This window comes from Puma concolor, chromosome D3 (genome assembly GCF_028749965.1).
Source record: "Puma concolor isolate L17-30 chromosome D3, mPumCon1.1.hap2, whole genome shotgun sequence".
NCBI lineage: Eukaryota > Metazoa > Chordata > Mammalia > Carnivora > Felidae > Puma > Puma concolor.
The window spans coordinates 21,272,822-21,517,451 of record NC_141678.1 but is presented as its reverse complement, the minus strand read 5'-3'; the positions used below and the strand labels follow the sequence as shown (position 1 = coordinate 21,517,451).

Here is a 244,630-nt window from a genome sequence, read left to right as displayed (position 1 = left end):
AAAAGTCTGTGGAGATCTGAGCAGGTCCCCTGAATTAGCAACATTAAAATGTTATTTATATTTAACATTTTATCCCTGAAAGTCTTTTTGCAACTGTTGCAGTACACTTGACTTCATGTTTTAATATAAACAATTACAATTATTTTATAGTCCTTCAACTTCTGAACCCTAAAGTAAATATGGATGTTTAAGGAAACTCTTGTCTTGCCAGAGCCTCTTCTCCCCACTCCTTTGTGGTATGTGACGCTTTTTTCTTTAAACATTCAGAAAATTTCCAAAAGCCGTAAGTCAATTAGATGGAGATGGCAACTTGTCAGGAGCTCTTGGGAGAGTTTCAGGCACAGCGGAGGCAGTTCTGATTTTCTTAACAGAAAGATGTCCTGACAGGGGCTTAGACTGAGCTCTGGCGTGTAACAAGGATGCTGGTTAAACGCTCAGCCTTCAGAGCCAAGCTGGACTTGATGGGGTCAAGAGCTTCTTTCCGAGGAGTTTAGTGTCCCCTGTTCACCTGTCTGTGAGATTATCAGCCACCTAATAGGGACGTGACCATTTCATAAGGGCGTCTGTGAAAGCTATTGTAGCTATTAACAACCAGAGAGGTACAGAATATCGTTTGGGGTTTGGAGGGACTTGAAAAGGGCACCCAAATGAATACTTCCCAGCACTGTCCATCGCATTAAATTGCGAGTGCTCAGCTTTTGCATTTTACAAAAGTTCTCCAGGAAACTATTTTGTGCTTCTCACTAGCCCGGTGAGGCCAGGCGAAGGTCCATTAACACAGTTAATGGATCCGGGGAGACTCGCCTGAGTTTGCCCTGTTGAGGGACTGAATCGGAAACGAAGCTCCCGGTACGGATCTATGTGATAATGTCTGGGAATAAAAGGATTTGCTTTCTAAGGCTGGCTGCGGTCGGGTCACCGGGCGGGAAACGCAGGAGGCCGCCGGAGTTAGAGGCCGCACACGACGCCCCGCCCCTGGCGAGAGCCCCGGATGGGGAAGTGGCGCGGACACCGAGATGAGGAGGAGGCCCGGCCAGAGAGGCCGGGGGCAGGTGGGCGGGAAGGGGGCGGGGCCCCGGGGCGGAGCCACCGGAGCTGCGCGGGTTCTCAGGTGAGCGCTCTGTGGCTGGGGCGGGCAGGCAGGCTCCTCGAGGTCCGGCACGGAAGCCGCAAGGGCTGTGGGGCCGTAGGCGGGGCGTCCCGAGGAGACGCAGGGGACCTCGGGAGGGTTGGGGCCTCGGAGTCCCGGCCTGAAGGGGGAAGGGGCTCCGGAGCTGCGGGTGAGTGGGGCTACTCGCCGGGCCCGGGTTTGTGGAGCCTGAGGGAGGGGGCCGTGACCCAGGTTCGAGTCCAGGTCCTACTCCCCAGCCCGCTGTGTGATCTTAGACAAGTCTCCATCCCTCTCTGAGCTTCAGTGACCGCTGCTGTGAAATGAGGGTTGGGGAGGAGGAACCGCCGAGAGTGTGTACAGATGGACGTTCGGAGAACGAGCTCCTGCCTTCCTCCTGTTTATACTCTCCTTGCCCAGGAGATTGACCGCGGAACGTGGACGGTGGGAGTGTCTCAGTGTCTGAGTGACCTTGGGCAAGTCCCTTGCTCTGGCCCTCACTTTCCTCATCTACAAAATGAATGCGCTAAACCTCTTTCAAGATCTCTTTAATATTTGGGTGTTATTGTTTTAGATAGAGAGACAAGGTAGTGAGTGCCCAATTCACTACAAGGTTTCCCTTCAGGGTGTGATAGAATATATTCTTGGAAGTTAGAATCCACCCTGGCCTGAATTCCCCTTAGTTCCCAGATTTTGTGGTGTTTTCTGTTTTTTGTTTTTTTTTTTGTTTTGTTTTTGGTCCTCCAACCCTCCTCGTAATTGGAGGAGTGATTTCATCCAAGAGTTGGTGCTGCCACTCATCTGAACAGTACTGGTATATTCACTGGCCTAAAACCAAAGAGCAGTTGCAAGGAAAAATCTGACATCCCAGCCTTTTTGTGTTTCAGTGGCAGGGAGGCAAGATGACTTCTCTCCCCCAAGCTTGGAACAGCTGAAGGAAACAACAGTACAAGATGAGAACAACAAAGGTCTACAAACTCGTCATCCACAAGAAGGGCTTTGGGGGCAGTGGTCAGTATTGATCCGTTTTGGGGGGTTGCGTAAGTTGGCTGAGGTTCTAGTGTGTCCAGTGCTTCAAAAATGACACACTGACTCATGACAATAGAGGCTGGAGGTGACTTAACTGAGCGAAGCAGCAAGTGTAATACAGTAGCAGGGAGGGCAGTAGCATGCGAGAGCACAGGCCCCTTCTAAAAGCACTTGTGTTCTGATTTTTAAGGAACAATGTGAATGTTGCCAGTTTACTACCTTCCACTTATTTGTATTTTATATTATGTATTTACTATATACGTTCTATAAAATCCTAGTCTGCACTGGTTTGGCAGATAAGAAAAACTTACATTCATTGAGAGCAGTAGTAAATATACATTAGACAGGTATGATCAAAGCGTGAACCTTTGCCTGGTTTCCAGGCATAGTAAGAAGGAGCAGGACACAGCATATTGTTCTGTGCTAAACGAGATTTTTCAGCTCTGCCTCTAACTTTCCCTGTGACCTCAGGCAAGCCCCTAGTTTATCTTACTTACAGCCTCAAGCACATTAGAACAGTTTCTCTGTTTCTCTTAACACCTTGAGTCTATAAATATGCAGAATAGGATGGCAATTAGTAATACGATCTTTTTCTTTTTGTAAAGAAATAATTTTCCTTTCTGTCCTAACAACCTTATTTGCTTCAGAAATTGGAATTAACAATACAATGAGTCATTTAAAAATTATGTTTTACTGTGTATTTGCTCTTACGTATGTGTAAGTCTCCCAAGGGCAAGGACTACCCAAAAGGGAAAACACTAGTTTCTATATCATAAAGTTTGTGGAGATTGAGTAAGATGATGTATGTATTTAGCAGAGTACCATGCTCAGGGCCACTCAGTAAATGGAACCATTATAATTACCAGGACAATATATACCAGGCAGTTGCTATATTTAAAATACAATTTTTGGGGCACCTGAGTGGCTCAGTCGGTTTAGTGTCTGACTCTTGATTTCAGCTCAGGTCATGATCTCATGATCTGTGAGAGCGAGCCTCTGTCGGGTCTGTGCTAACAGCACGGAGCCTGCTTGGGATTTTGTCTGTCCCTCTGTCTCTGTGCTTCCCCAGCTTGTACTCTCTTTGTCTCAAAAATAGATATTTAAAAAAACTACAATTTCTGCTAAAATGCAGACCTTTGTTAATATTAGACTTTGTATTAATGTCTATTAATGATAGATGCTGCCTAAACATTTGTGGAATAGAATTGAATAGACAACAGAAATAACTTGTCAGAGGGAAGGATGCAAGGCTATAGTATATACAGTGTATATACAATGTATGCAAGTCTACTATACAATGTATAGTTTACTATAGCTAGGTGCTATACCCAGTCTCCTTCAGGACTATGATTAGAAACACATCCAACAAACTTAGCTGCATATCTATGCTAAACATAAAGGTTGCGAATATGATAAGGTCCCTTGTCCTTAAGGAGCTTTCAGCTTGATGCGACAGATATGCAAAAAAAAAAAAAAAAAAAAAAGATAAAATGAAACAGAGTGGAATTTGTGCTCAGTGCTCAGGGAGTTTAATTCAGACTATGGAAGTTAGGGGAAGGCATCACAGAGGATTTGGCATAAAACTTTCTTTTTTTTTTTTTAATTTTTTTTTTAAATTTTTTTTTTCAACATTTATTTATTTTTGGGACAGAGAGAGACACAGCATGAATGGGGGAGGGGCAGAGAGAGAGGGAGACACAGAATCGGAAACAGGCTCCAGGCTCTGAGCCATCAGCCCAGAGCCCGACGCGGGGCTCGAACCCACGGACCGCGAGATCGTGACCTGGCTGAAGTCGGACGCTTAACCGACTGCGCCACCCAGGCGCCCCTTGGCATAAAACTTTCAATGGAAGCAATGTACCAAATAAAATTTGGTATTAACCCAGTGCTTTGCCATCCTAGGTTGAATTTTTGTTGGTTTTGATTATATTTGAAATTTAGATATACTTATTTGTCATGGATTTTAGCATAATTAAAGACCACATCTTTCTCTCAAAATTAAACCAGAAAAAAAAAATCACTCTGTCTTTATGGTTCTGAGTTTGTTATATAAGAAAGAGTTCTCCCCACTCCCAGTGAAGGTGGGGGAGATAAACATATGAAATTATGTCTTCCTTCTATTTTAAGAGTCTCATTGGACCCTAATGTGAACTGGTATCCAAAGTTTCTCCCTGATCAAGTGCTGCCTCCTAAAATCTAAGGCATTTTATTTGGCTTGTTTTTTTCTTTTTCTTTTTCTTTTTAATGACATGAGAGGTGGTAGGCTTTAGGCAAAAGGAACCCTGGACTAGTAGTCAGTCTTGGTTGTGCTGTTATCAGCTGTTTACCCTTAGGCCTGTATCACCTACATCATTTCTTCACTTCTGTTACATCCGAAGATTTATTATGAGGATCACATTAAGACAGTATTTTTGGAAATTCTTTGAACACTATATAAATGTAAAGGATTGTGCTGTATCTGTGGGACCCAGACAGTGTGTTCCCGGTGTATGCCAGGTATGTGATAATTCAAGGGAGTAAGGTGTCCCAGAGGTTTAATTTCCAGAGAGCAAGGACTGCTTTTTCCCTGGGATTGTTGGGGCGGTAGTAGAAAGAACATGATCTCTGAGGACAAAGGTCCCTGAAAGTTGACCCACTCATCTACTCACTAGCTTTGTGTCCCTGTATGAGGTTATGATGACCCAACCTGAGAACGTATACCATAACTGGTTGCCCACATGAGTCTCTTTTCTATTTGAAATTGCCCAATTATCTTTCAGATGATGAGCTAGTCATGAACCCCAAAGTGTTTCCTCACATCAAGCTTGGAGACATTGTGGAGATTGCTCACCCCAATGATGAATACAGGTAAACCTCTCATTAGGATCAAGGGAACTAATTGGACAGGCTGATGTTACGGAATATTTTGTTTAAGGGGCTTGATGGGCAAGACAGCTCTTAGCTTTTACATAAAAGGCTTTGATAAACCGATGATCTTTTAAAAAGTAGTCTATTCTTTTGTTTTTAAAGCTGAAATGAGAGCTCTGAAAATTGTGTAGCATTTATCTGTTTCCTTGAGTGCAAGTGCATAGTTTCTTTGTTTCTAAGAGAACTTTCTCCCCTTGTGCTGCAGGTTACATTATGTCCAGAGGGATCTGTTTGCCTTTTGTTGGGGGGTGAAGAAAGCTGGTTAATTACCGCTTACAGCATCCCATCTCTTTGTTGCTTTTTTCTCCAGCCCTCTGCTTTTGCAGGTCAAATCACTTAAGGAAGATTTACAGAAAGGTAAGAATTCCATCTCTCTTCTCTTAAGATTTTTGTACTTAGAGAAACTGTTTCAGAAACTGAAAGAAATGTCTCATCATAATCTCAGGGAATGTGGGCAGCGTACTTCTTTCCTTATCAAATTGTGTTCCCTTAAAAAAATTGTCAGATATTGAAACTGCCAAGGAATCTCATTTGTCAGCATCTTGAGGGCACTGAAGGAATCATCATCTTTTTTTTTTTTTAAGGGTTTATTTATTTAAGTGATCTCAGTACTCAATGTGGGGTTCAAACTCACAATCCCAAGATCAAGAGCTGCATGTTCTACTGACTGAGCCAGCCAGGCACCCCAAGAAGCCATCTTTCTTGGCAGGGGGAAAGTTAACCTGCATAGGTGAAGCTTTATGCTTAACTCAAAACAAAACAAAACAAAACAAAACAATTGTTGGCAAAGCATGCTTTCCTAAATATTTTTTCACAAGGTGTGTGTGAAGTGCCTACTCTGGGTGAGTAGGATAAAGAAACATTGATCATTACCTATCACAAATGCAAGGCACTGTGCTGAGAGCTTTTTGTAATGTCTCTTTCTTTTTGTCTTCCCACACAACTCTTGACTGAGTGAGGAAACTTAATCTCAGCGAGGTGAATTAGCTTGTCTAAAGTCAGTAAGTGGAGGAGGCAGAGCCGCCATTCTACTTTCTCATTCTGGATCTGATCCCCTTACCATGGGGGATCAAAGAACCAAAATGTTAATTGATAGCAAATAAAGTAATTCCTTAAATAGTACTTAAAAGAAAAAAATTATAACGTATTCTAAAGGATTGTGATGTCCACTACTTTTACAATACAATATGATGGGGAAATATTTTATAAAATCCAAATCCTAATAGTTTCTTCCTTACCCTCACCATCCCATTTCCTGCCACCTGTTATGTTTTTTATTTACCAGATATATGGGCTCATTGAGAAGTTTGTTTCTCTCTTATCTACCTTCTCTACTTTCATTCCAAGTGAGAAATGATCTCCTTCCTCTTCTGAACTTTCATAGTTCTTTGAACTTTTTTTTTTTAATGTTTTATTTATTTTTGAGAGAGAGAGAGAGACAGAGTGTGAGCAGGGGAGGGGCAGAGAGAGAAGGAGACACAGAATCCGAAGCAGGCTCCAGGCTCCGAGTTGTCAGCACAGAGCCTGATGTGGCGCTTGAACTCACAAACTGCGAGATCATGACTTGAGCCAAGTTGGACACTTAACCAACTGAGCCACCCAGGCACCTCAGCAGTTCTTTGAACTTTCTGAAGTTGCTTCTTAAATTTGTTATTTTCCTCTGTCTCCATTTCTGTCTTATTTTATTTTATTTTATTTTATTTTTTATTTTATTTTTTTTTGCACAGAACCCAGTGTGGGGCTTGATCCCACAAACCATGAGATCATGACCTGAGCTGAAGTCAGACACATAACTGGCCCAGGCACCCCTCTGTCTTTCTCGTATTTTAGTTGCTAGAGGCTCAGGTCTTATTTCACCTGCTTGCTTCACCTAAAAAGCAGAGAATTCAAAACTTTTACATGCTGGAAGGCAGAGAATATTTCTTGCCCATGTCCAAGGATCATTTGTGTTGCATGTCAAATGAGTATTTATAGATTAGAAACTTGCTTCTTTTGAATATGTTATCTGATCCAGATTTCTTCTGTTTCAGAAACTATTAGCGTGGACCAGACCGTGACTCAAGTGTTCCGTCTAAGACCTTATCAAGATGTTTATGTGAATGTTGTAGACCCTAAGGTACGTTTTGGTTCTGGACTTGAATATCTTTTGGGAATGATTAATACCATTCCTAAAGGTTAGGTCTCTAAGGTAATAACGAGTTGCTTAAGTGTAGTGTTGGACTATTAAATATGTGGTTGTATATAGGTCATTTAGATTATAGGTATTATGTAGGTTTCATTTAAAGCCCTCACCCGGGGCGCCTGGGTGGCTCAGTCGGTTTAGCGTCCGACTCCGGCTCAGGTCATGATCTCACAGTCTGTGAGTTCGAGCCCCACGTTGGGCTCTGTGCTGACAGCTCAGAGCCTGGAGCCTGTTTCAGATTCTGTGTCTCCCTCTCTCTGAACCTCCCCTGTTCATGCGCTCTCTCTCTCTCGGTCTCAAAAATCAACAAAGGTTAAAAAAATTAAAAAAAAAAAGCCCTCACCTTTTCTTGTTAAAGTTTGTCCTAAAAAGATTCTATATATATGTCTGCTTGTGAAGCTAATAGTAAAATTTTCTATTGAAATATTATAATTTTTGTATGTGTTCTCTTTTTTTTTTCTGAAATGAGAAATGATGTTATAATAGGTAAAAATCATTGTGTATAAGATACTATTGACATTCTCTAAAGAAATAAAGCACAGAGCTCAGTGGCCTGTTTATGTGCCAGAGTCGAGACTAAACACAGAATTATTACTTTGGTACTCTTTGCACTTAATCATGATACAGCTGCTGTAGCATCTGTTGTAGACTTATCATCTGTGCTCAAAAGCCTTTCCTGGCAGGATGAAATTCTGTTTGTCAGGTTTCTGTTATTGGATGGTCTTCCAGTAGTTTTTTCTTGCTAAAAGGGTTCTTCATGCTTAGTGTGCATTATCTTAAGACTATGAAGTGTGGCAGAGTAATGCAGAGAGATATATTTGATTATCCCTTTTAGGATGTGACCCTTGACCTAGTGGAATTAACCTTTAAGGATCAATATATTGGCCGAGGGGATATGTGGCGATTAAAGAAAAGTTTGGTAAGATATGATTTTAAAAAAAAAGTCTCTTACTTTTCCCATTGTATTAATAATCCATGTTCCTCACAGAGATAGATTTAGTGGAGAGAAGAGTATAAAATCCTTTCCAATTCCAGCATCACAGATAATTATTGTAAATTCTTTGTGTATCTTCTTCCATTCTCTTTTTGTAGTTTTTTTGAGCTTTGATTTGCTTGTTTATAGATTTTTACTTCACATTTTTTTGTTTGGATGGTAAATTATAATATCGTTTTACATTTGAATGGAACTTTAGCTTTCAGATGTTCACATCACCTCCCTGTGGACAGGTATTTATTACCCATATAAATTTATTAGCTTATAGATGTGAAAACAGATTGAAAAGGTAAGTGATTACCCAAGCCAAAAAAACCAGTCAGTGGTTGACACCAAGCTAGAACCCAGATTTTGTTGCTTCCAGGTTAGACTGCTTTTTGCCGCATCCTGCTCCTGTTTTCTTGGTTTCTTTATTTTGAATTAACATTTTCCACCTAAAATGATCAGTTCATTGCGAGCTGGTACTGAACATTCTTCTTATTAGGCATTTTGAGTATTATGAAGCAACGCATTGTAGGTAGAATTTTCTTTCATACAGTGTATATTTTCAGAAAAAAATGCTCATTTTTTTATTGGATGGGAGAGAGTTCCATTCTATAAATTGAGAGCTGAAATAAGAAATCAATGTTCTGTAATTAAATGAATATGTAAATTTAGATATATATGCAAACATGCGTGAAGATAAGTGTATTAGCGAGGCTAGGCGTTTATTCTTACTGTTGTCTATACTTGCCACACTCGTAAGAACCTACTGTTATACCTGCCCCAGCAGGTTTCCCTATGGGGTAAATCTATTACTCCCACATTAATTGAACCTTGGGTTGTTAGAAGAAATTAGAAAGGCAGGAAACTTTCTTTGTGACCTTTTATGGCCTTGATGTGTTGTTGAATCTCATAGTCTTTCTCTTTCTGTCTTCCCTTAGGTCAGCACATGTGCCTATATCACTCAGAAGGTGGAATTTGCTGGCATCAGGTAGATATTACATCACTCTTGACTTATCAGCTAGTAAATGGAAGTAGGATCTAGTGTAGTAACTGGGCTGCATACAGCATTGGAAGCATGTGGATGTCTGTATGATAAAATACACAATAGCTTAAAATGTTAGATTGTTGTTGCTGAAGCAAACTGAAAAAATCCCAAAATGCACTATAGTGGTTTTAAGATGAGTGGAAGTTGTTGAAGCCACGTGGTATTCTGTAATAAAGGAGGTATAGACTCATAATTTTAGAACTAGAAAAAGCCTTAGATGAATGTATTTAATCAAGCTTTCTCATTTTACAGATTAAAAAACATATTTGGAGATACAAAATGACTAGCACAGTAGTTCCTGGTTTGCTGCCTTTTTAACCATATTGCATGACTCTTGATTTATTATAATTATCCCTAAATTTCAGTTTGTGGAGAAGAGCAAAAAAGGGTCTTTTAATTCAAAGAGCACATTGTCCACAGAGTAAGGCCTTCAAACAGTGCAAAAAGTGTATAATGAAAAACAAATCCTTCTTCTTAGAAAAAATGGTCTCTTTCCTGAAATTCATTATGTATAACACAAGCATATTTACATCTGGTTGACTCACTTTTAATGGCACTAGAATTGACCAGTGGGTTCTGGTGATGTAGTCTGGTCCTCCATTATGAAGTTCCCCATCAACTTTTCTCCTAATGGTTTCACTCATTTATGATTGTTGCAAGATGGTGATTTTCTTTTCTTTTCTTTTTTCTTTTCATTAATGTTTATTTATTTTTGAGACAGAGAGAGGCAGAGAGCACATGTGCATAAGTAGGAGAGGGGCAGACAGAGGGGAGTACAGAGGATCGTGAGCAGGCTCTGCACTAACAGCAGAGAGCCCGATGCAGGGCTTGAACTCATGAACCAAAAGAGATCATGACTGGAGCCGAAGTCAGATGCTTAACTGACTGAGCCACCCAGGTGCCCGGGTGATTTTTCTACTTCAGTCATTTCTCCTACCTTTGTTAGCTAGAATCCTTTTTGTAAAGAACTTTTCTTCCTCAACTAGACCTGTTTGATTAATCTGAACTACTGATCCTAAAGGAAAGAAAAGATAAAGGATTATTTTTTCCCCCCAAATGGGGATGTTTTAAAAGTTGGAGGATCAAGGGGCTCCTGGGTGGCTCAGTCGGTTAAGTGTCCTACTTCAGCTCAGGTCATGTTCTCGTGATTTGTGAGTTCGAGCTCCATGTTGGGCTCTATAGTAACAGCTCAGAGCCTGGAGCCCGCTTCGTGTTCTGTGTCTCCCTCTCTCTTTGCCCCTTCCCCACTTGTGCTATGCTCTCTCAAAAATAAGTGAAAAATAAAAAAAAATTTTTTAAAATGTTGAAGTGTCAAGATTCCTTGAAAAATCATAGATTTTAAAGCACAGCCCACGAAGTGACTAAGCCTCAAGCAAAACAAGAAATGCAACCTAGATTCACGCTTTCCAGTACAAGCTAGTGTCTCCAAAGTGGTGGGCCAGGAGTCAGGAAAGCTGTAATCTACTCCTGCACTGCTGGTGATTAGCAGGGTGATGTGGGCAGGTCAGGGAGACTCTTGAGTCTACTCTGCAAAATGAAGTGTTTGGTTTAGAATCTTTTTCTGTGAAGGACCAGAGAGTAAAGATTTTGCACTTCAGGCCACATGGGTCTCAGGTCTGTGTCCCAAATTCTTAGTTTTTTGTTTTGTTCAACATTTAAAAATATAAAATCCATTCTTAGCTGTGGGCCATACAGAAATAGGAGATGGGCTGAATTTGGCCTGCAGGCTATAGTTAGCTGAGCCCTGGTTTAGAAACCCACTCAGATGCCATTCATTCTTACATTTCTTGTTTTTCTGCACAAGTGCCCTTATCCATATGGTACCAGATATAGAAATGAAAACTTGTGACATAACGTCAGGTTTAGACTTTTAAAGATCTGTCCTAATACTTTGCTCATTCATGGTTAAATGTAAGCCACAAAATCTACCATTTCTCCAGAAGACTTATTTATAGTCTTCCTATGCTGAATCAAAAGTTACTTTTTTTTCTACAAGGAGGCATGCAAATTAAAAAAAAAAAAAAAGGAAGATGCTCTGGGACCTTATATAAGAAAAGATAGTCATTATTTATATAAAGTCATAATTATTAAATAATTTTTCTGTAACTTAGTCTTTTCACCTGGTAATTGAATTAATACATAAGGACATATGAGATAGTTCCATTACCTTGAGACCCTGCCTTTGAAATGTCATTTTTCCTTCGAAGGTAAACATTTTGATTTTCTCTGACTAAATTCTCCATGTATTCTTTAATCAGTACTGCAATCAGTATTTTTTTTAAAAAGTAAAGTTTTAAAAGAAAAGTATTGTATGATCTCCTAAAAATCAGCATTTTGCTTTTTTTAAATGTGGAACTTAGAAACCTATTTGATAGACTTACAAGTCTATTTGATCTCATTGTGAACAAATCTCATTTTTCCAGATAGAGTTGGGACTGTTGACTAGCTAAGGTTTCTTTTTTTACTTAAAAAAAAAAAAAAATTTGTGTGTGTGTGTGTGTGTGTGTGTGTGTGTGTGTGTGTGTGTGTATGGTTTCCTGTTGGATCTGCCGTACTGCAGAGGATCATCTGGGATCTTCTCTGATTTGAATTTGATTCTCTGGTGGCCATTTGGTTGGAATGTCTTTCCTAGTTATAGAATTAATATTATTAAGTACCACTTGTTCATCAAATGCTAGATACCAAGCATATGCTAAATATTTTTATATATAATACTTGCTCATTGTAGACCATTTGAAAAACAGATTAAAGAAGCAGGAAAAAGAAACAATTTACCACTCAGAATCAACCACTGTTAACATTTTGACACAGTTCTGTCAAAATGTAGTACCCTTTTTGGCTTGAGAACATATGGTATATATGATTTTATATACAATTAAAAAAAAAAGAGCCCAAAACAGTTTTCATAATTAAAAAGAAAACATTTATTCTAGAAAATTTGGGTAATACAGAGAGTATAAAGAAGAAAATTTACAGTGGTATATAAGCGTACTATGTACAGATAACCATGTTTAAATTTTGGTGTGATCTTTTAGTATTTTCTTTTAAAAAATATTTTTTAGAGGCATCTGGTCACTCGGTTGGTTGGGCATCTGATCTTGGCATAAAGCCTGCTTGGGATTCTCTCTCTCCCTCTCTCTGTCCCTCCCCTGCTTGCTCATTCACTCTCACAAAACAAATTTTTTTTTAAATTAAAAAAAAATTTTTTTAATGTTTATTTTTGAGAGGCAGAGCATGAGCTGGGGAGGGCAAAGAGGGAGAGAGACACAGAATCCGAAGCAGGCTGCAGGCTCTGAGCTGTCAGCACAGAGCCCAACACGGGACTTGTACTTACCAGCTGTGAGATAATGACCTGAGCTGAAGTTGGACACCTAACCGACTAAACTGCCCAGGTACCCCTCCCAAAAAATTTTTAAGTGATCTCTGTGCCTATCGTGGGGCTTGAACTCAAACTCCAAGATCAAGAGTCACATGCTCTACTGACTGAGCCAGCCAGGCTCCCCTTTGTGTTTTATTTTCATATATACATACACATGCTTGTATTTTTACTTAGATGGTGATACTATGTGTACTATTTTGTATCCTTTTTTTCCCCACTTAAAAGCATATAAACATTTCTGGAAGTTAAAACTCCTTGTAAATATTGTTTTAATGGTTCCATGATACTCTGTTTACTTAACTGGTCTGCCATTGCTGGACATTTAGGTTGTTCAAAGTTGTGCTGTGTGGATGACACTACAGTGACCACACTCTGCATTTATTTTAACTTCATATTCACAGAATGATGAAATTTAGCTGTAAAAGATAGTGGAGATCACTGACTCCCAGCAGCTCACTTGATAGAAAAGGGAGGGGAAGTGCCTGCCCAAGCTGCTACATAATTAAGGACTAGTGCCCCCCAGGTCACCTTTACCCTCCTGGGAGTTGGCCATGTGCCATTCTGCCTCTCTTGTAGGAAGCCATGTGCACTCTTGGGTTTTGCCCTGGGGATATGGATTTTACATTTGCATCTGTCAGTGGCTCTGTTTCTTCCCTTGAATCTGCGGAAAAGACGAGAAGCTACCTCAGGGCCAACCTCAGTTCCTGTTTGGGTAAGAGCAGATTTTAGGTTTAGGAGCAAAGGTCACGATTGCGTTTTCTCTGTGTGTTATAAAGAATAGTTCACCAAGTCCTCTCATTTATAGTATCTCATTGGATCTTCCCAAGAGCTGTAGAAGATGGATGGGGGAGGGTTATTAACCACATATACTGATTTTTCAAAAACTGGCTCAGAAAGATTGTGGCTTGACCTCCACAGGGAGTGGAGGTGCAGGAATCTAAGCCCAAATTTTGTAACACTACTTTGTCTATACATACTAGCAGAAGTTGGTGAGTTAGAGCAGTAACAATGAGCTCCATTTAGAGATCTGGTTAATCTAGCATTCAGTAGCCTGTATGCAGAGTACTTCCTGCTAACAGAACTCAGAGATCTTGGGAACATTGCATCCTTCCTTCTGTTAAAGAAACAGAAGTGCCTTCTCAGATGAGGCTTGCTACTTGTCCACTCACAGACACACTGAGCAGAGGAATGCCAAAAAGCACCCCTGTTGCTGAAAGCAGAGCTGGGAAGCATATTTTAATGTTTTTTTTTTAAAGTTTATTTATTTATTTTGAGAGAAAACACGAGTCAGGGAGTGGCAGAGAGAGAGGGAAAGAGAATCCCAAGCAGGCTTTGAGGAGCCCTATGTGGGGCTCAAACCCACAAACTGTTAGGTCATGATCTGAGCCTAAGTTGGACACTTAACCAACTGAGCCACCCAGGCACCCCTGGGAAGCATATTTTAAAAACCATGGGCTTGGTCCAGCTTTCTTCATTTTACAGGTGGGAGGGAAAGCCAGTAAGGCTGACTGATTTGTCCAATGTTTCTCAGGTAGGCTGAGCTGTGACTCATGGTACACAGCATTTTCCTTGCTTTGATTTTATCTTTTCTTCTTTTTTTATGAGGACTGATTGCTTAGGGCCAGACAGGAGATTGCTTTGGGGTTGGTAGAAGAGAAGGGCTTGAGTGGTTGGTTGAGGGATGATTATGAGGTACTCAGATAACAGCTACCACTTCCTTTCCAGAAGAGCATTTTGTGTTAATATTTACCAGTGGTATAGTTCTTGCTAATGCAAATAGCTGCTAGTACTTACTTGAGCACCTCCTATCCCAGCACTGTCCAGAATAGTTTCCCCACATTATCTGGTTTAATTCTCAGAACAGCTCTACAAAGTAGATGTCATTATCTCCTTTTTTAAGATAAGGACACTGGGTCTCACAGAGTTATTTCCCCATGGCTATTCAGCTAGTTCAGTGACTCTTAGAACTTAGATTCCTGATGGGACTTGTTCCACTCAAGTCTGATCTCCTCAGAAGGCCATGTTCTTTGAACTGTCTGTCCATTTTGTGCCCTTAAAAAGTTGCAGAGGAAAAGACATTAAGCCCCCCAAATGCAATACCAAATTGCCATGAAAACTTTTCAGCAAAATGGCCTCCATTGAATGTGAACCCTGTCCCTGTATGCCTCCTGACTGCTTGTCTTCTTTATTAAAGTATTTTTTTTTAAGTTTTTATTTATTTACTTTTGAGAGAGAGCGAGTGAAAGAGAGCAAGTGTGCGCACACGCACAAGCAGCTCCTGGGAGGGGCACAGAGAGGGGGACAGAGGATCTGAAGCAGGCTCTGCATGCACAGCACAGAGCCTGATGTGGGGCTCGAACTCATGAACCTCGAGATAGATCATGACCTGAGCCGAAGGCAGATGCTTAACTGACTGAGCCACCCAGATGTCCCCATGACTGCTTATCTTCTAATTCTGATATTAGGATTGATTTTGTTTCTGTTGAAACTCCATGTTCATGAGAAAGTTCACAGATCTTTCACAACTGTTGAAGGCTGGGATTAGCAAAATTGTTCATTAGTTCTTCCTAACTGTTTTTGTGATGTGGACCCTTTTGAGATTTGACAAAAGCTATGATTCTCTGCCCAGAAAACTTTGCATGATTTCAGAGAAATGATGGATTTCCTGAATCCCTCCTGAGAATGACATGTTGTTTATAGAGTCCCAGATTAAGAACTGTCATACAAATTCAGTACACTCTGAGAATTCTTTATGTTGTGTAATCTTTTCATGGCTTTCTGGAAATCTGTAACTGGCCAGGTCATTTGAGGATAAATATGAGAGTACAGTGAGCCACCCTGAAGTCATCCCTGTTTCTTCTTGGTTTATGTAAGACTTGTAATAACTCTTGCATGTATATCTTTTCAGGGCACAGGCTGGTGAGCTGTGGGTCAAGAATGAAAAGGTCATGTGTGGTTATATCAGCGAAGATACCAGGGTGAGATTGATAAAATGCGTTTGTGGTTTTATTTCTTCATACTGTTATGTCTGAGTCCTGAACTCAAAAGACAAAACAGAGACAAGCAAAAACTTGTCTCCTGATGGCTACTGTTCTCAGGTAGATAATATTTTAATATTGTCAAGGATGTCTGAAATTCTAGTGTTTTATAGTTGGATCTATCCAGTTTGGGGTCGATCTTCATTTTCTCTTCTGAAAGAGGTCTAAATGTGGAAATGTAGTGTCTAACCTGCAGGCTTCTTTGCCTATGAATACATCGCAAAGGTTAAACTCAGTAGAAGATTGCAGTCGGTAAATATGAACAGAGACCTTTGCAAAGGAAATCTTGTTCTTTGGTTCTTTATCCCAGTTGGAAAAAGCCAAACTGAACAACTGTAAACATTACCCATGCTGGTGAAACCACCTGTCTGCTCTTCCTTGTTCTCATCCTCTGCCTCCCTTGAGAGCAGTGGTTTGAACTGAAGGTGATATTGCCTCCCCAGGGGACTTTTGGCAATGTGTGGAGATATTTTTATATGTCACAGCTAGGATTATGTGAAGAATGTTGCTAAACATGATACAATGTATAAGACAGATCTCCAGACCAAAGAATTATCTGGTCCAAAATGGCAGTGTTGTGGTGGGGGTGCTGTCTGGTGTACTGTGGGATGCTTAGCAGCATCCCTAGCCTCTGTACGCTAGATACCAGTAGTGCCCTGCAGGTCACGACAACCAGACATGTCTCCAGACATCACCAAATGGCCCTAGTTGAGAACCAATGCCTTCATAGGTAACTACTATCTGAATTTTATTTTTGTATTTTTCCTTGTTTGCGTAGTGTTAATACATACGTATGTTACTCTAAACCGTTTACTGTATATTTGTTTTGCTTATTTTTGAGCTTTATTAAAGTGAAATTAAAAAAATAGTCCTTTTTAGCTAGCTTTTTTTGTACTTGATACTATATTTTAAGTCTATAATTAGGAGTATATGGGTTATGGGTAAAATAATGCCAAACTCTTTTTCAAATTCTTTGGACCACTTAGTATTCCTAGTAGCAATATATAAAAATCTGTTGTTTTTCATTTTTTTTCCAACACTTGGTGTGAGATTTTTAAAAGTTTCTTGCAGCTCTAGTGGGCATAGATTGGTATAGTGATCTTGTTTTGCTTCTCTCCAGTTTTCTAGAAATTTACTCTTTTTTTTTTAAGTTTATTTACTTTTGAGAGAGAGAGAGAGAGCAAGAGCGAGTGCATGTACATGCCGGGGAGGGGCAGAGAGAGAGGGGGACAGAGGATCTGAAATGGGCTATGTGCTGACAGCTGAGATTCTGATGTGGGGCTTGAACTCATGAACTGTGAGATCATGACCTGAGCCAAAGTAGGCCACTTAATTGACTGAGCCACCCAGGTGCCCCTCTAGAAATTCACTCTTTGGGGCGCCTGGTGGCTTGGTCGCTTAAGCGTCTGACTTTGGGTCAGGTCATGATCTCATAGCTTGTGGGTTCAAGCTCTGCATTAGGTTCTGTGCTGACAGCTCAGAGCCTGGAGCCTGCTTCCGATTCTGTGTCTCCCTCTCTCTCTACCCCTCTCCTGCTCACTCTCTGCCTCTCTCTCTCTCTCAAAAATAAATAAACATTAAAAAAAAAAGATATTACTCTTAAGCATGATTTACAAAGACTAGGATAATTTGGTGTATGTTTACCGCTTCAACCTTATTCATACGCTTATAATAACTAATATGGAAGCGCCTCTTGTGTGTCAGCTACTGTACTTTATTTTTATACTTTGTTTTTAATATATTTTTTAAATTTTATTTTAGGGAGGGAAAGAGAGAATCCCATTGTGGGGCTTGATCTCACGAAGCATGAGATCATGACCTGGGCCGAAATCAAAGAGTCGGACGTTCAACCTACTGAGCCACCCAGGTGTCCCTACACTTAATTTTTAATGGCTCCTGGCTGGCTCAGTTGGTAGAGCATGCCTCTCGACCTCTGGGGCATGAGTTTGAGCCCCACACTGGGCGTAAAGATTACTTAAAAAACAAACTGGTACAGAACATTATCCATGAATATCCTTCATTCTAGAGGGGAATTCAGAGTGGGGAATTCCCATTCAATGGGGATGCACGGGTAAACAGCACAAACAAGATCCCTCCCAGTAAGGAGCTTACACTGTAGTGGGGAGATAGATGTAAGTAGATACCCAGTCCATAAATGTGGTAATTACAGATTATGATGAATAATCCAAAGGAAATTAATTGGGTAATGAGAAAGACTGAGTGTGGCCACCTTAGTAAACAAGTGAGATAAATGAAAACTTCTAGGGAAAGAGATGGGCATTGTGGTAGAGAATAACAAGAGACCTTCTTTACAAAGGTGGGCAGGGAGGTGTCTCTGAGAAGGTGCCAGAAAGGTGAGACTTAGTGTATGAAGGTTGAGACAAAGAGAGTTCCAGGCAGAAGAAACAATTGTGAGAGGCCAGTGTGACAGAAGCCTAGGATATGAGTAGGGAGAATGATGTCGATATGAAGGTGGTCTGGTTCCAGCCAGTTCATGCAGGTCCTTGTAACCAGTGTAGAGTGTATTGTAAGGACGATCTGCTGAAGGATTTTAAGGGGGGAGTGATTTCCAAATTAGGCTTTCAAAAGATTACTTATTCTGTTGGATTTTTTTGTTGTTGTTACATAAGTTAATACCTTTGTTATAGACTAGTGATGTTTCAAATGGTGGAACTTCTACTGGTCTTTGAATTCTTTCAGGGCTGACTTTGCTGTGATGGCAGAAGTGTTGTGTGTCCAGGCAGCATGGGCTATTCTTTGCATACAGGAACCACAGTGCCAGATCCCCACAACTCGTCTTCATCTTAGTTTTGTCACAGAAGGAGCATGTGTACTTGTGCTGACTTTTTTCAATTTTCTTTACGATTTTCCTGATGGAGGCTCCATAACAGGTCCTGTATTTACCAACAATTCTAATTTTCGTGGTGCATTTAACCATGTTGCCACAAACTGGGGCCAAGCTCAGAGAGCCATCCAGTTGGATTTTGTTGAACAAAAAAACCTAAAGTAGCAATGGCAAAGTCAACTTTTTTCTCTCTGGTAAAATAAGTCATTGGGTAGGCCATTCACTGCTAGGATGGCATTGTCACAATTATTGGTGATCTAGATAGGTTTTTTTGTCTTCCTGTTCTGCCTTCCTCAGGATTGGGCTTCCATGGTTCAGTTGGAGCTGCTGTAACCACTTCATATTCAGGTAGAAGAGAGAGGAGCTACTTAGGAAGCCGGGAGGTTTAGTCTTTTGATAGTCCCTTGCCTTCCGGAATAGTGTTGGCTTCCCGTTACGTAGGAAGAAAGGATGTGCCATAGGCATCCACAGTATGTGCTGTAGCCACTCTGGCTCTGTGTAGAGCATTGTTTGTAGGGGCAAGAGTAGAAGCAGAGAAATGGCTTAAGAAGTTAGAAGACTGTGGCATGGACTGAGGTTAGAGCTGTAGCAACGGAGAGATGTGGGCAGACTTGGGATGCGTTTTGGGATAGAGTCTACAAAACTTGCTGATGCACTGGATATAAGGAGCAAAGGAAAGAGAAGAATTGATCAGCTCGATAGACAGTTGGTGGTGTCATTTATGAGGTGGGGAAGACAGGAGGAGACATTTGGAAGCATTTGAGAAAAGATATTTGTGAGATACCTGTTGGACTTCTGAGAGGAGAAATCTGGGGAGGCAGTTGAGTCTGGAGCTCATTTTGTCACTTCTCCCATATGTGCCCCTCCCCTCCAAACCCTCCCACCCTATCCTGTCCTGCCCTTAGGAACCATTTGCTATTCCTTAAACATGCCACATTCTCTCTTGCCTCTGTATCTTTGCACATACTACTCTCTCCTGCCTAGAGCACTTAGATCCTGCCGTCCCCCCGTACAAGCTACTCATCCATCCTTCCGCACTCCTCTCAGGCTTCCTTGCTTCTGGAAAGCCTTCCTAGTTCCTGAGGCAGTCTGGGTATGAAGGGTGTGTACGATGTGAATTATAATTTATTAGACTGGCAGCTCATCAACTGGCATATCTTAGCCCAGCTTCTACATTCGTAATGAGCTTTTCTTTTCTTTCCCAGGTAGATTTATTGTCCTTTCTCCTATGTTTCTTATGAGAACCTTCGTGGAATGTTTGTATATGTTGCTGTCTTTTGCACATCTTAATCCTCTACTATAATTTCCTAAAAGGCAGGGACAGGATCTTCTCTTCAGAGTTTATGATGTGAGGGATGAAGCTTGCTTTTAGAAATCCCATGCCACAATTGAGAAAATCTTCCATCATTGGTTTTTTTTGGGGGTGGGGTGGGGTTAAAGACATTTAAGATTTACTGTCTTATATTTCATTTCTTTTATTTATTTATTTATTTATTTATTTAAAAAAATTTTTTTTTTCAACGTTTATTTATTTTTGGGACAGAGAGAGACAGAGCATGAACAGGGGAGGGGCAGAGAGAGAGGGAGACACAGAATCGGAAACAGGCTCCAGGCTCCGAGCCATCAGCCCAGAGCCTGACGCGGGGCTCGAACTCACAGACCGTGAGATCGTGACCTGGCTGAAGTCGGACGCTTAACCGACTGCGCCACCCAGGCGCCCCTCTTTTATTTATTTTTTAAGATTTTATTTTTAAGTAGCTCTGCACCCAATCTGGGGCTCGAACTTAGAACCCTGAGATCAAGAGTCACATGGTCTATGGACTGAGCCAGCCAGACGCCCCATGTCTTAACCATTTTAAAGTGTACAGTTCAATAGTGTTAAGTACATTTACATTGTTGTGAAATGAATCTACAGAACTTTTTCTTCTTGCACAACTGAAACTACATCATTGCTTTTTAATGCAACTATGTTTTTGTTTATTTCAGGTGGTGTTCCGTTCTACGTCGGCTATGGTTTACATATTTATTCAGATGAGCTGTGAAATGTGGGATTTCGATATTTATGGTACTGTCCCTAAGTGATGGTTGTAGCTGCCATTGGGTAGATATTTCTGGTTTCCCCCAAGTTGGTATCATTTTATAGCAAGATGTTGACATTCTCTAAAAATGTATCTTGAGATCTTTATAAATCCTCAAATGCGAAAATAAATATATTGAAAGTAAATATTTTACACACACACACACACACACACACACACACACAGACATTTATTTATTTATTTGGTGAATTCCATGAAATGCTGTACAGTATTAATGGAAAATCTGACTTCTCAGATCTTTAATTATTCTGTAAGTATAGGTTGAAAAGTCATAAAGTCACTCTGTGGGTAGGAACCAACACTTTCTTTGATATCTTTCATTTCTCTTCCTGTCACTCAGAGAAATCTCCATGTTGGTCTCATTTTATTAGAATTACTATGTAATGAGTAGAGGGAAAAAAAGCTGCTATGAGGTGTGGATACTGTGTCCAACACACCAACCCTATAGTGCATGTATTTCATATTTGTGTTTAGCAAATTATAAGCGAATTTGTGCCATGGGTCATCAAGGTCACTCAAGAACAGCAAGAACTGCAAATGATAATTCAGTGAATGCCCAGGGTCCTCTTCTAATCAACTTTGAACATCATTGTGAAATACTCACATTTAGTATATATTCTTCGTCTCATTCTGAAGATAACACTGTATTTTTCTTTTTTAAAAAAAGTTTATTTTGAGAGAGAGAGCGCACACACACGCGTGTGCGAGAGAGAGACAGACAGACACCCTAGCAGGCTCCATGCTGTCAGCTTGAACAGTTTGGGGCTTTAACCCATGAACTGTGAGACCATGACCCGAGCCGAAATCAAGAGTTGGACACTTAACTGACTGAGCCACCCAGGCACCCCAACTCTGTATTTTTAAAGCATCAAAGTGTTTCAATCTTGGATGTTACCTTGGAGCCATGGCCTCTTAGGCAGATACTAAATTTGGCTTGGTAGAAAGTCTAAGTTGAACACTTCTATACATCTGGCTTTTAGGATCTTGTTTTAAGATACAGCAGAACCCACCTTCTCTTTGGTCTCGTTCCTGGTATTTTACTGAGAGAAGATATTGTGAACAAGAAATAAAGATAATCTTCACCCTCTTCTCATTGCTTTTCAGGGGATCTATATTTTGAGAAAGCTGTGAATGGTTTCCTTGCTGATCTCTTTACCAAGTGGAAGGTATGTTTTTTATATAGTAAACTTCATTACATAAACTTATTCATTGCAGATTTTAGAAATACACTGTTTCTACTAAGCTGCCTTTAGTTAAAGTATCTAAGCTAAAGCCTAAATTGATAAAACTATAGATTTAATTACTTTAACTGCCTCAACATGATAAAGGTCATTTATGAGAAACCCACAGCTGACATCAGACTCAATGGTGAAAGACTAAAAACTTTCCTCCTTAAGATAAGGAACAAGGTGGAGTGCCTGGGTGGCTCAGTCGGTTGGGCGACCGACTTTGGCTCATGTCATGATCTCACAGCTCGTGAGTTCAGACCCCGTGTCGGGCTCTGTGCTGACAGCTTGGAGTCTGGAGCCTGCTTCGGATTCTGTGTCTCCCTCTCTCTGTCCCTCCCCTGCTCACACAGTCTCTCTCTAAAATAAACATTAAAAAAAACTAAAAAAAAAAAAGATTAGGAACAAGGTGAGGATGCCTGCTGTCACCACTGGTGTTCAGCATTGTACTTGAAGTTCTAGCCTCAGCAACTAGAAAAAAAATAGAAAGCATACATATTGGAAAAGAAGAAATAAAACTATTCTATTGACAGATGATCTCCTATATGTAGAAGATCCTAAAAAATTCACCAAAAAACTATTAGAGCTAAGAAATGGATTCAGCAAAGCTGCAAGGTTACAAAATCAACACAAGCAATCAGTTGTATTTCATCAGCAATGAACACTCTGAACAAGAAATTTAAAAGCAAAGAAATAAATTGTATGTATGTACTTATTTAAGTAGGCTTCACACCCAGCACAGAGCCCAACAGGGGGTTTGAACTCGCAATCCTGAGATCATGACCTGAACTGAGATCAAGAGTTAGACACTTAACCAACTGAGTCACCCAGGCTCCCCCAAGGAATTAAATTTTAAAAAGAGAATTAAATTGGGGCACCTGGGTGGCTCAGTTGCTTGGGTGTCTGACTCCTGGTTTTGGCCCAGGTCATGATCTCACGGTTTGTGAATTCGAGCCTTGTGTCAGGCTCTGCACTGCTGGTGAGGAGCCTGCTTGGGATTCTGTCTATCTCCCTCTTTCTCTGCTCTTTCCCCACTCACTCTCTTTCTCTCTCTCAGAATAAATAAATAAACTTAAAACAAAAATTAAAAAGAGAATTAACTTAAAAAATTCCATATACAAGAGCATCTGAGAGAATAAAATACTTTCAATTAATTTACCCAAGGAGGTGCAATATTTGTTTGCTAAAATCTATAAAACCTTGCTGAAAGAGCTTAATAAAGATCTAAATAAGTGAGAAAGAACCAACCCATAATCATAGATTGGGAGACTTAATACCGTTAAAGTGGCAATACTACTCAAACTATAGTTCAGTCCCTATCAGAATCCCAGTGGCCTTTTTTTGCAGAAATGGAAAAGTTGATTGTAAAATTTATGAAGAATTGCAAGGGATCCTGCATAGCCAAAACAACCTTGAGAAAGAACAATAAAGTTGGAGGACTCTTACTTCGTAATTTCAAAACTTACTACAAAGCCAAAATAGTCAAAACCATGTGGTACTGGCATTCAGATAGATTTGTAAATCAATGGAATAGAATTGAGAGTACAAGAAATCAATCGATACATCTGTGGTCAGTTGATTTTAGACAAAGATGTCCATTTAATGAGGGAAAGAAGAGTCTCTTCAACAAATGGTTCTGAGGCAACTGAATATCCATATGCAAAAGAATGAACTTGGAGTCTTACTTTGCATCATATACAAAAATTAACTCAAGGGGGATCAAAGACCTAATGTAGGAGAGCTATTTGAGGTCACATTATGTTGTGGCAAAGAGCGTGGGGTTTGGATAAAAATGGACTGGGTTTAAAATTATGATTCTGCTCTGATTAGCTTTTTTTTTTTTTTTTTTTTTTTAAATCTTGGAGAAGTAGTCAGTCTTTCTGAGCCTCTGTTTTCTTTTCTGCAAAATAGAGATTATAATAGTCCCTGCCTCACAAGGTGTTTTAAAGCATCTGTACATAGTAAGGTCTCAGTTGAATCTAAGTACCGTCTTCCTACCTCAGCAATATGGGGGCACTATCCATCAGCTGTGAAGGGTATGGAAATAGATGACGCTTGCCCTCAGAGAACTTACGGATCTGCTGGGGAGCTTGCATCTACATATTTGAAACAATAGAAAGCCATATGTTTTAGGGGTTAGAATTTTATTTACTTTTGAATTTGGACCTGAAGACTGAGGAAGGTTTGGATGGTTGGAAAGGAAGATGGAGAGGGTATGTCAGATGAACAGTTTGAACAAAAGGGTGTAGATGAGCATGAGAGTAGGGTATGGTCTTAGGCAACTTCACAGAGGGTTAGTGTAGGGAATAATTAAGTAGTAAGATAGATTCAAAGGATGGGGTCACATCAAGCCAGGCAGTTTGGACTTGACAGGAAGTGTGGGAACTATTAAAGATTCTCAAGCAAGTGGTCAATATGATCAAAGCTGGGGAGAATTTGAGGAAAGAGTAGTCCAAGTGGCCAGGAGCAGTGTGGTGAAGTGACACATGGAATTAAGCAGACCAGCCAGGAGGCTTCTGCAGTCATGTGGCTTAACAGTGATGAGGCCTTTGTGTCTGCCTGAGTACAGGGGCTAAAGTTTGAGGTGGGCTAAATAATGGTCACCTTGGACCACATAGTGGCCATTTCAGTATTGGGTGTGTGAAAACCTCCATTTCAAGTCTGACTCAGTCCCTTAGATGTCCCCTCACCCTACAGTCTATGAATGGACTTTTGATTAGATAATAGGGGTAGGGTTTGGCATAGGCCTAGTCATTAGTTTATAGGACTTCACTCTTAGGATTTGTTAATTTTTTTAAAACTTGGTTTTAAAAATTAAATTTAAAAATTTAAAACTTGGTTTTAAAATTTTTTTAAAACTTGGTTTTAAAGCAGGAGCTTGAAAATGAATTAAAATAACTTTCTGTAGCCACTCTGTATTGATTTAATGATATTTGGTGAAGGTGAACGTTGTTTATACCTTTTTACAGTTTTTTTAAGTTTATTTATTTTGAGTGAGAGAGAGAGAGAGTGAGCAAGCAGGGAAGACACAGAGAGAAAGGGAGAGAGAATCCCAAGCAAGCTCTGTGCTGTGCTGCACAGAGCCCAACATGGGGCTTGATCCCACAAACGGTGAGATCGTGACCTGAGCTAAAATCAAGAGTTAGTCATTCAACTAACTGAGCCACCAGGCACCTCGGTTGTTCTTTATGCCTCCTATTGAATAACTTACAGCTAACACTGTGGACAGCAGGATTGAGCATGGGAGTTCATGAATTCATTTCAGAGCCCAAAATATAGTAGGGGTGGGGATAATAGTAGTAGTCCCAGTTAACATTCATTGAGTATTTTGACATACCTAGTATCATGGTATGTGTTTTGCCTACATTATCTCACTCAATCCTCTTGCTCCTGTTAATACTGGTAGGGAAAGTACAGCTCAGTGAAGTTGGGTAACTTGCCCATGATCAACAGCATGTGAAAGCAGAATGAGGATTCTCATCTGGTGCCCTCCATTCTCCCAGAGCTACCCTGAGATCGTGGCCTCTGTGCTATCCTGTCTGTATTATTACCCCAGGCCATGCCACCTGTTGTATGTTAGCCCCACTGTCACATGAGTTGAGAGGCTCATAAACCCACACCAGTCCAATCATTGTAAGGCATTTATTCTTATTTATCACTTACACCAAAGTCAGATAAATTTGGAGTTGAGTTTGGAGCACTGGGCATCCAATAAATTAGTAGGTGACTAATGAAGATTTGCTCTTTCCTAGCACTCTGCTCTTGGTGCTGTTGCTTGTATTTAGGAATTTCTGTCCACTTGAGATATATCCATGGGGGAATATAAGGTGGCATGTTATGTGCATCATGTTGTATATATACCTTACATGGTAAATGCTGAATTGTGTAGTCAGTCAACATGGTGGGTTAGAGATGGGGTTGGTCAGTGGAAGCACTCATCTTCGAAGATCCGGGAGGAACTGAAACTGGGCTTGCTGGCTTACTGGTGCAAGCCACATTTCATGCTATCTGTAAACACCCTGTTTCCAGAATGTTGATTTCCAGACTCCATGGAAATGTTTATTCTCACTAGTCCCCATCTCAATCCAAAGGTACTATGACACCTTGGCTTCAACTGCTGCATCTTGAGCAGCTCCCAACCCTGATTTTATGACAGTGGTAGGATGTGGGGGGTGTATTTGATTCTTACATTCAGCACTATGCGTTCTGTTCTTGTTCCTAAACTATGGTTCTGAAGAAATTTTAAAAACACCATGAAGCAGGTACAAATACCATGATCCTTTGATATTGGGTTCATCTAGTTCATGCCAAATCAAGAGCAGAGATAGTGACCCATACGTATTGATGATTTGCTGTTTTCAAAGCACTTTTTGCATTCCTGGGAATATTGCCCAAGGTTACATAGTGGTAAACTTCCGGGCCAGGACTCAACCTGCATCTTCTCACTCCAGCAGTGCTCTGTTCACTGCATCATGCAACCTACAATGATGTGACATCATCCAATACAGTGTGCTGCCACTGAGTCTCCTAGAATTGAGAATATTACGTTAATGCAGGCTGCTTCATCATGAAGTGAATGAAATAAACTTGAGCTGCTTTTTCTCTACTCATTCCTAGGAGAAGAACTGTAGTCATGAAGTGACAGTGGTCCTATTTTCTAGAACTTTCTATGATGCAAAATCTCTTGGTAAGTCTTTCTCCTACAGTTCCTTTTTTAATGCTAACAGTTAAAAAAAAAATTTTTTTTTAATGTTTATTATTGAGAGACAGAGAAAGAGCATGAGTATGGCGGGGGGGGGGGGGGGCAGAGAGAGGAGGAGACACAGTATCCAAAGCAGACTCCAGGCTCTGAGCTGTCAGCACAGAGCTTGACATGAGGCTTGAACTCACAAACCGTGAGATCATGATCTGAGCTGAAGTCGGACGCTAAACCGACTGAGCCACCCAGGCGCCCCCTATAGTTCTTTTTTTTTTTTTTTTTTTTAATTTTTTTTCAACGTTTTTTTTTTTTTTTTTATTTATTTTTGGGACAGAGAGAGACAGAGCATGAACGGGGGAGGGGCAGAGAGAGAGGCAGACACAGAATTGGAAACAGGCTCCAGGCTCTGAGCCATCAGCCCAGAGCCTGACGCGGGGCTCGAACTCCCGGACCGCGAGATCGTGACCTGGCTGAAGTCGGACGCTTAACCGACTGCGCCACCCAGGCGCCCCTATAGTTCTTTTTATTAAGCTTTCCATCCATTCTTTATCATCTTTCCCTTTTTCATCTTTCCCACTCATCTTTCCCACTTTTTCTCTAATGAGCGTAGGGTAAAATGGAAAACAACACAGTCCATTAGTGGATGCAAGAAGTCTGTGGGCCATGATTCATCTTAAAGCCAACTTGATATAATTTCATTCATTCATTTGTTCATTTATTTTGGTAATGCTTCAACCCAGAAGGAGGAGCAGATAAACTGTGAATTTCTCTTCTCAACCTGATCTACATGTGTTGTTTTCTCTTTTTCAGATGAATTTCCTGAAATAAACCGAGCCTCAATTCGACAGGATCACAAGGGACGGTACTATGAAGACTTTTATAAGTATGTTTGAGGCTTTGCTATGCCCACCCCCCCTCCTTTTTCTTGGCTGTTTCTTTCCTAACTTAAAAAAAAAGTAACCCTTTAATTTTGGCATAATAGGTTTACAGAATAGTTGCAAAGGTAGCACAGAGAGTTCACATATACCCTTCACCCAGTTTTCCTTGTTAATATTTCCTAACTATGGTACATTTGTCAAAACTATGAGATTAGCACTGGTATAGTACTATTAACTGATTCAGACAGTTCTCATATTTCATCAGTTTTCCCACTTTATGTACCTTTTTTCATTCCAGAATCCAATCCAGGTTACCACATTGCATTTAGACTTTTCAAACTTTGTACTGTGAAAAATTTCAAACTCATAGAAAAGAAGAACAAATAATATAATAAATTCACACACCCAACACTTAGATTTAACAGCTATTATTACGCCGCATTTGCTTCATCTGTTTTTTGGCTACATTTTATTTTAAAGTAAATTATAAATATGACATTTTGTTCTTACACATATGTAAAAGATAGGTTGATTTCACATATAACCACAATATCATGGTCACATTGGACAAAGTCAATTCTATAATATCATCTAATATCTAGTACATATTTAGGTTTCATTAATTCTCTGATAACTTCTGTTTAATCTGCCTGTTAAGTCTTAATCTAAAGCAATTTCACCCTTCCTTTTTGTCCCCAAACATGTGACATGTTGAAGACTCTGAGTTGGTAGTTCTGTAGTACTGTGTTTTCCAAACTTCCGTGTGCCTATGAACCTCCCCTGGGGATTGTGCTGAGTCCAATCAGTTCAGGAGTCCTGGGGTGGGCCTGAGATTCTGCATGTCTAACTAGTTTCTATGCTTGCATATGTTGGTTTCTGTACCCCATTTTGAGTAGGGAGGCTAAGGAGGACCCCTTCTGGATTTGTCTGATTGCATCCTTGTGGTGGTACTTATTTTCTGTAAATCAGACGTTACAACTGGGGCAATTTAGCTGCCCTCTCCACTCACCCCAGGCGTTTGGCAGTGTCTAGAGACTTCTTTTTCCTTTTGGTCAAAATGGTATAGGATAGGTAGGAAGGGGAGGTTGTACAACTGATACCTACTGTGTAGAGGCCAGGGATGCTGCTATGCATCCTGCAGTGCGCACAGGACAGCCCCCGCTGCAAAGTTATTTAGCTCAAGGTAACAATGGTGCTGAGGTTGAGAAGCCCTCTCTAAAGACTTGATGGGATTTAGGTTGGACCTTTTTTGTAAGACTTATCAGGAATGCACATCAGTCCAGATGTGCTGACAGTGCCCCTGAATAAGGGAATGCTTTGTGAGATGATAGAAGCGTAGTAGATACAGTCGGATGGGTTGCACTTGGGCCTGGAGCTGAAGGCCCTTGATCTTTTAAACTCTCAGATCTGTGGAGAAGTTTATCACGTGATTCTTGGCGCTTCAGGTGGAAGCTAGAGTAGATCTCAAAACAGACTTTAAAAACCCTTTTGTGGGTGCCTGGGTGGTGGCTCAGTTGATTGAGTGTCCAACTTCACCTTGGGTCATGATCTCATGGTTTGTGAGTTTAAGCGCCGCATTGGGCTCTCTGCTGTCAGCACAGAGAATGCTTAGGATTCTTTCTCTCTCCCTCTCTCTCTGCCTCTCCTCCGCTCATACTTTCTCTCAAAAATGAATAAACATTAAAAAAAAAATAAAAAGAAACCCTTTTGCTTTGTAGATTTTAAATGGATTATTTTATTCTTGCCTGAAGTACCAAGATTTTATGTTAAAGTAAAAACCAAGTCCTTTGAAACTGAGCACATTTCATCAACTAACTATACTTGTTAAAGCCCTTAGAGACTGCTTCTCTCAAATGCACTACTCTGTCATTGGTTCAGTCTTGCTTCCTTAGACTGTTTCCTTCTGTAACCCAGAGGAGGAACCCTTTGCTAGTTTCCCTTCCTATCTTAAACTCTGAAATACAATGTCTTTGTGTTCTACAGTAACAGTTTACTTTGTGGGTTTAGTTTTTGTGTCAGATGGCCAATCCTCTCCCCTCCCTCCCAACCTGGAGCCTTAAACATATTTCTTTGTAGCTAGTTCCCTCCTAAGTCTGAAGCCAATACCAAATGCCAATTTGTATTTTTCTCTCCCTTCTCAACTTTGTAATAGCATTTCTAAAGAATAAATATTCTTTAGTAATTATATATATTTAAAAAAAAAACGTAAATTGTGGATAAGCACCAAAGAGTGACAAATTATGAAACTTTTTAAGGCTGTTTTTGGAGTAACCTTTTTAACTTTTAATCTCAAAATCTTTTCAATTATGAGAACATTGAAAGAGGAATATGATGAATCTGTATACTTTTCACCTAGATTTACCAATTATTAACATTTAGTAGACACATGATTATGTTCTACTTCATTATCATCTTTTAAGGACCAAGGACTTTGTAAGAGAATGTAAGATTTTGCCAATTGTCCTAATATTCCTTATTGAAATGTTTTTCCTGATCCAGATTTCTTCCTAGAATCATGCATCATTATTAGCTTAATCTTTTGTGTTTGTTTTTACAATATGAACAACATGGGTTCGAACTGCACGGATCCAGTTACATGTGGATTTTTTTTGATAGCTACAAGACAGTACTATAAAGGTATTTTCCTTATGATTTTCTTTTTTATTTTTTCTTTATTTATTTTGAGAGAGAGAGAGTACAAATAGGGGAGGGAGAGAGAGAGAGAGAGAGAGAGAGTTCAAATAGGGGAGGGAGGGGGAGAGAGAGAGAGAGAGAGAGAGAGAGAGAGAGAGAGAGAGAGAGAGAAAATATCCCAAGCAAGCTTCACGCTGCCAGTGCAGAGCTCAGCTTGGGGCTCAAACTCACAAACCACAAAATCATGATGTGAGCCAAAATCAGAGTCAGATGCTTAATCACCTGAGCCACCCAGGCCCCCCTCCCCCCCGCCAACTTGTGATTTTCTTAATACCACTTTCTTTTGTCTAGCTTGTTTTATTGTAAGAATATAATATATAATACCTATAACATACACAATATATTAATGTTTAAGTTATCAGTAAGGCTTCCAGTCAAGTTTTCAGGGAGTCAAAACATACACGCAGATTTTCTGTTGCACAGGGCAGGGACATCACTGCCTCTAACCCCTATGTTGTTTAAGGGACAACTGTATTTCCTTTATCACTTGTTGGATCACCTTTTTATATCACTGAAGAAATAATGCATCTTTGTTGTAGAAATTTTGAAAAATCTATAAAAGAGCACAAGATAGAAAATAATAGTGGCTTCACTATTGAGGTGAAAATAAGATGGTAATAATTATCATTTGTATTCAGGACTTATGTACGGGGCCTGATTCTAAGCAAATTTAGGCATCTTGTTTCATTTAAATATCACAACATTCCTTGTGATAGTTACTCATCTCATTTTATAGATGTAGACACTTGGATACAGAGTTTAACTTATCCAAAGCCCATGGAGGATTAAGTGACAGAGGATGCAGTTGACTCAGTCTAATTCAGAGTCTGTGCTTTTGACCACTGTATTCTTCAACCCCATACTGATCTTACTTTAAAGTATTTGTTGATCTTCTTTTGGGTCCTGTATCCCTGTGAGAATTTCATGAAAGGATGGGCCATTTCTTCCCCCAACATTATTACCATTTATCCCTTTACACTGATAAATTCTTCAAACCACTTCAGTGGATTCCTGGAACCTCTTTATTATTATTTTTTAAGTAATCTCTAGATCCAGCATGGGGGTTGAACTCACAACCTCAGGATCAAGAGTTGCATACTCTACCAACTGAACCAGCCATGCACCCCTGATTCCTGGACCCTTGAGAGCTCTTGTGGCTTAAGAGTACATGAAGCCGTTTGTACATAATGAGTATGAATTCATTTGAATATAATTATGGACATATTAAAACATTATATAAAACATGAATGTATGAGTTATGAATGTAGATTTATATATGTATATGAACATATCATTAATATAAATTTCCCAGGGTGCCTGGGTGGCTCAGTTGGTTAAGTGTCAGACTCTTGGTTTTGGCTTAGGTCATGATTTCAGGGTGTGTGGAATTGGGCCCCGTGTTGGGCTCTGTGCTGACAGAGCAGAGCCTGCTTGGGATTTTGTCTGTCTCCTCTCTCTCCCTCTCTCTCCCTCTCAAAATAAATAAACTTAAAAAAAATTTCCCCACATCATTAAAAAGTCATCCACAACATTTTTTTTAGAGCAAAAGAAGCTTTGGTTGTGTTTTTCCTTCTATAAAAATGATACAGGTTTATTTTAGGAAAATCACAAAGTATAGTTAAGAGTAATTCAAAACACTTCAATTCCACCTCCCAGATGCAGTCATCATCACCTGAGAGCATCAAACCCACTTCTCTGTTTACAGAGACAAAAAACAGTTTTCACAGAGATGTCATTACAGACTCCCATGCTTTTTTTTAAAACGGCATTTTCCAGGGCATGGGGGTGCTCCTGGGTGGCTCAGTTGGTTAAGCATCCAATTTCGGCTCAGGTTGTGATCTCATGATTTGTGAGTTTGAGCCCCACATCTGGCGCTGTGCTGACAGTGAAGAGCCTGCTTGGGATTCTCTTTCTCTCTTCTCTCTCTCTGCCCCTTCCCAAATTGCACACATTTTCTCTCTCTCTCTCACAAAATTAAAATAAAATAAAATAAAATAAAATAAAATAAAATAAAATAAGATACTGGCATTTTCCACCTACTGTATCACAAATGCCATTTGATGTCAAATATTCTACTTCCACAGCATCATTTTTATTGCTATGTAGACATTTCATTTGATTGCCAACTATTATTGAACATTGAGGTGATTTTCAATTTTTCACTATTGTCAAAGTTCTACCAATGAATGATCTTACAGTCTGTAAGCATAACCTTAGTTATAATCTTAGCATAACCTGATGACCTTAGTTATACCCTTATAACTTGGCATAACCTTCAACATACACTTAAGATAAGTTCCCAGAAATGGAGGTATGGGGTCAAAGATACTTTGTTTTAACTAAGGGTTGATGGGGGGTGGGAGGGAGGAGAGGGTGGGTGATGGGTACTGAGGAGGGCACCTATTGGGATGAGCACTGGGTGTTGTATGGAAACCAATTTGACAATAAATTTCATATATAAAAAAAAAAAAAAAAAAAAACAAACAAAGATACTTTGTTTTTGTTCAGACTTTTCATTTTTATAGCCAAATTGCCCTCCAAAAACATTGAAGTGAAAAATCCTATTTTCCCAGTAACCATGTTATTTCTCTCTTTTTTTTTTTTTTATCAATACTGAATACTATTTTCTTCCTTTTTCTGACTCGTTCCCAATTGGAGTGGGAAAAAAGTTATCTCACTGAGTCTTAATAGTCATTTCTTTTATTACCAAGAGTGAATATTTTCCTATACTTATTGGCCTTTGTATTTTTCTTTTATGAGTTATATATTCATCTTCTTAGCTAATTTTTTCATCTTTTTTTGTTTTTTGTCTTACTCTCTGTCTGATTTTGCAATCCAAAGGGAAGTACTTTTAATACTGTGTGAACCACCTGGGTGGTTCAGTTGGTTTAGTGTCCATCTCTTGGTTTCGGCTCAGGTTATGATCTCATGGTATGTGAGTTCGAGCCCCGCATCAGGCTCTGTGCTGGCGGTGCAGAGCCTGCTTGGGATTCTGTCTCTTCTTCTTACTTTGCCCCTCCCCAGTTCACTTTTTCTGTCTCTCAAAATAAATAAATAAACTTCAAAATATAAAAATAAAAATAAATACTGTGATATATATTTCTCCAGATCTTTTTCTGTTTAGCCCATTTTATTTTATTTTTTTTTTAATTTTTTTTTTCAACGTTTTTATTTATTTTTGGGACAGAGAGAGACGGAGCATGAACGGGGGAGGGGCAGAGAGAGAGGGAGACACAGAATCGGAAACAGGCTCCAGGCTCTGAGCCATCCGCCCAGAGCCCGACGTGGGGCTCGAACTCACGGACCGCGAGATCATGACCTGGCTGAAGTCGGACGCTTAACCGACTGCGCCACCCAGGCGCCCCTGTTTAGCCCATTTTAAAATTGGATGATTTCTTTGGCTTGTTTTACTTATTTATTTTTAATTTTTTTAATGTTTTATTTTTATTTTATTTTTAAAAATTTTTTTATGTTTATTTCTTTCTTAGAGAGAGACAGAGCATGAGTGGGGGAGGGGCAGAGAGAGAGGGAGACACATAATCAGAAGCAGGCTCCAGACTCTGAGCTGTCAGCACAGAGCCCGACACGGGGTTCTAACTCACAAACCATGGAATCATGACCTGAGCTGAAGTTGGTTGCTCAACTGACTGAGCCACCCAGGCGCCTCTGTTTTATTTTTTAGAGAGAGAGAGAGAGAGAGAGAGAGAGAGAGAGAGAGAGAGAGAGACTGAGCATGAGCAGGGGAGGGGTAGAGAGAGGGAGACACAGAATTCGAAGCAGGCTCCAGGCTCTAAGCTGTCAGCCCAGAGCCTGATGCAGGGCCCAAACTCACGAACCGTGAGCTCATGACCTGAGCTGAAGTCAGATGCTTAACTGAGCCACCCAGGTGCCCCTGGCTTGTCTTATTTTTATTTTATTTTATTTTTTAACATTTATTTATTTTTTGAGAGACATAGAGAAACAGAGCATAAGTTGGGGAGGGGCAGAGAGAGAAGGAGACACAGAATCCGAAGCAGACTCCAGGCTCTGAGCTGTCAACACAGAGCCTGACATGGGTTTGAACCCACAAACTGTGAGATCATGACCTGAGCCGAAGTCGGACAGTTAACCGACTGAGCCACCCAGGTGCCCCTGGCTTGTCTTATTTTTAATAAAATCAGATGTATTGTGGTGGAGAGAATAGCATTATGAGCCTTCATATACCCATTATTCATATTAAACAATTATCAGAGAATCATATAATTTTTGGTAGTTATATAATAGTTTGTCATAGTCTAAAATTTTATCACAATTTAATTCCTTATTGTTAGATATTTAATATTTTTCTAATTTTAAAATTGATCTATGTACCACTGTGTATCTATGTATCTATATAAATACATATATAGTTATGCATTTTGAATGTTTCTTGTCTTTTTTTTTTTTTTAATTTGACTATTTTTTTTAGAGCTGTTTAGGTTCATAAAAAAATTGAGAGAAGTTACAGGGATATCCCATACACCTCTTCTGCCCACACATACATAGTGCCCTTCCCCTTATTATCAACATTCCTCACCAGAGTGGTGCATTTGTTACAATTAATGAACCTACACAGATACACCATAATCACTGAGAGTCCATAGTTTACCTTATGGTTCACTCTTGGTGTTGTATATTCTGTTGGTTTGGACAAATATATAATGACATGTCTCCATCATTATGGAGTATTTTCACTGCCCTAAAAATCCTTAGTGTTCCAGTTATCCCTTCCCCCCAACCCCCATCCCCTGGCAACCACTGATCTTTCTAGAGTCTGTACAGTTTTGCCTTTTCCAGAAAGTCCTAGAGTTGGAATCATATAGTATGTAACCTTTTCATGTTGGCTTTTTTCACTTAGTAATATATTTAAGTAATATTCATGGCTTAATAGCTCATTTCTTTTTAGCACTCAGTAGTATTACATTGTCTGGATGTATCACAGTTTGTCCCATTCCTTTACTGAAGGACATCTTGGTTGCTTTCAAGTTTTGGCAATTATAAATAAAGTTTCTATACTCATGTGTAGGTTTTTGTGTGCACCTAAGTTTTCAACTCATTTGGGGAAATACCAAGGAGTATGATTGCTAGATCATATGATAGGAGTATATTTAGTTTTGTAAGAAACCACCAAACTGTTTTCCAAAGTAACTCCATTATTTTACATTCCCACCAGCAGTGACTCAAAGTTCCTATTGGTCCATATCCTTACCAGCATTTGGTATTGTCAGTGTTCTAGATTTTGGCCATTCTAATGGTCACTTATTGCTGTTTTAATTTGCATTTCCCCATATGACATGATGTGAAGCATCTTTTCTTATGCTTATTTGCCATGTGTATTTCTTCTTTGGTGAGGTGTCTGTTCAGGTATTCTGCCCATCTTTAAATTGGGTTGTTTATTTCTGATTGTTGAGTTTTAAGAGTTCTTTGTGTTTTTGGATGGTAGTTCTTTATCAGATGTGTCTTTTGCTGACATTTTCTTCTAGTCTGTGGCTTGTCTTCTAATTCTCTTGTCATTGTCTTTCCCAGAGCAAAAGTTATTTAATTTTAATAAGGTCTAGTTTATCAGTTTTTCTCTTTCATGGATTGTGGCTTTGGTGTTGAATCTAAAAAGTCATCACCCTAGGGGCGTCTAGGTGGCTCAGTCAGTTAAGTGTCCAACTTGATTTTGACTTGGTTCATGATCTCATGGTTGGTGAGTCGGGCCCCATGTCAGGCTCTGCGCTCACAGTGTGGAGTGTGCTTGGGATTATCTCTCCCTCTTTGCCCCTTTTCTGCCAGTACCCGCACACTCTCTCTCACTTTCTCTCTCTCAAAACAAGTAAATAAAACTTAAAAAAAAAGTCACCACCCCAACTAGTGTCATCTGGGTTCTCTGGTATGTTATCTTTTAGGAGTTTTATAGTTTTAAATTTTATATTTAGGTCTATGATCTTTTTTGAGTTAATTTTATGAAGGGTGTATAGTCTGTATCTAGATTCTTTTTCTTTTCTTATTTTTTGCGTGTGGATGTCCAGTTGCTCCAGCACCATTTGTTGAAAAGAATGTCTTTGTTCCATTGTGTTGTCTTTGCTTCTTTGTCAAAGATCTATTGGGGTGCCTGGGTGGCTTAGTCAGTTAAACATCTGATTTTGGCTAAGGTCATGATCTCATGATTCGTGGGTTCGAGCCCCGCATCAGACTCTGTGCTGACATCTCAGAACCTGGAACCTGCTTCAGATTCTGTTTCTCCCTCTCTCTCTACCTGTCCCCAGCTTGTGCTCACTAGCTCTCTCTCTCAAAAATAAATGAACATTAAAAAAAAATCTGATTATATTTTGGGGGTTCTGTTTCTGGGCCCTTTATTCTGTTCCATTGATCTATTTATCTACTCTTTCACCAATGCCACACTATCTTTAGCTTTATTTGTAGCTTTATAGTTAAGTCTTGAAGTTGGATAGTGTTAGTTTTCCACCTTTGTTCTTTTCCTTCAATATTGGGTTGGCTATTCTGGGTCCTGTATGTTTCTTTAAGATAAATTCCTAGCATACACACACATGCAAACCTGTATGTATATGTACACACACACACACACACACATATACACACACACATTTATTTTTATTTTTTGTAATGCAGTCACATGTATTTTTAAGGTTTTTAAGGTTCACAAGCTCTACAATAAACAGATTCTCACCTATCCCTTTCTACTAATGTAGTTCCCTGTCATAGATTTGTTTATTAGATATATATGTAAAACCTACATATAGATGTTTTATTTTATGCTTCTTATATACCACCTAATTATAATTCATTGTATGAAGATTTCATGTTTCTGCTGAATACTAGGTATTAATATGATTTCAAGGCAATTTTTAAATATTTTCTTACTTTTTGTTTTCAATCTATATGACTATTGGTAATACAGGTCTTTGTTAATGTTTGTTACATGCACTTGGCTTTAATACTTATTATTATATGGTAAATTACCTTAACCCTGGAAATCCCATCTTCTCCTTTCTTTTGAAATTCTGTGAGAAACCTGATGTATGTAATAGCTGCTCAATGTCTATTTTATGACAATATTCCTTTCAGAGTGGTGGTGCAGAATGAGAGGAGAGAAGAGTGGACATCACTCCTTGTGACCATTAAAAAACTCTTTATCCAGTATCCAGTGTTGGTGCGACTGGAACAGGCAGGTACTGCATTCATAATGACAGAAAGTGCGGCAGGGAAAGGAGGTGTAGGATGGAGTCTGGGAGAGGAGAGGTTCATGCTTGCTTCTTTCACAGTGCTGGACAGAGTTTCTGCTTCTGGTCAGGTTTCTATTTCCAGTTGGGTCTAATTGTTCATTACATATGCAGTAAGTTCAATAGTATACCTACTACAGGGTAGGGGGACCTATGGAGCCAGACACTTTCCACTTGTTCTTTAAGAGTTCATCTTTCATGGGATACTTTTCCTTCTCTTATGTCTTTTGCTTCAGAGGGCTTTCCTCAAGGAGATAATTCTACCTCAGCACAAGGAAACTACCTAGAGGCCATCAATCTGTCATTCAATGGTGAGTAAGAACACAAGCCGTGGTGATCTGGCATCTTATTTACCACATGGCCGTGAACTTCTTTTTACTAATGTCCAAAGACCCAGACCCAGTTGAAGATCTCCCCACCCATGTATTCCAAAGATTAACTGAAAGAAGTAACTTCTGATTGGATGGTTTTTTTTTTTTTTTCAACGTTTATTTATTTATTTTTGGGACAGAGAGAGACAGAGCATGAACGGGGGAGGGGCAGAGAGAGAGGGAGACACAGAATCGGAAACAGGCTCCAGGCTCTGAGCCATCAGCCCAGAGCCTGACGCGGGGCTCGAACTCCCGGACCGCGAGATCGTGACCTGGCTGAAGTCGGACGCTTAACCGACTGCGCCACCCAGGCGCCCCTGATTGGATGGTTTTAATGGCCAACATTTAGCTCTTAGATCTTCCCCTGGGAATTAACTTGCTATTCTCATCTGCTTCTCATGGTAACTTGAAAGTAAAGAGCTGGAGGGAATCTTCCTTGGGCTGTTTTACTACAGACTGTATTCTTACTGTTTTCTATGCTATCCCTCAATTGCTTCTAAGTAATTTTTAAAAAAAATTTTTTAATGTTTATTTGTTTATTTTGAGAGAGAGAGAGAGAGAGAGAGAGAGAATACGTGCAAGTGGGGGAGGGGTAGAGAGAGAGAGAACCCCAAGCAGATTCCACACTGTCAGTACGAGCCTGATGGAGGGCTCGAACTCATGAACTATGAGATCATGACCTGAGCCGAAGTTGGATACTTAACTGACTGAGCCACTCAGGCACCTCAAATCTTTTTTTTTTTTTTTTTTTTTTTTAATTACAAAAGGAACCCATGTTTCAAGAATTCAAATAATCAGAGGTATATCAAGTAAAAATGAAGATCTCCCTCCTTCCTCTACTGTCATTTTCCTTCTAAGAGGGAACCTTCTTAACAGTGTGGTGTGACTTCTTCTGAATGCTTGTCCCTGGATGTGTTAGCTGATATGCTTTGTTTGCAAACAACAGAAACCTACCGAATTGGTTTACGCAAAAAAGAAAAAGTTACTCTTAGGGTATAGAGACCTGGTGGGCCACCAGGAAAGGCTTGAACGTTATGCTGAAGAAGGTGGGGACCAAAGTGGCTCTAGGAACTGCAGCAGCAGGTATTCCTGGAGCAGTGTTCAGCTCCCAGCTCTGCTGTCAGCTCTCTGCTCTCTGTTCAGAATTCTGTGTTCCCAGCAGAGAGTCTGATTGGCTCAGCTCTGGTTAGGCATCCATTGACACTCGCCAGTGGTGGAAGTAATGATGTGTGGTCACTTCACACGTATAACCTGCCCGTGCTGGCAATTCTAAAGCATGGGTCTTTTTATTTTTGTATTTAAAAAAATTTTTTTTAATGTTTATTTATTTTTGAGAGAGAGACAGTGCAAGCTAGGGAGGGGCAGAGAGAGAGAGAGAGAGAGAGAGACAGACAGACAGACAGACAGACACAGAATCTGAAACAGGCTTCAGGCTCTGAGCTGTCAGCATGAATTCACAAACCCTGAGATCATGACCTGAGTCAAAGTCAGACGCTTAACAGACTGAGCCACACAGGTGCCCTTCCCCTTCTTTTAAGTTTATTTATTTTGAGAGAGAGAGAGGGAGAGAGAGAATGCCAAGCAGGCTTTTCACTGTCAGCATGGAGCCCAAGGAGGGGCTTGAACTCATGAACTGTGAGATCATGACATGATGTCATCATGACATGTCAGTCAGCCCAAGCATGGAGTCTTATTTATAAATCTTTTTTTCATATTGGAATATGTTTGGTTTTCCAAAGTAAGGATTGTACAGGACAGAAATAAAAATTAACTTGCCAAATTTACAAAGTCATCCCAAGATTCTTGTCCATTCTTTTGAATATTGTCTTAAATTAATATTTTTGTAGGGGCACCTGGGTTGCTCGTCAGTTAAGCACCAGACTTTGGCTCAGGTCATGATCTCACAGTTCGTGGGTTCGAGCCCCACGTCGGGCTCTGTGCTGACAGCTCAGAGCCTGGAGCCTGCTTTAGATTCTGTGTTTCCCTCTCTCTGCCCCTCCCCACTCACATTCTGTCTCTCTCTTGCTCTCAAAAATAAATAAAACATTAAAAAAATTTTTAAGCACCTGGGTGGCTCAGTTAAGCCTCTGACTTCAGCTCAGGTCACAATCTCGTGGCTTGTGAGTTCGAGCCCTGCGTTGGGCTCTGTGCTGGCGTTGGGCTCTGTGCTGACAGCTCAGAACCTGGAGCCTGCTTCAGATTCTGACTCCCTCTCTCTCTCAAAAATAAAACAAACATTTAAGGGGCGCCTGGGTGGCTCAGTTGGTTGAGCGTCCAACTTCGGCTCAGGTCATGATCTCACGGTCCGTGAGTTCGAGCCCCGCGTTGGGCTCTGTGCTGACAGCTCAGAGCCTGGAGCCTGCTTTGGATTCTGTGTCTCCCTCTCTCTCTGACCCTCCCCCGTTCATGCTCTGTCTCTCTGTGTCTCAAAAATAAATAAAAAAACATTAAAAAAATTTTTTTTAATTAGTATTTTTGTAAGTTTCAGTACAGACCCATTTATGGATTGTTTAAACTAAAGACATGAAATTTGAGCATTTAAGACAACACAAGGCAAGTAGTAGGCATTAATGAGGGGGTGTTAACAAAGGCAACATTGGCATAGTCTTGTGTTCAAGCAGTTCTTAATGTAGAAGGGGAAAGGAAGATGTGCACACGGCTAACTAGAATTCAGGTCAGAACTGCAATTGCTGCAATAGAAACATGGACAAAATAGTCTGAGGGCATAGAGAGGCTTGCAAGTGGCTGGTTTCTGAAAAGCTGTAACATCTGCATTGGAGAACTTTTGCTTTCTTTCAAGTGTTTGACAAGCACTACATCAACCGCAACTTTGACCGAACTGGGCAGATGTCTGTGGTGATCACACCTGGGGTGGGTGTGTTTGAAGTGGACCGTCTACTCATGATCTTGACCAAGCAGCGAATGATAGATAATGGTAATGCTCCCTGGTTTGCACTGTCTCCGAGTGTTTATAGCTTCACTTACCTTAGAGCTCTGAGCTTTCCCTGGCTCTGTGCATCGGAGATCCTGGGGATGTGAATAATGTTAGGGGACAAAAAGCGTTCTATGGTCAAATTGGTTAAGGAAATGTTAGGTCATATACAGTTTAGGCAGATTCCCTAATTGTAGGTTTTAATTTGTTAATGTATCTTGTTTATCTCTAATGCGTGTAACAGGTACTCAGAGTTTTCCAAACATATCTGACACTGGAGAGCTCTTCGGAGGGATCGTTTCAAGGGACCAGTGTGTCATCAGCCCATCTTGGGAACTACCATCAGATTGTCTGATCTAGTCCTCCCTCTGTGGTGTGCCATGCTTTCCCAATTTGTAATTCTGGTTCCATTAAATTTGGGCTTCCAAAAGATGGGGGTGGAGTGTAAATCCTGGATTGTCAATTAAGAAGCTCTGTTAAATGGTATGGATTGTTTTGCTGTCTTACTGAAATTTCAAGATTCCTTTTCCTTTCTGGTCATGAAACTTTAGTAATAGAGGCCTGGGTTGTCCTTTTGACAAATCATGATCTACAAAGCAGTCCAAGGCTAATTGTCAAGCACTGAATAATGGCAGGTGTGATGGGACCTGGTAAAGAAGAAACAGACAAAATGCATCTCTTTTCTTCTTTGCTGTGTAGGCAGCCCTGTGAGGTTATAAATCTTAGGATGGGAAGTCGGTTTTGTTTAGTTAAATAATATTGTTAATAGATTGGGACACTTATGTCTACTTCCTCCCACCCCCACCCCAAACTCTTTTTGTATTCTCTTTTTAAGGAATTGGTGTGGACTTGGTGTGCATGGGGGAGCAACCATTACATGCTGTCCCATTGTTCAAGGTAATACAATTTTGGATTGCTTACTAAAGGCCAGTCTCTAGTACTAGAGTGATCTTGAGAATACTTAAAAACAGAACAGTTGGAGCAGCTCCACATCCTACTTGTTTTCTAGCTGATCTGTGCACTGGCTTTTTCCCTTCCAGCTACATAATCGAAGTGCACCTCGTGATTCTCGGCTGGGCGATGACTATAATATTCCTCACTGGATAAACCACAGGTGGGTGTAACCTTGATTCACAGTTGAATAACTTCCTTGCCATTTTCTCTTCACATCTGTTAAGTTCTTACTATGAAACCTTTTGTCAAGAAAATGTGGAAACTAAAGTTCTAACATTTGCTTAGAGCCTCTGTACATGCAAAGCAGTGGCAGTAACATAAGAACAGTCTAGAGTGAAAGAAAATAAAAGCAAATTTTGAAGGACTTATTTTTATTATCCCCAGCTCCTACTATTTGCAACTCCCACAGACGATAGCAGACCAGCATTGTACCTGGCATTCTCTGTTTGTAGAAAAATCCCTGTGTCTCTTCTTCACATGGGACAAGGCCTCAGTGTTTCTGCTGATTGGGGCTCAAGGATGGTGTCTCTCATGCCTCTGTCAGAGCCACTGCCTTATCCCAGTCCTCATTTTTTTTTTTAAAGTTTATTTATTTTGAGAGAGACAGAGACAGCCTGAGTAGGGGAAGGGCAGAAAGAGGGGGAAAGAGAGAGAATCCCAAGCAAGCTCCATGTTGCCAGTGCAGAGCCTGACATGGGACTCAAATCCACGAAACTGTGAGATCATGACCTGACCTGAAACCAAGAGTCAGAGGCTTAACCAACTGAGCCACCCAGGTGCCCCCAGTCCTCATCTTTTTTGGATGATAATCTTAATAGTGTGTCTATTTCTGATCTCTCTCCTTCAGTCCTTCCTTTAGAACAGGGTTTCTCCACCTGGACTCTACTGACATTTTGGGCCAGATCATTCTTTTGTTGGGGCTGCCCAGTGAATTGTAGCCTGTTGAGCATCCTTGGCCTCCACCCTCTAGATGCCAAGAGCACCCACCCCCAGTGTGACAACCAGAATGTCTGCAGGAAGCATGCCTAAGTGAATTTTCCTATCAGAAAACCTGGAGAGGGGCGCCTGGGTGGCTCCATCGGTGAAGCATCCGACTCTTGGGAGCTCTTTCAGCTCAGGTCATAATCTCACAGTTCATGAATTCGAGCCCCACGTCAGAATCAGTGCTGGCAGTATGGAGCCTGCTTGGAATTTTCTCTCTCCCTCTCTCTCTGCCCCTTCCCCTCAACTCTCAAAATAAATAAATAAACTTAAAAAAAAAACAAAAACAAAAACAAAACCAAAAACCTAGAGAAAGTTAAATTATTTCTTTGAAATACTGCAGGTAGAGCTCATACCTCCTAGAAACTTACTATGAGAACTAGAATATCTTCAAGTCTGCCAAAAATGAAAAGCCTTGAACTATTTTTTAATGTTTCATTTTTTTAAGTGCTTGCAGGTTTATGGAGAATTCAGTTGAAAATGTTGGAAACTGAGGAGAGAAATAAGACTAAAAACAAAAAAGTCAAAAAACTAAAATGTCTGCTGCATTGCCCCATGCCTCCTGGGTGGCAGATTCCCTCTGCCCCCATTGACAGTCACTTCTTTAGACCAGTGGTTTTCTTCTTTCCTTTCTAATTTTTTTCGTTAAGCAACAGGGCCCTTTTTTTTTTAAGTAAAGATCTTACTTGCAACCAAATATACAATAGTGAAAAGTTCTTTTTTTTTTTTTTTTCAACGTTTTTTTTTTTTTTTATTTATTTTTGGGACAGAGAGAGACAGAGCATGAACGGGGGAGGGGCAGAGAGAGAGGGAGACACAGAATCGGAAACAGGCTCCAGGCTCTGAGCCATCAGCCCAGAGCCCGACGCGGGGCTCGAACTCACGGACCGCGAGATCGTGACCTGGCTGAAGTCGGACGCTTAACCGACTGCGCCACCCAGGCGCCCCATTTTTTTTTAAAGTTTATTTATTTTGAGAGAGAGTGTGAGAGAGCAGGGGAGGGCAGAGAGAGAAGAGAGAGAATCCCAAGCAGGCTCTGTACGGTCAGTGCAGCACCTGATGTGGGGCTCAAACTCACAAATTGCAAATCATGACCTGAGCCAAAGTCGGATGGACACTTGACCAACTGAGGCACCCAGGCACCCCAATGTTACTGTTTTTTATTTATTTATTAAAAATTTTTTTAACTTTATAAAATTTAGTTTTGAGAGAGAGAGACAGCACGAGCAGGGAAGAGGGAGTGGGGGACACAGAATCTGAAGCAGGCTCCAGGCTGCTCGATGTGAGGCTCGAACTCACAAGCTGTATGATCATGACTTGAGCTGAAGTCGGATGCTTAACTGACTGAGCCATCCAGGCACCCCATTGTTATTTTTTTAATGTTTATTTTATTAGTTATTTTGAGAGAGAGCGAGAGCAAGTAAGCATGTACAGGGGAGGGGCAGAGAGAGAAGGAGAGAGAGAAATCCCAAGCAGGCTCCACGCTCAACACGGAGCCTAATGGAGGGCTTAGTTCCACAACTATGAGATCATGACCTGAGCCAAAACCAAGAGTCAGATGCTTAACTGACTGAGCCACCCAGGTGCCCCTGATGTTACTGTTATTTAAAAAATTTGGTTTGAGTAAAATAGTATTTTGAACTTTTTTTCACTTATTTCAGAGACCAATGTATCTTCTTTTTTTTAAAGCATTTTCTTTTTTTTTCTTTAAAGTTTATCCACTTGTTCTGAGAGAGAGCATACGCGCAAGTGTGCATGAGCAGGGGAGGGGCAGAGAGAGAAGGAGAGAGATAACACCGAGCAGACTCCACACTGTCAGCACAGAGCTGGATGTGGGGCTCAATCCCACGAACCGTGAGATCATGACCTGAGCCAAAATCGAGAGTCAGATGTTCAACCTACTAAGTCCCCCAGATGCCCTGATGTATCTTTTTATCAGCCCTCTCATTAGATTTGGATTTGTAATCTTATTGTGCATATATATATATATAGAGAGAGAGAGAGAAAGAGAGAGAGAGAGAGAGAGAGAGAAAGAGACAGAGAGGGAGGGAGAAAGAGAGTGAGAGTATGAGATGGGGAGAAGGGCAGAGGGAGAGAGAGAATCCTAAGCAGGCTCCATGCTCAGCACAGCACCTCAAATGGGGCGCATTTCCATGACCCTGGGATTGTGACATGAGCTGAAATCAAGAGTCAGTGCTCAACCAACTGAACCACCCATGTGTCCCTGGATTTGTAATCTTTGAATAGTTATTCACATTCTTTAAAAATATGTTTTTTTTTTAATTTTTTTTTTTTTTTTTTACATTTATTTTTTGAGAGACATAGAGCACAAGTTGGGGAGGGGCAGAGAGAGAAGGAGACACAGAATCCAAAGCAGGCTTCAGGCTCTGAGCTGTCAACACAGAGTCTGATGCGGGGCTCAAACACACAAACTGGGATCATGACCTGAGCCAAAGTCAGATGCTTAACCGACTAGGCCACCCAGGCGCCCCGCCCAAAAAATTTTTTTTAATGTTTATTTATTTTTGGGAGAGAGTGTGTGAGTGGGGGAGAGGCAGAGTGAGAAGGAGAGAGAGAAGGAGAGAAAGAATCCCAAGCAGGCTCCACACTGCCAGCACAGAGCCAGATGCAGGGCTCACCCCACGATTACCTGAGCCGAAACCCAAGAGTTAGACACTTACCCGACTGAGACACCCAGGTGCCCCTGACTATACATTAAGATTCTTTTGCCCATAAGAAAACAGCTGCTGTTTAATTTATACACCATATTTCATTGTTTTATGTTTGGTTTAGGAAATAATTAAGGGAGAGAGTAGCTATCACACACACAAAATTGTATATGAATTTAAACACTGTAATTTCCTCAAATGTTAATTAATAATAACTTGAAGGTTTCCTGATTTATCACTGTATTTTTCATCCTAAATTGGCTTTATGATACCATTTAAGATGGACGATGATTCACACATGTATGACTTCAGAATCTGAGAGCTGGGATGGCCTGAGGCCTGCTTTTCACATCTCACCGTGAACCTTGTTTGCTTGAGCCACTCATAGACAGGAGCAAAGAGGGCTTGTGGCCAGAGGTGCATGGCTGCTCGTAAGAGCCATTGTTCATATCCTGTCCACTAGCCTCTTCAAAATCATTCCACAAGGCCAGAGACCTTACTTGAAGCATAATCAAATTGTCTTCAGTGAAAAGTTATTCTCCCAAGTATTATTGGCTAGTCATGAAAATTGATCCAAAAAGTAAATTAATAGCAGATACATAAGAGTTATAAAATGGGCATTTGAGGATGCCATAGGCATCTGGAGTCTGTTTTAGAGATCATAGAGACCCTCCAGTCACACTGTATAGGTATTCCAGGAGGGTAACTTGACTTGCCAAAGGTTGAGCAGCAAGTTCATGGCAAAGCTGAAGCTGTTGGTTTAAACCATTTGAAATTGTGATTTTTACACTGGGTTTGACCTTCAAACACAGCAATTTCACGTGGGTACATCTAATAGAAACCCATTCTTCTGGCTAATATCACTTTAATACTCAGATCTTTTGCAATTAATGTCTGGAAAGCAAGCAGCATCCTCTACTTGTACTTTCCTTGGTACCACTCTGAGGAGTCAAGTCCCAGAGGCTAGTTGGACTCCAGGTCTGACTGCAGTTGGTATTTTTTTTTTTTTTAATTTATTCAATTTGAGAGAGACAGAGTGAGCAGGGGAGGGACAGAGAGAGAGGGAAAGAGAGAATCCCAAGCAGACTCCGCACCACCAGCACAGAGCCCAACACAGGGTTTGAACTCATGAAACGTAAGATCATGACCTGAGCTGAAACCAAGAATTGGATGCTTAACCAACTGAGCCACCCAAACGCTCCTCCTTTCTTTTTTTAAAGTTTATTTATTTATTTTGAGTGTGAGAGAGAGAGAGAGCACAAGTGGGGGAGAGGCAGAGAGAGAGGGAGAGAGAGAGAATCCCGAGCAAGTTCCCCACCAACAGCACGGAGCCCAGAGTGGGGCTGGAACCCACGAACTGTGAGATCATGACCTGAGCCAAAGTTGAATGCTTAACTGACTGAGCCACCCAGGCACCCCGCAGTTGGTATTCTTATGTTATGCACATAGTGCATAATGTGTTACTGGATTGCCCTACAGTTCACTGGTTATCTATTGATTACTTTTTTTTTTTTTTTTTTGCTTATGATCAGAGTTATAATGGAAGATGGGGATTGGTTAGTGTTCAAAACATCTTTCCCATAAGTTAATTATAGATAAAAGAGACTACAGAGACATGCCTAAGATGGAAAAGTCTGTTTAGCCTCTGTTTACTCATTAGACCCAGGGCAAGGTTGGGTTTCCCAATTTTCTTGTGTGTTTGACATGACTGCATTAAGATATGATTTTCAGGGGCACCTGGGTGGTTCAGTCAGCTAAGGGTCCCACTCTTGGTTTTGGTTCAGGTTATGATCTTGGGGTTTGTGAGTTTGAGCCCCGTGTCAGGCTCTGCACTGACTGTGTGGAGCCTACTTCGGGTTCTCTCTCTCTCTTCTCTCTGGCCCTCCCCTGCTCATGCTCTCTCTCCCTGTCAAAAATAAATAAACCTAAAAAAAAAAAAGATATGATTTTCAAAGAGATAAAAATTTGATGATTTGTGCCATATTTTCTTAAGACCATTTTTTTTCTTTTCTTGCCTGACTTATTCTTGCTTACCAAGTGCTGTTCAACCCAAGAGTGATAAAGACCACACTTGGGCCCAGCATCGTGCCAAGTATCAAGATGCAAAAGTATCATGGTGTAAATAGATGTAATCTCTGCCAGGAGGAGGAGATTCTCATCCAGTTAGGAATCAGGACTAGTGTGAAACAGTTAACAAGGGAAAAAAGAATAGAACAATAATTAAAACCATATTTAATATTTTGTAGTAATTACAGAACAAGTTAGAATTGGAGGAATCAGTGAAGCCTGAGACATAGGCAGTCAAGAGAGGACTAATCCATGGCTGGGGTTTCAATTTAAAGTTTAAAATGCAAGGGACTTATGGGGTGCCTGCGTGGCTCAGTCGGTTAAGTGTCTGACTTCATTTCAGGTCATGATCTCACATTCATAAGTTTGAGCCTCGCATCAGGCTCTACGCTGACAGATCAGAGCCTGGATCCTGCTTTGGATTCTGTGTCTCCCTCTGTTCATGCTTTGTCTCTCTCTCTCTCTCTCTCAAAAAATAAATAAATATTTAAAAAAATTAAAAAATAAATAAAACGGAAGGGGCTTAAATTAATGACCTTTTTTTCTTTCACAGTTTCTATACGTCTAAAAGCCAGCTCTTTTGTAACAGTTTCACCCCGCGCATAAAACTGGCAGGAAAGAAGGTAGGTGTCACCAACCTGTAGAGCCTTCAGGGAGTGTCACACACCAACATGGTTATTTTGATCCCAGGATATGCCCTTCTTCCCCATGGTCATGAGTAGAGTTCAAGACATTTGTCTTAGAACTTTATGATTTTCCACATTAAATACATCAACAACAAGGCAAACCTCCAGACTATAAGAAATATCTTTGGGAAAACTATGACAACTCTTTTTAGTTCCTTAATAATGAATATTTTTGTCATGATGTGATTGGTTTATTCAGATACTGGGACTGCTCAGATACCTTTGGGGATGAAGACATGGGCACGCATTGCAGCAAAGGGGAAATATGATGTAAAGATCACATCTTGGCAGTAGTTAAAGAAATGCAAATTCAAACAAGAATGGAGATTCTTTTTGTTTACCAAATGGATTTATTTTATTTTATCAAGATTTTATTTTATTTTAGTATTTCTTTATTTGAGAGAGAGAGAGAGAGAGAGAGAGAAACAGAAACACAGAATCCAAAGCAGACTCCAGGCTCTGCGCTGTCAGCACAGAGCCTGATGTGGGGGCTCGAACTCATGAACCGTGAGATCGTGACTTGAGCCAAAGTCAGATGCTTAACTGACTGAACCACCCAGGTGCCCCTAAAGATTTTATTTTTAAGTAATCTCTATGCCCAACATGGGGTTCAAACTTAGAACCCCGAGACTGAGAGTCATACGCTCCACTGACTGAACCTGCCAGGTGGCCCTGCTTATCAAAAGGTTTAAAACAAAACAATTATACCAAGTCCTGGGAAAAGTGGTGATATTGGTGCTTGAGTACCTGGTTGGTGTACAATACTTACAAAAAGCAGTTCAGCCATGTGTATCAAGGGCAGTGCAAACGTTCATGCCATTTGACCAGACAATTCCATTTTTGGCTATATGGTTTAAGGAAACAATTGAGGATATTAAATGCAAATAGCATCTTTATTTATAATAGTTAGAAGTTGAAAATAATAGGGAAATGACTAAACCATGAACTACACTTCATGTAATATATTGCCAGTCAATAAAAGTGCCAGTTTTAAGAACCTTAAAACGTGTTTTTGATACAAGGTGAAGAGACACACAGACTGTTGGGTATGTAGGTGGCATACCAGGTACTCTCACCCATCCATCTGCCTGTTTCTAGCAGAGTTAAACTGTGAAAGCTGCTCTATTGTGGTCATGTTAGTAGTATCAGGGCCATTTTTTCCCTTTTTTTGGGGGGGTGGGTAACGGGTTAATGTTACTCTTCTAATAAGGAAAATATTAATTGCGAGGACTATGAAGACTCCTTCTAAAATGGGCTTTGTCAAGTAGTGAGGTGCTAGGAGAAGGGACTCTTCCCAGAAAGGGCCACCTCCTGCCCTCTGAGGTTTTATGCCTTCATCACAACCCTTCTGGGCAAAGTGGAACATGGAGGAACTTCTCTATACATGATGATTTTAAAGAAGAAAGAGTGAGTATTGTTAGAGAAGTTTAAAGGGTCCTGAAAAAGATTTGGAAGAGAAAAAAAAAGCTCTTTGTGTTTTCTTTCTACCTCTGTAAAGCATTTCAGCAAACTGGGTGATCTCTTATAGGTGTAGGCAAACCGGTGAGAGCACTGTAGTGAAGGGGGCCATGCGCATGAAGGGTTTGGGGGCAGGTAGGATACACATACCACTGGACTGACCGAGAGAGAACATGAAGGACTGGGCTTGGATTTTGGCTCTGCCACCTGTTGTGTGACTTTGAGGAAGTCCCTTTTTCTCTCTAGAAATTGAATGCCCTCACCTGTACAGTGAGGATAGAGTTTTGAGGGCAACCAAGGTGTGAGGTGGGCCTGGTAGGGCCTGACACTGCGGTAGGTAGGCCTCAGGTGTTTGCTCCTGCCTTCCCGTCAGCTACAGGGAGGGGTAAGGCATGGTATCTACCCAGGGGAGCAGCCACCTACATACTGTGCCTTGTGATAAGTTCTATGTTAGCAGAGGAGGAAGTGATTAATTATCTATTTAATTTTACAGCCTGCCTCTGAGAAAGCAAAAAATGGCCGTGATACATGTGAGTATTTTGGGGACCTCCTTTTGTCCCGTTTAAAAAGAGTCCGCTAACCCATGGCAACAAGATTATGTGAGGTCGCATAAGCAGTTCACAGCTAAGTTGGGAGACCTGAGTTTCCCTCGGAAAGTCCTTTAACTGCCTTGTATATTTTCGTCCTGTCAGCTGTGAAACAGATGCTGACAAACCTTGTTTTTCTTTTCCATCAGTCAATTGTAGGGATCAGGCAGAAAGTTTTGAAGTACTAACCGTACCACATATTAAGAGGATCTTTTTTTAAATTTTTTTTTTTTTTTTTTTTTTTTCAACGTTTATTTATTTTTGGGACAGAGAGAGACAGAGCATGAACGGGGGAGGGGCAGAGAGAGAGGGAGACACAGAATCGGAAACAGGCTCCAGGCTCCGAGCCATCAGCCCGGAGCCCGACGCGGGGCTCGAACTCACGGACCGCGAGATCGTGACCTGGCTGAAGTCGGCCGCTTAACCGACTGCGCCACCCAGGCGCCCCAAGAGGATCTTTTTTTAAAGTGGGATCACAGAAGAATGAAATACTACCCAAACTTTCCCCTTATTTAGTGCTACACTCTTTTCTATATCACTTTGACATGTTAGTCATTTAATTTCAAGAACCTGATGAATGGGTTATTGTCCCACTTTTTTCAGGGAGACATGATGGTGATCACCTGTGTCTTGTGGATTTTGATGAAAGCCCTCTGAAGGCATCTGGTTGAAATGTATTTTAATGACCATTCACTTGATTTGTGTATTTCAGCTCTTGGGACTCCAAAAGAATCTGAGAATGCTCTTCCCATCCAAGTAGATTATGATGCCTACGACGCCCAAGTGTTCAGGCTGCCAGGCCCATCCCGGGCTCAGCGCCTCGCTACCTGCAGGTTTTTTGCCAGATTCACTTTGGGGTGTATATGAAAATTGCTTGGGAAAACCTTAGGGCCTGCAGGGACCTTCATGAGAGCAACCTGGAAAACGTTTTAAATTAAAATTAGCCAAATGGAAACTATACTGTGTAGATCATTAAGGGTTCTGTTTCCACCCATTTTGTTAGCTATATTTGCAAGAAATGTTGTCCCCAAATAGAGTGTTCTTCTAATCAAGAGAAGCAATTCACAAATTCTAGAATCTTCTTACTGGGCTGCCATTAATGTATATATATATATAGATCCTAGGGCCCATAGTTTCTTTGGAGTATTTTATTCCCAGTGGGCAAGAGACTTTTCTGTCTTTAATTCTTGCTTTTTAAGTGTGTTCCATGTTATTTTTGTCATATGATAGTTTTTAATTGTGCTGTAGTTGGATTTACCAATATATTCATTTCTGAGTCTTATGTAAAAAGGCATCCCATCCCAGGGCTTTTTTTTTTTTTTTTACACCCCTAGTGGACTAAATACCATGAGTCCATTTTCCAAATTTCTTAAATATGCACGTTTATTTAAGCACAGTGATTGGAAGAATATTCCATCTCTTCACATTGGCAGTTGAGCTTATAGTAGCCACATGATTGTCTTCTCTCCTTTCATCTTGTCCCATCTTAAGATGAAAACATTTAGGGGCACCTGGGTGACTCAGTTGGTTAAATGGCTGACTTCCGCTCAGGTCATGATCTCTCTTACAGTCTGTGAGTTCTCTGTGCTGACAGCTTGGAGCCTGGAACTGCTTTGGATTCTGTGTCTTGCTCTCTGCTCCTGCCCACTCATGCTCTGTCTCTGTCTCTCTCAGAAACAAAAACACATTAAAATTTTTTTAAAAAAGATGAAAACATTTAGAGCTCAGACATAAAACATTTCCTAAATGTTTAGAACCTTTAGTGCCATTAACTACAGTTCTCTTATACATAGATCTGCTTAGGGATTTGATAGCACTTTCCTCCCGAGTATTTAAAAATGCTTTCACACACACACACACACACACACACACACACACACACACACAAAATAAATAAAAATGCTTTCACAGTCGAAGATCTTTGGTTTTGTTTTTTCTAAACAAAGATGGCAAGACATGGTATTTCAGAAACTTAGGTCTTATGTTTCCTGAGGGAGCCGCCTGTGTCTTAATTGGTACTCTGTCTCCCTGCACAGGACTAAGCATACACTGGTGCCCAGATATTTACTGTTGCAATAATGTACATGCAGTCAGCCTAGAGGATCTATTTTCAGTCTCCATTTAAGCTCTGACTTAAGACAAAATCCTTCCAGGCGGAAACAGAACAGCTCTGATACCAGAGGGGGAGCCCTATCCGTAGTTGCTAACTCTTCCATTCTGAATTTTTGCCTCCCTATTGGGCTTCTCCCTTTTTGATCCTTGCTCCTACTACTTCCAGAAGTTTTCTCCTTAGGGAGTTTTATGTTTTAATAAGGATAAACTTTTTAAAACCTTTATTAAGGAAATGTTTAAACATACTCAAATAGAGTAGTATAATGAAGAGTGATCAGTGTCTTGTCTGCCTCATTTCATTACTTTCCCTACATTTTACATTTTGTTGGAGTATTCTAAAACAAATCCCTTTTTTAACCTGTAAATGTTATAGTGTATGTCTTTAACAAATAAGAATTAAAAAATAAATTATCCCAAGTACCAAAATTAACACTAATTCTTTAATATCTTCTAACAGCTAGTCTATATTCAAATTTCCCAATTGTCTCAAAAATGTGTTTTTACAGTTGGTTGATTTGAATTGGGACCTAAAGAAGATGCAGACAAAGCATTTGGTTGGAATGTGTTTTTTCTGTGACCGTAGATTATGTTGCGTTTTTCATTTGGCTGATTGTTTTGTTATAATGTTTAACTTGTCCTCTCTTCTCTGAATTTCCTGTAAACTAGCAATTACCTCTAGAGGCCTGATTATATTTAGGCTCAATTTTTGGTCCAAGAAGACTCCTGAGGTGGCTGTGTACTTTCTCTTGCATCGTATCATATCCTGTCTAGTTGCCCCATTTTCAGTGATATGAGATTGATTGGTGGGATCAAGTAGGGTTAGACTGGAATAGTCACTCCTTTACAGCTATGACCCCGGGACTTGGGCCAATTGAGAACTGTCAGTTCTTATGCAATATTTCAAGCTGGTCGAGGGGGAATACCCCCTACATTATTTCTCACTCATAGAACACAGTGGGGATTTTTGTTATTGGTTTCCCAAATAGCTTGGGCTGGTGATAGGTTTTGGTGCTTTAATTCTAGGTGGGGCACCATCACTTGCTTGTTGGTAACTCATTGTCTCTCACTTGTCAGATCTGTGCGAGAGCGGGAGAGTCATAATCGAAAGAGCGCCAGCTCCTGTGATGTCTCATCCAGCCCTTCCCTGCCCAGCCGCACACTGCCCACTGAGGAAGTGCGGAGCCAGGCTTCTGATGACAGCTCCCTGGGCAGGAGTGCCAACATCCTGATGATCCCGCACCCCCACCTGCACCAGTATGAAGTCAGCAGTTCCTTGGGCTACACCAGCACTCGAGGTCAGAGGGCTGAAGAACGGGCACAGCAGGGCAGAGCTGGGGACAGCTCCCTTCCTGCAGCAGGGGATGGGAGGGAATGTGACCAGATGTGGGGTATAAGTCCCATATCTTATTATTTCCATGCCAGTGCAAAGTGTATAAGTCACCTGAAATGTACCTATGTGTATATTATACTATTTTTGTCTCTAACACTTTTTCCCCCTTCACTGTAACTATATACCTTTCCATATGTTAATGCAGAGCTTTTCTTAGGCCTAGGGTCAAAGGTGTTTGCTTATTTTCTTATCATTGCCATTTGTGTCATGCCTAAAACAGCCTCAGTCCCGAGTTGTACTTTAAGATTTCTCCTCACAGTTAACTTGCTAACCCGGCTCACACTAGGGAGCACAGGTGCTACTTTTTCTGTATCTTATTCTGCCATCCAGCAACACCTGCAGCTAGAGTCTACAGGTACCTCCTGACTTTTTAAAAAACTTTTAATTTTGAAATAATTATTGACTCATGGGAAATGACAGATACACACACACACACACACACACACACACACACACACACACACGGAGGTCCTAGGTACCTTTCACTCATTTTCACCATGGCAACATGTTGTATAACTATAGACAACATCAGACCAGGAAACTGACATTGGTACAAGCCACAGAGCTCATTCAGATTTCACTAGTATTACATGCACTCATTTGTGTGTGTGTATTTCTGTGCAGTTTGTTTTGTTTTGTTTTTTAAATGTTTGTTTATTTATTTTGAGGTGGGGGCAGAGAGACAGGGAAAAGGATACTCCCAAGCAGGCTCCATACTTTCAGCACAGAGCCCAACAGAGGGCTCAGTCTCATGAACCATGAGATCTTGGCCTGAGCTGAAATCAAGAACCAGACACTTAACCTGTTGAGCCACCCAGGCATTCCATATTTGTTTGTTTGTTTGTTTGTTTATTTATTTATTTTTTAAGTAAGCTCTATGCCCAATATGGGTCTTGAACTCATAACCTTGAGATCAAGAATCATATGCTCTAATGACTAAGTCTGCCAGGCACTCCTCTACGCATTATTATCACATGTGTAGATTTATTTATTTATAATTATCATCATAATTAAATACAGAACTATTCCATCACTACAGGGCTGTCTTGTGTTACCCCCTTATAGCCACACACACTCACTGATCATTCTCTTGCTCTATAATTTTGTTAATTTCAAGGATGTTATATAAATGGAAGCACAGCCCTCCTGACTTTTGATCATTGACTTAGGAATGTTGTATACACATAAGCTGCCCTCTGTTGCCCTCCTGGAAGGATTCCCGAAGTGTGAGGAATGTTTTCTATGACCCAGGGTGTTGAAGGTGAAGCCATCAGCTCCAGCACCATATACACTATGCCAAGGGCATAGTTTTTGACTATAGAAAAAATTTTGCTTGTTTTGTAACTGGTTCAAAGTATACATAGGAAATGCTAAAAAAGGAGAAATGAGCAGATATTTAATGACATGAGTATAGTATATCACCTATGTCACTTAATTAGTTTCAGCACTCAGGAATTTTAATACATTTGAAATTTGTAGGCTAGCACTTTCCCACTTTCTGGAAATTTCTAAGTTTGTGTGATAGTTACCCCCATTTTTCTGCAAATATTCTTAGTAGGATCTGTAACAAAAGCTAAATTACACTAAACATTAATTCTTCCAAAACCCTTGTTGCTCTAAAAGCCAGATCTCTGAGGAGATAATGTTGTAGCTTTGAAAGTAGCTTTGAAAATAGTTTTCTTAAAAATGTATCTGAATAGTAGAATTGATTTCAGTGTCCTTTAGTGATATTGGGGAGTTTTTTGGAAAAGCCAAAAAGCAATTCACTAGAATATTATAAGGCAGTACAATCTATAGGCCCTTAGTTTACTGTTTCTCTAGTGTGTTTAGGGGGTCTCACCCATCTACCTACCCAATGTAACATAGAAAATATTTCCCCCTTCCTCTATACATATTTTTTTTCTATAACATATATTTAAAAAAATTTTTATTTTTTTTAAATTTACATCCAAGTTAGCATATAGTGCAACAGTGATTTCAGGAGTAGATTCCTTAATGTCCCTTACCCATTTAGCCCATCCCCCCTCCCACAACCCCTCCAGCAATACTCTGTTTGTTCTCTATATTTTAGAGTCTCTTATGTTTTGTCCCCCTTCCTGTTTTTATATATTTTTGCTTCCCTTCCCTTATGTTCATCTGTATTGTATCTTAAATTCCTCATGTGAGTGAAGTCATGTGATATTTGTCTTTCTCTAATTTCGCTTAGAATAATACCCTCTAGTTCCATCCAGGTAGTTGCAATCTATATGTATTTTTGACCCACTTTATCCCTTAGTTCTTTTTTTTTTTTTTTTTTTTTTTTTTTTTTTAAGTAGGCTCCATGCCTAATGTGAGGCTCAAACTCATGATGCTGAGACAGAGTCGCATGCTCTACCAACTGAGCCAGCCAGGCACCCTTATCCCTTAGTCCTATTTCTCATCCTTTTCAAAGCGTTAACTTATCTTTTTTTAAATTGGATTTTCTCCTTTTATTTTCATGATAACTAAGTAGACCATTTTCTTTTTTATTTGGTAAACCTGAGCATCAACTCATTAATTAACAGTGAAAAAATAGGGGTGCCTGGGTGGCTCAGTCAGTTAAGCATCCTACTCTTGATTTTGTCTCCGGTCATGATCTCACAGTTGGTAAGTTGGAGCACTGCATCGGGCTCTGTGCTGATAGCACATAGCATAGAGCCTGCTTGGGATTCTCTCTCTCTCTCTCTCTCTCTCTCTCTCTCTCTCTCTCTCTCTCCCTCTCTCTCTCTCTCCCTCTCTCCCTCTCTTCCTCTCTCCCTACCTCTCTCTCTCCCTCCCCCTCTCTCTGCCCCTCCCCACTTGTGCTGTCTCTGTCTCCCTCAGAATAAGTAAATAAATAAATAAATTTTAATAAAACTGAAAAATATAGCTTTCATAGATATCTGAATGTTCCCTTCTTGCATGCAAATCAGCTTTAAGGAATTAGCTATTACTATATACCAGGTTCTTTGGTAGGCATTGGCTAAATAATGGTGGACAAGACATATTCCTTGATGCCATGGAATTTGCATCTGCTGGACCCATTTTCTGATGTGGGTGATTGCTTTAGTGAACATGGGATGCATACCAGGGGAGCTGGTTGTGGGTTTTAGCTCTTTGATCCACTTAGGTTATGTAGCATGTTACCTCCATCTCTATAATGGGAGCCTGTCTGCCATTGGACAAGACAGGTTGAGTCTGTATGTCATGCCACCTCATTGCCTGGTCAATGCTGGATGCATCCATTTCTTCATTCTTTTCTCCCAGGAATTTTTTTTTTTTTAAACATAGTAATATTTGCTTACTTATATCCAGGTCACTGAGTCAGTGGGAGGGGGTTCTGATCCACCCAGTCATTCAGGGCCCCAGGCTGGGATGGTATGATCATTAGCACTGGTCTCCAAAGTTAGCACAGTAGGGGAAAAGAGAATGGAGATCATGAGTAGAGATATTCCTGGTCCAGGCCTTCATTGGAGCATGCCACTTCTACCTGTGTTCTATTGCTTGGAACGAAGTTATTATTTTTATTTTATGTCATGTCATACCATGTCATGTCATGCCATGCCATGCCATGGCATTTCCAGTGTAGTTAACATACAGTGTTATGTAAATTTCAGGTGTACAATATAGTGACTCAACAATTCCATAAATTGCTCTGTGCTCATCACAAAATATACACTCCTTAATCCCTATCACCTATTTTACCTATCAGCCCACCTCCGTCCCCTCTGGTAATCATCAGTTTGTTCTCTTAACAGTCTGTTTTGGTTTGTCTCTGTCTCTCTGTCTCTGTCTCTGTCTCTGTCTCTCTTTTTCCCTTTGCTTGTTTGTTTTGTTTCTTAAATTCCCCATATGTATGAAACCATGGTATTTGTCTTTCTCTGACTTATTTCACTTAGCATTATACTCTTTAGCTCCATCCATGTTGTTGCAAATGCCAAGATTTCATTCTTTTTTTTTTTTTAATTTTTTTAAATGTTTATTTAGTTTGGGGTGGGGGGGGGAAGGCACAGAGAAGGAGAGAGACACAGAATCCAAAGCAGGCTCCAGGCTCTGTGCTGATAAGCACATGCAGCTCAAACTCATGAGCCATGAGATCATGACCTGAGCCGAAGTCGGACGCTTAACCAACTGAGCCACCCAGGCACCCCAAGATTTCATTCTTTTTTATGGCTGAATAATATTCCATTGTATACATATACCACATCTTCTTTATCTATTCATCTATTGATAGAGACTTGGACTGCTTCCATAATTTGGCTGTTGTAAATAATCCTACTATAAACATAAGAGTGCATGTATCCTTTTGAATTAGTGTTTTTGTATTCTTTGAGTAAATACCTAGGGCGATTACTAGATCATAGGGTAGTTCTATTTTTAACTTTTGGAGGAATCTCCATTTTGTTTTCCACAGTGGCTGTACCCGTTTGCATTCCTACCAACAGTGTAAGAGGTAGAACAAAGTTATTTGGCCCCAGCACAGAGGGGCTAGAAACTATAGTCTCATGTGCCTAAGAGGAAAATCAAATGGGTTTAATGAACACACTGGCTATCTCTATCAGGGTCTGCCCTTCTGGACACCAAATATCTATTTTTATCATTCCTCCCACATATAGAATATACCCACCCTATCTCCCAGGGAGACAACTCAAGTCATTGCATCTAGCTCAAAGTGCAGGGTCTCTAGGTGATGGGTGGTTCCCTCCATCAGGTTTTGGTGTGGCTTTATTGGGCCAGTAATTTAGGAGCCAGAACTTCCTTCTCCCAAGTATTTAAAAAGTAAACAAACCCAGTGTTTCATTTCATTATAGTTGGGTGATTTTACTTATTTCTTTCACTCCCTAACATGTATGACGTTCAAGATTCTAGTCAGCCTTGGCTGATTGCCTAGTCCTGGTTTCACCATGGCTCTGTGCTTTCTCTTTGTGCCTCAACTCCACAATAACTGACAGATGTCCTGGAGAACATGATGGAGCCACCACAGCGAGACTCTAGTGCGCCGGGAAGGTTCCATGTAGGCAGCGCAGAATCCATGCTGCATGTTCGACCTGGGGGATACACGCCCCAGCGGGCACTGATTAACCCCTTTGCCCCCTCACGAATGCCCATGAAGCTCACATCCAACAGAAGGCGCTGGATGCACACTTTTCCTGTGGGTAAGTTGGTTGCTCAAGAAAGAGCCTTGTGCTGGGAGCTGCTAGTCCTGGTCCTTGTCACTAACCAGCTGTGTGGCCTCAGTTAAGAATCTCAACTTCTCGGGGCACCTGGGTGGCGCAGTCGGTTAAGCGTCCGACTTCAGCCAGGTCACGATCTCGCGGTCCGTGAGTTCGAGCCCCGCGTCAGGCTCTGGGCTGATGGCTCAGAGCCTGGAGCCTGTTTCCGATTCTGTGTCTCCCTCTCTCTCTGCCCCTCCCCCGTTCATGCTCTGTCTCTCTCTGTCCCAAAAATAAATAAATGTTGAAAAAAAAAAAAAAAAAAAAAGAATCTCAACTTCTCTGCAACTCCAGTGCCCCACCTCTAAGATGGAGCTATCCATTGCCACTCTGCCTACCCCAGGGGTTCTTGTGGGGATCCTTGAGGACACACTTGGGAAATGACTGTGTAAACCTAAGGGCTTTTCTTCTGTTTGAAAGGGACTGTACTTTGTCATCTGCTTTCTTTCCTAAGAGTAATGCTGCTTATCCTTGTTCATTCCTTCCTCTCCTGTCTCTCTCTGGATAGTGATATTAATGTCTTGAATACACAGAAGTTATATTATTTTGTTTTTTCTCAGGAGTCTCTGACAACTAAAAAAAACACAATTTTTGAGAAATGGGTGAGCTGGTTTTTTTGTTTTTGTTTTAGTTCAAATAAGTTGAAAAAAAGAGAAAGGATAGAATAAGTGGTTTTTTTAAATACGAGATGCTATACAGAAATGAGAATGAACTACAACCACATCCAAATTTATGTTTAAGTTTATGGACATAATGAAAGAAGCCCAACATAAGAGTGCATTCTGTATGATTCCATTTTTTGAAAGTTCGAAAGCAATCAAAACTTAAAAAGATATTTTCTTCAATCCACTGTTTTTCCTAGCCTGTCCTTTTTGATCTGTGTTTTCTCCTACAGAGGATGACAGTACGGTTTTATAAAGCTGTAGCTAAAATTAACTTCAGCTTAATGGGCTCTGACTGGGCTGGGAAGGAACAGATGCATTAAACTCCAGGGTCTTTTCATGGAAGCCAGCCCGCTGAATGCCTGAAAATGTCTAGTTACTTCCTTTTCCACTTGCTTTTAATGTTAAAAGTTAAATCGATGAGAAATGAATCTGGTTGTGTAGGCCATAATTGGGGGTCACTCCCAAACTCCTTTTTGCCCCCCTTATCCCTGTCAAAATTACAGGATTTTTTTTCTTTCCACTGTCTCTTTCTTTACATTGTTATCCCCACGGGCTCCCTTCGAGTTCTCTTAGGAAAACCATTGATGTGTCTTTCATGGCCTCCAGCTCTTCTTGCCCCCAACTGTTGGGCACACTTTACTAAAACAGGACTCTCTGGTCCTGCTTCCTCTGTTTCGTCCTCATGCCTGCCCAGTCTGCTGATAGCTGAGGCCCTCCTTTGCCTGGCTCCCCAACTTTGCATCTCCTCGCTCCCATCCTCAGAGCTTCTGTTCTTTCCCATGCTCATCTGGTGGTCTCCTGCATGCCTTTTGCCTCCTCCACGTTTGAGATTTCACACACATTATTTCTTCTGCCCAAGTGCCCTCTTTTTCCATTCCTACTAACCTTGCCGAACACTCACCTCTGAAATTCCTTCCCCAGGAAGCATTTTTGAATAGACTTGACTAATTGTGATTTCTCTCCCACCCACCTGATGTCTTTTATGCACTTGTGCATCCTCTGCTTCTTGGAGTCACAGCTGTCAACGTCTTACGTATTAACAGAGTCATTGACGTTTCACTCATGTGTTCCTTGTTGTTTAGTTTGTGTCATTCCTTCTGGGAGGTGCCCTCTACTCCTGTACTTCAGTGTTTCTCTATGGCATCTCAGTTTGACATGCATGAGACAGAGACTCCTGAAGTGTTTTTAGGCTGAACAGGGTGACAAATGTGAGGCCCCACAGGAAGATGAGTCCTGCTTAGAAGAGGAGATGTTCTTTTGGGAAGCTGGAGGATCACATGTGTAATATTACCCTTGGTGTGCTTTCCTTCCGGTCTCTCCCAGCGCCCACGTCTCAGCAGCTGGAAAGAAGGAAGAGTAAAGCTAAGTACAAAGCACTAGCTCTTGGGTGGGAATGATGCTCAGTGGATCTTTGTCTGGGTAGGACCATCCGGAGAGGCCATCCAGATCCATCACCAGACCCGACAGAATATGGCGGAGCTGCAGGGCAGCGGGCAGAGGGACCCAACTCACTCCTCTGCAGAGCTGCTGGAGTTAGCGTATCATGAAGCTGCTGGAAGGTGAGGATGTGCATAGGGCTCCAGAAAGTACCTTGAGAAACTCCGCGGTACCCAGAACCATGGCAGAACAGTCTGCTGACAAAATGTCATGGTTACAAGACTTGATGAGACAGTATGAGATCAAGCCCTTCATTTGTCAGTTCCATTCCTTTCACTGGGCCAAGTGCAAAGCAAACAGCCTGACGCTGTGCCACACGTTACCTAGGCCTTGCTTTAGCTTTAGTTCAAAGCACACTTTGTAAACCTCAAATATGAGTTTTTTCTAAACCTCAGCCAAGAGTGAAAATGAGTGCTGAGACAGGTTGTTCATGCTGTGTGTTCTGGGAAGTCTGTGACTTTTGTCATTTTGGCCACCGAGAAATCCCACTGTTGAGTTTAGAAGTTGTTTCTGCTAAAAGCAATGGAAATCAAGGCCCGTGTTTATAGAAACAACTCTTGTTGAACCAGAGTTCTGAATACATTAGAAAGCATCCAAGAGAGTCAGTGCAGGAATAAAGTCACTTACTTGACAGACATGAGCTGGGGATACAACTGGCCTCACTGTTCCTGTGATGCTTTAGGAAACGCTTTGCAAAGGGCAGTCTCTTTGGTCCCTTTTTCAATCATCTCGACATCCCGTGGAATGGATGAGAGATATGGGCAGGACATGACCCTCTTTGTCAGCTCACTTGGTACCTCTTTTCAGTCACTTTATAGCCTCCTGTCTGTTTTAGCAGTGGGGAGCTGAGGATGAGGAAGGGCTGGCAGTCCAGTATGGCAGTGGGAAAGCAGTTTTTGGGGCGCCAGGGCAGGACAAGCAGGCCACAGGAGACCAGATCTGGCACAGACACCAAGCACCGAAGTCCAGTAGCCTGTGGTATGGCTCCCAGTTGTTGCCAGCCTGTGTAGCTAGATATTCAGAGCTGTTTTTGATCGAGACTCCTGGGATATGGGGTGAACAAGATAAAAGAGGTAATGCTCTGCATTAAGCCAGGTGGCTGGGCTCTGTTCTCTGCAGGCACAGCACTTCCCGCCAGCCTGGTGACAGCATGTCCTTCTTGAACTTCAGTGGAACAGAAGAGCTTTCTGTCAGCCTGCTTAGCAACAGTGGTGCAGGTAACCAATCCAAGAGGTAACAGAGTTGGGATGCTCAGAGTTGCAGGCTTACATCTAGAAACGACACAGGGACCAGAAAAGCAGGGCCATGTCTATTTTGGGATCATTTCAGCCACAATTTTGGGTGACCTATTTAGAAGCAGTGCTGTATAATGCATGGAATTATAAATGGGCTGCACGTTACGGTTTTAGCTGAGAACACATTGGTCAAGCCACATTCATCATCGCCCTGTCAGTGAGTCGTGACTGCGGGCCCCTAATGAACTTGGTGTCGAGGGTAACACTGGGGACAGCAGGAGTAGCCTCTGCTCTGGAGGAGCTTCTGGTTCTGCTAGTGGGGGGCTTACTCAGCAGCAGGTATATAAACAATCAGGAGAGACCCAGAGGGGAACAATGTGGTTCCAGTTGTGAGATCAGGAAGGAGAACGGTGGCATTGTAGCTTCGAGAAGTGGGCATGCGCCTCAGACTTGAAGCCGTAGGATTTGGTTACCTAGAGAGGTAGCAGGTGAAGGTTCTGTGTGGAGGCAGGGAGGCAGGGACAGAATGGACTTCCACTAACACAGGTTACATGCTTTCTGGAAGACCATGTATATCTACCATGTCATGCAATCATTCTAGGAGGGCATATACTATTAAGTATGTTTTGCACATGGGGCAACTTAATGTCCTGAGGTATAGAGATATTAATTGGATCTCTCAAGCCTGTGGCCAGGTGTCCTGACTGCTGTTCCTCATTTAGACCACACCATTCAGAGTATCTTTATGATGTAGGGGAACAGGAGTTGGGATGAATAAGGGCAGACTTTGGAAAGCCTCAAAAGACAGATATTGTTCAACATGAGTGTAAAAAACATTAAAACTTAGTTGGGGGTGGATATGGGGCTGCTGCTCTATGTCTTAGTTTTCTATAACTAACTTGCGTTTCTGAAACTTAGCTTAAAGAAGGTATAGTGAAAGTGAAGTTGTATGAAATTGGTTAATGAATTGTTCCTTCATTCATTGGTTGCTTCATCCAACAATATTTCTAGAGGTCAGTAGCTAAGTCTTGAAAACTGGTTGGCAATAAGAGAATCCCTAAAGGATTGTCATTAATTAACTTCTTCCCTCCTTCCATCCTTTCTTTCTTTTTTCTCTTCCTCTTTCTCTGTTTCTTTTGTTCTTTTATTATTTCTCTTTAAATGAGAAGACAAATTGGATAATAGTTTGGTGATAAGATGCATTTTATGTCTGCACTTGGGGTGCTTAAAATGTTACTTGGCCACCAGACTCTTGTATCAAAGGCAATCTTTCCATTTTGCTAAACCAAAGAGCCATTTTATAGGAACCCAGAGTTTGAGCTTCCTAGGCTGTGTGGGATGGTGTTGTACTGAGGAGGGGCTGTTCTTGGGCTCACAGCACTACAGTTTGAGCTAGTTTTACTGCTGATCTGAAGCAGAGGGATTACAGGTGCAGATGGTAAAAGCACCAGGATTTACCCCGACTAGTCCTGGAGTGGTTCTGGGCCTGGGATAGCTTAGGTAGACCAGATGATTCCTCAGAAGATGAGTCTTTTGTAATTTTGAAATTTACTTTGAGGAAGAGAAGGAAGTTTCAAAGAATCCTTATGTGGGGATGGTTGTGGAAGATCTTCTAATGACACCATCATGGAGTCCTCTGAGCTAAAGATTCCCTGGTACACATGCATGGGAAAAGCATTTGGTGCAACCTGGATCTCTCATTCACCCTTCTCCATCTTGGACTCTTGCGCCATAGGTCCATGCACCTGATGGACCTCTCTGCTTGGATAACTCCCAAGTACCTCATCCTCAGTATACTGACAAGGAAAATCATCTCTTGTGGCTCCCCTACCCACTCTCCCTCTTCTGTTCCCTCTTTCTTCTGACTCTGGCCTGTCCCCTCCATTCTCACTGCTTCTGCTTTGGTTCAGACCCATGCCATATCTGGCCAGGATTATGACAGCAATTTTCTAAGTGGTCTTCCTGCTTTGTCCCTGCTCCCTCTGATTCATCTTCCATACTGTCACCAAGGAGATATTTCTAAATACAAATCTGATCAGCCCCTCCTTCCCACGTATAAAACCCTCCCGTGGTTCATGGCCTGTAACACTAGTCATGACCCATCTGCTGCCTGCCTTTGCATCCTTATTGGTCACCACCACTTCCACACATCACTGTATACAGAAAGAACTCAGGCTCTAGACTCTTCAGATGTGAGTCCTAACTCAACTTCTAATGAGCAGTGAGGCCCTCAGGCCAAGTTACCTCTATGTGTCTTACTTTCATCATCTGTGAAGAGGATTTGTGTGAATATTAAATGTGATAATCCATGTAAAGTGCTTGGAATGGTTCCTGGCACAGTCAGCAAGTAAGAGCTGCCTTTGTCATGTGTATTATGAGATGTGCATGTGTTATATTCCAGCCATTGCTTGTGGCTCCTCCAAAGATCTTTGTCCTCATATTTCTTTGCATGGACTAGCACCCCTGCAGAATATGCTTTCACCCTATCTTCAACCCTGATTCTGCCTGGCAAACATCAGCTCAGTCTTTTTTTTTTTTTTTTTGTATTCATTTTGAGAGAGAGAGAGCATCTGAGCATGAGCCGGGGAGAGGCAGAGAGAGAGGGAGAGAGAGAGAATCCCAAGCAGACTCTGGACTATCAGCACAGAGCTCAACACGGGGCTCGAACTCACAAACCATGAGATCATGGCCTGAGCTGAAACCAAGAGTTGGGCTAAGTTTAACCTACTGAACTACCCAGGCACCTCATCAACTCAGTCTTTATGATTCAACCCCCAAAATACCTTCTCTTTGAAGCCCTCCCTGGCGGTTCTCCCCATGCCTTCCTAGGAGATGTTAGGCATGTTTCCACATCGTTCCATATGCATAACCTAATTGTACTACTTGGCATATCATGATCCCGCTGTTTGTTTCTATGTCTGTCTCTGCACTAGACTGAAAGAATTTATCTTTATTCATCTTCTCCCCACAGTGTTTAGCACATTTATTGACAAATGAATTTGTGCTTCCACGACCAAGCTGCCATATGTGAGAAGCATCTGAACAGCCCACAAAATTATTCTCTTTAATTGGTATGCAAGTGCACAATTACATAAATATATTCTAGAATGTGTAGCTTCTTGGAGAAGGTGTGGGCTCCTCAGACTTTTTCTAGTCAGGCCAATAGAGTTAAGTAGGATCATCCTTACCTTTGCCTGTTCCCTTTATGACCAGTAGCATGTGATTTCAAAGGGGCCAGGGGTCACATGGGAATTGAACTCCCATCTTTGATCTTGTGCTTCCCGATCGATTATGTTAGCCAGCCACAGAAAGGATTAGATAAAAATCATTATAATTTTTATTACCATATTACCATTTATAACCAATTAATGTCAGATCTATGAGGATATATCCCAAATCTTTCCATATGTCATCACCTCTACCAGTCCCAGCCCTATTGAAGGTACCTTCATCTTTCGCCTGGATTGTTGTGATATCCCACTAACTGGTCTCTCAGCTTCCTCTTTTTGCCCTTTCATATAGTTTATTTCCAGCACAGCAATTCAGAGTGACCCTCTGAAAATAGAAGTCAGATCATGAAACTTCTGTGCACAAAACCCTCCAAGGGCTTCCCAGTGCACTCGGATCAAAAGCCAAAGGCGTTACAATAGCCGACAGAGCCCCCTCCCTCTTGCAACCCTTTGTTACTCTCAGACCTCGTCTCCTGCTTTCCCCTCTCACTTTATTATTGTAGGGGTTTCCTAAATGTATCAGGCACACTCTGAATCTGAGGTGCTTTTTCCTGCTCTCCCCTCTGCTCTGCACTTACACTGGAGAGCTTTATGGCTAAGGTCCACATGCCTGAGTTTGCCCAGGACAGCCTGGTTTGAATTCATTGTCCTGTGTAATTATTAATAGTGTCCCCTTTCACTCTCAAAGGTGTCCTGGATTGAATGATAAATGATATGGACATCCTACGCACAGCTTGTTCTGTTCCTTCCTTTAGGTCTTACCCAAATTGCCACTCTCTACCTTGGCACTCCCGTCCATCTTCCCTGCCTGCTACTTCTACATAATGCCACCTGTCATACTAGGTCTTTTAATTTTGTGGTTTTTATTGTAAGCTCCAACAAGGCAAGGATTTGTGTTTCGCTCATGACTATATCTTCAGAACTTAGAACAGTTCCTGGCACATATCAGGTAGTTGAATGAATACTAAAAGTTTTCTGAGGTTAGCTTTCCCTCCACTGAGGAGTGCTTTTCTTCCCTGTCTTATAACCTTGTTAAACAATTAACTGGATTCCTTTTCTCAAAGGCTTGGACAGTCTTTTTTCTGCCTTGCTTGTTTTTGAAGTGACTTTCCTTTCAATCCATCCTCAGTCTTCATGGAATATGGTTTGCTTTCTTCAAACTCACTATACTCTCACTCATTCCAGGAATGTTTATTGAACTGTAGGCACTGTGCTAAGGTCTGAGGAGAAACAAAATGATTAAGACACCAGTTCTCCTCACCTTGGGGAGCTCTGGCTCTCCATTCACTTGGGATTCTATTTGAAGTAGTTTTGTGCAGGGTAACAATGATGAAAGGGAAGCCCTCTCACGGGGAGCTGGACTTAGTGGTTCCAGTGATACCATGCGGTTTGAACATGTGACCTCTGCTGCCTTATGATACATCAGGGAGTGTCCCAGCCCCGCCCATCATGGTCTTTGGAGTTTAGCCTTCAGCCTTTGCTGCTGCTCAGGTTCATCATCTGTATAATGGGCATAAAGATCTTCACCTGCCTACCTGCTTCACAGGGTTGTTATAAGGAGCAAAAGTAGATTGGGCTTCTTAACGCAAAATTGTCACACTAGGTTCTTGTTTGGGAACAAAGTGAGGTCTAAATAAATAATTAGTTACCTTTTCATTTGTTAAAAAATTGAAAAGAAATGCGAGAACCTCATCTGTGACCCCACCTTCACCTCCTGGGCCTGACAGTTTGTACCATCTGCAGGCACTCAAGCGTGACTCAGATTTTCTCTTGCATTTGGACATGATTCATATGTGAGTCACGATTCACAGGAGTGGTGTCTCTGTGGGTTTCCCTCCTGGCCCGTAGACTTTCATTTCGAGCATTGTTGGCTAGAGCCTTGTACCTGTACTCTTGTTTTTTACCATGTTGCCCACCAGGGACCAGGTGGTCAATGGAACTGGGGAGATAGCGTGTGTGGGTTGTGTGTGTGTGTGTGTGTGTGTGTGTGTGTGTGTGTGTGTGTGTAATTTTAGTTAACATAGAGTGCAATATTGGTTTCAGGAGTAGGATTCAGTGACTCATCACTTACATACAACACCCAGTGCTCATCACAAGTGCCCTCCCTGGTATCTATCACCTGTCTCCCACCCCCCTCCCTCCTGGGGAGATAGTTTTTATCCCTCTGTTTCTTTAAGTGGGCACCCATTTATAAGACTTCTCAGCCACTGTCATTCCCTTCATTGGGGAATAAGTGCTCTAGATAGTTTTGGAAAAGAAAATAACTAGATGCCATGCTTTCTTTCCCTGTGATATTAGGGCTCAGAATCTGCAGCTTGGTATTTGTGTTGAGTATTAGGTACATGTAGCAGCCTGAGAGCTGAAGTAAAAGTAAAACAGCACGCTGAGACTGGAGGAAAGGGCCTCAGAGTCATTCACTCAGGCTTGGGATTTTTTTTTTTTTTTTTAACATTTATTTATTTTTGAGACAGAGAGAGACAAAGCATGAACGGGGGAGCATCAGAGAGAGGGAGACACAGAATCTGAAGCAGGCTCTAGGCCCTGAGCTGTCAGCACAGAGCCCGACACGGGGCTCAAACTCACGGACTGTGAGATCATGACCTGAGCTGAAGTTGGACGCCCAACCGACTGAGCCACCCAAGCGCCGCACAGGCTTGGGATTTTTGTGGGAAAGTGCCATCTCTGTAGTCCAGAGAGGAGAAATGACTAGTCCCACACACAAGCTTCTAGATGTCACCCAGGGTCAGTCCCAAAGGTCCCACATGGATTACCCATTTTGGCCTGAGGTTAGCAAGCGAAGAACACGTTCCGACTTCTTGACTCTGAACAGATGTCAAAAGGCCAAGCTAAGATGGTGACTTTCAGCATTGGCTCCCCAAGGTGAATGTCTGGCTTTGAATGTTGAGAGTGAGGTCTCATTCACAAATATTAGGTTAGAGCAGAACTGACTGACCGTGAGGTCTCATGTTGGTCATCTCAAGTTGTGGGACTTGTCATATGCCCACAGCCAGCACGTTTGACTGAAAATAAGTCTCATAGGCAGAGCTGGTGGAAGAGGCAGTATGTTAGATTGAACTGCAAGGAAACTGTGTATAAAGAGCCTCATGAAAGAGCCTAAAATATTTCTTTAAATATTTTTCATTGTTTTTAAAAAGTAAAGTGTGTGTGTGTGTGTGTAGCATAAAAGACTGGCGGCCTTATATGTGCTTTTGTCTGTTAGAGATGGTGCAGTTCTTGTCTAGGATCCTATTGGTTGCCTCTTTGAGCTCAAGGAATTGCCCACAAAATTATAAGTTGAACTGTTTTTTTATTAGTCTAAGAATTTCAGTTCTTACAGACCAAGGTTGGATTCAGTTTTCTAGAAAGAAAGAAAGAAAGAAAGAAAGAAAGAAAGAAAGAAAGAAAGAAAGAAAGAAAGAAAAAGAAAAGAAAGAAAAGATTCTCTAATGACCAAATTTAGCATCTCAACTTGTGAGGTAATGTATTTAATAATTTCCTATTGCTCAGAATGCTTTGAGAATTCTGATTTTGTAATTGCCTTCATACCAGTTCTCAGGCTAAACAAGAAAATCCACTTCGTTGCTTCTTAATAGTTCGCTTTGTGTTTGCATGAAAATGGATGTTGTCAGCCAGGATAGCTTTTTCAGAAAATTTAGCTCCAAATGGCTTTTGACTGTTGACAAAGAAGAGATAACATTTTCAATAGCTGAAAACTGGTGCCCCAGATGGAGAGTCAGGAAATAAGACGTCTGTAGAGTTGAGCAGAGTCTAAATGCTGGTTTCACCTACTTACTGTGTGATCTTCAGTAAGTTACTTCCCTTCTCTGAGCTTTAGTTCATCTGTAGAAGGGGAATAGTACCTTCTTCATATCTGCCTCATAGTAGGGGTTTGAATAAAATGAAACACTATGCTTATTTGACTTAATAAACCAGTTGTATCTTATGATGAATGGTAATAAAAAAAAAAATCTACTGAAGGCAGTTCCAAAAACGAAGTTCTAAAATTGTTTGGCCATGTGATATCTCTTTTTAAATTCTTAAAAATTTATTTTAAAATTTACATACAGTAAAATTCACTGTTTTTAGTGTACAGTTCTGTGAGTTTTGACAAATGCATGCAGTCATATAACCACCAACACATCAAGATACAGAACATTTCCATTTCACCCCACATTCTTTTGGGTGGCCCCTTTGTACTCAGCCGCACCCCTGTCCCCTGGCAACCGATGATCTGTTCTCTCTCCCTTTAGTTTTGTCTTGTCCCAGCATGTCACGCACATGGAATCATACAGTATGTAGCTTTTTGAGTCTGGCTTCTTTTATTCAGCATATAATTCATTTGAGATTCATCCAAGTTGTTGAATGTTCATTACTTTTTATTGTTGAGTTGCATTCCATCATATGAATATATTAGTTGTTTATCCCTTCATTTGCAAAATATTTGGACAGTTTCCAGGTTTGGGGAACTATGAATAAAGCTACCATAAACATTTACATAACAGTTTTTTTTTATTTCTCTTGAGTAAGTTCGTAGGCATGGAATTGCTGGGTCAAACGGTAAAATATCTGTTTAACTTTTATTTTTACGTATTTATTAAAAAAAATTTTTTAATGGTTATTTATTTTGAGAGAGAGAGTGTGTGAGCATGGGAGGGACAGAGAGAGAGGAGACACAGAATCCAAAGCAGGCTTCAGGCTCTGAGCTGTCAGCACAGAGCCCAACACAGGACTTGACCTCAGGAACCATGAGATCATGACCCGAGCTGAAGTTGGCTGCTTAACCAACCTTAACCTGATCAAGAATCACATGCTCTTCTGACTGAGCCAACCAGGCACCCCTATCTGTTTAACTTTTTTTTTAACTTTTTTTTTTTTAACGTTTATTTATTTTTGAGACAGAGCATGAATGGGGGAGAGTCAGAGAGAGGGAGACACAGAATCTGAAACAGGCTCCAGGCTCCGAGCTGTCAGCACAGAGCCCGATGTGGGGCTTGAACTCACTGATGGCGAGATCATGACCTGAGCCGAAGTCGGCCGCTTAGCCGACTGAGCCACCCAGGCGCCCCTGTTTAACTTTTAAAGAAGCTGCCGTGCTGACAGCTCAGAGCCTGGAACCTGCTTCAGATTCTGTGTCTCTCTCTCTTTCTGCCCCTCCCCTGCTCATGCTCTTTGTCTCTCAAAAATAATAAACCGTTAAAAAAAAAAGTTACTATTTTTTTTAAACTGTTTTCCAAAGCCGTGCACCATTCTGCATTCCTACCATCAATGAATAAGGGTTTCCATTGTTCCACATCTTGTTCACACTTGGCATGACTTGTCATTTTAGCCATTCCAAGAGGTCTGTAGAGGTATCTGTACTTTTAACTTGCCATTTCCCTAATGGTTGAGGAAGTTGAGCATCTTTTCATGTGCTTATTTGGTTTCTGTATGTGTTCAGTGAAATGTTCAAATCTTTTGCCCTATTTCTCATTAAGTTGTGCTCTTGTTCTTGAGTTTTGAGGGCTGTTTATGTAATCTGGCTACAAGTCCTTTGCTAGATAGGTGATTTGCAGATGTTTTCTCTCATGTTGTGGCTTGTCCTTTCAAAGACTCCATGAGGGACTTATACGTATTTATTCTTGTTATAAAAGATTCAGATGACACAAAAGTATCTAGAATAAAAACTGTAAGTTCTGGTTTACCTCCTGTCACCTCCCCCAGCTTTCTCCTTGGAGGTAGCCACTGTTGACAGGTTGGTGAGGATTTTCCCAATCTTTTTCATAGTACCATAATTTTCTAGTAAGTATATGTGTCTAGAAAGGGACCTTTAAACATTGATATGTACTTTGGGGCACGTGGGTGGCTCGGTTGGTTAAGCGTCCCACTTTGGCTCAGGTCATGATCTCGAGGCTCGTGAGTTTGAGCCCTGTGTCAAGCTCTGTGCTGACAGCTCAGAGCCTGGAGTCTGCTTCGGATTCTTTATTCCCCTCTTGCTCTGTCCCTCCCCTGCTCACACTCTGTCTGTCTTTCGCTCTCTCTCTCTCAAAAATAAACATAAAAAAATAAATATTGATATGTACTTTAAAATTAGTTCTGTTACTTTTCAGGCAATAAGTTGCATTTCAAAGATCTTTCTGTTTTTTCTTTCAGACACTTATAGGGAAAATCATTGTTTTTCTCTTAAAGTGGTGAGTTTTAATATGTCTTAGGTCATATTCCAGAAAGCTATGATTTGGAGAAGGAAATTCCAGATAATGATGACAGATAAGTGAAATAAACTTTAAATAGGTCATTTTGTTTTTGCTAAAGATTTATCCAATTAGTTGAAGTGACTTTGAAATATAGCCATTTTCTTAAAATAAATGGTGGATTGCTTTTTGCTAGTGTGTGTGTGTGTGTGTGTGTGTGCGCGTGTGCATGTAAGCCAATGCTAATGGTCTCATTGGGCAAAGAATGGTATTGATAACCTCAGAGTAATGTTCTGGATCATTCCCAAGTTTTAGATTGCTCATTTTTCTTTGATTGATTCTTTTGTGCTGTTTGAAATATTCACAGAATTTGTACTTGGTTCACATTTTTATTTTTAGCTATGATTTTGGGCTTTTTCAACCATAACTGGCCAGTACTTTCATTTATTTCTTTATTTTATAGAATGAGCCTCATTAAGCTGTTTTCATCTTTCCATAGGTATGAATCCTAGGACCCAAAACAAGGATTCTCTAGAGGACAGTGTTTCTACCTCTCCAGATCCAAGTAAGAGGGAGCAGCTGACTGGGGTGGGGTCAGGGCGGGGGTGGTCAGAGCATGAGGAAGCAAGGGGGAGCTCTGCGGGAAGTCCACACATCTCTGGGTACCAGAAGGCAATGTGGCAAAGGAAAAATTTTCAGCCTCTCCAGTGGAAAGTGAGGAGGGGAGTGGCCAAATAACCTCTTCTGGAATGTGATTCGGCAGCACGTGGGAAGGGTAATGGAATTCCCATGAGGTCCTTAACGCCAATTCAGAACTGGCCTTAGCCCTTAAAGGCCTTGTGATGGCTCTGGGGAACAAAGGAATAAGAGGGACTAGAACTGTTTACATACTTGTAGTTGAAATTGTTTGACTGGGTTGCATTTTTTTAAAAATCATCTTTATCTGTTGAAATATCTGCAGGAAGAGCACATCTAAATATCTATAATAGCAGAATGCAAAAAAAAAAAAAAAATCCTACCACCTGGTAGACTTTATTTTACTTAGCTGTGACCAGTAGATATACATCACTGAATCTTTCTTCCCACTTATAATTAACTAAATAATCCTTTTACTACTTCTTCTGACTCCTCATATTAGTCATTTTTTTCTTTTTCTATTATTTAAAAAAATTTTTAATGTTTATTTTTGAGAGACACAGACCAAGCATGAGTGGGGGAGGGGCAGAGAGAGAGGAGACACAGAATCTGAAGCAGGCTCCAGGCTCTGAGCTGTCAGCACAGAGCCCGATGCAAGGGCTTGAACTCATGAACCACAAGATCAAGGTCTGAGCCCAAGTTGGATACTTAACTGACTGAGCCACCTAGGCACCCCTCTTTTTTTTTTTTTTTTTTTTTTTGAGAGAGAGAGAGAGAGAGAGAGAGAGAGAGAGAACACACTCATGCATTGGAAGGGGAGAGAGAGGGAGAAAGAGAATCTTAAGCAGGCTCCACATCCAGTGTGGAGCCTGATGCGGGGCTCGATCTCACAACTATGAGATCATGACCTGAGCTGAAATCAGGAGTCGGATGCTTAACCAACTGAGTCACCCAAGAGCCCTTAGTCACTTTTTTTAATGTTTTATTTTGAGAGAGAGTGAGCATGAATGCGCACATGTGTGCACACGTCGGGGAAGGGCAGAAAGAGAGGGAGGGAGAATCCCAAGCAGGCTCCACACTGCCAGCACAGAGCCCAATGTGGGGGGTCAAACCCAGGAACCTCGAGATCATGACCTGAGCTGAAACCAAGAGTTGGATGCTTAACCCACTGAGCAACCATGTGTCCCCCCGCTAGTCATTTTTAGTGACTTAGCACATGTATCAAACACATTACATCCCAGTTTGAAAAATCATTTATTATTGGGGGTCATTTTGGGTGGTTTCTAGTTTTTTAGCAATACTATTGAATACAGGTATAGTACATGGTGCAGTGGGTGTATCTTTTCTTTCAGTTCACATCCTGGAATATATTTCCCCCAAAGTATGATTGGCAGGATGATTATTTTCCAGAATGCTGCCAACAATGAATAGATGAGCCTGTTTTTTCTGTACAACCCTAGCACTGGATTTTGGAATCCATGTTTATCGTTGCTAATTCAACGGTTCTGTTGTGGGCCCTCTTCAGAGTCCTTCTCTATAGGGCGTAAAGATATCGGAGTTAGAAAAGAGGCCACACTGTTTGCCCAAGGAAAAAACATCATTAAACTAAGAATCAGGAACTTTTCTCACCATGGGATTTTGGACCAGACATTTGAATGTTTGTATCTTGGTGTGTGCCCAGCAGAAAACATTTCTGAAGGATGTTTGTGATCCAGAGGGTCAGGAAGCTAATGAGAGCCAGAACGATCTAAGACAGCATATTCAACTGTCTTCTGCTTCTGGCTTCCTACTGTAGTTTTGATTGGGTGTCTTCCTTCTGCTCCTGGTTCTAACTGGGAACTAGGAACAAGCTTACTCCTTCATCTGCCATATTGGGAAATTGGGGTGATCAGTTAGGTTCTTTTGGATTGTGATTTTTTAATTCTTGAAGTGTTAATGAGTTATCAAGGCCTGTGTATAGTCAAACTCACAGAATCAGAGAGTAGAATGGTGGTTGCCAGGGGCTTGAGGGGAGGTGGAAGTGAGGAGTTGCTAATCAGTGGATATAACATTCCAGTTATGCATGATGAATAAATTCTAGAGATCTGCTGCACAACACTGTGCCCAAGTTAGCATTCCTGTGTTGTACTCTTAAAATTTTGCCAAGAGTAGCTCTCATGTTAAGTGTGCTTACCACACTAAAATAGAATTCAAACAAACAAATAAACAAATAAAATACCCTAGACCTGTGTAGATCAGGGAGTTAGTTTTGTTGCAATTTCCTAAGGCAGTGGTGCTACATGGGGCGTGTTTCCCACTATGCGTCGGGTCCTCTTCTTGTCCTTTAACTCTAGGTTCAGTGGGACTCTGTTGTATTGGGTAGTGTGTGTGTGTCACTATGTGGTGGAAAGATCCCTAAGCAGAGAGGCTTCTGATTGAGTAACTTCTGGGAGGTTCGGCTTGGCCAGGTGTTTAAAGGGGTCAGTGATGTCGCAGTACCTGCTCTGAGGAGGCCATGTGTCAGCTGATGAGATAGGGTGAATGAGACAGAGGTGAATCACAATGTAAGCTGCATTAGCACTGTGCAAAAGATAAGGTGCTATTTATTGATTTATTTACTTACTGTTAGAGAGGGAGCGCGCACATGTTCATGCGAGTGTGAGCTGCGGAGGGTCAGAGAGAGATGGAGACAGAGAATCCCAAGCAGGTTACACACTCAGCGCGGAGCCCAACGTGGGGCTCAGTCTCACAACCGTGAGATCATGACTTGAGCCGAAATCCAGAGTCGGATGCGTAACCAACTGAGCCATCCTGGCACCCCAAAGATAAGGTGTTTAAGGTGTCCCTTGCTTGATACTCAGAGGCAAAGTCATGGAGTGTTTTTGCTTCAGATTGCTCCCTTGTATAAAGATTTGAAAAATAATATTTGCTTAAATTACTTAAAGAGATAACTTCCCTATTACCTTAAGTCAGTGATTCTCAACTGCGGATGATTTTGCTCCCTGGGGGGACATGTGGCAACATCTGCAGACGTTTTTGGTTTTTACAACCGGGAGATGCCACTGGCATCTAGTAAGTAGAGTCCAGGGATGCTGTTCAAATCCTAAAATACAAAGGACTGCCCCCCAAGACAAAGAATTTTCCAGTCTAAAATGTCAGTAGTGCCAAGGTGGAGAAACCCTGCTTTAACCAAAGAGCAGGCGATTCAGGACAGATCCATGTGATCGGGCCCACTCTGCTGATTGCAGCTTTCATTTCTAGATTGTTAAAGTCTGTCTCTTGACGTTATGGCCTTGTAACTTTCCCAGACACCCTTCTTTGATTTCTCCTCCTACCCTTTTGGATCTGTGACCTATTTTTGCAATTCTGAAAGTATTCCTGAATTCTGCTACCATGTGCTGATTGCTCCAAAACCTGGCTGAGCTCTTCTTTCCCCACCGGCCACTCTGCAGTCCTCCAGAGAGGCTCTGGCTTGAGCCTGTTTTCTGCTCTTGGAATGTTGATTTGCTTCGATGCATAACACTGCCTGTGCTACCCTGCAGTAACCTCACTGGCATTGTGGCTGTTAGCTGAAGATCGGCAAAAAATGAAAAATATCAGCTGTGAATCCCATTTGCATGATGGGATTGGATAAGCACTTGCACTGCATTATCTAACAAACTCTGTTTCTCTCTTCCTCCCTCCCCCACCCCTTTTCTTCTTTTCCATCCCTTTCCTGGCAATTTTGTCACCTTTCACTCCTCTCTCCCACCCCACCCATGTCCCACACCTGCCCTGGTGACCACACGTACCTTTCTCCCCTGTTACACGAGGCAGTTCTGACACTGTCTGCTCCCCCTGTAGTGCCAGGCTTCTGTTGCACAGTTGGAGTGGACTGGAAGTCTCTCACTACTCCGGCGTGTCTCCCCCTCACCACCGACTACTTCCCTGACCGCCAGGGCCTGCAGAATGACTACACGGAGGGCTGTTATGATCTCCTCCCAGAAGCAGACATCGACAGGTCGGTGTCAGAGGAGGGTTTGGGGTATGCATCAAAACACTGCATTTTCAAGCCTGTGTCTTCCTTTTCTGTTTAGAGAATTTTATTGAAGCAAGAATTGTCAATTTTTTTTTTAGAGTTCCATTGACATGCCTCCTTTAGCCATTTGTCCTCATTGATCCTTTCTCATATTTTTCTATTGCATTTGTTCTAGACACACTAAATCTCTTTAAAAAATTTTTTTTTAATTAAAAACATTTTTTTTTTTAAGTTTTAGAGAGTGCACTAGCTGGAGAGAGGGGCAGAGGGAGAGAAAGATAAATTTTTTTTTAATTAAAAAAAATGTTTATTTATTTTGAGAGAAAGTATGTGCACAAGCAGGGGAGGGGCAGAGAGAGAGGGGGAGAGAGAGAGAGAATCCCAAGCAGGCTCCATGCTGTCAGCATAGAGCCCGACATGGGGCTCGATCTCACGACTGTGGGATCATGACCTGAGCCAAAATCAAGAGTCGGAGGCTTAACTGACTAAACCATCCAGGCGCCTGAGATCACCTACAGCCCTGAGATCATGACCAGAACCAAAATCAAAAGTTGAACGCTCTACTGACTGAGCCACCCGGGCATCCCTGATCTTCTTTTCTAAGATTGGCTATTAGCTTTTATTTGCCTTCTTCTTCTGCCTCTTTTCAACTGATCATTTCTCCCAAAACTGGTTTATAGATTGATAGTTTTATGAACCACCATACAATGGTTATCAGGGCTGGCTTGTGGGGTCAAAGCAAAAACAGAGGATGGGAGTATAGACTCTGAGTGTCACTCTGACCTGGGCCAAGCACACCCATGTGAACAACCGTCTGTTTTCTCAGGAGGGATGAGGAAGGTGTGCAGATGACGGCCCAGCAGGTGTTTGAAGAGTTCATCTGCCAGCGTCTCATGCAGGGCTACCAAATCATAGTGCAGCCCAAGGCACAGAAACCCAACCCTGCTGTCCCACCCCCGCTGAGCAGCAGCCCACTCTATAGCCGAGGTAAGTTTTTCTCTGGGGACTTGTATTTTTTCTTTTCAACTTAATTTGTATGAGTACGTTCTCAAGATGGTAGGGAATAGACAAATTTAGGAGTAATTATTTTTCAACACAAATTTCACAAAATTTTACTTTACATGAAGAATATAGTCTCCACTAGGCCCAGATTTATCTTAAAATTTTCTTTAGTCTACCACTCTCCTTTTAAGGAAGAGGATATGACCCAGTTCAGGAATGTTATAGCCTGGCTTTGGCAATACCCTGGAGTAGCAGGCAGCTGAGCCAGGACTGAACTGTCAAAGTACATAGTGCATATTTTAGACCCAATATACTTTTTTTAATGTTTATTTTTATTTTTGGGAGAGACAGCGACAATGCAAGTGGGTTAGGGGCAGAGAGAGAGGGAGACACAGAATCCGAAGCAGGCTCCAGGCTCTGAGCTGTCAGCACAGAGCCCGACACGGGGCTCGAACTCACAAACTGTGAGATTGTGACCTGAGCCGAAGTTGGACATGCAACCGACTGAGCCACCCAGGCGTCCCTTTAGACCCAATATTTATTTCTAGCACAGTACCTGGCACACAGCAGGTTCTCAGATGTTTTGTAAACCTGAAGTTTATACTTCCCACCCCACCCCCCCATTCTGGATTCATCTTCTCTTACTTGTTGCTGAAGCTTAGCACATTGAAGCAAGAATGGATCGTCTGTGAGTGGCAGACACTAAGTGACAGAGACTCAGTGATGCCAATTGAGTTACAGCCAGGCTCCGGAGAGCTCTTCTGAAATAAGTCAGGTAGAGAGAATTAAGTATGGGTGCCTAGAACCAGAAAGCAGGGATCATTTCCCAGAACAATCAGTAAGTACCTGTTAGGCTCCTGCTTCCTCCTTGCAGCTAATGAGATTCCCCACTTTCCTAACCTCCCAGCTCAAAACCTCAGATCATCTTTGACTCCATTAGAGTGCCTCTGGCCAGAAAATCACAGAAGTATGGATCTGTGATAGAGAGCTTGGTGGTCTATCCAGTCCAGGCCTTGTTGCTTATGATGAAGCTTTGGGCTCCCTCTGGATTTTCTTGGGAGCCCATTATGTTATTTATCACTTGTTGTCTTCTTTTTATTTTCTAGACTGTACTGAATAGTAATCTTCTTGAGTTCCAGGACTATGTCAACCTCACGTTTTTATCCTTTACATTGGAGACCACCGTGCCTGGCATACAACAATATGGGTTGATAAATATATTCATTCATTCATTCATTCATTCAGTCAACAGTATTTTTGAAGCCCTTGCTCTGTGGGGCATTTATAGCCCGGTGGGGAAAAATAACATTAATCATACTATGAAATAATATAATTCCTTGTTGTGATAAAGACTGTGAAGGAAAAATCAAAGGGCTATAAGGATATTTAATATTGGTCTTGATCTGGTCTGGAGGGTCAGGGATGGCTTCCGTGAGGAGGTGATGTTTGAGGTGAGACCTAAACTATGTGCAAGAGTTACTAGGAAGAGAACCAGGTTGGGAGTGGGTAGAAGTATATGGGAAGAACATGCCAGGCAGAGGGATTAGTATGTGCAAAGGCTCTGTGGCAGGAGGCACTGTGACACTTTCTGGGCAACAAAAAGAAGACTGGTGGGATGGAGCACAGGGAGTAAGCTGGAGATGTGGCCAGACATGTCAGGAGACCCAGGCCTCACAGGGCCATGTGAAGGATTTTGTTCTTTATCCCAGGAATAGTGGAATGAATTAATCTTTATTTAGTGTCAGTGGCCCCATCTAGCCTTCCTACCTGCTTTTCTCTAGAATAGCCCTTAGAGGTTCATAATTCCTCTGGCATCCACTTCTGCTCTGGTCGATTCATGAGTCTCATGTCATGGCTAGTTGGCCAGTCTACTCACCTGACCATACTCTTTCTGGCTATTTTTTCCTGTGATAAATTTAATCCTTTTATTTCTGTAGTAACAGAAATGGTATCATTGTTGTTTATTAGTTATTGGAAAAGTGACTATCATAAGTGAGATTGCTTCTGATTGAAGATTTGTTGACTACCAGTTATGAGGGGGGACCCTGTTCCAGTAGTGAACAGAATAGCCTCAGCCCTGTCCTCAAAGTTTATTGTCTACTGGGCAAAACAAGCATTAGACTAAATAAACCGCAAGTATTTATTTGATCACAGATTGTCAAGAGTGCTGTGCAGGATGAAAACAGGAACCAATTAATTTTTTTCTTTCCTTTTTTTAGTTTATTTATTTATTTAATTAATTTATTTAGAGAACAAGTGGGGGTGGGATGGGGTGGTGGTGCAGAGAATCTGAAGCGGGCTCTGTGCTGACAGCAGACAGCCCAACGTGGGGCTCCAGCACATGAACTGTGAGATCATGACCTGAACTAAAGTTGGACACTTAACCGACTGAGCCACCCAGATGCCCCAAAACAGGAACTAATTTAGAGTGGGGTCTCAGTACTGTGCTAGGTGCTCATGAACATTATCCCATGACTTTGTCTTCCTTACAGCCAGCAGGGGGTTGTTGCAAGAAAGAAGGAATGCAGGGATGGGGGCCCTCAGACACACTCTAGTTGCAGAAAGTGAGACTCAGAGAGGTTTGGTACCCAAGGGCACACTGCTGACAAATGGAAGTGATGGGGTTTAACCTAGGGTCCTCTGAGTCAAAGCCTGTCCTCTTATATGCAGCCTGACTGCCGCCCCTCACTATCACCTGGGAAATTTTGCGTTCCTAGTGAAGGTCCTTTCAACCTCTGCCATCCTCTCATCCTGACAACTCCCATGCTGCCTGCCCTGTGTGACTGTCTCTCAGAACTGCATGAGGGCACCCGGTTTCATTTCTAATCACAAGAATCTTGTCTTTGCTCAGTTGTCCATCAAGGCACTATTTTTACTCTCTTAAAAGCTTACAGTTTTCTTGATTCCTCAGAATTTCCCTCTTTCTATGCACAATTCAATTCACCTAGTATGTTTTCAATACCTGCGGTGGGCATGGCATTTTGTCAGGTGCTACAGAAAATTTAAAGACAAACAAGATTTGGGCCCCGGCCTCATGGAACCTCCACTTTGAAAGGGTGTGAGACACGCACATGTGGAGCCACATCCAGGGTAAAATTCAAACTGCTGATAGCAATTTTGATGGTGACCTTAAGTGATCTGTGGGATCTTGATGGCCCAGAAAGAGAAGGCTGAAAAAGCAACAGGAGCAAATGTTTAGAGAAGAAAATTACAACTGAAGCATGGTTTTGGGTGCCTGGGTGGTTCAGTTGGTTAAGCCTCTGGCTCTTGCTTTCAGCTCAGGTCATGATCTCATGGTTTGTGAGATGGAGCCCCACTTGGGGCTCTGTGCTGACAGCATGGAGCCTGCTTGGGATTCTCTCCCTCTCTCTCTGCCCCTCCCTGGCTTGTGCGTGCTCCCTATCTCTTTCTTTCTAAATAAATAAATAAACTTTTAAAAAAAAAGACCAAAGCATTGTTATAGTGTGGGAGTCACGGAAACTAAAGGTAGGTTGGCTGCCACACTGGGGGCGAGGACCTTAACTGCTAGAGTGGCAGCTTGTGCTTGAGTGGAGTGGAGTTTCATTTCAGTCCCAGAGTTGAGTCTTAGCCCATTAACATCTAATCCAGAGCTTTCCTTCTCCAAGGCTGAGGAATCAGGCTGTTCGGCTTTGAGTGTGTCTTCTGGATGCTGTCAGCACCCCGGGCTCTAATCTGCTGCTGGCTGGTTTAGTAACAGAAAATTTCTGCCAACTTCAGGACTTTTTTTTTTTTTACCAAAAATAAGTCTTTTCCATGAAACTGGCCCTCAAAAGAGTTGCCTCTTTTGTTTCTCCTTTTTCTGACTGTATATGGAAGAGAAGCAATTGCCTGTTAAAGGAATGATCCTCGACTAGATGGAGGAAATGATTTTAACCCCCCCTCTGTTAGGCCTTGTGTCCCGAAACTGCCCTGAGGAGGAGGACCAGTACTGGCTGAGTATGGGCAGAACATTCCACAAAGTGACGCTGAAGGATAAGATGATCACAGTGACACGTTACCTTCCCAAGTGAGTCCTTGGAAATTTAAGGTTTTCACCTACTGTCCTGAATTGTGTCCACATTACTAACTTGTGTTTGTAATGCATGCTGTGCACATAATGACTTATGTGCATGACATAATTCAAGATAAGTTGAGTGGTTGGTTTTCCTTTTCTTGGAATTACTGTTTTGTTCTCTAGGATTATTTTATGGTTATAGCTCACCTTCCTCTAAAAGGGATTATGATTCAGCCTATGATATTTAGCCTGATTCCTAGAAAGCCAATTAAAAATAAAGAATGGGAGGGTAAAAGAATGACAAAGTTTAAGAACTAAGAAATTTCCGTTTCCAGTCCCTTGGGATGAGTTGGTTACTGTACTTGAGGGTTGAAATGCCAAGGATGGTGCTAAGTATATGGAGATGGAAAGGTCCAGAAGAATTGGAGGAGAAGTAATTCTCTTTTGGACTTCTGGGCATGCCCTTTGTTTTTCAGGTACCCTTATGAATCTGCCCAGATCCACTACACCTACAGCCTCTGTCCCTCCCACTCGGACTCAGAGTTCGTCTCCTGTTGGGTGGAATTCTCCCATGAGCGGCTGGAGGAGTACAAGTGGAATTACTTAGATCAGTATATCTGTTCTGCTGGGTCTGAGGACTTCAGGTCAGAGAGTGTGCCTTGGCTTTCCGTCTGGCTGCCTTGGGTGTACCTGAATTTTAACATGTCTGTCCTTTTTTCTGATTACAAGATGATGTTTGTTTTAGAAAACATGGAAGAACAAAAAGCACATCTGCACTGGGTTACAAAACTCAGTGAGAAGGTGGGTGGTGGTGATGGTTGCACAGCAGTGTGAACGTACTTGATGGCATAGAAGTAAGTGTACACTTCAGGATTGTTAACGTGGCACATTTTGCTATGTATGTTTTACCACAGTACAACAACAGAAACTTCAGTGATGAAGTGCTCTTTGATGAAATGTCAGCGTAGATCATGTTCTTAACCTTTTCCTGACTGCCTGTGGTGTCTCATTTTTGATTTTTAATTTTTATGTGTCATTTATGATTGTGATGATAAAAAGCCACAACCCCACCGAGTCTGGCAGCACGAAGCATTCTGACATCTCTGGGATATAAACTAAAAGCACGTTTCATGGCCTACCTCCAAAGCTTGTGTTTTAAATGAAGCCATGAGATGTAGCATCAGACGAACACTTATTCAAGGGGAGCTTGCTCGTCACATACCGACTCTGAGGACAGGGTCAAGATGGGGTGTTCATTAGGCGTGCTTTTATTGTCTGCTTTTGCTCACCACACCCCCTTTTCTCCCTTTGGCCCTCCACAGCTTAATTGAGTCTCTGAAGTTCTGGAGGACCCGCTTCCTGCTGCTGCCAGCCTGTGTCACTGCCACCAAGCGCATCACAGAGGGGGAAGCCCACTGCGACATCTATGGGGACAGGCCCCGGGCGGATGAAGAAGAATGGCAGCTCCTGGATGGTTTTATCCGCTTCGTGGAGGGTTTGAACCGGATCCGCAGGCGGCATCGCTCAGATCGCATGATGCGGGTAGGGCTCTGTGGGCCCCGTGGGGGCTGTGCTTGGTCTCCTCCTATCTCAGGGGCCTCTCTCTGACCGGTTTATTTACTCTACAGTTGCATTTATCTTAACTCTGAAATAGTGAGTTCTCCTCTAGTGCAGGGTGAAGGAGGGAGGGATAGGGTACAGGCAGCCAGTGGGTAGTGTTCTGTGGCACGGGACCACCCTTGCCTACCTGAGGACACACAGCTCCTTCGTGCATTCCCCAGGTAAGACCCTATGTCAAGCCCAGTTGCTTCCTCTGGATTACTGAGTAAAAGTCACTCAAGGGTAGTGGCAGCGGTACTTGTTTAACTCTCATTACTTTTGGAATTTCCAGCACCTTGGGTGTGTTCAGCCCCACACCACCCAGTGAGGATACTGAGGCTCATGGGGTTATGGGATATGCCCAGCCAGTACAGGGCAGATCTGGGATTCTGTGTGTGTGTGTGTGTGTGTGTGTGTGTGTGTGTGTGTGTGTGTACAGGTCTGTGAATTTTAACAGAGGCATAGATTCATGTAACACTACAACTACAATCAGGATACAGAGTAGTTCTATCACTCCCAAAAAACTCCCTCGTGCCACCCTTTATAGTCACACTTTGCCTCCATCTATAACCCCTGGCAGCCACTGGCCTGTTCTCCATCACTGTACTGTTGCCTTTTCCAAAAGTCATATACACAGAATCATATAATGTGTAACCTTTTGAGAAGCTGCCTTCTTTCACTCAGGATAATGCCTCTGGGATTCACCCAAGTTCATACAATTTGTGGCTTGTATCAGTAATTCATTCCTTTCCACTGTGAGTAGTGATGTTTCATTAGCTGTGTTTTTAACCCCAAGTTCCATGTTCTTCCCCCACACTGACTACACTTTGTACACAGCATTGCTTATAATTAGAAACATTTCTGAAAGACCTTGCATGGTAGAAAGAACTTTAGTTTTGAAACCAGATGACTAGAGCTTGAACTCTAGCTTCAGTGGGATTTGGGATAGGTTACTTAACTTCTCTGGGACTCGGTTTCTTCTTCCGTGATTTAGGTAGAACATTATTTACTTCCTGGTGGTGCGACAAGGGTGAAGTGATTTGTGGAACCCACCTCAAGGAGGCAGTTTGTTTTGAGTTGACAGGCATTTGAACCTTCAGTAGAAGTGAAAAGCTGTTCTAAGCATTTACTGAATAGCAGGAACCCATGTCACTTGCCTCTGTTAATTGGATTCCCAGAGCCTCAAGCACAACAGATACGGCAGGCACGCTCTGGGCTGTGAGTGGCATCTGCTAAGGGAGCCCACTGAGGCTGATGGTCTTGTCTCCTCTTCTCTGCTTTAGAAAGGGACCGCCATGAAAGGCTTACAGATGACCGGGCCCATTGCCACACACTCCCTTGAGTCTACCGGCCCCCCAGTTGGCAAAAAGGGAACATCAGCCCTGTCCGCCCTGTTGGAGATGGAGGCCAGTCAGAAGTAAGTGCCTGCTCGGGGAGTGACTCGTCCCCACCAGCAGGCTCCAAAGGTTTTGTGAGTGGAGGTGAAATATTGTTTCTGCAAGGAGCCTGAAATTAAGAAAAACACACATACATGAGAAAGCTGCGTTAATACCCAGTAAGTGTCAAATAACAATGAAATATGCCAGAAATTATAAACTTGCAATCTGGGACTTAATTTGAACTACAGATACAATTTGGTTTGGCCCATAAAGTGGGGTTTCTTGGTTTCTTTGGGTTTTTTTTTTTTTTTTTTTTTTTTTATAATACATTTTGTAATTTAGAGCAGTTGTAGGTTCAAAGCAAACTTGAGTGGAAGGAAGAGAGATTTCTTGTATACCCCCTGTCTCCATACCTGCACAATCTCCTCCATTGTCAACATCCCCTACCAGAGTGGGACATTTATTGTAATTGGTAAACCTGCATTGTCACATTATCACCCAGTATTTGTAGTTTACATTACAGATCACTCTTGGTGTTATACATTCTATGGGTTTAGATAAATTTGTAATGACATGTAGCCACCATTACAGAATAGTTTCACTGCCCTCAAGACACAAAATATTTTTAAAATATCTGAGTTGCATTTTTTTTAGTTTGAAGATTTCATATACAAATTTGGATTTATTTGAATTTGTATATGAGAAGTTGTATAGTATATACAACATGATGCATGATTATATTATTCATAAAACAGTGTATTGCAGATACTTTGACACAACACTGTACTATAGATAATAAAATCTAGCCTTTCTAGAAATAGAAGAGCCTCAGTTATAGTACTGGGTCCACATGCACAGCCAGCCATGGGAAGGCTGGCACTTTGGAATGAGCACATGCCCTCTGTTTTACCAGAGAACAGCCACACCCTCTAGTCTTGGACTTGTCTTGCACCCTCAGGCATGTGACCTGGCCAGCTTCTCTAAGCATTTGTGTGGTCCCTTCATGAACAGTATGTGCTCCATTTCCCAGGATATTGGTGGGGCTACATCTTGCCTGGGAGGGCAGTGACAGTGTCCCAGGAGGTGGGATTTGAGTTGGCCTTGAAGGGAAGAAAGCATCTATACAGAGAGGCGAGGGGGAACTTGGGCAAGAGGAGAAAACACCTCTGTGTGCAGGTGGCCCCCACTCTGGGAACCTTCCTGGCCCCCTCACCCTCCCAGCCAACTCATATTCTGTGCTTCCTGTCACCCCAGACCAATATCCATCAGAACCCTTAGTCGAACTCTACCCAGGTTTACTCACATTCCCCCTGACTTGCTTGTGCTCTGAGGGCAGAGGCTGTGTGTTGTGCTTGGCACATAGTATGTGCACAATAGATAGTCATAGAATGACAGAGGAAGGGATGTTGAAGTTCCTTATACAGATGTTAGGGGAGACTAGACCTTATCTGTCTGGCATGAGGGACCATGTTGGGCCAAGCAGGAACCTGTGTACATTAGGCTTTCCGAAAGTAACATGGAGTGAGCTTAAGGCATAGTCTAGGTGCAATTGGAAAGACAGGTGGGAAGTTGGATGCCATGCTGTCCTTACATGTTCTTATCACAAAAGGGATCCTTTGCAAGTTTTTTATTTTAATGGAAAATTTCAAATAGGTAAAGTAGACTAGTATAATAAATCCCTGTTTCCTTATCATTGCAGCTTCAATGATTATCAACTCATGGCCAATCTTTTTTTTTTTAATTAAATTTTTAATGTTTTATTTATTTATTTTATTATTGTTATTTTTTAAATTTTTTAACGTTTATTTTGTTATTGAGAGACAGAGAGAAACAGAGCATGAGCAGGGGAGAGGCAGAGAGAGAGGAGGAGACACATAATCTGAAGCAGGCTCCAGGCTCTGAGCTGTCAGCACAGAGCCCGACGCGGGGCTCAAACTCAGACTGCAAGATCATGACCTGAGCCGAAGTCAGATGCTTAACTGACTGAGCCACCCAGGTGCCCCTGTTTTATTTATTTTTAAGAGGAGAGAGAGAGAGAGAGACAGCTTGAGTTAGGGAGGGGCAGAGAGAGGGAGACACAGAATCTGAAGCAGGCTCCAGGCGCCAAGCTATCAACACAGAGCCTGATGTGGGGCTCAAATTCATGAACCCATGAGATCATGACCTGAGCTGAAGTTGGATGCTTAACCCACTGAGCCACCCAGGGACCCCAACTCATGGCCTGTCTTATTTCATTTATATCCCACATGTTCTCACCTTCCTTTTTACTCTTTATTAAGCTTCAGGCATCATATCTCTTCATCTATAGTATTTCACTATGTATCACTGAAAGTGAAGTACTCCTTTATACTTTTTTAAGTTTATTTACTTATTCTGAGAGAGAGAGAGAGAGAGAGTGCACGCATGTGAGCGAGGGAGGGACAGAGAGAGAGAGAGAGAGAGAGAGAGAGAGAGACTCCCAAGCAGGCTCTGTGCTGTCAGCACAGAGCTCAATGCAGGGCTTGATCCCACAAACTGTGAGATCGTGACCTGAGTCAAAATCAAGAGTCAGATGCAACCAACTGAACCCCCAGGTGCCCTGAGAAATACTCCTTTAAAAAAAAAAAAAGTCCGGGGCGCCTGGGTGGCGCAGTCGGTTAAGCGTCCGACTTCAGCCAGGTCACGATCTCGCGGTCCGTGAGTTCGAGCCCCGCGTCAGGCTCTGGGCTGATGGCTCAGAGTCTGGAGCCTTTTCCGATTCTGTGTCTCCCTCTCTCTCTGCCCCTCCCCCGTTCATGCTCTGTCTCTCTCTGTCCCAAAAATAAATAAACGTTGAAAAAAAAAAATTAATAAAAAAAAAAAAAAGTCCTCGGGAGCCTGAGTGGCTCAGTCGGTTAAGCATCTAACTTCGACTGGTTCATCAGTTTGAGTCCCACGTGGGACTCTGTGCCTATAGCACAGAGCCTGCTTGGGATTCTTTCTCTCTGCCCTTCGCCTACTTGTGTTTTCTTTCTCTCTCAAATACATAAACTTAAAAATTAAAAAAAAAAAAAATTAAAAGTCCTAATACTATAATTTACCTAGGGGCGCCTGGGTGGCGCAGTCGGTTAAGCGTCCGACTTCAGCCAGGTCACGATCTCGCGGTCCGTGAGTTCGAGCCCCGCGTCGGGCTCTGGGCTGATGGCTCAGAGCCTGGAGCCTGTTTCCGATTCTGTGTCTCCCTCTCTCTCTGTCCCTCCCCCGTTCATGCTCTGTCTCTCTCTGTCCCAAAAATAAATAAACGTTGAAAAAAAAAATTAAAAAAAAAAATACTATAATTTACCTAAAAGGTTACAGTCATTCCTTAGTATCATGAAATATGCCGTTGGTGTGTTTGGCAGAAGTGTTTTCAGAAATGAGCCCCATGTATAGAAAGGCCTGGCAGGTGGGCCCCAAGAGGCAGAGACTCTTTGGCAGCCTCTCACTAGTCAGGCAAGAGGCCACAGAGGCTGGAGAGAGGGTGATAATAAATGGAAAAGAAGGGACACAGGATGACAAGGGAACCTGGAGAGGACCTGGGGGCAGATGAGAGGAGGAGAGCAGGGGTAGGTTGAGCTCATCACTGAGGGCACTGGGTCCTCTTCAGAAAATACCTTCACCTGACCAAGGGAAGACCCCAGAACTCAGCCCACCAGGTTCTTCCTGTAACTAATCACAGATCTTTCCCACTGGAAAAAAGAACAAGGAACATATGTTGCTGGGAGGGGTGTGAAGCTGGGGGTGGGGGAATCTTATTTTAATTTGTCAGTGAGTCATCCTTTAATACACTTGTCCAAGTAGCCTCTTTCTGCTCAGACTGGAAGAGGAAGGATACTTGAGGTGGTAGTGTCCCCCAGTGTGAAGGGAGAAACTCTCAGCTAATCCCACAAGCAGGAGTCAGGACAGAGAGACCCGAGACTTATTCTCTCTCCAGATGACTGCTCTTGTTTTCTCAATATAGGAGGTATAGTGACTTGCTATGTTTTCTCAATATAGGAGGTAAAGCAGAGGGAGCCAGACCTTTATATAATGTTAGCGCACACAGCGTTTTTTATTTGTATGCTTTGGTTTTGTTTTTGCTGCACTAAGCTGATCCGATTTTGTTTATTATGAAAAACAATGCTATAGCAATATGGAAAAGAATTTTTAAAGACTTCACCTATACTCCTGCCATCTTACTATAAACTGTCTAGTTTTTCTAGTTTTCTTCTGGTCTTTATCTAAAGTCATGTGTGTTTAGTCAAGCTCTTGTAGAAGATAGAGGCCCCAGCAGTCTCAGCCTTCTGCTGATTGTCAGCATGGCTGAGACCAGTCTGGGCAGCTGGTGCTGAAGATAACTCAGTGACAACCAAGTCAGAGCAGAGATCACCAAAAGGCAATTGTCACTGCTTCTATGGAGGCTTGGCTGACAACCCCATCCTGGCAGAAGACAGTAGGCCTCCGTGTTTATTTTCACATATGCACGTATATAGGGTAACTAGTCTTTTGCTGGCAGGTCCCCTCATGAGCCGTTAGATAAGGAGCCTCCAAGGACAAGGGTTTTGGACTCACATTCGAAACCCTGATTCCTAGTCCACAGGTCAGCACATGAAAGGCAGCTCACTAAATGGGGATTGTCATGTGTATCTGAGGGGCCAATGGGGGGTAACCAGGTCTTCCTCTCCCTGCAGCTTTGGGGGAGAGAATGTCACAGTGTGCCTTTGTGGATGAGGCTCAAAGGAAAACACATTTTGATGTGGTAGAGAGAGACAGTGTGGTGCAGGGACATGGGAAAGAATTGAGCAATTGTTTTGCTTTTCCTATATGAATTACACCTCAGAGTAACCAAGTAATTGGTGTCGGGAAGTTTGTCTTTTTTCAATATTGCAGCTAATAGGTACAGAAGGAATGATAGACTATTACCATGTGTGATCTTTAATGAACTTCTGGATCTAACAGAAATCACCAGTGGCCACTAATATCACCAGAGAGAGACTGCCAGATATTACAGGCCTCCAGATAGATATATATAATGCCACTTAAGAAGAGTTCTTGTCCAAAATTGAACCTGAATCTGCTCAAGCCATTAGGTATAACTCCCAGTTCTCAGGAAGTACCAGGCACAGAGGAATATGATAAACAATAAAGGGATAAAAATCAGCACATCCAGACTATGTACATTTACAGGACAAATGAGCTACTTTCTTCAACAAATAAATTGTAAAGATAGAAGTACAATGAAGAGGAACTTAAAGCTTAAAAAAGAGTTAAGAGATACAACTCATTGCAACAGGGGGACCTTAATTGAACCCTGTTTTGAACAAACTACAAATAATTTTTGGGAGACAGTTGGGGAAATATTTGATATTGGAAATTTTTTAAAATTTTAAGTGTGTTTGAATTATGGTTATGTTTTTTTTTAAGTTATTTTCTTTTAATGATAGAGTGAATATTAAAGTTCTTACAGGTGAAATATGTTTTGCTTCAAAATAATTGGAGTGTATAGGTAAGGAGTATAGATGAAACATGATTGGCTCTATAATTTTGGGGCTGGGTATGTAGGGATTTAGTATCTTTTGTATATGTTTGACATTTTTCCATAATAAACTAGAAAAAAAAAGAGTATAACAGGTTACCATGGAAACTGATTTTTAATCTCTGGTATGAGATTACTTGACAATCTGTAATAAACATGTCAGAATTTTAGAAGTGTCACAGACTGAGATCTCTGGGAAGCAGGCTGAGATGGAGTTTAACATGCAGGTTGTTTATTAAGGAGAGGCCTTAGGCTCAGCATGTGTGGGAGGGAGGAAGAAGCAGGAGTGGATAGAGGGAGCAGCCAGGTGCAGTGCAGGCCCAGTGACAGCCTTGGGTCCCCTCACTCAAGCTCTAGAGCTAGAACAGCCTTCAGAGATGAGCCCAGTTGGACCAACATGGCCAGATCTGTACACCCCCTTGTTGATCACTCATTGTCTGTGGGCAGCTGGGGGCCGGTGGGGGGAGGAGCTTGAACAAGGCTGCTCTGCAGCTGGGGCTGTCCCCAAAGGGGCTGACAGGTGAGTAGTCTGGACAACATGGCCCACTACTGTGCCAGCAAGGCCATAGCAGAGGGATCTGGGCAGTGCCTCACAGCGTACACCACAAGAAGTGTATGTTACAATAGTGATGAAGATTTAAGACTATAATGTGAGTCTCCTGAACTCTACCAAATAAAAATTCAGTGATATGTTGAAGAAATTTGGGGGAGCATTTAAGTTATGACAGCTCATAATTATTTTTAGTATAGGTAAAAGGAAAATAAATGTGGAAATATGCTTTTATGTACTTTTATGTACATCAGAACGGAGATGGGATAAGATGTCATAAGAAAACCATAGTTGTCTTGTGTTATGAGATAGTGTCTGTTAGATATGTGTGATTGGGGGTTGGGGAGAGGAGCAGGGATATAAGTGCATGTATTTGAAAAATTAACATATAAACCTTCAAAATGCATGGGGAGTTGACACATTTCCCCATATAGTTTATGCCACATGTTAATGCAGCCCTAATTTTCAGAATGTGCTTCTGCTGGTATATTTAATGAAAACCGAGAACAAGTCTTCCCAGAGGATTAAAAAAAGGGTTGTTTGTGGATGGAGTCATTCAAACCATGTCACATGGCTTTTCAAAGTAATATGTAAATACTATAAGCACTACGACAGTGCTTTTTAAATGGAGCTCTTTTCTTGTTTATCTGGGAGGACTATTGACTGTTCAGGACAATGAATGCAATGAAGGGTATTGTGTTGGGCCTGAAGGAGAAATAAAGAAGGGTGTTTCTGAGGTGACAGCAGTAGTATCTTCATTTCATCTTGGCTAATGTGGGCCCTTCACCAGGGGGCTCCCAACAAGCCACAGATACGTGTTTTTCCATCTTTCAGGTGCATGGGAGAACAGCAGGCAGCTGTGCACAGTGGCAAGAGCTCCTCCCAGCCAGCGGAGAGCAGCAGCGTTGCCATGACTCCCACCTACGTGGACAGCCCACGAAAGGTAAAGGGGGCCACTCCAGCAGGGAGCTGCCTCATGCTCTCAGGGGCCCGACATGGCGGGCCAAATGAATAGCCATTCGAATCCAGGGTTGAATATGCTGAGGATTTGGATGAATTCTACCCTGAACCCTTTTAAGCATTACTATTTCTAAAGAAGCAGTTTCTGCTCACAATTGTAAGGAAGTTAACTGCTAGATAAATGCAGATACAACATAGTCAAGCTAAACTATATTGGTCAAGTCCCAAAATCTGGTTGGAGCTGTGAAATTGGCCATCTGGTTTTCCTTCAGCCACATCCTTGGCTCTCCCAGATGGGAGGGAGAAAGCTCTTGGGGCAGCTTCCATGAGAGCTAACTCTTTGATAAAGAAATTCCCATCAGTTAGATTCCTGAGAAGTACAGTCAAATGGATTGCATCCTGAGCGGATGGGGGAATTAAAACCTGAGGCTTTGGGCCTCTTTACCAAATAACAAGTCCAGCAGAGGGGTCAGAAACTCCATAGATCAGGCTTTTTGTATCTTTTAAGATGAATAAACTTGGCTCTGTCTACTCATTCTGGGAAGTTCAGAATGTGAGATCATTCTAGTATGGGAAGGTAAGCTGACTGCGTTCTCTTACCTGCTCTCTATCACTAGGAGATGAAGGAGATTCAATACATGTATTTCATTTTTCAAAATTGTGGCCAACTTGTACATCTATCTATGTATTTGTTTATTTTACTTCCATATCATGAAAATTTTCTAGTCATTAAATATTTTGTAAAAGTATGATTTTTCAATAATACGTAATATATCACCATATGGATAGACCCTCATTGGTAATTTACTTTTTTATTAAAATTGTAGATGGTTTCTGATTTTTAAAAAGGATTTTTGGTAATTATTCCATAAGTTTTTATAGTTATTCTGCGCTGTATCACAATTATAAGTAATACTGCAAACAACATCCTTGCACATAATTATTTGACCGCATCTCTTATTATTTCTTTGGGATAAATGAGTAGAATTAGACTACCAGGATGCAGGGGTTAAAATCTAAGAAAGTATAAACTGAGGCTATAGGCAGCTCATATATTCTATAGACTAGCGGTTGGCAAACCTAAATAAGTATTTCAGGCTTTGTGAGCCAACAGGCAAGATCAAGGCTATTATGTAGGTACTTCTATCTCCATATAAATTTTTAAAAACCACCCTTAGCCCACAGACTATAATAAACCAGTAGCTGGATTTGGCCTGCAGTCTGTAGTTCCCTCACCCAGCTCTAGGAAGTGACTTTAGGTACAGTCCGAAGGATAGTCTCTGCATAAGGAACGATCTATCCATCCAGGAAGAATCTTTTCACATGTATGTAAACCTCAGCAGCATTAGCAGCTCTACTTCTATATGTTCTAGCAGAGAAGGGACACAGATGGAACAGTGAGAATTCATAAGCATCTTGTGCGCTGCCCTCTAGCTGTTACCCCTACTTATTGCCATCTTTGAGGATTAGAACCAGTGCCCAGGGCCGGACTGAGAAGCAGAGAAATTATAGAACCACAAGCATTAAGGTTAAAATACACCAATGGCCAAATATTAGATTGCCGATTAGCACACTCTTCTGATTTTCCCCCTGAGCACTAAAATCCACATGGACGGTTATCATTTGTCACAGATGTAGATCCCCAAGTAGTCAAAGAGAAATGTAGATGTTATGAGATGGCCAAAGGGAAGACCTCTGTGTGACATGCTTAGAAATGCCAACAGTGTCCCCAGTCAGCGCATCTTGTGTTAGGATGCAGAGAGGTCCTGAGATTGTATCTCCACAGCCACATATTTCCATGGTTTGTTATTTGAGTTCGCAGTGGTTGATGGGAAATGGCAACAGTATTGATAAAATGGGCACCCAACCCATATACTTCAGTGATTCCATTTTGAGAATTGAAGAAAAGTTGTAAGAAAGTAGACCTTCAGATTTATCAAGTGCCATTTCTGAATTTCAGTGGTAATGCAGAAAAAATAAAGAGTATTTTGAAGGGACAAGAATTTAAGTAAGATGAAAGGAGGGATCTTCGGGAAAGTCCTCTATGTTGTTTTTGTTTCAAATACATGGCAGCTTGCACCCCACAAGAATAGGTTCAGAGAGGAAGACAGCTTCAGAACTCTCCACCTCCCTACCCTCACCCCCACCCCATGATGCATATGTTTCTGACACTCTGTATGTCTCAGCTTCTTGATATTTTGTTATCCAACCAGTGGAGGAGAAGGTATTGCTGCTTCTGGATCCCCTATTTGCTTAAAAAATTAAGCACGAACTTTTCTTGCATTGAATCCTCTTCTCCCATCTGGCTGCCATGTTTATTAACAGGCAGAATTGAAAGCCTCAAGCCTCTGTCTCTCCAAGAGGGCTGCTGGTCATCCAGCCAGGCGGGAGGCCAGGAAGCGACCCCTGAAACCTTTCCCCCACCATCCCCACCAAGTGGCTTTTTCCTCTCCCTTGACATAGGTCTGAAGGAAGTTCAGAGCTATGTGGGAGGGTGCTGGCCTCCAAGCCAGGCTCCGATGAGACCTGAGGGAGCTTGGACACACCTCGATCCCTGTGCTTGCTCCCACACAGGTGGGATATTCTGCCCAAGAAGGTGTGGATTCCTGCTAATGCTTTGCATTTGGATATGGTCTTTCTGGGTGGATCTTTCTTTCTCTCTCTCTCTCTCTCTCTCTCTCTCTCTCTCTCTTTCTCTCTCTCTCTTTTTTCCCTCCATCCCCCTCACCTCACATGCCCTTGTTTCTCTCCTTCCCTCCTTGTTTTTATTTTTATTTTTTTCTTTCATACCCTCTCCTTCCCCTGATGGTTCACCACGGGTCCACATTTGTTCCTTTGCTCCCTTGCATTTGCTGCTGCCGCTGCTGCTTCCTCCTCCTCTGACTTCAGGACGGGGCCTTCTTTATGGAGTTTGTCCGCAGCCCGCGCACAGCATCGTCCACCTTCTACCCGCAGGTCAGTCAAACTCCAAGGGCTCTGAAGCCCCTGCATGCCTGTCCCATCAGCAGAAGGCTTCTGCTCGGCTCTGAACAGATGAAATTGGGCTGAAGCTGAGTTGGAAGGGCAGCTGAAATTGAATTCAATCTCAGAAGTGTCATTCCCTTCCGTGGGGTTGGTGGCCGCAGAGGGGGATGGAAACGATTAATGTGAGAGAACAGATGATCGCATCAGCGTTGATGCATTGGTTTCCCGCTCTGCCTGTTTCACAAGGTTGCCATTGATTCTCTGCCACAACAGCAACATCTTCCCGTTTAGGTGTTTTGTCCATATAACATGAAATATGTTTTCTTAAGGACTGAGCACTTACTTTTTTCCTGCCAGTACAACCTGATAAATTCATTAACAGTGTGGCAGGAAGTGGTGAAAAACACAGCAAGCATTTATTAATAGGCGTATGCTTTGTCATAGGCTAATTGTGAGCAACCCTGGGCAGTTCACCTCGCCTCTGGACTTCCCTTACCTCATTTGTCAAATAAAGGGTTGGGACCAGACCTCCACAGGCCTTCCAAGCATAAACATTCTTCAGTTGCTCTGTGCCAAACACATAGTATTCTCTCATGTCATCCTTACTACATGGCCTGTGAGCTAATTTATCCCAAGTTGACACAAAGAGAAATTGGAGCACAAAGAAGTTGTGCTTTACCTCGTACAGGGTAGAGCTGAGATTTAAATCCAAGACCAACAGGCTTGACTTGTGACCTCTGCTTTGTAACTGGCTTTAGTAATTACTGTTCTGACAGGTCCTAGTGGAAGAGAAACTGGGCTCCTTGCCCTTTATCGATGCCCATAAGTATATGAAGTTGACTTAGTTACAGAGATTTGAAAGAGTTGAAAGGGTTTATGTAGAGTCAGGCAGACTAAGGAGAACAAGACTTGAGAAGTTCAAGGGCAAAGGTTAAGGGATCCCTGTTTGGTGGAAGTCAGAAAAGCAACGTTGAATACTCACTCTGCCAGCTGCTATGCAAAGGGCTTTGCACACATAGTCTTCACAACAGTCTGTGAGGTGCAGGTATTATCACCCCACTTTCCAGATGAAGAAACTGAGGCTTAAATATATTACCTAGTCAAAGGCACACAAGTCATGAGTGGCTGAGCCCCTGCACCATGTAGCACAGTGTGCCTGGAGGGAAAGGGGGTAGTTAGCTTTGGGAGTCTTCCCTTGCTTCAGAGGTCACATGGTGCTATGCCTGTCTGTGCAGGTTTTCAGAGATCTGCGCATGCCATTTCCCAGTGAGCTGCATGACCCTGGGCAAATCCCTGTCAGGATCTCTGAGTTCTAATCCAAGAATCTCTGATCTTTAAGTGTGGAAAGCATGCTACATTTTTGGTTTAGAACAAACTTGGGGTGGACTTTTTAACCTTTTACTTTCTAATGAGAGACCCTCTTGTGAAAAATTTTAGCCTTAGATTAGAAGTTAGCATAAGAAAAATCAGCAGAGCCAGAAGAGAATTGTCTTATAAGTCCTATAATAATATAGCAGTCCACATAGCTTCACATGGTGAAATTCCAAGTGGAACAAGAGTGAACAAGTTCTCACAATGAGCTGTTAGGAGAGGCACACGAATAAAGTTTATATTACCCACCAGGTGTGTTGTTATGCTTACACATAAATCAATAAATTGTCTCTACGCATATGTAGTAAGGGAGCCTCTATACTTACACAAAATGAAATTGTGCTTTTTTAACTATGTTTGTTTTGTTTATTATTATTGTGTTAAAATATACATAACATGAAATTTGTGGTGTTTGTTTTCTAACGTGCTGTGTGGGGAATGGAGAAAGGCCAGTGGAGTCAGATGACTCCTTTAAGATTTCATCTTCAGCACTGTACCAGGGAGCTGCTTTAAGGATGTTAATTAACCACCTGAACCTCAGTTTCCTGATTTGAAGGAAATAAAAATACCTTCCTTGTAGGTTAGTTTTGAGGATTAGAAAGAATATCTATTTCTCAACAGACTTCAAGGGAGTGAAATCCCATAGAGCACATTTCTGAGCACCATGCAATTAAGTTACAGGTAAAGGACAACTGGGTAACTAGAAAAGCCCCACATATTTGGAAACTAAGTAACACTTCCAGTAATGAATGCATGAGGCAGCAATAATATTGCATGTTGCATGGGATGTGGTGGCTGGATACTAGCTAGGATTAGGATAGGATTCCTACCGTGCCAGGTTTCGGTGTCCATTGCAAACATCTGTTTATTAGTGCCTGCTCCCTATTCCTGCAGCCTCTGCTTTCCACCCTAATTCCAGGACCAGGAAGCACAAAGAGTAGGTTGTGTGCTCTTTCAGAGAACGGGGCTGCATGTTAGAAGACTGTCAGGGTGTAGGCTCTGGCATCAGACTAGTTGTGAGCCTTTGGGCAGCTGCACTAACCTCCCTGAACCTCAGGTTTCTCATCTGTAGAATGGGACTAGTAACTGTGTTCTCCTTGTAGGATTGCTGTGAGAGGGACCTGAGATGAAGCATGTTTGTGGTTAGCTATACCCTGGCATATAGTCAGTCCCCCAAACATGTACCTCTGTGTAGGAGAGGGGAGGGAGGACAGGGGCCAGTTGGTACAGGTAGTGAACCAGCTTGATTGGTCCAGTCAGCTGTTTTCCGTGTGTGTGTGTGTGTGTGTGTGTGTGTGTGTGTGTGTGTGTGTGTGAAAATGCACTAGGCCTGGGTGACCTCTCCTATGCCTTTGATCTCTGAAATTCTGGGGTGACCCTGTTGGACCTTGCAAAGTAAGTCCTCTACCTCTGGCTGAGTCGCAAAGGTAATGCCTGTAATTTTTGGCCGCTGATGACAGCTCTCTGCTGAGAAGGGGTTCCTCTTGGCCAAGAAGGAGAGCAGCATCACCCTGGACTCTAACTCTGCTCTGGGAAGGAAGTGTCTGTAAAATTAAAACAGATAGCAGTGCACAGAGGGTTGCAGGGAACAGGGCCATGCACCAGTCTTGGAAAATGGTTCTTTGTGCCACCAATTCATCATTCTAATGATAATGAAGGTGTCACTCTGCCTGATAAGTGGAACAGAGCTACACAGTTCTCCTCTCCGTGCCCTGCTCTCTGGAAATCGATTTTTATCATCACAAATTTACAGAAGAATTTGGAGAGCATGAGAAACCCTTGGTAATGAAATTTTCCTCAGAAGTCAGCCTCATGATATCATTAGTCTGCAGTTTGGAGCCTGAAGGAATATCATGGTCGAGGGGGACAGGCCCTTGCCACCTGAGGCCTGAGCCGGTGCTAGGGTCTCTTCCCTCCCCTACCCCCTGACCCCCAGCCAGTTATTCTCACAGGAATGTATGCCTCTCAGCAGATCAGCCCCGTGTGAAGTCACTTGTCACTTCTATCACCACCCCCCAGCCTGTGTCCCTGTGACCATTTCCCATCTTGGTCCTGAGGCAGCCTCCAGCATGGTCTTCTTGCTTCCATCCCAGCCCTCTCCAGTCTGTTCCCCAGCCTGCATCCAGGGTTTACCTTTCCACAGTGTATTAGCTGGGGCTGCTGTGACAAAACACCATAGACTGGGGGGCTTAAGCAGCGCATTGACTTCTCACAGTTCTGGAGGCTGAAAACTCTAAGATCAAGGTGCTGGCACATTCGGTTCCTGGTAAGGGCCCTCTTCTGGCTTCCAGCTGGCCACCTTCTCGTTTGTCCTCAGGTGGCAGACAGAGTGAGAGCTGTGGTCTCTCTTAGGATAACAGACATTAATCCCATCATGGCTTTACCCTCATGGCCTCATCTAAACCTAATCAGTTCCCAAAGGCTCCACTTCCAAATACAATCACTTTGGGGGTGAGGGCTTCAACATATGAATTTTGGGAACATACATTCAGTTCATAACATGTGGCTTTCTTTCCTTTAGGGTAAAAGCCAAAATCCTTACAAAGGCCTGGAAGGTCCCACATGACCAAGGCCCTCCCTCCCTTTCTAACCTCATCTTCTGTCATCCTCTTTCTCACTTTTGGACTCCAATGACATGAGCCTTTCTCTAGACTGCCGTAGGCACCAGGTTTCCTGCCACAGTGCCTTGGCACATACTGTTCCCTCTGTGCCTGGTTAACTCCTAGTCGTCTAGTCAAATCCTACATCTTAGATTTACATAGTGCCCCTCCTTTCAGTTCTTCTCCTGGTTCTACCTTTATATTTGTATGACTGGGTTTGATTAGTGCCCAACTTCATGAGACTAAGCTCCCACAGGGCAGCGGCCATGTCTGTGTTGCTCACCATTGATTCTTTAGCACCTAGCCTGGCACTTGGGAGGGGCTCTGTAAATACCACCTCAGACATACTGATGGTGGAGATAGACACAAAAAATGTTTATTTGAACAATGGAACCCTTTCTTTCCCAATGGATAATTTACACCAAACTCTGAACTGTAACCCAACAAACATGGAACCATTCTGGCTTAAGTATGTGGGGGATTGGAGAAGTCTCCCAGCCCCCAGCAGTTGCAACCTGTGATGGCAACAGATGCTACCACAGGCCCCCAGGCTTTTGCAGGATGCACTTTGAAGCTGTTAGGACAGTAGTGCACAGCATGCTGGTGGGAACCCTGGGAAGTCAGTCAGTGTGACTAAAAGTAGACTTTTCCCCCTTTGATCTGTTGTGGTTTTTTTTTTTTTTTTTTTTTTTTTTTCCTCTCTGGAAACTTGAGTGAACAAAAGGCTCACATCCCCCGGGGGCTCAGTCCCCCCCCCCCCATGCCCGGAGGACTCTAGGGTCACTTTAATCAACCATTGTCCTAACCTAAACCCTCCACCATCAAGGCAGGTTCTTATCAGAAATCTATGCGTCAGACTTCTGCCAAGAGCACAGTTTTCCCTGCAGGACATTCATTTCATTCCCATCTCCAAAAACATGTTCAGCCTTGCTGTGCATTTTTAATTTTTGAAGTGGTTGGAAATATTTTAAAAAATCAGGAGATTTCATACACAAATCCAGGTTTCTGTCTTGTATTATGAAATAAGCTAGACACTGGGCCTGGCTTCCTTCCCAGCAGTGGTCACATGGCCTTGGAGCAGCCCATGGCCTTTAGTCAGGTGTGCTAATATATACCTACTGGTCCTTGTACATATTTTTGTTTGCCACCTTTGCTCTAGAACAGTGTTGTCCAATCAAACTTCCTGCTATGATGGAAATGTTCTGTATCTGTGCTGTCCAACACAGATGGTTAGTCACACATGGCTAGTGAGCATTTGACAAGTGGCAACTGAGGAACTGAATTTTACATTTTATTTTAATTAATTTATATTTAAATAACCACATATAGCCAGTAGCTACTGTACTGCATGCCGCAGGTCTAGACGTTTAAAACGTTATCATTGAAGTACTTAGATTCTAAAATTTCACTTTTCCTACCCTTGTTTTCTCTTTCTCTCACTTTTTCTATCCTTTTCACTGGGTTTTCTTGTGTATTTATCTTATTATATGTCTAGTTATTGATAATGTCTTTTCTTTTTTAGAGTGATGTTAAGATATAAAAATATAAATAAGCATTGAGAATCAGGGGTTGGGATGGACATGTGGAGGAGGGAGGCTGTACCTGTGGAGATAATCCAGTTTAATTGAGATGGCAAAGCCCAAGCTCCTCCTGGGCATAGAGCTGTCCTAATATGGGCATTCCTTGTCTAATGTCTGTTTTTCCTTCCCACTCCCAGATGGTAAACTCCATGAGGGCAGGTGGAAGAGATTTGATTTGGGAAGATATTCTGTCCTTCCCTGATGTTATAAACCTTGGGAAATCTCCTGGCTATGGAGCTGGGAGTTATTCCCAAGCTGTCTGAATATGAGATTCTGTCATGGGTCCCTTTATGTTGCCTCTAAATGCCCTAAAGGAGTCAGGTGAGGGGAAACCAGGAACACCACTTAGCCCATTTTGTCTCCAGGTAAGACAAAGCAATGTGTTCTGTCTACCACCCTCAAGGTATAGTTGGAGAGCTGGGCTGGCAGCTTCCTTGTGGCTGATTGTCCTCCAGCCTAAGAAAGTAGTAGGGCTCTGACAGGCACATGAGTTGGAGGGTCCTAGGAGGTGCCTGTTGAGGATGGTATTAACCTGTAAGGCATCCCTGGCAGAGCTTCCCCCCTCATCTTCTCCCATGGCTTTGGGTGTGTAGGAAAAGAGAAGGAGACTGGGGATTGCTGTTGCTGAAGAGGGTTTCTTTGTTTAATTGACTAAATACCAGACTTTATTTGGGTTTCACCAGTTCTCTATGAATGCCCTTTTTCTGTTCCAGGATCCAATTCAGGGCACCATGTTGCATTTAGTTTTCGAGCCGGTGCCCTCTGGTCTGTGACAGTTTTCTCAGTCTTTACTTGTTTTTTGCTTTTATTTTTGTTTTTATTTATTTTTATGACTTTGAGAGTCTTGAGGCTCCCAGGCTAGATATCCTGAAGAATGCCTCTGAATCTGGGTAAGTTTGATGTTTTTCTCATGGTAGAGTTGTGGGTTTTTGACAAGAATACCTCAGTGGTAAAGCATACTCCTTATCACTACATAATAGCTGGTATATGGGACCCATACAACATCGCCGGTCATGTGAACAGCACGTGATGCAGTATTTGCCAGCTGTCTCCATTATGAAGTTACTGTTTTACCCTTGCTATACTCTGTTCTTTGGAAGCAAGTCCCTAACTGTAACCTACTGAAAAAAGGGAGAGATTCAACTGCAGCTGCTGGAAGCAGGATATCTATGCAGGTTACATGGAATCCTTCTGGAAGGAGGATTTTGGACAAGGCTCTTAAAATGGAGTTGCATCTGGGGTGCCAGGCTAGCTCAGTCAGTAGATCATGTGACTCTTGACCTTGAGGTTGAGTTCGAGCCCCACTTTGGCTATAGAGATGACTTAAAAATAAGATCTTTTTTTTTAAATTTTTTTAATGTTTATTTATTTTTGAGAGAGACAGAGATAGAATGCGAGTGGGTTAGGGGCAGAGAGAGAGGGAGACACAGAATCCGAAGCAGGCTCCAGGCTCTGAGCTGTCAGCACAGAGCCCGACGTGGGGCTCGAGCTCACAATCCAAGAGTTCATGACCTGAGTCGAAGTCGGACGCTCAACTGACTGAGCCACCCAGGCGCCCCAAAAAATAAGATCTTAAAAAAAATGAATGGAATTGCATCCAACACCAAGCACCTCCCTCCACTTGCCTCTTTCCAGGCCTCTGCACAAAGACTGCAATTCAGTCCATCCAGCTTTTCTTGTCTTTTTGTTTATTCTGAAAAGTTAATTCAGGTGGATTATGGAAGTAAATGGAACCTCCAAAATAAAATGTGACTAGGTGGGGAAATAAAAGAAAAATACAAGATACTACTACATTATCTGAGGACTTATAAAGTATCTAGAGTTTTGTGCTAAATTCAGTCCTGTACTATCTGGGAGCCAAAGAAAAGTGGGAAACATCTGTTCCAGGATTCAGAGTGGTAATAAGATAAAAAGACAAACCATTTGCTTGGAAGAAGCATAACCTTTCCTGGTATTAAGATCTAAGCAGCCTCTTAAAAGATGAACATTGTATGATATAAAAGTGAGGTCAGGAAACGGGCAAATCTGACTCACCATCTGCTTTTATACATAATTCTTATTGGAAGATGGGGTGCCTAGATGGCTCAGTCGGTTAAGTGTCCAACTCTTGATTTCAGCTCAGGTCATGATCTCATGGTTTGTGAGTTCGGGCCCCATGTTGGGCTCTGCGCTGACAGCATGGAGCCTGCTTAAGATTCTCTTTCTTTCTACCTCTCTCTCTGCCCCTCTCCCTCTTTCTCTCTTTCTCTCTCTCTCTCAAAATAAAGAAAAGAAAAGAAAAGAAAAGAAAAGAAAAGAAAAGAAAAGAAAAGAAAAGAAAGAATTCTTATTGGAACAGAGCCATGCCCATTCATTTACATTGTCTGGCTGCTTCCATCCTTCAAGCAGTTTTGAGTAGTTGCTTTTTTGTTTTTTAATCTTTAATTTTTGCATTTATTTATTTTTGAGAGAGACAGAGCATAAGTGGGGGAGGGGCAAAGAGAGAATGAGACACAGAATCCGAAGCAGGCTCCAGGCTCCGAGCTGTCAACACAGAGCCCAACACAGGGCTCGAACCCACAAACCACGAAATCATGACCTGAGCCACAGTTGGACACTTAACTGACTGAGCCACCCAGGTGCCCCAGATTTGAGTAGTTTTAACAGGCCATCTAGCCCACATAGCCTAAAGTAATTACTCTCTGCTCCTTTACAAAAAAGATTTGCCAATTTCTGATTTAGAAGGGACTCCTTAACCACATCCCTGCTAAAAGAAAGCTGTAGGAATCATGTAGATTTCTGGCAGTTTAGGCTGATGGGGCAATTCTCAGGTGCCACAGATGAGAGATGACCCCACTACAGTGGTCTGGAAGGCAGCACCTAAGAATTGGGTCTAGCTTCCCTCAATTAACTTCTCATTTAATATTGTGGCATAGTACCTGTTCCTAAGTCTTGCTAGTTAGGGGCAGATGGTGATTGGTAATTGCAAGCTGCTGCTTGCTGCATTTCTCCATGTATTTATGGTGCTAGCAAAGTCTGTCTGGCGTCTTTTTGCAAATCATTGAGTCTGATGTAGGAGATGGTTCTTTAAGAACTGGGGACAACTTTGTCTCTCCTGGGGCACATTTGGTTGTATCTGGAGATATTTTTTTAATTGTCACAGCTGGAAATGGGGGGCAGTGATGGGGGGATGGTGTTACTGGCATCTAGTAGGTGAAGGATGCTTCTCAACATCTATTTAAAAAAATTTTTTTTAAATGTTTATTTACTTAGAGAGACAGAGACAAAAACAGAGCATGAACGGGAGAGGAGCAGAAAAGAGAAACACAGAATCTGAAGCAGGCTCCAGGCTTCGAGCTGTCAGCACAGAGCCCGACATAGGGCTTGAACCCATGAGCTGTGAGATCATGACCTGAGCTGAAGTCAGATGCTCAACTGACTGAGCCACCCAGGCATCCCTGCTCAACATCTTATAAGTCACAGGACAGCCACCCCCACCCCCCCCCCCCCCCCCCCCGCCAAGAAAGACTTATCTGGCTCCTAATGGCAATAGTGCCAAGGTTGAGACACTCTGTTTTAGAAGGAGTGATTTTTATGATACCCAACAAAATATTTGATAATATAAGACTCTATTCTGAAGTACTCAAGAGCCCCATGTAAGAGGGACTAAGTCATTTTTCTTGAAGTGCTCTGGAAGTCTTGCTATTCTCTCCACAGATATTTGCTGTGCATTGCAACTTTTCTAGGTGAGCAGGTCATGGTCTTGTGCTCTTAGATGTTTAAAGGGAATGAGACCAATATAATACCATTACATGAAGCAAAACCTGGCAGCTTCCAGGAGAGGGGTTATAGAGGTCCAAAGTAGACAGACAGAGAGAGATGATTTTCATTTGGGGGCTGGGGTGAAATGAGTCAGAAAACATTTTACGAAGACAGCAGCATTTGAAATGGTCCTCAAGACTGATGGGTTTTTAGCCTGTAGTTGTAGGGAAGGGCACCTCAGGTTGGGGGAACATACAGACAGGATTAAACACACAGGGTTTGATTTGGCTGGGAATGTGTATGTGGGTGAGTGGCTGGCAGTGTGGAGTGATCACAGGTCAGGGCTGTTTTTGCTGGACTTGCAAGACCCTGTGAGCCTGTGAGCCTTATGGGGAGACCTGAAAGATTTCAGAGTCATGGAGCGGTGAGATTAGAACTGTCTTTTTAGGAGGATGAAAAAGGGAGGTGGCTGGCAGGTAGGGTCTTCAGGGGAGAGGCTGCAGTCCAGGGAGTCGGTTAGGAGGCTGTTACAGCCTTCCCCTGGTGGGAAGAGTGTCACTTGGAGATACATGTGAGTCAGCTGAGGGGAGGCCACAGGACTAGGCCTCTCTTTAGAGGTGAAACTGGAGAAGGAAAGGAGCTATCAGGTGCCCCTGAGGTTTGGACCTGGGTGCTTAGAAGACTGTTTGACTGACAGCTATGGGAAAGGAGAGTCAGAGTGGAAAAGGATGCCCCATGGTAAGCGAAGGCATTTGTTGGGATCTTCACCCATTTGTCTCTAGTTGTGTTCCTTCTTTCCTATTTCTCAGTCTCACAGGAATGATTCTGACTCCCTTACTCTTTCTGTAGAGAGTTTTCTTGAGTTTAAATCTGTGGTTTGAGTTAGGTGCTGGTGCCATTTCTTTGGCTCTGGGGATTTCACTGTGAATGGCGGTTTCCTGTCAGCCTTCATGTGGGGTGCACAAATTCTTATTGCTCTGGTCCACCAGGGCTCACTGAGGCCTGGGAAGGAGAGAAGAATGGAGTCGTTTACATGTATGTAAATAACCTTAAAGAATTTTGTTTTTGTTCATTTTCAAATCTCCTACAGGTATCTATGGACCAGACAGCCACCCCAGTGTTGGACAGCACCAGTCTGGGGGTAAGCACAGGCCAGTCTGTGGACAGAGGCAGCAGCCAAGCCTTTGGGAACTCCCAGAATTCAGGGGAACAGAGCTTCCTCTCTGCAAACTCCAGTGACAGCAGGTGAGATTCAGAATGGCCGAACTCATGCTTCTGGGGAGTGGGGATGGTCTGGCCTCAAAGGCTACGGAGCTTGGGAGGCCAGAGTCCCAGGCCCAAATTCTTACGTGGCCGTGACTTCTGCCTGGGAGCCTGGGCCACTCAGGCCTTGCCAGCACCTGTTTGATGGGGCTAATGATCTGTGTCCTGCCTTCCTTCCAGAATAGCTAAAAGGTGCCCACAGAGACACAGAAAAGTATCAGGCATGTGCAGGAGGAGGCTTTGGGAAGGGGGCCCGGACAGAGTCTATCCTGTTCTCTGTGGCATCTGGCATACTGCCTGGCACATGATTGCAGGCAGTCAGTATCTGCCACTTAAGGAAATGAACGAACAGCAAATGAGTTGCTGGTTGTGCCCAAACATGGCTGTTCTTTCCTACTCCTGAGTATCCAGAGGAAAAGAAGCTACTTGGACCTCGTTTACTTGAGAAAGAGCTCCAGCTTTTAATGCCATTTGTCAAATCTGAAAAACTTCTTTTTTAATTCCTTCCCAGCTGTGTTAGCTTATAATATTCTGCCCAATCTGGTCTTGTTGCCTCACTGTCCTACTGACTGAGCTGTCCTTAGCTGAATGTTCTCAGATTTGACTTTGGCTTGTCTTCATTTAAGAGCACAAGGCCCCCTGTGGCACCTTGCCTGCCTGGCCCTTGCCAGCAGTCACTCAGTTTCCTTTCTGTCACTTAGTCTGTGTCAGTTTTACCTGCATCTAGTGCACTGCACCTCGCTTACTCTGGGGATGATGATCACTTCAGAGGCAGCAGGCAGCCTGGACTTCTGTAGTCTCTTTTGTCCCCCCAGGCCTGCATTCCCATCAAGTCCAGCTGATTTTTCAGCTCTGGATGTGGAGGAGATTGGAGGGGCTGCCTGGTGCACAGGGAGGGAGTGCATTTCTCTGCTTCCTCATTGAGCAGCAGGTTTTGTTCTGCTTTTGGAAGAGAAGGGGAACTGGGGAAGCTTAGGCTGGAGGTGAGAAGGCCAAAAATGACACGAATCAGGACCAATGATGAAAATTACAAAGAACAGGTCCCATTTCATGATAAAGAACTGACTAGTGGTTGATACTGCTTCAGGGAAATGGACTGCATAGAGGAGCTACGTTCTCTGCTGTCGAAGACATTCACACAGACAGGATAGCCTCTTGTCCAGGCTCTTGTAGTGGGAACTCAGGCAGGCATTAGAAGGAAGTTCACTTCCGGGCAGGGAGAGGAGAGGGGAGTGGTCTTCACAGTTTTTGTTTTGTTGTTTAAGTTTTTATTTATTTATTTATTTATTTTTATTTTTTATTTTTTAAAATCTACATCCCAATTAGTTAGCATATAGTGCAACAATGATTTCAGGAGTAGATTTCTTAGTGCCCCTTACCCATTTAGTCCATCCCCCCTCCCACAACCCCTCCAGTAACCCTCAGTTTGTTCTCCATATTTATGAGTCTCTTGTTTTGTCCCCCTCCCTGTTTTTATATTATTTTTGTTTCCCTTCCCTTATGTTCATCTGTTTTATCTCTTAAAGTCCTCATATGAGTGAAATCATATGATTTTTCTCTTTCTCTAATTTCACTTAGCATAATAGCCTCCAGTTCCATCCACGTAGTTGCACATGGCAAGATTTCATTCTTTTTGATTGCCAACTAATACTCCATTGTATATATATACCACATCTTCTTTATCCATTCATCCATCGATGGACATTTGGTATCTTTCCATTCTTTGGCTATTGTTGATAGTGCTGCTATAAACATGGGGGTGCATGTGTCCCTTCGAAACAGCACCCCTGTATCCTGTGGATAAATGCCTAGTAGTGCAATTGCTGGGTCATAGGGTAGTTCTATTTTTAATCTTTTGAGGAACCTCCATACTGTTTTCCAGAGTGGCTGCACCAGCTTGCATTCCCACCAACAATGCAAAAGAGATCCTCTTTCTCCGCATCCTCACCAACATCTGTTGTTGCCTGAGTTGTTAATGTTAGCCATTTTGACAGGTGTAAAGTGGTATCTCATTGTGGTTTTGATTTGTATTTCCCTGATGATGAGTGATGTTGAGCATTTTTTCATGTGTTGGTTGGCCATCTGGATGTCTTCTTTGGAGAAGTGTCTATTCATGTCTTTTGCCCATTTCTTCACTGGGTTATTTGTTTTTTGGGTTTTGAGTTTGATAAGTTCTTTATAGATTTTGGATACTCACCCTTTACCTGATATGTCATTTGCAAATATCTTCTCCCATTCTGTCAGTTGCCTTTTAGTTTTGCTGATTGTTTTCTTCGCTGTGCAGAAGCTTTTTATTTTGATGAGGTCCAAAGTTTTTATTTCTTTTTTGAGAGAGAGAGAGCAAGTGGGCCAGGGGCAGAGAGAGAGGAGGACAGAGGATCTGAAGTGGACTCTGTGCTGGCATCACAGAACCTGATGCAGGGCTTGAACTCATGAACTGTGAGATCTTGACCTGGGCTGAAGTCAGATGCTTAACTGACTGAGCCACCCAGGTGTCCCTTCACAGGCTTTTTTTAACTTGAGATCCTGAAATGTTCCACTGAGTTCTGGACCCTCCAAATAGGAGAAGGCTGAGGCTGAGGAAAGAGAGAAGTTTTATGGACTTGAGCTTCTGGAACAAGCCCCAGATTTAGTATAATACATGGCCATGAATGTCTCACACCCAGTGAACTGGACTCAGCTGCTGAGTATTAAGCATGTTTAAAGGTACCATCAGCCCAGGGGAGTCTGGGTGACTCAGTTGGTTAAGCATCCGAGTCTTGATTTCAGCTCAGGTCACGATCTCATGGTTCGTGAGTTTGAGCCCCACGTCAGGCTCTGTGCTGACAATGCGGAGCCTGCTTGGGATTCTCTGTCTCCCTCTCTCTCTGCCCCTCCCTCACTCTCTCTCAAAAATAAATAAACAGACATTAAAAAAAATAATAAATAGGGACGCCTGGGGGGCTCAGTTGGTTGAGCGTCCGACTTTGGCTCAGGTCATGATCTCACGGTCCGTGAGTTCGAGCCCCACGTTAGGCTCTGTGCTGACAGCTCAGAGCCTGGAGCCTGCTTCGGATTCTGTGTCTCCCTCTCTCTCTCTGACCCTCCCCCATTCATGCTCTGTTTCTCTCTGTCTCAAAAATAAATAAACATTAAAAAAAATAATTAAAAAAATAAATAAATCAAAAATAAAGGTACCATCAGCCCATTGAGGAAGAACTCAGGCAATAGGTGGTAGAAAGATACGGGCTCTGGAAGCAATCAGACTTGGAGTCAAACCTGGACCCTGATACCTCTCAGCTCTTTGACCTTCATCTGCTCCTTTAATCTGAATTTCAAAAGGTTGATGTTATTATATTCAGTAATGTTTACCTTTTAGGGTTTTGTGGGTATCAGCCCTACACGTGCTATTTTACATGCATTAGCCTCACAACAACACTGAAATCTAGGAATAGTATCATCCCCCTCTTCAGATGAGGAAACTTAGGCCAAGAAAAGTTAGAGCCCCTCCAGCTGGTAAGTGAAGATACTGGGCTTCTGTCCCCATGCTCTTACCTCATTACCTGGCACTCTCTGGTGAGGTTAAATGATGGCAAGGGCCTTGGGGGCAAAATCAGAACAGTCCACGGAGATCTCTTCAAGTGCCGGAGGCATTATTAAAAAGGGAGGTGCTTATTAAGGGAAGCAAGTCTGAACACAAAACCACTTTGATTTTTTTTTTTTATCTTAATGTGTACGCTTTGAAAGCAGGAACCCCTCTGAGATATCCCTAAGGATGTAGCTGTCTAGCATTTGCTTGAACACCATCAGTATCAATGTCATCTTTGGCCTCTAGCTCTGTAAGAAGTAGAGGGAGTAGTTCCTAAGGTTCATGCTTATGACCGTGAATGTGCCTTTTTGCTTTGCTGACTGGACACTCTGTTTACAGCTCTCAGCAGTTGGCAGCAAGCTCCTTAACCTCATCCTCCACCCTGACGGAGATCCTAGAAGCCATGAAGCACCCCTCGTAAGTGGCTCATCATGTGTTTGAGTGCAAGGGCGGGAGGATCCCACAGGCCTGAGCCATGGTGATGCACAGGCAGTGTGATTTGGTGGATTCATACCTGGTTGTATTGCTCACCAGCTGCGAGACCTTGCACAGGTTACTTGACCTCTCTCAGCCTCTGTTATCTTGTTTGTAAAATGGGATACTAGTGGCTAAGTCACAGGTTTGATATAAGAACTAAATGAAATAATTACGTAAGTTACCTAGTATAATGCCTGACAAATATAGGTAATGCTCTAAATGTCAGATCCTTCTTCCTTCCTCTTTTCCTTTTCCCCCTATAACACATGTTGTTCTGTCTTGCGGATTTCTGTGGGTTTAGGAATAGTGTAGAGAAATTGTGCTGCACAGGTCCTTCCTTCAGATATTCAATGCTTTAGTGGGAGTCCCTTCTTTTTCATGTTCTCTTTCTGCTTGTTGCCCTTGTACATACATACCCTGCTTCCTGCCCGCCACATTGGAATTCAGGACAGGAGTCCAGCTGCTCTCGGAACAGAAGGGCCTCTCGCCATACTGCTTCATCAGTGCAGAGGTGGTGCACTGGCTGGTGAACAATGTGGAGGGTGTCCAGACGCAGGCAATGGCCATCGACATCATGCAGGTGAGAGAGTGTGGGCAGGACCCACAGAACTGTCTGCTCAGACCCCCATGAAATCAGAGCTGGTCTCTGAAGCAGCTGCCCTTTTCAGTAATGTGATCTGTAGGTTGGGGTGAAGCTCTGTTTTTAGTAAGTGTGAGGCCTGTCTGGAATCAATGAACCCACAGGTTTTGATTTGAAAGACACTATACCTTGACTTAAAGATCTGTCAGAATTTATCATGAGCTGAAATGTTCTGGATGGAGTCTGCGCTTTTGAACCTTGGAGGAATCTCTGTAAAAGATTCCCAGGAAATGCCTTCCCTCTGACCTTGAGCCCCTATATCCCCCCTGGTCAACTCCTGCTCATTCAGGATCCAAGGCTCTGCCTCATGGACCTTATGGTGCCCTGTATTTTACTCTGTCATAGCACTTAGCACAACAGAAGGAAAATTCTATCTCACTTCATTTGTCTCCCACCTTGACCAGACTTCTTGAGCGCAGAGCTACCTCTTCTTGTCCATTTGCATATCATCATGCTGTTTGGCACATGGTGTAGGCATGTAGCAAACACTTGCTGAATTTAATGACACTGTTTAAGCTCCAGAGGAAAAAAATAGGAAAGGTCAAGTTGGCTGATGTGGTTCACACCATTCTGTCCACACAGAGGACCCCACTAGAAATAACTACCATGCTGACCAGCTGGCTTGTCATCACTGAAATGTAAAATCAGTAACTGACTTAAATATGTATGCAGTCTCTGGCTCTGTGCTGACAGCTCAGAGCCTGGAGCCTACTTTGGATTCTGTGTCTCCCTCTCTCTGCCCCTGCCCTGCTCACACTTGCGCGCGCGCTCTCTCTCTCTCTCTCTCTCTGTCTCCCTCAAAAATAAAAAAATAAACAATAAAAAAAATTAAAAAAAATAAGCATGCAATCCTCAGTTGTCTCTTTGGGGGTCGTAATAGGCAGTTTTGCATGGCCTGTGCCTTATTACATATACTCCTGTCTCTCTAAGAATTGAATTTTCTTATTTGCACATTGGAATGTTTCTACAGCAGTTAGAATGAATGAGCTGGAGGGACACATGTCAACATGGATAAATGTCTAAAGCATGATGTTGAGTGAAAATCCAATATACAAAATAACAATAGTATTATGTCCTTTATTTAAAATTTAAAATCTCGGGGTGCCTGGGTGGCGCAGTTGGTTGAGCGTCCGACTTCAGCCAGGTCACGATCTCGCGGTCCGTGAGTTCAAGCCCCGCGTCGGGCTCTGGGCTGATGGCTCAGAGCCTGGAGCCTGTTTCCGATTCTGTGTCTCCCTCTCTCTCTGCCCCTCCCCCGTTCATGCTTTGTCTCTCTCTGTCCCAAAAATAAATAAACGTTGAAAAAAAAAAATTAAAAAAAAAAATTTAAAATCTCATGAAAATAACTCATATTCTTTATCAATACATGTCTATATAATAAAATTATTAAAACCTGCATGAGAATAACATTATACTACATTACACTAATGCAACATTACACTAACCACTTATTTGGTGGTTTGGTGAGAGAGGAGGAGGAATGGGACATATTAGAGTCCATATTTAAGTTTATTTTTGAGAGAGAGAGAGGACGAGTGGGGGGAGGGGGAGCAGAGAGAGAGGAAGAGAGAGAATCCCAAACAGGATCCATGCTGTCAGCACAGGTTCCACGCAGGGCTCAAACTTTTGAACTGTGAGATAATGACCTGAGCCAAAACAAAGAGTCTGGTGCTCAACTGACTGAGCCACCCAGGTATTCCCCCCGCTCCCCCTTTCTTTTTTTATAAAAAGATCTGAAGTCAGGGCACCTGGGTGGCTCAATCAGTTGAGTGTTTGACTCTTGATTTCAGCTCAGGTCATGATCCCAGATTTGTGGGATCATGCCTGAGGTCAGACTCCATGCTGATTGTAGAGCTTGCTTAAGATTCTCTCTCTCCCTCTTCCCCACTTCCCCACTCTCTGTCTCTTTCATTCTAAAATAAATAAAATGAACAAAAAAAAAAAGGAAAGAAAGAAAGAAAAGATCTGAAGTCAGTATAAGCCAAATGTTCACTTTGTTCGAGTTGTGTGGTGGTGTACCTGGATCTTCTTTATATTTTTCGTATGTTTGAAATAATTGATGGTGTTATAATATGTATTTGCATTGTGTAATATAATTCACATCAGGAACAACATTTATCATAGAGCAATCATCATGGCTGATGAGGGGTGATGGGTAGGGTCTCCTCGATGTTTTGTCACTCCCTTGACTCCAGCGTATAAACGAGGGCTATACCTCTAAGATGTCCCTCCACAGGAATTTTAGAGTTTCAATGTCTCTCCTTCTAGAAAATGCTGGAAGAGCAGCTCATCACACACGCATCTGGTGAAGTCTGGCGGACCTTCATCTACGGCTTCTATTTCTACAAGATAGTCATGGACAAAGAACCTGACCGAGGTCAGAGATGAGGCGAATGCTGTTGCCCAAAGGGGCAAGTGTTTTTCCTGTTGGCTTGCTCTTTAAAGTGATGGTGCTTCTTGAGTTCCTTGTGTGACTTTGTATTCTAAGAAGACAGATCTGTCAGCTTCCTGAGCACTTGTACTTAATTTAAGGAGTGACAAGTATTTCTTAAAGCTATAGTATGTTCTTCATCACAGCGGTGTGGATGGAAGATAAACCTAAAAGAGGCCAAGGGATCTGGTGTGAGGAAATCCCCACGGGCCATTTTTTGGTTACCCTTTTTAATTACAGTGCCCCTCTCCACCCATCCAGTACAGGTGGTTCTGAGTATAACATGCCAGGCTCTAATCAGTAACTTACAGCACTTTTTACTTGTTAGACTCCATTTCTTACCCCAGAAAGACTATTAAATCCTAGCATGCTTTCTAAGATACAATTTGTCTTTTTTTTTCTTTTTTTTTTTTTTTTAATTTTTTTTTTTTTTCCCAACGTTTATTTATTTTTGGGACAGAGAGAGACAGAGCATGAACGGGGGAGGGGCAGAGAGAGAGGGAGACACAGAATCGGAAACAGGCTCCAGGCTCTGAGCCATCAGCCCAGAGCCCGACGCGGGGCTCGAACTCCTGGACCGCGAGATCGTGACCTGGCTGAAGTCGGACACTTAACTGACTGCGCCACCCAGGCGCCCCATCTAAGATACAATTTAAGTCTTTTTTTTTTTTCCTTTTAATGAGAAAACAATTCCCAAGAGGGGGACCAATTCCAGCAAGGTCAGAGCTGGAGACACTCACTTGTCCAGTCCAGCCATTGCCCACCAGGACCTTGGCTGGAAGTGACCCCCTCCTTCAGACAAATGGCTTCTCAGCCTCTGGATTTCAGGAATCATACATGCATCAGATGAAGCAGCTAGTGCCCTCTCTCTATGCTCTCTTATCCAAGAACGTGTCAGAAGTGGATCTGTGCAGGTGTTTTTCTGGTAGCCACTGATATGTCTGCTGCCACCTCTTCCCTTATGTTCCCAGTTTGGCCAATAGATACCTCTTTTACCTTCAAGTAGAAAAAAACCTGGTTACTATTACCTGCTCTGAAAGTAGAGGTCTGAAACTGAGGATAAAACATATTTTTTTAACTGAAGTAAAATTCATGTAACATAAAATTAACCATTTTCAAGTGAACACTGGCATTTAGTACATTCCCAGTGTTGTGCAACCACCACCACCTCTGTCTAGGTCCAGATCGTTTCCATCACCCTGAAAGGAAACCTTGTGCATGTTAACAGTCACTGCCAAACTTCTCTTCCCTGCTGCCCCTGGCCACCACCAATCTGCCTTTAGTCTCTAAGGATTGGCCTATTCTGGACATTTCATTTAAGTGGTGTCGTGTAATATGTGATCTCTTCTGTATGGCTACTTTTACTTGGCATAGTGTTTTCAAGGTTCAGCCTTGCATCAAGAAAATAAGCACTTTCTCTCCCCTTTGCTTTTCCCAGTGGCCATGCAGCAGCCCACTACCTGGCACACGACAGCAGTGGATGACTTCGCCAGCTTCCAGCGCAAGTGGTTTGAGGTGGCCTTTGTAGCTGAAGAACTCTTACACTCCGAGATTCCTGCTTTCCTCTTGCCCTGGCTGCCCAGCCGGCCAGCCTCCTATGCAAGCAGACACAGCTCTTTCAGCAGAAGCTTTGGGGGTCGGAGCCAGGCAGCTGCACTTTTAGGTAGATGCTCGACCCAGATGGGACCTGGGGATGCGCTGGTGGGTGGCTGAGGGAGAGTGGCAGCCAGCCAAGGGAACAATGCCATGTGGACCAGTATTAGAGCCACTGCAGCTATCATACTGGTACTCTGTTCGTCCGCATGGTGGGCTCCTGCACTAGCTCCCACTGGCTGCATGGGTCAAGCTCATTGTCTCAACCAATAAACAGTGTTAGACAGTTCTTAAATCAGGGCACAGTGCTAACCCTGCACAAATAGGAGAGAATAGACAATGTGGCCATTTTTCCCAAGAAGCATCCAGAATACAGGAGGTATGAGCTGGTGCTCGCTTCTGGTTTAGTACCCACCACAGGCCTTCCTAGGATCTTAGTGTCCTAGGATCTCTGAAGAAGAAGGAACGTTGAAGTTTATCCATTCTAAACACTCAGGCTGAGTGCAAATCTGCCCTCTGCCCTTCCTCCCCAAATATACTTACCACATTGAGGAATGTAAACTAGGAGTCTTCCTGCCTTTCTTTGGTCCCTGCATCTCCAAGATAGGGACAAAACACCCACTTATTGAATGGTGGTGGCCTCTGGTAGGAAATGGGACCCCTGTTCTCAAGGACTGGACTGATGGGTTGGCATAATGTGTGCTCTAGGCAGGGTGTCATGAGGTTTGTCTCAATAGCAGGTTAGAGATCGAGATCCTAAAAGGCCTCTAGAAGGAAGAAAGGAAGGAAATGTAATGTAGACTAGACTGCAGTGAAATAGCACCTTCTACTTAGTTTGCCTGGCGATGCCCAGCTGCTAGAATGGAAATGTTAATAGGTATTACAGTTTCCAGATCCTCAGATTCACTTGGATCCAGACAGCTTTGATCTCACCTTATAGCCTCACCCCAGCACTGTGAGAACTGGGGCATGGAGAAGACAAAACTGAAGAGAGTGGCTCCTCTGTCCCCCAGGTAGTCACGCCTTCCCCTCTGCCTTGTTTTGCATTTCTAATTCTCCACCTTCTTGAAATCTTTTGGAAACAAAGAGGCCACATACTCCCTACCTGCTAGTTACCAGTAGCACCCCACCCTCAAGTGTGACAGAATATCTCCTGACATTGCCCAACGTCCCTGCTTACTCCTTGGTTTGAGTTACTGCTCCTGGAAAATGCTTAGGAACTTTTCCCTTTGCGTCATCACCCTGGTTCTGGAGGCTATCTTGACAGTTTCTGTATGAACATCCTCATTTCCAGAGTCTCCTCCAGCAGGCTGGTAGAACTCTCTCTTGCCCACCATAGTCCCAGGCTCAAGATGAGATTCAAATCATTTCAGTTTAGCTTTGGTTAAAAGATACTTTTAACCAGTTTACTTCAGAAAATTGCACATAAAGAGGAGCAGCATATGGAAAAATAAGTCATCTGTCCAAAACATAGGGAGAGTAAGGGAGAAGAGAGGATTTATGTTTTCGGCAGGTAGTTTATTAAGCAGGCATTCTTCACTGGTGTCTGCACATGGGCATTAGGGGGTCAGCATTGAATCTGAAACTAGACAGTCTCACATGCATGCATATTTTCTTGAAGATATCCCTTTATTAGCTTTCCAGTGGCTCCCATGATTGTTACAGGGGAATTTCACTCATCTGCTTCTTTTCCCATCACCCCTCCAACAGGAAGTGAGTTTCTTGTCCTTTTAAACCTGACACAGCATTATTACTGCTAATTCTATCTGGTAACACCCCTCAGACCTTTGTGTTAAAATATGAGATACTTTTCCCCATCTTTTTTTTCAGGTTAGAATATAGACTTCTGCTGTGTCATTTACCTAAGTGAGAAAGATGAGTTGTTTTTGAATTGGACTGTCTTCAGTGTTGGGGTTTTTCCTCAGGAAAAAAATTAACATGATTTATAGGGGGAAAGGGGCCGATGTATCATTTATGACCTGCTCCCTTTTTTGTTCGTTTTGACATGTTCCTCTTTAAACATTTCTGATTCTTAACTGGAAAGCTGTTTTTCTCAGCAGAAAGCTGTTTTAATATGCCTGATGATGCTGCACAGTCCTACCTGCCCTGGCCTGTGGTGACTCCCACTCCCCCACTCATGTCACCCTGTGTCACTGAGCTATGAAGCCATAGGGGCATCTGAGACTCTGGAAGAAGCAGCACCAAGTCCCTTAAGCCCACGCAGATACCTTTTACTTCTCAGCTTTTTCTTGATAACCCCACTAGGTCTCAGGGTCAGAAGAGGCTGCTGAGCATCTTGGTCCAAACCCTGACGTGTGAATATTTTCCATCCCACTCCTAATAAGTGGGGAGCCAGCTGCTCCCTGAAAACTCTCAACAGGACACTCACTCTTGTGACTACTTTTTCTGTTATTGGGCAGCTCCGGTTGTTAACGTTGATCTCCAGTGTCCTACCTGAGACTGCACTCTCTCCTCCAGTGGCACTGATCCCCTGCCCAGGTCATTGCTAGCCCCCTCGCTGTGACCCTGGTAAAGGATGCTCAGTCTGCTCCTTCTGTGGGTTTGTACTTATTTACTGGGACTCACTATATCTCACTGTCCCAAGGTGAATAAGTCTGTTCTTATGGAAGTAAGGAGTGATTCAGAAAAGGCGCTGAAAGCTGCAACTTGGCTGGGGCTTACACCCTTGCCAACATCAGCCTGCTGGCCGCATCCATACTGTCAGATCTCACTCCTGAAGTATGAAGCCAGTGGTATCTTGAGCCTATAACTGTTTACTTGGCTGAACAGTATACTTCCTTGGGCTTCCTCAAGGCTTGGGCCACCAGCCTGTTCTGAACTGAATATGCCAGATGGGAGAAAAGAGATGTGCGAGATCACTGCTGGTGTTTGCCGAGTGCCCTTTCTTTTGTGACCTGGGCTTTTCACACGGGGGAGGAATATACTGTCCAAGACCAGAGAACAAAGCTTTCCTCCCTTGATTGAGGCTATTAAGTGAAAGGCTACTGTGGTTGGGCTATGAATCAGGAACACAAGGCAGAGATAAAAATTAGTTTTGATGAGACTTTTAGCATTGGAGTTGCCATGTTCTTTAGCCTGAAGTGTCATAGATAGCTAAGCAGTATCCATGGGAGTCATTGACTGGCCTCAGATTGAGCACTGGTGAGCTTGTAGCCTAAATGGGGAGGAGGGAAGAACAGGAGAGCTGCAAGTGAGGTGGCTAAAGGAGAAAGCAGGAGGTAATCTGTGACCCCTTGGCAGCCATGTTTTACTTGATCCTCACCCCTACTCTGTGAAGCAGCTGGGCGGGCACCATCTCAGTTTGCAAATGAGGAACTAAACCAGGGGAATTGAAGAATGTTCTCGGGCACACGGCTAAATGGCAGAGCTCAGATTTTCCAACTCGACATCAAGAACATTTCCCATTTTACATGTTCTGGTTTTGAGAGAATGATAAGCTGTATACCCATTCACCATCCTAAGCCATGGCTCCACTGCCTCCCAACAGAAGTTCATTAAAATTGCTGACTCAAGAGCTGTTTTGTCCTTGTCAGTGATAAAAGCCACTCAGGGCTTCTACCTGCCAAATGCAGAACTAAGCTGACAGCTTCAGATAAAGAGATACCATTGGATTCACGGGGGGGGAGGGGGGGGGGGGGGAAGGAGCTGATAACGGTTTGTAGAAACCCTAGGTCTAGCACTGCCCAGTCAGGCAGAGCAGAGCCCTGGTCTTTTCATTACTTCTGAGCCTGTTTAGTGCTATTAGTCTGGTCAGGAGCTTGATTGATCCATCTCTAAAACATCCCTATCTTGGGTTTGAGTATGATTTCTGAGCAGGAGTTCCAGACAGGATGAGCTAGTCTGAAACCGACCTGGGATCTGAAAGCAACACAGTCAATGGAACAGGGTGTTGAGCTTCATTATGAGGTTTCATTTCTTGAGAACATATTGTAGAACTATTGCCTTCCTGGGTTGAAACCAGAAAATCAAGACTTCCTCCTCACTGTGGTCTGTGCTGTCTGTCCCATTGTGTCCTTCTGTGGGTCACTGGAATGAGAAGATCTGGAGTTCAGCCTGAAGCTGAAGCTCTGACTCTGGTCTTGGGCAAGGCATTTCCCTTCCATGGGCTACTACTACTTCCTCATCTGTAAGTGAAGGAGTTGGATCAGACTGGGGGAGGCAAACTGTGGCATTATTAACCAGCCAAATCTGGACTACCATCTGTTTGTTTGTTGTATAATAATTTTTATTTTTAGAGCACTTTTTGGCTCACAGCAAAATTGAGTAGAAAGTACAGAGTTTTCATATACTTCCTGCCCCAACACACGCGCTATCAATGCCCTGCTCCAGAACAGGGCATTTGTTAAAATTGAACCTACGTTAACATGCCACCACGCAAAGTTTCCATTAGAGTTCACTCTTGGTGTGTACATCTCGGGTTTAGACAGATATGTAATGACAGGTATCCACCATTGTAGTATCATACAGAATAGTTTCACTGCCCTAAAAAAAAAAAATCCTTCTGATTTTTGTAAATAAAGTTTTACTGGAACACAGCCCAACCTATTCATTTACATAACATCTCTGACTGCTGTGCACTATGATGACAGAGTTGAGTAGCTGAAACAGGGACCACATAGCCTGTGAAGCCTAAAATATTATCTGTCCCTTTATGGAAAAAGCTGGCCGACCCCCAGACTAGATGATTTTCAGGAAGCTTCTAGAATCTGTGATTTTCTGTTAGGTAATTCTGCATTTTGTTCTTCCTCTTCATCCCGCTCCTTCTTTTCCCTCTCTCTCTTGGGACCCCTCCAATGCTCTGACATAGCTGCCACTGTCCCGGAGCAGAGGACTGTGACCCTGGACGTGGATGTGAACAACCGCACAGACCGGCTAGAGTGGTGCAGCTGTTACTATCATGGCAACTTCTCCCTGAATGCGGCCTTCGAGATCAAGCTCCACTGGATGGCAGTGACCGCCGCCGTCCTCTTCGAGATGGTGAGAACCTCCTCATGCTGTGGTCAGGGCCTTGGCTCACCTTGCAGAGGGGGACAGTGGATGCTTGGTAGAGATTCATGTCACTTTTTGTTTTCTTTAGTTCAGGCTCCAGTTACCTTTCACCTACACTGCTGGAATAGCCTCATACAAAAAATTTAAACACAGTAAAAAATTCAAACAGCTTAAAGGGAATAGGTTGGGATTTCTCAGCCTTGGCACTCTTTTTTTACTTTATTTGTTTATTAAAAAAAATTTTTTTTTAATGTTTATTTACTTTTGAGAGAGAGAGAAATAGAGTGTGAGCGGGAGAGGGGGAGAGACACAGATTCCAAAGCAGGCTCCAGGCTCTGAGCTATCAGCCCAGAACCTGATGTGGGGCTCGACCTCACGAACCATGAGATCATGACCTGAGCTGAAGTCGGCAACTCAACCGACTGAGCCACCCAGGTGCCCCTCAGGCTTGGCACTCTTGATATCTAGGGCCAGATAATTTTCTCTTGTGGGGGGGCTGTCCTGTGCATTGTAGGATTTTGGGCAGCATCTGTGGCCTCTACCCTACATGCCAGTAACACACCCTCCTTGTGACAAACAAAACATCTGCAGGTATTGCTACATGTCCCCAGGGAAGAGGAGTATTGCCCCCAGTTGAGAATCACTGGTCTAGAGTGAAAAGTCCCTCTCCCAGCCTTGTCCTATCCTGTTCCCTGGGACTCCCATCTAAAAGCAACCACCTGGGGCACCTGGCTGGCTCAGTCAGTAGAGCATGCAACTCTTGATCTTGAGGTCGTGGGTTCAAGCCCCACACTGGGTTTAAAGATTAAATAAAATATTAAAAAAAAATAAATAAAAGCAATGCCCTACCACTTTATTGAGTGTACTTCTAGAGAGATTATATGCATATACAAAGCTTTGTTGCCCCCCCCCCCTTTTTTTTTTTAACATATGGTAGCTTGGACTACATACTTAGTTGACACTTGAACAATGGAGGGTCTGGGGATGCCGACCTTCCATGCAGTAAAAAATTCAAGTCTAGCTTTTGACTTCCCAAAAACTTAACTACTAATACCCTATTGTTAAACTGAAGCCTTAATGATAACTTAAACAGTCAAGTCACACATATTTTGTATGCTATATATATGTATTACATACTGTGTTCTTACAATAAAGTAAGATTTCCATTTTTTAAGGAAGTCACAGGGAAGAGATAATACCTTTATAGTACTCTTCCATATTTATTAAAAAACAAAAACAAAAACAAAAACAAAAACTCATATATAAGTGGACCCAAGCATTTCAAACTAGTGTTGTTCAAGGTTCAAGTGCAACTAGTGTTGCATTTTGTTTTGTCCTATTATATATCCTCAGTATCAGCAAAAATAAGTCTGCCTCGTTGTTGTGTTTTTGTTTTTGTTTTTGTTTTGCCTCATTGTTTGTATCATCATTTACTTAACCAGTCCCTATCAATGAACATGACTGCTTTTAACCCTACCTCTCAACAGGGGTTGGGGGAATGTGCAGTTTTGCCCCTGTGGGAGCATTTGGTAATATCTGGAAACAGTTTTACTTGGCAGAAATGGTAGAAGAGTGCACGCACTGGCATCTAGTGGGTACAGGCCAAGGATATTGTGCATCATCCTACAATGCATCTCACAGGACAGTCTCTAGGGCAAAGAATTAACCAGCCCAGATGTCATGAGTGCCAGAGCTCAGAAGCCCTCTTTTAATTGGTCTTCTGCCTGTCTTTCCTCCTCCAGTCTTCCCTGGCCTGTCTAATCAGGTCACTCATTGCCCACACTCAGGCCACTCCCCACCCTCAGTCCCAGCACCTGTGGAACAGATACTCCGTAGCCAAGCTGTCAGTATCTTCCAGGTGCTCTCTTTAACCATCTTTGCAGTCTGCCACTCATTTTATACACTCTCCCCTTCAATCCAAAGGAATGTTTTTCTCAAGCTTTAACAGGGTCCCGCTCTCCTCCCACACTGGCTCAAACATCTCATCACGGAGCTGAGAGCAGCCAGAAAGTTCAGAAAGACTTTATGGAAAGCTAGGAGATGACCAAAGAGAGTGAGCACAACATCAGCTGCCAGCATGTAGTTTTTCTGTCCAGGGCTCAGAGGCCTAGTTTTGTCCCACAAGACATGATATCCTGGGGAAGAGATTTGTCTGGGTCTCTGTCTGTCCAGCCCCAGTCTGCCTGCACATGGCCTTAGTGCCCCTGAGGACCCCTCCCCTGGAACACTGGAACATACTTAAGGTCCAAATCAAAAAAGACACCAAGCCACCTGTCTGGTTCAGCTTATAGAAGTCACTGGCACTTCCCCAGCCAGTCAACACTGAGATGACCACTCCCTCCAGGCAGAACTAACCCTCTGACCCAATAGGCTAAGCATTCTCCTTGGAAGCCCCACTAATAGTCCTATCTCAGAACATGACCATAACATTCATGGACATGCACATATAGTCACAGTTTGGCAGAAAGAAGAGTATTTATCTCCTCAGGGGAATATGGCAACAGTCTTTTCAAAATACACTTTTCACACCAATTCATGTAAAACCCACGGAAAGCTGCTAATCCCTTTATCATTACAGTTTTGAACCTTGAACAACACAGGTTTGAACTGCATGGATCCACTTATATGTGGATTTTTTTTTTTTTAGAAGTACAGGACAGGACTATAAATGTATTTTCTCTTATGATTTTCTTAATAATGTTTTCTTTTTTCTAACTTTATTGTAAGCATAAGTTTTTCAGGAGCCAAAAGTTATATTCAGATTTTTTACTGCATGGGGTGGTGGCATCCCTAACCCCATGCTGTTCAAGAGTCAACTATATTTTGTTAGGTTGTTAGGTTTTTAGAAATCTCTAGTGTAGATTAATTATTATTAAAAAAAAATTTTTTTTAATGTTTTTTAATTTATTTTTGACACAGAGAACATGAGTAGGGGAGGGGCAGAGAGAGAGGGAGACACAGAATCTGAAGCAGGCTCCAAGCTCTGAGCTGTCAGCACAGAACCGGACGCGGGGCTCGAACCCATGAACTGTGAAATCATGACTTGAGCTGAAGTCGGATGCTTAACTGACTTAGCCACCCAGGCGCACTGTAGATTAATTATTATTTTAAGGTAGTGTCCAAATTTGTTATAAATCACATTTTATTAGGGTACATATTATGCACGTATTTATATTATATAATATTTATAATATTATAATGCATATTTATAATATAAAATATGACATTTAAAAATATTACATAAAATAAAAAGAGCCTTAGTGTTAAGTGTCTGACTTTAGTTCAGGTCATGATCTCACGGTTAGTGAGTTTGAGCCCCACATCAGGCTCTCTATTGTCAGCACAGAGCTCACTTTGGATCCTCTGTCTCCCTCTCTCTCTCTGCCCCCTCTCCACTTGTGTTCTCTCTCAAAATAAACTTAAAAAAAAATTTTTTTTAATAAAATCTTAAAAAGAATTATTTTGGTTGAACAGAGATCTTGGTTTTTGTTGTTGATATATCGTTGTTGTTACAGGTGTTTCTGGGAAAACAGCTAAGAGTGGTCCCCTTCAATTTTTGACATACTCATATTTGTTTAAATCAAGTTATGGCTCAAACTAGATTTTTTTGAAATAACATTTAACACAAATCTCTTCTGTATGCCAGAGCCATGTGCACCAACTTTTTTTTTAAAATATACACAGTTTTATGATTAAAAAAATATCTTAAAATGTAGAAAATTGCCACTTTTCTCTGAGAAAATGTTATTGATGGGGAGGTTTGTCTTGCTGCCGCAGTTAACTTTTGTTCTCAGTCAATCTTTGGACAGACAGCTTTTGGGAGTTTGTGGGAGAGTGGCTCTCATTCCGCCAGGTCAGGGCTTATCGCTTTTGGCCAGAGGCCACCACAGTCATCTCGCACCCTGCGTCATGTCCCTTTCAGCCAGCTTGAGTGGATTGTTTTCCTATTTGATACTTTGGACTTAGTAAATTTTTGATAAAGGACATAATTAGAAGGACTTAACTTATATCCTGTGACCTTCCTACAACATCCTGTAGAATGAGAAGGCGATTTTGGAGGCAAGAAATAGCTCTCTCCAGTCTCTTCCTTCCAGAAGAAACACTGAAGTTGCATAAAGCTGTGAGGACGAGCTGTGTGCTTAACTCACAGTTTTTCAGGTATTTGTCAGGAGGTTAAACTGTGCATTTTCCTGACCAGGATTGGTTTGGATCCAGTGAACATTAATAAATGAACATGCCAATCAATATGTATGCCGCCACTGTGGTGGCTTCGCTCCTCGGGAAGTATTTTCTCTTGTCTGAATTAACTTGGAGATGACACTGTTTCTGTGCTTCCCACCAGGTCCAAGGCTGGCATCGAAAAGCTACTTCCTGTGGCTTTCTGTTGGTCCCCGTTTTGGAGGGTCCCTTTGCGCTGCCCAGTTACCTGTATGGTGATCCACTTCGAGCTCAGCTCTTCATCCCACTCAACATCAGCTGCCTGCTCAAGGAGGGCAGTGAGCATCTGTTCGATAGTAAGAGATATTCCCCTCCGGAGGTTCTATCTCCATGAGTAAGGCCACCTCTCTAGGTATCTAATTGACACAGCCTAGTGCACAGAGGGAGCCTTTGGACAAGGGATCAAAATGATCTAGGTTTAATGCTGGTTTTTCACTTAGTGGCTGGGTAACCCTGGGTAAGTCACTTAATGTCTCTGAGCTTCAAATTCCTTATCCCTCAAATGAGAGCACATAAAGTTTAAAGCTGCCTTGCCAACTCAGGAAGACCCTTGTGAGACCTGGAGCAGATGGTGAGTGGGAGAAGGTATGATACACTGTAAATCACGAGTGGCACTGGTATTCTCCCCACACTCTCCTTTCTGTGCTCCAGCCTTACTGGCTTGGGCTGTGGGAATTTGAACCTTAAGGGAGGCATTGAAAGCAGAACAAGATACAGCGTCCTATTTTGCAAAGCTGTACTGTGTCAGCACCTGGAACACTATGTGTGGCTCGAGTCCTGCGTCACGAGGAAGACAGAGCAGGAGGGGGCTCATAGGAGGACAGCAGGGCTCTGAGCCCTTCCCCTGAGAGGGCTGTCAATCTAAACGTGGGGAGACAGTGGGCTGAGCCACCCTGCTGCTCCACCTGAGCCCAGCCGATCTCTGAGGGCAGGTGTAGGACAGACAGAAGGAACAAGACTTACTTCACACAGCACAGAACTTTTTATCACCAATTAGTTGCCCATTGTGATGAACATATAAAGAGCTCCTCCAGAGCTCTTGGTGAACTCACAGATGACCTTTTTTAAAATGAAAAGTTAAAAAAAAAAAAACAAACAGTAGCCCTTTGGTTTCTCAGATGTAGAAATTGTAAGTGTGAATGGAAAAACTTTTGGTGTAAGGGAAGTGGTTTCTTCTTTTGTCCATGTAAGTCTGCATCATGGTTGGTGGAAGAGAACAGCCCAGGGGTGAGAGGTCCCTCCAGGTCAGGGAGACCACACTAAGTGTCCCCGCACCTTTCCTGTGACGGGCTGCCCCGGTGGTACAAACAGCTTGTGTTCCAAAGGCCTGTCTGTATATTCTTTGTTTACATCTCAGAAGACATTTTTATGTAGACACAGTGTTTCCAGTGATGGCTGGGGTTCCAGGTGGGCCCCACAGAGCCACTAGAGGGCATAGATCTGTGATCCTTAGAGTCGACAGAGTGCTCTTCACACACACATACACACACGCGAGCGCACACACACACACACACACACACACACACACACACACACACACGCGAGCGCACACACACACACACACACACACACACACACACGCGAGCGCACACACACACACACACACACACACACACATACACGCACATTCTCTAACCTCACAGCAGCTAAGGCTATGAGAGGACCATTACAGTCCTGAAATGCCACATGATTATATTCGTATCTGATGATTTCAAGCCAGGCAACTGCCTCATGCTACTGTTTTTAATATGCTCAGGAGACACTTCCCCCACACCAGCCAGAGATTCTTCTGGGGTTTTCCACCTTCACTGTAACAGCACAGGATTGCTGGCAAGGCTGGCATTGGAGGACATTTTTTGTGTGAGCTGATGGTTTTCCCTGCCAGTTGTAACCCAGGCTTTAAGACCAGCATCCTCTGTTGGTTGCCATGGTTACAGGCATGGTTACTGAAGAAAGGAGGCCTAGTTTAAAGGAATAAGGGCTTAAATCTAAAAGTCGATTTTCTTGCTTCTGTGCTACTCTCTTCCTATTATCTCCCCTTCCAATAACAGTGGATACAAAATCTTAAACATCTGACGAGGAAGCTGCTGTACGTGTTTTTCCTATTAAAGCCAAAGCCTTTTTTCTTTCTTTTTTGCTCTTTAGTTGCCTAGAACCTTCAAATGTATCCTAGATAGAAAATTCCAAAACGTACAGAGCCCCTGTTTTCATGTCTCGTGAAGTTGCACCTCCAGCCGTCAGCATCTTGGTCCCAAGAGCAGTGCTGGCCCATTGCCTGTTGCTGTGTCACACCTGGCCTCAGCCTCCACCCCCTCATCAGCTCTCAGTCTTCACACCAGCTGTGCAGAAGAAGCGAGGCTGGAGCAATGATGCGGGCAATGGAGAAAGGCACTTCTGTGCCCTCCTGCCCTCCCCAGCCTATCACTTTTCCAAAAATAATTTTCGTATTTATTTGCTTCGATTTCCCCATTCCTAAAATGGAGCTTATAATATTGTCTTTCCTTGTAGGGAAATGGAACATTGGTAATAAAAAAAATTTTTTTTCTCCTTAGAAGCAGATAACACGCATGTAAAGCTTATCTTTTGTTTGTACTTTAACATCATGTTCCTTTCCACTTTTGGTATAGGGAGTCATTAGAACGAGGCTTACATCAAGTTCCGGTAGCTCACACTCGTTGCTGAGTGTGAGCAACGAGTGCCTTTCAGAACCTGATAGAGCTTTGGGGAAGGGATGGTGAGAAAACACAATTGGTCCTTGGGACAGAGGCTGGTCTTTCAAAAGCAGGTAGTGTGGAAAAGCGTGTTTAAGCTGACGGGGGAGAAGTGGCCAAGAGAAGTGAAGGGTACAGAAGGCCAAAGCCAGGAAGAATTACAAACCTTGGAATCACACCCCTGCTTTTATTCTTTTCTCCTTTTAGGCTTTGAACCGGAAACATACTGGGATCGAATGCACCTTTTCCAGGAAGCCATTGCACACAGGTTGGTCCCTGAGCAAGAAGGTATAGTGGGAGGGCATCAGTGACTATCCAGCAATTACCAAACCCAAACCCAGTTTGTTTCATTTCTGGGGAAACGGATCTGGCCCACCAATGACAGCTTTGCTGCTGACCTCCAACAGGACCCTTTGCCTTGGTTTCAAAGATAAGCATTACCTGTCAGTTCCTGTAGCTATTGTTTTTCGGACCTCATTACTTTCTTCCAGTTGAAGGGAGAGCGTCGAGCTCCCTCCTTAGCCTCCAACAAGACCCTGGTCCAAGCTGTCCAGGAGATTACATAGATGAAAAACTATAAAACGTGTCTCAAGCCTCTAGACACATGTTGAAAAGATAATGAAGGGTTAAAAAGCAATAGATAAGTCCATAGGTTTTTACTGGCACCTAATATGTGTGCCAGGAAAGGGCTTTCCTGGGCTTAGCTGTCTACCCCTCAAACCAGTCCAGCTTTGTCTCCAGAATGCACTAGGCAATGTCCACTTCATGTTAATCATGGCAGAAGTAAGTCCTCTGTTCCTGCTTCCATAATCCTCTCTCTGCACCTTCTTCAGTGTCCTGTCATCTTATTCAAACATGTTAAGCTGTTACCACCCCACCACGAACCTCCCTCCTGCCCCCTGCCCACCATAGACTGGCTGCTTCTTTCAGCAGGAGTGGGTGCTGATTGGGGGCAAAAGGTGGGGAGTACAGTGGGTCGGTGGCAAAGGGCCCCGATGCAGGAAGCAGACAAGCCTGGTTCACCTCCGCCTCCACCAGCATCTGGCTGAGGAACCGTGAACAAGTTTTGGAACTGCTTCACCTTCATTTTCTCACCCTTCACTGGGTTGTCGGGAGGGTTCTCTGGAGTTCCCAGCACCTAAGAAGCCCTTGGTAGGCAGTAGGTATTATTAGGAAGACCCCAGCCAACTGACAAGTTTATAAGCAGGTCTGATGCTTCCCATGGATATCATTGGGTGGTCGCTGGATTTTGCTGACTAGATGTCACTTGGGACATGGCCTTTATTTGTCAGATGTGCTTTTTTCTTCACAGCATTCCCCTCCTGATCCAAACTCATCTAGATCCTAGTCATATCTAAACTTTGCCCTGTCCTCTTCAGAGTGCTTTTTCAGCCTTCAGACTCTTCACATCTTCTGTTCTGTGTATCACTGCATGGACTCTACTGTGTGTCCCTATACCTAAACATGCTCCCCCTTCCCCACCTCACCCTGCTCCCCCTTCTCCACCCAGACCCACCTTACCCACTAAACCTTCTCCCCTAAGCCCCCACCCCCATTCTACACCTGTCAGTCTTGTCCCACCACAGATTCCCAGGTCTCTCCTCTCTAAATCCCTCCTTTTTTTCCAATACACTCTATCCATCTATTACACTAGTTTAGGGGTCCCTGGGGGACAAGGGTATGCATTTTTCTCATTTTTGTTTCCGTTTAAGCACCAAGGCAATGTGCCTTGCCCAGAATAGCTTTTGCACAGAATGGAACTCTAGGTTAGAATGTGGCTCCAAAAGGAAACATTAGCCCATCCATAAGATTCATCTCGGATGGCGTTAGAGATGGGTCCAGAGAAGCTGATCCATCCATCCTACCCCTGCTGTGGCTCCCCAGCTCCTCCTTTATTTTTGTCTGGGTGGGACTGAGCACCACCCCCCCTGCCCCGCCCTCACCATAGTCCTGGCTCATGTGCTCCCCAAGTGGACAGTGAGGGGGCCAAGCACCATGTGCTTAAATTGCCTTTAAAAAAATTTTTTTTTTCAACGTTTATTTATTTTTGGGACAGAGAGAGACAGAGCATGAATGGGGGAGGGGCAGAGAGAGAGGGAGACACAGAATCGGAAACAGGCTCCAGGCTCTGAGCCATCAGCCCAGAGCCCGACGCGGGGCTCGAACTCCCAGACCGCGAGATCGTGACCTGGCTGAAGTCGGACGCTTAACCGACTGCGCCACCCAGGCGCCCCTTAAATTGCCTTTTTAAACTTAAAGATCTTCCTCGTGATCTAAAGAAGAAATGAGGCAAGAGTCTGGTCAGGCTGATCTATGCTGAGTAAATCAATAGCCTTAATTGGAAAATGGAGAGGAAGAAAGGCAAAATCCAGAGCCATTCCTACACATGATAGGGTCAGCCTATACATGACAGAGCTTTGAGTGCACATTAGCTTGTCCATTTAACTTGCATATTTGATTTCATGTGTTCTTTGATAAATAATTAGTGAATGTCATTGTAAAGCTCACAGCTTATATAGAGGATGCAGTGAAAAGGAGACAGGTGTTTTACCTCCTTTAGTTCTACCTACATTGCTGCCTTCATTACATAAACCTCTCAGACTCAGGGCAAGAGCCACATCTGTTAATGTGTCCTTTACAGCACTTAGCAGGTAGAGCTGTAATAAATGTGTGTGATGGAAATAGAAAAACCCGGAATAGAACAAGCCATAGATGAGAAGCAGAATCTAATAAGTCATAGATGAAAAGTGGCTCCTCTTGCCCATTTCTAGAACACAGCAAAGCAGAGAGCCCTAGAATCGTGTGCCTCATTTTTAAGAAGAGGATTTCAGTTAAGATAATTTATTCTATTTCAATTCAGAGCCTTGTTCGAGGGCCTACTATGTGTTTGTCTGGGAGAACTAAGGGAAAGAGGTGTGGCTAGGTGAATTAAGATAAGGACCTTCCCCTCTCGAGCATGTGGATGGGCACCTTGCCCCACATAGGGCGTGATGTGGATTCCAGTGAGAGGCAGAGAAGAGGTACGGGATGGGAGAAAAGAAGCAGCCATCTTTTTTTTTTTTGTTTAATGTTTATATTTGAGAGAGAGAGAGAGAGAAAGAGCATGAGTGGGGGAGAGGCAGAGAGAGAGGGAGACACAGAATCTGACGCAGGCTCCAGCCTCTGAGCCGCCAGCACAGAGCCCAACACGGGGCTCAAACCCGCAAACTGCGAGATCATGACCTGAGCCAAAGTCGGACACTTTGACTGAGCCACGCAGGCGCCCCTTGAATGTTCCATCTTGAAAGAGATCTTTCCCGGCCCCTCTAGCTCAGGCTGTCAGTCCTCTTAGTCACATTTGTTCCCCTTGTCCCTTTAGCTGAGGAGGCCCTAATCTGTGTGTCTTCCCGTCCTTCCCTTAGGTTTGGGTTTGTACAAGATAAATATTCTGCTTCTGCTTTTAACTTCCCTGCCGAGAACAAGCCTCAGTACATCCATGTTACAGGTGAGACCCTGCAGGCAAAACGTGGGGCAGGTGGGTCCCTGTGGCAGGAGCCTATGCTCGGGGGCGGCTTCTCTTGATTGAGCCTGTGGTTGCAGAGCCACCACATCTGCCCTGGGAACCCTCCCGGTGGTGGTGGTGACACAGGGCATCTTGCTTCTCAGGAACAGTGTTCCTGCAGCTGCCCTACTCCAGGCGAAAGTTCTCGGGGCAGCAGCGACGTCGGCGAAACTCCACCAGCTCCACTAACCAGAACATGTTCTGTGAGGAGCGGGTTGGCTACAACTGGGCCTACAACACCATGCTGACCAAGACGTGGCGATCTAGTGCCACAGGGGATGAGAAGTTTGCTGATCGGCTGCTCAGGGATTTCACGGACTTCTGCATCAACCGCGACAACCGGCTGGTCACGTTCTGGACGAGCTGCCTGGAGAAGATGCATGCTAGCGCCCCGTGAGGCCAGGGTGCACCAGGGCCCACAGCATGGGGAGGATTCCACTCCTGCTGTCCACGTCCAATAGGGGCAGTCAGGCTCTGGGTGGCGGGCAGCAGGGCCACCGTCGGTGAGTGGGAGCCATTGCTGCTGCTTCCTCCTCCCCCACAAAATGTTCTTCCACTCGAGGAGAAAGACTCAGGAAGAAACTAGCGCTGAGAGCAGGTGGGAGGTCCAGATGGTCCGTGGGAGGGCCTCAGTACTGGGGAAGGGGGCGGGCAGCCCCCATGAATGCCTTTGGAGAGGGGGTGGCTCCTGTGAGCATCCTTTCCCTCCACTAGCCGTGGGCTTTTCGGAGCAGTCTGCCACTTCCCGCCCAGAAGTGTGCACAGGATGTAAGATAATTTTGTGAAATAGTGTACCATAGGCTCACACCAACTGTACATACCTGTATATATCAGAAGCAGGAATAAAGTGCCATGTGCGGCATCTCTGGCCCAGCCTGGTTCCTGGCAGCAGTGACCCCATCCTTGGCTGGGCAGTCGGGCCCCGTCGCCAGGGACGTAGTGGCAAATGAGGCAGCCACAGAAGGTGAGGAGGACTCTAGAACTCACTGTCTTGGAGAGTCTGGTGGTGGATTTACTGAAAGATGTCTTTTTACAGGCCTTTGGGCAGGAGTAAAATAGTTTCTTTCAGACTTAATGAGCAAATAATACCATACGCAATTGCAGGCTTGTGCTGTTGGAGTGAATGTTGCTAAGTGGGTGAGCCCAGGTGTGGCACATGGATGTCATGGCATTCCAAAAAAAACAAAGGAAAGTCTCTATTGACTCCAAGGTTTAGAACCCACTTCTTACAGGGATAAGATCTAGCATGGTGCCTCAACCGCAGCACCTTGCCCTGATAGTAGGGGTGAGGGGCTGCAGGCCTGGGGGTACCTGACAGGTACTGCCACTGCCTCCCCCTCCGTCTCTCCACACAAACCCTGTGGATTTACCTCCTCAGTAGCTTGCAAATCTACTCACTTCTTCCCAAGTCCTCTGCTACCACTCCTGGCCCAGCCCTTCTTCATCTTCCTTTTCCTCTCACGTGGCTAGGAGAGCCCCCTAACCCACCTCTGCTTTCCCTCCAGGCCATCCTCCACTTAGCAGTTAGAGTCTTATTTAAAAACCACTCTGGGGGTGCCTGGGTGGCTTAGTCGGTTCAGTGTTCCACTCTTGATCTCGACTCAGGTTGTGATCTCATGGTTCGTGGGATAGAGCCCTGTGTCAGCTTGCAGCACAGAGCCTACTTGGGATCTCTTTCTCTCTCCCACTCTCTCTGCCCCTCTCCTGCTCGCATGGGCATGCGTGCACACACACACACACACACACTCTCTCTCTCTGTCTCAAAATAAACTAGAAAGAAAGAGAAAGAGAAAGGGAAGGAAGGAAGAAAAAGAAAAGAAAAAAGAAAAGAAAAAAAAAAAAAAAAGAAACTACTCTGATCATGCCCACCACTTACCTGGTCCCAGGCTATTCTCCAAGCACCCAGAGCATCATAAACTCTTTAGCAGCTCAGATCCTTTGCACATGCTGTTCCATCTGCTTAGAACACTCCTCCTCTCCAGGCTCACTCTGCCCTGCTAACTCCTGGTCATTGTTCATCTGCTCTTTGCTCAAATGCTTCTCCAGGGAAGCACAGTTGGCTACCTGTCAGGTCTTCCCTCAGCACCTTGTACTTCTCTGGCAACGCTTGGTACATTTACAATCTAGCATGACAGAAGCTTGCCTGTTTTGTTTACCTCTTTGTTCCTAAATGTGCAGCATAATAATAGATGCTGGAGAAATGGTATCAGCTGAATATGTGGAGTGAATGAATGAACTCTGGACTCGAGAGCCTGGCACTGGGCATTGCATCTGAATCTCTCTGCACTGGGTTCTTAAATTACTTAATGGAGCCATTTCCTCATCTGTAAATTGGAGCTATTAATAGTACATGTAGAGATTTTGAGAGAATAGATCTGTTAATACATGTGAAAACACAGAGGTTGATTCCTGGTGAGGAACAGGTCCTTGATAAAAATCCATTTTCTTTCCCTTTCTCACCTTTCCTTCCCTCTGACAAACCTTTACTGTTTTTCAAGCGTCAGTGTCCTTCATTTATGGGAGGCTGTCTGCTAGGATGGTGGGAGGACCAGAAGATAGATGTATATGAAAGCACTTATTACCTAGCAGGCTGTAAACAAATGTCAGCTGTTCTGACATTCCCAGATGCAAAATCCTCTGCCATGTTTCTGAACCAGCTTCCTGCATGATGTTGCTGGACACGGCAGCCACTGGTCTGTTCAGATTGGATCATGTGGCATAGTCATGTGTGGTCCTCAGTATCCTACTTTCCTCCTCTCTTCCAAAGATGACCTGAGAGAGGTGCCTGAGTGGCTCAGTTGGTTAAGCATTGACTCTTGACTGAAGCTCAGGTCATGATCTCATGGTTTGTGAGTTCAAGCCCTGTGTCAGGCTCTGTGCTTACAGTATGGAGCCTGCTTGGGATTCTCTCTCTCTCAATAAATAAATAAAAAACCCAAAAAACCCACAAAGATGACCTGGGAAAAGAAGGCCCAGAGAGTGATTTGGTGGAAGAAGAGGCGGCTAGAAGAAGCTAGAATGCTAGCCACTCACCCTTCAGAACTGAGCCTGAAATATTCATGCCCTTGAACCCCAGTTCCCCCAAATTCTTCCTTTCTCTGATCAGCACCTCCTTCCACCCACTCATCCAAGCCAGAATCTGGGAGTAGAACTCAGTACCCCTCCAGCTCCATCCTAGTCCTCCCCATCTGCCCCTCAGGCCTGTCCATCTCCCTCCATGCCTGCTGCCCAGGTGCAGAGAAAGCCTGGCCTGAGGAAGTGTGTGGTTTGGTTAGACATGAGGGATGTGTGCATGCATATTGGAAGCCTCACACCAGGTGTATAAATGTGAATAACCATTCCTCAGTGGAGAGAGAAGGGCAGGAAACTTGGGGCTAAGAGGACCCAGGTTTAAATTCCAGTCCTGCCATTTCTTCACTGTGAGAGCTAGGAATGTTCTGCCTCCCAAGTGTGGTTCCTCACCTGTTAAATACAGATGACATAGCCTCACCTTTCTTCCCAACCCCATACACACACACACACACACACACACACACACACACACACACACATACTTCTCTTGAGTGTTGCTCTTCTTCTGTGCTTGTGACAATGCAATTATTTGCTGACCCCTTTTAGCATCCTAGGTTGAGAATTTCTTTGGCACACTCTCCAGTCAATGAGAATTGAGTGAATGAGCTGGTGAGACCAAGGGAGCAGATGCACATGGCAGAGCCCCTCACAGGGCCCAGCCCAAAGGAGGAACACATGGACTGTAAGGAAGATCTTCATGGGATCGTCAATCTCGTTCCCTAAATTAAGTCATGGAGGGCACTTATTCATGTTGAGAAATAGGCCATCAAAACCCAGACATGTGCATGACATACTTGGGTCACCCCAGTGTAGGAGAGGATGAGGGTGGTCCCGTAAGACAAGATCCTTAGAGCAGAGGGTTCTTGGTGATCTAGTCCAACCCTTTCATACTCTCATAGTTAAGGAAACATGGAGTGACCTGCTCCAGGGTCTAACTGGGATGGGGACCAGGTCCTCTGGTTCCCAGGCCCAGTGTTTTTCCAGGCATTTGGTTACAGTCAGTAGTGTGGCAGTTAAGGGGACAGACACAGGAAGCCAGTGTCTGGATTCAGATTCAGGCACAGCCACTTGCTGGCATGTGCATCTGAGTAAGTTACTGTACCTCTCAGAACCTCGGTTTCCTCATCTGTAAAATGAGACACTAGTACCACCTCACAGGGTCTTGAAACCACAGGAGAAAATGTGGATAAAGAGTGTGGACAGTGCCTGGAACATTGTGCCCCTCCTTAAACATCAGCTGTTATGATGATTACCCCAGACTCTGTGAACCCCAGAAGAAGGGAATAATCAGAGGGCTGGAGTGGACAGGCTAGTCTTTAAAGAGGAAGTAGGCTTGGGCCTTGTGGGATGTATAGGAGTCAGAGTGTTCAAGAGGCTGAGCCCAGTGTCCTACTTGGGCCAGAGGGCTTGTACACCACTAGCTGCTGTGGTCATGCTGCCTTATCTAGGTCCCAAAGAACCTCTGCTGGGAAGTTTTTGCTATTGGCAGAGGTGCCACATTGCCAAGAGCAGGAAGAGGGCCTTCTGACCATGCTGTCCTGACTCCTCATCATGAACAGGGTTGTTGCCTGAAGCTGAGCAGCTCTGGAGACATTTCTCGGTTTTGTGGTTGTGCTGGAGTGTGCCCAGGCCCTAGTACACTTGGGGCAGCACCAGTTGGCCTCCTGAATGAGAAACAAATTTGGGGTGGAGAACCACACAGAGTGTGAGATGCAGAAAAACCCAGTGGGAAAAGAAATGAGATAGAGTAACGCCCTTACCCTCTACCAAAGGAATGGAAATTAGCCAAGGAGGCTTCAAAGCAGAAGTAGTAGCTGTCTTAGGCCCCCACCTGTGGTTCTCCAATGCTCCTATGCAAAAGAGCTCACATAATTTGCAGATTCCAGAGCTTCTCCCAGAGATTCTGATTCATGAGGTCTGGGACTCTGCACTATAAATAGACACTCTGCTATCCATGGTCCATTTGAGAAACCCTGTTCCAGATTTCTTCTCTGGGCTTCTTACTGAGTACTTTATATCCAGTGTAACCACCCTGGAAATATGATTCTCACCAAAAAGCAACACAGTAGAGGCAGAGAACTTGACAGCTGAGTAAAATGACAATTGACAGCAAGATGGCAGTGGGAGCAGACTGAGAGCTACACAGGCCGCCCAAGGCTATGCAGCTGGGCCAGCAACTGCCAAGTACTACATTGAATAGGTATGGAAACCCATATCCCCTTTTGTAGGAAGAGATCTGTCAAAAATAATTAAAATGGAAACTTCGGGTATTACAAGGAAGAAGTACATGACTTACACCTAAGACCCTAAGGAAGTCTGTGTGGCTTTGCTAACATGGATGGAAAATAGAAAATAGTGTGCATGTGCAGAAAATAGAAAATAGTATGCATGTGCACACAATAGAAAATAGTGGGACAGAAAGCTGAATAGAAGCCAATTTATAGTTATCCTGAACATTTCAGGTACATATAATAACAGTCACTTCATTTCTTGAGCGTTTCCTGTGTTCTGGGCAATGTAGCGTACATTATATGCCACTGCATCATGTAATCTTATCAACCACTGTCATACCAGATGAGAGTGGAAAGCCGAGGCAGTGGAGTCCAGGGCCACACAGCTAACAGCGAGGCTGGGAATCAGGTCTGGGGGACCCCAGAGCCCAGCCCCCATTCACTGTGCTGTCCCCATCACCTCCTGGTGGTGCTGGGTCAGTGAGGCATCACCACTGCTCTAACCTGGACCTCTGGCCAGGGGCCCCTTATTCAATTCAGTTGACTGTAATGTGTGTGTGGGGTACAGCCCTACTGGTGTGCAGATGCATGTAGCATGTGAACAGCCTCACATACAGGCTCTCTGGTGGGAGAATGCAGTGACTTTGAGCGGGTGCCAGTGGCTTTTCCTCTCCCCCAGGCTCCTATCTGGAAGGCACTGTCTGCTCCTTCCCTTCCGGCCCGCAGCCTCTGACTTCAGCCTGCAAGTGTGTCCGGCAGCTCCTGGACCTCAGGCCATGCGACACACTTGCCTGAAGCCTGGCCTGGAATGCATGGGTGGTGGGGGGCAAAGCAGGTGCCAAGAACTCATTCCTACCAGTCTTCAGATTTGTTCTCCATCTGCTTCTCTGGCTGCAGCAAGATTCATCTGTTTCCTCAGTGAATCAGCACATAGTCCTTCCAGGAAGAAAATCTCTTCCCACCCTGGTGATAAGGGGGAGGGGGTATGGGGAGTTGCTGTGTGACCATCAGCAAGCACACCCCTCTCTCTGAGCCCTGGCATTTTCATCTGAATTCCTCTGGCAATGAATCTGGGAGAAACCTTAGGAATCACAAAATTTCAGATCTTTCTCCTCCTTGACCAACAGGAATGCTGAGTGCCAAGAGGGAATGAAGGTCCCTGTCAGTCTTTCAGGCAGCTGGTGACAGCTGTGATAGGAGCTGAGTCTCTTACCTCCTCTCTGTGCACTGTGGATTATATCAGACTGCTTATCCATGCTCACTTTCTCCCTGTTAATCTTCAGGTGTCTCTTAAAGAGACAGAGAGTTTTTAAAAAATTGTTTTTTAATTTAAAGTTCATCTATTTTTGAGAGAGACAGAGAGAGAGAGAGCAAGCAGGGGAGGGGCAGAGAGAGAGGGAGACAGAGGATCCAAAGCAGACTCCACACTGACAGCAGAGAGCCTGATATGGGGCTCGAACCTATGAACCGTGAGATCATGACCAGAGCCGAAGTCAGACAATCAACTGAGCCAACAAGGCAACCCCAGAGAATTTTATTTTTAAGCCCAGAGCATCCTGGAAGAGAAACATTTCCCTAATGTCTTTGTTGTTCATCCAACCCTAGTAGCTCACATTTTGGGTTCTTCTCCTCTCCACACTCTGGGAGCATCAGATAGGTGTGACCATGTACTGTCCTAGGAAAGACGCCCCTTTACAAGGTGAAATGTCCTACCTGTCCTCATCCTGAGCATCCTCAGAAGCTGAACAGACACAAGCTTTAGAGGTTTGGCAGGGGTCTTCCAGAGGCAAGCCTGTGAGACTTTCGTCCAGATGCTGTTCCAAAACCCCCACCCCTTTTCCAGGTCCTTGGATATAGCACTGGAGGAGAACCAGGAGCTAGCTAGTGGTACCCAACTAGCCCCCATCTGAAGGACATTTGGCAATGTTGGGAGACACTTTTGGTTGTCACAACTGTGGGAAGCATCTCCTTGGTGCTTTTAAACACCCTATAATGCATAGGACAGCCCCTACAAAAAGGATTATTCAGCCCCACATGTCATTAGTGTCGAGGTTGAGACAACCTGAACCAGATGCTGATCGGGTAAAAGGTCTGGATGGCGAGCCCCTCTTTCCTGTGACTTTGGAAGAGAAGATAGATGCCACTTGCCCCTGGTTATGGATTCTAAATCCTTTCCTGATGGCAGCCCCGTTCCCAATCTTCTATAGCCATTACTCTTTCTAGGTGCCAAGGCCAGAGTGGCTAAGAGAACTGCTTAGGGCCACACTACAAGTTGTGGACAGAACCAGGATTAGAATCCTGGTCATATTTAGTGTTTACATGCTGTGGCACTGCTCTTGTGTTTCTCTTTCCTTGTACATATAGCTAGGCTCTCCAAAAACATGATCTCCTTGAGGGCAGAGAGCACATCTTGCTCATCCTTGCGTCCTCCACTGCAAGTGCCCATCACACGTAGGTGCTTATTTAGAATTGGTTGAATTCATTCATTCAGCTGACCAAAGCTGAATGCAAAGCTTTGGCTTTATGCAAAGCCAAATCAATGTCGGTCTTTCTTCTTGGTGAAGGGAAACAGATAAAGCACTACAGAAATAGAGGTGGGGAGCTAATTCTATGTAGGGGAACTGGAAGACTGGAGAAAGGGGCATTTGGGCTGGGATTTGAAGGTTGTGTAAGAGTTCTGGGTAGGTGAGGAGGATGGGTTAGAGAAGGGATTCTGGAGGTCTGGAGGGCTTTGTCATCAGACCAAACAAGAGAACATGACCGCCTAAAACCTGATGGGGGAGAAAACTGGAGAGCAATTTCTCCAAACCTGCCCTACTAAGCCCGAATTTTCAACAACTGGTTTCCAGAGGGAGGTATGTTGGTGTTGTCAAGTTCCAGAGTACAAACCAGAGTGACAAATGGTCCATTGTCTGGAAGCCCTGTGCCAGCCTGGACTCTGGGGCTGCACCCCGGGCGGGGGGGCAGGAGGGGTTGGTGGAGGGACAGAGCCTCAACACCTTGCTCACCTGTCTGGCTTTGTTCTTCCTGGTCCTGGATCTGGGTAGAACAGGCTTTTTTGTTTGTTTGTTTTTAATGCTTTTTTAAAATTTATTTTTGAGAGAAAGAGCAAGTGAGCACAAGCAGGGGAGGGGCAGAGAGAGCAGGAGACACAGAATCTGAAGCAGGCTCTGAGCTGTCAACACAGAGTCCAACATGGGGCTTGAACTCATGAACCATGAGATCATGACCTGAGCTGAAGTCGGATGTTTAACTGACTGAGTCACCCAGGTGCCCCTGGGTAGAACAGGCTTTAAATGTACCAGGCTTCAAGGTGGTGGCAGGCCTCTCAGATGGGGCAGACAGGGAATGATCCTTTTTCATTGTCCTCTTTCTCTTCAGTGATCCAAAACCCTGCTTCCAGGTTCAGCCTGCCATTTCTTCCCTTGTGTGACCCTGCCCAAGCTTCCAAAAGCACACTGAGTCTGGGGGATTGGTGTGAGACCCCAGGGGATAAGTGCTATGGAGTATTTTGAGACCTTGCACAATCAGGTGAAGTCACTACAGTTCTTGTTTGACTTTAATGCTGACTACCTGTGCAATCCTGATCCTGAGCAAGTCTGTTCACCCCACTGGACCTCAGGTTTGGGGGTGGGACAATGACAGTGTTTCTTCTGCCTCCTTCAAGGGGTCACAGTTGAGGATCCAATGCCATCAGCTTTGCAAAGTGGTTTGAGTGATGCAAAAAAATTCCATAACTTTAAGGCAGCCATGTAAACACTCCCCTAATGGAGACCAAATATTGTTTTATTTTTTAATGTTTTATTTATTTTTGAGAGAGAGAGAGAGCATGCACACATGCACGTGCAAGCAGGGGAGGGGCAGAGAAAGTCAGGGACAGAGGATCTGAAGCAGGCTCTGTGCTGACAGCAGTGATCCTGATGCAGGGCTTGAACTCATGAACCATGAGATCGTGACCTGAGCTGAAGTCGGATGCTTAACTGACTGAGCCACCCAGGTGCCCCCAAACCTTCTGTTTTGAATGTGTCTGGCAGGCTCACCAGGAACCTAGTCCAGCACCAGCTAGTCTGAAGCCTGGGAAGGGAGAGAAAGAAAGCAGAATAACAAGAGCTCCTACTCTGAAACCCAAGCAAGTGTGCACCCATTGTCCTAGTTCTAGAAGTCTGAGAATAGCCCCGAGGGAGGTGGATAGGTGGTGGTACCCCACTCCCCAGAGAAGAAACTGAGTCTTAGGGAAGTGGAGCGACTTACCCAAGGTTACTGAGCACACACATGGCAGGGGAAGGATTGAATTCAGGGATTCTCCACCCCCAGGACTCTTCCCTTAGAAAGAGGTGGGGCATGGGAGAAAGAAGCCCACTAAACGTGGTTTCCATGGTGAGTCACCCACGTCCTGGAAGGAGGAAGGACAGGGCTTGGGGCCTGGGCTCCCTGCGTGGCAATGAGGGCCACGTTCCCAGGCTCTCCAGTGCCTGATCTCCACACTGGCTGCTGTTGGTGGTTGGCTCCAGGAGGACAGGAGCACTCTGGGTGGTCTGACACACAGGATGTGTCTCGCCTCAAAGCAGAAGTGAAACAGGGCGCACTTCCCCTTGCAACACAAGAGGCAAGTCTGACCACTGCCCCCTCGCCACCGTCTCCTGCAGGAACCCAGAGACTGGCTGCCGCTGCTGGGGTCTGAGATTGGGGGTTGGGGGCACAGAGAAGCCAGCTTGGTCTGGGGACCTAACTCATGCTGGGAGCTGGGTATCTACCTCTCAGCACACAGCTTGGGGTCTCTTCACACAGGCCTCCTTGGGCAGTGTCCACATGATTGGAAGATACTGTTTCTATCAGGTTCTGTGATTTAGATTCCGAGCGAGATGGCCCTTTATACAAATGTTCTGTCTCCTGGCCGGATCACAGCCAGCTCCTCTCTGCAAGAGGGAGATTCATTTGTGGCTCATACTCTCATTCATTGTTCACACATTCGGTTGTTCTCCCATCAACGAACATATTAAGAACCATCTCCGTGCCAAGCACCGTGCAGATACAGGAAGGAGAAGGATGGCAAACAAAATATTACACAGATCACTATTGTTATGGTTGTGAAGTAATTAGTCATGAAAAGTGCAGCAAAGGCCACAGAGAGTTCACTGTAGGGGGTTAAAGGGGAGACCCCAACCTAGTCTAGGACTCAGGGAAGGCTTTCTGGGCATTTCCATGGAAAGCTGCGGTAGAGTTCCTGGCTGAAGACCCTGAGACTGGGGAGAGGCCGGGGGCCCATGTGGCTGGAGAAGGAAGCAGAGACCAGATCACACAGGATACAGGCTACATAAGGGGTCCCCCCTGTTTGACATGTCTTCAGGAGAAGTATCCGGAAGGCCTGGTGACTTTAGGCAAGGCTTTCTCTTCTCTGGACCTCAGTTCCCTCATCTTTTCAACAGGAACAGATTCACCATCCATGCAGGATGCCTGAAGAGCCCTTAGGTAAAGCACTAGTTCGGTGTCTGGCACAGTGGAGGTGCCCGATGCGTGTTGCCGTTAGTCTAATTGTTGCAGAGCCGGGCTAGGAATCCAGTCTCCAGGCCCAGCTCCCCGACTCCAGTGGCTGCCTTATCCCCAGGGCAGCTTCTAGGAGACATGGAGCCAGGTCAGCGGGGCCAAACAACTTGCTTTCTGTTGCAGTATCTCCCTACTGTCCTATCATGGCCCTTTGCCAGCCAAGTTAATGCAGCCTGGGAAGAGGCTCCAGTCTACAGCTATGGCCAGCGGTAGAGGCAGATGCCCCTGTCCTGCCTCCCAGACCCACAGGGCCCCAGGCTCCTGCTGGTTGACTAGTCAGTCTTTGCAGACTCAACCTGCCATGCAGGTGCGGGGCAGGAGTGGCACAGAGCTGGCAGCCCCAGGGCTGAGCGGCAGCAGAACTGCGTTGTTTTGCAAGGGTCGAGCCACCCTGGAATCCTTTTCTTCTGATTCATGGAAGAAATCTTCCTGAAGGAGAAAGGAAGTGGCATTGACCAGATGCCTGGAGCTGTGTGGGGTGCTTTGCTTGCTGCCTGACTTATTTCTAGCAACAGCCCCTCACAGTGGGTATTATTGGCTGCCTTTTACAGATAAGTGACTATTAAGGATCAGGATTGCTCGAAGTCACCCGAGGTCATCGAACTGGCAAGTGGCAAGATCTGGATTTTGTGCCAGGTCCCATACCCTTGCCCTGCCCTGTGCCCCTTGGTGGTGGGCCATTGGGCTATGTTTTGTTGTATTTTGTATTTCATCCAGCATGAGCCTGTTGTAAGAGGCCTGGAAACAAAGTGGTCAGGCCTGAGTTTTGATTTCTTTCTTTTTTTAAATTTTTAAATTTTTTTAATGTTTACTTATTTTTGAGAGAGAGACAGAGCAAGTGGGGAGGCACAGAGAGAGAGGGAGACACAGAATCTGAAGCAGGCTCCAGGCTCCTAGCTGTCAGCACAGAGCCTGACGTGGAGCTTGAACCCACGAGCTGTGAGAGATCATGACCTGAGCCAAAGTCAGAGGCTCAACCGACTGAGCCACCCAGGCGCCCCTGAGCTTTGATTTCTTCATCTGGCAAGTGGCTACAGGAGTATTACAGAATGATCTAGGGGGAGCTACCTCAGTGATGGGTAGGGCCACCCCCCATCCCTGTTTACAAAAAGGAAACGGAGTCCTAGAGATGGGGAAAAAGCTGCCTGAGATGACATGTCATGTTTGTCAGCAGAGAGCTGGGCCAGGCCAGATTCTCCTTGCAGACTGCTTCTCTAGCCACCTTCCTCACCCTCCCTTGCTGGCCTACATGCCTCTGCCCAGTCTCCACACACTGGAGGATCCCAGTCTGTGGGCCCTGGACCTTTTTTTTTGCATTTCCTTCCTCCAGCGACCCAGTCCCGTAATTCTAATCACCATCTAATTACCATGCCTGTGTGTCTCAACCTGAGCTCTCTGGCCCTGACCCCAGCTCTGAGATCCAACCTGTCTGTCCAGCTGCCTTGTTGGCCTCTTCTTAGTGATCTCAGAGAGTAACAAACTGGATATATGTACAACACAACTCCTGATTTAGCTGTGTCCTCCCAGCTCCCACCCAAACCTTCTCCTCCCACAGTCTTCCCCATTTTAGTCACTGCACCATCATCTACCCTGTTTTTCAGGCTGGAAGCCTTGGAGTTATCCTGTATTTCCTCCCCTCAACCCTTCCCTCAACCCACCCACACCTAATCCATTAGCAAAAATATATTGTAACCTGACCCTTCTCACCACCTCCACCTTCATCTGATGCAGCCACAACCTGACTGGTCCTGCTGCATCCTCTTTTGCCTTGAAGAACATATTCTCACAGCAGCCAGTGCACTCCCTTTTAAACATAGAACAAGCTGTGTCATTCTCCTGCTTGAAACCCTCCAGTGACTTCCCATCAACTCGGGATGAAATCCCAATACAAGGCTCTAGGGGCCTGGGTTTCTGGAAGCATCTGTCTCCATTCTCATCTTTTCCTTCTCACTCAGAAGGATGCAGCATCTCCTCTTTCTGCTCCATGAACACCCCAAGGTTGCCCCTGCCTCAGGGCCTTTGCACGACTCTTCCCTCTGCTTGGAACCCCCTTCCTAAGATCATGGCTCAATTGCTTTCTCATTGTTGGTGTCACTTGCTGCCTTCTCAGCAAGGCCTTCCCTGACCACCTTGTCTAGAGAGGTACCACCCCTCTGCCTGTCACTGCCCATCACATTACCTTGTTGTCTCTCCTTTATAGCCCTTTTTGTCACCTGACATCATCTGCGTTGTTTGCCCACTTATGCATTGTCATTTGTCCACACTGGGATGTAGTAAGTTCTGGGACTGTTTTTGTCCCTGCCAAGTCCTCAGTCCTTACCACAATGTGCATAGCACATGGTAGGTGCGTGATGAGTACTTGTTCACAGAACCAGCCACATGGACTGGAGGCCCAAGTTACAAATCAAGTTTATTCCAGGTTGCTGTCCCCAGAGCTCTCTTGCATGGGACAGCATTTCCCTGTCCTTTGACTTCTTTTTTTTTTTTTTTATGTTTATTTATTTTTGACAGAGAGAGAGAAAGACGGAGCACGAGCGGGAGAGGGGCAGAGAGAGAGGGAGACACAGAATCCGAAGCAGGCTCCACGCTCTGAGCTGTCAGCACAGAGCCCAACGCGGGGCATGAACACACAGACCATGAGACCATGACCCGAGCCGAAGTCGGATGCTCAATCAACTGAGCCACCCAGGCGCCCCTCCTTTGACTTCTTTAAGAGAGTAATTTCTTTAGGTGCTCAGAGTTCACTCCCTTATCTGCCAACTCTACCACCTAAAGCTAACAAGTTACTTATTCTTTCTGTGCCTCAGTTTTGTCAGCTGTTAAATGGGGATCTTAACAGTGGCTGTCTCACAGGGCAAACATGAAGACTGAAGCATACTTAAAGCAGTGCATGGGATGTAGCATTCAGGAACATTAGCTCTATTATTATTTTTATCAGTATTATTATCACCACCACCACCATCATCATCCATTTCTCAAATTGAGATATACTTGATGGGTACCTGGGTGGCTAAGTCGGTTAAGCGTCCGACTCTTGATTTTGGCTCAGGTCATGATCTCATCGTTCGTGGGATTGAACCCCACATCCGGCTCCATGCTGATGGCTTGGAGCCTGCTTGAGATTCTCTCTCTTTATCGCTCTCTCTCTCTCTCTCTGCCCCTCTCCTGCATGCATTCTCTCTCTCTCAAAATAAATATTTATTAAAAATATAAAGAGATATACTTGATATATAACATCATATTAGTTTCAGGCATACAATATGATGGTTCAATATATGTATATGATGTGAAGTGATCAGCACAAAGTCTGGTTAACAGACATCCCCAGTTTGCCTCTCTGCTGTTGAGTAATAATACTTACCTTGTGCCACTTTGCCTGCTCAGTATGCTCTATTGGTTTCCTATTTCACTTAAGAAAAAGACCAAGTGCAATAAAAAAAAAATAAATAGATGAATTAATTAAATTAAAAAAAGAAGAAGACCAAGTGCCTTTAAGGAGTCTATGAGCCCCCCACCTACCTCTCTAGCCTCATCTTCTTGCATGGCTTTCTTTTCCATTGCTTTCCCCTCTGTGGTCACACTGGCCTTATTTCAGTTCTTCACGTGGTGGATGCTCATCCTACATCAGGCACTTGGCCTGCAAGTTGCTTTCCCTCCTTCTTCACCTAGTCAATGCCGGCTCTTCATTCCCATCTCAGCTTTGTCACTACTGTCCTAGCCTCCGTGACCACTGACTAGGGGAATTCCCTTATTTCATGCTCTCGGGGCAACACGTGCCTCTGCCCTAGCACCTGTCACAGTTGTAAGTTTGCATCTATCCCTTACACTTGGGTTACTATCTGCCTTTCGTAATAGACTCTGAGCTCCATGAAGACAGAGACTAAGTCATTCTTTGCCCACCTTTGCACTCCAAATGCGAGCCCAATGTTTGCGTGCAGTAGGCCTTCCATGAACATTAAATGAATTCGGGAAGCCTTTGGGTTGGAGGCTTTGATCAGATCAAGCACAAAACTGCCCCCAAAAGAAAATCTGCTGTCTTTGCCTAACTGACCAGGCTTTTAAACTGGCCTTCTGCCACTGAGCCAGAACAGTCCTCCTGACTTCCAGTACATTCCACTTGGGAGTGATGTGGTCCTGGGCAGCTCCCGCCTGCTGAGCTGCTTTCAGGGTGCCTATAGAGTTACAAGAGTAGGAAAAGGCTTTGCTCGTCTAATCCAAGATAGAAACTGGACGTGACGCTGTGACACAATGGAGAAGTCTGTCTTGTTTCCTGAGCTCAGCCACCTCACCATGCCAGACACACTCAGCTTTTCCTTCCTTCTTGAAATAGGGTAATATGGTGTCCTGATGGCAGAGTGCTCTGTTCTGGTTTTTCTGGCTGATGGTGTTTTCTTTAATTGGTTGGAGCAGAGGTCCTTGCAGCCTGCAGACCTGGGCCAGTCCCCCACAGGGTCTGTACCAGGACACGGTGAAATGAGGGAAATAGGGACAATGTAGGGAGTTTTCATAAAGCTAAATTAGTTCTCAATTGCCCTACTTTTCATGTGTCAGGATGCCCTTTCTTTTATGAAACAAGGGTGATGGGAGGTGGTGATAAGGTTTTTTGTTTTTTTTTTAATGCCCTTGCTTGTCAAATCACCTACTTAATTTTGTTTTGAAATGTACTGGTCTGTGGACAGTGGCTGAGCCAGGTTAAGAACACGGGCTGTCTCTAGTTCCAGAGACTAGTTCCAGCACTCTCTCTCTGAAGCTCCTCCCTGGAGACAATAAGATGTAGGGGAGACATGAGAGCTGGTTGTAAATTATTGACAAGCAGCCATGTGGAAGAGGGGACATGCTTGTTCTGGCTGCACAGGGGGCAGTATTGGGGTCACTGGGTAGCAGTTTCAAAGTCAAAATGTGTCCGTCTGAAACTGCTACCCAGTGACCCCAAACTTCACTCTGGCTTAGAATACAGTTTCTGAGAGGTGAGTATTCAACAGTTGGCCGGGGCTTCCCCACTCCAGTAGTATTCAGGCACAGGTGGAGCTGCTACATCTGCTGTTGGAGAAAATATTCAGGCTGGGGGTAAGTTCTAATTAAGGACCTTGGCCTTTGATTCAAACCCACCTACGAGCAGTGGCTTTACCACTTACTATCTGTGTGAACTCAGGCAAGAGAGTTTCCTTCAATTGAAAATAGGGTAGGGGTGCCTGGGTGGCTCAGTCAGTCTGACTTCAGCTCAGGTCATCATCTCGTGGTTTGTGGGTTCGAGCCCCGCGTGGGGCTCTGTGTCTCCTTCTCTCTCTGCCCCTTCCCCACTTATGCTCTGTCTCTCAAAAATAAATAAACATTAAAAAAATTTTAAATAAACATTAAAAAAATATATATATAGAAAATAAAATAAGGTAATCACGACTCCCTCAGGCTCCTGTAAGGATTATGTAAGGGGGTGTGTGTACAATGCCCAGCCCACAGATTGGTCTTCCCTGTGATGTGAAGCCTATGCCCAGGAAGCTTACTTAGAGTCTGATGGAGTGGAAGAGACTCACAGAAAAAGGATAACATGAAGCAGTTTATGAACAAGGACCAGCAAAGCTTATGTGCTGGGCAGTTCTGAGGACAGGAAATCAGGCCCAGGCTGGATGATCAAGGAAGAATTCTTGAAGGAAGTAATACCTACATTAACCCTTGAGACACTGCTAGGCTCTGGATAAGTAGAGAGGAAGAAGTATGCTTCCTAGGAGGAGAGCATACGATGGTCTCTGGCACACAGTAGTGTCAACTGGAAGTAGCTATTATCTAAATTTCAAGGACCTGGTGATCCCTCTTTCCTTGGGCTCTGACAGCACTGTGGGCACATTCCTGGCACATCAGACATGCTTGGTGTATGTTGAATAAATAGGGGGAAGATTGACTAGTAGAGGGAGAAATGATTAGGTCTAAGTAAGCTGGGGAAAATGAGAGTATCCTTTCACCCATTGATCTACTTGCTCACCGATCTATCATCCAATAATACCCACATACATATATATGCTGACCCACTCACCCATCCATTCAGCCATCTTTCCCTGCACCCATTCATCCATTGCACATTCATCCATACTCCCATCCACCTATACTCCTTCATCCATCCATCCATCCATCCACCCACCCACCCATATATACACCTGTTCATCCATTCATCCATCCACCCATCCGTATATTTAAGGCATAGAACAAGATAAAGTCACCGCCTTTATGAAGTTTATATCAAGTGGGGCCCCTAAGGCTTACAGATATGAATCAAATAATTATGTGGATAAGTGTAAAACTGTAACTGATATGTGCTACAGATGAAAGGCATACATCGTGCCAGGAGAGCCAGAAATGGGAATTTGACCGATTCAAGGAGGTTAAGAGAGCTCCTCAAGTTCAAGAAAGTGGCCATTGAACCAAGAGCCAAAGGGTGAGTAGGAGTAACTAGAAGAATTGGGTGTGTGGTGGCGGTCAGAATGTTCCAGACAGAGCAGAACACACGGAAGGGCAAGATGAAGTTGGGGGTGTCGGCCTGATGATGCAGGCCTCTGGGGCTTATTAGGATGTTGATTATTATACTTAAGGCTCTGAGAAAGCCTCAGGTAACATGATCAGATTTGTATTTTTAAAATATTATCTGGCTGTGGCTAAAGAAAATGGAAGCAGGGGATGGGATGAGCAAGTGCAAAAGCAGGAAGCCTGTGAGAAGCCAATAGTCATCCAGGAAATTCATGATGGAACCTCAGATGGAGAAAGCAGGGGAGGGAGGAGGAGAGGAAGGGTGTAGTGGACGATTCAAAGGCCATTTTGGAGATAAAATGATTATACAGTGGGTTTAGTGGGAACGGATGAGGGTGATAGAGGAGTCTAGGATGACACCTAAGTTTCTAGATATAACTGTTGCTAGGCAACAGAGTGACAGACCGGAGAGAGGGGGAAAGGGTTGGACACACTTTTCCTTGAAATTGTTATGCCTGTGTTTGCCAAATAAGGGGTATGGGAGCATGGGCATACAGAGCTCCCTGGTTGCTCGCACAGGGGTGAAAATGCTGGTTTAAGAAGGTCGCATGTTGCAAGCTGAAGAGCTGGGCCTGTGAGTTAGGGCTTCTAGCTTTGGCTCTGCATCCAGCTAGCTGTGTGACCTTGAGGGGGCAGCTTCACCCCTCTGGGCCTCAGCTCTAAAACCGATGGCCTTGCTGGTCTGGCATTTTAAGGGCACAAAGCAGCTTGAATCTTATTTGTGTCCACTGGCACTATTTACAGGGCTCCCCCTTGGAAAGTTATTCCTTGTAGATACACTTTTCCAGAACCTGAAGATTGAAATAGAATAAAGTCTAGAATGTGAGATCTGAAAGGAATCATAGAGCCCATTTGCCCAATCTTCAAAGTTCACAGAGACAGGCAGCACCTGTGCTTGACCTTTATCTCTATCCTCCTCCACACCCTGTACCTGGGGGAAGAAGAGGGGCAGTTTGTGCAAAGCCATAAAGCTACAGGGCAGAATAGCATCCTTTGTAGGTCATCCCCATGTTCCTTTTCTCTACCTTGGGTGTGGGTTTTTTTTTTTTTTTCTGCAGCCTACAGCCATTTCTTAGGACAGATGGGGCTAGGTAGATCCGTGGGGATGGGCTAAGATCAAAGACAAGTGATGCTGAGCATCTGGGGAAAGCATAACGAAGGGAACAGCTGAAGCCATGATGTGCTAAGCTGGGGTCCTTTCTGACTCTTTGAAGATGCCTCTTGTCGTGAACCCCTATTATGACTCCTGAATGTCCTCCTGGGGCTGCAAGACGTTCTTTGCCAAAAAGGAATGCAGAAAACCCAGCCTACCCCCTGCAAACAAGGCATGGAGACAAAACGCAGTTGGAACCTCGGGGCTGAGGTTTCCATGGTGGCCCCACTCTGCTGCTCTTCCCATTGGCCAGGCGTCCTGCTCCAGCTTTAGCAACAGAGGCTCAGATACTCATCTCCTTCCTGATTGGCCAGGTTGTGCTGCAGCGCCATGGCAACAGGGGCAGAGGGACCAGTTTCTGCAGAACGACTTGAGTCACCATCTACTTGGGGTGGAGCTGAGATCCAGAGGGGCGCTTGCAGGGGATGCAAAGGGAACAGGTAGCCCCCACCTCAGCTCACAGTCAGGTGGGGAACCCTTCTCCATGGGTTGTCCAGGGGTTTGGGAGGCTGGTGGGCTTCATCTCTTTATCACATCTATCTTACATCTTACAGCATCTTCCCAACCCTTCTCTTGCCCCAGTGCTCCTGTCACCTGCAGGAAAACAACAACAACAACAACAACAACAACAAACAAGCCCCTAGCAGTGCCAGAAGTTAACTTGTTTGCCCTGAATCATGCAAATTGCAAGCTAGCGTTTGAACCCATATTATATTATTTAATTTAAAAGCTTTAGAGGGTTTTTGCTAGAGAATCCAGTTTTTTTTTAAAGACTTTATATTTTAGAGCAGTTTTAGGTTCACAGCAAAATTGAACAGAAGGTACAGACATTTCCCATATTCCTTCCAGTTTTAATAGTTTTATTCATCAAACAGCTAATGTTTTCCAAAGCACTCTTGCCTCTGAATCATTATCTGATCCTCCCAACCACCCTATGAGTTGGTACTTCAGGGATGAATGACCCATTTCGTAGATGAGGACACTAGAGCCCAGAGAAGTCAAGTGATTTATTCCATGTCACACAGCTTATTAGTGCCAGAGCTGGGCCTCCAACCCAGACCTCCTGAATCCTTATCAGGGCTCCAAACCATTGCCTAATCTATACCAGAAGACCTCCAGGAGGAATGGAGGGCTGCTCTGAGGGGTCCTCTCCTAAGGCTAGATAATGATGCTGAGTAGAACCAGGCATTCTAATGTTTCCAACCTGGACCAAGGGTTTCACACTGTATCCCCTACTCCCTGCCAGGCAACCCCTAAATGTGGCTCCAGTCCCCAGGAAGGGTCTGTGTTTCACTCAAACCTTGCTCTGCACACCATGGTCTCTCCAACCCTACCCCTGCCAGCACAGAGACAGGTAAAAAAAACACTCTGAATAAGCTGAACTATAATCCATTTAACATTTCTGTGTGCTTGAAGCTGTGTTGAGTGTGACTCATCATCACAACCTTAGATGTTAGGTCTTCATTGTCCACCATTTATAGATGCAGAAGCTTGTGCCCAGTAAGGTTAGGGAGCATGCCAAAGTCACACGGCTACTCGGCAGAGCAGCCAGAATTTCAACCCGAGACCACCTGGCTTGAAAGCAGCCTGGTTTGGACAGTGGTGATGCAGAATGGTAGCTTGAAGAGACATCTGAGAGCAGATTCCTTAGCTGTTGGGTGTGCATTTTTTCCTCAGTTGAGTCTGTGGCTTTCCCTAATTCTTGGCACTGGAGAAAGCAGGCTCAGAGGATCTGCTTTGTGTTAGGGACTCGGAAATGCTTGGCCCCTGAGGAATGACTTGGTGTCCTCAACACTGGGTCCCATTGCCTGGATTCTCACTTTGTGATCTTTCAGGAGAACATGGCTGGGCTGCTGGGAATTGGCAAAGGAGGAGAAAACGGTGATCTCCTTGGTCTGAATCTCATCCCCTGCTGGAAATGAATGTTTTGGCAGTTTCCTCTCCTTTCTGCTCAACTCGGGCTCCCTGAAGCTCTTGCCCCTGAGACACAGTCCAGCCACCTGGCCAGCCTTCCTGCCCTCCCAAGAGCATGGGTTTTGGAGGATACGGCAAGGTGGGAGCTCATGCCTGCCATTCTGCCCCACTAAGTGCCATACCAGCAAGGGCAAGCACACGATTTCACCACCAGCAACAACGTGTGGCATCTTCCCTGTGCCAGACCTCACGCGGGTGCTAGGGAGATGGCAGGGAACAGACCATTATGGCCCCTGGCCTCATGGGACCTGCTGCCTAGTGGAGGAGATGGATGATAAACCCATGGATGAGTACATCATGATTTCAGTTAGTAATACATGCCTAGGACAGGATGAAACAGGATAATGAGATAGAGAGCGATTGGTGGGGAGTATGCTGTTTTAGCCGGAATGGCCAGGAAAGGACTCTCTGAGGAGGTGACATCTGAGCAGATAACTGAAGAGGGAGCAGCTATATCAGTTATTGATGTCCATGTAATAAACCCAAACTGGATAACAAACCCCAAAACTTTGTGATTTACAACAGCCATTTATTATTTCTCATGAGTCTGTGGTTGGCCTGGGTGGTTCCTCTGCCCATTTCTCTAGCATGTAGCTGGAGACACAACTGGGCTGGAAGGTCCAAGAAGGCTTCTCAGTCATCTAGTAGTTGGTGCTGGCTATTGGTTGGGGAACTCAGCTACCCATCACCCAGCCTCTCATCCTGCAGTTCGCAAGATCAGCTGCCTTACATGGTGATCTAGGGGCAGCATTCTAAGAGGGTGGTGACAAAAGCTGCATGGCCTATTTAGGTCTAGGCTCCGAACTCCTAAAGGGTCACTTCTGCCACATTCTGTTGTCCAAGCAAGTCACAAGGCCAGCCTAGATTCAAGGGGTGGGGAGAGACTTGCCACCTCTTGAAGGGGCAAGACACAAAGGATTTGTGGCCATCTTTAATTTGCTACATCATCCAAGTGAAGATCTTTGGGAAGAGTGCTTTGGACAGAGGGAAGAGCAGGTACAAAGGCCCTGAGGTAGAATGGAATCAAGACAACTGAACCAGAAACAATTGGGTTCCTCCATTTCCTCTGTTTGCTGTTCTGTCAGGTGGGAACTAAAGATGCCCTGAAAGATATTTCACGGCAAGGTTAGGATTTTGGTTAATCTCTGACTTGTAGTAGAATTAAACACAGGAACTTGGTTTAGCATCCTCCAAATTCACTGGCATTTTTTGATCACTATCTGGCAGGAAGGCACAGTGCTGGGCACTGCAGGTCATAGGAGAGCCTGAGGGGTGCTGATCTTGCTGAGCTTATGGGTTGAAAAGATTGCTTGTTGCGATGGATGATGACTGAACTGGCAGGATTAGGCCCTGGGGAAGGCCCAGAGGAGGTAGGATTCCAGCAGGGCCTTGGAAGGCATGTCGGATTCGGCTAAAGGAGGGAAACTATTGATAGTGGAGATGCAAGGGGCTGTAGAACTTAGCAATTCAATGCAATAAATGTTTGCTGAACTTCCGTTCTGTACCAAGTGAACAAGACAGGCAGAGGACCTGCCCAAGGTCCAGTGAGAACCTAGAGAGGCATCATCCAAGCTTGGAGAGCCAGGGAGCCTTCCAGGAGAAAAGCAATGCTTCAGAAGCTTTAGGATGGGTCAGGCCAAGCACAAGTGGGGCAGTACAGGAGGAAGAGGTACCTTACCAAGAAGTTCCCAGTGGAACTATAGCATCTGCAAAGGCCAGCGGGAGGGAGAGCTTGGGATTCTCCAGAAAAGGCAACAAGTTGTGTCTGAAGCAGAGAGTTCTGTGGAAGAGAGGCAAAGGAGGAGGTCTGGGCTAAAATGGACCTCTGACCTTTTTCCTAAAGGCTGTTTGTGTAGGATTGCCAGATTTAGCAAATAAAAATACAGGTTGAATGGTTAACTTGGAATTTCAGATAAACAATGAATAACTTTTTAGTGTAATAATGCATGCATTATTTGGAACATTCTTTTAAAAAATTTTTTTAATGTTTATTTATTTTTGAGAGAGAGAGAGAGAGAGCACGAGCTGGGGAGGGACAGAGAGAGAGGGAGACACAAAACTTGAAACAGGCTCCAGGCTCTGAGCTCTCAGCACAGAGCCCAACATGGGGCTTGAACTCACAAACCGTGAGATAATGATCTGAGCTGAAGTCAGACGCTCAACTGACGGAGCTACCCAGGCGTCCCTGGAACATTCTTATACTGAAGAATCATTTGTTCTTTATATGAAATTCAGTTTTAACTGGGCCTCCTGTATTTTCTCTGGCCAGTGCTAAATGTGAGACCACAGAAGGGGTTTAAGCAGGGGCTGCCTTGGTTCGGATTTACATTTTGGGAAGCTGCCAGGATTTGTGGGGAAACATACCAGAGGGAGACAAGGAAGGGGTGGAGGATGAGGGTCCTGCTTTGTTCAGGTCAGAGAGGCAGAGGCATCCATCATCAATGGGGGCATCTCATCATCATCACTGGTGGGGAAGGCTGGCAGGCAACTGCAGATCAGGTCAGACCTCAGCTCTGCTGTGTGAGCCTCTGTCCCCTCCTGGGCCCTCAGCATCCTTGTCTGTCTAATGAAGGGGTCAGATGATCAGAAGAGATGGTCCACAAGGGCCCCTCTCTTCCTGTTCCTGGCCAGTGAATGCATGAAGCACTTTCACATCTCCTGTCACTAACCTCAGGCCCCTGAGGTTTGGAGAAGCATTTACCAAGGTCCTAGTAAGTACTGAGCTGGGTCCTCTCCATCACTTGTTTTATTTAATCCTCACAACAGCCCCTCAAGGAAGGTATTATGCCCATCTCACAGATCAGAGAACTGAGGCTCAGTGGTACAGTTGCTACCCAGTCGCACAGCTGCACTGTGCAAACCTGGAGTAGAGTCCAGGTCTGGCTGGCGCCAGTGCTCACCCTCCCACAGTCTCCAGGAAATCTCCCTCGGAGCCCCTAATCCCGCATATATTTATCACTTGGGCTCAGTCAGCAGTCTCCTTGTCCTACTGCAGGCACATGCTGTTCTGGCTCTTTCTGAGTTAAGCCAGGGACTAAAACAGGCCAGTGTAATGCTCATCTGCTGGGGGCTTTCCGGTTTATGAAGCCGTTTTCCATCTGTGCCCTCCTCACGAACCCATGGAGACGGTGCACAGCCCCCTCCAGCTCTTCTAGCCTGCAGCTCTGCCGCAGTGGAGTCTACATTAAATATTAACGGGGCAGCTCCTGGCACTGCTGTGACGTCAGTTACTGGGCTGCTTGGTGAGGGCTGCGGTTGCCTTTCCAAGGTGAAACAGTGACCGGAATTCAGCTGGCTCAAATGGCGTCCCAGGGGGCTGGCTGTCAGGGCTCAGAGAAGATGCTGCTAATGTAAGGCATGGCAGGAGTCCAAACGTTTTCCTCCCATGCCCTGGCTCCCTCAGGGCCTGGGTGGCATCCTGATACTGACAGGATGCATTCAGTCATTTGGCAAGTATTGATTGAGCACCTGTTGTATGCCAAGCACAGCGCTAGGCTCCGGGGATACAGCTGTAATCCTGACAAGGTCCTTGCATCATGAGACTTCCCAGCTGGAGGAGGAGAGGGAGAAATAGTCTCAATGCAGGGGCCCTCCCCAGCCTGAGGCTGAGGGATCCTTCCAGAGAAGGTTATACTGAAACCTGAGGAAGGATCCCCAGTTAGGTATGGAAAGAGGGGGTAAGTGTCTCAGGCAGAGGGATCAGGATCAGAGCTCAGACCCTGGTTCCAATCCTCTCCAGCCATTTATCTGCAAATGGAGTTCCCACCTCACAGGGTCACTGTGAAGACTAAGTGAAATCATGGCTGATCATAGCACAGGGCTCGGGGCATCGCGTGAGCTCAGGGGTAGCCGTTAGGAAAAGGGCCCCGTGCCTTTATGTAATCCCTTTGCTCTGCCAGGAATCCTTACCTCCATTTGGTGAATATGGAAACTGAGGCTCAGAGGGGCAACCTGACATCCTCAGGGTTATATTGTGGATTAGACCCCAGGTGAGACACATGACCCCAGGCTTTTTGCCATTTGCCAGCCATTGGCAATGCAAGCAGTTGTCTCAGCTCAGTGAGACATAGAATCTCACTAGTGATCCCAGTAAGGTCCTCAGCTGCATTTCCAAAGCCCAGTTTGGCCTTTTGAGGTAAGGCTGCAGCTGTCCAAGGATAAGCTCAGGTCTTGGCTTTGGGAGGTCTGGGCATAGACCTGATTCTGCTGCTAACTTGCTGTGTGACCATGAGTGAATTACTTTCCCTCTCTGAATCTCAGTGTCCCACAGTTAATACTGGCTGTCATTGCCTGGATCTTTGATCCTCTCAGCAGAGCTATGGCAAAGGCATTATGTTTAATTCCATATTAAAGATGAGGAACCAGTCTGGGAGGGGCAAAGTGACACATATGAGGCTACACAGCAAGTGGGGGCTGGATTTGGAGTCAGGCCCAACTGCTGGCAGAGCTGGCTACCATTCCACTACCCTGTGCTGCCTCTCAGAGTGAGAGAGCCAACCTGAGTTGTCTCGAAGACTTTTATTGTGGGTCTCTGATCCTGTGAGTTCCCTGCTGCCCCCAGGCCTTCAGGGCCCAGTCATTTCATGGGGAGGGCATTTTAGGGTGGCTGATCCTCCAACTTTCACAGTAGGCAGCACCTACTCTCTCCCTCAGCACAACCTTATTCACCAGGAGGTCTAGCTGTTGCAAGAGGCCCATCTTATGAACAAGGAAACTGAAGCTCAGAGAGGTGCAGCCAACTTTCCCAGGCTTCTCCAGCTACTGTGGAAGAGCCAGGATTTGAGGAGAGTCTGAGTGACTCTCAAATTCAACCCAGGAGCCCTCCCTTGCCTTTCAGCCTCCTCTGGCCTCCTTGCAAACTCCCCCTTGCTCCCTCCCTTATCTTATCTTCCACTTAGCTGTCAATTAGTCAGTTAACTGTCAGCCAATTAAAAGTGTTCCACCTCCTGAATGACCTTGCCACTCACAAAGAGGGCTCTAGCAACAGAATTTCTGCAGTATGCACAAGGTGTGATAAGACTCAATTCAGCACTCCAGGAGAGGCATGCCTGGCGGTGGGGGCTCAGATGAGGAATGATTACCCACTGTTTACATTCTGAAAAGGAAATGGCAACTTCCTAAGAAAGTGGGAAGCAGGTGCTATAAGTGACAAAGAGTGTGAACTTGATAGAAAGACCTACGTTCGCATCCCGACTCTGCCCCTACTAGCTACATACTCTTGTGTACGTGAGCTTTAGTTCCCCCATCCATTTATTGATTTTTATTTCAAGTTTATTTATTTATTTTGAGAGAGAGAGAGAACTAGAGGGGAAGGGGGAGAGAGGATCCGACGTGGTCTCCAAGCTGACAGCAGCAAGCCTGATGCAGGGCTCAAACTCATGAACTGTAAGATCATCACATGAGCTGAAGTCAGACGCTCAACCTACTGAGCCACCCAGGTGCCCCAGGAAAAGATGTTTTTTAATACAATTGACTGGCAGGAAACCTGGATAGAAACTCAGCTACCCTCTCCCTTACTTCCCAGGGTATGGCTTCAGCCACAACTGAGGACAGTTATGCTCAGAGCCTAACAACCAAAAGACTCTCAGAAGGTTAGGGACAGCAGTGAAAAGAATGGTGAAGGTGGAATAGGTCTTGATCCTGGCTCCCACCCCCTGTTGTCTGTGCTGCAGTTGAGTAAGACACTTAATCTCTCTGGGCCTCAGTTTCCTCATCTGTAAAATTGGAACAATACTGACCTTACCTTAACCAAGTGGAAGTGTGCTGGCAAACACTGCCCTGTGGCCTGCTATGGAGTAGCTCCTTGTTACCCTCTTCCACTCCACGTTTTGACATGGGATCCAAACACTGATCCTCTGAAGCATCCCTGTTTTATCCTCTTGAGTTGCCATGCCGTTGTTTGCCGAACCTCCCATGGTGAAATATCCTGGACCTTCAGAGCTAAAAGAAAGAAGGAATGCTGCCAGCCATTAATGCAGCCTCTTGTTTCACAGATAAGAAATCCAGGGCTCAGAGAGGGTAAGTCACAGCACTCTAATGCTTTGCCCTCCAGCTTTCCCAGGCCACACAGCCCAACCCACCTGGTTCCACCTAAGTGGGAATCACACAGAAGCTTGAAGCGATTACCTAGATGGTTCCAGCAAAAGGATCTAGAAAATTCTGGCTAAGAAACACAAGCTCCTTGACCATCTGCATGACTGAAGCCTTTTTGCCCTTATTCTAACTGCGGTTCCATGGGTGACAGCTTTGCCTTCTTCCTTCAGAGCTGAGCTCCTCTGCACAAGCTTGAGGGGGACGGGTGCTAAGAATGGGCTCTGAGCTCCACCGGCTCACAGACTGCAGCTACCAAGACACTTTCATCCTTTGTAATGCCAAAAGCTGCCTTTGGGAGCTGATCTGCTCCCAAAGTGGGCTTTGACAAAGTGATGGAGGACTCTGGATGATCCTGAAACCTGTGGGCTCAGGCTGATCTTGTAACAGGGTGGGGTGGGGGGGAAGGGTTGGGGTGGAATTTGGTATCAGCAAAAGGACACTGGGGCCACAGCAAGTGGCAGAATGTAGGCATGAGTGATGTGGGTGACCTTTCTAAGTCTCATTTTCTTCATCCATATAATGGGGATAACAACCTCTTTCCAAGAGTTGTAAGGATTTGGTGAGATAACATATGGGGGTAAAGTGTTGACCTTTGGCCAAGAGCAGCAGCTGCTGCTGCTGCTGCTGCTGCTGCTGCTGCTGCTGCTGGTGTTATCATTGGCTCAGAATCAGCAAGGTTACCTGGGCAGCAGGAGGCCTGAATTTGGAGAAAAAAAAGCTAAAATTCTATCTGGCTGACACTAATCTGTAGGCAGGCAGCCCCTCCTGCTCAAGATGGTAACCATGCCGACAGTGTGAAAGCCATCTCTCCAGAACAATACCCAGGTCTCCTTTGTAGTATGTCCCTTGGTATCCAGACTTCTCAGGGAGCTCAGAGTGTCCCAGAGTACCCAAGGAAAAAAAACCAGGACGTGCCTTTTCTGGGTCACCTATTCACTGGGCTCTGGAGGAGGGTTCTGGCATTGCTTTGGAAATCCAGTCCTTTAAGGAGGAGCAGTCCTTACCCCTGGCTCAGGCTGGGATGCAGCAAGGAATTATTTATTGTATGGTTGTGATGGCTGGTGCCTCCCGTGTGTTGGCCTTGTGAAGGTGAGAAACATACGAACTCTTGCTGATCCGCAACCCTAAGAAATAGGTGTGATTAGTCCTGGGCCCAATGATTAGCCATTGCCTAGTGGTACTCAGCTAGTAACTGATAGAGTAGAATTTGAAACTAAGTCCAGATCCTTCTTCCTCATCACAGCACTCACATGTCCTCAGGTAGCCAGGGACAGTCTGGTCTGAGTGAGACCCTGTACCAGATGTGGATGCAGCAGACCTGGCCCTTGCACTGAGGATTTGCTCTGAGCTCTGGGCAACCAGTGTGTTTGGCCTTAATCATTAGTCCCCTTTACCTGGTTCAGGGACTCTCTTTGGAGTTGTTCAAAGGTGACATTTATTGATGGGACTTAGAGCTCTGGGAGTAGATGTCCTGTCCAAGGCGGTTGCCCTGGGCTTTATCTATGAGGCTATGGGAGTTGGCAGCCCTTTCCAAAGGGTGAAGATGGGTGCTGGTCAGAGTGTAGCCTACAGGTAGCAAGGTTTATGTGTACTTTTTACAAGCAGAATGACCCTGAAAGGGAGTCACACCTTGAGCCCTTTTCAGCTGACACCACAGGGAAGTGTTGGGCCATCAGGTTTGGGAGTCTGACAGACCTGAGTTCAAATCCTGACTCTACTGATTACCAGCTGTGGACTATTCAAATCCTGGAACTTTTTTTTTTTTTTTTTTTTTTTAATCCTGGGACATTTTTGAGCCAGTTTCCTCATCTGTAAGATGGGGATGGAGATTGTACCTACTTTACAGGGGAATCTTGAGGAGAAAAAAATATACCCATTCCTGCAAAGCTCCTTAGCCAGAGCTGGGAATGTGGCATATGTTCCCTCAAGAGCTGGCATGGATGAGGTTGCCCAGGATAGGACAGAGTAAGAAGAACAGAGGGCCTGGGGCAGAGTCCTGTAGTACCCCAATATTTCAGGGTAGGCCCAGAAGACAAGCTCATACAGCAGACCAGAGAAGAGGAGCAGCAGAGCAGCAGAGCGAAGCCAGGAGGATGCAGGGTCATGGAACCTTAGAGGAGAGCCTGTCTAGGAGGGATGAGCAGTTGTGCGCAGAGCAGTCACATGGGCCAGGAAGGTGAGGACTATAAAATGACCTTGAATTTGACAACAGTGGGCCACTAGTGGCCACAATGAGAGCTGCCTAGGTGAAGGAATAGGGGCAGAGCCAGAGTGCACTGGGCTCAGAGGTGGGTGGGAGGTGAGGAAGTGGAGACACTGAACTTTTTGGTGAGAAGGAGAGAAAAGCTTCATGGGAGAACCAAAGTGTCTCCCATTTGACATTTATAAATTAGAAGTAGAATGCTCTAGTCTACCTAATTTTCACTGTTTTGAAATCAATCTGAGTCCAACATGATCAGAAAAGCTAGAAAGGCTCTAATTTCTCTAAGAGCTGGAAGGAATCATAGAAATCCCCCCAGCGCTGGCCCTCCTCCCACCTCTCACTGGAACCCCATTTTCATGGAGAGCGGGGTGGACAATTAATTATTATCTACCATGCTCTGTAAAGATATCCACCAGGGGAAAGATCAGCCTGGTTTGTTAACCTCAATTCCATTTGTAGTCAGCAAAGGTGACTCTTCAAAGCATGGTGGAACCTGGGTTGGGAGGCCTTCTCCCAAATTCACATTCAAATCCTGTTTCATGGATACCGAGGTCCTCATTTTAGAATCACAGCAGGGAGAAAAAGGCCCAGAGGCAGGAGAACTGGTATGGAGGACCCATCTCTGCTCATTCACTGTGCAAACTGGGGCTAGCCTCTCCTCCTCAGAGCTCTGTTTCTCCTTATGTGGGATAAAGGGTTGGATAACAGTGACTCTAAGTGTCCTGCCATCTCGAGCATTTCAGGATTTCTATTCTACAATGCATTTGACAGTCCTTCGAGTCCAATTTCCAGATGGTAAAACTAAGGTCCAATCCGTCCCTCCCTTCTCCCTTCAAATGCATCTTACTCCCCAGAGTAAGATTCTTGGCTTGAAATATGGCTTCCACATCTCTCCTGGTTCCCAGTTACCTAAGGATAATGACTCAAATAATCAGGCTGGCATTTAAAACACTCCATGATCTTGTTTGCCCAGCCTCATTGCCTACTGCCAGGCCTGTCTTCTCACCATCTTTGATTTTGTTTCTATCCTTGCTGCCAAGCCTTTGTCTGCTGGACCCCACTCCTAATACCTTTTCCCTGACTCTCATCTTCCTCAGGGTCCAGCTAAACTGTACTTACACGTATTTAGATCTACCCTATGAGACAAGAGAATGTATCTTACTTATTCTATAGTTACTCCTTCCCCCTATGCTGAGCATGCAATAAAATTCTCAGAGAACCTAAGGTCCTCTCTACCGTGCTGCCCTTGGCATTTGTACTTAAGTGGGGCTGTGTTTTAGCCATTGGAATTTTCCTAGTTTGTCCAACGCCCAGCCACAGGCCTGGTATGAGGGACCCTCGGCACGGAATGCCACAACTCGGATGAACTTAGTGAGCAGCCAGCCCATCCACCCCACCCCACCCCCCTTTGCCACAGAAGGATGTTCAGTCTGGGTTTGAACTCAGATCTGCCCCACCGCTTACAGGATGTGTAACCTTGAGTCACTAATCTGACTCTGAAAAATGGGGAGACCAACTGTGCCCACCTGTGAGGTGGGTTGTGAGGATTAAATGTTTATGTCCATACAGGCCTAGCAGTGGGCTGGCTCCTAGTAGGTATGTGCTGAATGTTACTAATCACAGCCAGACTACTCTGTCCCTCCTCTCGTGGAAGGCACAGTATACCCAAAGTCACTTCTCAAGGTGGGAGCGCAGCTCTGAAGCCCGCTGTATGTGAATGTGTATTTGGGGGTGGCGGGAGGGGTGCTGTCCCCAAAGTACGGATCTGATCCGGCCCTGGCCAGTGCAGACCCAAGCGCAAGGTGTGTCCCAAGGCCCGGTCCACCAGCCTGGGGGCTCGAGGAGGGCGGTCTCGGCCCGCCCCTCGGGGCACACGGCCTCCTGGCTTTTCCGGACAGTAGGGTTATTTGCTTTTTGGGAACTTCTCAAGCCAGATCTCCAACCTGGCCTCAGAGGCGAGCTTCAAGGAGGAGCTGTGACACTGAGCTACCTACGCAACCGCATCACCGCGCCCTCTCCTAGGGCTCCGCAGTCCCCACCCCATTCTCCCTTCTCCCACCTCCACCTATGCGGCGGTAAAATGCAGCACTCACAGGGCGCCTGCGCAGCTCTTGGGCGGGGCCGTGGCGGCGGCAGCTATTTATAGTAGGTGACGTCACCTTGAAATAGACCGTTAGGGCCGGCCCGCCCTTCCCCCCTCCCACTCCCGCCGCTCTCCGCCGCCAGGCCCGGTTGCTCCCACTGCGCAGGCGTCCTCCGTCCTCCCATCCCCCCGCCCCGCGCGGCCGCCTCTCCTCCCTTGGCGGCGTCGGTGGCGCGAGCCACAGCGTGCGGGGCGAGCCAGCGAGAGGGCGCGAGCGGCTGCGCTGCCTGCAGCCTGCAGCCTCCGGCCGGCCGGCGAGCCAGTGCGCGTGCGCGGCGGCGGCCTCCGCGGCGACCAGGGAGCGGACGCACGGGCGGGCGAGCGGGCGAGTGGTGCGGGAGTGAGGCGAGGCCAAGCCACGAGCGACATGGGGGACCGAGAGCAGCTGCTGCAGCGGGCGCGGCTGGCCGAGCAGGCGGAGCGCTACGACGACATGGCCTCCGCCATGAAGGCGGTGAGCTCGCCGGGAGGCCGGGCGGCCGGCTGGGGGGTCCGGCGTAGGGGAGGGATGGGTGGCCGGGCGGCGTCTCCCTCCGGGCCCGGGGCGACCCCTCGACCTCGCTGGGCGCGGCCGCCCGCCGGCAGCCCGCGCTTCCCGCGCCCGCCCCGCCATTTCCTGCAGCCGGGCCCGGGTGGGGTCTCCGGGGAGGAATGGAGCCCCACGGGGACGGGTGGGTGACAATACCCTCCTGCGGGCGGGGGATAGTGCCCCCTTTCGGGCGGGCAGGGGTCGCGGCATCCCAGCTTGGAGCCTTGGGTTGGGGGAGGGGGTGCCCGAGGAAACGTGAGAGCCGCATTCCTCGTTCTAGACTGTTCTGCTCAACTTAGGGGCACACCTTCCTCTCGCCTTCCTCCATACCCCAACTTGTAATAAAGAATCACCTAGTGAGTGGCGCCCTGTCTCTCCTGGTTTTCTCTGCCACTACCTGAAGTGTGTCTGACTCCGATCTGTTTTGTCCTGCTCGCCGGAATCGTTCTCGTTCCATCTTCCCATACCCGGGGTCTGGCTTTGTGTGCGAAGACCCCCCACCCTGCAGTCTAGACGTGGACGCAGGCGGGAGGGCGGGGGGGGGGGGACGGGGTGTGTGGGGCCCGATTACCAGGTTTGACGTGGGGAGCATCTGCCTGGAGATTAAAATGAGACTTGTTGGCGAGACAGAACTGTATGCCTTTGCCTTCCCGAGATCCTCATAGATCCTTATAAATTGATTCTGCAGCTTGATTTCCGGTGAAAGAGTCGTGCCCAGCCACACCCTAGCAAATACCGTGGATTAGACACCACCTGCATTTCTGAGACTAAGAGTTCCGGTTATCCTCGCACTGCCCCTGCCTCTTAACATTATTTTATGTTTTTTTCTAAATGAACGATACTTCTCTGCGTCAAGGTCACATAGTGGTACAGCTACAGCTGGCGGCCCCCAGCCTGCTATGTTCATCCAGTGTACATCCTCCGGAGACCTGGGAGGATCCGCCTTAGACATAAAGATTCTGCAACTCTAGGATTGGGACTCAGAAATGCACCTTAACCAGTGCTCATGGCAATTTTTAGCGGGCTGAAGCTTGACAATTACTGGCCTGAATTATGGCTCCTTTGTCCTTTTGCTGGACTTGTGAGATTTCTTAGAAATCTACAAATGGAGAGACTCCCTAAAATTTCAGAATCATTTGAAAACCTTTTCAGGCTTTTGATATTAATATCATATGAAATGCATTGTTGAGGTCAATATTTAGAAGTATCCAGCTAAGAAAGACAGTTGAAGAGGTATCTTTCCTGTACTATTCTTGTTACACCTTGCCTTAAGTGTGTTTGAAAAACACCACTACCACTCATTTGTTGATTCATTGGTGATCCCGATTTGAGCACTGGCATGCTGTCACAGGCTAGATAGTCTTAAACCAGGGACAATCTAGGTCTGGGATCTGAAGTCTTTGTAATTTAGGGGGACCTCTTTAAGGACACAAATGTAAAATCTATTAATTTTGCAGGTTTTACAGAAACAACGGAATCCATTTCCTCTGAAGGAGTTCTGAGCTTAAATTTCTTTGGGATAAGAGAGTCACTTCTGTCCACACAAGTCACACTTGAGTGAGCCTCTTCTCCCCAGTAACAGAGTAGTACTGGGATTGTTCAGGCTGAGGCCTCTCTGGACATTTTAGTGAGGTCCTCGTTCACCTTGTGAGTGGGGCTTGAAGACCTCAGTGTTAGGAGCCGTTTGGGAATAAAGGAGTTGGTCTTGAATAAAGGTGAATTGAGGTTAAGGAAAAATGACTACAAAGGACATTCTGGAGCTCTGGGAAATCTGAGGCAACGTGAAATGGAAAGTAAGGAAAGGATTGAGAGATGTAACCAGAATGAAATAAACTATTTGGGGAGAGAAAAAGATTGGTTTTCTGCTTTTCGTAAGCAGTCTCGAATAATGCTTTCCTGCAGCTAGCTAGAAACTTGTGTTCACAGCTTTTCTCTGAGACTTTTAAGGTAGCATTTTGCAAACTCATGGACCCTTCCATGTGTTGGGAATCTGTAATAGCTGTGTCTTAAATGATTGATGAGTTGGATAAGCCATCCAGCATTTAAAAATCAATCCCAGCTCTCATTATGTCATCTGAGAATTGTGATAAACCATTCCCTCAAGGTAACTCCTTTTAAAAAATCCAAGTTTTTTTTTTTGTCATCTAAATTAATGGAATATATTCTTTGGAAAGGACTTGGCAAGGGTCAGTGGAAGACCATTTCTTATGTTTTATCTTTTGATATTTGTGCGTTAAATACTTAATGTTATTGGGAAAAGACTCAGTCCCATTTTATTAATATTGTAGACCTAAAGTAGAGCTTCTGGAAAAAGAGAATTCTAGTAACCCTCTGGATTTATGTGGGATTTCTTCGGGTGGTGGAAGGGCAGGTAAGTAGACTGCTCGCGGGTAGACCCTGAGTGAGGAGATGAGTTCTGATGCCACCACTCTTGTAATTTTGAAACCTAACATCACTTTGCTTCAAGTCCTTTGAAATGTAAAACTAGTAATGTTGGTATTAATATCAAGTCAGTTTTCAGTCTTCATTCTAACTTGTTTTCTGTTTTCTTTATAATTTAAATGGTCACCTAATAATGCCTGTCTGTAATCATTGATGTTCCTTGTGCTACCAGCGTCACCTGGAGGATGGTGTCGGTAAGCTTTAAGAAAAATCATGCTTTAAGAAAAGCTTTAAGAAAAATATTGGAAACAGTGGTGTTGCCTCAAATCAAGGCAGTTCCCTGCCTCACCCCAATATGTGAAGAGGCAAGAAATGCTTCTGAAGTAAAGGAGCATCTTCAAGATCTCCTCATCTCATACATACCTAGCAGCTCACAAAGAATGCAACAGTGGGAAGAAGCATTGTGAAACATTGTAGAACCCAGGTCCTTTCCAGGCGGGGGTTGGAATGACCTTACAGAAATCGTAACCTCTGAAAAATAGGTATTATAAAATCTTAAGAGAAAGTAAAATAAACCTATAAAGGAGGATAAAAAATGTCAGTGCATTAGACTGAATGATTTAAGGAAAGAGGGTAAATAACCAGATTTCTGGTGAGTACTCATGGATAGACGTGATTCATTCATGTCTCTTATTGCTGTAAGTCATCTATTTTATATTAAAACATAGAAGTAGTAATTGTGAATTTAAAAAACATCAAAATATTTGGGATAGCATGGTGTGTTTTAACATTTTTACATAGTTGATTACAAGGTTGACAAAGGACAGAGAAAGTCTGAAGGACTTGAAGAATATCTATAAAAATCTTAAGTGTAGGAAACAAAGCTGCAGCTTAAAGAAACAGTCTGAGAGGAAGAGGCACTTGGCCCAACCAGGGGCAAAAGGCTCTTATTCCAACAGCTGTGAGATTATGGGAAGTGGAGGAATGAGCAGGTGGTATATAAAAGGAGAGCTCGGCTGAGTGGCTCAGGGTGAGACATAATGCTGTGTTGCAGGTATTAAAACTAAAGATGATTTTGAGGTATACCAAAATTGTGGTTAGTGTGAAATCTTAAAGCCACATCAGTGCTGTAGTTTGAAATATGAAATAAACTAGAGAGTCCTCTTTCCCACTAAGTGCTCATTTGTAATGTAATTATTGCTTTGCCATATTTTGGTTGAGGAAGAAGAGAAGGTTCTGGATTCTTGCAGTAGCCTGAATTAAAAGGATTTCAGATGGTGAACAGTTCACAGAGCTTTGTCTGGAATTTCATATTAGTATTAGAATGCAGTGTCACGCTTCCAGAAATATGGTTTAGGAGGAGGTACCCCAAATGTGTTTTCTGTGTTGCAATTCACCAAGTTTATGGAACTTACCCATTTTACTAATTAGGCATTCAGTAAATGGTTAGCTGTTACTCCCATGTGTACATTTTCATTTCATTTTCATAACAACTCCAGATGGATTAACTCTGGATAGTTGTTAACTCCATTTTACAAAGGGATTTAAAGAGGTTAATTTTTTCGAGGTCAAGTTGTAAAGCCAAGAATTGAACTCTGGAAAGTAGAACTGTAACTTTAACCACTGTATAATAATGGCCCAGGGATAATATTTCTAGTATACATTCTGGTATACTAGTCATCATTGGTGACTGACTTCTAGGCCCTTTACACAAGTGGGTTTAGTGAACAAATAATTTCACCTATCAGATGTAAGCCATTTTTGCCAAGTTTGATTAAAAACAATCTACTGCTTATGGGTCTTAGGTATAGCAGGGGAACGTAAAAGGCAAACTCACACATCTGGATTTTGCTTGTTCTGAAGACCAGGAGGGGTTTTTAGTGTAAGAAACAAAGTTTTAATTGAATTTGAATTCCTGCTATGAATTAAGAAGTGCAGGACTCTATGTTAAATTATACTTGTGGTATTTTAAGAAATTGTTTCATATCCTTGGTACCAGTTGTTTCTCCACATGGCTTTTAGTATATTTTATAAGCCTATAGGCCCTAAAATTTCATTGTCTAGGTTATTGGTAAAATTCCTCTTAGTGTCCTGGTTGAGGCCACCCATCTTCTGCCCCATGGTTTGGGTGCTCTTCCCACTCCTGGCTGCAGCGGCTTTCCCCTGTGGTGGTGGGTGTTGGCACTTCCCTGCGATCGGAACTTGGCACAGCTTCTGAAGCTTTCAGCACTGGTGCCTCCAGGGATAGTAGCATGCAGTAACCATTCAGATGGGTTGTATTTAATCCTTGCCAATCCCGACAAAAATGTTCAGTTATGTCAAGAGCAAGAAAAAGGCAGTCTCTCCATGATACAAAGGTAGCTATTTTGACTAATTTAAGCTTCAAGTGGATATTAACTACCTGAACTCATCTGCTCTGAGCTTGAAGTTTAGCTTCTCTTTGGCTTTCTAGGACTGCAGCCTTGCCCTGGTGAGGACAGGGAGTGGTCTTTCCAGGCCTGGGCAAGTGGTGACAGGTGGGTGCTTTATCAGCTTGGGACCAGCCAGATCCTCACTTTGAGAACAGTAACTTGGGGAAGAGTCAGCCAAAAAAACTTTCATTCCTCTGGCTCATCTTTTTTTTCTTTTTCTTTTCTTTTTTTAAAATACAAGGTTCTGCCACAGAAGCTTAAAGATTTTATGATGTGGTTATTTTTTTTTCTTTTTTATTTTTTTTTTAACGTTTATTTATTTTTGAGACAGAGAGAGACAGAGCATGAACGGGGGAGGGGCAGAGAGAGAGGGAGACACAGAATCAGAAGCAGGCTCCAGGCTCTGAGCCATCAGCCCAGAGCCCGACGCAGGGCTCGAACTCACGGACCACGATATTGTGACCCAGGCTGAAGTCGGACGCTTAACCGACTGAGCCACCCAGGCGCCCCAAGATGATGTGGTTATTTTTACTTAATTATACATGAGAGTCGTTTTTTCCTGTTGTAAACTCTTATATCAAAAGCAAGCTTGTTGGTAGCAAGTGGGTGTGGGTAACTATAAAAGATGGGATAGTAGTGTGTGCATGTAGCTCTGAAGGATGGGAGTGCCCTTCAGGAGAAATAACGTTTACCCTGACTTCGGCAATGTGGCCTGGCAGTCCATGGGGTGGCATTTTTTGTTTGCTCAGTATTACTTTTGAGGTTGGATGTTTCCCAGATTAAGAACTTTAAGTTTTCCCAAATAGTCCCTGTGCTATTTTTGGCAGTGGATCTATTTTTACTCACAAACACATAGTTTATTGCCTGGTGAGTTAGTGGGAGGAGGCCCTTAGGAATTTTTGAGTAAGCGAATGGTGTCATAGGAAGATAAATGAGTTAGTAGCCTGCCGGCTTATTTGTAACTTCTAGTACCGCTGTGTAGTCCCAGAGCGGAGAAAATGGGGTGGAAGTGAGTGCCCTGGGCTGGGGTTGGCACAGCCATGGCAGTATGGTAAGGCCGTCAGTCAAATGGCTGGCCTGGAGTCCAATCCTTAAGGGAGATGGAGACATGGGCCTTTATAATAAATGGGAATGGTCCACCAATTTAAGGTTTTCAGAAAGAGTGTAAGTAGGATTAAGTGGAGTGGGAGGTGGACAGAACAGGAAGGCAGAGAGGCTGTGTGCAGAGTTGAGGAGCCCCTTAGATGTGGTGCAGCCACATGAAGACTTAGTGTCTGGAATGGCTACCCTGAAGGCAGCTGATGTGTGGCAGAAATGAGGGTGTGTTGAAACTGGCTGGAGTAGAAAGCAGGTTGAGAACCATTGTGCAGGTCTCTCTATCTTGAAAATTCTGTGTCTTTGCTTCATGTTCCCAGTTAGAAGCCATTTGGAAACTTATAATTGTAGAGCTGCACTAAATCATCTGCATAGAATATGCATGCAGATGACCATCTGGCTGTGGTTGGGACTAGTAGCTGTTTCCCTTTCCATTATACTACATTGCCTCCCAGTGTCTGCTTCTCTTAGCATATCACCAGACTTGCCTTAGCTCTCCTGCCTCCAGTAGTCTAGAATTTAAAATGTTGGGAACTGGTGCTAACATTTACGAAGGTTATTTGCAGTGTGTGTCACCAAACAAGACTGGCTGTAAATCCTGTGTATTTTAATAGGCCATTTGATTGCATTTTGCTCTATCATTTTCCAATGTGGGGAAAGCTCAGTTTCCTTTAGTTATCCAATCAAGTAATAAAATGATCTTCCTTCCATAAGTTTCCCTTTCGTAACTGAGTTGTAACTCAGGAGCATAAAAAAATACTATATTTAAACATATCCAGTTATTTCCTAGTTAGGCCCTGGCTGGGGTTCTAAGAACAATGCTTGCTTAGCTGTTAGTCACACTCAGCTGATGCTGATAGTGATTCATTCAGACTGGCAGGAAACCAGATGATTGTTATATAAACACTAATAATCCTAGTAAATGATTTTGCTTGTGAAGGTGTGATAAATATTGCCCAGTAGCCTTTTTGGGCAGTTTATTCCTGATGGAGAAGAGCTGCATGCATTCCAGAAACCTGTGGATACACCCAAATTTCTTTTAAACTAATATTATCAACCTTGTGCCTTTCCACACCTCTTATAGTTGCTCAGGAAAAATGGAATCCTAGAATATTAGAGCTGAAGAGGTCCTTGGAAATCGTTTAGGCTGATGCCCCTTGTTTTACTTTTGATTCCCAGACAAGGTCACACAGCTAGCTCAGGCTAAACTCCAGATGTCTTATGGTGGTTTTGTTTTTTAGTAATGATACTGTCCATTGTACAAACACCGTGTGTGATATATAAACATATTTCACATGCACTCAGTTTTAACGATACATTCTGGAGAGTTAACTTGGGTCTTTGTGGCAGTCTTAATAAGCATCTTTATTAGCCACAGGGTGAAGTATATAGTGACTCTTTGGATATTGTTGCATCTTATTTTATTTAAAAATTTTTTTGGATATCGTTTGCATTTTTTTTTATTTATATATGAAATTTATTGTCAAATTGGTTTCCATACAACACCCAGTGCTCATCCCAAAAGGTGCCCTCCTCAATACCCATCACACACCCTCTCCTCCCTCCCACCCCCCATCAACCCTTAGTTTGTTCTCAGTTCTCAACAGTCTCTTATGCTTTGGCTCTCTCCCATATCGTTTGCATTTTAATGTCAAGTGCCTTAGATTTACTTCAGGATCTAAGGAGCTCAAATTCTGTGCTTACCTCATATTTGTTTCACTGAATATTGCCCTGAAAAAGTGAGTCATTCAAGAAGATTCAGACATTCTGAGATTTTTCAGAGGATTCAAGATGGAATTTTGATTTATAAGGGTTGCTTCCTTTAAAGACTAAATTAACAAATATAAAGTCTCTTTATATTTCTAATGAACTAATGTATGTGTTTAAAGGAACTCACTGGAGGAGAAAACTGGTGGGGTTACAGGTCTTCAAATGGATTCGAAGGGAGTATGGATTTTGGATTAGTAGAGAGAAGATTGCCCTGGACTGAGGCGGATCATTGAGAAAAGTGTGGAGACCACTCATGTCTGTGAGGAGGAATGAGGAGCCTGGTTTGCAGGCAGCCATCCTACTGAAGGGCAGAGGCAGCCTGTAACCAAAGACCACAGTGAAGAAAAAAGTGGAGTTGGGTTGATTAAGTAGTCAGAGGAGGAGAGACAATCTCCGGCTGGGGGTCTGTAGCAAAAGAGTATGGGTAATGGGGACGGGAATGGGAAATTAGAAGACAGAGTTGGTATTTTTATCTTGTCCAGGGTATGTTGGTGGGGAGGAGTTGCTGGTAGACAATGAAGAACTTGGCACAAGTTTTCTAATTTTACACATAATGATTATATTTGTGCTTACGTTCTTGAGTTAATGTTTTGGTTCTTTTTTAGAATTTCTGGTTCTCCACTGCTGAGTCTGTTCAATCTGTGTTAAAGCCTGTCTGTTTTAATATGCTGTTAATAACTTTCTCCTTTGCACCTGGCCTTTCCCCCTTTCCCCTCACTTACAGGAGTTCTCTCCTTATGGTTTAAGTAATATTTTTCTTTGCTTAGTGTTTTATGGTTTCCTAAGTGTTTTTCCTTTTTTCTGAAAATTAAAGACTTTTACCAGTAAGTCATATAATTAAGGAATCCCCCTACTTTTTAAAAGAGGCTGATTTAGCAAATTAGCAGCTTTGGGGGACCCAGACCAAAGTTTTCTGATTCCACATCTGTATTAGTTTCCTTGGGCTGCCAAACAAAGTACCACAAACTGGGTAGCTTAAAACAAATTATTTTGTTGCAGTTGGGAAGGTTAGAAGTCCAAGATTAAGGTGTCAGCAGGGCTGTGCTCCTGAAGGCTCTGGGGAAAAATCCTTCCTAGCCTCTTTTTTAACTTTTGGTGTGTCTTGGCAATCCTTGGCCTTCCTTGGCTTGTAGACACATCACTCCAGTCTCTGCCTCCATCATCACATGGTGTTCTCCATAGGTCTCTCCAAATCTCCCATTCCTTTTAAGGGCACCAGTCATTGGATTTGGGATCCACCCTAATACAGAATGATCTTATCTTGACTTGATTACATCTGTAGAGGTTCTGTTTCCCAATAAGGTCACATTCATAGGTACCAGAGTTTAGGACTTCAACATAACTTAAGGGGACACAATTCAACAACACAAAAATCTGGTGCTCTTTCTACTAACTACATAAGCTGGCTTGCTTAGAGTTGGCATCATGGAGAACTACCTAAAGAAAGCTACAGCTTGTGAAGTTTAACATTTCCACTTAAAATCATTGGTGCTTCCATCCTCGATGGCCAGTCAGGGTTTCCTGTCAGGTAAGTCAAAGTAGAGCTTACTGCTGAGTAACTGTGTTTCCTTTTAGCAGAGGCTGGGGCACATTACTGTCACTCATGCATCCATTTGGATTGGGGGAGGTCTGGGTGTACCAGTGGGATTCTCTGTGTAACCACTCAGGGCAAAACTCTGGCCACTTGATCTGTGTTTGATCTCATAGGTGAAGCTCTTACCTATTAATATGTGTTTGAGGGAGGTGTGATTGGTTCTTTTTAGAATATACAATTGGAAGCAGAATCTGGAATGTACTTCCAGTCTATAATCCTTGAACATTTGGCAAAGGAGTTGTTTGATCTCATTGTTGACAATACTTTTTGCAGAATAGCTGAACCTCAGGACTTTTTCATCCACCACTGTGTACCACCACAGTCTTTCCATGATTACCTTTATCCCTATATCTCTACCAAGACTAAGGCAACATCTTAAATATGAATTTCTCATATCCCTTATCACTGAATATTTTATTTCAAGTATTCTGTTTATACTAGTGTGGCTTGTCCATGATCCTGTTTTTGAGAAAGTGTTGATTAGATTCAAAGGAAGATTTCTAATATTTTTGGATTCAGATCTCAGTGTTTATCTTTTTGGGATTTTTTTGCAGGTGACAGAGCTCAATGAACCTCTCTCCAATGAAGATCGAAACCTCCTCTCTGTGGCCTACAAGAATGTGGTTGGTGCCAGGCGATCTTCCTGGAGGGTCATCAGCAGCATTGAGCAGAAAACCATGGCTGATGGAAATGAAAAGAAATTGGAGAAGGTTAAAGCTTACCGGGAGAAGATTGAGAAGGAGCTGGAAACAGTGTGCAATGATGTCCTGGCTCTGCTTGACAAGTTCCTCATCAAGAACTGCAATGATTTCCAGTATGAAAGCAAGGTATTTTACCTGAAAATGAAAGGTGATTACTACCGCTACTTGGCAGAGGTAGCTTCCGGAGAGAAGAAAAACAGTGTGGTCGAAGCTTCTGAGGCTGCCTACAAGGAAGCCTTTGAAATCAGCAAAGAGCACATGCAGCCAACGCACCCCATTCGGCTGGGTCTGGCCCTCAACTTCTCTGTGTTCTACTATGAGATCCAGAATGCACCTGAGCAGGCCTGCCTCTTAGCCAAACAAGCCTTTGATGATGCCATAGCTGAGCTGGACACACTAAACGAGGATTCCTATAAGGACTCCACGCTCATCATGCAGTTGCTGCGAGACAACCTCACCCTCTGGACGAGCGACCAGCAGGATGAAGAAGCAGGAGAAGGCAACTGAAGAGCCTTTGGGTCCCTGGCCCTTCCTTCACCCACCACCCCCATCATCACTGATTCTTCCTTGCCACAATCACTAAATATCTAGTGCTAAACCTATCTGTATTGGCAGCACAGCTACTAAGATCTGCTCTCCTGCCCCTTGGGAAGCAGTTTCAGATAAATCTTCATGGGCATTGCTGGATTGATGGTTGCTTTAAGCCCATAGGGGCTCCCTTTCCGAATTGTGCAGACAAGTGGGTTCTGAATGAGGCATTCTGTGCCTATTAATGTATGTGAAATCCAAGCAAAAGTATTGGGGAAGTTTAGAAAGGAGAATTAGCCAACACAGGCTACAGTTGATATTTAAATGATCCATTTAAAACAAGCTGATAGTGTTTTGTTAAGCAGTACATCTTGTGCATGCAAAAAATGAATTCACCCCTCCCACCTCTTTCTTCAGCTAATGGAAAACTGTTAAGGGAAGCTGATTACAGAGACCTCTCTCCTTTCCATCAGCTTCTTAATGAACTGTTTAACGTGAGGTTTCAGTAGCGCCTTGTTTTGCCTCTTTAAATTATGATGTGCACAAACCTTCTTTTTCAATGCAATGCATCTAAAGTTTTGATACCTGTAACTTTTTTTTTTTTTTTTTGGTTGCGATTGTTTTAAGAATCATGGATTTATTTTTTGTAACTCTTTGGCTATTGTCCTGTGTATCCTGACAGCACCATGTGTCAGCCCATGTCAATCAAGATGGGTGATTATGAAATGCCAGACTTCTAAATTAAATGTTTTGGAATTCAATGGGTAAATAAATGCTGCTTTGGGGATATTCTTGTCTACATATGTGTTTTTCATTTTTCCCCTTCTGAAGGAGCTATTTAATAGGTTACCATTTTGAATTCTGGTTTTAGTCTCTCAACCACTGAAGCATTTTTAAAAACAGGTTTTTTTTGTTTGTTTTTTTAAGTTTATTTATTTTGAGAGAGGGAGAGACAGAATCCAAAGCAGAATCCAGTTCAGGGCTGGAATTCAGATGAAGAGTTGGACCCCACCCAGGTGCCCCTAACACAGTAAGTTTCTCGCTCTCTGATTCCATTATAACATTTTGCAGTATACACATAAGACTCATGAATTTTAAATTGTTTTCTGTGAACCTAGTCAGCATAGTCTCTCTGACCCACTCTTCCTGACACCGAGTGGTTGTATGGGAGTTGAGCAGACCAAGATGCTGTCTTCCTCAGTGTAGCACCTGACCACTGAAAGGTCAGGCCTGTGTTTAACCTGGGAGGGTGTAGCTTGACCTACCCGACTGGAGTGTTGGTTGATATTTAACCAAAGTAGATAATGAGCTTATACCTGTCCTCAAATTTTCTGAATACCCTTACTGTATTAGATATAATAAAATGTTAATTCAGGGCACAACCTGGATCCCTGAAATAATCTAGTGATTATTACTAAGAAAGCTTTGAGTATTCTTTAAAATAGAAAAACAAAACGAAAACCCTCTGAGTTTAAAGAAGGAAAAGGCCAGACCCCTTAAGCTATTTCATCTGCCTTCACCCCAAGGCTTCTCTTGAGGCTTAGCATCCCCAGCTACACTCATTCTCTGGTGATGTGGACTTGAGCCCCTCACAGGTTTTACCACCTGCAGCTTGGTGTCCAGGACTCAAAGTGCTTGTTAAGTGGATTGGTTCAGTAACACATAGGTCTTAGGATACCTTAATCCTGACTAAGCTTGACACTAGACTGGTGAGAAATGCCATCACCCAGTCTCTGTCCTTGAACTTCGTTTTGGTGGAGGCACAGACCTTTTTAGCTTGGAAGTTTAACCTGTTTTCTCATTCTGAAGTAGAGGTATGACCCTTGTGCTCCTAAAGTACTGTTGCAGGTTGACCTAATTGCTAGCTAAAGTGGTTATTGACTTTCACTTCAGTTAGTAAGTCAGGTATCTTAAAGTAACCAGCTTTATGTGGCCAAGACACTTGGCTTGGTAAACATGTAGACATTAGAACTTTATAAATTTGAAATGCCCTTTACAGGAAGAGCTTTAGGAAAAGTCATTTTCATTGCATAGCTGGCTTATGAAGGGTTTTGTCCCCACCTTGCAAATGAGGAAACCAATGAGGTTGTGGACCTGGGGTTCACACAGCTGTTAAGTCCCAGAGGACAGCCTGTCTACAGCTTCTAATCCATGCAGAGTTCTAACTGCCCTCTCTTGGGGTCTGGCAGTGCCATGCTCCAGGCAGCCTTGCCAAGCCACGTAACTTTTTGAGACTTCAGCGTCTCTCAGTTTTTATTAAGTGTAGGATTTGTATTTTCATTCAACTCAAAGTACTCTGTGTAAGGCATCTTTGGTCTGGGAATGGAGAATGGGGATGCAAAGACACACATAATTAAGTTTTAGCCCCATAAGTGGTTAGTGGGATTCTTTGAGAGCACCTCAGGGAGCTACAAATTACATGTGCCATAGACCTGGAAGTCTTCTCTACTGCATAATCTTAAAGCTTACTTTCCAGTTTTGTACACTCATGTTTTAAAATTTGTCAAGATAAGCTTATGAAATGACAGGGTCATCTCAATGTTACAGCAGGGGAAACTAAACTTCAGGGAAATGAGATGGCTTTTCCAGAGTTACTGGAAAATTGGTAACAGAACCTAGGCTAGCATTCAGATTCTTTAAATTTTTGTTCATGGTTCTTTACACTACTATGCTCTTGGGATTGAGAAGAAAAAAATGGATATGGCACACATCCCATTCTGGGGACACCTTCAGTGCTTTTAATATTTTCACTTAGAGTTGAAGGGATTATACTTGGATGTTTAAATTTATTGGTGCTTGCTGCAGATTTTCAGTAACTCCTTAAACTGCTCAAAAATCATTTGTTTCAGTTGGTGGAAAGGGTATAGGATTCTTTTTTTCAAGTTTTTATTTTAATCATCTAGTGCTTATTGTGACAAGTGCCCTCCTTAATCCCCATCATCGATTTCACCCATCCCCACCACCCACCTCCCCAACTGGTAATCATCAGTTTGTTCTCTGTAGTTAACAGTCTGTTTCTTGGTTTGTCTTTCTCCCTTTGCTTGTTTGTTTTGTTTCTTAGATGTCACATATGAGTGAAATCATACAGTATTGGTCTTTCTCTGACTGACTACACTTAGCATTATAATCTCTAGCTCCATCCATGCCATTGCAAATGCTAAGATTTCATTTTTTATGGATGAATAATATATATATAAACCACATTTTCTTTATCCATTCATCAATTGGACACTTAGGCTGCTTCCGGGCTCTTGGTAATGGAGCTATTGTCGGGTAAATACTTGGCTGTCTTAAATCTCTTCAGACTGGGGAGTTCGGGATGCCTCTTGGCTTATAAAATGAACTAGGCTGCATTCCGAATGTTGGGCCCTCCACACCCCCTATACGTCCTTACAGACTTCTTGCCATTCAAGAGACCAAGAGTGTACTCAGTTCTCAGGAGACCCTCCATCAGGGAAGCATAAAAATGGATTCACAGCTGGCTGGGACTTAACATCATCTTCTATTATAAAGCCCAGTAATTAGACTGATGAAAACAACCATTTCAAATATCTACTTTGTTCGCACTTCAGATGTGTGGTCTCTGGATCTTTACAGCATCCCTGGAAGGTAGGAATGATAGTCTTTTTGACAGATGAGAAAACCAGGTTATCAAGTGGTATGAGGTACACAGCTAGTAAGAGTAATAACACAGATCAAAACTGGGGCAGTCCTCCAAGGCTCTTTCCAGTACACCATGGGTTTTTTGATCCCTATCTGGAGAAAAGGAGTCCCAGAAAAGTTACAATAGTTTGCCTCCCTGCCTCTCTGATCTCTCTTCTTCCTTATTCAATCTATCCAACGTCCCACCCAAATCAAGGCCTAATGAAATACTGTCTCATCTGAAACCTCTGATCTGTCTGGGAAGCCTCCTGCCTGGTGACTTTGGGTCAGACTTTGCATTATTATTCTAAATTTTTAAAAACATTTTTATTTATTGGGAATGCAAGCTGGTGCAGCCACTCTGGAAAACGTATGGAGGTTCCTCAAAAAACTGAAAATAGAACTACCCTATGACCCAGCAATTGCACTACTAGGCACTTATCTACAGGATACAGGTGTGCTGTTTTGAAGGGACACATGCACCCCATGTTTATAGCAGCACTATCAACGATAGCCAAAGTATGGAAAGAGACCAAATGTCCATCGATGGATGAATGCATAAAGAAGATGTGACATATATATACAATGGAGTATTACTCAGCAATCAAAAAAGAATGAAATCTTGCCATTTGTAACTACGTGGATGGAACTGGAGGCTATTATGCTAAGTGAAATTAGAGAAAGACAAAAATCATATGACTTCATTCATATGAGGACTTTAAGAGACAAAACAGATGAACATAAGGGAAGGGAAACAAAAATAATATAAAAACAGGGAGGGGGACAAAACAAGAGACTCATAAATATGGAGAACAAACTGAGGGTTACTGGAGGGGTTGTGGGAGGGGGATGGGCTAAATGGGTAAGGGGCACTAAGGAATCTACTGAAATCATTGTTGCACTATATGCTAACTAATTTGGATGTAAATTAAAAAACAACAACAACCACGAACTTCGAGATCATGACCTGAGCCAAAATCGAGAGTTGGACACTTAACCGACTGAGCCACCCAGGAGCCCCTAAATGGGGCTTTACATACACTTAAAAAATAAAAGCCAACAATCCCATGAACGAGTTTGTAGCTATAATCGAGAGGCTCAGAGAGAAAACAGACTTGCATATAGTCACACAGCTAAGAAGTGACAGCACATGACCTTGTGCAGGGTTCCAAAGTCTTTGTTCTTTTCATGAGTATGTTGCCTTCAGGTAGAGGCTGGAAGCCTGATATTTCAGGCCTTTCTTGATGGGATCCTTTCCTTCCTTATCAGCTGGATTTCTCTCAGTTTACTTTCTTTACACTTGCCTCTTCAGATCAGTCTCTGCCCCACCCCCACCTCCAGCAATATTCAGCAACATGGAGTTTAATGCCTTTCTTCCTCCTAATCCTTGGAGCTCATTCTTCCAGAAGAGGAGATGCCTATCGGTGCTACAGCAACAGTATGACCCTAAGAGGTGAACCAAAGCACCACTAGGTGAAATCTCTATGCAGCTGGACCCAAACTGTTCAGCCAGCTCTCATTTTGGCTTAAGCCATTACTCTTCCTTTTTGGAATGGCTTTCTTCTCTTGGCCTATTCAAATCTTATCTATGAAATTCCATCTTCTCCCTGACAGCTAACCATGACCTTCTCTCTGGACTCTAGTACTATGGGTCTGTACCACACAATGGCACTTCACCTTCAGTCACCCAACAAACACAGGTAGACTGGACAGGGTGCATTGCCCGTTGTCATGGGGCTAACACTCTAGTGGGGAGGGGATACGATAAACATAAATAACCCTGAAAATGTCATTCAGATTTTTCTCTGGGCCTAGCACACAGTTCACAAGAATTCGTTGAATTCATGAACAATTGATTTGAGACCAGAATTTTTTATAAGAAATGACCAAAAGAATCCTTTATTTCACCACCCAAGTCTACTGATGAGCCACATAAGAAGTGGGAATTATGCCTTGGGCTTTGTTCTAACATCACTTGTAAATTGGCAGTGTGACCTTGAGCAAGTTCTGGCCTGTCAGCAGCCTCTAAAAATGAGGTGGGTGCTTTTGGTGGTCTTTGCGTGCTTTCCCATTTCTGATTTTCTGTTATTTTCAACTGCTCTGGGATGGTCCCCATCCTCTTCCTGGCCGTTTTTCCTGTACTCCCCGCCCCCCCTTCCTTCCGCCCTTCACATTTGTCCCTTCTGTATCCGCCCTCCACCCCCCTTCACTTTCCTGGCCACCCCTAGTTTCACTGAGATGGTTGCCATGGCAATCACCTCCTGGAAGTGACATCACTCATCTCCTAGGCAACTGTTTCCAGGGCAGTGACATCATTCAACTGCCATGGCAACCCTCCAGGAGGACAGTTCTGCAGTAAAATGGGCAAACAGAATTCTTATGTATTTCTGGGGGTTAGAGCAATGCAGGGAGATTATTAAAAGAAGAAAAACATTTCAGGAGCAACAAGGAAAAGCTTTGGGCTTGTAGGGGAAAAGTGGGAAACCAGTGTGGGGCTGGGAAAAAGCAGAAATTCTGGGGTGAACCTCTTGTTTTCAATAATTAGACTGACCAAACTGGGGCACTTGGGCACCACTGGAACATGGGCACCATTATTTTAGTATGCCCAAATAACAGACGAACACTGGGTCTCCCTAAGAAAACCAGGGAATGTGGCCCCCACCCATAATCTGACAGGTGCCTAACCTTACTCCCTCCCCCTTGTTGTTCATCCAACAAGCATTGATTCAACTCAGTGTGGGCACCGGGGAAGTCAAAGTGAGCAAAACCAGCCTGGATCCCTGGCCTAATGGAGCTCACAGTGGTGTGTATTCTGGAGCTGGCAATAAGCCTTCAGTCACCCAATGAATGCTGGGGTGCAGACAGTGCAGTACTGGGAAGGAAAGGCACAGAACACCAGGGACATGTTTAACAAAAGTACACAAAGCAGCCCGGACAGGAGGGGAGTTCACTAAGGGGGATTGGGATGGGGTGGGGAGAAGTGTGGGGAACAGCATGTGCAAAGAGAGTGTGCAGAGCACTGGGAACTGCAAGGAGGCCAAATAGCCAATGTAGAATTGGAGGGAGCTTGGGTGGGCAGTGATGATAGAGAGGGTGTCGAGGACCAGGCTTCATAGGCCCTTGGAGCACTGGGAAGCCCTATGGAAGTGTTTTGAGGAGTGGGAAACATGATCCTGTTTGCATTTGAAAAATCTTGCCCTTGCTTTTGTGTGGGACAGAGTGGGAGAGCAGGTTGCCCAGGAGGAATACTGGGTGGTGGGGACCGGGGTGGTGGCAATGTGATGGAGAGACATGGTGGGTATATTTGGGAGGTAGAGCTGACAGGATTTGCTGAAGGACTAGATAATATGTGAGGGTGAGGAAGTACTTGGGATGACAGTTGGGACGGCACGAGTGACTTGGGTTGCGGGTGTAGCTCTGTTTTCTCTCAAAGAAGGAAGCAGAGTAGGCAAGAGAGGAGCTCAGGGTGCAACATATAAGGAGGCATGCCGTGTCAAGGACAGCTTTAAAAGGAATTCCTTCGGGGCGCCTGGGTGGCTCAGCCGGTTAAGCGTCCGACTTCAGCTCAGGTCACGATCTCGCGGTCTGTGAGTTCGAGTCCCGCGTCGGGCTCTGGGCTGATGGCTCAGAGCCTGGAGCCTGCTTCTGATTCTGCATCTCCCTCTCTCTCTGCCCCTCCCCCATTCATGCTCTGTCTCTCTCTGTCTCAAAAATAAATAAACGTTAAAAAAATTTAAAAAAAAAATAAAAGGAATTCCTCCTTCAAAAACTTCTTTGACCTTGGCCACAACAATTTCTTACTCAACATGTCTCTGGAAGCAAGGGAAACAAAAGCAAAAATGAACTATTGAAACCTCATCAAGATAAAAAGCTTCTGCACAGTGAAGGAAACAGTCAACAAAACTAAAAGGCAACCGATGGAATGGGAGATGTTTGCAAATGACATATCAGGTAAAGCATTAGTAACCAAAATCTGTAAGAATTTATCAAACTCAACACCCAAAAAACAAATAATCCAGTGAAGAAATGGGCAAAAGACATGAATAGACACTTTCCCAAAGAAGACATCCAGATGGCTAACAGACACATGAAAAAATGCTCAACATCACTCATCATCAGGGAAATACAAATCAAAACCACAATGAGACACCATCTCACACCTGTCAGAATGGCTAACATTAACAACTCAGGCAACAACAGATGTTGGTGAGGATGCAGAGAGAGAGGAACCCTTTTGCACTGCTGGTGGGAATGCAAGCTGGTGCAGCCACTCTGGAAAACAACATAGACGTTCCTCAAAAAATTAAAAATAGAACTACTCTATGACCCAGCAATTGCACTACTAGGTATTTACCCAAGGGATCCAAGGGTGCTGTTTCAAAGGGGCACATGTACCCCAGTATTTATAGTAGCACTATCAGCAATAGCCAAAGTATGGAAAGAGCCCAAATGTCCATTGACAGATGAATGGATAAAGAATATGTGGTATATATACACAGTAGAATATTACTCAGCAATCAAAAAGAATGAAATCTTGTCATTTGCAACAATGTGGATGGAACTAGAGAGTGTATTATGCTAAGCAAAATTAGGGAAAGACAAATATATGACTTTGCTCATATCTGGAATCTAAGACATAAAACAGATGAATATAGGGAAGGGAAGCAAAAATAACATAAAAACAGGGAGGGGGACAAAACATAAGAGACTCTTTTTTTTTTTAATTTTTTTTTCAACGTTATTTATTTATTTTTTTTGGGACAGAGAGAGACAGAGCATGAACGGGGGAGGGGCAGAGAGAGAGGGAAACACAGAATCGGAAACAGGCTCCAGGCTCTGAGCCATCAGCCCAGAGCCCGACGCGGGGCTCGAACTCACGGACCGCGAGATCGTGACCTGGCTGAAGTCGGACGCTTAACCGACTGCGCCACCCAGGCGCCCCCATAAGAGACTCTTAAATGCAGAGAACAAACTGAAGTTTGCTGGAGGGGTTGTGGGTGGCAGGATGGCCTAAATGGGTAAGGGGCATTAAGGAGGACACTTGTTGGGATGAACACTGGGTGTTATAATGTAGGGGATGAATCACTGGATTTTACTACTGAAATCATTATTGCACTATATGCCAACTAACTGGGATGTAAACTTAAAAAATAAATAAAATAGAAAAAAAAAAAAAAAGAAATGCCTCCTTAAATGCTGAGCCCTGGAAATAGCAGGGTTTATTTTGTTTTGTTTTTTTAGGGGGTGGGGGACCACGTCTGTGGAGCAGTAATAAAAACCATCTCTTGTGTTTATAGCATGGAGCCTTCATTTTCACCAACCCCCTAATAAATGTGGAGACAGAAGGCTGTGGGCCTGAGGCCTGAGTGCCAGTGCATGCCAGCTGCTTGACTGTCCCCACAGGAATCTGGTGAGGGAGCTCCTCACAGATGAGGAAACCAAGGCTCATATTGACTCTAGGACCTGCTGAAGGTCTTGCAGTTTACAAGTGGCTGCACCAAACCTCAGACTCAGGGTTGCTGACTCCTAAGCCTATTCTCTTTCCCCCAGACCATGTTTACCAGCCTCTCCAGTTTCCCGGTGGAAGGAAGGAAGGAAGGATGGAGGAAAGGAAGGAAGGAAGAGAGGAGAGAAGGAAGGAAGGGAGGGAGGAAGAGAAGGAGGAAGGAAGGAACAGAGGGAGGAAAACCAAGTGCTTTCAGGCCAGCCAGCTCCTTGATCTTCACCACCCCTTTTGTGCTGGGGAGCAGAGGGTCTGAGAAGTGATGAGACCCTGCAGCTCAGTGGAGCTTTGCCATCAGAGTCACTTTCTCTCCGCCACAGCTGTTCTCAGCTGACCTTTAAGGATCTGCCCTGGGCATGTCTCCCCAGGAGGAGGAACAGATGTGAGGCTGAGAACATGACTCTGTGCCTCAGCCTCCTTCTCTGTAAAATGGGGATAATGACAGTGTTAATTCCCACACCATAGGTTGGTGCTGAGGTTAAAAGAGATGAGAAAAGCGCCTGGCCTGATGCTTCTGCATAGATTGTAATTGATGAATGTTAGTGGCTGTTAGAATCAGGGCGGGAGGGCAGGAGTGTGGGTGTGTACATGACACATGGCCTGTGGATGGAGGCGGGAGAGACAGGGTACAGCGACATGTGGGCCAGTTGGTTGCTGAGGGAGAAGCCTCCTCCTCACCAGCTGGCTCCCAGTGAGACAGCATGGTTGTACCCCTTATTCCTGATCCTACACCTGCTCAGGGTGAGGTGGAGGAGGAGGAGGAGGAGGAGGAGGAGGAGGAGGAGGAGGAGGAGGAGTTGTTGTTGTTGTCTGGTCTCCCCTGGGGAAAGGGGACTGGTAGAGAAAGCTCAGAAGCAAGCAGGTCACATCCATAAGGCAGAAGCCTGGGGCAGGGGTGGTGGAAGGGAGTAAGGGGCCTACACCTGGGCCCTCCATCCCCATCCACACTCTAGCCCTATCATTAAACAACCAAGTTGGTTTTGCTACAGCCTCCAACTCCAGGACTCCAAAAGGCACAAACCACCCTGAGCTTAAAAAGGAGAGAATAAACATGAAGACTAGGCTCTGATCCCAGCATGTGCCTGTGCGCGCAACACACACACACACACACACACACACACACACACACACACACACACACACCCCTCACTTCCTCTGGATATTAGTCAGCATTCAACAAAAACAATGGTACTAGTAGGAGATGCATATGAAGACATTTATTGCAAGGAGTTGGCTCATGACTGTGGGGCTGGCTAGGCAAGTCTGAAATCATTAGGTACAGGCTGGAACTCTTGCCAGTGGCAAAAGCTGCTGTCCACAGGCAGAATTTCTTCCTCAGGGAACCCTCAGCTCTGATCTTATGGTCTTTTAACTGATTGAATCAGCCCTACCAAGATTATCTAGAATAATCTCCCTTAAAGTCAATTTATTTAATTATATCTACAAAATACCTTCATCACAATATCTAGATTAGTGCTTGATTGAATAACAGGAGTGTAACTTGGCCGAGTTGATACATTAAAAAAGAACATCACACCCAGATCCTGGCTATGTGTTGTCTTGGTGGCCCGTGGACCGCTGCTTTACTTTATTAAATCATTGACTATTTACTGAGCACTTAATAGTTGCCAGGCACTGTGCAAAGTGATTTCCATGCAGCATCTCATTAATCCTCAAAACAAACGATGAAGCAGGGGTCCTTCTTGTCCCTAATTCTACAGGTAAGGAAATAGAGCCTCAGGGACGTGAGGAGGATTCCAGTGTCACACCGTTGGGACGGCAGATCTCAGTGCTTTTGTGCTCTGAGCCATCACTTTCTATGGACTCTCCCTGTTAGTCTCTCCTGTTTCTGCCTTGTCTCCTCTTCTTCTGGGGCAGGAAGTTAGAGTTCAAATGCTGCGTGACGTGAGCATGTTCCTGACGCACTGGACTTCAATTTTCTCCTCTTAGAAGTGACTCCATCCTTCCCAGCCTTTCTGGGATTAGAGCGGAACGAAGGGACCTTTTTGGGACAACTTTCCCGGGCCTTTGCTGCCACCTAGGGGCTCGATAGTGTTCACCATGCTCCAGAAATGGCCCTCTGGAAGGTAGGTGGGTTTGCACACGAACCGCTGAGGTCTAGGCGGATGGCAGGAGGGGCAAGTGGGGAAGAGGGGCAATTTTGGGCCTAGTAACAGAGACATTGCAAATTTCACTGGTTCTCCCCCCCGCTTGCTCAGTTCCCCCCAGGGCCATGTAGAGTCCTCAAAGATTTCTGGGGGCCCGGGGGTAGTAGGGGGTTTCTACCCTTGACGTGCTCTGCTGCCCGTCTGGCCCCGGAAGGGTCCCGCGGTCCCCCGCCCCAGCGGGGTTCTGCAGCGGTGGGGATGCCCAGGCTTCTAGGGGATCTAAGGGGCAGCCGTGAACTTCTCTCACCCCATCAGGTCACCGGACAGGTCCGCAGTGCGACGCAGGGTCCAGAGGGGGCCCGGCTACCCCGACTGGGAAGGAGGAGAAGGAGGCCCAGCGGGAGAACCAAGGGGGTTTGAGATCCGGAAAAGCGGGTTCTGGAGCGCCGGGTCACACCCCTTCCCGCCGCTCGGCCCCTCCCACCCAAGTCCCGCCCCGGCCCCGCCCCTTCCACCATTGCAGGTCTCCAAGCCGCGCGTGGCTCCGGCGGAGGAGAGAGTAGCGTCCGTCAAGCTCCAAGCTCTTCGGTTTAGGAACAGGTCGGTGGCGGTAGAAGCGGCGCCGTGAGCTGGCGTGAAGTGAACGAGAGGTGGAGGGCGAGACTGAGACAACCCACGACGCTCGCAGCCGCCAACCCGCCAGTCAGTCTAGATGGCCGGCCCGTCACTACAGCCAGCCTGTCAGCCAAGCCAGCCGGCCGGCCCGGCAATCCAGTCAGGCTGTCATTCCCGTCGACCATCCTGTCAGCCAGTACAAGCAGCCCGCCAGTCAGCCTGTCAGCCAGTCAATCCTGCCAGTCAGTCAGCCAGTCAGCCCGCCAGCCAGTCAGGCTGTCATTCCCGTCGACCATCCTGTCAGCCAGTACAAGCAGCCCGCCAGTCAGCCAGTCAGTCAGGCTGCCAGTCAGGCTGTCAGTCAGTCAGCCAGTCAGCCAGTCAGTCAGCCAGTCAGTCAGGCTGCCAGTCAGGCTGTCAGTCAGCCAGCCAGTCAGTCCTGTCGGTCAGCCTGCCAGCCAATCGGCTCAGTCAGCCGGTCAGTCAATCCTGTCAGTCTGTCAATCCCATCTGCTATCCTGTCAGCCAGTCCGGTGAGTCCATCAGCAGGCGGTCGAGTCACAGCCAGTGTCTCCGTCGGTCCCTCCATCAGTTGTTGAGTGTCCTGCTGGGCGGCGAGAGGGCCCTCACGGTGTCCTTGTCTCCCGTGTCCTGGCGTGCTGGCCCCGTGCCCGGTGAGGGTGGTGAGGGAGGAAGCGTGCGGACCCTGGGCCTCGGCTCTTCCAGGCCCTCGGGGAGGAGTGGCCCGTGGCGGGGCGAGGGTCCTGGGTGCCGTGGCGCTCGCGGGGCGCTCGCGGAGCTCCAGTGGAAGGGCCAGGCCCGCGCTCAGGTGGCTGAGCTGGAGACGCCTCCGAGTTCGGCCCTTTCCGTGCAGACGGCGTCTGACCCGGGAGAGGCGGCGCTTGCGGCCTAACCCGCTGGCCTCCTCGGACTTCGCAGGGCGCCTAGGGTGGCCCCGAGTCTGCCTTCCAGAAGGCTCAGCGGCAGTGGGGCCCGGCCCTGAGTGGGGAGAGGATTCCTGGCTTCCGGTCGTGGTGTTGCTTCTGCCTCGCTGTGTGTCCTTGTGGGAGCCACGTAACCATTCTGGGCTCAGTGTTACTGTGCACCTCTCTCAAGTGGGGGAAACAATCTCTGTACCCCACCACCGACTCCCAACTCTACTCCATACTGTGGGTTGGAGACGAGACCGAGGAGGTGAAAGCCCAGGTGTGAAGAGGTCATGTTGTTTTTTTGAGGTGAGGGAGGGGGTGTGGAAGAAAGAAGAGCCAGAGGTGGCCTGAACCGTTGGGTTACAGGGGAGCCCAGGGTTCTGGCCTTGGGCTTGTGACTCTGGGCAAGTCCCTGCTCCTCTCTGGGCTCTTGTAAGATGAGGAGCTTGGATTCCATGACCTCCAAGGCCTGACACTTGAGTGGAAGTAAAATTCCTGAGTGGGGAGCTCCTGCAAGGACACTGTGGAGTTCTGACCAGCCATAGTGTGGGGATTGGGAACAGACCCTGTTGCTTTTTGTTCTGGTAAATGGAAGGGTTAAAAGTGCCTGGCCATATGTTCAGACTGCTGGGGGTGGGAGTAGGTACTTGGGAGGATGGTAGCTGGGTTTCAGGAGTCAGAAACCTTCCCTCTGCCCAACATGGTGAGTGAGCTCTTGGGACCCTCGTTGGGAGGAAGGCTCTGCTGACCCTGGGAGAGGGAGGGAAGGAAATGGACAAGCCTTAGCCATACTCTAGGGACAGCTTCATTCTTTTGGCTCCAGTCTCTCCCCTTACTTCAAAGTTGGGTACCCAGATCATATCATGCCCAGGCTTCCTCAGTGGTCCAGTGAGGTAGGAGATGCAGTTCCTGGAAGCCGGAGAAGAACAGGTAAGGCAGGCTTCTTATAAGGGATCTGGTAGGATACCCCTACTAGGTCACTTACCTGGGCAGGGCTGGGAGCCACCAGGAAGTATTGGTTATTCATTCAACAGGTATATTGGGCATCCATCACATGTCAGGCTTGTGCTAGGTGGTGGGTGACAAGAGTGAACTGCACAGATGTTGTCTCTGTTTCTGAAGTACAGAGTACAGAGTAGTATTAAGAGCAGTCTCAAGAAGGGGTTCCTGGGTGGCTCTGTCAGTTGAGCATCTGCCTCTTGATTTCTGCTCAGGTCATGATCTCACAGTCATGAGATTGAGCCCCATGTCAGGCTCTGTGCTGGGTGTGGAGCCTGTTTAGATTCTCTCTTTCCCTCTCCCTCTCCCTTTGCCCCTCTCCCCTGCTCTCTCTCTCTCTTTCTCAAAAAAAAAAAAAAAAAAAAGCAGTCCAAGGAAGACAAAAAAGGAGGAAAAAAAAGTCAAATTGGCTATAGTTAAAAATGTGTTATGAGTGTAGCAATGAGGACGCTGAGATAGAAAATAAGTATAGCAGTCTGGGAGGTTCTCTGGGAAAATGACACTTAATGTAAGACCTGAGGGAGAAGGAGCCAGCCATGGAGTGGAGAGAGTGTTCCAGACTGAGGGAATAGCACTCATTCATTTATTCGTATGTTACTTTCTCTCAAGTATTGTTCTAGTTGCTAGAGGAAGAGAGATGAACAATAGAAGGAAATCCTTTCTCTTATAGAACTTATGTTATAGTGGAAGGAGACAGAAAACAAAAGAACAATTTCAGGGAGTGATGAATGCTATGAAGAAAATGAAAACAAGGTTATGGGATAGAAAATAACTAAGGATGAAGGGACTATGACAGATAGGGTGGTAAGGGAAGGCCACGCAGAGACCTCAATGGTGAGAAAGAGCCAGCCATGCAAAGGTCTGGAGGAAGAACATTCCAGACGGAGCAGGAAGTGGGAATGAGTTAAACAGGTTTGAAACAAATGGCTGCTGGGAAAGTGAGGTGGAGGGAGCAGGTAATGAAGGACATGGCAAAGCTAAGTGAGGAGGTGGATTTATTAGAAGGCACTGGGAAACTGGTGGAGGGATGTGGGCAGGGGAGAAATCTGATCCTCTGGCTGCTCTGTGTGGTTGTGGAGTGAGGTGGTACAAGGGGAAGAGTGGAAGCAGTTAAGAAGTTACTCTAATCATCCAGGCAAGATATTGTCGGCCTAGGGTAGTAGCTGTGGAGATGGAGGTAAGCAAACAGATATATCTATGGGCTGTATTGAAAGGATTTGCTGACTGGATGCAGGACAGAGGTGAGGGAAAAGGATGACACTTTGGATGTTAATTCCAGCAACTAGATGGGTGGTGATGTCACTGACTGAGTTGGAGTGGGTTGTAAGGATAGATTTTGGGACAGAAGATGAGAATGCAGTTTTGTAGACCTTGCAAAGATTTCTGTTAGGCAAGTGAAGATGACAAGCAAGCAGCTGGGAAGAGCCTGGAGCTCAGGGGAGAGGATTAGTCTAAAGGTAGTATTTGGCTTGGGGCCCAGGCCAGCAGGGGCAGTGCTGTTCAAGGCATTAGAGCTAAGTTGTCCAGTATAGTAGCCACTGGCCCTATGTGGCTGTTGGCACTTGACATATGGCTTGTCTGAATTGAGGTGACCTGCAAGTGTAAAATACACACCAGTTTTAGAGGATTTAATATAGAAAAGAAATATAGAATATCTCATTAAGAATTTTTTTTGATTACATGTTGAATATTTAATTTTTTGGACCTATTGGATTAAATAAAATATATTATTAAAATTAATTTCACCTGTTTATTTTTACCTTTTAAAAAAAGTTTACTTATTTATTTTGGAAGAGGGGGATTAGTGGGGGAGGGACAGGGAGAGAGAGGGAGAAAGAGAATCCCAAGCAGGCTCTGTGCTGTCCGTTCAGAGCCTGACGTAGGGCCCAAACACACGAACTGTGAGATCATGACCTGATCCAAAGTCATACACTCAACTGACTGAGCCACCCAGGTGCCCCCTTACCTTTTTTAATATGGCTACCAGAAATTTAAAATTACACTTGTGGCTCACAAAATATATCTATTGGGCTGTGCTGCTCTAGAGGGTAGGGCTGGTGGGACATTGTAGGCTGTGGCTGGTCAGGACACCAGGGGGCAGCAGTGGTTAGGAAATTGAAGGGCACCTTCAAAGAGAACAATCCTACATAAAACCCAGTGTGGGGCCTATTGGTCTGGTTCTTCCTGTGACCTTGTGAGAGCAGACTGCAGCACACCCCTCTGGACTTCCCACCCCCTTGCCTGTCTCAGAGTTGAGGAAGGGGCAGAAGGGTTCCCAATATGGTGACAGTATGAAGGATTCAGAGGGTGCTGGTACCTCAAATACTGAATTCTTTTCCCCTTCATGTCACCCCTGCCTCACATCACCCTGCTACGGGAACATTTCTACCCCCTGGGCTGAGCAGGGTATGCCAACCAATAGCTGGGTAGTCAAGGCAACCAAGGCCATAAAACTCATTTATAATTTATATGAAATGAATGTGGCTGCAACCCATTTTCATCTATTAACATTCTAAACACCTTGTTCAAACTGCCCATAGTGTTTCTAGTTGCAGGATAACTGCCATTAGTGGAAAAGAGCAGTGAGATGACAAGAGATTGAATTCACTTCAGTTAGTTTGATGTGACTTTTCTGAGTACCACTGTGTGCCAGATGCTGTGCTGGGTGCTTTGGGTTGTTTTATGTGCTGTCCTTAAAGAATGTATGTCTAAATACCTTCATATAGGGACAAATGCATGGAGAAATAGAGATGCACAAGAGCTCAGAGGAAGCAAAATTAAGGCCTGTGTGTGTGTGTGTGACTTTGAACTCAGAGAAAGTGCCAGGTGGTATCAGAGCAGAGGGACAGGATTTGGCTATGCAGTGGAAGGGTGGAGAAAGGATTTTCAGGCACATTGGACAGCAGGAAAGGGCATGATTCAGGAAAGGGCAGGGAGAAATATTTGGCTAGGATGTTGGCATGTGGAGCAGAGTCCTAGGAAAAGAAAGTTGGAGGTAGATCTTGAGAGGCCTTGACTTCCAGGTTAAGGAGATTTGGCTTTAGATTGTAGACACTTGGTGGTTATTGCAGTGGGAATGAGCTGGACAATGCTGTGCTGAGGGAGAAGAAAACACTTGCCTGGAGCTTTTGAGGCTCAGAGAGCAGGACAAGGCAAGGAGAGTTTGAGGAAAGGAGAGACGCAAAAAGCCCTTCTGGGATTACCTTGCAAATAAGACAGTGTGGTGTAATGGTTAAAAGCATTAGTTTTGGACATGGAAAGACCTGGATTTGAACTGTAGTCTTGCAATTTTTTTTTGTAGTAGCTTTATTGAGATATAATTCATATACCATACAATTCACTCATTTAAATTAAAAAAAATTTTTTAATTTATTTTTGAGACAGAGAGAGACAGAGCATGAGCAGGGGAGGGGCACAGAGAGAGGGAGACACAGAATCTGAAGCAGGCTCCAGGCTCTGAGCTGTCAGCACAGAACCCAATGCAGGGCTTGAACTCACAGACTGTGAGATCATGACCTGAGCCAAAGTCAGACACTCAACCGACTGAGCCACCCAGGCGCCCCACAATTCACTCATTTAAAATAAACAATTTGATGGTGTTTGGTATATTTGTAGACTCATACAACCATAACCACAATTAATTTTACTTTTTAAAAATTGAGATATAATTTATACAGTGTAAAATTGACCCTTTGAAATATACATCTCATTGGTTTTTAGTATATTCGAAAAGTTTTGCAAACACCACTAGTATCTATTTCTAGAACATTTTTACTATTCCTAAAAGAAACTCTGTATCTGTTAGCAGTCACTTTCATTCTCCCTTCCCTCAATCCCTGCCAACCAAGAATTTACTTTCTGTTTTTATGGATTTGTCTGTTCTGGACATTTCATGTATGTGGGATCACAAATATGTGGTCTTTTGTGTCTGGTTTCACTCAGGACAATATTTTCAAGGTGCATCAATATTATACCATGTATCAATACTTCACTGCTTTTTGTGGCTAAATAACATTCTATCATATGGATATACCACATTTAGCTTATTCTTTCATCAATTAATGGACATTTGGGTTATTTTCATCTTTTGAGTGTTATGAATAGTGCTGCTATGAATATTTGTGTGCAAGTTTTTGTGTATATGAATGTTTTCAACTCTTTGGGGTATATACCTAGGAGTACAATTGTGGATCACATGGTAATTCTATGTTTAACTTTTTGAGGATCCACCAAATTGTTTTTCACACTGGCTATATCATTTTACGTTCCTACCAGTAACACTTGATCTTAGCCAAAAGGCTGAGAAGCGATCTACCAGTAACATACAAAAGTTTGATTTCTCCATATTCTCACCAACACTTACTTACTTATTTATTTATGATTATAGCCATCCTAGTGGGTGTGAAATGGTATCTAACTGTAGTTTTGATTTGTGGTTCCCTAATGACTAGTGATGTTGAACATCTTTTCTTTTTTCTATTTTTTAATTTATTTTTTTATTTTTAATGTTTATTTTTGAGCAGGGGGAGGGGCAGAGATTGGGGACGGACAGAGGATCCAAAGCAGGCTCTGTGCTAACAGCAGAGAACCTGATGCGGGGCTCAAATTGATGAACCTGAGATCATGACCTGAACTGAAATCAGACGCTTAACCGACTGAGCCACCCAGGCACTTCTGTTGAACACCTTTTCATCTTTTCATCACCTGTTCCACACTAGTCTTGAGCTGCATCAAGACCTGATGGATAGAACTATATCATCCAGAGTTGTTTCTTAGATGTGCCTGTAGTATAGGTTAGAATTCTTTTGATATTAGTTTGGTGAAGTCTCTGCCAGGTGCTATAGGAGAACCTTGCTCTGTCTGAGTTCCCTAAAGGGCTCTGGGGAAGAGCGAGACTTAGACATTAAATGTGCAGTTTAAGTGCCTTTCCTGTATCCTGGTGACCCCTTCTCTACCTGGCCTCATCCCAGTCCTTGCCTCAGGCTTTGGGCCTTTTCTTCTGGCTACACCAATCTCAGGGGGTAATAGTTGTGTCTTTGGGAGCTCTTCTCCTTTGCTCTGACAGATTCTTTATTGCTTGTTTATCTGAAGCTTATCCACTGTAGCCGATGTCCACTTTGGTCTCATTGAATTATTTTCTTCACTGCCTACTCATTCCCAGTTATCTTAGATAACTTAGATAACCTTGGCCTCCAAGGTTTCCTAGACTCTCACTTAGTCCTGGGTAGACTGGGATGACCAACTTTCCAATGCGGAGGGGCCCTTCTGCTTTGGCACAGCTAGAAGAAAAGTGGGAGACTGGCTGGGTGTCAGGGTGGCAGATGATTCATACTTCATTTCTCACCAGAAATGGTAAGGAGGTCTCTGGAGTGCCCTGGCTGTGGAGTAGGAGGAGGTCACCATCCCAACCCTCATGGTAGGAGCATAACTATGATGACAATATGTATGTCATTTGTGGGGTGGTTCAGTTGGGGCTCAGGGGTTCCTTTTTTCTGTAAGATGGCTCTCACATTCTCTGATCTCTCACTCATTCACATTCAACATATGTTTTCTGAGTGCCATCTCTGCAAGGCACTGTGCTAGGCCCAGAGACTATAAAGCTCAGCATTTGAGGACCTCATAATTTAGGGAGATAGACAAACATATAAATGCAATATGATGTGATGTGGGTTATGGTTGAGGTGTGTGTGTGTGACGTACAGTGGGAACAACTGAAGGAGGAATACTTTTGCCTTGAGAGAAAGATTGGGTAGCTTGAGCTTCAGGGAAAAGGTGACATTTGAGCTGGGTCCTGAAGGGGGAGAAGCTAGTATAGGGGAGAAAGGCATTCTAGGTAAAGAACTCAAGGATTCTTTGCATAGATTCACATCAAGTATGATTCTGGGAGAAGCTCAGAAGCCCAATGCATTTCCTTTCTGTGTCTCTCTCTTCAGCTGTACTGGGGAAACCTTGAAGTCAAGAGACCCCATCTTCCAGAGAAGTGGCCCAGGCCCCAGACTGTCTCTTGGCCTCCCACATGAGTTCATTTGTCCTATATCCCACCTGCTCTAGAGGTAGCCAACTGATGTGAGAAACTCACTCATTCTGTTACTGGGAATGGATGGGTTAGTCAATTAAATAACTAATCCACTCATCTAGTATTTAATTTGGTTTACTATATACAAGGCATATGCAAGATTATAGTGTGGTGCTTAATAGTCAGGACTAAAATCAGAATGGTTTGGGTTTGAATTTGAATTCCATCCACAGCTGGGAGACCTCACTTAAGGTATTTAACCTCTCAGTTTTCTCTTTGGTAAAATAGGAATAATAGAGCTCTATAGTGTTGTGGAGATTAAATAAGATAGTATGCATGCTAAGCATGGTGTCTAATATGGTAAACATGAATTAAATGGTGGTACATACAGTATATACATATAAAATGTATTATATATACACCCACAGTATATACATATAAAATATGTACACAGCATATATATGTAAAACCTCCCTACTCTTAAGGAGTTTAAACACTTCAAATAGGAGGGAAAATTACTCAACTAAACTATAAAATAATACATATGGAGCACCTGGGGGGCTTAGTTGGTTGAGTGTCCAACTTCAGCTCAGGTCGTGATCTCACAGTTCATAAGACTGAGCCCTGTGTTGGGCTTGGTGCTGTCAGCGAAAAGCTCGTTTTGGATTCTCTGTCCCTCTCTTTCTTTGATCCTCCTCTGCTCACGCTCTCTCTTTCAAAAACAAAAATAAACATTAAAAAAATAGAATAATGCTATATTTTTTCCAGCTTCTGTATTAGCATTTGAAACAGGGACCTTCTGGAGGCATTAACGAAAGACAGTTATGCCGAGGAAGATTAATTTTTTTGAAAGGGAAAGTAGGACTAATGAGTGGAGGTTGCCAGGAGGTAGAGTTTTGTCCTAATATAAAAGATAAATTTTTAAGAGAGCATCTTGGAGGTAAGTGAGCTCCTCATGCCCTGTGAGGCTGGCTGATTTGTTGTTAGAGAGGCTTTTTGGATCTCTTAGAAGGCTGCAGTGGGGATGCTGGGCTCCTAAGGAATATTTTGCAAGGGCTCTCTTTTTTTACCCCTGTTCCCAAAAGCCCTTGTCCTCTCCTGTTTCGGTGCCTTCCTCCTTTGGTAGGACCTGGAACCCTGCAGTGCCAGTGGAGGCTGTCAGAGCAGATGACTCCAACAGGTGACCTGGCATCTTATCTTCCCTGCCCTCATCTCTCCCCTGCCTTTTCTGGCTTACCTTCTAAACTAGAAATAACCCAGGGCCAAACATTAACTGTGAAGCCATAAATACACGTGGAGCTCAGGTGGCTTTCAGCAGGCTGGACTCAGTGCCCTGTTATTAGGTGCTGCCTCACCTCGCTATGGGTGGGGAGGGTGGAGTGTCTGGCTGGAATGATGCAGCCAAGTACTTCAGCCTTCCACCCTGGCAGAGCAGAGTTTAGAAGATGCCTCTATTGCCCAAGACTCAGGTGAGGTCTGTTTAAATCTGATCCTTGGGACTTGGGGAGAGAACACAGCAGCATTTTTCAGCACTAAAAGTTGATGTGCCCTCACTTATAGATCAGGAACTCCCTAGCTTGATGTGGGCCCTGATGTACACATACATATGTGTAGTGATTTCATAGACAGCTACATAGTACTGAAAAACACGTCTACCACTCATGCATTGTTGTGTATTCCCCTCCATTCTGTGTCTTATTCATGACCAGAACCTTGCACAGTGACTGCAACATCAATACATCTTTGTTGAACTGATGGGTGAATGAGCAAATATTTATGCCCACTCCCATACTCATCTGCACATATACACATTTTCAGGAAGGTATCTAGACACACGTGGATGTTCACATTATATCAACACAACACACACACTAAAACGTAACACAGTAGCATAAATGCACCTTTCCATACACACCTACACCTAATAGCCATATGTATATGAATTTGTGCATATATTTACAGATTTCTGAATGACCCTGCTAAACAGCACAGGTGGCTATTATGAGAGAATATGGTTCCACCGGTGCTGAACAGGGCAAAGATGATATTTTGGATGGGAAGCTCATCTCCAAGTTGTGTATTGGGATGATTGTCCACACTAAAAGCTTTCACTCACCTCTTCTTCCCTGGAACACAGTGGGAGGAGGGTAGGGGATGAGGGGAACATACTAGAGTAAGTAGGTTCAAGTTCAGTGTCTTCTGGCCTCTTGTAATCTCTTTGAAAAAATATATTGATCTGGTTGGGAACTGCACTGGGCTGTTTTTCCCTTAGAAAATGATGATAAATGAGGGCATAAAAACAGCCCTAGGTTTAAAGAGGTGAAGACCCAACAGGCTGGAGCCAGCATGAAGGTGCTTATAAAGTGCATATGTGTTCATATGTTGATATGAGGTGACAGTAGCCTGCAGTTTCCCAAAAAGAGACTGAGGCCATGGTTTCACTGTGTGCTACATATCCTAAAGCTCAAGAATGGTGGTCAAGAACTCTGGTGTGTGGTTCGGGCTCTACCACCAACTTCCCAGCTAGCCTTAAGGAGATTGCTTCACCTCCATGTTAGGTGCTTTACACTCCAGTTTAGTGGTCACCTGCCTCACAGGGTTCTTGTGAGGATCTAAGGAGCTAGGAGAGCTTACCAGTGCTTTGAAGAGCACTAAGAACATTTCTTAGTGGTCAGGGCTTTTCAGCTTGGTGAAAAGCATTTCAAGTGTTCCAGCACCCTCAACCAATGAACCTGTGCATTCATGAATTTTAGAATTGATCTAGACCTAAGAGGCCATTGGATCTAATCTTTCATTCAGTGGTGGAATCCCCTGTATAAAATCTTAGCTAAGTATAGTGTCTACTCCCAAGGGGAGTAGCCAACTAGGAAGAAGTATCTATAAGAGACGTCACTAACCCCCCTGATAGTCGGTGCTAAGTGCATTATACTGGGATATAGTATTGTATAGTGAGATGGTCAGAGGAGGTTGTGATCATGGGGCCTTGGGGAATCAGAAAAGGTTTCATGGAGGAAGTGAGGATTGACAGGATTTAGTCAGGGGGAAAAGGAAGTTGGGAGGGGGAAACTGAGCACTCTGGGTCGAGGATCAGGTGATAGCACATGGACCATGGAGGCTGGAGAGGGCCAATGCTCACCAGAGTTACTAATGGTAAAGATTAAAAGAGAAAACAGGAATAACCAAGTTAATTTTTGAGTACTTTCTGGAACTAACCCAGCTCAATGGTTTATCGTTTGACCCTTTAGGAATTACTTGGACCCTGTCCCAGGCATACATACACACAGTTGGAGGATCCAGAGTGGCCCAGAGCAGAGCTGAGGTGGAATTTCGAAGTCAGCTTGTCCAAGCCTGGCTCCTTTCCAGGGGCAAAACTGAGGCCAAGAGAGGACAAAGAGAGGGACTGAGGTTTCCTAAGGAGTCACTGGCAGAGCAGGGATTTGAACTCAGATCTCCTGAGTCTAAGTCGTCATCACCTGGGTCTTAAAAGTGGGCTGGGTTTGGGAGGCTTTTGCCTAGTGTTGGTTAAGCCTGCAAGTTTGGATCCTGCTTTGTAAGTGTAGCTCTATGTATTTGTTAATTGTTTCTGGTTGCAGAGCCCAAGATTTCACACTGGCTAGGCTCCTGCAAGTAACTGATGTAGGCTGTTTCCTCTGCTTGGGGATTTCAAGGGTAGCCAGAAAGCCCTCTGTGTTCCTACCTGGTTAACTGATAGCTAACATTCCACTAATAGACCTTTATGTCCACAGCTCTAGGCTTTGATCTTTTTTGAAAGGCTGTTTTGCTCTGGGAGGAAGAACGTACACAGTAATCTGTGAATCAATTGACAATAACTAAGTGTAAATGGGCCGAACAGATCCTTTCCTGAGAGCTAATATCAATGGGGAAAGAAAGCATGAGGGTATTCAGAACTACATAAAGATAAAGGCAGCCTGGGAGGCCCAGCCCTCATAATCTAGTCTAGAGGTTAGGAGCTCTGTTTTAGAATCAAGCAGGTTTCTCCCTGCCCTCCCTGCCCCCCATTAAAAAAGCAGTATCCCCTTACAGAAGAATCAGAAACATGGAGGGTGATGACAACAGAAGGCATAAACTCCAGTCTCATTCACCCCTTCCCCCTTAGGTGACTATCATTAATATCTAGGTATATGTTCCTCCAGTGCCTTCTCTATGCCTATTTTGTGTGCATGTGGAAGTGTATATATGTGGATATTATTTACCGTTGATTCTTGAACAGTGCTGAGGTTAGGCCAAACCTAATTCCAAACCTGCACAGTTGAAAATCCAGTATAACAGTCAGCTAGCACATATTTTATGTGTTATATGTATTATATACTGTATTCTTACAATAAAGTCAGCTAGAGAAAAGTAAATGCTATTAAGAAAATCATAAGGAAGAGAAAATACATTTATAATACTGTACTGTATTTGTTGAAAAAAAAATCTATGTGTAAGTGGATCCACACAATTCAAACCTGTGTTGTTCAAGGATCAGCTATATATGTACACTATACGCATATAGATAAGAGATAATACATATTCACCTTGATTTCATTATGTTCTGGGAAGTACATGCTTATGGACATCTCAAATCAGATCCCTTTCTGCTTAACCGTGATGCCAGTTTGTTCTAATATCTCCTCCTTGTCATTCTTCATTACCCAGAGTAGGGGTTTGGCAAACTTTTTCTGTAGAAGGTCAGAGAGCAAATATCTTGTTTTATGGGCCATATAGTCTCTGTCAGACAAGTACTTGACTCTGCTGTGGTAGCATTTAAAACAGTCATGGACTTGGGGCGCCTGGGTGGCGCAGTCGGTTAAGCGTCCGACTTCAGCCAGGTCACGATCTCGCGGTCCGTGAGTTTGAGCCCCGCGTCAGGCTCTGGGCTGATGGCTCAGAGCCTGGAGCCTGTTTCCGATTCTGTGTCTCCCTCTCTCTCTGCCCCTCCCCCCTTCATGCTCTGTCTCTCTCTGTCCCAAAAATAAATAAAAAAAAAAGTTGAAAAAAAAAATTAAAATAAATAAATAAATAAATAAAACAGTCATGGACAGTATGTAAATGAATGGTGTGGCTGTTCCAAAAATACCTTATTTAGAGACACTGAAATTTGCCTTTCATATAATTTTTACTTGTCACAAAATACTCTTTTAATTTTTCAACCATTTAAAAATTTAGAAACCAGGGGCGCCTGGGTGGCTTAGTCGGTTGAGCGGCTGACTTCGGCTCAGGTTATGATCTCGCGGTCTGTGGGTTCGAGCCCCGCGTCGGGCTCTGTGCTGACAGCTCAGAGCCTGGAGCCTGTTTCAGATTCTGTGTCTCCCTCTCTCTGACCCTCCCCCGTTCATGCTCTGTCTCTCTCTGTCTCAAAAATAAATAAACGTTAAAAAAAATTAAAAAATTTAGAAACCATTCTTAGCTTCTGGGCCATATCAAAACAGGTGGTGGGCTGGATTTAGCTCATGGGCCTCTAGAATAGTTGTATCCAATAGAAGTTTTCACTCTGATGTGATTGTTCTATGTTAGTGCTGTCAAATACTGTAACAAAGAACCGCATGTGCTACTGAGCACTTGAAACATGACCAGTGCAACTCAGGTACTGAATTTTCTTTTTCTTTTTTTCTTTTTAGAGAAAGAGAGAGCGCAAGCAGGGGAGAGGGCCAGAGGGAAAGAGAGAATCTTAAACAACTTTTTAAATGTTTATTTATTTTTGAGAGAGATAGAGAGACAGATCATGAGCAGGGGAAGGGTAGAGAGAGAGGAAGACACAGAATCCAAAGGAGACTCTAGGCTCTGAGCTGTCAGTCAGCACAGAACCCAATTCAGGGCTCAAACTTACCAACCATGAGATCATGACCTGAGCTGCAATCAAGAGTTGGACGCTCAACCAACTGACCCACCCAGGTGCCCCTTAACTAAATTAAATTTAAATAGCTACATTTGGCTTATGACTTTTGTTGGACAGGGTATTATTTTCTGAGGGCTGCTCTAACAAATTGCCACAAACTGGGTTGCTTAAAACAACAGAAATTTAGGGGTGCCTGGGTGGCTCAGTCGGTTAAGCGGCTGACTTCGGCTCAGGTCATGATCTCGCGGTTTGTGAGTTCAAGCCCCGCGTCGGGCTCTGTGCTGACAGCTCAGAGCCTGGAGCCTGTTTCAGATTCTGTGTCTCCCTCTCTCTGACCCTCCCCCGTTCATGCTCTGTCTCTCTCTGTCTCAAAAATAAATAAACGTTAAAAAAAAATTAAAAACAAAACAAAAAAAAAAAAACAACAGAAATTTATTGTCTCACGGTTCTGGAGATTAGAAGTCTAAAGTCAAGGTGTTAATCAAGGGTCATACTGCTTCTGAAGGTTCTAGAGAAAAATTCTTTCTTGCTTCTCTGCTAGCTTCCAGTGACTCCTGGTAATCCTTGGCATCCCTTGACTTGTAGATGTATCTCCCCCTCTGTTGTCACATAGTGTTCTCCCTATGTGTTTATGTCTCTGTTTCCTTTTCTCTGTTTATAATGCTGCTACTAGTCACTGGATTTAGGGTCCACCCTAATCCAGTATGACCTAAACTGATTACATCTGCAAAAAAACTCTGTTTCCAAATAAGGTCACATTCTGAGGTTCTGGGTGGTCATGAATTTTGGGGGAACACTAATCAGCCCAGCATAGATAGAATAGCTCTAAAGAGTGGTTCTCAAGTATAGTATGCATCAGAATCACCTGGAGGGCTTTACTGAGACAAATATTACTGGGCCCCATCCCCAGAGTTTCTGATTCATAAGTCTTGCCTGTCTAACAAATCCCAGGTGATGCTGACCTGCTTTTCCAGGGACCACACTTTGAAAACCACTGCTGTAGAAGGCTTCTGTTAGTTTTCTATGGTTGCCATACAAAGTACCACAAACTGGGAGTCTTAAAACACAGAAATTTATTGTCTCACAGTTCTGGAGGCTAAAAGTCTGAAACCAAGGTGTCAGCAGTGTTGGTTCCTTCTGAGAGCTGCGTGGAAAGGATCTGCTCCAGGCCTCTCTCCTTGGCTTATAGATGGCGGTCTTCATGTTCTCATGGAATTCTTGTATATATATCTCCATGTCCAAACTTCTCCTTTTTATAAGGACACTACTCATATTGAGTCAGGGCCCACCCTAATGGCTTCATTTTAACTTGATTACTTCTGCAAAGACCCTATGTCCAAATAAGATAACATTCTGAGCTACTGCAGGTTAGGACTTCAACATATGAATTTTGGAGGGGCACAATTCAACACATAGCAGAGCTTGACTGTGAATTTGGGAAGAGCCAAAGGGTATCTTCTTGGAGGCCCTGTGTACAAGAAGACCTTGCTTCTCTTGCCCTTGAACTTTTGACAGAAGCTGTCCTAGATGGGAACTGAGAAGGCAGAAGTTTTGTCTTCCAGTTCTGCTCTGTTGACATCAGACTGGGGATTTTGGATAAATCACTATCTTGAGACCTTAGTATCTCCAAGTGTTTGGTTATTTCTGGCAGTCTATGATTCCCAGGTGGCAAGACAAGTTTAATTTTTGGTTAAGTCTCAGCTTCTATGCTGTCTTTTTGAACTTTGATCTGTGCTAATGAGATCAAGGTTGGGGAATTTGGTTTGTGAGGGATTCATTGACCTTTTTTTTCCTGTGCTTTATCAATTTTTCAGTAATTAATCTATCAAACATTTATTGGGCATCTGTTGTGTACCAGGCATTGTATTCAATGGGACAGGGTCCCAGCCTTTCTGAGTTCAGTCTGGCAGGGATACAGATATATAACCATATAATCAGAAACACATTTGTTGAGGACTGTAGCTGTGTTGTAATTGTCATGTGTTGTGGGTCCTTAGGAGAGTGAGGTGGACGATTCTGTCTGGTGGCAGGGAAGGCTTTAGCAAGGAAATGAACTATATCTTAAAGATTGAATAGTAGTTCTATAGGGAGAGAGGGCCAGAAGAGGAATTCTAAGTAGAGGGAACAGCTAGTGCTGTTCCTGGTAGTGGGGAAGAGTAATTTGATATGGCTGGTGCTCTGAGACATGTGGACGGGTAGTGGGAGACAAAGCTGGAAATATGACTTCAGACCTCACCATGAAGAATGTTATTTGCCAGGCCAAGTAGTTCATTTATTTACTTTTAAGGAAATTATTATTATTATTATTATTATTATTATTATTATTATTATTTAGAGAGAGAGGGCACAAGTGAGCAAGGGGTAGTGAGAGAGAGAGGGGGAGAGAGAGAGAGAGACAGAGAGAGAGAGAGAGAGAAAGAGAGGAAGGAAGAGAGAAAAGCAGGGCTCACTGGAAGCAGGGCTTGTGTTTACTGCAAGTGGGGCTCGGGCTCACCTGATGTAGGGCTCGTGCTCACCTGATGTGGGACTCGAACTTGTGAACTGTGAGAGCATAACCTGAACGGAAGTCAGATGCTTATTGACTGAGCCACCCAGGCACCCTGGCAGGCCAAGTAGTTTAAACTTCATCCTGAGACAAAGGAGGAACCATGAGGGGTTTTGCACTGGGGGAGTTACGTGTTTGCATGTTTGTTTTGGGGATCTCTCTGACAGCAACCTGTCAGAGGTGCTGGTGTTGGACGTGAAGGGGCTGGAGACAGGGTGAACAGTTAGGATCCAGTCCAACAGCTCAGGCCAGTGGTGATGAGGTCTGAACCAAGGCAGGAGTCATGGCAATAGAGAGAGGACAAATTCTGGAGATACTTAACAAGTTTTTAGTGTGGGCCACTGGGTGTTTGGTTGTGCAGTGGCTGGTCAGTGAAGAGGAGGGGAGTTTGGCTGGAAAAGGTAATGACTTCTTTTAGACATACTGCATTAGGGGGTCTGGGTACCACCCAGGCAAGTCTGTGCAGTCAGCTTGTGAACTATACAGATCTGGAGCTCCAGAGAGGGGCAGGGATCGTCTCATGTCATCTCCTTCTGTTCATTGATCCAGACACACTGCCCTTCTGTCACTTCTTAGATCATGCCAGCCAAAGTCATTCCCACCTTCCCACTTTCATTTCACTCTTCCTCTGCTTTTCTCCATGGCTGGCTTCTCTCATTCTTCACCTTCTCATCCTCAGCTGGCTCCTCAGCTCCATGAAGACAGGCATCTCGACTGTTCTGTTCAGTGCTGTATCCTCAGGGCCAAGCACAGATCTGCTCAATAAATGTTTGTAGCTGCTCAGTTAATGTTTGTTGAATGAATAAGTGAACCATAGCTAAAGTCAGGGAATGAAACGGGGAAAGGATGCACATTAATATTAAAGGAATCTTAGAGGAATCTTTGGGCAAAGCAATTCTTTCTACAGTTGGAGGGGAGATAATGGAATCCTTTCTGTTATTATTTGTTTTGGTAACAAAAATATTAAAAATAATAGTGTCAGGAAGAGCTTGTGTTCAAATTCTCCTCTTACTAGCTTTATGGCCTTGGGGCGGTGCCTCAGTTTTCTCATCTGTAAATTGGGCATAATAATGGTACCTACCATCTGGATTGTTGTGTGGATTAAATGAGATGATGCCTGTGTAGACAGGCACAGAGTAAGTGTTCAATAAATAGTAGCTGTTATTATCAAGTGAACATTACCTTATATTAGGAACTATCCTCAAGACTTTCAATGCAAGTTCTTTTAATACAGTCTGTGTATTTTCTTTCTTTCTTTCTTTCTTTCTTTCTTTCTTTCTTTCTTTCTTTCTTTCTTTCTTCTCTCTTTCTTTCTTTCTCTCTCTCTCTTCCTTCCTTCCTTCCTTCCTTCCTTCCTTCCTTCCTTCCTTCCTTCCTTCCTTCTTTTTTAGTACAAGCCAGGGAAAAGGAGAGGGAGAGAGAGAATCTTAAGCAGGCTCCATGCTGGGTGTGGAGCCCAATGCGGGCTCAATCTCATGATGGTGAGATCATGACCTGAGCCAAAATCAAGAGTTGGATGCTTAACTGCCTGAGCCACCCAGGTGTCCCATCAATGCAAGTTCTTAATGAATTTCTCCAATAACCTGGTGAAATAGGAATTGTACTTTTTAAAAATAGTTTCCATAGTGGAGGAAATGGAGGCTCAGGAAGAGGAATTCACTTGTCATACATTTACCAGCTAGGCGGTGGAGGCACTGGGAGGCAAGCCCAGGTTTCTTTGACTTTAATGCAGGTGCATTAACCATTGTACCACACTGTACCTCTCTACAGGGTGATCCTGGAATTCTGGTGTGGTCAAGGGAGCAGGCTGCAGTGGCTGATCAGAACTCTGGGATTCTGTTTTCTAGATGTTAGCTATCTTGTGTTTGCAGAGGGCCTCTGTGGAAGAGCAACAGAAAGCCCATCTTAACACAAGGAATACCCCAAGATCAGTCTTCTTACCTTTAACTGGGAAGTCTGTGCAGGGAACTTGGGAGACCTCATGGCAGTTATAGCCTGTGACCCTTACCAACCTATAGACTGGAATGTTTATAATTAGTCATCACATTTCTCTCCAATATCTAAACCTTTGGTTTGGATAAGAGATTTCAGTTAAAATACAATCTTTCCCTTTGACCAATCAATCTAATTATCTTTCCCCTCACTAACCTTGGTTGGTATTGTGATAAGTAAGGGGAAATGGCTTTTGAATTACCTCATTGACAGCAAAGTCTTATAAGGAAACTGTTTTATATATACACAGATATACATGTATATATGGCTCAGCTGCAAACACATGTCTTTCAAGACATGTGTCCATATACTCCCGGGAACACAACCTTGTAAGGAACTTGCTGCGTGTGCAAGGGCTCTCATCTATCCAATTGTGCACACATAGCAAAACCGAAAATAACTACACATATAGGCAGACACACACACACACAAACCCTTAGGTGACTCTTAAGTTTGGAAGGACAAGGCTAAGTAGAAAAATAATAAGAATATTAGTTTCCATTCATTTTGAGTGCTCACTGAGTGCTGGGGATGAAGTTAAGCACTTTACATATACTATCTCACCTAATTTTCACAACAAGGGCATGGCCAATGGAGCTGACCATAGCTGTCAGCATCCCCTTGTTTTCCACAAGGAGACCGAGGCTCTGGAAAAGTTTGGATGCCCCAAGAGATTGTATGCACAACAAAATTTGGAAACCTTGTGGTATAAGTTGCTCAAGGTCACACAACTAGTAAATCATAGAAGCAAACATTGAATGCAGCTCTGTTCTGACTACAAAACCTTTGTTCTTAACCAGTAAGATCTTATCAGTCTGTATTTCCATGACAGGGACAGAGAGAAGAAACATGTCATTAATTTTTACTGCATAGCAGCATGAGACATCTTCCATAGTCATCATCTTCAGCTTAGAAGGAGCTGCTATTTTATCTTATTTTTATTTATTTTATTTTGATTTTTATTTGAGAGAGAGCATGAGCTAGGGAGAAGGGCAGAGGGAGAGAGAGAGAATCTTAAGCAGGCTCCATGTTCAGTGCAGAGCTTGACTCAGGGTCGATCCCACGACCCTGGGATTGTGACCTGAGCTGAAATCAAGAGTCAGACACTTGACTGACTGAACTACCCAGGTGTCCCAAGCAGCGGCTATTAAAAAAAAAAAACAACATTGTGATAAAATATACAGAATGTACAATTAGCCTATTAAATCATTTTTTAAGTGTATAATTCAATGGCATTATGGACAGTCATGAGTTGTGCAACCATCACCACTATGTATTTTTTAAAAAATTTATTTATTTTGAGAGAGAGAGAGTGAGCCCACGAGTCGGGGAGGGGCAGAGAGAGAGAGGGAGGGAGAGAATCCTAAGCAGGCTTGAGTGGGCTTGATCTCACAAACAGTGAGATAATGACCTGAGCCAAAATCAAGAGTCAGACGCTTAACCAACTGAGCCACCCAGATGCCTGACCACTATCTATTTCCAGACCTTTTTCATTATCCCATACAGAAACTCTGTACCCACTAAATAATTAAATTTCCCATAATTCCTCCTCCCTAGCCTCTTGATAACCACTATTCTACTTTGTTTCTACAAAGTTGCTAATTCTAGGTACCTCACATAATGTTGAATGTTTTCAAGATTCACCTATGTAGTAGCATGTATCAGAATTAGAAGGAACATCTTGAAGATAAATAAAATGCCAGAAAGATTTCTTCTTTTACTGGGCAAAGAGTTCACGTGGCGAACATTATCCCAAAGTGATGCTGTAGTTGGAAACTCAAGCAGGTTCACTGTGGGTTTGGACACAGCCTGGATGAACATTCCTGAACTGGTTAGAAAGAGGAATTCAGGAGGTTTGGGGAATGCCTTCGTGAATAAGGATGGTCCCAAGATGGACACCCAGGCTTTTCCCTGGATGTCTGGCTGAGGTCTTCGCTCCAAACCGCCTCTGCACTATTCCTTGCTTCAACCCTGGTAGGTTTTTCTTAGGAATTGGGAGGGTCTGGTCAAGAACTTGACTCTTGCCTGAGGTTGCCTGAGGGTACAAAGAAGTCAGTATGATGTAGTGAAAATAGCATCAGAAAAGGAGGTCTTCAGTCTGGCTCCCTCATTCTTCACTATGTGATTTATGACATTTCTCATCATTGAGCCCTGATTTCCATCTACAGAGGATACTACTACAGGGAATGTTGTTTTGAGGATCAAGATGTCTCATTTTTTTAAAATGTTTATTTATATTTGGGAGAGAGAGACACTGCATAAGCAGGGGAGGGGCAGAGAAAGACAGAATCTGAAGCAGGCTCCAGGCTCTAAGCTGTCAGCACAGAGCCTGATGCCGGGTTCAAAACCACAAACTGTGAGATCATGACCTGAGCTGAAGTCAGACACTTAACCGACTGAGCCACTAAGGTGCCCCTGGATCTCTCCAGTTTTATTCACTGAAAGTACCCATTCTCAGGCCCCAGCATTCAAATTTTCCTAGAAAAGGTATGGGAAGATAGGTTGTCCTTCTTGCTTCAGACTTGTGAGCTGGAGGAGGGAAGAGGTTTAGGGGAGAAGGTGGTGAGGTATTTTCTCCTCTCCTCTTTCTTTCTTTCATTCAACTTTTTAATTTATTTTTGAGAGACAGAGCATGAGTGGGAGAGGAGCAGAGAGAGAGGGAGACACAGGACCCAAAGCAGGGCTCCAGGCTCTGAGCTGTCAGCACAGAGCCCATCGTGGGGCTCGAACCCATGAACCATGAGATCATGACCTGAGCTGAAGTCAGACACCTAACTGACTGAGCCACCCAGGTGCCCCTCCCCTCTCCTTTTTAAAACCAACTAGGAGTTTGGGGAAGATGGTTCAAGTGAGAGAGAGGCAAGGAAACTTGAACCAAGGAAAGGCTAAGCTTTAGTGTCCTCATCTGTAAAATGGGTGATAATGTTTTTGTCGTGTTGTGTGTGTGAAAATTAATGAGGCAATGAATATAAAGTGCCCTGAAAGAGAAAAAAAAGCATCAAGTGATTTTTATGAGCTTTCTGATTGGCCTAGCAAAGAGGCTGGAGGTTGTGTGTGTGTAGAACCTGAGCAAGAAGGTCATTTGGAAGCCTAACCTGGAAGTTCTCAAGGACAGGGACTACACTGTCTTACCCTCAGCTTCTAGTACAGTGCCTGGAACATCGAAGACCCTCAAGAAATATTTGTTGAATCAAAGAATGAGCTAGAGTTGAAAGATTATAAAGTCAAGCCAAGTTTCCTTCTATTTTTTTTTTTTTTTTTTACTGGTACCTTTCTTTACTTTTATTATGCTCCTTTTCTTTCCCTCCTCTGTTCCTCCAAGAAAACATTCTTAGAGCAGGACCTAATGAGAAACAGTGTGGAAAGAGCCCTGGACTAGGAATCAGGAGACAAGGGTTTCACCCTAACTTTGACATTGGATGATCATGGGTCAGTCTCTTCAATCTGGGCTTATGTTCTTGTATTGTAAGAAGTTTGGTTTGGCTAATATTTCGGTTTTGTTCCAGTTTTGGTGTTCCAGATTGGATGCTATACTCACACTAAGGTGACAGTGTTACTCTTCCAAGAGTATTTGCATTTAAAAATAGAATAGAACCTTAGTCCTGGGGAAGGAAGGGCTGACAGTGGAATGCTAGGCTTCCTTATGTGGTTGGGAGAGGTATTTCCCTGTCATCATGCCACCTAGGAAAGTACAGATAAGGTGGGTCTGAACCCAGCCCCTGAAACTTGCTAGCACTTGAGTTTAGCCCCGACTCACACTCAAGGAAGTGGTGGAGGACATCGTGGAGCAATCTCTGAGAGCTCTGCACTTGATTGGTCTGAATATCTGTGACATGGTATGAATAGGCCTGGATTCCTGGACATTCCCTGGGATTCACTAGGGATTAGTAGGCCTAATGGGTAAGAAAGAAAGCGTTGCATGGAAACAATTGGTCATTGGAGAGCAGGAGTATTGGGTTTAGATCTGAGTCTGTTGCTTGCATTGGTAGTTTGTGAGTTGAGCAAAGTCCCTTCTCCCTGGGCATCAGTTTCCTCATATATAACACAAGGGAGGTGAAACCTCTGGTTTCTTCCATGCTTTGGCCACATGGACCTTCCAATATCCCAGATGCACCACAGTCTCTCTCTGTGGGCATTTGCCTACCTGGAACACTCCCTCACCCCATTTCCTGCTCCATTTACCTGATTCTCTCCTCATGGAATGTTTTTCACGGTCCAGGCTTCCCTGATGTGCAAGAGTAATGAGCAGAACTCAATATGAAGTGGTTCTTACCACTGTGGTAAAGCAGAGAGTACATGTCCTACTGAAGCTATTAAAAACATGGTGCTGGCCAAAACAAGTGTCTGTGGTTGAATTTGTCCCAGGCACCATGAATTTGCAATCTTTGGCCTACAGATATGTAAAGCCCCTTCCTAAGGCTCTCCTGGCATCCCACATTCTCCTTTCATAACAATTACCATTTTATGGTAATTATTTATTACAGCCTTTACCACTAGTCTGTAAACTCCATTTGAGCAGGTACCTAACTGTTTTATCTTCAACTCTATCCCTAGCCTTAGCACAGGAATGGCACATAATAGATGTTCAATAAATATCTGTAAAATCAGCAAATGAGTGGCTACTTAATAAGTAATTGTTGGGTGAATAAGGGTTCTTCAATGATGCTGTTTGATTTCATTTTTTCCCATTCTCTGGCCCTGAATAAAGCCTCCCAGCTAGTGATTTAAACTCTTTAGACCCCAGCTTACCCAATTTGTTTGACTTAGTGTTATGATCTGGTCAGGCCCCTAACATTTTTCAAACAATGTCCTTTGGTTCCTTCAGTGGTGTTTAGGTAGGAGAAGGCAGCTAGCAACTCTGGAGTCATCAGCTTTCTTGTTCATCTAGAGAGGTCAACAGAAATACTTGTATTATCTCATACTTATATATAGTCTTTATATATAGTCTTAGATTTTTAAGACCCTTCAAATCCATGGTCTTTTTTTTTGTGAAGTAGGCCTGGAAGGCATAAATTATCCTCATCTTATAATGAGAAAAACTGAGACTTGGAGAAGGTAGAGCTATGTAGAGATTTACAGCAACAGAACCTTACCTAGAGTAGGTGTATTGTTATTCCTCCCTCCCATATATAAGACAGATGTTAATCATTAGTGGTCTTCTTTCCACTGAACTTAAACTCTGTCTCAGAATCCTACTTAATGCAGCCATCATGTAGTTGAAGTTGACACTTGAGATGAAGGCTGTTGGCCATCTGTAGCTGGTAATCCCTGCTTCTGATATCAGGCAGTTATTTATAGAAAAAAAGTTTAATTTATTTTTCAAGAGGGTCTGAGGCTCATAGATAATCAATACAAGCTCATTTTACCACAAAGGAATGTCAATGGTATTACACTATTCCTTCTGTCTGCCCCATTTCAATAGCCTTTCAGGCTTTCTGATGTTGGCTGTTCTGATCATGCCAGAAGTATGTTAGGAAGAAGGAAGGCTTCCAGTACTTTAAGGGAGCCCCAGAACAGAGCCTCCTGACTCCTGGGCATGTCTATTGTTTATTCTAGTTCTTAGCTTCTGCTGAGTCCCACCCACATCGAATGACTCCGGACTCAAATAATGCACAGCTCCACTGAAGAGCCTTGGGGGAACCATCTCAGGGAAATGCTGGGTATCACCACAAGGTGGTGGCGCTGTAGCTTCCTTTGCTTTCAGTTTCTACCTTGAAGGAAAATGCTTAAATTTGCACACTACTCAACGAATAGAACTAATGATCAGCTTCACGAATTAAATAGATTATTTAATTGACTATTCTATTTCAAGTTCTATCAGGTTTCAGATGGTTAAAAATATTTTTGTTTCTTTGCTGTGCTTTTAAGATAATGGCAGTGTATTACACTACAAAGGGTGGGGGCTCTAAACCCTAACTCTAACCTTGCACATATGGACTTTCCAGAACTTTCTGCTATACCCTAGGTTTCTTTCTATAAGTTCTTTGAAAAAGAGGCAAAATGGAGGCAATAATCTAGTCCTTCCTTCCTCTTGCAAAACTCTAGGAGCCTTAGGCCTCTTAGATGACACTGCTTTCATTCTATCCTTTTATTGGTTGAATATGTGTTTGGTATATGCAAGATACTATTATATATGTAGTGAGGCTATGAAAAAGCAGAGTTTGGCCCTCAAGTTGCTCATACAGCCTGGAGAGTTTTCCAGCAAAATAAATAAATACATAAATAAACATTACCCTCACCTACTGGAAGAATCCTATCATTCTCTCCCATTTCTTCACCTCAGCTGCTTGGGGTGACCTGGCTTTCCCCAGTCTCCTTTACTGTTCACATCTCTATGCCTTTGCTCATGCTTTCCCTCATCCTCTCAGACTGTGGAATCCTACCCATCCTTCAAGGCCAGGCTCTAAGCAGTCCCCTCCATGAAGTCTTCCTGGAGCTTCCCAGGCTCACAAATCTTTCTTTTGTTGTAGCTCTTGGCATGTTTTGATATTATCAAACTCTCTCTTTGTGTTTCTTTGGTTCACATCTCTTTGTCTTTTTAAAAAACAATTAAGGGGCACCTGGGTGGCTCAGTCAGTTAAGCATCAGACTTCAGTTCACGTCATGATCTCGCGGTTCATGAGTTTGACCCCGCATTGGGCTCTGTGCTGACAGCTCAGCCTGGAGCCTGCTTCAGATTCTGTGTCTCCCTCTCTCGCTGCCCCTCCCCCACTTACACTCTATCTCTCAAAAATAAATAAACATTAAAAATTAAAATAATAATTGTATAGCTTCAACTAAAACTCTGCTCTTCAATCTTTCTTCCTGCTTTTCCAGAGGTAATCACTATCTCAAAGTTGTCATTTATTATTCCTATGTTTATTTTTATACTTTGTTTCTACATGTGTATGTACCTATAAACTTTTTCTTTTTGTCTCTCAGTGTCTGTTTGTCTCCGCATACACACACGTATAGTTTTGGGTGCTTTAAAATACATATGGGGGTGTCTGGTTGGCTCAGTTAGAAGAGCATGTGACTCTTGATCTTGGGGTCATGAGTTCAAGCCCATGTTGGGTGTAGAGATTACAAAAAAAACCACCCCAAACTCTGAAGAAAATACATATAAATGGAAGCATACTGTAAGATTCTTTGCAACCTTGTCTTTCTCACTCAATATTTGGTTTTTGAAATTTATCCATGCCAACATATATTATGGTTATTTGATATTCCCTTCTAAGGATAACTGATTTACAGTTATGTTTTGCTTTTATTTTTTTGTTACTACAAACAGACCTGCAATGAGCATTCTTATGTCTATCCCTTTGTGCATATGTGTTAGGTGTAAGAGTTTCTTTAGGGTAGGTACCTAGAGGTGGAAGTGCTTAAAGCTGTATGCATATCTTTACCTTCACTAGGTATGATCAGATTTTATCCAAAATATTTTTACTAATTTATGCTCCCATCTGTAATGCACTAAAACTCACACTTCACATACTTTCTAATACCTGCTCTTGTTGCCAGCCTTTTTTTCTTATTGGCCGATCAGATAGGTATAGAATGAAGTTTTGGGGTGCCTGGGTGCCTGGGTTAAGCATCTGACTTTTAATTTTGGCTCAAGTCATGATCTCGAGGTAAATTATAAATTCCAGCCTTGCATCAGGCTCTGTGCTGACAGCATGGAGACTGCTTGGTATTCTCTCTCTTTTCCTCTCTCTTTGCCCCTCCCCTGCTCGTGCTCTCTGTCTCTCTCTCAAAATAAATAAAGTTAAAAAAAAGTATTTCTCTTATTACTGAGGTGGAGCATCTTTTATATGATTTTTGTCCCTCTAGGTTTCCTCATTTTTTTTAAAGTTTATTTATTTATTTATTTATTTATTTATTTATTTATTTAGACCAGGGGAGGGCCAGAGAGAGGGAGAAAGAGAGAATCCCAAGCAGGCTCTGCATTGTCCCCATGGACCCTGACGTGGGGCTCAAACCAATGAACCATGAGATCATGACCCTAGTGGAAATCAAGTGTTGGCTGCCCAACTGACTGAGCCACCAAGCAATCCCTCCTCATTTTGAATTGCTTCTTCATACCTTTACCACCTTTCTCCTCATTGGGTCATTTTTTTCTTATTGAATTATAAAAACTCTTTATATATTCTGGATGTTTGTTTTTGTACATGTTTATTCTCCGTCCTCACAGACTTCACAGTCAAATGAAGAGAATAGGCAATGGAGTTTAAAGGGTGCTATGAGAAGTACACAGGGCTAAAGGTGTATGGGGATGGCACTTAAATCAGATTTCAGGGGAAGTGGGAGGATTCCTAGAAGTGACATTTAATCTGAGATCCAGGGGGATGAGGTAGCCAGTTGGGTAACTGAGCCATATCTTCTTTTTATCTCCCAAATAACAATTTTTCTGCCCAGTACTTTCTACTTTTTGAGCATTATTTAGCGTTTGTGGAAGTGAAACGGAATTTCAGGCAGAGGAGAGGTTTTGGGCAGGTAGGACCTGTGGGATCTGAATCTCTAAAAAGTTTATTCAGCTGAAGAGTCTAGGGGAATTCAGCTTTCTCTGTGCAGTGCTTGGAATTTCATGAATTTTAGAGTAGATGCAGACCTAAGAGGCCATTGGATCTAATCTTTCACCCAGTGCTCAAATCCCCTGTATAAAATCTTAGATAAGTGGTTAACCCATTCTGCTGTTTAGTCTTTGAAGCTCATTCCTTCATGAGGCATCCCATTCTATTTGCAGACTAACTGTTGTTAGAAATCTCTTTCTTATATTGGGCTCTGTGCCCTTTCCACCCATTGTTTCCTGTCTGCCCACTAGAAACACAAAATATATCTGTTCTTTCCACCTGATCACCTTTCAAATACTAAAGACAATAACTTTGTGTGTTTTAAGACTCCTTTTCCCCAAATGAAACATTTCTAGTGCAGTCAACCTCCACTTTCATTTTAAGGCATTCCCGGATCACCTTTTCCAAGTCAATGAGTCTTTGTTACTGACTCCTGAAGTGGGAGGGGAGACTTATTTTCTTGGGGAACCTGGGAAGAAAAAGTAGCCCTAGGGGATCTATATACACTTGTGGGAAAATAACTGCCTTGGGCTATGTTTTTTAAACTTTATTGCATACTAAAACCACCTGGGGGAGTTTTTCTCTTATTAAACTGTAAAGAAATGGTAGTTTGTTAATTCACTTTTGCTATAAGTCACAGATCTTTCACTGTATTTCAAAAGTTATTATTATTATTTTTTAAGATTTTATTTTTAAGTAATCTCTGTACCCAACATGGGGCTCAAACTTATAACCCTAAGATCAAGAGTCACATGCTCTACTGACTGAGTCAGCCAGGCACCCCTAAAAATTATTCTTAATATGCATGCACTAAAATTCACTTTTTGGTTGTTTAGTTCTATGAGTTTTAATAAAAACATGGAGTCATGTAACTACCACCACAATCAAGATACAGAAAACTTCCATCACCCTCGTCCCCACTTCTGTCCATTTGTAGTAAGCCCCCACCCCCAACCATTGACAACTGCTGACTTGTTCTTCATTACTATAGTTATGTGTTTTCTAGAATATCAGATAACTGAAATAATGCAGTATATAGCCTTTGGGCTCTGATGTCGTTCACTTAGCATAACGCATTTGAGATCTTTAATGTTTTTGCATATATCAATAGTAGTTTGTTAATTTTTATTGATGAAATAACAATCCATTTTATGAATATACTATTGTTTGTTTATTTTTTCCATAGTTGAGGGACACTGTGTCCAATTTTGGCATGTATAGGTTTTTGTGTGAACATAGGTTTTCATTTCTCTTGAGTAAATAGGTATGGAGGGGATTTCTGAGTCACATGCTAATTATAGGTTTAATTTTATGAGAAACCACTAAGCTATTTTCCAGAGTGGCTGTACCATTTTACATTCCCACCAGCAATGTATGAGATTTCCAGTTGCTCCAAATCCTCTCCAACACATGGTATTGTCAATTTTTTGAAAAAATCATTCTAATAGGTTTGTAGTGGTATCTCACTGTGGTTTTATTTTGCATCACTAATGACTAGTGATGTTGAGCATCTTTTCACGTGCTTATTTGCTTTTATATCTTCTTTGATGAAGACAAATGAAATCTTTTGTCATTAAAAAAATTGAGTTTGTTCTCTTATTCTTGAGTTTAGAAATATATTCTAGATACAACTAAATCCCTTGTCAGATGATGTGATTTGCTAATATTTTCTCCTAAATTATGGGTGTCTTTAGAAAACAAAATTTAAAATTTTGAAAAATCCTATTTTATCAATTTTTCTTTTAGACTGTGCTTTTGGGTCATAGCTAAGAACTCTTTGCCTAAAGAAAGATCACAAAGATTTTCTCTTTTGATTTCTTTCGAAGGTTTATTACTTTTACATTTAGGTCTATGATCCATTTAGAGCTTTTTTTTTTTTTTTTTTTTTGTATAAGGTTTGAGATACAAGTTGAAGTTCTTTCTTTTGAATATGGATGGTCAATTTTTCCAGTACCATGTGTTGAAAGTACTATTGTTTCTCTATTGAATTGCCTTTGTTGCTTAATTAAAAAATCAAATGGAGGGTGCCTGCCTGGCTCAGTCAGTAGAGCATGAGACTCTTGGTCTCGGGGCTGTAGGTTTGAGCCCCATCTTGGGTGTAGAGATTACCTACAAATAAAATCTTAAAAAAATTCAAGCGGGGGGCGCCTGGGTGGCTCAGTCGGTTGAGCAACCGACTTTGCCTCAGGTCATGATCTCACGGTTTGTGAGTTCGAGCCCCGCGTTGGGCTCTGTGCTGACAGCTCAGAGCCTGGAGCCTACTTTTGATTCTGTGTCTCCCCCTCTCTCTGCCCCTCCCCCACTCATGCTCTGTCTCTCTGTTTCAGAAATAAATAAACATCAAAAAAAAATTCAAGCGGACATGAATAGCACTAAAAATTAATGAGGATGTGGAGCAAAAGGCACACTCATTCACTGCTTGTAGGAATGTAAAATGGTACAGATACTTTGGGAGACAGTTTAGAAGTTTCTTACAAAGCTAGCTATAGTTTTACCATAGGATCCAGCAATCGTTCTCCTTAGATATTTACACAAATGGGTAAAAAACTTATGTCTACACAAAAATCTGCACACAAATGTCTATAGCAGATTTATTCATATTGCCAAAAATTGGAATCAGCCAAGATGTCATCCTTCAATAGGTGGATAAAGAAACTGGTACATCCATACAATGGAATATTATACAGTAATTAAAAAAATGAGCAATGAAGCCGTGAAAAGACATGGAAGAAACTTTAAATACATATTGCCAAGTGAAAAAACCCACCTGTAAAGGCTACATACTATATGATTCCAGCTATTTGACATTCTAGATAAGGCAAAACTATAGTGACAGTAAAAAGGTTAATAGTTGTCACGGGTTGGGGAGATGGGAGAGGTTATGAATAATAGAACATGGGATTTTTAGGGCAGTGAAACTATTTTGCATGATACTGTAATGGTGGATTCATGATATTATGCCTTTCGCAAAACTCATAGAATTATACAACACAAAGAGTGAACCGTAATGTAAACTATGGACTTTAGTTAATGATAATGTATCAGTTGTAACAAATACCACACTAATGCAAGATACTAATAATGGGGGAAATTGGGATGAGGGGAGAGGGAGTATATGGTAACTCTTTGTACTTTCTGCTCAATTTTTCTGCAAACCTAAAACTTCTATAAGAAATAAATCTGTTAATTAAAAATATAATGAATTCACCATATTTGCATGGGTCTATTTCTAGACTTCTTTTTTTTCTTCTATCTCTATCTATTTATCTATCATCTATCTATCTATCTATCTATCTATCTATCTATCTATCTATCTATCTATCATCTATCTTCTTTCACCAATACTGTCTTGATTACTGTAGCTTTTTATAAGATAAGTCTTTTTTTTAAAAAATATTTTATTTTTAAGTAATCTCTACACCCAATCTGGGGCTCAAATTCATAACCCTGAGATCAAGAGTTTCATGCTCTTCTGACTGAGCCAGCCAGGTGCCCCTATAAGGTAAGTCTTGAAACAATGTAAATTCTCCAACTTTGTTATTCTACCTCAAAATTGCTTTGGCTATTCATATTCCTTTGCCTTTCTAAATTATAGAATGATCTTGTCAATACCTAGAAAAAAATCTCTCTGGGATTTTTGACTCTGATTGTAGTGACTCCATAGATTAATTTGGGAAGAATTGACTTTTTAACAATATTGAGGTTTTTAATCCATGAACCTGTTAAAAAAGACAAAACAGGGGGTGCCTGGGTGGCTTAGTCGGTTAAGCGTCTGACTTTGGCTCAGGTCATGATCTCACAGTTTGTGGGTTCGAGCCCTGCGTCGGGATCTGTGTGGACAGCTCAGAGCCTGGAGCCTGCTTTGGATTCTGTGTCTCCCTCTCTCTCTGCCCCTTCCCTGCTCACACTCTGTCTCTCTCTCTCAAAAATAAATAAACATAAAAAAATAAAAAAAAAAAGAGAAAACATACACAAATTGGAGTCACTTGTGCGAAGCCCACATTGCCATACTGAGACTCAATACCTAATTGCAGTTTCAGTTTCTTCCAGGAATGCAACCTTAACCAATCAGTCTGTAACTCCTTGGTTAGCACTAGTGAGGTAATCTGACTGATAGACCCCCTGTCTTCTTCTAAAGGAAGATGACCTTGCATGAAGAAATCCACTCTTTGCAAGTAACTTTCTTGTTCCACCCCTTTCTGCGTATAAAAGTGGAAGGATTCCATTTTCATTTTGTACAGCTCCTTGGAGCTTCTGCTAGGTGAGAGCTTCATGAATTGTGGAATAAAGCCAGTTAGATCCTTAAATTCACTCAGTTAAATTTAGTGTTTTTAGCAAACCTGATCTATTTCTCCATTTATCATTTATTTCATCAGTGTTTAGTAGTTTTCAGCATACAGATCCTGCACATATTTTGTCAGATTCATACCTTAGCATTTCATTAAAAAAGTTTTTTTGATGTTTATTTATTTTTGAGAAAGAGAGAGAGAGAGCCAGAGACAGAGCACGAGTGGGGGAGGGGCAGAGAGGGAGGGAGACACAGAATTCAAAGCAGGTTCCACACTCTGGCTGTCAGCACAGTGCCCAACGTGGGGCTTGAACCCACGAACTGTGAGATCATGACCTGAGCTGAAGTCAGATGCTTAACTGACTGAGCCACCCAGGCTTCCCGACTTCATGAGATTTCATATGTTAAAAATAATATTTCAACTTTTTCAATTATTTAAGAATAGAGAGTTTTATTTCTTTTCCAATTAATCTTTATAACTTTTCTCCCTCCTTCTTTTCCTTCCTTTTCTTCTCTTCTACCCCTCCCTCCATCCCACCCCTCATTGTGCTTGCCAGGACAGTGGTGAATAGGATTAGTGAAAATGGACATCCTTGCCTTTTTTCTGATCTTAGGGGGAAAGTGTTTGGCCTTTTACCATTAAGTAAATTGTTAGCTGTAGGATTTTGGTAGATGCCTTTTATCAGGTTAAGGAAATTCCCTTCTATCTTAGTTTGCTTAGACTTTTAAAAAAATTATTAATGAAAGTTGAGTTTTGTCTAATTCTTTTTCTCCACCTGCTGAGGTCATCGTATGGTTTTTCTTCTTTAGTCTACTAATATGGAGAATTACACTGATTGATTTTTTCAAATGTGAAATCAGTCTTCCCAGTATAAATCCTACTCTGTGTGATGTAATATCCCTTTTTTTTTATATGTTGTTGGATTTGATCTGCTAGTATTTTATGGAGGATTTTTATGTTTATGTTCATGAGGGATATTGGTCTGGAGTTTTCTTTTGTTGTAATGTCTTTGTCTGGTTTTGGTGGTAAAATACTGTTGGCTTCATAAAATGAATTGGGAAGTGTTCCTGTCTCTTCAGTTTTCTGGAACAGTTTTGTAGAATTGATATTATTTCTCTCTTAAATTAGTTTGGTAGAATTATGAAACCATATGAAACCATATAGGCCTGAAGTTTTCTTTGTTGGAAGGTTTTAAAACTACAAATTTAATTGTTTTCAACAGATAAATGACTATTCAGGTTATCTCTTTCTTTTCTTTTTTAATGCTTATTTATTTAAAAAATTTTTTTTAACGTTTATTTATTTTTGAGACAGAGAGAGACAGAGCATGAACGGGGGAGGGGCAGAGAGAGAGGGAGACACAGAATCGGAAGCAGGCTCCAGGCTCTGAGCCATCAACCCAGAGCCCGACGCGGGGCTCGAACTCACGGACCGCGAGATCATGACCTGAGCTGAAGTCGGACGCTTAACCGACTGAGACACCCAGGCGCCCCAATGCTTATTTATTTTTGAGAGAGAGAGAGACAGAGTGTGAGCAGGGTAGGGGCAGAGAGAGAGGGAGACACAGAATCTGAAGAAGGCTCCAAGTTCTGAGCTGTCAGCACAGAGTCTGATGTGGGGCTTGAACTCATGAACTGGGAGATCATGACCTCATAAGCTGTGAGATCATGACATGAGCCGAAAGTTGGATGCTTAACCAACTGAGCCACCCAGGTGCCCCTGGGTTATCTCTTTCTTATTTTAGTTTTGGTAGTTTTTCTCTTTCAAGGAAATGTTCTGTTTTGTCACAGTTGTTAAATTTGTGTGTGTATAATTAATAGTTGTCTCTTATTACACCTTAAATGTCTTACACCATTAATTACACCACTAATATCTTTAGTGATATCCTCTGTTTTATTTCCAGTATTGGTAATTTGTGTCTTTTCTTCTTTTTTTGGTTGACTTGGCTAAAGGCTTAATTTTATTTATCTTTTAAAAATCCAGGTTTGCTTTCATTGATTTTTTTCTATTTTTCTATATTTAGTTTCTTTTTTCTCCTATATTTATTATGTTATTTCTTATTTTGGTGTATAATTTGCTCTTCTCTTTCTAATTTCTTAGGAGGAAGGTGTTGATTATTGATTTTAGACCTTTTTTTCTTTTCTTTTTTTTTTTTTTTTTTTTTTTTTTTTTAAAGACCTCCTGAGTTAACAGAGGCATTTTTTTTTTTTTTTTTTTTAATTTATTTTTGGGACAGAGAGAGACAGAGCATGAACGGGGGAGGGGCAGAGAGAGAGGGAGACACAGAATCGGAAACAGGCTCCAGGCTCTGAGCCATCAGCCCAGAACCTGACGCGGGGCTCGAACTCACGGACCGCGAGATCGTGACCTGGCTGAAGTCGGACGCTCAACCGACTGCGCCACCCAGGCGCCCCTTTTTTTTCTTTTCTAATATAAGCACTTACTCTAGGAATTTCCAACTAAGCACTGTTTTACCTGCATTCCACAAATTTTAAAAGTAAGCTTTAAATATAATTGTAGGTTCACAATGTAGTTGTAAGAAATAATACAGACAGTCCATGGACCTTTACCCAGATTCTCCCAATGTAAATATCTTGCAAAACTATAGTATGATATCACAAAGTCAGGGTATTGACCTTGACACAAGTTAAACTACAGAACAGTTTCATCACCACAAGGATCCCTTATGTTGCCTTTTTATAACCCCCCTTCTTCCCTTTCTTGGCCCTATCCTTTGGCAATTATGAATCTGTTCTTTTATTTTTGTAATTTTGTCATCTCAAGAATGTTATATAAATGCAACTATACAGTATTTAGTTTTGGGGATTGGCTTTTTTCATGCATCATGATTCTTTTGAGCTTCATCCAAGTTGTGTTTATCAATAACGTGTTCCTTTTTCTTGCTGAATAGTATTCTGTAGAATGGATATACCATAGTTTGTTTAACCATTCACTTATTGAAAGACATCTGGGTTATCTCCACTTTTTGGCTTTTACAAATAAAGCTTCTACGAGCATTTATGTACAGATTTTTCTGTAAATATAAATTTCCATTTCTTTGGGATAAATTTCCAAGAGTGAATTGCTGGGTACTATGGTAGTTGCATGTTAATTTTAGTATTTTTCTTAAAAACGAAATAAACTGTTTTCTACAATGCATGTACCATTTAAGTTTCCACCAGAAATGTATCTTTTTTTAGAAAAAAAATTTTTTTTGAGAGAGAGAGAGAGAGCGTGAGAGGGGGAGGAGCAGAGGGAGAGGGAGAGAGAGAATCTTAAGCAGGCTCCATGACCTCACAACTGTGAGATCATGACCTGAGCTGAAATCAAGAGTCAGATACTTAACTGACTGATTGAGCCACCCAGGTGCCCTCTCCCCCACCCCAGCAATGTATTTTGATTCAGTTTCTCTGCATCCTTGCCATCATTCAGTGTTTTTGCCATTTTTAATTTTAGCCATTCTGGTAGGTGTGCAGTGATAGATCACTGTGGTTTCAAATTGCATTTCTCTAATGACTAATGAAGTTGAACATCTTTGCATGTGCTTATTTGCAATTTGCATATCCTGGTGAAATGCGTCTTCATGTCTTTTGCCCATTTTCCAATAAGTTGTTTGTTTTTATTATTGATTTATGAGTTTTAGATACTGGTCTTTTGTCAGATATGTGGTTTGCAAATATTTTCTCTCAGTCTGTGGCTTATCTTTTCATCTTAACAGAGTCTGCAGAGCAAAGTTTTCAACTTTGATGAGGACTAACTTATCAATTTTTATTTTTATGAATGCTTTTGGTGTCAAGAGCTCTTTGCCTCACCCTGGGTACTGAAGAGTGTCTCCTATGTTTTAAAGTTTTACATTTACAACTATGGCCTATTTTGAGTTTTTATATAAGGCGTGAGGTTTAGGTTGAAGTTTATTTTTCTTGTGTTTGAATGTCTAATTGCTCTAGCACCATTTGTTGAAAAGGCTATCTTTCTCTATTGTATTGCCTGTGTTTCTTTGTCAAAGATCAGTTGATTATGTTTACATGGTTCTATTTCTGGGCTCTCTATTCTGTTCCATTTATCTACTTGTCTTTACTTTCACAAATATCACACTGTCTTTCTTACTGTAGCTTTGAGTAAATTCTGAAGTCAGGTAGTATCAGTTCTTCAACTTTGTTCTTCAACTTCAATATTGTGTTGGCTATTCTTGGTCTTTTGCCTCCATATAAACCATAGACTTAGTTTGTCAATATCCACAAAATAACTTACTGGGATTTTGATCAGTATTGCATTGAATCTATAGATCAAGCTCAGAAGAGTGAACAACTTGACAATATTGAGTCTTCCTACCTGTGAACATGTAATATTTCTCTATTTATTTAGTTCTTCTTTCATTTTCCTCATCACAGTTTTGTAGTTTTCCTAATGTAAATCTTGTATATATTTTGGTAAGTTTATACCTAAGTATTTCATTTTTTGGGGTGTTAATGTAAATGTTGAGTTTTTAATGTCAAATTCCACTTTTCCATTGCTGGTATATAGGAAATTCATTGATTTTTGTATATTAACCATGTATCCTGAAACTTTGATCTAATTGCTTATTAGTTCCTTCAGCACCATTTGTTGAAAGGTGCAAAAGGCTATCTTTCCTTCTTTTACACTTTTGTGAAAAATCAGTTGGGTATATTTATATGGATCCATATCTAGTTCACTATTCTATTCCATTGACCAGTGTGTACTATCCCTCTGCCAGTACCACACTCTCTTGATTTATTATAGCTATATAGTAGGCCTCAATATCTGGTCGAGTGATTTCTCTCACTTTTCTCTTTCAAGACCCTATTCTGGGGTCTATGCCCTTCCATATAAATTTTGGAATGAACTTGTTTATGTCTACAAAAAACCTTGTAGGGATTTTGGCAGGAAGTATATTAAACATATAGATAAATTTTGGGAGCACCTGTGTGGCTCAGTCAGTTAAGTGTCTGACTCATGATTTTGGCTTAGGTCATGATCTCACAGTCGGTTGTGAGATCAAGCCCCATGTTGGGGCTCCCCACTCAGTGCAGAGCCTGCTTGGGATTCTCTCCCTTTCTGCCCCTCCCCCAGTAACACATGCATATACTCTCTTTTTCTTAAAAATAGAATAAAATGAAATAAATTTTTGGGAGAACTGACATCTTTACTATGTTGAATCTTCTAATTTATAAACATAGATTTTAATTTATCTATTGACTTTTTGACTTTATCTCCTTGTATTTTTTAATTGGTTGTTGTAGGGATTATAACATACATACCAACTCTTCACAGTCTGTTTTATTTTAGAAAAATATAGAAACCTGACCACTATATAGATTCTGTTACTTTCTCCCCTTTATATTATAGATGTCATCTGTATTAAATATATATACATTGAAACTCCCCCAGACGTTATTATAATTTTTGCTTTCAAAAGTCATACATACTGGGGCACCTGGGTGGCTCAGTTGGTTGAGCATCTGACTCTTGATTTTGACTCAGGTCGTGATCCCAGGGTCATGGGATCAAGCCCTGTGTTGGGCTTAAGATTCCCTCTCTCTCTCTCTCTCTCTCTCCCCCCACCTCACTCTCTCTCTCTCTCCCTGTCTCCAAAAAAGTCATACATATTTAAATAACTTAAGAGAGGAACAGGGTTTTATTACATTTACCCCAATATTTACCATATCTGTTACTTTTTCTTTATTCCTGAAATTTCAAATTTTCCTCTGGGATTGCTTCTCTTCAACTTAAAGAGTTTCCTTTAGTATTTCTTTTAGAGCAGGTCTGTCTGCTGTCAAATTTCTCTTAGTTTAATTTGAGGATGTTTTTGTTTTACCTTCTTTTTTTTAATACTTAAAATTTTTTTTATTAGTTTGTTTTCTGAGAGAGAGAGAGAGAGAGAGAGAGAACAGAGGAGTAGGGCTCAAACTCATGAACTGTGAGATCCTGGCCTGAGCCAAAATCAAGAGTAAAACCCCTGTTTTACCTTCTTCTAATAGGATAGTTTCACTGGATATCAATTCTGGGTTGATGGTTCTTTTCTTTCAACAATTTAAAATGTGGTTTTACCGTTTTCTAGCCTCTGTGAAAAAATGTTTATTTACTAATTTTAAGAGAGAGAGACACACACAGAGAGAGAACGAGCACCAGCAGGGGAGGGTCAGAGAGGGAGAGAGAATCCCAAGCAGGTTCTGCTGACAGTGGGGCTCAATGCCATGGACTGTGAGATCATGATCTGAGCCAAAATCAGGCACTTAACTGACTGAGCCACCCAGGTGCACCTAGCCTCTGTGATTTCTTTTCTTTAAAAAAAAATTCTTTTTAAATGTTTTATATTTATTTTTGAGACAGAGAGAAACAGAGCATGAGTGGGGGAGGGGCAGAGAGGGAGCCAAAGGATCCAAAGCAGGCTCCAGGCTTTGAGCTATCAGTACAGAGCCCAACTTGGGGCTCAAACTGGTCAACCACGAGATCATGACCTGAGCTGAAGTCGGACGCTCAACTAACTCAGCCACCCAGGCAGCACTCCTCTGTGATTTCTGATGAGAAACTTGTCACTCAAACTGTGTTTCCCCTATATGCAATGTGTTGTTTTTCTCTGCCTGTTTTCAAGATTTTTGAAAGCTTTTTTGGGGCTTTTAGTTTGATTATTATGTATTTGGACATGGTTTTCTTTGAGTTTATCCTGTTTGGTGATTTCTGAGGTTCTTTAACCTGTAAACTTATATCTTTCCCCAATTAGGGAAAATTTCAGTCAATTATTTCTCCATTATTATTATTTTTCCTGAACTAATCTCTTTTTTTTCCCTCAGGGACTCTAATGACATGAATGCCAGAATTTTTGATATTGTTCCACAAGTCCTGAGGCTTTGTTAATTTTTTCAATTTTTTTCTTTTTGTTCTTCAGATTGGATCATTTTTATTGATAAATCTTCAAATTTTCTGACTATTTTCTCTACATCTTAATTTTGTTATTGAGGCCACCCAGTGATTTTTTTTTTATTACAAATATTTTATTTTTCAGTTCTAAATTTTCCATTTGGCTTATTTTTCCAATATTTTCTATGGAGAATTTCTGTCTTTCCATTCATTTCAAGGGTGTTTGTTCTTACCTAATAGAGTATGGTTATAATAATTGCTTTAAAGTCTTTGTCTTATAATTTCAACATTTGAGTGATCTCAGGGTTGGATCTGTTGATTGTCTTTTCCTTTGGAAATGGGTCAGATTTTATTGGTTCTTAATATGTTGAGTATATTTGGATTGTAGTCTAATCATTTTGTATATTATGTTGTAAGACTATGAGTCTTGTTAAAATCTTTTGGATAATGTTAATTTTATTTTAGCTGACAATTAACCCTATTTAGGTTCAGAACACAAATTCCATTTCACTTTCTGTGGGAGGTGATTCTAATATCAGTTAAGTTTTTGAAGTCTTTGCTCTGTTGTTTTGGTCTGTTCCCTGCATGCACAAGCAGGAGTGGTTTGGAACTTGAGTGGTCACTGGTATTGTAGTTCAGCTCTCGAAGCTTTTGTTATACTTCTTTGGTTGTGCATGCATAGCTGAAGGGTAAGCCAAGAACCTGCACTGATTTATATGGAATTAGGGTATCTCCTTTTCCTGCTCTCTCTTCTGTGAGATTTCCCCCACGCTCTCCAGATCCCAGGAACGCCTATGCCCGTCCTCTTGCAAAAAATACAGGTATTTCTTTTGGAATTGTAGCCATCATTATTGCCATGCAATTCTGTGCTTCTGGGTCCAACCTCAGGGCAAAGTGGTAGGAGAAAAGTGAGGGATAAACATAACAGGGCTTTCATATACACTCTGTATACAATAGAGGCTCCTTTCTTTTGTTCATCTATTAAGAGGGACAGGTTTTCTCTTGAAGTTTTTAAGTTCTCAGGGTGCTACTGAGGCAGCGTACAGCTACTAACTAGGGCTATGCTGTAAGCAGAGCCAGGAGACAGTAAAAGAAACCACCAATAACAAGGATTCTTCCCACAGTCTTCAGCTTGTGAAGTCCCTTACCCTAACCCTAACCCTAATCCTTTGGTCAGAAAGATGATTCTTTTTCATGGAGTTTTTTTTCTCTCTGTGAGCACTTTGCGGTTTTCCAACTTGATTTGCTCTGTGTCAAAGCAAGGAGGTAAAGGAAGAAAAAAATCCAAGGAAATTCACCACCACTGTTTTGGTCATTCTTTGGATCTTGACTTTCTTTTACATTCTTTTTGCTTTACTTTTCAGAGTCCTCAGATAGTTGCCCCCCACCCTGGCGCCCCCAGCTTTATTGAGTTAAAATTGGTATACAAAAAACTGCACAAAATTAATGTATAAGGTTTGGTGTGTTTGGACATATACACCTGTGTTTCCGTCACCACAATCTACATAATAAACATATTCATCACCTCTAAAAGTTTCATTGTGTTCCCTACTCCTCTTTTTTGGGTAAGAGCACTGAATGTGATATTGGCCCTTGTAACAAATTTTAAAGTATACAATGCCTTGTTAACTATAGGCATGATGTTCTCTGGAACTTACTCAACTTGTGTAACTGTAACTTTATGCTCATTGAACAACAACTCCCCATATCTCCCTCCCCCTATTCCCTGGTAGCCTAGTATTTTTATTGTCTACTTCTATATCTTGGACTCTTTTGGATGCTTAATATAAGAGGAATCATGTAGTATTTGTCCTTCCATGACTATTTCACTTAGCACATTGTCCTTCAGGTTCATCCATGTTGCCCCAAGTGGCTGGATTTTCCTTCTTTTTAAAGGCAGAATAATATTTCAGTGTGTGTATATGTGTGTGTACATGACATTGTCTTTATTCGTCTGTTGATGGACACACTTGGGTTGTTTCCATATTTTGGCTATTGTGAATAATGCTACAATGAACATGGGAATAAAGATATCTTTTTGAGACCCTGATTTCTTTTGGATTTATACCCAAAAGTAGGATTTCTGGATCATATTGTAGTTCTATTTTCAGTTTTTTTACATTAAAAAATATACATTTAATTATATTTATTCCAGTTAAGTATAATGGTTTATGCTACTAAGATACACATTTCCTTCCACTCTTTTCATCACAATTTTTTCCCAACATAATACTTAATTTTATTTTTTTAAATTTATATCCAAATTAGTTAGCATATAGTGCAACAATGATTTCAGGAGTAGATTCCTTAATGCCCCTTACCCATTTAGTCCACCCCCCCTCCCACAACCCCTCCAGTAACCTTCAGTTTTTTCTCCATATTTATGAGTCTCTTATGTTTTGTCCCCCTCCCTGTTTTTATATTATTTTTGTTTCCCTTCCCTTATGTTCATCTGTTTTGTCTCTTAAAGTCCTCAAATGAGTGAAGTCATGTGAATTTTGTCTTTCTCTGACTAATTTCACTTAGCATAATACCCTCCAGTTCCATCCATGTAGTTGCCAATGGCAAGATTTCATTCTTTTTGATTGCGGAGTGATACTCCATTGTATATATATACCATATCTTCTTTATCCATTCATCCATTGATGGACATTTGGGCTCTTTCCATACTTTGGCCAATGTTGATAGTGCTGCTGTAAACATGGGGGTGCATGTGTCCCTTCAAAACAACACACCTGTATGTATCCCTTGGATCCCTAGGCATCCCTTGGATGCCTAGTAGTGCAATTGCTGGGTCATAGGGTAGTTCTATTTTTAATTTTTTGAGGAACCTCCATACTGTTTTCCAAAGTGACTACACCAGCTTGCATTCCCATATTTTCAATTTTTTGAAGTACCTCCATACTGTTTTCCATAGCGGCTATAACATTTTACATTCTTACCAAGTGTACAAGGGTTTTGATATCTCCATGACCTAACACTATTTATTTATTTATTTATTTTTAAATAATAGCCATCCTAACAGGTGTGAAGTGATGTCTCATTATGGTTTTGATTTGCATTTCCCTGATGATTAGTGATGTTGAGTGTCTTTTCATATACCTTTTGGTGATTTGCCTAGCTTCTTTGGAAAAATGTTTAGATCCTTTGAACATATTTTTTAAAGTGTATTTTTGAGAGAGACAGAGACAGTGTGAGTGGGGGAGGGGCAGAGAGAGAAGGAGAGAGAGAATACCAAGCAGGCTCTATGCTGCCAGCACAGAGGCTGATATGGGGCTTGAACTCATGAAACCATGAGATCATGACCTGAGCCCAAACCAAGAGTCAGACGCCTAACCAACTGAACCACCCAGGCACCCCATTTGAACATAAAAAAAATTTTTTTTAATGTTTATTTGAGAGAGAGAGAGACAGAGTGAGAGTGGGGGAGGGGCAGAGAGAGAGTGAGACACAGAATCTGAAGCAGGCTCCAGGCTCTGGGCTGTCAGCACAGAGCCCGACATGGGCTCTCACAAACTGCGAGATCACGACTGGAGCTGAAGTCAGACACTTACTGAGCCACCCAAGCGCCCCTCCATTTGAACGTTTTAAAGTCAGGTTTTGGGGTGCCTGGGTGGCTTAGTAAGTTAAGCATCCAACTTTGGCTCAGGTCATGATCTCACAGTTTGTGTGTTGGAGCCCACATTGGGCTCTGTGCTGATAGCATGGAGCCTCATTCAGATTCTCTGTCTCTCCCTCTCTCTGCTGTGCCCCCCCTCAAATAAATAAAATAAAACATAAAAAAAAGATCCTGTAAGTCAGAATTTGTTTGTTTGTTTTGCTTTTTGCTATTGGGTTGTAGGACTTCCTTATATATTTTGGATATTAACCCTTTATCAGATATATGGATTGCAAATATTTTCTCTCATTCCACAGGTTACTTTTTTCATTCTGATTGTTTTCTTTGGCGTGCAGATGATTTTTCGTTTGATGTCGTCCCACTTATCTATTTTTACTATTGTTGCCTGTACTTTTGGCGTTATATCTAAGAAATCATTGCTGAGACCGATGTCAAGAGGATTTTCCCCTATATTTTTTATAGGAGTTTTTTGGTTTCAAATCTTATGTTCAAATCTAATTTATTTTCAGTTAGTTTTTGTGTATGGTGAAAGATAAGTGTTCAATTTTATTATTTTGGATGCAGGTATGTAGTCTTCCCAGTACCATTTATTGAAGAGACTATCCTTTTTCCATTGTATATTTTTGACAACCTTGTCAAAGATCAATTGACTATATACATTTGGGTTTATTTCTGGACTTTCTGTTCTGTTCCATTGGCCTATATGTCTATTTCTTTGTCAATACCATACTATTTTTATTTCTGTAGTTTTGTAATATTTTGAATCCATGAAATGTAATGCCTCCGGCTTTATTGTTCTTGATCAAAATTGCCTTAACTTTTTGGGGTCTTTTGTGGTTGCATATGAAATTTAGGATTGTTTTTCCATTTCTGTAAAAAAGTCTTTGGGATTTTGATAGGGATTGCATTGAACCTATAGATTGCTTTGTAATTCTTCCAATCCATGAATGTGGATGTCTTTCTATTTAGGTAGTTGTTTATTTTGTATTTTGTCTGGAGCTTTTAATTTTAATCATTGGAAGAGAAACGTTTCATTGGGTTTACTCTATCTTCATCAAAACCAGAAGCCTTGGGGGCTTTTCTTTGAATTTTTAAAAATATTAATAGATGCAGTAAAGACTTGAAGCACAGGTAATCTGAGTCTTTGCAGAATTGATCCTCCTGGAACACAAGAGGATGGGAGACCTATTGAGGCACTTACTCTGAGACCACCTCATACTCACCTTCTTATCTCCCCTAGGAGGCTGTCATGAAAGAGTTTTTCATTGCCTCCTAGATTCTAGTGAGATATGGGGCTTGCTGTTCTGCCCCATCCCTCAGTATAGAGCTGCAGAATGTAGAATCATTTAGCTGTAGTCTAAAATTAGCTCCTCAGAAATGGGATATCCTACAACTTATATTGCAGTCATCTGGCCCCTTTTATTTTGGTGCCATCTTTTGGTGTGTATGACAAGCACCATGGGGAGCTGGCACCTTTGCCAATACTTCTTTTTGCTGTTCATGTAAGTTATAAACTCTCTGAACATAAACGCATTGTATCTTTATTGACTGAAGCAGTAAGTCCTTGATTTTTGCTTTATCTTGTCTTGTTTGTGCTTGACATTAATCAGTTGTTATTACAAACTTTGTATTCTTACATTTTCAACAAATGGGCTCAGATGCCTACTAAAATGTATTGTTGGATAATTTTTAAAAACATTCTTTTATCAGGGTGCCTGAGTGGCTCAGTCGGTTAAGTGTCCTACTTCGGTTCAGGTCATGATCTCACAGTTCGTGAGTTCAAGCCCCACGTCAGGCTCTGTACTGACAGCTCAGAGCCTGGAGCCTGCTTCAGATTCTGTGTCTCCCTCTCTCTCTGCCCCTCCCCCACTCACACTCTGTCTCTCTCTCAAGAAATAAACATTAAAAAAAATTAAAAAAACTTTTTTATCATGGTAAGATATAAGTAACACAAAATTGATCATTTTGACCATTTTTAGTGTGCAGTTTGGTGACGTTAATTATACTTAACATATGCTGCCATCACCACTATACTATCCATTTCAAGAACTTTTTCATCATCCCAAGCAGAAAATCTGTACCTATTAAGCAGTAACTCCATTCTTCCCTACTTTCATCTCATGGTAATCTGTATTTTACTTTCTGTCTTGGAATTTGCCTATTTTAGGTACCTCATATAAGTGGAATCATACAATATTTGTACTTAAAAATTTTTTTTAAGTTTTATTTATTTATTTGAGAGAGAGAGAGAGAGAGAGAGAGAGCAAGCAGGGGAGGGGCAGAGAGAGTGAGAGAGAGAGAATCCCAAGCAGTCTCTGCAGTGTCAGTGCAGAGTCCAATGCAGGGCTAGAACTCACGAACCATGAGATTGTGACCTGAGCCAAAATCAGGAGTCGGAAGCTTAACTGACTGATCCACCCAGGCGCCCCCAATATTTGTATTTATATGTTTGGCTTATTTCACTTAGCACAATGCTTTCAAGGTCCATTTTTTTTGAACTTTTAATTTTGATGTAATTTTAAACTTAAAAAAAGTTATAAGAATAGTACAAAGAATTCCCATGTATCCTTTACCCAGATCTCCTAAACGTAACATTTTACTACATTAGCTTTTAGTTTTCTCACTCTCTTTTCTTTCTCTCATCTCTTTTTCTCCTTATATTTGTATGTATGTATGTACACACACAAACACACACACACACACACACACACACACACTCTTTTTCTGAACCACTTGAGAATTAATCACAGGCATGATACCTTTTTACTCCTAAATATTTCAGTGTGATTTTCTTTTTTTTTTTTTTATGGAATTGTTTTCTTTTTTTTTTTTTTCAACGTTTATTTATTTTTGGGACAGAGAGAGACAGAGCATGAACGGGCGAGGGGCAGAGAGAGAGGGAGACACAGAATCGGAAACAGGCTCCAGGCTCTGAGCCATCAGCCCAGAGCCCGACGCGGGGCTCGAACTCAAGGACCGTGAGATCGTGACCTGGTTGAAGTCGGACGCTTAACCGACTGCGCCACCGAGGCGCCCCTCAGTGTGATTTTCTAAAAGCAAGGACATTATCTTTACAAAACCACAGAAAATCAGGGATTAATACTGATGTAATACTACTATCTAATTTACAGGACTTATTCATATTTTGCCAAGCATCCCAGTGTAAAGAAAAACCCAGATCATGTATTGCATTCAGTTGTCATGTCTCTGTAGTTTGTTTTCATTTCGAGCAGTTGCTCAGCTTTTCTTAGTATTGCATGACATTGATATTTCTGAAGAGTAAACACCAATTTTTTTTGACCTGGGAGAGTTTTAAAAACTACTTGTGGGCCTCACTCCACAATTTTTTGTTTAATTGGTTAGAGGTGAGACATTCACATTGATATGTTAACACTCAACAAAAACTCTCCAGGTAGTTATAATGTGCAGCTAAGGTTGAGAAACCCTGGGCTTTGGGATTTTAGAATAAGGGTAGGATCCTGCTGGGTGGGGTCAGTTAGATAAAGTGGGACTTTGGCTGGGCCTTGAAAGGTGGCTAGTTGGGCCAAAGGCACAGACTAAGATGTAATTCAGATGCCAGCTATGCCTCTTACTACCTGTGATTTTGGGCCATTTACCTCACTTCTCAGTTTCTTCATCTGTGAAACCTGGTAATAAATCTCAGCTTATAGGATTTTCGTGAAAATTAAACTAACCAATATATTGAAAAATGCCTAGCTCAGTGTCTAGCACATAGTAGCCATCATAATATTAGCATGGTAGTGTTAGTATTATCATTATTATTTTTTAAATTTTTATTTATTTATTTAATTTATTTTTATATTTTATTTAACACACAGTGCAATATTGGTTTTAGAAGTAGAATTCAGTGACTCATCATTTACATACAACACCCACTGCTCATCACAAGTGCCCTCCTTAATACCCATTACCCATCTAGCCCATCTTCCACACTCTTCCCTCCGTCAACCCTCAGTTTGTTCATTAAGAGTCTTGTGTGATTTGTTTCCCCTTTTTCTCTTTCTCCCTCCCTGTTCATCTGTTTTCTTTCTTAAACTCTACATATGAGTGAAATCATAAGATAGTTGTTTTTATCTGCCTGACTTATTTCACTTAGCATATAATACATTCTAGCTGTATCCACATCATTGCAAATGGCATGATTTCATGTTTTGATGGCTGAATGATATTCCATTGTATGTATATACTACTCTTCTTTTATGGAAATTATTTTTATTATTAATAAATTAATTAATTATTTAAAAATTTAAACTCAAGTTAGTTAACATACAGTGTAGTATTGGTTTCAGGAGGAGAACCCAGTGATTCATCACTTACATATAACATCCAGTGCTCATCCCAACAAGTGCCCTCCTTAATGCCCATTACCCATTTAACCCATCCCCCCACCCACCTTCCCTCTAGCAACCCACGGTTTGTTCTCTGTATTTATTTATTTATATTTATTTATTTATTTATTTTTGTTCTTTTTTTTTTTGTTCTCTGTATTTAAGAGTCTCTTATGGTTTGCCTCCTCTCTGCTTTTATCTTATTTTTCCTTTCCTTCCCCTATATTCATCTGTTGTGTTTCTTAAATTCCACATATGTGTGACATCATATGACATTTGTCTTTCTCTGCCTTATTTCACTTAGCATAATACACTCTAGTTGCATCCATGTTGTTGCAAATGGCAAGGTTTCATTCTTTTTGGTCTCTGAGTACTATTCCATTGTGTGTGTGTGTTTGTGTGTGTGTGTGTGTGTGTGTGTGTGTGTGTGTATGACACATCTTCTCTATCCATTCATCAGTAGATGGACATTTGGGCTCTCTTCATAGTTTGGCTATTACTGATAATATTGTTAACACTGCTATGAACTTTGGGGTGCATGTACCCCTTTGAATTTGTATTTTGCATCCTTTGGGTAAATACCTAATAGTGCAATTGCTGGCTTGTAGGGTAGTTCTATTTTTAATTTTTTGAGGAACCTCCATACTGTTCTCTAGAGTGGCTGCACCAGTTTGCATTCCCACCAGCAGTGCAAGAGGGTTACCCTTTCTCTACATCCTTGCCAACACCTGTTGGTTGTTGTGTTGTTAATTTTAGCTTTTCTTACAGGTGTGAGGTGGTATCTCATTGTGGTTTTGATTTGTATTTCCCTGATGGTAAGTGATGTTGAGCATCTTTTCATGTGTCTGTTAGCCATCTGGATGTCTTCTTTGGAAAAGTGTCTATTCATGTCTTCTGCCCATTTCCTAACTGGGTTGTTTGTTTTTTGTTTTCTAGAATGCAGTTCTAGAAGCCAGGAAAGGCAAGCAGACAGATTCTCTTTAAGTTCTTTATAGATTTTGGATACTAACCCTTTATCAGATATATTGTTTGCAAATATCTTCTCCCATTCTGTTGGTTGCCTTTTAGTTTTGTTGATTGTTTTTACCACTGGGCAGAAGCTTTTTTATCTTGATGAAGTCCCAACAGTTCATGTTTGCTTTATTTAAGAGGACACAAAGAAGTGGAAAACATTCCATGCTCATGGGTTGGAAGAACAAACATTGTAAAAATGTTGGGGCATCTGGGTGGCTTAGTCAGTTAAGCATCCGATTTCGGCTCAGGTCATGATTTCACGGCTTGCAAGTTCGAACCCTGCATCAGGCTCTGTGCTGACAGCTCAGAGCCTGGAGCCTGCTTCAGATTCTGTGTCTCCCTCTCTCTCTGGCTCTTCCCCTCTCGAGCTCTGTCTCTCTCTCTCTCTCTCTCAAAAATAAATAAACATTAAAAAATTGTAAAAATGTTTATACCCCTCATATTATTATTATTATTATTATTATTGTTATTATTATTTAATTGTATTTTTAATTTTTTAAAAATTTACATCTAAATTAGTTAGCATATAGTGCAACAATGATTTCAGGAGTAGATTCCTTAGTGCCCCTTACCCATTTATCCAATCCCCCCTCCCACAACCCCTCCAGTAACCCTCTGTTTGTTTTCCATATTTATGAGTCTCTTCTGTTTTGTCCCCCTCCCTGTTTTTATATTATTTTTGTTTCCCTTCCCTTATGTTCATCTGTTTTGTCTCTTAAAGTCCTCATATGAGTGAAGTCATATGATTTTTCTCTTTTTCTGACTCAGTAATTTCACTTAGCATAATAGCCTCCAGTTCCATCCACGTAGTTGCAAATGGCAAGATTTCATTCTTTTTGATTGCCGAGTAATACTCCTTTGTATACATATCCATATCTTCTTTATCCGTTCATCCATTGATGGACATTTGGGCTCTTTCCATACTTTGGCTATTGTTGATAGTGCTGCTCTAATGGGGGTGAATGTATCCCTTCAAAACAGCACACCTGTATCCCTTGGATAAATGCCTAGTAGTGCAATTGCTGGGTTGTAGGATAGTTCTATTTTTAGTTTTTTGAGGAACCTCCGTACTGTTTTCCAAAGTGGCTGCACCAGCTTGTATTCCCATCCTCATATTATTATTAAAGGGCAGGACATTCTGAGCAGGAGTAAAGCTTTTGAGGAAGGAACAGTAAGTTATGTAAGGGACATTTCTCCAGTGAGTTTGAGGACAATATCTGACTCATCTTTGGCTTACCCAGTGCTGAGCTATGTGCCAACAACTTTTGTTCAGGACAGGCTGGTGAGAGTCAGAAATGGGGTAGTCAAGGGAAGAGTGTTCTACCAGATGAGTAGTATCTAAAATCATGAAGAGTGGGCTTCATGGGTAGTGTTCAGCTGGTGCTATGAGGAGATCTAGGAGGAAAATGGAACCTTTGTTAGGGCTGAGCGCACAGCAAAATGTACCAGACTCTGAGACTCCCCTTGATGTGTTTCTGTTTTAAATACATACTGGGAGGCTTTGCTGGGGGGAAGTTTATTTAAATACTAAGCCACAAGATTATATGGTGGCTAAGAGTTTCCTTTTCAACTCATGATTTTCCACAAGACTGTGGAGTCTGGTCCAGCATCTGGCTTGGCTGCCTCCTTCTGGCTATGCCTGTGTGAGACAGTTCTCCTACTATCATCTGCTGGTAGCTTCTCTGCCATAGGAGGCTGAACAATGGCCCCCAAATATATTAACATTTGAATCCCCAAAATATGTGAATATTACCTTATATGGGACTTTGAAGATGTGATTAAGGATTTTGAGATGGGGAGATTATCCTGGATTATCCAAATGGGCCCAGTGTAAGAAAGAGACAGAGGGAGATTTGACCCAGAAGAAGGCAATGTGATCACTGAAGCAAGATACTTCAAAATTGTTGGCTTTGAAGTTGGCCATGAGCTTCAAGGAATGCAGTTCTAGAAGCCAGAAAAGGCAGGCAAACAGATTCTCTTCTAGAGCCACTAGAGGAAGTGCAGTCCTGTTGATAGCTTGATTTCACCCCAGTGAAAATGATTTTAGACTCACTGTAAGAGAACAGATGTGTGTATGTGTTTCATTTACAGATATAATTTAATAACAAGAAAACTTTTCTTTTAAAAAAATTTTAATGTTTATTTTTGAGAGAGAGAGAGACAAAAAGCATGAGTGGGGGAGGGGCAGAGAGAGAGGGGAGACACAGAATCTGAAGTAGGCTCCCGGCTCTGAGCTGTCAGCCCAGAGCCCAATGGGGAACTCGAACCCATGAACTATGAGAGCTCATGACCTGAGCTGAAGTTGGCCACTTAACCTACTCAGCCATACAGGTACCCCAGAAAAATTTCATTAAAAAATTCTGAGTAACAAAAGCAGGCTACGAAATTATATGTACACAGTTTGATCCCCAAATAATTATGATTATGTATGCCTGTGTGTGTGTGTGTGTGTATGTGTGTGTGTGTGTGCATGTATGTTGCAAGGGGTGTTATATGTGCATACAATAACATAAATAAAACCTGTAAGGAAAATGGTTAGAGAGTTTATCTCTGGATGCTGGATGACTTAAAAATACTTTTCAATAGCAATCATGTTCCATACCATATGGAAATGCTCAGTTACAGTTTGATAGTCAACATAGAACAAAAAGAGATAAGATACACAGTTAGAACAAGGAATTTTTTTTTTTAAGAAGAAAGGAATCTTGATATCATTTGGGTTTCTGTATCCAGTCATATATAAATCTAGCTCCCCATTTGGCCCTTCCTGTGATTATGTTGAATATACAAATATGTTACTCTCACATTGTTTTCTGCTTGTTTTGTTTTGCCTTATGTAGGATTTTAAAAATTATTTATTTATTTATTAAAACAGTTTTTTCATGTTTATCTATTTATTTTGAGAGAGAGAGAGAGAGAGAGAGACAGAGAGACAGAGCCTGAGCAGGGGAGGGCAGACAGAGAGGGAGAGAGAGAATCCCAAGCAGGCTCTGTACTGCCAGTGCAGAGCTTGATGTGGGGCTTGAGCCATGAGATCATGACCTCAGTTGAAATCTGGAGGTGGACATTTAACTGACTGAGCCACCCAGGTGCCCCTGCCTTGTTTAGGTTTAACCTGGGTTTTATCACTTGAATCAAATTTGTGTGTTGTTTTAGTTTACCAAGTTTGTGGTAATTTGTTACAGCAGCTATAGGAAACTATACAGGTGCCCACCCCTACTTTCACCCCTCTTCCTTCTTGGGGCAGTTGGATATTCAAGATGCTACTCTTGCATTTGTCAAGAATAAGGTGAGCTGTGGTTGAGATCTGACCTATCACTCCTTCTCTAGGACTACATGTAATACTGAGCCGGTTAATAAATGGAAAGAATAAACCAGATTTTTTGGGTTATATGATGCAAATAATTCAGATGGAGTTTTTCACCAAACACAAAGGCCTTTTTTTCTAAGTAGCTAATTTAATACTGAATAGAACTGTAGTTAACAATACTGTATTATATACTTGAGAGTTGCTAAGAGAGTAGATCTTAAATCTACTTTTGTTCTCTGCACAGTACAAATGGTAATTATGAGTGATGGAGGTGTTAACCAACCTTATTATGGCTATCATTTTGCAATATATACATGTATCAAACCATCATGTTGTATATCTTAAACTTATGCAATGTTATATGTCAATTATATCTCAATAAAACTGGAAAAAATACTGAATTGATAAAGTTGACTAGTTTTATATAAATTAATACTTTTCCTTCAAAATTATTGTATTAAAATATAATTTATTTACTTCTCACCAGGTTAATCAAATTTACACTCACTGAAGTTGCTTATTTTTTGCCTTGAATTCAATGATTGACCCTGTTCCACTTCTGGTGTTCTGTGGATAGACTCTGAGGCCAAGTAGCTCCCTAAAATATCTGGGCTTCCCCCCACCCCCAGCTGTGAAAAGGAAAATTTCCCAGAAAGAGGGTGTGACAGTGCTCATAAGGTGATTAGTGTTTGTTGTTTCAGAGACAGGTGTGACCTGAAGAGGGTGGTGCCAGCCTCTTAGGTCAAACTCTTCCTGAATTGAGCAGGTTAAAAACATGCCCCTGCCTGACTCAGCTGGAGGAATGAAGGAGTACCATCCCAAAACATAGTGTTTCTTTCCAAATCTCAGCATCTTGGAACTGGGGCTGCCTTATGGATCATGTGACAACAGTGAGCTCAGGGCAGAAGCGAGACTTACCCAAGTTCATATGCCATGACAAGGGCAGAGAATCCCAGGGCTCTGCCCTTGATCCCAGGCTGCCTCTTATTTGGTAAATACTTATTGAGCACCAGCTGTGTGCAGGATGCAGTGGTGCTCTAACTTGCCTCTATGCTCCTAGTCTCATTCTGTGTCTTCTTTCTGTCTAGCCCAGTTAGCTCCTTTCCCCTGGATCATTATCACTGATCTTTTGTGACATTGCTCACATCTTGGGGAGTTTTCTCTGACCCCCTGCCTCTGAGGACACAGCCTTCATTCAATGCCTTATCTGAAATCTCTAGAGCACCATGTGGGTGTTTTTGTCATAGCACTTATGACTTATCAAACTGGCTGAAGGATAAAATGAAGGCAAGTATCAAGGTGGCAGGATGGGGGCAGAAGGCTTGAGTTCTGGTTCCAGCTGAGCCAGGAGGCCTCACTGGGCCTCAGTGTTCCATCTGTGAAAGGTGGAGAATGGATTATGCCATCTCTAGTGAACTTTTCAGGGCCCACATTCAAGCTATCTAATTTCCAGGTCTTCCAAAGGAGCTTAGCAAGTTGCAGCTGAGGAGAGCAGATTTAGAAATGCAGACCAGTTGGCTTTCTGGGTGCAGTGAGCTGGCTTTGCCAAGTCTTTAGCTCTGGGCTCCTTAGTGAGGTAGCTGAGGAGCCATGATGGCTTTGTTATATGTGATATAACACATATAAATACTGTGATAACAGTATTTGAGACTCTGCTCCTGTTAAACATTTTTGCAGTAGAGGTATGTTGGCATGACTTAGGTTATCGTGTAAATTGTGTACCTTCTGAGGGGGAGTGTGTGGTTTATTGGCCTCCGAAAGTACTAGCCTCATTATGCGATAAGGCTCAAGTTATGAGCCTTGCTAAAGGTTGCAGGGAAAGAGCCAAGGGTCCTGAGCTGAGCAGAGCTCCCTGGAGTCTCCTCTCCAATGCTCAACCCATAGGCCATCAGACTTTGGGCCTCTGTCAGAACCTGAGTCTGGCACAGCTGGAAATGTGGGAAAAGGCATGCTAGCATGATGTTGGGATCTCTGAGAAGATGAAGGAGGCCAAAGGGCCCAGGAGGCAGGGAGATACTGGTGGAACTGGGTTGCTGAGAATCTCATGGTTTCACAGAGGACCTGTAGGTCAGAGAGGAGAAGAGATTTGTTGGGATGACGTGGTGAATGAGGAGTGGAGCAGGGACTGGAAGCTGACATTCTGAGTTCCTGCTGAGGTTTTTTTTTTTTTCCTTCTTCCCAGGACACCCTCTCTGGGCACCTTTTAATTTTCCTTTTATATAGGTATATTATATAGGTATAATTGACAAATACAATTATATGTATATATATTTTAATTTATTTTTTACAATGGCATATATTAAAGGGTACATTGCAATGATTTGATATATGTATGCTTTGTGAGCACATTTTTAATGTGTGGTTAAGAGTAATGGATTTAAATTCTAGTTCTGTCCTTCATGAGTTACTTAATCTAATTTTCGGTGTTCTTATCTACAAATTGAGGATGATAGCACCTATCATATAGGAGTGTTTTAAGGATTAAAGAGGAAGATAATGTTTGTAAAGCACTTGTTATAGTAGTCAATAAATGATAGCAAGCCATTGCTAAATGACACTTCTTTTGTTATTATTCTAACAATGGTCTCCAGAGAATCATTACCTGGGTCTACAAGAGTGGGGGTTTGGTGCAAGGCTTTGAACTTCACCCTTTTTTCCGGTCATGTTCCCTGGTCTGAACACTTTATCTCCTTTCTCCTACAGATTAGGACTTGTCCTGGCTGTGATGATCCCCTAACACGCACACATATGATGTCAGAAATCTTGAGGGCTTCAGGCCACCTCAGGTCATGTAAGCATTTTTTGTAGGTAGTTCCCAAAGATGGTCTCTCTCATACTCTCTGAGTCCTGCACTCTGGCCCTGAGGAGGGCCTCCAAAGTGATTTTGGGGATATCCATGTTACCTCTTCCTTCCAACTTTTAGGGCAATGGACTTCCTCATTTAATACCTTTTAAAAAGGTATTAAATTAATTAAATTTAAGGGGTCCTACTTCTGCCTTCCTTTGAGCCTCCCCTGAAGATGGGATGTAATGCCTGTGGAAACTGAATCTCAGAGAGTTGAAGTCACTAGCTCAAGGTCAAAAAGCAAATTAGAAGCAGACTCAGTACTTGAATCTAGGAATCTTGATTCCTAGTCCAGTGCTCTTGCCTTATGTTAAATTCCTGGAAGAATTCCTGCTACTGGATTAAGTGGCATCCAAGGCCTTTAATAACATAGTCCTGAGTCTGTCTCTCAAACTTTCATTCTTATTCTCTTCATGCTCATCTTTCAGGGGCCTTGCATTTTCTCTTTACCTGGGAGGGCCTTCTCCCAGGCATCACGTGGCTTAGTCCCTTATTCCTTCTATATGGTTCGTAAGGGGTCCTACTTGATCATCCTGCCTTTTTCTGACCATCTTTATCTCCATATTCTGCTTTATTTTCCTTTGCAGCACTTATCATTGCCTGATATATTATATGCACTATTTGCTTGTTTTTTTTTTTTTTTAATTTTTTTTTTTTTTTAATGTTTATTTATTTTTGGGACAGAGAGAGACAGAGCATGAACGGGGGAGGGGCAGAGAGAGAGGGAGACACAGAATTGGAAACAGGCTCCAGGCTCTGAGCCATCAGCCCAGAGCCTGACGCGGGGCTCGAACTCACGGACCGCGAGATCGTGACCTGGCTGAAGTCGGACGCTTAACCGACTGCGCCACCCAGGCGCCCCTGCTTGTTTTTTTAAAATTTATCTTCCACAACTAGAATGTGAATAAGGATAGTGGTACCTCCAATGCCCAGAGCAGTGTGTGTGGCACATAGAAAGTATTCAATAACAAATTTATTAATTTATATGAACAGATACAGAAAGTTTCCCTCCAAACTGACTATTCCTGTTCCCTAGCTTTTGCCCATGCAGTTCCCTGTAATGCTGGACAAGATTTATACATTAAATAGGTATTTTTACATTAGATAAGTTTCTTTCTTTCTTCCTTTTTTACTGAGGTATAAGTGGCATATAACATTATGCTAGTTTCAGGTGTATAATGTAATAATTTTATATACGTATATATTACAAAATGATCATCACAATAAGTCTAGTTAACATATATCACCATATATACTTAGAATTTTTTTCCTTGTGATGAGAACTTTTAAGAAATACTCTCTTAGCAACTTTCAACTATATAATACAGTATTATTAACTATAGTCCCAATGTTGTTTATTACATCCCCAGGACTTATTAATTTTATAACTGGAATTTTGTATCTTTTGACCACCCTTACTCATTTTGACCACCCGCCTCACTCCTGCCTCTTGCAACTACCAGTCTGTTCTCTGTATCTATAGAGTCTTCTTTTTACATTCCACATATAAATGAGATCATATGGTATTTGTCTTTCTCTGTCTGACTTTTAAATAGGTATTTTTATGTTGCCTTCTCTGTAAAGCCTTTCTTGATTCCTCAAAGATACTAATAGATCTGTGTTAAACTCAGAATTGAAAATCACCTGCTAGGATCATCTTTTGCCACACCTGTACTTATGTAGACATACTTATGTTAAACCTTTCTCTATATAAGGCATTATAAAAAAGAGGTGAGAAAGTGCTCTGTAAATAGGAAAGAGTGATATACATATACATATAAGGGCTTGTTTTTCCCTTTTTTAATTAATTAACTCTTTTAAGGTACAATTTACATACAATGAAATACACAGATTTTAAGTATACAAATTTGATGAATTTAGAAAATATATAATTTTTATCTAAATATAATTAACACAATGTTATATTAGTTTCAGGTGTATAATACATTGAGTCAACAATTCTATACATTACTTAATGCTTACCATGCTAAGTGTAGTCATCATCTGTAACCATAGTTTGGTGAATTTTGACAAATGTTTATACCCATGTAACTACCATCTCAATCAAGTTATGGAACATTGACAATACCCCCAAAAGTTCTCTCATACCCCTCTGCAGCCGTTCATCCCTTTCCTGTCCCAGACAGCTATGTACTATTTTCTTTTTTTTTTAATGATTAGCTTTAAAATGTTTTATTTATTTTTGAGAGAGAGAGAGAGAAGATATGAAGTAGGCTCCAGGCTCCTGCTCAAGCCCGACGCAGGGCTTGAACTCATGAACTGTGAGAACATGACCTGAGCTGAAGTCAGTTGCTTAACTGACTGAGCCACCCAAGTGCCCCTGTTCTATTTTCTATCACCGTAAAGCATGCTCTAGAACTATGTACAAATGGAATAATACAATAGGTAATTTTATGTTCGCCCTCTTTTCTCAATTCATTGTCTATGAGATTCATCTATGTTGCTCTCTGGATTGGTAGTTTGTTTCTTTTTATTGATGAGTAGCATTTCATTGAATAAATATACCACAAATTGTTTATCCATTTACCTCTTTTTTAAAGTTAAAAGATTTTTTTTAATGTTTATTTTTTTTTGAGAGAGACAGCAGAGTGCAAGCAGGGGAGGGGAAGAGAGAGAGGGAGACAGAATCTGAAGCAGACTCCAGGCTCTGAGTTGTCAGCACAGAGCCTGATGCGGGGCTCAAACTCACAAACCATGATATCACGACCTGAGCCAAGGTCAGTTGCTCAACTAACTGAGCCACCCAGGCACTCCTCTGTTTTAAAGTTTTTTTTTAAAGTTTATTTATTTGTTTTGAGAGAGACAGAGATAGCACAAATGGGGGAGGGGCAGAGAAAGAGAGAGAGAGACAGAGACAGAGACAGAGACAGAGAGAAAGAGAAAAAGAGAAAGAGAAAGAGAAAGAGAAACAGAAACAGAAAGAGAAAGAGAAAGAGAAAAAGAATCCCAAGCAGGCTCCACACTGCCAACGCAGAGCCTGGTGCTGGGCTCAAATTCATGAAACTGTGAGATCATGACCTGAGCTGAAATCAAGAGTCAGTTGCTTAACTGACTGAGCCACCCAGGTGCTGCCATTTACCTTTTAATGGATTTTTGGGTTGTTTCTACTTTCTGGCTATTATAGATAAAGCTGCTGTGAACATTCATATACTAGACTTCTTGTGGATATATGTTGCCTTAGTTGGACCAGGCTGCTATAACACAACACCACTGATGTTGTAGCTTATAAACAGCAGAAATTTATTTCTCATGGTTTCAGAGATGAGAACGTTCAACATCAAAGAGCCAGCATGGTCAAGTTTTGGCGAGTGCCCTCATCTGGGTTCATAGCTCATGACTTCTCACTGTGTCTTCACCTGGTAGAAGGGGCTAGAGAGCTCTTTGGGGCCTCTTTTTTAGGGCAATAATCTCATTTGTGAGGCTCCACCCTCATGACGTAATCACCTCCCAAAGACTTCACTTTCCTTTTTTTTTTTTTTTTTAATTTTTTTTTTTCAACGTTTATTTATTTTTGGGACAGAGAGAGACATAGCATGAACGGGGGAGGGGCAGAGAGAGAGGGAGACACAGAATCGGAAACAGGCTCCAGGCTCTGAGCTATCAGCCCAGAGCCCGACGCGGGGCTCGAACTCACAGACCGTGAGATCGTGACCTGGCTGAAGTCGGATGCTTAACCGACTGCGCCACCCAGGCGCCCCTACCAAAGACTTCACTTTCAATACTATTGCCTTTGGGTTTTAGGAGTCAACATATGAACTTTGGTGGGGACACATTCAGAGCATAGCATATGCTTTCACTTCTCTTGAATAAATATTTAAAAGTGAAATTACAAGGTATGGCTTTAACTTTATAAGAAATTATAAGTTTGTTTTGAACAATGTTTTTGGAGAAGACAGAGCATTGGATTAGGAATTCAGAGACCATGCTGTGGCTTTGGACAAGTAACCTTCCTCTTTGGGTCTCAATTTCCACTATAGAATGAGGGGGTCAGTTGAATGCTCTTAACTCTTTTCAGTCAAAGAGTCTATCATTTAAATTGAAAACCTGACACATGACTGATTCAGGCATTAAAAAACTGGCTCTTCAGGCTACTCACCAGCAGCATCCTATGCTCCAGAAGGCACAAAGAGTCTTCCCATATCAGGGTTATGTGGGTGTAATCATGTTAATGACAGTTGTATTCAAAGAGGTCTTTGTCCCAAAGAGCTCACAGCTCTTCCACATGGGGCCATGACTTTGGTGAATATTTAAGGAAGCCCTCCCAGCCCAGGTGCTTTCCCAAGGAGTGGAAGTGGGAAACAAGTAGGGTGTGACTCAGAATGAGTCAAAGTAAGACACTGACACTGGGACCTGGAATGACAACTACTTGCCAGAGAGCAGCGCAAATGGACTTTATAGTGGCTCTCCATTAAAAATGAGGCCCCGTGCTTGGGTCCACAGCCTACATTAGGATATTCAGTGATCCTAGTGTAGTATTTATTCTCCTCCTCTCTCTCATCTTCCTTCCCTCCCCTCCTTCCTCCTGCTATCTATTGATTTAGTAAACAATACATTTCCATGGTTCATAAAGTACATAAGTGTATATAGAGAAAGCTTCCCTGCCATCGAAATTTTCTTCCTGAAGCCAACCAATTTTGCCAGTTTCCTGTGTATACAAGAGATTTTTTTAAAAAAGTTTGTTTGTTTGTTTGTTTATTTTCGAGGGGGGCAGAGAGCCAGAGGGAGAGAGAGAAAAACCAAAGCAGGCTCCACATTGTCAGTGCAGGGCCTTCCTTGGGGCTCAAACTCATGAACTGTGAGATCATGACCTGAGCCAAAGTCAAACACTCAACTGACTGAACCACCTAGGCACCCCCAAGAGATTTTTAATGTACACATAAGCAGACCTGTGTGTATATTCTTTTCCTACCCCCCATTTTACACTAATGGTAGCATACTATATATTGTTCTGCACATTTTGATTTTTTTTTCACAGTTTATTTATTTTTGAAAGAGAGAGTGAAGGAGGGGCAGAGAGAGAGGGAGAGGAAGAGAATCTCAAGCAGGCTGTGCACTATCAGTGCGGAGCCCAATGCAGGGCTCATACTCTCGAACTGTGAGATCATGACCTGAGCCAAAACCAAGAGTCCGATGCTTAACAGATTGAGCCACCCAGGTGTCCCACTTTGATTTTTTAACCTAACAAAATCACCTTGAGATCAATCCATATTTATACTCAAGAGTTTTCTTTTCTTTTTTTTTTAATGGCTGCATTAAGTGGATAAAACATAATATATTTAACCAGTTGTTTATGAATGGGCTTTTAGGTTGCTTCTAGTCTTTTTCTATTATAAATAGTGCTGCAATAAATAACTTTGAACATAGATCATTTACCTTTATGTAAGTCTATCTGTAGCATAAATCCTTAGAAGTAAAATTATTGGGTCAAAAGTTATAATGTGTATAACTTTATATATAATATATTTATGTGTATTTGGACTGTTTATATTTTTTGTTCATTTTTCTGTTGGGGTTGGCTCCTACAGTTGTTATTAATGGTGAGATTATGGATGAGCAAATCCTGTAGGCCAGTTCAGAGCAGTGTTAGGTTACAGAAAAACTGAATAGATTTCCCATATTACCACCCACTACCCCTATTCTCATCCTCTGTCACCATCAATATCCTCCACCAGAGTGGTACGTTTGTTATAATTGATGGATATACCTCATTATCATCCAAAGTCTATAATTTACATTAGGGTTCACTCTTGGTGTTGTACATTCTATGAGTTTTGACCAATGTATAATGGACACAAATATATCCATCATTATAATATCATACAGAATAATTTCACTACTCTAAACATTCTCTGTGTTCATGTATTCATCTCCTTTTCCTCTCTAACTCCTGGCAACCATGAATCATTTTACTGCTTCCATAGTTTTGCCTTTTATGAAATGTCATATAGTTAGAATTATACAGTATATAGCTTTTTCAGATTGGCTTTTTCACTTATTAATGTCCCTTTAACATTCCTCCATGTCTTTTCATGACTTGATAGCTTACTTCCTTTCATCATCAAATAATATTCCATTTTCTGCATGTACACAGTTTATTTATTCATTCACCTACCGGTGGATATCTTGGTTGCTTCCAAGTTTTGGCAATTATGAATAAAGCTGCTATAGACATCTGTATGCATGTTTTTGTGCAAACATGCTTTCAACCCCTTTGAGTAAATACTATAGAGCACAACTGCTGGATCATATAGTAGGAAGGAATATGTTTAGTTTCATAAGAAACTGCCTGTCTTCCAAAGTGGCTGTACTTTTTGTTTGCATCGGCAATGAATGGGAGTCCCTATTGTTCCACATCCTTGCCAGCATTTGGTGTTGTCAGTGCTTTGGATTTTGGTTATTCTAATAGGTATGTAGTGACATCTTGTTGTTGTTTTAATTTGTAATTCTCTAATCGCATATGATGTGGAATATCTTTTCATATGCTTATTTGCATATCTTTTGCATATCAAAAGATATCTGTATGTCTTTGATGAGGTGTTTGTTCAGATCTTGTGCCTACTTTTTAGTTGGATTACTCATTTTCTTATTGTTGAGTTTTAAGAGTTCTTTGACAGTTTGGTTAACAGTCCTTTATCAGATTTGTCTTTTGTTAAGTATTTTCTCTCATTCTGCAGCTTGTCTTCTTATTCTCTTGATATAATTTTGATGGATGTTCTCAAATTACTCTCTTAGAGGTGGTACCAATTTATGCTTCCACCAGTAATGTGTGAGTACCTGTTTTCTCTTATAACATGATGTATTATCAATTTGTGATCTTTTCCAGTCTGATAGGTAAAAAAATAGTATCTCACTGTAGTTTTGCATTTGCCATATTAGAGAGAGATTGGACATCTTTTAATATGTTTATTTCCTTTTATATAGACTGTTTATAATAATTATATTTATATATATTTGGACTATCTATATATTTTTTGTTCATTTTTTTCTTGGGGTTGTTTCTTACAGTTGCCATGGATGGTGAGGTCATGGATGAGCAAATCCTGTGGGCCAGTTCAGAGCAGAGCTCAATATCTTCAAAATCTCCTCTCTCTGTACCTTTCATTTATACACATTTCTTTGGCATTTGAATCTGTTTGCTGCCAGTATCTTTTGGGTCAAGGTCCTGAATTTTTGGTGACACTGATTTTGCTGTTTTGACTCATGTTATGCTTGTTTCATATTTGATACTAAATGTGATTTTTTACCCAGCTGGAATCACTACCTTTCTTCTCAGGGTTACCACTCTGGGAAACCCCATTCTTCATAGTCAATAACACCTTTAAATCTAGTACATAATCCTTTTACTGACGCATTACAACTGTGATCATGAAATAGCACAGAGTTACTCATCTTTATGAATATTTTGAAATTCCCGTTAATACTGCTGCCATTGTTACAATGGGCATAAGTGTTACTTCATAGTATCCCTGATGTTTGGTGTGTCATGTAGATGGGAAATGTCATAGTTAGGACAGTAAACAGATCTCCTGACTCTCAGTTCAGGTGTTTTAATGTATCTATCTATCCATCCACCCACCCATCCATCCATCCATCCATCATTATCCATTCATCCACTCACCCATCCTGTGACTACTCTTATTTCAAAAAGGACTAAGAAAATACGTACACATCATGTTCATAACAGCATTATTCACAATGGCTAAAAGGTGGAAGCAATCTAAGTGTCCATCACTGAGTGAATGAATGAACAAAATATGATATACAAAGTGGAATTGTTTAGCCTTAAAAAGGAAATTATAAGACGTGTTACAACATGGATGAACTTTGAGGACATTATGCTAAGTGAAATAAGCCAGTCACAAAAGGACACCGATTCTATGATTCCACTTATATTAGGTACCTGGAGTAGTCAATGTCATAGGGACAGAAAGTAGAATGATGGTTGCCAGGGGCTGAGGAGTTATTATTTAATGGGTATAAAGAGTTTTAGTTTTACAAGGTGAAAGGAATTCTGTGGATGGATGGGGGTGATGGCTGTACAACAATGTGAATGTATTTAATGCCACTAAACCACACACTTAAAAATAGTTAAGATGGTAAATTTTATATTATGTTTATATTATATATTATATATTGTTTTACCACAGTTAAAAAAACACCTACAGTTAGATTTACTTAGTCAACAGATATTTATTGAGCTATCTATGTTCCAGGCCATGTATGATAGGCACTGGAGATAGAACCTTGAACAGGACAAATTCCCTGCTCTGTCAGAGGAGAAATAGGCAGTAAGCAAGTAGCAAAGAAATTAACAAGATACTTACATTTTGTTATAACTACTATGAAAGTCAGTAAACTGGGGTGGGGGTACGGGGGGTGTTTTAGTTAGGGTGGTCAGGGAAGGTGGTGGTTCTTAAACTTTTTTGGAGTCATGGATCTTTCCGAGAATCTGATGAAAACTGAAATCACAAATCTGACCACAATTGTACATACAATTTTAGAATCCTTGGATGTTCAAAACCCACCTCTGAGGGGCCTATGAGTCTAAGGTCAGGAACCCCTGTTTACTGGCTTTCCAGCGTTCTATGGGATGAATTCCAGGATGCTTAGTATGTCACACAAGATCTCCTGTGGGCTAATTTCTGCCCACATCTCTGGTCTTATCTCCTGCTGTTCCGTCCAGTCATGCAGACCACAACCACTTACTGTCTCTGAATATGCATACTGTGTGCTCTCATATCTCAAAAGCTCATCTCAGCTGTGTTAC

The 244,630-nt window shown here is 43.1% G+C and overlaps 2 protein-coding genes and 1 pseudogene across 14 annotated transcripts; 2 read left to right on the top strand and 1 right to left on the bottom strand.

The window, feature by feature from the left end:
• Nucleotides 1-1,069: 1,069 nt before the first annotated feature.
• Nucleotides 1,070-129,723, top strand: DEPDC5 (DEP domain containing 5, GATOR1 subcomplex subunit). 12 transcript variants are annotated; one of them, XM_025933461.2, is made up of 43 exons: nucleotides 1,070-1,111; nucleotides 1,996-2,119; nucleotides 4,897-4,984; nucleotides 5,355-5,401; nucleotides 7,075-7,160; nucleotides 8,062-8,145; nucleotides 9,144-9,193; nucleotides 15,538-15,607; nucleotides 20,499-20,577; nucleotides 21,716-21,777; nucleotides 26,455-26,524; nucleotides 27,347-27,419; nucleotides 37,198-37,301; nucleotides 37,589-37,663; nucleotides 40,524-40,658; nucleotides 41,491-41,552; nucleotides 41,696-41,769; nucleotides 47,880-47,949; nucleotides 49,964-50,000; nucleotides 50,770-50,890; nucleotides 53,244-53,464; nucleotides 58,509-58,712; nucleotides 60,858-60,993; nucleotides 61,991-62,088; nucleotides 72,003-72,068; nucleotides 75,962-76,118; nucleotides 76,963-77,123; nucleotides 81,048-81,165; nucleotides 81,630-81,797; nucleotides 82,476-82,695; nucleotides 84,036-84,169; nucleotides 91,028-91,136; nucleotides 94,043-94,108; nucleotides 104,500-104,654; nucleotides 108,580-108,657; nucleotides 109,165-109,297; nucleotides 111,626-111,734; nucleotides 113,227-113,451; nucleotides 118,210-118,379; nucleotides 122,734-122,905; nucleotides 125,528-125,588; nucleotides 128,722-128,804; nucleotides 128,966-129,723. In XM_025933461.2, the coding sequence occupies exons 2-43, from the start codon at nucleotides 2,062-2,064 to the stop codon at nucleotides 129,256-129,258; spliced, it is 4,782 nt and encodes a 1,593-aa protein (XP_025789246.1). In that variant the 5' UTR covers nucleotides 1,070-1,111; nucleotides 1,996-2,061; the 3' UTR covers nucleotides 129,259-129,723. The 12 variants fall into 12 exon arrangements, 11 of the variants coding, with proteins under 11 accessions (XP_025789246.1, XP_025789245.1, XP_025789249.1 ...); XM_025933460.2 differs by having other exon boundaries at nucleotides 75,935-76,118; XM_086682007.1 differs by lacking the exon at nucleotides 1,070-1,111 and adding an exon at nucleotides 1,263-1,280 and having other exon boundaries at nucleotides 75,935-76,118.
• Nucleotides 18,344-18,605, bottom strand: LOC147575395 (large ribosomal subunit protein eL43 pseudogene; annotated as a pseudogene).
• Nucleotides 129,724-159,958: 30,235 nt separating the features above from the next.
• On the top strand, nucleotides 159,959-171,589 carry YWHAH (tyrosine 3-monooxygenase/tryptophan 5-monooxygenase activation protein eta). Of its 2 annotated transcripts, XM_086682006.1 has the most exons (3): nucleotides 159,959-160,244; nucleotides 162,934-162,955; nucleotides 170,126-171,589. In XM_086682006.1, the coding sequence occupies exons 2-3, from the start codon at nucleotides 162,947-162,949 to the stop codon at nucleotides 170,777-170,779; spliced, it is 663 nt and encodes a 220-aa protein (XP_086538132.1). In that variant the 5' UTR covers nucleotides 159,959-160,244; nucleotides 162,934-162,946; the 3' UTR covers nucleotides 170,780-171,589. The 2 variants fall into 2 exon arrangements, with proteins under 2 accessions (XP_086538132.1, XP_086538131.1); XM_086682005.1 differs by lacking the exon at nucleotides 162,934-162,955 and having other exon boundaries at nucleotides 159,960-160,244.
• Nucleotides 171,590-244,630: the final 73,041 nt, after the last annotated feature.

Coding starts and splice junctions, on each gene's coding strand:
- DEPDC5 (XM_025933460.2), top strand. CDS start 2,062: ATGAGAACAACAAAGGTCTACAAACTCGTCATCCACAAGAAGGGCTTT. Junction 41,770..47,879: donor CCTCACTGGATAAACCACAG/GTGGGTGTAACC, acceptor TTTCTTTCACAG/TTTCTATACGTCTAAAAGCC. Junction 128,805..128,965: donor TCAGTACATCCATGTTACAG/GTGAGACCCTGC, acceptor CTTGCTTCTCAG/GAACAGTGTTCCTGCAGCTG.
- YWHAH (XM_086682005.1), top strand. CDS start 160,158: ATGGGGGACCGAGAGCAGCTGCTGCAGCGGGCGCGGCTGGCCGAGCAG. Junction 160,245..170,125: donor TGGCCTCCGCCATGAAGGCG/GTGAGCTCGCCG, acceptor ATTTTTTTGCAG/GTGACAGAGCTCAATGAACC.